General features: G+C 41.3%; 19 protein-coding genes and 18 non-coding genes across 48 annotated transcripts in view; 22 read left to right on the top strand and 15 right to left on the bottom strand.

Annotated features, from left to right (window-relative positions):
- LOC115589412 (uncharacterized) overlaps positions 1-6,842 on the bottom strand; it is an 8,147-nt gene extending 1,305 nt beyond the window's left edge. The window contains exons 1-7 of the mRNA XM_030430254.1: positions 6,671-6,842; positions 6,455-6,579; positions 3,554-3,706; positions 2,432-3,376; positions 2,112-2,348; positions 987-1,211; positions 537-591 (exon numbers count right to left, since the gene is read on the bottom strand). Of these exons, the coding sequence (XP_030286114.1) occupies positions 537-591; positions 987-1,211; positions 2,112-2,348; positions 2,432-3,376; positions 3,554-3,706; positions 6,455-6,579; positions 6,671-6,842 (1,912 nt within the window). The remainder of the gene's footprint in view (positions 1-536; positions 592-986; positions 1,212-2,111; positions 2,349-2,431; positions 3,377-3,553; positions 3,707-6,454; positions 6,580-6,670) is intronic.
- A 3,450-nt stretch (positions 6,843-10,292) lies between these two features.
- Positions 10,293-15,362, bottom strand: LOC115589502 (protein mono-ADP-ribosyltransferase PARP14-like). The gene is made up of 12 exons (XM_030430420.1): positions 14,972-15,362; positions 14,646-14,882; positions 14,086-14,310; positions 13,945-13,999; positions 13,533-13,679; positions 12,820-12,882; positions 12,563-12,739; positions 12,299-12,481; positions 11,553-12,179; positions 11,188-11,324; positions 10,749-10,929; positions 10,293-10,607 (listed from the first exon to the last, which is right to left on the bottom strand). The coding sequence occupies exons 1-12, from the start codon at positions 15,356-15,358 to the stop codon at positions 10,321-10,323; spliced, it is 2,706 nt and encodes a 901-aa protein (XP_030286280.1). The 5' UTR covers positions 15,359-15,362; the 3' UTR covers positions 10,293-10,320.
- A 3,534-nt stretch (positions 15,363-18,896) lies between these two features.
- On the bottom strand, positions 18,897-28,277 carry LOC115590463 (protein mono-ADP-ribosyltransferase PARP14-like). Its single transcript, XM_030431826.1, has 15 exons — positions 28,193-28,277; positions 27,889-28,022; positions 27,640-27,764; positions 25,875-27,383; positions 25,550-25,786; positions 24,495-24,719; positions 24,348-24,402; positions 24,093-24,239; positions 23,298-23,360; positions 23,043-23,219; positions 22,764-22,946; positions 21,994-22,629; positions 21,223-21,359; positions 20,837-21,017; positions 18,897-20,695 (listed from the first exon to the last, which is right to left on the bottom strand). Exons 1-15 carry the CDS (start codon positions 28,264-28,266, stop codon positions 20,409-20,411), a joined length of 4,170 nt encoding a protein of 1,389 aa, XP_030287686.1. The 5' UTR covers positions 28,267-28,277; the 3' UTR covers positions 18,897-20,408.
- A 6,017-nt stretch (positions 28,278-34,294) lies between these two features.
- Positions 34,295-43,361, bottom strand: LOC115589411 (protein mono-ADP-ribosyltransferase PARP14-like). Its single transcript, XM_030430253.1, has 15 exons — positions 43,277-43,361; positions 42,973-43,106; positions 42,724-42,848; positions 40,949-42,457; positions 40,624-40,860; positions 39,589-39,813; positions 39,442-39,496; positions 39,187-39,333; positions 38,161-38,223; positions 37,906-38,082; positions 37,643-37,825; positions 36,895-37,536; positions 36,067-36,203; positions 35,728-35,908; positions 34,295-35,588 (listed from the first exon to the last, which is right to left on the bottom strand). Exons 1-15 carry the CDS (start codon positions 43,348-43,350, stop codon positions 35,302-35,304), a joined length of 4,176 nt encoding a protein of 1,391 aa, XP_030286113.1. The 5' UTR covers positions 43,351-43,361; the 3' UTR covers positions 34,295-35,301.
- A 5,263-nt stretch (positions 43,362-48,624) lies between these two features.
- Positions 48,625-51,726, top strand: LOC115590464 (interleukin-8-like). The gene is made up of 4 exons (XM_030431827.1): positions 48,625-48,966; positions 49,057-49,165; positions 49,300-49,377; positions 50,573-51,726. The coding sequence occupies exons 1-4, from the start codon at positions 48,906-48,908 to the stop codon at positions 50,691-50,693; spliced, it is 369 nt and encodes a 122-aa protein (XP_030287687.1). The 5' UTR covers positions 48,625-48,905; the 3' UTR covers positions 50,694-51,726.
- A 4,456-nt stretch (positions 51,727-56,182) lies between these two features.
- On the top strand, positions 56,183-63,393 carry cxcl19 (chemokine (C-X-C motif) ligand 19). Its single transcript, XM_030429921.1, has 3 exons — positions 56,183-56,294; positions 58,056-58,191; positions 62,664-63,393. The coding sequence occupies exons 1-3, from the start codon at positions 56,243-56,245 to the stop codon at positions 62,791-62,793; spliced, it is 318 nt and encodes a 105-aa protein (XP_030285781.1). The 5' UTR covers positions 56,183-56,242; the 3' UTR covers positions 62,794-63,393.
- A 6,710-nt stretch (positions 63,394-70,103) lies between these two features.
- Positions 70,104-78,902, bottom strand: trmt10b (tRNA methyltransferase 10B). 3 transcript variants are annotated; one of them, XM_030430729.1, is made up of 9 exons: positions 78,851-78,902; positions 76,295-76,473; positions 74,151-74,259; positions 73,912-74,045; positions 73,604-73,756; positions 73,226-73,304; positions 71,707-71,774; positions 71,378-71,501; positions 70,104-70,994 (listed from the first exon to the last, which is right to left on the bottom strand). In XM_030430729.1, the coding sequence occupies exons 2-9, from the start codon at positions 76,424-76,426 to the stop codon at positions 70,858-70,860; spliced, it is 936 nt and encodes a 311-aa protein (XP_030286589.1). In that variant the 5' UTR covers positions 76,427-76,473; positions 78,851-78,902; the 3' UTR covers positions 70,104-70,857. The 3 variants fall into 3 exon arrangements, with proteins under 3 accessions (XP_030286589.1, XP_030286587.1, XP_030286588.1); XM_030430727.1 differs by lacking the exon at positions 78,851-78,902 and adding an exon at positions 76,649-76,723; XM_030430728.1 differs by lacking the exon at positions 78,851-78,902 and adding an exon at positions 76,563-76,678.
- intu (inturned planar cell polarity protein) lies at positions 76,734-117,404 on the top strand. 3 transcript variants are annotated; one of them, XM_030430724.1, is made up of 18 exons: positions 76,734-76,758; positions 85,918-85,981; positions 87,872-88,470; positions 90,294-90,379; positions 95,509-95,724; positions 104,358-104,476; positions 105,306-105,395; positions 105,922-105,999; positions 106,232-106,415; positions 107,046-107,099; positions 107,389-107,451; positions 108,398-108,616; positions 108,811-108,903; positions 109,064-109,495; positions 109,824-109,918; positions 109,996-110,185; positions 113,668-113,810; positions 116,714-117,404. In XM_030430724.1, the coding sequence occupies exons 1-18, from the start codon at positions 76,749-76,751 to the stop codon at positions 116,823-116,825; spliced, it is 2,847 nt and encodes a 948-aa protein (XP_030286584.1). In that variant the 5' UTR covers positions 76,734-76,748; the 3' UTR covers positions 116,826-117,404. The 3 variants fall into 3 exon arrangements, with proteins under 3 accessions (XP_030286584.1, XP_030286583.1, XP_030286582.1); XM_030430723.1 differs by lacking the exon at positions 76,734-76,758 and having other exon boundaries at positions 85,506-85,981; XM_030430722.1 differs by lacking the exons at positions 76,734-76,758; positions 85,918-85,981 and adding an exon at positions 86,632-86,888.
- LOC115590645 (small nucleolar RNA U3) lies at positions 79,563-79,779 on the top strand. Its single transcript, XR_003985797.1, has one exon. It is a non-coding gene; the product is annotated as a small nucleolar RNA U3 (small nucleolar RNA).
- Positions 81,207-81,423, top strand: LOC115590644 (small nucleolar RNA U3). Its single transcript, XR_003985796.1, has one exon. It is a non-coding gene; the product is annotated as a small nucleolar RNA U3 (small nucleolar RNA).
- Positions 82,846-83,062, top strand: LOC115590647 (small nucleolar RNA U3). Its single transcript, XR_003985799.1, has one exon. It is a non-coding gene; the product is annotated as a small nucleolar RNA U3 (small nucleolar RNA).
- Positions 84,208-84,424, top strand: LOC115590646 (small nucleolar RNA U3). Its single transcript, XR_003985798.1, has one exon. It is a non-coding gene; the product is annotated as a small nucleolar RNA U3 (small nucleolar RNA).
- Positions 95,932-96,005, top strand: trnan-guu (transfer RNA asparagine (anticodon GUU)). The gene has a single exon. It is a non-coding gene; the product is annotated as a tRNA-Asn (tRNA).
- Positions 96,768-96,841, top strand: trnan-guu (transfer RNA asparagine (anticodon GUU)). The gene has a single exon. It is a non-coding gene; the product is annotated as a tRNA-Asn (tRNA).
- On the top strand, positions 98,933-99,006 carry trnan-guu (transfer RNA asparagine (anticodon GUU)). The gene has a single exon. It is a non-coding gene; the product is annotated as a tRNA-Asn (tRNA).
- On the top strand, positions 99,433-99,506 carry trnan-guu (transfer RNA asparagine (anticodon GUU)). Its single transcript has one exon. It is a non-coding gene; the product is annotated as a tRNA-Asn (tRNA).
- trnan-guu (transfer RNA asparagine (anticodon GUU)) lies at positions 99,940-100,013 on the top strand. Its single transcript has one exon. It is a non-coding gene; the product is annotated as a tRNA-Asn (tRNA).
- On the top strand, positions 100,447-100,520 carry trnan-guu (transfer RNA asparagine (anticodon GUU)). Its single transcript has one exon. It is a non-coding gene; the product is annotated as a tRNA-Asn (tRNA).
- On the top strand, positions 100,954-101,027 carry trnan-guu (transfer RNA asparagine (anticodon GUU)). The gene has a single exon. It is a non-coding gene; the product is annotated as a tRNA-Asn (tRNA).
- trnan-guu (transfer RNA asparagine (anticodon GUU)) lies at positions 101,456-101,529 on the top strand. Its single transcript has one exon. It is a non-coding gene; the product is annotated as a tRNA-Asn (tRNA).
- On the top strand, positions 102,119-102,192 carry trnan-guu (transfer RNA asparagine (anticodon GUU)). The gene has a single exon. It is a non-coding gene; the product is annotated as a tRNA-Asn (tRNA).
- On the bottom strand, positions 110,243-110,314 carry trnad-guc (transfer RNA aspartic acid (anticodon GUC)). The gene has a single exon. It is a non-coding gene; the product is annotated as a tRNA-Asp (tRNA).
- trnad-guc (transfer RNA aspartic acid (anticodon GUC)) lies at positions 113,263-113,334 on the bottom strand. Its single transcript has one exon. It is a non-coding gene; the product is annotated as a tRNA-Asp (tRNA).
- On the bottom strand, positions 114,976-115,047 carry trnad-guc (transfer RNA aspartic acid (anticodon GUC)). The gene has a single exon. It is a non-coding gene; the product is annotated as a tRNA-Asp (tRNA).
- Positions 116,252-116,323, bottom strand: trnad-guc (transfer RNA aspartic acid (anticodon GUC)). Its single transcript has one exon. It is a non-coding gene; the product is annotated as a tRNA-Asp (tRNA).
- ino80b (INO80 complex subunit B) lies at positions 117,397-120,608 on the bottom strand. Its single transcript, XM_030430726.1, has 6 exons — positions 120,351-120,608; positions 120,060-120,201; positions 119,579-119,759; positions 119,334-119,491; positions 118,753-118,925; positions 117,397-118,665 (listed from the first exon to the last, which is right to left on the bottom strand). The coding sequence occupies exons 2-6, from the start codon at positions 120,097-120,099 to the stop codon at positions 118,201-118,203; spliced, it is 1,017 nt and encodes a 338-aa protein (XP_030286586.1). The 5' UTR covers positions 120,100-120,201; positions 120,351-120,608; the 3' UTR covers positions 117,397-118,200.
- A 195-nt stretch (positions 120,609-120,803) lies between these two features.
- aadat (aminoadipate aminotransferase) lies at positions 120,804-128,883 on the top strand. The gene is made up of 14 exons (XM_030430725.1): positions 120,804-120,905; positions 121,325-121,401; positions 122,247-122,415; positions 122,983-123,115; positions 123,226-123,300; positions 123,387-123,596; positions 123,718-123,783; positions 123,910-123,992; positions 124,580-124,676; positions 125,124-125,185; positions 125,303-125,367; positions 126,470-126,576; positions 127,481-127,582; positions 127,658-128,883. Exons 2-14 carry the CDS (start codon positions 121,335-121,337, stop codon positions 127,697-127,699), a joined length of 1,278 nt encoding a protein of 425 aa, XP_030286585.1. The 5' UTR covers positions 120,804-120,905; positions 121,325-121,334; the 3' UTR covers positions 127,700-128,883.
- A 2,843-nt stretch (positions 128,884-131,726) lies between these two features.
- mfap3l (microfibril associated protein 3 like) lies at positions 131,727-144,618 on the top strand. 2 transcript variants are annotated; one of them, XM_030430110.1, is made up of 3 exons: positions 131,727-132,029; positions 133,699-134,107; positions 142,435-144,618. In XM_030430110.1, exons 2-3 carry the CDS (start codon positions 133,786-133,788, stop codon positions 143,421-143,423), a joined length of 1,311 nt encoding a protein of 436 aa, XP_030285970.1. In that variant the 5' UTR covers positions 131,727-132,029; positions 133,699-133,785; the 3' UTR covers positions 143,424-144,618. The 2 variants fall into 2 exon arrangements, with proteins under 2 accessions (XP_030285970.1, XP_030285968.1); XM_030430108.1 differs by having other exon boundaries at positions 131,736-131,912.
- A 1,741-nt stretch (positions 144,619-146,359) lies between these two features.
- On the bottom strand, positions 146,360-185,115 carry clcn3 (chloride channel 3). 7 transcript variants are annotated; one of them, XM_030430103.1, is made up of 16 exons: positions 184,951-185,115; positions 176,848-177,029; positions 163,972-164,132; positions 162,574-162,673; positions 161,254-161,441; positions 160,309-160,431; positions 158,908-159,114; positions 158,741-158,821; positions 158,398-158,650; positions 157,386-157,678; positions 157,113-157,299; positions 156,353-156,751; positions 155,967-156,183; positions 154,827-154,902; positions 152,906-152,924; positions 149,915-150,049 (listed from the first exon to the last, which is right to left on the bottom strand). In XM_030430103.1, the coding sequence occupies exons 2-15, from the start codon at positions 177,008-177,010 to the stop codon at positions 152,910-152,912; spliced, it is 2,463 nt and encodes an 820-aa protein (XP_030285963.1). In that variant the 5' UTR covers positions 177,011-177,029; positions 184,951-185,115; the 3' UTR covers positions 149,915-150,049; positions 152,906-152,909. The 7 variants fall into 7 exon arrangements, with proteins under 7 accessions (XP_030285961.1, XP_030285964.1, XP_030285965.1 ...); XM_030430101.1 differs by lacking the exon at positions 152,906-152,924 and having other exon boundaries at positions 146,360-150,049; XM_030430104.1 differs by lacking the exons at positions 152,906-152,924; positions 154,827-154,902 and having other exon boundaries at positions 146,360-150,049.
- On the bottom strand, positions 185,116-222,786 carry LOC115589279 (deaminated glutathione amidase-like). Its single transcript, XM_030430114.1, has 5 exons — positions 222,749-222,786; positions 188,032-188,265; positions 187,648-187,751; positions 187,411-187,547; positions 185,116-185,198 (listed from the first exon to the last, which is right to left on the bottom strand). Exons 2-5 carry the CDS (start codon positions 188,262-188,264, stop codon positions 185,133-185,135), a joined length of 540 nt encoding a protein of 179 aa, XP_030285974.1. The 5' UTR covers position 188,265; positions 222,749-222,786; the 3' UTR covers positions 185,116-185,132.
- Positions 189,798-195,527, bottom strand: nit1 (nitrilase 1). The gene is made up of 6 exons (XM_030430112.1): positions 195,299-195,527; positions 194,235-194,468; positions 193,867-193,970; positions 193,630-193,766; positions 193,099-193,224; positions 189,798-191,696 (listed from the first exon to the last, which is right to left on the bottom strand). The coding sequence occupies exons 1-6, from the start codon at positions 195,385-195,387 to the stop codon at positions 191,430-191,432; spliced, it is 957 nt and encodes a 318-aa protein (XP_030285972.1). The 5' UTR covers positions 195,388-195,527; the 3' UTR covers positions 189,798-191,429.
- pfdn2 (prefoldin subunit 2) lies at positions 196,918-201,889 on the top strand. The gene is made up of 4 exons (XM_030430115.1): positions 196,918-197,073; positions 199,996-200,084; positions 200,222-200,345; positions 200,654-201,889. The coding sequence occupies exons 1-4, from the start codon at positions 196,993-196,995 to the stop codon at positions 200,840-200,842; spliced, it is 483 nt and encodes a 160-aa protein (XP_030285975.1). The 5' UTR covers positions 196,918-196,992; the 3' UTR covers positions 200,843-201,889.
- On the bottom strand, positions 202,980-203,061 carry trnas-gcu (transfer RNA serine (anticodon GCU)). The gene has a single exon. It is a non-coding gene; the product is annotated as a tRNA-Ser (tRNA).
- On the top strand, positions 203,156-208,808 carry b4gat1 (beta-1,4-glucuronyltransferase 1). The gene is made up of 2 exons (XM_030430111.1): positions 203,156-204,732; positions 206,001-208,808. Exons 1-2 carry the CDS (start codon positions 203,629-203,631, stop codon positions 206,190-206,192), a joined length of 1,296 nt encoding a protein of 431 aa, XP_030285971.1. The 5' UTR covers positions 203,156-203,628; the 3' UTR covers positions 206,193-208,808.
- Positions 222,787-226,081: 3,295 nt separating the features above from the next.
- six7 (SIX homeobox 7) lies at positions 226,082-230,216 on the top strand. Its single transcript, XM_030430113.1, has 3 exons — positions 226,082-226,833; positions 228,398-228,561; positions 228,767-230,216. Exons 1-3 carry the CDS (start codon positions 226,426-226,428, stop codon positions 228,975-228,977), a joined length of 783 nt encoding a protein of 260 aa, XP_030285973.1. The 5' UTR covers positions 226,082-226,425; the 3' UTR covers positions 228,978-230,216.
- Positions 230,217-232,852: 2,636 nt separating this feature from the next.
- On the top strand, positions 232,853-239,413 carry LOC115589913 (actin-related protein 2). Its single transcript, XM_030431066.1, has 9 exons — positions 232,853-233,016; positions 233,986-234,096; positions 234,882-235,040; positions 235,663-235,792; positions 235,882-236,018; positions 236,129-236,278; positions 237,443-237,588; positions 237,739-237,871; positions 238,791-239,413. The coding sequence occupies exons 1-9, from the start codon at positions 232,969-232,971 to the stop codon at positions 238,959-238,961; spliced, it is 1,185 nt and encodes a 394-aa protein (XP_030286926.1). The 5' UTR covers positions 232,853-232,968; the 3' UTR covers positions 238,962-239,413.
- A 1,141-nt stretch (positions 239,414-240,554) lies between these two features.
- On the bottom strand, positions 240,555-279,894 carry rin1b (Ras and Rab interactor 1b). The gene is made up of 12 exons (XM_030431065.1): positions 279,580-279,894; positions 259,972-260,109; positions 258,574-258,688; positions 258,275-258,347; positions 257,156-257,247; positions 255,963-256,138; positions 255,391-255,672; positions 254,653-255,205; positions 248,453-248,761; positions 247,767-247,898; positions 246,224-246,393; positions 240,555-242,608 (listed from the first exon to the last, which is right to left on the bottom strand). The coding sequence occupies exons 2-12, from the start codon at positions 260,107-260,109 to the stop codon at positions 242,285-242,287; spliced, it is 2,364 nt and encodes a 787-aa protein (XP_030286925.1). The 5' UTR covers positions 279,580-279,894; the 3' UTR covers positions 240,555-242,284.
- Positions 279,895-280,988: the final 1,094 nt, after the last annotated feature.

Genomic DNA, 280,988 nt, shown 5'->3' with positions numbered 1-280,988 from the left:
AACAAGATCCCTACTACTATCAATGCTGTGCTTGGTGTTACTGTTAAAAATGCACTTCCAAGAAAGTGAGTATTGGCAAAACGGTTGTCATTTTTATGTTGAGGCGGTGGGGGTGTTGTCGGCAGCTGCTGAATGTAATTAATAAAGTAACTTGTAATCTAACTTAGTTACTTTTAAGAAACAAGTAATCAGTAAAGTAACTTAGTTACCGTTTAAAGGAGTAGTCAGTAATCAGTAATCAGATTACTTTTTCAAGGTAACTTTGGCAACACTGGTAATCAGTACCTAAAGTCCCTACTTGTTAACTAATCATTATCATGTTTAACTTTACTTGAAGGTCACGAAACAAGTAACTAATGACGAAACAAGTAACCAAACTCTAAAATATGCCTGACTGAGATAAAATGAGAACTTAAATTAATCAAAACTTAAGGGAACCTGGGTTGAAAATAATCACTTGAGCTCAAACCAATATTAAAATATAGGAAATAAAATAAGAAAAAAACATACACGCCCAATACACAAGTTCTGCTTACCTTTGCCTCCCTGGTTCATATTCAAACTGAGGTGCCTATAGACGTCACGGTAGCACTGTAATCAGAAACACCATCATTAACCCTCTAAGCCCCAAGCCAATTTTCTAGGCCTCTGCTCGAAAGTTGCATATCCATAATAAAATTAGTATATCTCTGCAACCATAAGGTTGATGTTTAGTTGTTTATTTGAGTAGTGTTTGGGCTGTGTTTGGGTCATATAAACATGTTTTTTACACATTGTAGCCCAGCTTCTGCTGTTTAATGTGATATAAAATATAACTATATTCTTTCATAATTAGTGCAGTAGTGGCTCTGTGGTTGTTCTGCATATTTTAAAGTCCCCCAATTGGGGGACCTTGGGGTTTGAACAGTTAAACACATTCTCAAAATCCTGCATGCATGCGTCTTACAAACCATTTACAGCAGCTGAGCAAATGAGTTATTAGTCACCTCCTTGGAGTCAGGATATCCTGGTTCAATGACGATGTGGATGGCTGAGAGAGACTGAGAGGATGCAGATAATCCAAACTGGCAAATGTTCTCAGTGAGCACTTGAATGGCTTCTCTCAGTGGGTATTCTAAGACAGTTCCAGGTCCAATAACTGGAAAGGCCACTGAGCACAAGTTCTGCTGTGCACATAGGTCCAAACACCTCTTCAAGCCTTTCCCAAGCGCCTACAAAACATTAAAAAGAAGTCATCTAACATAGGGCAGGGCTTTTATATGAGCACATTCAATGAATACATTCTTGTTCTTGGCAAACAAGGAACTGAGTGTAACCAATTGCAACAAATGCAATCACGAGACTTGTTAACTCCCACGAAAGGTAACATCTCTCACAAGTACAACCAGCATTATAAGACATAACGAGAAATCAAACCAGTGAGGCTCAAGTCTTTTGCAATGCATCAAAAGTCCAGTGGTAGGTGAAACTGAAGGCTCTCAGTCAGAAGCACAGCTACTGATTGGTCTACACATGCGGGGCTGCCAGTGGACGGCTACAAATCATGCTAACAACTGTTTTCAACACAGAAAATGGTTAAATAATCACAGAAGTAATTCAATGCTTAGTTCATAACTATCGATTCATTTTGCAAAGTCTCCAAAAAGACCTACAGTCCAAGGCTGCGTTACAAAGCTGCCGAAGGGGTTACAGTGCCCTCACTGGCACGATGGTATGGGCAGAACAGTAAATCTATGACATGCATGATATTCTTAGCACATGACATATTTTTATGTTGTGTATGACAATGTAAACGACAGTAACACATTTCTTGACATAGTAAATGTACTAATTTCCCCACAATACTTTCAGTAATTCATTAATATTACTTATGTTACAGCTCAAAGTGATTACTCAAAATTTCTGCCTTTCTGATTTTGTTTGTCATTAGAATGCCATAGTATTTTTGTGTTCACAAATTCTGGCACTTAAATGCAAAACCAGTATTCTAACAGTCCTCTACGTTTGGTTTTATGTGAGTCAGTGGACCTTGAATTTGATCTTGTCCATTTGCAATCACCCATAGTGCGTTCTCTCTAACACTTTTGAATCCACCAAGTATTTCACTGTACCTGCACGCTCTGTCCTCCGACCCCATCCCATGGCAAGCATTCAATGAAGAAGAGCTTGGAGCAGCCCAGAGATGGAGGTGCATCAACCTGCACAATGTCACCAGGGGCGAGGGTGCAATTCGCTGCCGCCAAGTAAAACTTTGACTTGAGTGTGACTCCTGCTCTTTGCAACAGACATTCACCAATATGTGTAGAATTTAGCTGCCTGTTGATCATGGGGGCCACCAACACTTTCATCTGTAAAAAATAATGTGTTATAACATCAATGTGAGTATTATAATTGTACTATTTTATGTAAAATAAAACAGAAATTGTCGAACCTTCTCATCCACCAAACTGCCAAGTTTGATCTCCAGGCTCCTCTTGCCAAACACAATGCTGGAAGGAGTGTTGCGGCGCTGTCTGGGGGCAGGCCTGGGTCTGACCCTGCTGGTGCTGGAGCTTTTCACCTTTGGGGAGAACACACCATGTTGTTCCCTGATAATTACCTGACAGGAGCTCTCCACCAGCTCCTTGCTGACTTTACCCTCTGCTTGGAAGTACCGCTGAGCACCTGGTCCATCTAGAACCAGTGTGTCTATCGTCAGACTGGCAAGAGTTGCTTTCAAGTTTGCCTGAACCTCGGGGACCAGACAGCGGGGGCCAGCAACAAGCACAGAAGGGGACGGAAAATGCAAGGCTTTGAAGGTCATCTTGTTCTGCTTCATGCCAATCAGGTCTAAGAATTGATCAAAGCAGTCGACCAGTTCAGGATGTGGTAGTTTGAGCAGTTCTTTTGTCCGGATTTGGTTCATCTGGTAGTTGTGCAGAGCTTCTTTGAGCTTGTTCACATTCTCACTGTAGCCCACCAGTCTAACATTGGTGACTGCAGCTCGGCTGGGTCCTGGGATGAAGCTGACGTCCACTCTGAGCTCTCGAAGGTTTGCCTCGTTCTTGGCTTTCATCAGGATTTCTTTCACTCTGTCGAGATCTGGAGGTATAGCTGCAGCTCCCTGCAGCCTCACATTGTCCAGACTCAGGTCTCTCTTTATTGTTGCCTCAGCTTCATCCAGGGCATCTATGGACACACTGGACAGAACCAGGTCTGACCCCACCTCTATGGAAACAGGAAAACTCTGTTGGAAGTGAGCTTGGTACTTGGAGATGGCATCGCTGGATGTTATGAAGGTAAGTAACGCTGTAGGAAGTTTAACTCTCTTTTCTTTAACAGTTTTGAACAGTTCATCAAGTTGTGTAGCTCCTGACTTCACCTCCTGGTCTGGGCCCTTCAAGATGACATATGGTTTGATTATAGAGAAAATATAAAATAATATCATGACAATTGTCAATGTTTTCCATTAGCAGACGCTGACCCTGCTCAGAGATCCTCACAAGTGTTCTGTCCAGATCATTTGACTCTGATGTCTCTATCTAGTAACTTCTAAAGGGCAACATTTTCTCACCTGTGATTGACTCATGGAGGGCTGATTGGGGTTCTGTGGCAAACTGGTTCGACTTGAGGTCAGATCTGGTTCTCCAGATGGAAGAGAGATGGTGTGGAACTTCAGTTCAGTATCAAGTTGTGTAGCTCCTGACTTCACCTCCTTGTCTGGGACCTTGAAAAGATCAATGGTTGGATGACAAATACAAAGAAATGATATAACAATTGTCAACTTCTATGTTGTCACAACAGCTAGCACAATGATGCACACAACGTTTTGACTAACATATAGTGGCTCTGCCTACCATGAGACTGGCCTCTGGCATAAACATACTATGTGGTTTGAGGAAAGGTGAGGACCCACTGCAGATGCAGATACAACAGACAGGGAGCTCACAGAGACAAAAAGTGAGCTTTAATAACCAAGCATAAGTCCACAAACAAAGGCAGGCCATATTAGCAGGAAATAGGGTGAAAAAAACTAAAAGTACAAAACAGGATAACACGAGGTACACAGATGTGAAACATATGTATGACAGGGGGAGCGAGACAGGACTGGGGGACGTGTGAAGAACGTCAAAGTTACATGAGGTTGAAAACAGATGAACTGACAAAAAGTGAGGGAAAAACCAAGACGTAAATACATTAAGGAGGAAGGACTATTGAGGGACAGGTGTACCAAATAAAGGCAATCAGAAAAGGCAGAAAACACACAAAGACAGGAAGCATAAAATATGACACAAGAGGATGAAACCTACAAAATTAAACAGGAAATAACTGAACTAAAAACCCAAAACACACAAGACACAAGCTTCATTTCTAACTATTTGCTTACTAACCAAGGAAAGGATTGCAAACATAATTTATAATTTATAAAGGCTAACTTGGCTTGTTAATTAACTGGCATGTTTTCTTATATTTCTTTTGATTTATTATATAAATACATAACCTCATAGTTTCAGGGTGACCATTTACTCTCTAGCACTGTTAAAATGTGTTTTTGTAGATCAAATCTGGACATATTTACACAACTGGATCATTTGCAAAATTGCATATGTTGTGGGGCTAATAGATACACGCATTCAATAAAATGTATCAAACGTGTAATTAGGGCCCGAGGAGGTTTTTACCTGCGTGGTCCCTATTATTTTTCGAATGAAGACTTTTTTGTCCCAAATGATCGCATTTTTCACACCTCAACATTCTGGCGTATAGCTCACTTTGTCGCACATTCAAAAACCTTATATCCACGCATTCACTGAATTGTGCCAAATCTTGTCATATAGGCCACGCCCATTTCCGTCTAGCATTTTCTTCCGCAAATTCGCAAAATGTCGCAAACCTACTTTTTCAAACTCCTCCCAGGTGATTTCACCAATTTGCATGAAACTTTGCACACAGCATCTGTGGACCCTCCTGACAAAAAATTATTAAAATAATTTTGTTATTCCAAACAATACTCAAGATATAAAATAACAACATTTTGCTCAAATCACAAAGTGTTGCATATCTCCACATTGGTCCGTGCGAATGACATGAAACTCAAATGACTACTTCCCCATGAGCCCCTGAGGCTCTGTGCAAAATTTTGGCAGATGACCACCAGTTGGCGCTGTTTAAATTGAAGTATTTTATATCTCCACATCGGTGGGTCGGATTAAGACGAAACTTGGTAGAATCATTGACAATGCCCCCCTGACGATAGCTGATGAAAGGCATTACCAGGGGACTCTATAGCGCCCCCTGGAATATTAACAAGCCAAGCCCCGCCTCCTCAATGCACATACATGAACAAAATTCGATACGCATATGTATCATCACCAGATACAAAAAAAACATCCACCATACCAAACTGTAACTCCAACAGGAAGTCAGGCATTTTCATTATTAGGGCCCGAGCAGGTCTCGACCTGCGAGGTCCCTGTTGTATTTCGAATGACGACCTTTTTCATCTCAAATTATGGCATTTTTTACTGCCTCAACATACCTCAAAACTCACCAAACTTGGAATATACGTCACACCTGCCTATTCTAATCTATTGTCGTCCTCAATTTCCACCACTAGGTGGCGCTATAATCAAGGAAAGTGTGTTGTAGCTTACAACTCACATATACTTTGTTGCACATTCAAAAGCCTTATATCCACGTGTTGTGCTGAATCTCTTCATATAGGCCACGCCCATTTCCGCCTACCAATTTTTTTTCCTAAAATTCGTGAAATGTTGCAAACCTATTTGCACAAAACTTTGCACACAGCATCTGTGGACCCTCCTGACAAAAAGTTGCTGAAAGAATTTTGATATTCCCCCCTTTTTTTTTTTTTTTCTTGTCCTGTCCTTTTTGTTTCACCTGCTTTGTTGCTTTGTTGGTGCAGGGCTCTGCTTGTTTACTTGCTATTCATTTTTGCCATTAGTCCTTTTTGTCAGGGATTACTTTTTCTCACCTTCTGTAAAAAACAAAGGAAAATAACTGTCGACTGTTAATTTCTCTGTTAAGTGATTGGTTTCCCAATAAACATGTTTGAAACAAAAGAATTTTGATATTCCAAATAATACTCAAGTTATTAAATAACAAATTCCTGTACATTTTGTTCAAAACATGAACTGTTGCATATCTCCACATTGATCTGTCTGAATGACATGAAAATCAGGTGACTTTTTCCCCATGAGCCCCTAAGGATCTGTGAAGAAATGATAAACTTACTTTTTCGAAATCCTCCTCGGCCATTTGATTGATTTGCAACAAAATTTGTAAGTAGCATCTGCGGACAAAACTTATCAAAAGCTTTCACCTACGTCACACCTGGTGGCGCGGTCCATTTTGTTGCAACATCTGTTGCACCAGGATCATCTAGTCAGAGGACCAGCCCTGGCTTGTTTGTGTTTAGTGTCAGCTGAGGTTACTAAAAGGCAATATTTCTCACCTGTGATTGGTTAGAAGAGGGCTGATCCGAGTTCTGTGGCTGACTAATTCTACTCACAGTCAGGCATAGTTTTTTGGCAGGAAGGGAGATGGTGTGAAACTTCCTGTGAATAACCCTTTCCTGGTCTGGAAGAAACAACAATGTCCAAGTTTCCAACAAAATCCTCCTTAAGCATATTCTGCCTTAAACTCATTTCAACCCATAGGGATTCCTTACCTTCTTTTTCCTTGAAACAGATTTTATATGTGTTGGCTCCATCCTTTTGAATCATTCCACAGTCACCTCCCCCAGAAACTCGTCTTTTCTGAAAGTGTCCCCGCACCTTTTGTTCCTCTTTGTCTGTCAAATCTTTGGCTTCAAAGTACAAAGGATGTTGGTATTCATCCATTTTACCTACAAGTCTTAACTGACAGTAAAACTTTCAGCAAGTGTGACGCTTCTCAGTGTACCTCCATCCCTCTTGAGTGAAGAGCGTGCACTTAAGTGTTTTATTTAGTTTCACTTTCATTTACTGGAAGTTACTTTTGGCCCTACTTGCTTCCTCATTTCAAATGATGCATATTTTTCCAATTGACACCCAAACATAAAGTTTCTTGTATTTTCAGCTTTCAGTGGAGCATTTCTCTAGTTAGTCTTGTGCAGATACATTGATCAGTGTGATGTAATGATGATGAAAAAACAATTAATCATCATATTTTTTATGAATGATGTTTACATAATAAGAATCCTTACAGCAGTTGAGATGATGACTCCATTTGCCACAGTTTCAAATGAATTAAACATTTCCATAGGGCTGCAGATTTTGATATTCATCTTTTTTTATGTTTTTCTTAGTGAGATCAGTGTTTATTTTAATCACACTAAAATGCGCATTCATACAGTTGGCCTCTACATAACATACAAAATCTAACCTATTTGAGGAAAATACAAATTTTAACCAAACATAAAGTTGAAAACTGCATAGTCATTTGACAACACTGAATATGTAGTGATAATTGGTTATCATTTTACATCCTTGACTTTAATAACTTTAATTACTGCTTTGTTGGTTTAGAGGCCATTCAAACAAATTCATTAGATGTGATTAATCAGGAAGGAAGATTTATCACGATACTGTCATTTCCTGTAATTTAATTTTAACATTTATTTTCAAATGAATGATCCTGTAATGTAAAATATAAGGCTGAGTCTTAAAATGGCCTCAATTCCTTCAACTACCCGAACAGCTCAAACATCACCAGTGAAGAGGCTCACCATGTCAAAGTTGCTCTACATTCCCTTTCCTTCATTGAGCAGTTTAGTCGAGGTGGCAGAGGCTTGACCTCCAGGGGTGTGTTGTTGACTTGGCCAATCGTCATATTTGATGTGCTGTTGGTAGTGTTTCATGGCCATCTAGTGGTGGACATGTTGGATGTGCAGAAGCTGGGGATGCTGCTGTTTTGTATAATTTTCTTTAGATTTGAGACTCTATATGTTGGAGGGTTAGGACCTCCTCATAGTAACTCCTTACCAACATCTTGTAGTCTTCTCTGCCTCCTGGTCCGTCTACATAGAACCGAACTGTCTGATTCCAAGCTGGCAAAATTTGAGTGTTAGCACTATTGCCTATCAGTAAGAAGGGTTTGACTCTGGGCTGAGTAAGTGCTTTTCTGTGTGGAGTGTGCAAGTTCTCCCTGTGATTGTGTGGGTTTCCTCCAGGTGCTCCGGTTTTCTCCATGTTCAAACATGCGTATAAGGTTAATTCTCTGGTCCCTGGGTGACGTCCATTCGTTGGCTGCCCACTGCCCCTCCACCATGGTATAAATGAAGAGTCTCAGTATGTTTTACATTGTATGATTGTATGTGAGAAATTAAGATTTTTCTTCTAGACTTCAAGACTTTTAAAGCAACATTATATTGATTGCAAATATCGTGAATTTATACTCTTTTTTTTTGCATCTTGGCATCAGTATTGGAGAAAATATAGTCTGGTTTTCCCTGTGACGTCCTCCGGCTGCTCTGCCTCCTGTGATTCATGAAGCTTTACTTGTTGCTAAATTAACCACTAACTATGGGTAACTATAGCTGCCATTGAGCTAGTTAGTTTAGTTAACCATGCAGCTAGTGGTACAGTTAGCTGACTCTTCTTACGGCCCCACTCAAGTAGTCTAATATTCAGTTCCCTTGACTCGTATTTCAGTCTTCACCAAGTTCGAAGAAACATAATGATAATGTTCATGATTTGACAAATGTTCAATTATATTCACCAGCTAGTTGCTAACTTTGTCTGTCTGCTGCTTTGTATGTAGTTTAGAGAATTTATCAGAGCTGGATTTAGAAACACGGCTGATTAGGGCAGTAAATCTAATCAAAACAGTACCCAAAACACTATGCTAAAAAGGGCTACAAAGCATAGTAATAATAACATACGTCAACTAAATAAAATACTGTCTGCGCTGTTGGTGTATGTCAGTGGTGAAAGTCCAAAACTTCATTGTGACACCATGAGTGATTTGGCAATTTTTTTATTAATAATCAGATTGGTAATTAAACCATGAATTCCCAAGCAAACACACAATCAGACATAATTCTTGAAAAAAATGAAAAAATAGCATTTTTAGTTCAACAAATTACTATCAACAAAACTATGTTTACTCCCACTACTTGTACTTTTTGGAGTCTTTTTTGTTTTTTTTTATCTCAATTATTGCAATTCATGTTACATTTCAAGTCACATTCCTCACAGATTGAAACAAATTCACATAAAAAAAAAGTTATGACAAACTGTGTGAGAATCAAACAACAGAAAAGGTCAAAATAAGCAGCTGCAGCATAAAAAAGAAGTTGCTGACCTGAACACACATGTTTAAATGTGTACGTTCACTAACCAAGTGTCACGGTGTGCTGGTTCTTTTTAAACGGCTCTGTGGTATGAACTAAAGTGCCTGCCTAAATCCAGTTTCCTTCACATGAACAGCTACAATGGCAAGTGTTGCACTCAAGGCAGGGCCTTGATTTACATATAATTGTCATGTGGTGGGTGAATTCAAAGTGGTAAGTTCAAACAAAGCATAGAGATGTGGCGTTACCTTGTGTAATGTCTACAATGTAGATCAGTATTTTAGTGGTGCTAAACCTGGCCTACATTTGAAAAAATGAAATTATCCTCGTGATTATTTCCCTCAAACTTGAAGATGAGCCGTTCTTTTGAACAGCTCTTGGAAGCAACGTAGCATTTACAACTTCCCTTCAAAGAGCCGTAATAACTGTGACTCTGTTATGTTAGCAGCGCTTGGCCTTGCTTCCAATTCTGCTCATATTATTGCAACAAAAGAGACATCTATAAAACGGCAGAACACATCAAATAACAAACAAGGTAGATTATGACTCTTAGCATTCTGAAATTTTTAAGGTTTCACATTCATAAAACTTAGCTTGAGCCCTGAGAAGCGATTTTGTAATCTGTGACGTCATCACAATGTAAAGTCTATGGGCCGAGCAGTAAGTAAGTCAGTGCAATATCGAAATGCAATACAATATAGTACTGTGACGTTATGGGTTGAGGTTAACATGATTGTACCTCGGCGTTGATATGAGAAAAGAAAGGTTGCATCTACTTTAAATAGGCAGTGATTTAATGCACCGAAAGTGACCCCAAATCAGACACATCATGCATGCTAAATGCTAAGATAATCAGGGTCGATCATTCATTCATTCAATGAGAAACTTCGTCCCTCAGTAAGGTTTTTGTGCCAAACAGCTCCTGGTTCATTTAATTTCTCTCATTGGTTTGGACGTAAGACCTCTGTGGTGTGGTGTGTATATGTGCAATTTATTTTGTTGCAAAAATAGTCCATCATCATAAACAATCTTTACTGCAGCCTCCCTCACTTGAAGGTGATGAGGTAGTCTGGGTACGCTTGGTTGTCGTGGAACACAACATACATCCTGGGGTTGTCTATTCTGTCCACCACACTGTCATAGCGGTCGTGGGGCTGACTGTTACTGCGAGGAGGAGGAACCTTCATGTCGCTGCTTCCCAGAGTGGAGACGCCAGTCAGGACTCGGGCCACAAACAGTAACTGAGAACCATCAGCCGCTGGCTTCGAGTAGGTGGGGTGGGCTGAGTAGCTGGCGCTTACAGCAAAGTAGGTTCCACGACCGTATGAGGTTCCTGAGAGTGAGTGGAAATGGGGAATTTAAAAATAAGTCCTCAAATCTACACGTCTTTCAGAATCATCCATGTGATTGTTACACTTCAATAGTTCACGGAAATTAAATTGAAATGGGAGACGAGAAAAGGGAAGATTTGTACCGTTCTGTCCTGCAAAGCGTCTGTTGAACCCAGTTTTCATGATGGAGTCGCAGTTGTCCAGGGTCGTCCCGTGGTACAGAAGCTTTTCACGTGCTCCACCCTCCTGTCTTCTGTTATCACAAATGTGCTTCTTTTGTACCTCATAGGACTTGCGCAGATGAACGTTCTGCAGGCATTCGATCTGTCAGGAAAATAACAAAACACAATAAGTAACGAGCTACCAATATTACTTCCAATGGACGGAAATATCTTCACTCCTTTCAACTGTACTGTGTTGTTTACACGCTAAGAACACAGATATTGTACAGTAACTCAATATGGAAACATATGTAAGAGATACCCTGATATAAAGTGGTTTCATTAATGTGAATAAAAGCCATTAATCTAACCTATTAACTACTTTTGTTCCATGACTAGAGGCAATGAAATGTCTCCCCACCTTCATTACAGTCTTGCTGACAGTCCGTTTGAAGCCCTCCTTCACTGACTTGTACTCAGCAGAAGACGGCTGCAGTGCAACCACCTTGAAAGCTTCACCATGAGTCATGCTGTCCCAGTAGAGAGGGAGGGTGAAGTCTGAAAAAAGGTTGTAGGACAAAAGAGAAAAATGCCAGAAATTCAGACTAAATGTGTGTTATATCCAAAACAAATGTTTTCTATTTAAAGGGTAAAGCAGAATTATACTTAGTTGTTTCTATTGTCATTAAATACAAAATCAAGTATCAATATTGCTGTTGGTCTCAAACTACGGTATCATTCAGGTTCCTTTAAAACATAAATGTTCAGCAACAACAATCTCTTCACCTGGAAGATTCACAAGTCGTTTGAGCTTTGTCGTCTGTCCAGATACTCGTGTTGAAGCCTCCAACCTCTGTGCATCCACACTCCACAGGACGCCCTGTGCGTCCACTATCCCTCCTGCTATATCGTTATTTTCAAGGTTGTAATTGGCTGTTTTGGGGAGTCTCTCCCAGTTGCCGTTGTGTGCCAGGATGCACCAAACCACATGGCTGAACAGCTCCTCCTCCTCTCTGACTCTCACCTCTCTTCTGAGACACTTTTGCAGAGAGTTATTGATCTTTTTTGTCACCTGGTTGACTCCATCTTTTAACCCACTCACTGTTAAGCTTTCCGGCTTGGACTGATCCCTCTCTATGTTCAGACCATGCGACTCCACCAGCTGCCTCAGATCCTCCACGTCGTCCTGGGTGAGACAAACCAGTTCCTCATTTCTGAGGGTTTGAGTGGAACACTGAGACTGATAAGAAAACTTTAGCTTTGTCATGGCATCGTCAACATCCTGTCTGGAGAGACCCAGGAAGAGGAATTCGGACTTCTGACTTGTGGAGGTGGAAGGGAGGATGCTTAGGTCTGTGCTCACTGTCAAAGAGGGGTCTTGTTGTTGTACATGAGGCATCTGAGGCACTGACACTGGATCAAAAGATAACAATCAGTGAAAATTTACAATGGTACAAGAGAATTCTGATTTGCAAAAAACCCAAGAAAACAAGACAAGCAAACATGAGAATGTTTGTGAAACTTCCTGTTACCTCTGTTGATTACAGCAGTGGAAAAGATTTGCATTGCTTCCTCTTTAAACGCCAAGAAGACATTGATCTTAATCAGGACAAGGCGGATGTTGGTGATATAGTGAAAAGAAGTATATGACGTTGCAATCTTCACCCCTCGGAGGATTGCACTTGCCACAACACCAGGGTCCAACCCTCCAGCTCCTGCATGAACAGTTTGAATGTTTACTGGTAGAATTAAAATTGCACATCTAGAAAGTTTTATACCTCATACAGAATACCTACCAGCACAGATGGCAGGAATGGCTACAGACTTATATCCATAGTTTTCACAATATCTAACGATGTCGCACACCAGTTGTTCGATGGTACCTGCATCCCCTCTTCCAGACACATGCCAAATGGCTTTACAGGGCAGCCATCCAGACCGGGATACAAAACTGCTCCTTCGCTTGATGTTTGCTATACACAAGAGACAAGACCAACATGAATGAAGAAGCTAAAATGTATGTTGCTTGAAAATGTCGAACATCTTTTCTCACCTGCTCTAAGTTTAGCCTCCACTTCTGGTCCAGCTAAGGCTAAGATGTCTTTGCACACACCATCTGCAGAGAAAAGTTTATGTTAGAACAAAACTACAAGGGTCTTCAGTCATGAGCTTAATGCTAATGTCAGCGTGCTAACATACTCATAATGTCATCAATGTCAGGTTTAGATTTTAAAGGTCATATTCATAACATTTCTATGTGAAAATCACCAAGTTGACATCACTAATAAGACATCTGTTGTCTTATTAGTGATGTCCTCAAACACTACTTGTAGTTTCGCAATCAGGCAGGACAGTTAGTCTGCTGTGGGTGTGTGCTTTGTGCTAACTGGATCAGTAGCTGAACAAATCTGTTGCTGCGGCAACACTGTTCTTTGGCTCAGGGCCTGTGCGCTTTGTTTTATTGTTAGCCACTGAATGTGTCTGCAGTTCTAATCTAACGTTAGCTAAATTTAACACAACACATCGACAACAAAGATCTTGAGCTTTCTTTAGAGAAGCAAAATAGCGTCTTTGATTCCTATCCAAGCATGTGCGCACCAGAGTGCTCTGACTATTTACATACAAAACATGGAAAAGATTAGATATGTATTTGTGTCTATATTCACGGCAATACATATTTTGTGCACACTGAAAAAATAAGTTTGTAAGAGACTATCCTCCTTTGCACATTCAAAAATACTGAGACCAAACTGATTCCGAACTCACCACTGTGAAAATCAACAAAGTTGGTTGTGTTCACAACAATATCTGTAGTCTCATTAGTGATGTCACCGAACACCAGCTGTAGTTTAGCCCCGCCTCCCACTGTCATTGTGATGTCATCGAGGTCACTGGTGAGTGATCTGAAGATTGCTGAGATGAAGAACCACGTGTTTGATTTAATGTTCTACCTCATCAGCAACTTTGGTTTTTGTGAATATATAAGGATGGGATGCGGGTCACCATTTTTCTGACACACATGGTTGAATAAAACAATATTCTTACAGGTTTGATTAACAGAGATCATTTGCAGATGATTTCATTTTATTCATGTTTTACCCAGCGTTTTTTGGAATAGGGTAGGTTGTATATATGTAGGTATATTTCTACATTTATTCTGAGCATATGTACAGCTTACCTTGGCCTCCTTGGTTCATATTTAAACTGAGGTGCCTGGAGACGTCATGATAGCACTGCAAGTAAAAACAACAGTTTTTAAAAATCTCATTGATAAATCCTACAAGCATTCATCTTACATACCAGTTGTGTTGATAGTCACCTCCTCAGATTCTGGATAGCCTGGTTGAATGACGATGTGGATGGTGGAGAGACAACCAGAGAGTGCAGATAATCCAAACTGGCGAAGGGTCTCGGTCAGCACCTGAATGGCTTCACTCAGCGGGTATTTTAAAACCTTTCCCGGTCCGATAACTGGAAAGGCCACTGAGCACAAATGCTGCTGTGCACAAAGGTTCAAACACCTCTTCAGGCCTTTTCTAAGAGCCTACAAAACAAAAATCAAACATTTCCTCAGTGTTTTCACCTCCCCATTGACAATGTGAGCTAATCTAACATGGTGTGGGGCTATAGATTAAAAATACCACAGTTATTCTGATCGAGAACTGAAGCCCTGGGAAAGGCATAAGACCATATAACTGATAATCTGAAGCTTATAACTATAAATACTATTTCGCCAGGATAGGCAGGATCACAACTTTTCTCTTAAACTTATTTTGATAGTCTTCTGGAAAGTACTACCTTAGTCTGTGTATTTGCATTCAAACAGATGTCGTGCCCATCAAAGCCTTTAAGAGGAAACTTCAAGTGCACACTCAATACCTGCACACTCCATCCGCTGACCCCATCCCATGGCGAGCATTCAATGAAGAAGAGCTTGGAGCAGCCCAGAGACGGAGGCGCATCAACCTGAAGAACATCACCAGGAGCGAAGGTGCGATTTGCTGTTTTCAAGTAAAATTTTGAGTTGATTGCATTCCCTGTTTTCTTCAACAGACATTTACCAATTTGTGTAGAATTTAGCTGTCTGTTGATCATGGGGGCCACCAAAACATTCACCTGTGGAAATAATTTCAATAAACATCAATGTGAGTGTAACTTGGGTACCGTGCTCCTTTTTTTGTCAAATAGATCAGCTAGTGTCCAACCTGCTCATCCACCAAGCTCCCAAGTTTGATCTCCAGGCTCGTCTTGTGGAACAAATTGCTGAAAGGAGTGTTGCAGTGCTGTCTGGTGGCAGCCTTGGTTCTGACACTGCTGTTGCTGGAGCTTTTCACCTTTGGGGAGAACACACCTTGTTGTTCCCTGATAATTATCCTACAGGAGCTCTCCACCAGTTCCTTGCTGACTTTACCCTCTGCTTGGAAGTACCGCTGAGCACCTGGACCATCTAGAACCAGTGTGTCTATCGTCAGACTGGCAAGAGTTGCTCTCAAGTTTGCCTGAACCTCGGGGACCAGACAGCGGGGGCCAGCAACAAGCACAGAAGGGGACGGAAAACGCAAGGCTTTAAAGGTCACCTTGTTCTGCTTCATGCCAATCAGATCTAAAATTTGATCAAAGCAGTCGACCAGTTCAGGATGTGGTAGTTTGAGCAGTTCTTTTGTCCGGAATTGGTTCATCTGGTAGTTGAGCAGAATTTCTTTGAGCTTGTTCACATTCTCACTGTAGCCCACCAGTCTTACTTTGGTGACTGCAGCTCCGCTGTGTCCTGGGATGAAGCTGACATCCACTCTGAGCTCTCGAAGGTTTGCCTCGTTTTTGGCTTTCAGCAGGATCGCTTTCACTCTGTCGAGATCTGGAGGTATAGCTGCAGCTCCCTGCAGCCTCACATTGTCCAGACTCAGGTCTCTCTTTATTGTTGCCTCAGCTTCATCCAGGGCATCTATGGACACACTGGACATAACCAGGTCTGACCCCACCTCTATGGAAACAGGAAAACGGAGGCTCTGCTGGAAGTGAACTTGGTACTTGGAGATGGCATCGCTGGATGTTATGAAGGTAAGTAACGCTGTAGGAAGTTTAACTCTCTTTTCAGTTTTGAACAGTTCATCAAGTTGTGTTGCTCCTGACTTCACCTCCTGGTCTGGGCCCTTCAAGATGACATATGGTTTGATTATAGAGAAAATATAAAATAATATCATGACAATTGTCAATGTTTTCCATAAGCAGACGTTGACCCTGCTCAGAGATCCTCACAAGTGTTCTGTCCAGATCATTTGACTCTGATGTCTCTATCTAGTAACTTCTAAAGGGAAATATTTTCTCACCTGTGATTGACTCATGGAGGGCTGATTGGGTTTCTGTGGCAAACTGGTTCGACTTGAGGTCAGACCTGATTTTCCAGATGGAAGAGAGATTGTGTGGAACTTCAGTTTAGTATGAAGTTGTGTAGCTCCTGACTTTACCTCCTTGTCTGGGACCTTGAAAAGATCAATGGTTGGATGACAAATAAAAAGAAATAATAGTTTGTGTTAGTTAGTGTTTGTTAGTTAGTTCGTTGTGTTACACAAATGGCTCCAAACAGAAACTCTAGGACTGACACTCAAGGGTAGGATAAAATAGGTTGAAAGGTACTGAATGTAAATGTTTGTCAAATTGAGTGAATTCATTTTGCAGTCATTTTTTCCTGCAAAAAAGTTGCTTTTGATTGATTAAACAGAACAGTTTTATCCTGAAAAGCTGACTAGAAAGGAAAAAAATACATTATCAATTTTAGCTGTTTTTCATCAGAAGACGCTCTTAAGGTTTGAAGAAAGGTCAGGACCCAAATGCAGACACAAAAGACAGGTAGCTCACAGACACCATAAGCAAGCTTTAATAACCAAGCTTATGTCCAAAAATAAGGGCAGGCCATGAAAGCAATCATATCATATTTTGGAGCAACCTCTGTTGCACCAGGATCATCATTTGTTATTCATTAATTGATCTCTATTGTGTGCGTGTGCTGATTCAGTTATGAGCACTGTGTCTGATTTGATCAGGCTTGGAGCGTCTCTGGCAACCAAAGTCCAAGGACCAGCCCTGGCTTGTTTGTGTTTACTGTCAGCTGAGGGTACCAAAGGGCAAAATTTCTCACCTGTGATTGGTTAGAAGAGGGCTGAACTGAGTTCTGTGGCTGACTTATTCTCGTTACAGTCAGGCGAAGTTTTCTTGCAGGAAGAGAGATGGTGTGAAACTTCCTTTGACTAACCCTTTCCTGGTCTGGAAGAAACAACAATGTCCAAGTTTCCAACAAAATCCTCCTTAAGTATATTTTGCCTTAAACTCATTTCAACCCATTGGGATTCCTTACCTTCTTTTTCCTTGAAACAGATTTTATATGTGTTGGCTCCATCCTTTTCAATCATTCCACAGTCACCTCCCCCAGAAACTTGTCTTTTATGGAAGTGTCTCCGCACCTTTTGTTCCTCTTTGTCTGTCAAATCTCTGGCTTCAAAGTACAAAGGATGTTGGTATTCATCCATTTTACCTACAAGTCTTAACTGACAGTAAAACTTTCAGCAAGTGTGACGCTTCTCAGTGTACCTCCATCCCTCTTGAGTGAAGAGTGTGCACTTAAGTGTTTCTATTTAGTTTCCCTTTCATTTACTGTAAGTTGCCTTTTGTCCCTAATTACTTCTTCATTTGAAATGATACATATTCTCGAAACTGACACACCCAAACACATAGTTTGGGCGTGTCACAGTTTCTTGTATTTTTAGCTTTCGGTTTAGCATTTCTACCACAGTTTCAAATGAATTAAAAATGTCCATAGAGCTGCAGATTTTGATATTCCTCTTGTCTTGTGTTTTTCTTAGTGAGATCAGTATTAACTATTTGAGGAAAATACAAATTTTAACCAAACAAAAAGTTGAAAACTGTATAATTATTTGACAACACTGATTATGTATTTGACGTGATAATTGGTTATCATTTTACATCCTTGACTTTAAGAACTTTAATTACTGCTTTATTGGTTTAGAGGCCATTCAAACAAATTCATCAGATTTGATTAATGAGGAAAATGTATCACAATACTGTCATTTACTGTAATTTAATTTTAACATTTATTTTCAAATGAATGATCCTGTAATGTAAAATATGAGGCTGAGTCTTAAAACAGCCTCAATTCCTTCATCTACCCAAACACCTCAAACATCGCCAGTGAAGAGGCTCACCATGTCAAAGTTGCTCTACATTCCCTTTCCTTTATTGAGCAGTTTAGTAAAGGTGGCAGAGGCTTGACCTCCGGGGGTGTGTTGTTGACTTGGCCAATCGTCATATTTGATGTGCTGTTGGTAGTGTTTCATGGCCATCTAGTGGTGGACATGTTGGATGTGCAGAAGCTGGGGATGCAGTGTGCATGTTCTCCCTGTGATTGTGTGGGTTTCCTCCAGGTTTTCTCCATGTTCAAACATGCGTATAAGGTTAATTCTCTGGTCTCTGGGTGACGTCCGTTCGTTGGCTGACCACTGCCCCTCCACCATGGTTTAAATGAAGAACGTTTTACATTGTATGACTGTATGTGAGAAATTAAGATTTTTCGTCTAGACTTCAAGCAACATTATATTGATTGCAAATATCGTGAATTTATACTCTTTTTTTTTTGCATCTTGGCATCAGTATTGGAGAAAATATAGTCTGGTTTTCCCTGTGACGTCCTCCGGCTGCTCTGCCTCCTGTGATTCATGAAGCTTTACTTGTTGCTAAATTAACCACCAACTATGGGTAACTATAGCTGCCATTGAGCTAGTTAGTTTAGTTAACCATGCAGCTAGTGGTCCAGTTAGCTGACTCTTCTTACGGCCCCACTCAAGTAGTCCAATCAATCCCCTTGACTCGTATTTCAGTCTTCACCAAGTTTGGAGAAACATAATGATAATGGTCATGATTTGACAAATGTTCAATTGTATTCACCAGCTCGTTGCAAACTTTGTCTGTCTGCTGCTTTGTATGTAGTTTAGAGAATTTATCAGAGCTGGATTTAGAAACAGGGCTGGATCCATACGTCAACCAAATAAAATACTGTCTGTACTGTTGGTGTGTGTTTATGTATGTTGTGAAAGTCCAAAACTTCAATGTAACACCATCAATGATTTGGCAGTTTTTTTATTAATAATCAGATTGGTAATTAAGCCATGAATTCCCAAGCAAACACACAATCAGACATAATTCTTGAAAAAACAGAAAAAAAATAGCATTTTTAGTTCAAGAAATTACTAAACAAAACTGTTTACTCTCGCTACTTGTACTTTTGAGTCTTTTTTGTTTGTTTATCTCAATTATTGCAATTCATGCTACATTTCAAGTCACATTCCTCACAGATTGAAAACAAATTCACATAAAAAAAGTTATGACAAACTGTGTGAGAATCAAACAACAGAAAAGGTCCAAATAAGCAGCTGCAGCATAAAAAAAAGAAGCTGCTGACCTGAACACACATGTTTAAATGTGTACGTTCACTAACCAAGTGTCACGGTGTGCTGGTTCTTTTAAACGGCTCTGTGGTATGAACTAAAGTGCCTGCCTAAATCCAGTTTCCTTCACATGAACAGCAACAATATTAAGTGTTGCACTCAAAACAGGGCCGCTTGATTTGCATATAATTGTCATGTGGTGGGTGAATTCAAAGTAGTAAGTTCAAACAAAGCATAGGGATGTGGCGTTACCTTGTGTAATGTTTACAAAGCAGATCAGTATTTTAGTGGTGCTAAACCTGGCCTACATTTGAAAAAAATGAAATTATATTGGAGAAATGTCTAAGTCTGAATCTGATATAATTCTTATATCATTATCCTCGTGATTATTTCCCTCAAACTTGAAGATGAGCCGTTCTTTTGAACAGCTCTTGGAAGCGACGTAGCATTTACAACTTCCCTTCAAGGAGCCGTAATAACCGTGAATCTGTCATGTCGGCAGTGCTTGGCCTCGCTTCCAATTCTGCCCAGGGGCGTCTCACATTATTGCAACAAAAATTCCCCTGCGGAATCTGAATTTTTTTAACCACTGAGGTTTCATGTTCGTAAAAGCCCTGAGAAGCGATTTTGTAATCTATGGGCCGAGCAGGGGGTAGGTCAGTGCGTCCCATAGCCGGGATGTAAACTCAAAAGCTGGACAACTTTTTGTGCTCTGTATCTAGTTTCAATATTACAGCAATCATCACAGGAGTGTGAGGAGGTGTGAAAGTGGCAGTGGCAGCTGGCAGTCTGTTAGCAGTACATTAATGCAATATGATACAGAACGGCGTCGTTATGGGTTGAGGTTAACATGATTGTACCTCAGCGGTGATAAAGGAAAAGAAAGGTTGCATCTACCCCGAAAGTGACCCCGAATCAGTAACATCATACATGCTAAATGCTAAGATAATCGAGGTCATTCATTCATTCATTCATTTAATGAGAGACTTCTACCTTCAGAGATGTTTTTGTGCCAAAAATGTGCCGCTCTCATTTTTGCTTAAGCAGCTCCTGGTTCATTTAATTTCTCCCATTGGTTTGGATGTAAGGCCTCTGTGCGGTGTGTGTATATGTGCAATTAATTTTGTTGCAAAAATAGTCCATCATAAACAATCCTTTCTGCACCCGTCCTCCATCCTTAACATCCTCACTTGAAGGTGATGAGGTAGTCTGGGTACGCTTGGTTGTCGTGGAACACAACATACATCGATGGGTTGTCTATTTTGTCCACCACACTGTCACAGCGGTCGTGGGGCTGACTGTTACTGCGAGGAGGAGGAACCTTCATGTCGCCGCTTCCCAGAGTGTAGACGCCAGTCAGGACTCGGGCCACAAACATTAACTGAGAACCATCAGCCGCTGGCTTCGAGTAGGTGGGGTGGGCTGAGTAGCTGGCGTTCACAGCAAAGTAGGTTCCGTGACCGTACACAGTAGCTGAGAATAAGAGGAAATGGGGAATTTAAAAAGAAGGCTCAAATCTAAGCAACACCTTCAAAAGTCATTCATGTGATCGTTACACTTCACTAGTTAAAGGATATAAATGGGCAGGTAAAAACAGAGGAGGACGATCTTTACCGTTCTGTCCTGCAAAGCGCCTGTTGAACCCAGTTTTCATGATGGAGTCACAGTTTTCCTGGGTCGTCCCGTGGTACAGAAGCTTTTCAAATGCTCCACCCTCCTGTCTTCTGTTATCAGAAATCTGCTTCTTCTGCGCTTCATAGGCGCGCCGCAGATGAACGTTCTGCAGGCGCTCGATCTGTCAGGAAATGCACCAAAACAACAAAATATATTGAGCTTCCAAATGCAGCTCGGAAGGATGTAAATACAGTATGTTGACTCTTTTCAAATGTGTGTTAACAACACAGATATTGTTCAATTAACTAAATAGAGACTTAAATTGTAAGGGAAACCCTTACAATTTAACACGAGAAATGTCTACAGGCAATGAAATGTCTCCCCACCTTCATCACAGTCTTGGCGACAGTCCGTTTGAAGCCCTCCTTCACCGACTTGTACTCGGCAGAAGAAGGCTGCAGTGCAACCACCTTGAAAGATTCACCAGCAGCCATGTTGTCCCATTCGAGAGGGAGGGTGAAGTCTGAAAAAGTGAGGCGCGGACAACATAGAAAAATGTCAGATAATCAATGTAAATGTGTTTTGTTTCCAAAACCAACAAAATACAAAATTTGCTTCTGCACTGTGACTTTTTTATAAATTACACAAACCTGAAATGGAACCCCTAAGTTTATGTTGGACAGAACCCCTGCATCCTGAAAAAATATGATTAGTCCCCTCCCAATGTCACTGTAAACACAACTATGTAATTTAAGGAAAATGAATACATTTGTACTACACTGAATTACAGTTTACCATTCATGTTAACTAATTAATAGTTGACGTGTTCTGTAGGTGTCCACTCCAAAGTCATCGTAAGAGTTTTTGCAGATGGACAAATGTGCAAATATAAATTGCCAAGCAGCATACTGCAGAAATCAATGTTTTACTAGCAAATGATTTCTATCAACTGTAGTAAACATTTTTATTTTGAAACTCAATTTGATGCCAAAAAAAGTCTTAAAAAGTGAACATGTTATATTATCAAATACTCCAGAACAGCTACCAAATAATCTGTAGGCAAGGAATGAGAAGCTCTAAGTTTTAAGTTTTGCATTTGTTCCAAGTACCACCATTGAGATTTTAACGTAAATGCTGATCAACAACAATCTTCTCACCTGGAAGATTCCCAAGTCGCTTCAGCTTCGTCGTTTGCCCACTTATTGGTCTTGAAGCACCCGACCTCTGTGCATCCACACTCCACTCGGTGCCCTGTGCATCAACAACCCCTCCAGCTATATCATTATTTTCCAGTTTGTAATTGGCTGTTTTGGGGAGTCTCTCCCAGTTGCCGTTATTTCCCAGGATGCACCAAACCACACGGCTGAACAGCTCCTCCTCCTCCCTGGCTCTCACCTCTCTTCTGAGATTCTCTTGCATGGAGTCATTGATCTTTTTTGTCACCTGGTTGACTCCATCTTTTAACCCACTCACTGTTAAGCTTCCCTGCCCGGACTGATCCCTCTGTATGTATAGACCATGCGACTCCACCAGCTGCCTCAGATCCTCCAAATCGTCCTGAGTGAGGCCTACCAGATCCTCCTTTCTGAAGGTTTGAGTGGAGCACTGAGCCTGATACGTATCCTTCAGCTTTGTCATGGCATTGTCAACATCCTGTCTGGAGAGACCCAGGAAGACGAAGACAGACTTCTGACTTGTGGAGGTGGAATGGAGGATGCTTAGGTCTGTGCTCACTGACAAAGAGGGCGGTTGTTGCTGTTGTTGTTGTACATGAGGCCTCTGAGGCACTGACACTGCAAGAACGATCCAAAGGTAACAATAAGTGAAAAATTACAATGGAACAAAAAAATAATCTCTCTTTTTTGAAAAAGATATTTACAAGCAAACACAAAAGTAGAAAAAGCCTGCTTGTGAAACTTCCTGTTACCTCGGTTGATTACAGCGGTAGGAAACATTTGAGTTGCTTCCTCTTTAAACGCCAAGAAGACATTGATCTTAATCAGGACAAGGCGGATGTTGGTGAGAGAGTAAAGAGAAGTAGATGACGTGGCAGCCTTCACCCCTCGGAGGATTGCACCTGCCACAACACCAGGGTCCAACCCTCCAGCTCCTGCATGAACAGTTTGAAAGTTTACTGCCAGAATCAAAACCGATGTTTGTTTTTTTTTATCAATTGCACGTCTAGAAAGTCTCACAAAATACGTACCAGCACAGATGGCAGGAATGGCTACAGACATGAATCCATAGTTTTCACAATGTCTGATGATGTCACACACCAGTTGTTCGACGATACCTGCGTCCTTTTCTCCACACACATGTAAGAGGGCGTCACAAGGGAACGATCCAGACTCGGACACAAAAATCTCTCCTTTTTTCACGTTTGCTACACACAAGACAACATAAGTAAGAAGCTGTTCAACCTGTGTGGCTTCAAAATGTCTCGCTTGTTCTTCTTTCTCACCTGCTCTAAGTTCAGCCTCCACCTCTGGTCCAGCTACAGTCAAGATGTCTTTGCACACACCATCTGCAGAGAAGAGATTAGATTGACAGAACACAACAACAGTTTACAGCCATTCTAGCAGATCTGTGAGGCTGTAATTAGACTGCTTCGAGCTAAATACGAGTGACAGCATGCTAACATGTTGACAGTAGCAATGCTAATATGCTGTTGTTAGGCAGAGGCCATGTTTACCATCTTAGTCTATGGCCTCAGCTTGCTAACATAAACTAATTAGAACAAAACAGTATGTACTTAGTATCCTACAGCTGAGGCTCATAAGAATGTCGTTAAAGTATTGGACCAAAACAATATCTTCAGTAATATCCTTAAAGAATTTCTGCGATAATTCACAGCCCAAAAAAAAAAAAAACAGCTGAATGCTAACATCAGTATGCTAACATGCTCACAGAGACAATGCTGGCGGATGTGTAGCTGATGTTTACCTTGTTTACCTTGTTTACCATGTTCTTAGATTGGGATGTACACATATTCTAATAAGCAAACCTGAGGCTGGGGGGGGGGGGGGGGGGGGGGGGGTGCATTCAGTTTTTAGATTAGGTCGTTACCAAAGTATTGTACACATTGAAATTCTGACCAAAGAAAAACTCTGGGCACCATGAATATATGCGCCTAATTTGATGACAATCCATCTGATTGTCATTTTAGTCTAGAACAAAGTCATGAGTCTAAAGCCGCTAAAGTGGCCAAAAATGTCATAACGCGGCCTTTCGGTCGTGTACAGCAGCTCTCACACACCGTTCTGGAAATTTGCGAAGTCGGTCGTGTTCACCACGACGTCTGTAATCTCATTGGTGATGTCACCAAACACCAGCTGTAGTTTAACCCCGCCTCCCACTGTCATTGTGATGTCATCAAGGTCACTAGTGAGGGACTTGAAGATTGCTGAGAAGGAGAACACCAACATGTTTTATACAGATATTGAACTGTTAATCCGTGATTCCTTGAAGGTTTTTCTTTAAATGGTGCATATTCATATTGTGTTTGGTTTACCTTGGCCTCCCTGGTTTATATTTGAGCTGAGGTGTTTGTACACATCATGGTAGCACTGCAAATAAAAACGCCAGCATTAAACCCTCTCATCAATGAATCCTACACACACTCATCTTAAAAACCAGTTGTTTGAGTGCTAATATTCACCTCCTCAGAGTCAGGATATCCTGGTTTGATGACAATGTGAATGCTCGAGAGAGAACCAGTGGAGGCAGATAATCCAAAAAGTCGAATATTCTCAGTTAGCACTTCAATGGCTACTCTCAGCGGGTATTTTAACAGAATTCCAGGTCCGATAATTGGAAAGGCCACTGAGCACACCCTCTGCTGCACACATAGGTCCAAACACGTCTTCAGGCCTTTGCCGAGGGCCTGAAAAAATAAAAAGAAGACATATCGATAGTGCTTTTGTAAGCATACAGCATGAAGCAGATTTAAATTTTAGATGGATTAACCAGAGTTTTTCTAATTAAGACATATTTTGACTGAAGCCTCTTGAAACAAGACTGTATAACTGCTGTCTTAGGGCTCAAAACTACACTGAATGCAGCATTAGTATTTCTTATTTTCATAAATGCAAATAACCATTGCACCACAAATATCTTTGAGGAGAAACTTAAGAGAGAAACCTAACCAAGCATAAGAGCAAGGAGGGCTCTTGCCATTGGATATCATTTTGATTCTGCTTGCTATTACCAGGTAGAATCTTAAACTGGACAATAAGACAATAGACAATAAACTGTTATATATATTTATACAGTCACATCCTCAAAGACAGCCATCAAGATTTGTGCATTGATAAGTGGGCAACTGGCCTAATAAAAACTCCATGATCCATTTAATTGCAATCCAGATCAGGGATCTGGATTGCAATTGAGTTTTATGCTGTCAACTATAGCTAGACTTGAAAAAGCCTATGAATTTTTTTATTCGCACCATTAAAACACAATATTTCAGTAATATTCTCTTCTTTTCTAGCACGAGCTCCTCATACATCATTTTAAACTTTAACTTGTGTTGCATTATTTGCAATAAGTCACCCAAGAAAGAGCTAGATGAAGGGATTTCACCAATCAGCATCACTATCTAGTTGGCTACATCACTCTATTGCATCTACTGTTTGTTCACACAGAGCGGATCTGCCAGTCAGTTAACTTACGTGAAGGTTTGATGAGATGGAGATTCAAGACTGACTACTTTACCTGCATGCTCTGTCCTCTGACTCCGTCCCATGGAAAGCATTCAATGAAGAACAGCTTGGAGCAGCCCAAGGATGGAGGCGCATCAACCTGCAGAACGTCACCAGGGGCGAAGGTGCGATTCGCTGCTGCCGAGTCAAACTTTGAGTTGATTGCATTCCCTGCTTTCTTTATGAGACATGAGCCAATATTTGTAGAAGCAAGCTGCCCGTTGATCATAGGGGCCACCAACACATTCACCTGTGAAAATAACATGGAATAATATAAATGGGAGTGTTTCATTGCTGCTGTACTACTTCTTGGAAAAACAGAACGGAAATTGTTGAACCTGCTCATCCACCAAATTGCCAAGCTTGATCTCGAGGCTCGTCTTGTTAACCGCAGTGCTCCCAGCAGTGTTGTAGCTTAGTCTGGTGAAGGACAGTCTGGGCGTCACGGTGGTGGTGCCAGGGCTGCTGGTGGTTCCTGACACACCTTGCTGTTCCCTGATAATAACCTGACAGTAGCTCTCCACTAGCTCCTTGTTGATTTTGCCCTCTTCTTGGAAGTACCGCTGTGCTGCTGGTCCATCTAGAACCAATGTGTCTTTTGTCAGACTGGCTAGACTTGCATTTAATTGTGTCTGGACATCCTTGGCCAGACAGCGGGGGCCAGACACAAGAACAGAAGGGTACGGAAAATGTGAGGCTTCTAAGGTCACCTTGTTCTGCTTCATGCCAATCATTTTTAAGACGTCTGGAAAGCAGTCAACCAGTTCAGGATGCGGTAGACTCAGCAGTTCTTGTGTCCCAACTTGGTTCATCTGGTAGTTGTGCAGAACTTCTTTGAGTTTGTTCACATTGTCACTGTAGCCCACCAGTCGTACTTGGACTGCAGCTCCACTGGGTCCTGGGATGAAGCTGACATCCACTCTGAGCTCTCGAAGGTTTGCCTCATTCTTGGCTTTTATCAGGATTTCTTTCACTCTGTCAATATCTGGAGGCACAGCTGCAGCTCCCTGCAGCTGAACATTGTCCAGACTCAGGTCTCTCTGTAGTGCAGCCTCAGCTTCATCCAGGGCATCTGCGGACAAACTGGACAGAGCCAGGTCTGACCCAACCTCTATCAAAACAGGATTTCTGAGGCTCTGCTGGAAGCGGGCGTGGTACTTGGAGATGGCACCGCTGGATGTCAAGAAGGTAAGTATCGCTGAAGGAAGTTTGACTCTCTTTTCTTTTACCTTTCTGATCAGTTCATCAAGTTTTGTAGCTCCTAACTTCACCACCTTGTCAGGGCCCTCCAGGGTGATCGTGGCATTGCCTCTGTGGATTTTAACCTCTGGGCAATGTGTACAAATTTCTCGACTAAACTCTTCTTCCACCACTTTGAACTGCCTCTCCGCAATTGGTAATTCCTTCCGAGTGGGCAGGCTCTTTTCCAGTATCGCTATCCTGTCCTTCACGGCGTCATTGTCTCCCACAACCACAGGATAACCACCCTCTGTGTACACTTTGATATCATCAGTCACAAAGGTGAGGTCCTGCATGAGGATTTTGGCTTGTTTTGGCTCAACCACATGATAGCAGAGGTAGCTCTCAGTTAGACTGATGAAGACCCTATCCACCTGTATCTCCCAGTTCTCAGCAGCACTGACAAAGGCACCTCCAGACCCTTTATCCACATCCCCCCTAACCACTGCCCACTCTTCATCTAGATCAAACTCCACTGTGCAGCTGATAGCAGAGAGTTGTTTCTGTAAAAGCTTATTTGCTTTTAGGTTGTCTCTCAGGTAGAACAGGAGGAAAATATCTAGCTTGAAAATCTTCTCAAGGGTTTTTGTGTTTGGTTTTGTGAATGTCTAAAGGAGAAAAGCAATATCAAACAAATGTATGAGTTTATTTGTAAGAAACTACATCTGTTCATCTAAAAATTCTAAACAGACAGCATAAAAATGTGTTACCACTACAGCCAGCACAATGGCATTCACAACATTTGAATCATCAGATGTTGACTCTGCCCAGAAATCCCCCTCAAACTGGTCGAGCCAGATTTAGTTCTGACACTTTTGTTTACCACAATCATAAAGTGTCAATCGACGTTTCCCGGCAGCTCACCTGGGATTGACTGGTTGAGGGCTGATCAAAGGTCTGTGGCGAATCGGTTCGACTCACAGTCAGACGCAGTTCTCCGTCAGGAAGGGGGATGGTGTGAAACTTCCTCTGCAAAACCCTTTCCTGGTCTGTAACAAACAAGGCCAACGTCCAAACAAGACACTGGATTTAAGCCAGAACTACATATAATATTGTGTTTTTCAGTAAGTATAGACTGCCTTTAACTCATATTGAACAAATGTGATTCCTTACCTTCTTTTTCCTTGAAACATACTTTGTATGTTTTTGCTCCAGCCTTTGCAATGGTCAAACATTCACCTCCCCCAGAATCCTTTCTTTTCTGAAAGTGTCTCGTGACCTTCCCCTTCTCTCTTTCTGTCAAATCTCTGGCTTCAAAGAACAACGGATATTGGTATTCATCCATTTTACCTACAATTCTACACCTAAAAAAGCAGAGCACTACTAACTGTGCCTGGATGCCTCCTGAGCGCGTTGTCTGCTGTGAACTGACTTATTTCGTTTCACTTTCACTTACTGGAAATGCTGTCATACCTACCTGTAAATGGACACACCCAAGCAAATGCGTGTGCAAAGAGTGTTTATCATTAGACTAAAGAAGTCATTCCCCATGTTCAGCCATGTCCAAACTATTCCACAAAGGGCCGATGTGGCTGCAGGTTTTCTTTTCAACCAAGCAGCAGCACACCAGACCTGACTCATTTTTTTTACTGATCTCAGTCTTCAGAAAGTTCATTGGGCAAACTGTGTCACACAGCCCTTTTTGGAATAGTTTGGACATGTCTGCCCTAGTTGGTCTTGTGAGGCTGCAATGATCAGATTATTGATTACTGCAGGGATTATGTTTTATTGATTTTAAAGCAACATTATGTCCCTTTTTACCTCAAAATAACAGCTTCGAAATCATGTCGATGGCACAGTGTCTTGTGATGAGGGTGAATGGTGTCTCTGTCTCAGCAACTCTCGGCCCCTGTCACTTGTTTCTGCTCTGTGTGTGGTGGGGTATACACTCCCCTAGTACAGAGCAAGCTGCAGTGTTGGTGAATGCAGCCTGGAATCTACTCCTCCCCCAACAATTCCCTAATCAGGGTCACCTGTGTGCCTTTGTTTGCTCTGCCTCTGCTTCCTGCTCTCTGTCCCTGCTGTGCCTGGCAGTGTTTGGTGTCCCAGCAGCTGTCCATGTCAGTATCACTATCACGTTGCCCCTTACCACAGTGCATTCTGTGTTTATGTCCTGTGCCTAAGTGGTGAGTATGCTTAGTCTTTAAGATGTATTATAACATGCAAGTGAGCCTAACTCATTTCTAGTTTCCCCTTTTTTGAGGTTCACCTTCACAATGACCACTGCTGTTTAGCCCACATTTTTCCCTTTAGTTTAGTTTTGTGTTTTGCCCGCATTGTCGCCTTTAGTTTGACTTATCATTTAGTTTGCATTCTGCAATATTTTTGCCTGTGTCGGGGGTGGTTGTGCCAGGCGTCAGTTGTTTCTGACAGTTTCTCAAGTTTATGTGTTTTGTACGGAGGACTAAACCTGACTTGAGTATGAATAAATAAATAAATAGATGTATTAATAAATGCTGAAATAAATAAATAAATAAATACATAAATAAATAAATAAATAAATGCTGAAATAAATGAATGAATAAATAAATAAATGCATGAATAAATATATAAATAAATACATAAATGCATAAATAAATGAATGTATAAATAGATACTGAAATAAATGTATATGTAAATAAATAAATGAATGAATAACAGAATAAATAAATTAGTGCTTTATATTTATTTCTACATTTCTGTTCACCTACATTTAATTATTCCTGTAATTCTGTGTCCATATGTTAATGAGGTAGGAGGTCCTGACCTCAGTCAACAGCATGATTAGTCAAATCGGAGAGCCAGACAAAAGCAAATGATTCCTGATCCCAAGCCTTGCTCCCTGTAACATTGCAAACCAGCTCCAGTTAGCTTAATGGCCTCGACTGGTTTGACAGTTTAACTAGCGTTCATTTTAACTGGCGAGGGACCCAGATGTGCTGGAGGTGTGGTTTGAGAATCCCGTCTGGAGAGGGGTCCTCGGCCATGTCCGCTAACCGGCCGTTATACCTCGAGAAGACTCAGATACATGTCGGGGCTTTCCTATGAACCACAGTCGCCGGTCGATACAGGTGTTTGTATCACAGGTTGATTTGGGCGCCTCACGCTTTGCCACAGCTGACTGATGTCACGCGGAGTTCGGGCTGGATGTCAACAAACTCTGCAAACTGTTTGACGAGCAGTCTGTATGACAGTGTACACAGTCAGTTTTCACACCAACTTGGCTTCAGCTTAATAACAATGTATGCGGCTCGGAGCAATGGCTTTAAGTAACTATTTGAACGCAGTGCAGAATGAAAGAAATACTTGATGGTAACAGGTGTCACAAGTTAACCTGGACATTGTGCACTCAACGCCACAGCGGTCTCCACGCTGCTCTCGAGCCGCTCTGCATGAACAAATGCCTCAGACTGATCCACCAATGAGTTGTTTGAGAGTACAGACATTCACGACAAAGATATGAGACCGACAGCATGCACTTATGGACGATTTGTGCTCTGTAGCGCTCATCTAACAGGGGTTTGCAGGTCGCAGCCCACATACACATGACTTGAATTGATGAGCAGGATGTTTTTCCTGGTAAGTGGACATGGCCGAGGACCCCTCTCCAGACGGGATTCTCAAACCACACCTCCAGCACACCTGGGACCCTCGCCAGTTAAAATGAACGCCAGTCAATTTCATTACTAAACCAGAGCAACATAAATAACAAATGTCAACAACTGCAGCAAACGGTTAGCTGAGCGGGCTTGCTGGTAGCCAGCTACATTCCTGTACAGGAATCAGCGCACCTAGTAAGGCAGAAGTAGTAGACCCTAATCGAGCACACCCCTGTAACCAATCATGCTCTTGACTGAGGTTAGGACCTCCTACCTCATTAACATATGGACACAGAAATACAGAAATAAATAAATGTAGGTGAACAGAAATGTAGAAATAAATGTAATGCATTCATTGATTTTTTTTTTATTTTTTTATTTATGCATTTATTTATGTATTTATGCATTCATATATACTTGTATTTATTTAAGCATTTCTTTATGTATTCATTTATTTATTCTTTTATTTATACATTTATTCATTTATTTATACATTTATTTATGCATTTGTTTAAGCTATTATTTATACATTTATTTAAGCATTTATTTATTTATTTATTCCTGTATTAATTTATACATTTATTTATTCATTTATTTATTTATCTATAAGTTAGATTTAGTCCTCCACAGACAGCAGCATGCCCCGACACACGTGGACTGGGAGGGCCCGTTCATCGCTGCTTGCAGCTTTAATCTTTTCTTGGACCTTAATGAAATATTTTGGAGCAACATCTGTTGCACCAGGATCATCTTGTCGAAGGACCAGCCCTGGCTTGTTTGTGTTTAGTGTCAGCTGAGGTTAATAAAGGGCAATATTTTCACATGTGATTGGTTAGAAGAGGGCTGATCTGAGTTCTGTGGCAGACTTATTCTCGTCACAGTCAGGCATAGTTTTCTGGCAGGAAGGGAGATGGTGTGGACTTCCTTTGAATGCCTCTTTCCTGGTCTGGAAGAAACAACAATGTCCAAGTTTGCCAACAAAATCCTCCTTAAGTATATTCTGCCATTTTATATATGTTATATTATACAGTCATTTTGTAATGGGGGGGGGGCTCAAAATAAAATTCTGCTTAGTGCCCCAATTTGGCCACAGGCGGCCCTGGTTGGCTCCAGCCTTTTCAATCATTCCACAGTCACCTCCCCCAGAAACTCGTCTTTTTTTAAAGTGTCTCTACACCTTTTGTTCCTCTTTGTCTGTCAAATCTCTGGCTTCAAAGTGCAAAGGATGTTGTTATTCATCCATTTTACCTTCAAGTCTTAACTGACAGTAAAACTTCCAGCAAGTGTGGCACTTCTCAGTGTACCTCCATCCCGCTTCAATGAAGAGCGTGCACTTAAGTGTTTTAGTTTCACTTTAATTTACTGTAAATTCTCTTTGGTCCCTCTTACTTCCTCATTTAAAATGATACATATTTTCCAAATTGACACACCCAAACACATTTTTTTGCTTTAAGTGTAGCATTTCTCTGGTTAGTCTTGCGCCGATACCTTGATCAGTGTGATGTAATGATGATGAAGAAACTATGAATGCTCCTGATAGGAGCTCCTCACCAACACCGTGCTTCCTTCTCTGTCCCCTGGTCTGTCTACATAGAACCAAACTGTCTGATCCCAAGCTGGCAAAACTTGAGTGTTTGCACTATTGCCTACCAGTAATAAGGGTTCGACTCTGGGCTGAGGAAGAGCTTTTCTGTGTGGAGTGTGCATGTTTTCCCTGTGATTGTGTGGGTTTCCTCCAGGTGCTTCGGTTTTCTCCATGTTCAAACATGCGTATAAGGTTAATTTCTCTGGTCCCTGGGTGATGTCCATTCGTTGGCTGCCCACTGCCCCTCCAGCATGGTTTAATGAAGAGTCTCAGTACGTTTTACATTGTATGATTGTATGTGAGAAGTGAAGATTCTTCTTTTAGACTTCAAGACTTTTAAAGCAACATTATATTGAGTGCAAATATTATGAACTGATACTTTTTTTTGGATCTTGGCTTCAGTATTGGAGAAAATATAGTCTGGTTTTCCCTGTGACGTCCTCCGGCTGCTCTGTCTCCTGTGATTCATGAAGGTTCCTGATGGACAGAAAGCTTTACTTGTTGCTAAATAAACCACTAACTACTGGTAACTGTAGCTGCCACTGAGCTATTTAGCTTAGTTAGTGGTCCTGTTAGCTGACTCTCCTCCCTGCTCCACTCAAGTAGTCCAATATAAAAACAGGACTGATTAGAGCACTAAATCAAATCAAAACAGTACCCAAAACAAAGAGGCTAAAAGGGGCTACAAAGCCTAGTAATATAGCAGAGTTAGGCCCTATGTCTCATTTGAATGGATCCATATGTCAACCAAATAAAATACTGTCTGTACTGTTGGTGTGTGTTTATGTATGTCAGTTGTGAAAGTCCAAAACGTCAATGTGACACCATCAATGATATAGCAATTCTTTATTAATAATCAGATTGATAATGAAACCATGAATTCCCAAAAGTGATGGGATACTCGACTCCTTTTACTGGCTCGAGATTGTATGAGTCTCTCACTAAAGTGAATCGGGTTTTCGAGTCACTTGAGTCAGTCAACCAGAGTGTGCGCCACGGAATGTACAAACAAGTTACAAACCACTCCAGTCCCCAAGTCACTGTGAAAAAGACTAAAAAACAATAAGTTTCCAAGGCAAAACATTTATTTTTCTTTCTTTCTCTCTAGAAAGAGACAAATGCTCCCATGTCAGATTGCCTCCGCCGTTTTCCTCTTGCTGTGACTGTCACTCTCTGCCCTGATTGTGTGTTCATAGGTGGTGGGCGGTTGTAGTTTATTTTCATACATACATTTGCAAGACAAACATGATTTTGTATTGAGAATCATTTCCCCGCCGTCACTCAGAGACTTCCTGTGAATGGAGCGGGGCAGCACACTGCTCAGGTGAGGGAGCGGCTCTCTGAGAGCACGGGAGCAGGGAGGGAGGGAGAGCGAGTGAGCTGTGAGCTACTGGGTCAGTCAGTCTTTTTCTGTACCAGCCTGTGATACAGCTCAGCTCGGGGCAGAAAGGAAAGGAGACAGGGGAGCTGAGTTGAAATAAAGACCAGAGCTGTTGCTTCAGCCACGGAGCTAATACAGCAATTAGCTTGATACATTTACTCAATTGCAGTTAGATTAACAGTTTTTGTGTCTCCTCTTTGCAGTTAGCTGGCGGTAGCAGCAGTAAGTCAGTGAACGAGTTAATGGAGACAATGACTCGTAACTCCTGAGTCAATAAAAAGAATCTCGAGTTTTGAATGATTCGCTCATGAATCGCACATCACTACCGTAATTTCCGGACTATAAGCCGCTACTTTTTTCCCACGCTTTGAACCCTGCGGCCTACACAATGATGCGGCTAATCTATAGATTTTTACGGGCTAACAGCCTCCAGGGGGCGCTCCACAACAGGTGGAAGAGATAATGCGCTGAGGAAGACGCTAGTTTGATTGTGTTTTGAACAGTCATTTTGCGCATCATGCACACACCCTCATCATGGAAAACACATGAGGAAATGCATATGATGCAGCTTTTAAGTTAAAGGCAAAAAACGAAAAGTGACATTGACAGCGACAACGAAAGAGAGATTGAGAAAGTGTGTGACGAAGTCATTCTGAGGCTGTTCAAATCCGACACTGAAGAATATGACTTCAGGGGTTTTAGTGCGCAGGAGGAAGATGAAGATAGCGATCAATGACTTTTCTGGTAGGGATTTTTTTAACCAGCCGTGTTACTGCTGTGTTACTGCCGTGTATTATCTCATGTTTCAACGCCTGCGGCTTATAGACAAGTGCGGCCTATATATTTACAATTTTTTTTTTCTTTTTAATATTGGTGCGGCTTATATTCAGGTGCGCTCAATAGTCCAGAAATTACGGTAATTCCCAAGCAAACACACAATCAGACATAATTCTTGAAGAAACTGAGAACTGTCTGTTTAGATTTACCTTATATATTATAGTTTATTTATGGTAATATGACACTGTGTTTTGCTAACCCTCACACAAACTATTGCATATTGTATAAAGAAGTAAACATAGCTTAGAACATTTGCCTGGTATCAGACAGAATTGTCCACATGTCCATATATTTCCAGTATTGATGGAGTGGGTAAACATCTGGACCAGGCGACAAAAACACAACTATCTTTACTCTCGCTACTTGTACTTTTTGGAGTCTTTTTTTTTTTTTTTTATCTCAGTTATTGCAATTCATGCTACATTTCAAGTCACATTCCTCACAGATTTAAAAACAGGTTCACATAAAAAAAAAGTTATGACAAACTGTGAGAGAATCAAACAACAGAAAAGCAGCACCAAATAAGCAGCTGCAGCAGAAAGAAGCTGCTGACCTAAACACACATGTTTAAATGTGTACGTTCACTAACCAAGTGTCACAGTGTGCTGGTTCTTTTTAAACGGCTCTGTGGTATGAACTAAAGTGCCTGCCTAAATCCAGTTTCCTTCACATGAACAGTGACAATATTAAGTGTTGCACTCAAGGCAGGGCCTTGATTTCCATATAATTGTCATGTGGTAGGTGAATTCAAATGGGTAAATTCAAACAAAGCATAGGGATGTGGCGTTACCTTGTGTAATTTACAGTGCAGATCAGTATTTTAGTGGTGCTAAACCTGGCCTACATTTGAAAACTTAAATTATGTTGGTGAGTTGTCGGAATCTGATATAATTCTTATATCATTATCCGCATGATTTTTCCCTCAAACTTGAAGATGAGCCGTTCTTTTGAACAGCTCTTGGAAGCAACATAGCATTTACAACTTCCCTTCAAAAAAAATGTAATAACCATGAATCTATTATGTCTGTATTTAATTTTAATCGTTGGTTTGGACGTAAGGCCTCTGTGGTGTGGTGTATATATGTGCGATTCATTTTGTTGCAAAAATAGTCCATCGTCATAAACAATCTTTACTGCAGCCTCCCTCACTTGAAGGTGATGAGGTAGTCTGGATACGCTTGGTTGTCGTGGAACACAACATACATCCTGGGGTTGTCTATTCTGTCCACCACACTGTCACAGCGGTCGTGGGGCTGACTGTTACTGCGAGGAGGAGGAACCTTCATGTCGCTGCTTCCCAGAGTGTAGACGCCAGTCAGGACTCGGGCCACAAACACTAACTGAGAACCATCAGCAGCTGGCTTCGAGTAGGTGGGGTGGGCTGAGTAGTTGGCGTTTACAGCAAAGTAGGTTCCACGACCGTATGAGGTTGCTGAGAATAAGAGGAAATGGGGAATTTAAAAAGAAGTCCTCAAATCTAAACGTCTTCCAAAGTCATCCATGTGATTGTTACACTTCACTAGTTAAAGGATATAAATGGGCAGGTAAAGACAGAGGAGGACGATCTTTACCGTTCTGTCCTGCAAAGCGCCTGTTGAACCCAGTTTTCATGATGGAGTCACAGTTTTCCTGGGTCGTCCCGTGGTACAGAAGCTTTTCACGTGCTCCACCCTCCTGTCCTCTGTTATCAGAAATGTGCTTCTTCTGCGCTTCATAGGCGCGCCGCAGATGAACGTTCTGCAGGCGCTCGATCTGTCAGGAAATGCACCAAAACAACAAAATACTGAGCTTAACAATTCGGCTTGGACGTTAACAACACAGATATTAGGCAATTAAACTATGTAGAGATTTAAAATATAAGGGATACCCTGACACAAGAAATGTCTACAGGCAATGAAATGTCTCCCCACCTTCATCACAGTCTTGCTGACAGTCCGTTTGAAGCCCTCCTTCACCGACTTGTACTCGGCAGAAGAAGGCTGCAGTGCAACCGCCTTGAAAGCTTCACCAGCAGCCATGTTGTCCCATTCGAGAGGGAGGCTGAAGTCTGAAAATGTGAGGAGAGGTGTTGTAAATGTGTTTTGTTTCCAAAACCAAATGTTTAGACAAATTGCCTCTACAGTGTGACTTTTTTTTTCATAATTGCAGTTTAATTTTTTAATTTACATAAAACCTCAAATGGAACAGCTAGGTTTATGTTGGACACAAAAATATGATTTGTCACTTCCCAATATGTCACTGTAAACACGAAGAATTTGAATATATTTTCGCTGCACTGACTCGCTGTTCACTATCTATGTTAGCTTATTGATAGTTGACGTTTGCGACTGAGCCACAGTTTAACCAGTGATCTACTTTTGGTGTCCTGCTCAGGAACTGCTCTGTAGGAGTCCACTCCAAAGTCATCGTAAGAGTTTTTGCAGATGGGCAAATGTGCAAATATAAATTGCTAAGCAACATACTGCAAAAATCAGTGTTTACTTGCAAATGTCTTTTTTTATACCAAGTATAATATATAGTTTTACTTTAAAACTCAATTTGATGCCAAAAAAGGTGAACATATATGATCTAATTCTTTAAAAGAACAAATTCTTCAGAATAGCTACAAAATAATCTGTAGGCAAGGTATGAGATTTTGGTATCAGAAGCTTTCAGTTTTGCGTTTGTTCCGAGAACAATTCTGAGTACCACCATTCTGAGATTTTAATGTAAATGCTCATCTGCAACAATCTTCTCACCTGGAAGATTCACAAGTCGTTTGAGCTTGGTCGTCTGTCCAGATACTCGTCTTGAAGCCTCCAACCTCTGTGCATCCACACTCCACTCGGCGCCCTGTGCGTCAACAACCCCTCCTGCTATATCATTTTTTTCCAGTTTGTAATTGGCTGTTTTGGGGAGTCTCTCCCAGTTGCCGTTGTGTGCCAGGATGCACCAAGCCACACGGTTGAACAGCTCCTCCTCCTCTCTGACTCTCACCTCTCTTCTGAGACACTCTTGCAGAGAGTCATTGATCTTCTTTGTCACCTGGTTGACTCCATCTTTTAACCCACTCACTGTTAAGCTTCCTGGCCTGGACTGATCCCTTTGTATGTTCAGACCATGCGACTCCACCAGCTGCCTCAGTTCCTCTATGTCGCCTTGGGTGAGGCCTACCAGATCCTCCTTTCTGAGGGTTTGAGTGGAGCACTGAGCCTGATACGCACCCTTCAGCTTTGTCATGGCACCATCAACATCCTGTCTGGAGAGACCCAGGAACACGAAGACGGACTTCTGACTTGTGGAGGTGGAATGGAGGATGCTTAGGTCTGCTCTCAGTGACATAGAGGGTGGTTGTTGCTGTTGTTGTTGTTGTTGTACATGAGGCCTCTGAGGCACTGACGCTGCAAGAACGGTCCAAAGATAATCAGTGAAAGTTTACGATGGAACAAGAGAATTCTGATTTTGAAAAAAGATATTTCTAAGCCTGATTGTGAAACTTCCTGTTACCTTGGTTGTTTACAGCGGTGGGAAACATTCGAGTTGCTTCCTCTTTAAACGCTAAGAAGACTTTAATCTTAATCAGGACAAGGCGGATGTTGGTGATATAGCGAAAAGAAGCAGATGACGTGGCAGCCTTCACCCCTCGGAGGATTGCACCTGCCACAACACCAGGGTCCAACCCTCCAGCTCCTGCGTGAACAGTTTGAATGTTTACTGGCAGAATTAAAACCGATGTTTATGTTGTCTAGAAAGTCTTACAAAATACGTACCAGCACAGATGGCAGGAATGGCTACAGACATGAATCCATAGCTTTCACAATATCTGATGATGTCGCCCACCAGTTGTTCGACGATACCTGCGTCCCTTTGTCCATACACATGTAAGAGGGCATCACAAGGGAACGATCCAGACTCGGACACAAAAATCTCTCCTTTTTTCACGTTTGCTAAACACAAGACAAAATAAGTAAGAAGCTGTTCAACCTGTGTGGCTCCAAAATGTCTCGCTTGTTCTTCTTTCTCACCTGCTCTTAGTTCAGCCTCCACCTCTGGTCCAGCTACAGTCAAAATGTCTTTGCACACACCATCTGCAGAGAAGAGATTAGATTGACAACAGAACACAACAACAGTTTACAGCCATTCTAGCAGCTCAGTGAGGTCATAATTAGACTGCTTTGAGCTAAATGCTAATGACAGCATGCTAACATGTTGACAGTAGCAATGCTAGTATGCTGTTGTTAGGCAGAGGCCATGTTTACCATCTTAGTCCATGGCCTCAGCTTGCTAACATAAGCTAATTAGAACAAAACACTATGTACTTAGTAGCCTACAGCTGAGGCTCATAAGAATGTTGTTAAAGTATTGGACCAAATAAAACACTGATCTGATCAAAGTTGCTATCGAAAATGGAAAGAATCATCAAACCTATACCTACCATAGTTACTCAATTACTCAGTACACTTTTTGTTGTTCATTAAATTCTTATAATTTAATTTGCACATTTCTAGAGGCAGAAATAAAGTGAAGAGATCAACAATTGTTTTGTTTGTAAATAAAGAATCTTGCATAGTATGATGAGACTGATCACACATTCAAGAGTGCCATCATCTGGATTTTCACAGTCACAAACAATATCTTCAGTAATATCTTTAAAGAATTTCTGAGATATTTCACGGTTGTAAAACAGGCGAGAGATTGTTTTGATATTGTTTGGAAAAAGTGCGAGACATATCAACAGCTGAATGCTAACATCAGTATGCTAACATGCTCTCAGAGACAACGCAGGCTGATGTGTGGCCGATGTTTACCATGTTTACTATGTTCTTAGTTTAGGATGCACACATGTTCTAGTATTGTACACATTGAAATTTTGATCAAAGTACAACTAATTCATGCTGTGGGCACCATGAATATCTGCGCTTAATTCCATGACGATCCATCTGATTGTCATTGAGATATTTCAGTCTGGAACAAAGTCATGAGCTTAAAGCAACTAAAGCTTAAACAGTTACAACACGGTCATTCGGTCATGTACAGCAGCTTTCACCCACCGTTCTGGAAATTTACAAAGTTGGTCGTGTTCACCACAACCTCTGTAATCTCATTGGTGATGTCACCAAACACCAGCTGTAGTTTCACCCCGCCTCCCACTGTCATTGTGATGTCATCAAGGTCACTAGTGAGGGACTTGAAGATTGCTGAGAAGGAGAACACCAACATGTTTTACACAGATACTGAATTGTTAATCCGTGATTCCTTGAAGGTTTTTCTTTAAATGGTGCATATTCATATTGTGTTTGGTTTACCTTGGCCTCCCTGGTTTATATTTGAGCTGAGGTGTTTGTACACATCATGGTAGCACTGCAAATAAAAACGCCTGCATTAAACCCTCTAATCAATAAATCCTACACACATTCATCTTACAAACCAGTTGCTTGAGTGTTGATATTCACCTCCTCAGAGTCAGGATATCCTGGTTTGATGACGATGTGAATGCTCGAGAGAGATCCAGTGGAGGCAGATAATCCAAAAAGTCGAATATTCTCAGTTAGCACTTCAATGGCTACTCTCAGCGGGTATTTTAACAGAATTCCAGGTCCGATAATTGGAAAGGCCACTGAGCACACCCTCTGCTGCACACATAGGTCCAAACACGTCTTCAGGCCTTTGCTGAGGGCCTGGAAAAAAAATAAAAATATAAAAAAATACAGCATGAAGCAGATTTAAATTTTAGATGGATTAACCAGAGTTTTTCTAATTAAGACATATTTTGACTGAAGCCTCTTGAAACAAGACTGTAGAAGACTGTATAACTGCTGTCTTAGGGCTCAATACTACACTGAATGCAGCATTAGTATTTCTTATTTTCATAAATGCAAATAACCATTGCACCACAAATATCTTTGAGGAGAAACTTATGAGAGAAATGTAACCAAGCATAAGAGCAAGGAGGGCTCTTGCCTTTCGATGCCATTGGATGTCACTTTGATTCTGCTTGCTATTGTCAGGTAGAATCTTAAACCGGACAATAAGACAATAGACAATAAACTGTTATATATATTTATACAGTCACGTCCTCAAACACAACCATCAAGATTTGTGCATTGATGAGTGGGCAACTGGCTTAAAAAAAAAAATCAAAATCAATCAAAATCCCTGATCTGAATTGCAATTGGTTATTGTCCTGTCGACTATACCTAGACTTGAAAAATCCTATTAATTTTTTATTTGCACCATTAAAACACAATATTTCAGTAAGATTCTCTTCTTTTTTGGCACCAGATCCTCATCCATCATTTTTAAATTATAACTAGTGTCACATTATTAGCAATAAGTCACCCAAGAAAGAGCTAGATGAAGGGATTTTCGCCGATCAGCATCACTATCTAGTCACTCCATTGCATCTACTGTTTGTTCACACAGAGCGGATCTGTCAGTCAGTTAACTGAAGGTTTGATGAGATGGAGATTCAAGACTGACTACTTTACCTGCATGCTCTGTCCTCTGACTCCGTCCCATGGAAAGCATTCAATGAAGAACAGCTTGGAGCAGCCCAAGGATGGAGGCGCATCAACCTGCAGAACGTCACCAGGGGCGAAGGTGCGATTCGCTGCCGCCGAGTCAAACTTTGAGTTGATTGCATTCCCTGCTTTCTTTAAGATACCTGAACCGATTTTCATCGAAGCAAGCTGCCCGTTGATCATAGGGGCCACCAACACATTCACCTGTGAAAATAACATGGAATAATATAAATGGGAGTGTTTCATTGCTGCTGTACTACTTCTTAAAAAAATAGTACGGAAATTGTAGAACCTGTTCATCCACCAAATTGCCAAGCTTGATCTCGAGGCTCGTCTTGTTAACCGCCGTGCTCCCAGCAGTGTTGTAGCTTAGTCTAGTGAAGGACAGTCTGGGCGTCACGGTGGTGGTGCCAGGGCTGCTGGTGGTTCCTGACACGCCTTGCTGCTCCCTGATAATAACCTGACAGCAGCTCTCCACTAGCTCTTTGTTCATTTTGCCCTCTTCTTGGAAGTACCGCCGTGCTGCTGGTCCACCTAGAACCAATGTGTCTTTCGTCAGACTGGCTAGAGTTGCGTTTAATTGTGTCTGGACATCCTTGACCAGACAGCGGGGGCCAGACACAAGAACAGAAGGGTACGGAAAATGTGATGCTTTAAAGGTCACCTTGTTCTGCTTCATGCCAATCATTTTTAAGACATCATGAAAGCAGTCGACCAGTTCAGGATGCGGTAGACTCAAAAGTTCTTGTGTCCCAGTTTGGTTCATCTGGTAGTTGTGCAGAAGTTCCTTTAGCTTGATCACATTCTCACTGTAGCCCACCAGTCGTACTTGGACTGCAGCTCCACTGGGTCCTGGGATGAAGCTGACATCCACTCTGAGCTCTCGAAGGTTTGCCTCGTTCTTGGCTTTCATCAGGATTTCTTTCACTCTGTCAAGATCTGGAGGCACAGCTGCAGCTCCCTGCAGCTGAACATTGTCCAGACTCAGGTCTCTCTGTAGTGCAGCCTCAGCTTCATCCAGGGCATCTGCGGACAAACTGGACAGAACCAAGTCTGACCCAACCTCTATGGAAACAAGATTTCTGAGGCTCTGCTGGAAGTGGGCTTGGTACTTGGAGATGGCACCGCTGGATGTCAAGAAGGTAAGTATCGCTGTAGGAAGTTTGACTCTCTTTTCTTTTACCTTTCTGATCAGTTCATCAAGTTTTGTAGCTCCTAACTTCACCTCCTTGTCAGGGCCCTCCAGGATGATTGTGGCATTGCCTCTGTGGATTTTAACCTCTGGGCAATGTGTGCAAATTTCTCGACTAAACTCTTCTTCCACCACTTTGAACTGCCTCTCCGCAATTGGTAATTCCTTCCAAGTGGGCAGGCTCTTTTCCAGTATCGCTATCCTGTCCTTCACGGCGTCATTGTCTCCCACAACCACAGGATAACCACTCTCTGTGTACACTTTGATATCATCAGTCACAAAGGTGAGGTCCTGCATGAGGATTTTGGCTTGTTTTGGCTCAACCACATGATAGCAGAGGTAGCTCTCAGTTAGACTGATGAAGACCCTATCCACCTGTATCTCCCAGTTCTCAGCAGCACTGACAAAGGCACTTCCAGACCCTTTATCCATATCCCCCCTAACCACTGCCCACTCTTCATCTAGATCAAACTCCGCTGTGCAGCCGATAGCAGAGAGTTGTTTCTGTAAAAGCTTATTTGCTTTTAGGTTGTCTCTCAGGTAGAACAGGAGGAAAATATCTGGCTTGAAAATCTTCTCAAGGGTTTTTGTGTTTGGTTTTGTGAATGTCTAAAGGAGAAAAGCAATATCAAACAAATGTATAAGTTTATATGTAAGAAACTACATCTCTTTATCTGTAATTCTAAACAGATAGCAAAAAATGTGGTGTCACTACAGCCAGCACTATGGCATTCGCAACATTTGAATCATCAGATGTTGACTCTGCTCAGAAATAACCCTAAACTGGGGTGGGCCAACTGGTGAGGGCCAGATCATTCGGCTGCTTCTGTTTACTACAATCACAAAGTGTCAGTCAATGTTTCCGGGCAGCTCACCTGGGATTGACTGGCTGAGGGCTGATCAAAGCTCTGTGGCGAATCAGTTCGACTCACAGTCAGACGCAGGTCTCCGTCAGGAAGGGAGATGGTGTGAAACTTCCTCTGCAAAACCCTTTCCTGGTCTGTAACAAACAAGGTAAAGGTCCAAACAAGACACTGGATTTAAGCCAAAACTACATAGAATATTGTGCTTTTCAGTAAGTATAGTCTGCCTCTAACTCATACTGAACAAATGTGATTCCTTACCTTCTTTTTCCTTGAAACATACTTTGTATGTTTTTGCTCCAGCCTTTGCAATGGTCAAACATTCACCTCCCCCAGAATCCTTTCTTTTCTGAAAGTGTCTCGTGACCTTCCCCTTCTCTCTTTCTGTCAAATCTCTGGCTTCAAAGAACAACGGATATTGGTATTCATCCATTTTACCTACAATTCTACACCTAAAAAAGCAGAGCACTACTAACTGTGCCTGGGTGCCTCCTGAGCGCGTCGTCTGCTGTGAACTGACTTATTTCGTTTCACTTTCACTTACTGGAAATGCTGTCATACCTACCTGTAAATGGACACACCCAAGCAAATGCGTGTGCAAAGAGTGTTTATCATTAGACTAAAGAAGTCATTCCCCATGTTCAGCCATGTCCAAACTATTCCACAAAGGGCCGATGTGGCTGCAGGTTTTCTTTTCAACCAAGCAGCAGCACACCAGACCTGACTCATTTAATCAACTGATCTCAGTCTTCAGAAAGTTCATTGGTCAAACTGTGTGCTCTTGACTGGTTGGAACAAAAACCTGCAGCCACACAGCCCTTTGTGGAATAGTTTGGACATGTCTGCCCTAGTTGGTCTTGTGAGGGTACAATGATCAGATTATTGATTACTGCAGGGATTATGTTTTATTGATTTTAAAACAACATTATGTCCCTTTTTTGACAAAATAACAGCTTCGAAATCATGTTGATGGCACAGTGTCTTGTGATGAGGGTGAATGGTGTCTCTGTCTCAGCAACTCCAGGCCCCTGTCAATTGTTTCTGTTCTATGTGTGGTGGGGTATATGCTCAGCAGGCTGTAGTGTTGGTGAATGCAGCCTGGAATCTACTCCTCCCCCAACAATTCCCTAATCAGGGTCACTTATGTGCCTTTGTTTGCTCTGCCTCTGCTTCCTGCTCTCTGTCCCTGCTGTGCCTGGCTGTGTTTGGTGTCCCGGCAGCTGTCCATGTCAGTATCACGTTGCCCCTTACCACAGTCCATTCTGTGTTTATGCCCTGTGCGTAAGTGGTGAGTAGGCTTAGTCTTTAAGATGTATTATAATATGCAAGTGAGCCTAACTCATTTCTAGTTTCCCCTTTTTTGAGGTTCACCTTCACAATGACCACTGCTGTTTTGCCCACATTTTTCCCTTTAGTTTAGTTTTGTGTTTTGCCCGCATTGTTGCCTTTAGTTTGACTTATCATTTAGTTTGCATCCTGCAATATTTTTGCCGGTGTTAGTGGTGGTGATGGTTGTGCCAGGCGTCAGTTGTTTCTGACAGTTTCTCAAGTTTATGTGTTTTGTTTTCAAGCCATGAAATAAAAAAATAAATAAAAAAAAGAGACACAAAAGCAGGACAACACAAGTTACAGCTGAAGTCATGTGACTTTACCACATTCAACCACTAGATGTCCTACTCAGACTAACTGTTCTGATGTGCTGGCAACGTTCAAGCAGCCTGTCAGTACAATGATTGTCCGGAGTGTGTGCGTACTTCTACTGAAGCCATACAAGTTTAGCCCTTTACAGTTTACACAGATCAGTCAAGCTTAAGTGCCAAGACATCTACCCTGAGAGGTCGGTCAGGCAAGCAGTGATGCGCAACTCCACTTGAGTGATGGCCTTGATTGACTTACCAATGCTGTAATCTGTCACTGAAACTGAGCTGAGTTAAAAATATAGATGCCATATAGTTTTCGCATTAAAATGTCTAAAAATGACTTGACATTTGCTGTATATTTGGTTTAGTTGTGCAATTTACCCCCAAAAATGTCCAATGTTAAAAACCCAGAGTCTGTAATTTTATTAAAGATAACAGTGCGTTTTATTTGGTTGCCTGAAGCTAAAACTATCAGGGAATCATCATATGATTCCTCAGAGTGTGAGAAAGGAAGTAAGGGAATAAAAACTTTATGGGGCCTGACACTGGGGCGGTGAGCACCTGTGGCCCTAGTTTCTGCGTTGTGGCCTTGTTGGGGTCAACATTAAGTTACAATTTGGGGACACTCAGGTCGACTAGAGGGAACCAGACAAAGCGATCATTTGGTTGATCAGATGGACAATTGAGAGAGGAGCTCGGGGGATACTTGCGCTGTCCCATGAGGCACTTGGTTTGCAGCGGGAACTTGAACTGATTTAACTTTATTTTAACTGGAACTGAGCCGGGTGACACTTTGATGATAAGCGAGGAGCACTTGGAGATTTATGGGCTTTCACTTGACTCAATGTTGTCCTCTTGAGTTAAAGTATTTCCTTAGAAACTTGTTGCACACGTTATTTGGTATGTGGACTTAACTTGTGTATTTTTCTGCTGGGAATATGGGTTAAAGATTAAGTGTGTACCGACTGTGCAGTAAGATTTTCTTTTTATCCTGACTCATGCAACACAAACACTGTCTGAGAACTGAAGCCAAGCAATAAGCAAGATGCTATGTGTTCACAGTTGGTTTGGATGCTTTTGTCCCACCATACATCACAGAGGGCTTGACATGTTGACAGTTAGGACCCTAATAAAGACAGAGAGCTTGGTGTTTAATCTGTGGACCACAAGATGCAGGGCACAGTGAGGATGACTTTAGAGTTTTTAAATAAAGATTTTTCTGTTTTTAGCATCATAAATGAAAAAACACAAACAATCTGTACAAGGAGTGGATACTTACATTTTCCCTATGCATAAAACTATATTTTAGGATTAAAAATGTAAGTGTGGTTGAAATAATTTACCAATTTTAACTCAATAGGTCGATACTGTACTGTCTCCCAAAAAGGTACTGTCTCCCAAAAAGGAAATATATGACCAAAAGTAAGGAAATGGTAAGTCCATGTGGTGCATTTTGAATAAAACTGCAGTGGGTGCTCTTGGAAAACAGGAAAATCTTTCACTTCAAATTTTAAGAAAATTCTGAATATCCAACAATCATTGACTGGCCCATCTAAAGCTTTGAGTGGCTGAAGTTATCTGCCACATGTTTCATCTTTTATGCTTCGTTCAAACAAAAAGGACGAAGGATAAAAATTACAATTTGTCAGCTGTTTCTTGGCTGGCACCAATTGCCAGGCAACCAGCAGAGACAACAGAAAATATCTGTTTTTTCTACCTGTTTCCTATCTTTATGCTAAGCTAAGCCGCTAACCCACTGCTCACAGATGCTCTGAATGAAAAAGAAAGACATGAGCGTGGTATCAATCATCTCATCTTAAAAAATCTTAAAAGCAAAAAAAAGGGTGTGGTTGTAATTCCTTAAATGCTGACCTGTTTATAAATCTCACAGTGTGTGTGTTTTCATGACTGCAGACCATTCTGAATATGGGTCATGCTTACTTTGCACTCGCCACCTCCAAAGTGCAGTATACTGATGGCAGTGTCGGCCTCTCAGGGCTTACAAATGAACTTTCATATGACCTTTTCAAATGCTGATGTCAGAGGTGAACATGGACATTGACCGGGTCGTTGCTGCTCTCTTGTTCTGTTCCTCATGGTCATTGTTGACGCAAGTAAATGTCTTACTATCATACTCACTCACATTTCCTTGCTCTCAGTGGAGGCATGCAGTTTTCAGCTGAACAAAGATGAAGCAACTGATACAAGCGAATGATGACCAGTCACCTTGCTCAGTTCTATGCTGAATTGCAAGATGATTAATGTGCACTGACGCCAGCTGTTCGACTGCTCTTCCTCCGCTCTCTTCTCTGTTTTTTAGCTGCAAGCCATTTCAATCTCGAGTGCTCGGTGTTGCCCCCGCGACGTCACTCCCACAGGTCGAAGGAATTTGGTGGGTGTGTGACTGTTGTAAGCTGCCAGTTCACACGAGGGAGGGCACATGCAGAATTTAGTTTTCATTTCATTCCCAGGCATACAAGGGGAAGAATCAAAAACATCACCAAGGGCTTACTTTGTAAATGTCATACAAAGTGGCGGATAAATAGTGTAATGTAAGACAGTCCTATCTTGTATTGAGGTGAGTGTGTCACTGATGTTAACTTCTGATATTCTGATTTACACTTGGTGACAAAACACACTCGAGGCATGAGATAAAACAAATACTTGTTTTCAAAGGGGCTCTGTGGAACTTGCGTGACGTGCCAGAAGCCAGTCATAGTTTGTCAGCAGACTATTTCCAGGTGGTGGCACTTGAGCACTTGCATAAAGTTGCATCCTTTGAAATGCCACGGAAAAATGTGACCCAGGTCCTTTACAGAGAAATCCACAGTCCAGCATATAAACAATAAACTGAACAAATCGGCCCCAGGCCTGTACGGAGAAGGTCTCTCTTCTCACATCACGGCACATGTCGCACACATACATTGTAACTAAAGGCGGACTAGTAGACGACTCTCCAAGTTCAGTGTGGTGACGTTCAATGTACCTGGCAACCTCTGTAGTCTCATTTGGCCACTTTACCATTACATTGTGGGACATTCAATGACGCTTTTTGTGTGGTAGAACAGAATGTGTAAATACCTTAAAGGAGAACTTCGGTCGAAACCAAACTAGCATATCCATCGAGTGTGCACTTAACAGGCTTAACAGGCTATTGTAAGGCTCATGGCTCATGACAGGCTGTAACATGGACATGTACATTATGAACAGAAACACGAAAATGCTGGATTACGTTTCCATCTCCGCCAGTGAGGGAGTGCACGCTCAACGGATTGACTAGTTTGGTCTAGCTACCGGAAGACACGGATGTCAACAAACAGGTAAGTAGCTGCTTGCACAAACACACTGTTTTAACTACTTTTTTATTCAGTTTGAGTCATACACGCTACAGTGCTGCGTGCTAAGGTGTCTGCTGATGTTGCATAACTTTTGGTGTGAGATGTGGAGCATGTTAAGACGCTTAAAACACAGTGCAAAGTTCTGACCCCATGCTGTTAGCGTTCAATGCTAAGTCTCCGTTCACGGAGCTCTGTAATGGTGGGACCAAAATCTGTTTGCGTCTTCGGTACTGGCAAGTCAAGGGTAGCTTGAGCAATGAAGCTGCATGTTTAAATCGACCGAAGTTCTCCTTTAAGCCTGAGCTAACTGCAGACCCTATTTCCGGCATTGAAACCAAAAGAACCCATTCAAAAATCCCATTGACTTCGACCGGGGAACTGGAAGTGCAATAATGCCAACTGATTTTTGTGACTCATTATTACACCACTCTATCAGTGCATCTGGTCAATTTCGACATAAAACACCCTGCGCAGACTCGGGAGAATTAACGGAAAGAAGGTATGAAATGTACATTGCAACATTCATTGGTGATTAGGTTGAGATTTAAAATAATCCCAGTTTTGGTCATTTTGAGTTGCAAAGTCGAAACAAGTTTCCCGTGCTTTCCCAGATGTGAATTGTCATCCGCGTCATCACGATCCAGCAGGTGGTCCAGGTGGCTACTGTCGCGGTCTAGACATAAGACAATGCAGTTTAAGTAGATGAGATTATGGGGTATTAGAGCAGCGAAATGAATACACAAGCAACCGATGGGTGATTTCACATGCCTGCAAGTAGAAAAACAGAGCTCCAGTGCAAAGGACTTATAAGCAAAAGTTACTCATGAGCGATAGTCAGTACTTGTGCAATATGAGCCATGTCAGCATCACTCTCAAAGAGAGGCAGGCTTGTTTTAACAGGAGGATCTCATTCCTCACCACACAGGAAGTCTTTAAAAGGCCATGACAGCTCAAGTGGATTCTAAGGAAAAATGGAAGATTTTTTTTTTCAACCACTTCTCTGGAATCATCAACTGAGTGTATAAAAAGCTTTGCAAGGGAACATGGAGCTCACAGCCCTGCACACTGCACACAGCAACAGAGATTCTCTAGATCTGAGGAAAAGAAACTGTGCAAGAAGACAAGTCCTTGCCTCAGTTCGAGACTGAAAACACACAGCAGATTCAGCAGATCCTCTGTGAAGGTTACCCACTAATTGCTAGAATTTAATTTAAGCATGAATACTGCAATCCAGTGCATCATTCTCCTGGCCTGCACCATCATTTGCATCTCAGCGGGTAAGTGTTTCCCTCTCTGTTTAACATTGAAGGTGAAACTGTAGGAGGTCCATGGTTTTATTCACACTGTTGTCTTATTTTTTTTTTTAGGTCCTGCGCGATGCATGTGCGTCAACACAATCAGTGCTATGGATCCCAAGCGCATTGTTGGTGTGACGCAGTACGGTCTTCGTCCATGGTGCAACAAGGAAGAAGTCATGTAAGTATCTGCAGGAATGTGCCAAACCACCAATGGACAACATGGTAGTTTTTTTTGGTTTGTCAGGGATGATTCATTTCTCCACATTGTAGAGAGAGTTGTTTTAACACTAAAGCTTTCTCTCTCCCCTGCAGTGTCACACTCACAAACGGCGCTCAAAGATGTCTTGACCCGGCCCAGCAATTCACCATAGTACTCGTGCGAGCATTCAAGTAAGTCCAAAAACGAGCCTTTTTCACATGACATGCTTTTGTTTGACACAGCATCAGCTATTGTTTGTGTATTAAGATGGGATAAAAGCTTGCCAAGAAATCCAAGTGGGAGGGTTGAACAATTTCAGCACTGTCAGCGTGCGTGAAAGAAAGCTATTTATGTCATCCTGCAACTAGTTTCCAGCAGAAAACATTTAACATTTAATGCATCTTCTCTCGCACACTGGGGTTATAGCAAGTCCTATTTGACATACAGAGTTGGTTCCTGACTACAGCTGCAACAGAAGGTCGATTTAATCAATTATCAGTTGCTGTCTTAAGAAAAAATGTAAAACATTTGATGGTTCCAGCTTCCAAAATGTGAGGATTTGCTGCTTTTCTTTGTCGTTTATGATAGTAAATGAGAATTATTTAGGTTTTGGACTGTTGTTGGGCAAAAAAAGCTTTAAGAGGAAGTCAACTTGGGGAAGTTTGTATAGATATCAAAAACGGGTTAAGGAGTCTGGAGATAAATCTTAGGGGTCATAAAGATAAGATCATGAACTTTTTTGTTATACTTAGTTTTTTTTCTTTTCTTAGTTTTTCATACTTTGCCATTTTTCTGGTGTACCACCAAACTTTTCTTCTTCAGGAGGAAATGTAATAAAGACAAGGATCACACCTTTTTGTTTGAACTGGACTCCATTGATCAAGAGGGGTCGCTTCTGTTTTTAAGGGATGACCAGCCGTAAAAGTTGGGAATCGCGGCTTAAAGGTGCACTATTTAGTTTTGGGGAAGAAATATTAATCAGGAGGAAAACATCTTCGTTGACCGGTATTTCTATGCCTAAATAAACAAACTGACCTTAAAGGACAACACAATTTCATACTGTTTTACTTAAAAATATATCTATATTTCTGATTTTGTTTCAATACCTCATTACACTACTGAAGTAGTGCCCCTTTAAGTACGGTACTCGCATTGTATTAAGTGTCTAACAATGAATAAACAAAATCAAGTGGATTTTCTGAGTTTTTTTCAACCTCTTCGCCTTCTGCCGCTCAATGACTGAATAGGTTTGCATCTTAGAACAATTTGAGACGAAAATTAACTTTTGTGACCTGTGATGAGGGGTCCTCACAAGATTTTGAAACCACTGCTCTAGAGGATTCAAATTTCAAATTAAAGGTTGAACATGCGTTGTTTTCTTAACAGGAACTTGGCCAAGCGTGCAGCTAAGACGAACACCACTGGCCAGGGAACCACCACATCACCAGGGACATCAACAGCAACATCAACAGCAACAACAACCACCCTGGTGCCAACGTCATCATAATGCAATCTGTGCTCGTGTTTATCCTTGTTACACTACTAAAACGAGGTATCAATGCGGAGAAATGGATCAGCACACCTTCCCAAAGATTGGGTATGGTCGTTGTGGTTTCTGCTTTGTTTAGACAAATTTAAAAAGCACGCGTTACATAATTGAAACAAGTTAACTTGCTTTTTTGAGCCAAATATGACAGCAAGTGATGTGGTTAACAACACATATATCACAAAGTGTTTGCAGGTTTACGAGAGTTTGTACCCAGGAGGGTTTTTACCCAGGAGATTCTTCTGGATTTTGGTGGAGTTCCTTATTTCCTTGTTTCCTCAGCTTATATACGCTGAGGAAACTGGTGTATTCATGCTGAAACACTGCCTAAAGACTGAATACATTGTTATTTGGGAGAGATTGCCTTTCGTTTTTTCTTGTGACTGTATTGTTTGTGTTCACGATAAAATCCATTTCACCAAATCATGTAGCACATTATAACTGTCAACTTTACACTGTTCTGTGAAGGCATTGTTTGTGAGGTCAGAAAAATAATGGTCAATGGAAACTGTGATTTTTTATGGTTCATATGTTGGTGACTACGAGGAACTTTTCAGTTGTTGATTCTAGTGGCCCTTTTTTAAATTTTTTTTATAACAAAGCGGCACGACACCAGTGCCTGCTGTTGTAAAGATCTTTGCTAGAGTGTGCCGGCAGCGCGTGCATTTGTATTAAAGGCGAGTGAAAGAGGGACTGGAGGATGCATTGTTTGCTGGAACGGGTCATTTAAAATCATCAGAGGAATCACTTCACAGTTCCTCGTAGTCACTTTGAAGTACATTTGTTTTTGTAATCCAAAGGGTTGCTATATGTATTTTTTTTATTAGAAACTATTTATGTACACATTTATAAATATATATATATATAAAATATTCAGTATGTGTGCCATGTTTTCTTTTTCAAGCCTGAAATTATATCAGATAGTATTTACTGCCGTGTGCCGCTGCTGCTGATGTTCTGCAAAACTGAAATAAATCTGAGAGACTGAGGAAAATGAAAGTCTTTGCCTCTGATTACAAACAAATAACCAGTTGAAGATGGCCGCAACATTACCCTCTAGATTGTTGCATTGCTGTCAATATTTGGTGTACTTGACCATTTAAAATATGGATGGAGATTCTGTGTCTGAAAAGAAGTGTTGGGCACGTTACTTTAAAAAAGTAATTAGTTATAGTTACTAGTTACTTCTCCCAAAAAGTAACTGAGTTAGTAATGGAATTACTCCACTATCAAAGTAATAAGCTACCAGGAAAAGTAACTATTGCGTTACTTTTATTTCTTCCCCCTTTTGAGCTCGGCAGTCATTTTAGCGTACTCGGCATCTACATATGTATTTATAAAATGTCTTCCTGCATGGCGGACCGGCACCTGTTCTCCCCGATATTTTGCAAGTGAGTGCTCTGAAGGAGTCTCAGTCAACTGTTGATAACAGGAGCATGTTCTCAACAACATACCTGCCTATCATTGCATTCAGTTCAGTCAGTGTCACAAGTTTTTGTGAAGCTGTTAGCGGAGCTCACGTTAGCCACACCTGGCCTGCTATCATCATCAACAGCGTCAGAAGCGTGTGCCACTGAGAGATGCTTCATTAGATCAAAGTTGCTTACAACGGACGTAGACAAAAGAGATTAAAGTAGTGTCTGTACTTCCACTTTGAAAACGTTAACTTTCCCTCCGGACTCTTCATTGCTGCAGTTCACCTCTGCTAGTTAGTGTGTGTGAGGCTGCTGTGTGCATGTGTGGCTTGTGTGTTAACCGAACATTGCCACTGATTGGCTTAAGAACTCTCACTCAACGTTAGAGAGCCAATCATCATCACTTATGCGGTTGTCTCGCCCCTCCCTCCTCCCTCACCGGAGGAAAAAAAACAGCTCTGCAGCTCCGGTAGCTGAGAGCCGAGTCGGATGACAACAGCTTCAATGATCAGCTTCAGTTTGTAACGCGACACATTTAATAGTCAGTAACGGTAACGGTGTTGTAACGATGAAAATAGTAATTAGTTAGATTACCCGTTACTGAAAAAAAGTAACGCCGTCAGTAACGCCGTTTATTCTAACGCCGTTATTCCCAACACTGCTAATAAAGTGACGAAGAAGACAAGTGAGAGAATGACCCTCCTCACTTGATTACCTCGATGAACAGCTTCCTTATGAGTTTACGTCTAAACTGCTAGTTTAAAGTCTTCTTCAATGCAGCATGACGTTCGTTTTGTACATCATGGTCCCATTTAGACTTAAACCAACGATAACAATGTGTAGCTCCCCCAGCTCCACCCGCTGGTATAAATACAGCAACGTCTAGCTCCAAAAAGCAAGACTGTCTGCTGCATACATTACCACGGTTTATTTGTGTGCATTTTTAAATGTGCAATATTCCACCCTTAACACAAGACTAATAAGAAGATGCAGATGGACCAATGATCAGAGGGCTTAAGACTCTACTGTCAGCGATATTGTTGAATAATTAAAGCAGAAACTATGGAAGAATATGAGTGTTTAGCCATGCTGGTCGCTCTGTGGGGCTGCACTGTCAGCGATAAAGTTCAATAATTAAAGCAGAAACTACGCAAGACAAAGTGTTTAGCCATGCTGGTATCGCTGTGGGGCTGCTGAGCTACATGCTAATAACATTATGTTTGAGGTTCTGTGAAACAGGTATGATGTTTATCATGTTTACTATTTTAGTTTCATGTATTAACATGCCAACAGAGTCCTTGGAGACCTTTCCTCTTTCTTACTTACTTTCTCTCTCTCTTTTGTCTTTCTTTCTTAAAAAAGAAGAAGTGAAGTGACAAATCACCATCACTGACGTCCGCTGTTGCAATAGTAATGGATGCAGCAATGTTGATGAAGCAGCTGCTCGGAAAAGGTTTTCACACAGCCCCTTCCCAAATCCATCCTCTTACCTCATTTTGGCATTATTTCAACATTAATAACAAAAACAGTTTATCCATAATAGACACGAACTATAAAGGATTTTGCAAGACACGAGTGTTTTTTTGCTATTACCGAAGAGTTCATAACCAAATGAGGGACTTTTGAAAACCAGACCATCACATAGTCACAGATATTATGATATTTAGAATTTTAATTGATATACAGCTTTTGCGCACTATCAAGGCCATTCTGTGGCTTTTGGTCGTAAAAATCCCATTAAAAGTCCCCTCAAGTGCTGTCATGCACGAGATGACAATTTAGCCAAGTCATACTGTACTACAGCATTTTCAGATACAGTCACATGGGCTTGAGGCTTTGCATGATGACCCACTTTTATCCCACATGTATGACCCCAAAACATCTGATCAAGACACATGCCGTCGATCATAAGGGACTGGTCTAGTCTTGAAGTGCCTTGTCATCAAAAAAGCATATTTAAGTTATACTTGTGAACAGATGAGTGTAGGTCTGTGATAGAGGATTGGAGGAGACCAGCAGATTGTCCGGTGGTAAAAGATTCTGCAGAAATTAGACGAATAGTCCTGGTAAGAATTTGAGTTTGTGAGCATTAAAACAACTGGCAGATGATGGTTTTGACACGCATGGGAAGAAAGAGTGAACAGAACTGTTTTTCATTTTCAGTATTTTGGATGTTTTTACACACTGCTATTTTGAAATGATGTCCAAAAAACCCACAACTAATCCCTCAAATTCCGAAAAAACAAAAAACAAAACCTTCCCTTCACCCTTCCCTATGATGGCTGCCTTAGAAAACGAAAAGAAAAAAAAACAAAACCCACAAAACATCCTGTGGAGACACTGTTTGGTTTGGATTAGAATCAGTGCAACAAGGAAGACTGCTATTATATTCTAATGAAAACATAATTATAGAGATTACGTTGCACTTCTGCCAATAGATTCCACTTAAATCCTACACACTGTACCTCTGGAGCCGCACAACTTCGCAGCAAGCAAAAACATCAAGCACACACTCTTCAAATTGATGTGTTATAAAGTTGATACGGCTAATCTGTTAGCAAACAGCTGTCCGTCTACGCTTCCAGCAGACTCAGGGCAACTTTATCACAAGTTTTGAGTCATGTGTCCTTTAAATGAGTCACGTATTAGTCACTATTTCTGTTTCTGTTCCATTCCATGCGTCAATCAGAGCTTCTTTACTGAAAACAGATAAAACAAAAGGAGAGCGGCGACGGGCCTAAATACCAAAACGAGATGCTGAAAGGAGCTCAATTGCCCGATAATCGTTGAAGGATCTGCTGAGTTTGGCGATAAGTCTCTTTTCCCCTCACATAATCATTTCAGCCATAAATAAAAATATCCATTCATGCTGCTTTCCTTAGCAGTGGTGGAAAGTAACTCAGTATATTTACTCCATAAACTGTACTTAAGCACACTTCTCAGGCATTCAACTTTAGTATTTACATTTTGGACTACTTTAAACTTTAACGGCAATTGTTGCACTCTTCACTCAACTTATTTTACAACTTTTTTTCTTTTTTTTACAGATTTTGATTAACAATACAAACTTTTTACTCCACTACATTTATGTGACAGCTACTCCAGCACATTTAGGTGAAAACTTAGTTACGAGTTACTGCAGATTTGACTGAACATTACAAAATGTAATCACCAAATAAATCATAATGCAACATTTTAGATTATGACAACAGTTAATTGACAATTACCCAGCAGATAAACTACACGCAGTGCTAAGAAAGCTTTTACCAACTTTGACCTTAAAGTGATGAACGATTAATACATCAATATTTACACTTCTATATTATAACGTGTATTATTCTGTTTACTAAATACTTTTACATTTGGTACTTAAGTACGATTTGTTGCTAACACTTTTGAACTTTTAAAAAACTGTATTCGTACACTGTGATATTGCTATTTTTACAAGATCTGAGTATTCTTCTGCCTTACTAACCCCGTTCCTCCCTGAGTCAATAAATTGTCACGTTCAATAACATCCAAGCTAAAATAAATCCAAACCCACACACATACAGCAAACAAAAATGAGAAAAAAATAGTAAAGACTGATGAGCTTCTCCACATAGTGCGAATATTGTGCTGTAATTACAGGCTCAGAACAAGCCCACAGGAGAAAGAACATCGTATCTCGCTGTATCATATGCACAGTAGTCACAGGTTAAACTGTGTTTGTTGACAGTGTGGTATTAGAGCCATAATGATCAAGCTGTTAGCTGACCGACCAGACAGACGTGCTCCTGTACTGAGTCACTCCTCGGGCTGACGACCACAAGCAAGCATCGTCTTAACCTCAACGGGGCCTCTGGTCTGTCCCTGAACCCACCGTCCCATGACTACCTTCTGCAGCACACGTGGAAGCACCGAAGTGAAACCAAAATACACACACATCCACACACAAATATACAAATGTTGTTTTTTTCAGAAATTTCCCACAGCTGACATCATAAACAGCACATGATCACTAAATACCAGGTTGCAGAATGTATATAAACAGTCACAGTGACTGTCGAATATCCATCTGAGTGGAAGACATAACAAGCCGCCGCGTAAAACAAGATGAAGCTCTGCATCCTGCTCGTGTTTGGATCCTTGTTTGTCCTCATTGACGGTAAGAGCACAGCTACACGTGGAGATGGTGACTAAACGTTCGTAATGTGGGTTCCTGATGGTAGATTCTGGTAAATTGAAGTCGCTTGTAAATAACTTTGAATACTGTGAGGTTTCCTGAAGAGCTTCAGTCTAAAAACAAAAGCTAGAATAAGGAAGTTCTTCTAGGTAATTTAGTAATATATGGCTGTTTTGCAACAGGGAGGGAAAGTCCATAGGATCATAAAACAGGAACATCATGAATTTTGATATGACATAATGCAGAGCTATCTACAGAAGTTAGCATGCTAACCAGCTAGCCTTGGCCCAGCTCAGTCCATAGCTCATGTGCTAACGGTGTAAACACCATCACTCCCCTGGCGCTCTGAGCTCCCATCCGGACTGCTGCACGGCTAAATGGGCTGACTAGCTAATAGCAATTACACTTAGCAGCATACTCTTGAAATATGTTACCTTCTATTTGATTTTATGGATGAATTCAACGGGTGGCCAATTCTTACATATTGCACCTTTAATAAGAGTAAAGATGTCGTGCTAAAACTTTTCTTTGGTACAAGTGAAAGTCTACCATATGAATAGTACTTGAGTAAAAGTCTTTAATATTAAATGTACTTGCCTATCTAATCTAAGCAAAATTATGTGTATTTCTAAATGCATGTATTTAGCTGAATGATCATCTGCCTATCAATTATAGGTTCGATACTTTTTCTGAATAGCATTTTATAAATCTGGTTGCAAACATATTTGGATTCTTAAAGGTGCAATATGTCAGAATTCCAGTACAAAACATTCAGAAATTGATTTAAAAAAAATCAATTTCAAAGCAACTCCGTATCATGGTGAGGAGATGTCGGCTGAAGTTAGCATGCTAACCAGCCAGCCGTGGGCCTGAAAACCTGCATCTCCCACTGATGTGACATAAACAAAAGACCTCTCTGACCCACTTTATTCAGAGTTACAATGACTGTGTATAACTGAACTCAGCAGTTATTGTACCATGATGTTACATTTCACTTGCAGGGAACAGGAAGATGACTGGAAGAGAAATAAGGGGAAGTGCCCACTGGAAGAATGTCACAATAACAGGGCTTTTGGTTGTGATGAAAGCATGCAGTTAAAAAGGGGCCTTGTCAGCATCTAATTCATAGATCAAAAAACACTCCAACATCAGGTCTTACACCACAACCTCAAAGTGATCCCAAGTTCCCATCAAATAAAATAAGTATACAGAGAAATCTTTACGGTGCAAAGCAAAATTATGTTATCAGAGTTTCTTCTTTCACTGTGATGTGTTACATGTGGTGTGTATCTGGACTATTTACGACAGCATTGTACAAACACCAGCCTTATTTATAATGGCCAAGATCCAAAAGTTAAATCAGAATAAAAAATTACCAAATTGGCAACAGCCGTTTGTTCTATTCTTTTGAAAACTTTCAAATAAAACAGTCGTTAAGTCATTGTTTTAAGGAGTCCAATTTATTTGTCAGACGTGGTTAAGAAAAGCTCTGCCAAGAAAAGAGAAGCCAAAGTGATCCCAAAAGACTGGAGATATGTTGACTTGTCAAAGCAGGAAAAGTACTGGTATGTCGGATGACGTTGGGGATGGCTCCAAGTTTAAAAAGCTCTGAGATAACTATAGATCCATTAGAGGGGTAGATAACTCTTAGCAATGTTAGAGAGCCAAATGCTAAGTTGCACTCCAACCTTATTGCTGGAAAAGGGATTTTGAATCTGACCATGGGATGTCTGTTGATGACAGGAATGCCGCCAATCAGCAGGGAATACAACACCCACTGTCGGTGCCTGCAGGTGGAGTCGAGGATCATACCTCCTGACAACCTGAGGAGCATCAAGCTTGTCCCGGAAGGGCCCCACTGTCCAGAAACGGAAGTCATGTAAGTTTGATTAAAGCCATCACACAAAGGCAGACCACCAAATCGTCACAAGTAATGGATATCTACATTGTCAATAAATATGCTGAGTGCATCTTTGATTATCCTTTTAATAGTTTAAAATAAAATAGAGTCAATTTACAATTATCAAAACTGCGTAAGAATTGGCCACCTCTCACATTCATACTCAAAAGAAATGGGAGGCAGCACATCACCAGTATTACCCCTAACTGTAACTGCTCTTCGCTAGTTAGCTCAATTATCTGTGCAGTTAACGGTTCAGACTGAAAGCTCGGATTTGTGCTTATGTCGCTAGCATAGGAGCTTTAGACAAGGACTAGATGGGGCAAGCTGGTTAGCATGCTAACTTCAGTAGATATCTCTACAACACAATACATAGACATCATAATGTTAAAATTGCCATTTATTCACACTCTGTTGACAATTTTAATGAACTAGTGCAGTGCCCGTAGAAAGCCTGTATTCCTATAGAAAAGTGGGAGGTTAAGTAGCTTTTTCATGGATGGCCAAATGAGGTTGTGTTTGAAGGTGGGACGTCAGGGATATAATTGGCTGTTTTTGACTACTTTTGATTATACCATTATATTTCACTTTAAAAACTATTTACCTTGCCTTGTTTGGTGTCATTATTTTCAGCACAACCTCACATGTGTGACTGTACAGTTATTTTTTCATTTTAACATACTATATTAACACTATGGACCTAAAATCACAATATAACATAAAATCAGAGTAGGAAAAAGTTGAATTTTTTACTGTGAAAACCACAAATGTGTTTAATGAACCAATTGCATTAGTTATAATGCAAATATAAATAGTTGTTTGCTAAATTGGTGCATACGTTTTTGAAATTTATAAAGTTATGTGAAACTATTTACATTTAAATGCAGGCAATGCCTCAGGCTCAGAGCTCGGCTTATTCCTGCCTGTTCCACATTCAGCAGTCTCCTCATTGTTTTGACCCACAACACAAAAAAACGACTCCACTACACACTAAACACACTACACCAAACACTATATAACATACTAACTATACACTCCAAACACGCTATATGTCACAAATCTCTCAACTCTTGCTATCTCTGTCGCCGTCTCCAACACGTCACTGCCGCTGTCACTCATCCGCCGACGTCCCTCACACAACTTCCTGTTCCTCAACAACCAAACTTGCTGAGTGGACACTTTCGTGACAAAAGCCCGTTGTTACCGTTTCTTCCTGCACCAGACACAAAGCAAACGTGAAGGCAATGTTCGCGAAAAAGCGTGTTGGACATTTTTTACCCTAAGTCCTGTTTTGGACATGCCAGTGCGTCTGGTCCGTCGACTCGGGAGGTGGGCTGTGTGGGTTGGCTAGCGGCTAGCGGCTAGCAGCTAGCTACACACGAACATCCACAGATTCCGATTCCACTTTGTTGTCCGTGCGTCTCCGGATCTCCTCAGGTCTGAACAGTCTCGGTCCGGACTCGTTTAATCTCATTAATCCACAGCAGTCAGTTTAGATGAACAGAACAGAACGGGGTCAAAACGCCGGCAAAATCCTGGTCCAGCTCGTACCGCTGCAGGTATAAATCCGCTTGTTTCTTAAGGTGTGTTGTGGGCTTGAGCTCTGCAGTGATTGGCTCTGGTGCGCACATGGACACGGTGTGCAGTGATTGGCTCTGGTGCGCACATGGCCAGGGTGGCTCCGGTGGACAATGCTTGCGGAATTTGTAAAGCATTTATGAAATAATTTATTCACGGTATCATTGCAGTCCAAACAAATGCGAAGTTGCACACCACTGAACGAAGCAGCAGCCATGTTGAAACTCTCAGGTCAGTCTGATCCTGATCCGCAGAGATATTTGAGGCACAGACACATACACACACACACACACACACACACACACACACACACACACACACACACACACACACACACACAGACAGACAGAGATTCCTTGCTTTTATAGAGAGATTTTGAACATTTTCTATGTTTAAAAGTGAGTACAAATTCAACAGGTGGCTAATGCTTACATATTGCACATGTAAAGTCTCTACACTACCTCTGCAATGTAAACAGCCAGATCAAGGCAATCATGCCCAAAACATGATTACTTTAACGTCTCTAGTGTGAAAGATGAGGAGACAATCTATCAATAATATCTGCGGAGGAGCTTGTGTTGCAACTTTGTATGATGGCGCCAAAAGAAACACACCTGCACACCGACACTGCAGTGAACTGGAAAATGTCTGTGTACAGTGAAAGATTAGTGTTATCTCTGTTACCATCTGATCTCATTGGTTCATTCAAATGGAGGTGAAGATATCATGGGTGGAAGGGATTGCAAGTCAAAGTTGACAGAAATGGGGATGACTATGCTCTCCCACCTTACTCAAATTAGTGTTATTAGGTTTATTTTGGGTACTTATGAGTATTTTTTCAAGTCTGTAATTTCACTTGTATGCAGCACAGCATGTAAACTTCCTGGAAGTTACTTTAAAAATCATGATTGAATACTGAGTAGAGTTTAAATTAATATAAAGACCTTTATACCGTATCAAAATATTACTTTGGTAAATGTGAAGTAAAAAATTCTCAAAAATATATAAAAGTCTCAAAATATCTAGGCCTAGTCAAATAACACATCCGATATTAAGGATTTTTCAAAATATTGGAATCAGTGTTAAAAAAAAAAAAAGTTTGCCTTGATGCAGCATGTAATCTGAAAAGCAACTAGTAACTAGAGTAGTCAAATACATGTAGTGAGTTGTTAGTACAATATTTGCCATAGGAAAGGTGGTGGAGTGAAAGTTTAAAGCAGCGGGAAATGGAAATACTGGAGTAATGTACCTCAAAACTGTACTTGAGTAAATGTACTTACATTCCATCATCGGTTGGGAAACCTCTTTGACTGAATGCCTATTACTGATAATTCATCGGTTAAAAAGTAACTAATACTCTGAGTAGTGTTTAAGAACAATACTTTGTACTTTTATTATATCATATATATATATATTTTAATACCAGTACTTTTACCTGCAATTGAGTAATATTTCAACAATCTGACTGAACTTGAACTTGAGAACATATTGTTATTACTCTTCCATCACTGTTTATTAGTCATCATGAGATAACAGATTTCAAGTGGGAAGAGCTGAACTGAACATTTTTTCATTATTTTTTAATTTATCCTTATCCTCATATCTCGGGCACTGCTCCAGTCAGCTGCTTGGCCTCTTCCTGCATTGCTTCAGAGTCAGGGTGATGAATATGTTTTATACATTAAACAGTTCTTGAATTCCCTCTTTTGTGATTAATGGTGTTTGCGTTTCCAGAAATATCAGAGCTCCATCACACAGACAGTTGTGTTAAGCAGCAGCATATTTAAATTGCACTGGTCTTATAAATGTCATTAACACCAGAAGAAATCTCTCTTGCTCTTGATGTTATCAGGGTGCCTTACATATATGACATATATAACATTAGACATGGTTGGAGTGTCTCTGAGGTCATTTTTATCAAGTTGAAATAAACATAGGGATGTTCTCTTTATCCATGTGGATTGTTTTCTGGCATGTGGAGAGGGAATTTATACTTGATATGACCTCAACATAAACACAGAGAGGGTGTAAATGTCCTGAAATAATAGCATCGCTGCGTTCAGCACAGACTGTTACATGAAATGGGATTTTATGACTCCGTGAATGGGGACTATTCTTTGTCCATCGTTATTGAGTTAAAGGAAACGACTACATATTTTAGTATCACCCAAACCCACGAATACAGTCCATGAGTCTGTGCGCCGATGAGCCAAATTTCACACCACTTTCAGAAAGATGACGCTGATTTTCTTTTCTTTCTTTTTCTTCTTTCGGAGCCAAAGGAGAACGATGAATAGTCGGTGCTCATCGTTAATTCTGAAATATCAAGGACCACGCGTGAGTCCGAAATCTTGGCGTCACCGTTGAATCAGACTCTACTACCGCCTTAAAAGTAGACCAGTTGTTTCTCATACAGATTTGTCCGTAGCCTTGCCTACTGTCATGGTGTCTATACAAGTCTCTCTAAATGGTAAACAAGGCAAATGTTTCTGTGCACAACATGTCAGAAACTCCAGGCCTGCTTAGAAATTTGTAATTCTTTTAAATTGAGTTTTTAGTTTACCAGTGCCCTTTATCGTTTCAATCAGGAGTCATACATTTTAGCTCGTTGTCGTCTTCTATTGCACTTCACTCGAACTTTAAACCCATTACATTTTTTTTATTAGCATGTGCTTCTTTTTATATCTCTTAACGCACTCTCAATCGCCTTTTCTGTTGGCAAGCAAAATGGCCACATCTGTGAAACAGAACAGGACGCTGTGTTGCTCAAATCGCGTTTGGTCACTTTGGTCAAAGATTTCTGGAGGGAGTGTGGTCGATGCAAAATCTCATTGTTTAATAAAAACCTCTTGCTTTGTGTTTTTCATGACAAGAGCTGGACTGGCAAGCGGGGAGAAGGTCTGTCTGAACCCTCGGTCATCCTGGGTGAAGAAATTGATCCACTTTGTTCTTGAGAAACAGTTGCATCAGCGGGGAGGAGCAGTTCCTAAGAACCAGGGCTGAAACCTTGATGAAAACAATTCAAGCAATAAAAAAAGAAAAAAAATCTCTCATCTGCAGCCATGAGCCACAAGGTTTTACTTTAACAAATGACAAAATATTTAAGCCGTTTTTCTTTGTGGTTGGTGTTTTTTTTTTAAGTTAAATCAAAAATGCTTTGGTTTCTGTTGTTATTTGAACTTTTTTTAAGTTTTCATTTCAGGACTGCTTCTCTCCTGGATGTTTTACCTAACATTTGATGCAAATCTTTGATATAATGACTGTGTTATGGATTTACATTGTTTAAGAGCAGAAAAAAAGGTGTGTGATTAGTATTGAAAGAGCTTGTGTGCAATAAGTATTTCATAGTGATAAAAAAGACGAGACTGGAAATGTAGGTTATTTGTCTGTGTAGACCATTTGGTTGTGACAGATCCTGTGTGAAAGCATGAAATATGCAATGTTGAAATATGTAACTTTTCATTTCTATTTAATACTCTCTTTGGTGAAGCTTTCTTGAACAATACTGAGAAATTATTGATTCCTTTGCTAAGTTAATCAAAAAGACTACTGCACAATCTGATATGAGGCTTTAAAGAAAATAAATAAGTTGAAAGAGTCAAATGTGTTGTTTCTTGCATATAAGAATGCAGTGTTGAAAAATCAGAGGTTGCAAAGTTAAAGGTGTTAATTGAGAACATTCCGCCAGTAAATGTTAACTTGCACCGCTGCTGTTCGAATCGCCTGCCTATTATCCAGCGAACCTTAACGTTGCTAATGCTGGCTAGCTAATGCTGTGCAACACAGCACGCTGGGTGCATCACTCAACAGCAAATTTTACGTTTTCACAAACCGGCAGCTACCAAGACTGTTGATGCTGACGAAACACAGAAACCACGAGATTCCAACGGCGTTGTACTTTCGGCTGACAAACCTTGTTAGAAGCTGGAACCATAAACAGACAATTTGGACCCGACAAAAAGTTTAAAATTATGAAATCACAGTCATAAGGATGTTTTCAAGGATAGAGATGCGTTTATTCTGCACCTTCTGCAAGATCTGTTAATGTATTATTTAATACATATATACATATACATATACATATAGATATATATATTTATATATATATATATATATAAATACATTAAAAAATATATATACATATATATATATATATATATATATATATATATATATATATATATATATATATATATATATATATAAATACATAAAACGTATTGGTAACAGGCTACAAAAGCATTAATCAAAAATGTTGTGAAAAGCAGTCCACTGGTCTATCTTCATAACACTGTTGGACTAACGAATGATTCGAACCGATTCAGCAGAACCAGAGGTAGGACTTTTTACTATGCGCGTTCATCTTCCTTTTCAAAACCAGCTGCCTATGTTGCCCACAATGCAACTTTCCCACTGAGTGACATCACTGGAGGCAGTTTATCCGATTACATGCAGCTGCCAAAAACATGCATCACTTTGCTCTTATTTTTTAAAATTGGTTGAGTTACCCTTTTTTTGTGTGCACATTTTCACGGTGTGCTGTTTCTCTTGTGAGTGGATGTGACTTTGCTGCAAGCTGGGAGGCCCCTACATCCCCACATCTGTATTTAATTTCATCTCATGATTCCTTTGTATTTGTTTTGTCGTGATTCCAAAAATACTTGGCTCGAATATGTTGCAGAGCCCTTTCGCACAAACCTTGTTTTCAGGGCTCAGTATATACACTTGAACCGGTAGAACTGCCACTGTTATTTACCTGTGCTGTGATTTCAATAATAATTGGTCACCAAAATCACCCGACGTGCAAAAAAAGCTGAGATGAGTGCTGACGTCTCACAATCAAGGAACATCCACACTGTTGCTGGCGCAGTACGTAGATGAGTTTGCAATGTTTGGCCTGATAGCGACGTGGTTCACTGAAATCAGGAGGTGAGATTGGTGTGAATGCACTTTATCTAAAGCTGCTCTATGTAATCATTTGTTGCAGTTCACATATATTCATCAGTTTTTTAGCGCCGGTATGTGAGCGGGTTGCAACATGATGGGAAAACTGCTCTGTGGACGATTTGGGGATGATTACTTTAAGTTGTTTAATGATGCTGAAAGGAGGATTTGTTTGTGTTCTCGCCTCGGTGCCTCTGGTAAATGAGAGCAACAGCAGCTAAGATTAGAAATGGAGTCCGCTAACATAAACTTGCAACGTAACACAGAAAGACCAAATGTTGTGTTTACGAGACCTAAATACTTTATCTTAAAAAACGGTTTCACTGCACTCAGCGTTTATGATTCTAACAAAGGCGGGTTTCTATGTCAAAATGACCAAAATGTTTCTCATCCATGGACGTTTGCCAGAGTGACTGAGATTAACAACTGGAGTCTGATCTTTCTACACAGTAGCACTGATCCTCTGGGGCAGCTTGGGGTTAATGGCCTTGCTCTTGGTAGTGTGGAGGTGAGAGGGAGAAGCAGAGCAATAAAAAGGTTTCTCTTCTGCCTGATCTGAGATCTTCCCACAGCCGTGTGTTGAAGATTGAAGACGTCAATTCCTTGAAACTTTGGTGTACCTGTTCAGACAGGTGCAGCTTCATCAGACGTAGACTGCCAAAGTCTCACATGAAGCAATACTACCAATCTGTGAACAAACATGTGGGCTTTGGAGCCGTAACGTTGATAAAGAGTCGAAGACGTTTACAGAGGAAAATTTCAGAGATCTTTTTTTTTCCTTTTTTACCTCTGCCATTATTTATTTTGAGCAAAAAGTTGACGTTTCATTCACCAAGACCTTTCTCCAGACAAAAGCGTGATGAAGATAAAGGTGATAAAGGCAATAGCTTAGCGTAAGAGAAATAGTTTTAAAAAAAAATCATCACCATAAACAATTGAAATAATTTATTTTGTTCTTGTGTAGCTCTCTTCTTTCATTGCGGCTGCATGTTGGTTATTTGGTGACTCAGCTCGAGAAAGGCTTTGTGCTGCAGGGAAAAAGGTTTCCAGATCCAGATAAAACATCCATTCAGTAACTGCCAACAAAACAGCACTGAAGAGGAGAAGGTTACCATATCGGTTAAACAAAACCGCTGTCAGAGTGTCAAATCTTCTCACTCAACCGTGGGAAAACATTTCGCAACGAGTGTTTGCATAATGAGACATAGGAAAAAAACAAAGCTAAGAATTGGTGACTGACTCTAAGAGAGTGCAGGGGCTCTTTTTCTCACAAAGTTACTCAGTGACTGACGTCTGCTTCACGAACCAGAGTGAAGAGACAGGAGGCATATTGGAATATAATCAAACTCTAAGCATGAATGAAAAGTTCAGTTGAAACTCTCTGACATGTTTGGTTAGGGGTTGTGCACATTTTCACACATAAACATCATGAACTGTTTTTTAACATCAGAACTGCATTTTAGGGAAAACTACAGCGTTTAAAGGTACAATGTACAAATTGGCCAGCTGTTGAAATCTTTCTCCCAATAAACTGGGGGCTGCATATCACCACAGTAACTTCTAACTGCTGCTAACTGTATAATCATTATCCACGACTGTGGCGATTGTTAGCTTGTTAGCTCAGTTAGCCATGCAGCTGGGAGTGTTGGTGTTTACACTCCTAGCACAAGAGCTTTAGCTGCTGGGAGAAAAAGGTTAGCTATCTAGCAAGTTAGCATGCTAACTTCAACAGGTACCTCTGCAGCGCTAAACCTATAAGTTTTAGACAGATAGTTTAAAAATTTTGTTTCTTTACATTATGTTGATACTTAAAGTTTTTTTGTGTGTATGTTTTAAACTAAGGTTCTTACATATCACACCTTTAAAACAAACTCTCGCCAAAATGCAACCTGGGCTGTTTTTGTGAATGGAGCCTATATGAGTCAAACCTTCGCGTAAAAGCATAATTATGACGAAAGAGGCACTTTCAAGATTTACCGTATTTTTGTTTCCACGTCAAGCTCATTTTCATTGGGAGTGCTAGGCATCAAAATCGCTATTCTTAAAACACTAAGAAGGCTTGACATAACATGAAACGTTGCTCGTAGTATCACCAGGGTCTCCACACATGAACACGAGCATTGAGAACATTGTGTACACAGAGTTTACTAAAACTAAAGTTTTTGAACAACTCACCTTAGCAGTAGCTTGTTCCGCTCCCAGTCGTCATGGCAGCCGAGAAGTGTCGATCTCAGAATGCGACATAACATGGAGGTGAGGTGGTTCCCTGCTTGGGCCCTAATTAAAGCTGCAAGCAGCGATGAATGGGCACCCGCTCCATGCACATCAGGTGGCAGCAGTGCGCTCCCAATTTAGTTGCATGTCATCTTGTAGTGTATGATATGGAGAAAAAAACCTATAAATGTCATGTAAATAGGATGGCGTTTGTCTGAATTTCTGTGTCCAGTAGGTATGACACAGTATTGATGCATGGACGTACTCAGGGTGACATCCTCTCCATGAGTGGTATATTTGGTGTAGAGGGGAAAATGTATCTTGAAGTTATAAGGACTTGATGCTTTATTGCGAAGCATCAAAATAGACCGCACCACAACACCCGCCATGTTTGACGTGAGTGAAAAATTTGATAACTTTTCATCTTCAAGGTTTGAGGATGATACTGAGTGAATTGGAAGTCTGTGGTGTTCAATCTGTAGGAGGTAAAGTAAGAGGCATAGAAATGGATGAAAATGGGGGTGAAATGGTAACTTTGAATGAAAATGGCCAACTTCCTGTTGGAGTGACAGTTTGGTACCGTGGATGTTTTTTGTGCGTCTGGTCTAGATACATATGCATACTGAATGCCGTTCATGTATGTGCATGTAGGAGGCAGGGCTTGGATTTTTAATATTCCAGGGGGCCCTATAGAGTCCCCTGGTAACACTTTTCATCAGCTATCATCAGGAGGGCATTGGCAATAATTGTTTAATTTTTAGTTTTGTGTTAATCCAACTAACCGATATTGAGATATAAAATACTTCAATTTAAAGAGTGCCACCTAGTGGTCATCGCCCAAAATTTTTAACAGAGCCTCAGGGGCTCATGAGGAAGTAGTAACCTGAGTTTCATGTAATTCGGACACACCAATGTGGAGATATGCAGCACTTCCTGTTTTGAACAAAATCTTCAGGAAGTTGTTTTTAATTAACTTGAGTATTGTTTGAAATATCAAAATTCTTAAAAAAAAAAAGTTTTTGTCAGAAGTGTCCACAGAAGCTGTGTGCAAAGTTTCGTGCAAATCGGTGAAATTGCCTGGGAGGAGTTGGGAAAAGTACGTTTGCGACATTTGGTGAATTTGGAGAAGAAAGCTGTAGGCGGAAATGGGCGTGGCCTATATCACAAGATTCAACAGTTTTTAGGCAATGGGTTTTTGAATGTGCGATAAAGGATATGGCAGTTATAAGCCAAAATGCAATTTCCTCGATCATAGCGGCACCTAGTGGTGGAAATTCACAACGACAATAGATTTGAAAAAATTTGCCAGGTGTGAGCTATATTCCATGTTTGGTGAGTTTTGGGGGTATGTTCAGGCAGTGAAAAGTGTGATGATTTGGGACAAAAAAAAGTCATCATTTGAAAAACAATAGAGACCCAAATAAAAATCTGTGCACACATTTCTTTTCTCCCTACAATATAAGGTAAGTGGTCTGTGCCGTTGCCTTCAGCAGATCTTTTTTTTTTTATCCCACAGTAAATCAGAAAAAGCTGCCAGCAGCCAGTTTCTGGAGAAACATCAATCAGGCACATTTGGTGAGATTTCTGGCCCAATGATTTCGATACAGCACCATTTAATGATACGAATCTATTGGAAAATTCCCAGCAACAGAAGGTAACAAAGACCATTTACTCAAGTACTGTGCTTGAGTTCATTTTTGTCGTGTTTGTCGTGTGTATTTCCCTTTTCTGCAACTTTATACCTCCACTCATCTACATTTGGAAGGCAAATGTAATTTGCTTAAAGTTCAAGTTACTTGATAACCTGTCAAAGGTTATGAATTACCACAACAGCAATAAACTAGAATAATCACGTAAATGTGAATTACAGATGTTTCCCATTCACTTGTCTGAAAGAAGACGTGTTATAGATGCTCAGGAGGAGTGAGGAGACTGTATCGTGTTAGTAATTGACATAAGTGAACATCTATGTGTGTGGTGCATGGACTTGAAACATTTTAAACACAAATAAAACTAGTTATAACAAGCATGAAGCAAACAAGTTAAAGTCTATTCAGGGGCTGCCAGTAAAGCAGCGTCGAGCAGGATTAGTGGACAAGTCTGTAAAAAAGAAATTGTGAAGATGTGTTTTCCCACCACGGGAAAATAGTTTTGCAATGCCTTTTACGTTTTTATGCAGTGAGACTCACAAAACGATAAATAATGAGAATTTGGGACAGAAACTAAGAGGCTGCAAAATTACGAGTGAGTTCTTCGTCTAATACATAATTTGACTGGTCATTTGTCCGTCTACTCAGTTCTTAATCTTATCAGCCGCTTAACTCATCCGCCGTCCTGTCTGCGATGTGGAAATCTCCCCTTTAACTAGCAGGAAGTTAGGTCACTTTCACTTCCAGAGAATCAGTACCACACATAGTCACCCCAGTTGTGAAAACAAGACTGCTGTGATAATATTCTGTTCCGATGTCAAGTTACTCTCAGCCCTTCACAGCAAAAAGAAAACATTTGGATATCAGGCAGAGGTGTAGTTCTGGCCCATAAAGCAGCAGTCACTTGGTTCTTAAAAAGCCAACAAGATGTGGCCTCCCTTAAATATGTTTAAATGTTTATCTCAATTCTGAATCGTGTTTTTGGAATGAACCAAAGTTAAACACGTGTGTACATTCCTTCAAGGTTCTTCATATGGAAGATTTTCTTTTTCTCAAAACCAGTCAGAATGTTGGCAGATGTGTGTGAGGGGAACAAGGCGAGGACATCCGACAGATTGATATCTGCGCCACCAACATCTGCTTGTTCAAGTTAGAAGAAAAGAAACCCCACCTCAACAGTCAGACCTCCTACTTCAGGCTAGTAAAATAAGAGGCCTGGGACATCCATCAGAAAACTTAATGAGCATTAATGGAGTATTCCGATTCTAATCTATTGTGCAATATTTTTGGAACAGAAAGTTAGGGTCTCTTGTACCTCAACTCGGGCAGCAGATTTGAAAATGTACATAACAGATTGGGATCAAATAAACATCAAAATTAGACTGACCCAATATGGAAACCGCAATCCTTCTCCCTGGCCTCCCTCCAGACAACGCCGATTGTTGCCAGTGTTTCAGCTCTGACGCAACTATTCACCTACTCTGAGAACAGTCTGTGATTCAGGACTAATAGTTGGCAGGAAGGACTTTATTTAAAACCAGTAGACCGATGGGAAAACATTCTGATAACGAGCAGCCGAGGAGCCATCTTTCCAGGAATGGTTCGCAGAGCTGGCAGGAGTGGTGTCTTGAAGACCACTCCTGCCAGAACACATCTCAAAGGACGGAACGGGTATATCTGGAATGCATTGGGAATGGGAATGTAAAACGCATGTCTCATACGTATTACTTACATTCGTGATTTTCATGGATAGCAGAAACACTGGTGTACCGTAAATGCAACTAGACCAGGGTGTGTAATTTAGTTGTTTACAGCCCTCTTATTTCTCTGAACTGCAACTATTCTATTGGTTTTATTCCAATTGTTTTATGTTTACATATATTTGAATCACTTGATCTGCTGACAAGAATATGCAGATGTTCAACTAAAAATGAAATCAGAAAACAAATGGATTAAAAACCTACACAGAAAAAAACATATACAACATACAACCGTTCAAGTACAGCGACACAAACAAAGTCCGCCCTCCGACACACACTGCGTCTTGTATAAACAAACAGCTTTGAGAAAAGATATCGGAGGATACATTTTGTAGACAAAACAAAACTTCTTCCGACTCTCCATCAGCGTGAGGGCGACTAGACAATGTCTGCGTTTTAATTTTTTTGGGTGAACATTTCCTTTCTCGTGGACGGCGACCACCCGCACAGGGCTCTGCGTAAAGCATGGATTAAAATAGAATCCATGAAAATCCATCCAGCTATGTTTGTGTTGGAGAGACGGGCAGACTCTGGGAATCATCTGGTGCAACAACGAAACCCTTCCCCGGGGGGAACCACACCTGCAGGGCCTCTCTCCAGCTGCTGCTGTTGCAGAATGTCAACAAGATGTCGAACACTGCAGGAAGAGAGAGATTTTGTTTATCGTCGTACAAATCTGCTTCAGCTCGACAACATTACAAGCACAAAGCCACGTTAACGACAACATGTAGCGCAGGACGCAAACAAAGCAAACACCGAACCCCGATTCATAAACAATCTCATAAAAGGCTGCTCAGTGCTGGATCGTGTTAACTGCAAATATGAAAATGCTTCACAATTCATTCCAGATGTCCACCTTTTATCAACTAACCCCGTTCTTATTGAGAAACGTTTTTGACTAATGAGTACTAAGGGTGAACTAAAACAATCGTTTAGCCGCCAAAAAAGTCCAGGCGTCTCACATTACCATCCTTGGCTCTGCAGCCCCGATAGACCTGCAGATTAAAAGCACTGACTCGCCTTGATTTATCGCCAGGATCTTTGAGTGGAAGTTCTTGGGGTTGTGCTTCTTCACCATGTACTCGTCTATGGGCAGCCTCGCCGTGAGGATGCCCAGGTCACGTGCCCTGGAATAGCTCAACTTCTGCAGGGGAGGTGGGAGAAAAAAAAAAACAATTTGTAGAAATCCAACTCATTACAGAGCACATGTGCATTTTACTGCTGTGATGTCAATTACAGGAAATGCTGGCTTTTGTTTGACCTGAACAGAGAACAGAGACCAAATCCAGTCAGTCAGACTGAACAAGCCTGTTTGTTGCCGAGTGGCCCTCGGTTTTATTGTGTAGTACCTTCTGGATGCTCTCATCCACGAGGCCACCAAGGACATACACCTTGTCAGCATCCACCGTTTCTAAAGCTGAAATGAAAGAGGAGTTAAAAAAAAAAAAAAATAGCATCAGGCAAAGACAGTATAATGAATATGGACATAGGAATGTATCTATCCCAGGAATGGTGGCTTGAGCCTGCGACTTGGACTCGGATCGCACTAAAGTGGCCACACACACACACACACACAGACTCAACACTCTTTTTTTTTTTTTTTTTTCCATGTCTGGCGAGATGATCATCATCCCCCTCCGCGTGGGGAGGCACGCGCCCGGAGATGATGACGTGTGCTCCAGCAACAACGCAGCCCGATTAATGCGCCGCTGTGTCGTTACCCAACACCTCTGTATGGAAAGATTTCACAAAAGGCACCAAACTAAAGACTCGCGGAATGCTGGGATCGTGCATCATAATTACACGGTGCATGCTTTGAAATTCCTTAGATGTCGTTCGGCAGGGCTGGGGTGTTCTCAGCAAATCGCGTGGCACACAGACGATGATAGAAAAACTCTCATCAGGGGCGCCGTTTAGCTCAGTTGACCCGGGTTCGACTCCCGGCCTGGGTCCCTTTGCTGCGTGTCACTCCCCCTCTCTCACCCTGTTTCCTGTCACCCTCTTCAGCTGTACTATCAATAAAAAAGCCATAAAAAGGCCCAAAAAAACCACAACAACGCTCATTAAAGCCACGAGAGACTTGAGACTTGGACTTGCAAAAACAGACTCGTTAGCAACTCTGATAAAGACCTTGGCTTGCCTCACTGTACATTCACTAAGCATCTAGGCTCCTATTTCTCCAGCATCAGACAGCTCATTACATCATTCAAAATGTCTTTATTGTGCGTTTGTTATTGTATTTAAGCTGCTTTGTAAATAAAGTGAATTTTCTTTCTCTCACTAACCTTACGTTATCTTTATATTTCATCATGTGTATTTTTTGAAAACATCATTCAACAAAGTCAACGCTGCAGTAACAGGACTGCGTCATCAGTTATGGATGCATGAACGTGGTCAGAGCGCGCCCTCTGCTGGCCAAAATATGTATTTTGTTCAACTTAAAACTGCTTATGGCAGACACACTATTTACAACCCCTGGCAAAAATTATGGAATCACCAGTCTTGGAGGATGTTCATTCGGTTGTTTAATTTTGTAGAAAAAAAAGCAGATCACAGACATAACACAAAACTAAAGTCATTTCAAATGGCAACTTTCTGGCTTTCAGAAACACTAAAAGAAATCAAGAAAAAAAAATTGTGGTAGTCAGTAACAGTTACTTTTTTAGACCAAGCAGAGGAAAAAAATTAAAGAATCACTCAATTCCGAGGAAAAAATTCTCTGCTTTTTTTCCTACAAAATTAAACAACTGAATGAACATCCTCCAAGACTGGTGATTCCATAATTTTTGCCAGGGGTTGTATGACATTCAACTCTTCATTGAAATTTCATCTCCTCTGCGCAAAGATAATTATGCAACTGGGACTGACCTTCTTCGGCATCTGGCGTGAGGTAGACGACAGTTTCTGGAGGAAAAAGGTCCAGGCAGCTTTCTTCTGTTATGTCCATCTGAACATAAAAGTTTTTTGAGAGTCTGTTGCTGAGTATTCAAACTATTCACACGATAATCAAGTGGTCACAAGATAATCAAGTGGTCACAAGATAATCAAGTGGTCACAAGATAATTACCCAAAGGCTAAGAGGTTTCCGTTTTAGGCTGAAATAAAACTTTTAAAAAAACTTGTCTGCAGCTTAACTTCAAAGCTTTTAAGAAAAGAAAAGAAAAGCGTTGCCCTGCTTCATCTTTCTTTTAAGAAGTATTCACCGGTGAACTCAGGATGTAAACACCAATAATAACAATAAATCACCATGTAGTTGAGGAAGCCTTCGTTCATTCGAAGGCACTCTCTGTAGAGCCGACTGTCCTCCTGCAGGTCTGTCAGGAAAACGTGAAACGGTCGCGGCGCCTTCTTGTTCGACCCGTAGAGCCGTCTTAACTGACCCGCCAGTCGACTTATCTCCTGAGGCAGACAAACATACACAGTTGAAAGTCAGTATATTAATGCAGACAGGTAAAAAAAACAAATCTTTTTAATAAAAAAAACAGCTGTTTTTAAAAAAAGAGGCTGTTTGAAAGATACTGATACTGATTTGAGGCTTGCTCATTGTCACCTACTTTGTCGGACATGCTGTCTGTCATACTCAGGTCAACGCAGAGCTTGAGCCCTGTGGACTGAGCCTCGGCTAAACGCTCTTTGGTGATCGCTTTCATCACCCGTTTGGACAACTGAGGGGCATCTCCAGTAGCACCTGTAGGACAAAAAACACAAGACAGACATGTGTTACGGCTACTTCCACCCTCAGTCTCCCAACGAAAACAACGCTAGTGTTTGCTTCTCCTCACTTGATATTTACCTGACTCCTTCTCGCGGTTGAGCTTCCTCCTCTGCTTCTCTTCTTTCCTCTTGTTCTTCTTCGCTGCCAGCTGCCTCTCCCAGTTGCGCTGCTTCCTCAACACGTTCTTCTGTTGATCAAACAGGCAAAACAGCATTTAGAGTGCAGGATAACGCCACAGTTTTTAAGGAATACTACCTGTAACAGACTGTTTTTCCTTCAGCAATAAAAGATCGTCAGTTTTGGGTCATAAACAGGCATTTGTGTAAGATACAGGAAAACAGGTGTGCTCTTTAGTTTGTTGACAAGAGATTTTTAATCTTGTCTGAGGGGCTTTCAAAATATTTTAGAAGACCAATGGGTTTCTGAGATCATGAGGAATCGTCTTCCACGTGAGAGCACTAAAAGTCTTCAGATGGTTCAGAATGCTGCGGCCAGAGTCTTAACACGTACAAGTAAATTTGTTCATATAACACCAAGCTTAGCATCTCTACGCTGGCTCCCAGTGCATCTAAGATCAGACTTTAAGGTGCTGCTGATGACATACAAAACTGTACACGGCCTTGCCCCGTCGTACATGTCAGATCTCATTAAACCATATATTCCAACTCGGGCATTACGCTCTCAAAATTCAGGGCTCCTGATGGTTCCCAGGATAAAGAAGAAGTCAGCTGGCTGCAGGGCTTTTTCCCATCGGGGTCGTTTCATCTGGAATAACCTCCCAGCTGACATCAGACAATCTGGCTCTGTTGACACCTTGAAATCTAAACTCAAAACTCACTTCTTCGATTTAGCCTTTAATTAGCCCTCGATATCAATTGTAAGCTTCTTCAGTGGCTAGGTGTCAGTCTCAATGAGTTCCTATAGTACTAGATCTACAGTGTGCTGCCGACGAGAAACAATCTGTTTATTCTGATCTATAGCTTCCTCCTCCTCCTCCTCCTCTTCTTCTCTCTCCTCGTTCTCTTTCTCCTTCTCCGCTCTTTCTTTCAGGCTCCCTTCTGATGGACCATGCCCCCCTGGGACCATCTACCGTTTCCGGGCTCCCGCTCCCTTGAAACACTGACGGATCTGGATCGTCACACCCCGGGCTCTGCTGGATGATTGCTCTCCTCTGCTTCACTATCTCCTCATATCTATATTTCTGTTAATCTTGATGCCTCTCTCTGTCTATTACTAATTATCTTGTGTGGCCTGCCCTCTTCCAGGTCAGCATGGTGGACAGGAGGTCGTTGACTCGGGCACCACTTGGTGATGCCTCGTCCTGCTCAGTCGTCTCCTGGATCCACTCACTTAACATATAACTTGTATCAAACTTTCTGTTAATGTAACTTGTAAACTGTGAATTGTTGCTCTTTTCTGTACACGCGACATCTATTGCATGTCTGTCCGTCCTGGAAGAGGGATCGCTTCTCTGTGGCTCTTCCTGAGGTTTCTTCCATTGTTTTTTTTTTTTTTTACCCTGTTAAAAGTTTTTTTTTCCATCAACATGTGAAGCTTTTCCTCACTCGAATCGAGGGTCTAAGGACAGGGGATGTTGTTCACTGTACAGATTGTAAAGCCCACTGAGGCAATGTGATTGTGATTTTGGGCTATATAAATAAAATTGATTTGATTTGATCATGTATCTTATCAGTCAAAAGAAATCTAAAAACCAGAAAGTCACCTAAAGTAAAGAAATTAGGTTTTCACGTAAGATTAAAACGAAAACGCAACAAATGCTGAAATAAACCTCACTTAATCTGATTGAGCGTGTTTTTCTGACAGCACATCAGATCACTTCAGCAATCAAATGATATCATTAGACGATCTCCGACACACAGTCATTTACTGCATTCAGGTTTGTGATGCACATTTATATTTCATAGTTGTTTTCCCGATTTACATTTTTTTAAATTATGCTTTAAAGTCAGCTTTCTTTTCATGGTAGAAAAGACTAAGTGTGGTCAGCATTTGGGGGTTTTTGTTTTTTTTAAATGTTTCAGAATATACCTCTATATAGACCAATACCTGAAAACTATATCATGTTATGAATAAAAGACAGAATCAATAACTAAATTGTCAAAATAATAAGTAGTTATGCTGCTTGCCTGGAAGTCAGTGCCAGCTTAAATAGGTTGTAAAGTAGTCCTTATTTCAAATGAAGGCTAAATAAACACACTTACTGAACATGCTGGATCTTCTCCCCCTGGCCTGTCTTCCACCACATCAGTCTCCACGTCTATCTGTAGCAGACCCATCACCTCTGACACTCCGTCCAGCTGCATTTCACACACAGCTGAAGCAGTATGTGCCATTTCAGTCTGCAGCTCTCCTCTGTATCCACTGACTTCAGATGCATCACCTAAAGAAAAAAAAACAAACATCACAAATGGTCGTTGAGGGCTCAAAAAGCTTTTAATGGTCATGTGTGCGTTGCCACCGTAGCACTACCTGTTTTATAAACACGGTGTTGTTCTGAAATTCACTAATTTACGCATTTACAAGAACATAAACAGGTATGAGGAGAGAAAACTTGCCTCAGACGAAGTTGTCGCTCCCAAGTTGAGAGCATGTGAGCGGCGCATGTGGATGACGTCAGAGTAAACAAAAGGAAGAGGCGGGGGCCAGAAGATCGATATGGAGGAAAGTAAATTATTCGACAAACCAAGCGCCTTTCAGCATGGCGTAAATGAACGATTTGATATTCTGTGTTGTTGGCAGGATGTTTAAAATGATGACTAAAACATTATAAGGTTACCAGCAGTGGGATAGTTCCCATTCCCGCCGACACACCAGAAGAGGGCAGTGTAATAAAGATATAAATCTGTTACAGGTACCAGTGAGAAATCTGGGTAAAATGTTGAATACATGTTATGAATCTGTTTTAATCACATAGTTAATCCGAGAAATCCCAAACTATTCTTAATCTAATCTTATTTTATTAAAACTTTGTATATTTGATCAACAAACAACAGGGGCGGTTCTGGGGGGGGGGGCGGGCAACAGGGGCCAGTGCCCCCGTAACTCCGAGTCTGGACCCCCCTGTGGCCCCCCTGACAGGGAGTCTGCATCAATAATACAATGACAGATTTCTTGCAATGATTTTGTTTTGAAGGGAAAGGCAGAAATAAAGTGTCTCAGCAGTTTACTACCCAATCAAAATTGCTGAAATTGTAAACACTGTTTTGTCTGAATGAGGGATTTATCTTATTTTCCGGGTTGTGTGTGCCCCCTAACAAAAAAACCGGCCCCGAACTGGCCACCCTATTAAAACTGGTCAAGAACCGCCACTGACGAACAACAAGATGGATAAGTTTCTTAGTGATCAAAAATCAACGGTATTCCTAGATTTTTGTTCATCTTTTCTTATCTCGTAATTGTTTTTACCTATTGGCTTTTTTCCTATTAAGTGAATGCATGTCTGCTGCTCTTTTTTCAAGGTGTAGGCTATTCTTAAGACTTTGGCATTACCTATTTATTATTTTAGTTTGTGTCTTCTAATTACAACGTTTGTTAAGATGTCTGCACATTTGCAACATGTTGACATAAAATGGCGACCGGACGGATGTTTGGTTTTATTACACCTCCGCCAAAGAAATTAGTACCATAGATTAATTAGAAGCTCAAAAGACACAGTCATAGTTATAAGTATGAGTATGAGTATGTCATCTCCGGCATGAATCTGGAACTGCACACAATAAAATAAAATTTGACTTTAAAATGTTTTTAAACCGCTTCCTGTCTAAATTAACGGTGCGCAGAGGTGCGCCAGTTATGTAACAGTTGTTTCACCGTCATTACGATGCCGCAGGTAAGTTCATCCCTTTATTTATCAATTTACATGCGTCATATCAGTCTAGATAAACATCCATGTTAATTGATTAGAGTTTGGGATGCTCTCTCGAGCTGTCAAAAGACGTTTAATTACAAAATACTTGCGTAAAGTTCATGGTTGAGCGTCAGCGAGTTAACGTCAGAAGTAGCTCAAGTAGCAGTTTATTAGCACTGCTTTAGCGGCTAGCTAAAAGTTCTCCTGTCGCTAGCTCAAAGGTTGTCACAGCAAGACAATTAGTCATACACTCTTTCGAAAAAGTGTTGTAGTTTAAATTTGGTAAGTAGCTTAAACGTGTCGTGGATGAGGATGAATGTCATTATCAGCCTGGCTCCAAAAATCTGTCAAGGTCAGGGCTGACTAGCTAGCTAGTGCTAATACCAAGCAGCATACGCTAAATTGCAGGATCTGTTATTGACACGGAAACCGCGGGTTTACTTCATTACATCGAAATTATAATGAACTAACAGGCCAATGTGATGCTGGATGGAACAAAAAAGCTAACTCTGAAGAGAGTGCAAGTTGAGTTACTTTTTTTTTTAAGGGAAATAACGTTACTGGTACTGTAAGGGTGTGAGAGCTGGCTCAGATTGTTTGTGCAGATGGAGTCGCATATGACTGTAGTTTATCTAGCTAAGTTATCCTGACATCAGAGTATGTTGCTTATTATCAATCATCATTGTTCAGATTAAACCCATATTTGTAGATGGAAATGTATCATACTAGTAGTTGTTGACAGTAATAACACAATGCTCCAGTCTAAATGCAAATTGCAATATAAACGGTTTTGTTTCTCTACATGACTGTTGAATATTACGAGTCTCTCAGGTTATTTACATATCTCTTTTATTCTTGTTATAACAAAACGTAAAAGCGCATTTATGTAGACCTATGTGAGTTGTCTTACCGCGATACTTGGGGACGCACCAGGACTGTCGTGGAACCTTGTTTGTAGTCGGACGCCAAATGTTGGTGCACAATCTGAGCACCTTAGCATCTAGCTCATATAAACATGAAAGTTGAATATTGTCGTCTTTTCCTCAGTGGCATTGTTTTTTGTCTGGAGTTGTTTTAAAATTCGTGACACGAGCATTTACCAAATATGTGTTTATTTAGTGTTGCTTAACGTGTCGGCTCAAAAAACACGAGTTATACCTCTGTTGTTGTTAGCATTTGAAGCTAACACGCTGCCATGCAGCATTACAGCAACCAATGAGAGACTAAGAGGAGGGATATGCCACCAGAAAGCATTGTGGGTATAGTGAATGAAGCTAGTTTAAAGATTATTTTAACGTTTATAGAAGCTTTAGTCGTGTGAACTTGTTTCATGTATAGATTGTGCCTTTGATTGTCTGAAAAAAACGTTTAAATGTATTTCTTGAAGCACATATTGTCATTATGTTGCGTTTTAATGTTGTTATATCTTACTAACAAACACATGTACATGTTGTGGCTTTTATTCATTGTAGTTCATTTGTTACCTATCAATACCTTCTTTATAATCATTATATTCGAATTTTCGAACACGAACATGAGCTGTACAGTGTTCGGATGTTAGTACCATGACAGAGAAGACCTTGTTCCTCATACAAGTAGTTGGGCGAGAGCAATCATCTGGCAAGACTATACTTTCAGGGATCATTTCTATAGTTTCTAACTTGAGAAATGTGTTTCTAAAGTGATTGGTCTCGCTATCCACGATGAAGAGTTGGTGATACTCGTCCTTGAGCGCGAAGCGGGTAGAGAGACTTGATTCAGTTCATGTGCTCTCTGCTTTTGATGACCGTTCACTGTCTCCTCTGGGGACAATGAGGGGAGGAGTATGATCAGAGTGGTAGTGCTATAATGTTGAAAATGAAAGTAATTGCTTCTAACTATATGTAGTAAGAGTGTTTGCTGCCTGTGTATTGTATTAGATGTGTGATCTATGTTTAATACTGGTATAGGCACAGATGTTGAAACAGTAACTTTTTGAAGTATATTTTATAGTTTATTACAGTACATTCATGTTATTTTAAATTTTTAATCTGCATGCTGTATTTTTACTCAGCATTGTCATTTATTCATTATTAGCCAGTTACTAAACACTTTGAAGAATTTTCATCTTCTTTTAGTACTGTCTGTGAAATATACTGACAACCCATAATTAGCGATGTAATGGCAATATACAAAAGTGAAAAGTAACCAATTTTACTCTTTATTTCTAACTTCAATATAACAAAACTCCAAAAAGCAAGAACATTATTTTCTCCACTGTTACCAGAGCATATCTTCAAAGTGAAGAAGTTTAAATGTTTATTCGTAGTGAGACAGAGTCTTTAAATGTGCTGTATGTTTTCTCACATTTAAAAAAGCTTATTCATGTAGAACTATGTGAGTTGTCTTACCACAATATATGCGGCTGCCCAGGAACTATTGTGTAACCTCGTTTGTAGTCGGACGCCAAATGTTGGTGCACACTCGGTTTTTAGCATCTAGCTGTTCTTGACATAAAAGTTGAAAATTGCCATCTTGTCTTCAGTGGCATCGTTTCCATCGGAAGTTATTTTAAACTACGTGACAGGAGCATTCAGCAAATATATATTGATCCAGTGTTGTTTAAAGTGTAGGCTCAAAAAACATTAGTTATACCGCTGTTGTTGTTAGCATGTGAAGCTAACATGCTGCCATGCAGCATTACAGCAACCAATGAGAGACTAGGAGGAGGGATATATACCACCAGAAAGCATTGTGGGTATTGTGAATGAAGATAGTTTAAAGATTATTTTAATGTTTATAGAAGCTTTTTTCGTGTGAACATGTTTCATGTATAGATTGTGCTTTTTAATGTCAGAAAAAATGTTTAAATGTATTTCTTGGAGCACATATTGTCATTATGTTGTGTTTTAATGTTGTTATATCTTACTAACAAATGCAGACATATGTACATTTTGTGGCTTTTATTCATTGTAGTCCACTTGTAAGCTGTTTAAATGTATTTAAAATAATTTTCTGTGTATAAACATCAGCTGTACACATCAGTTCAAAATCAATCTTATTTAGATATTTAAAAAAAAAATCACAATCACATTGCCCCAGTTGGCTTTACAGTCTGTACATTGAACAATATCGTCTGTCTTTAGACCCTCGATTCGAGTGCGGAAAAACTTGCTATATATTGAGAAAAGAAAAAGAAAAGTGTCCAAAAATGTTTGGATGTGAGCACCATGACAGTGAAGCCCATCTTCATCATACAAGTAGTTGGGCAAGAGCAGTTATCGGGCAAGACTATACTTTCAGGGATCATTTCTATAGTTTCTAACTTGAGAAATGTGTTTCAAAAGTGTTTGGTCTCGCTATCCACGATGAAGAGTTGGTGATACTCGTCCTTGAGCGCGAAGCGGGTAGAGAGACTTGATTCAGTTCATGTGCTCTCTGCTTTTGATGACCGTTCACTGTCTCCTCTGGGGACAGTGAGGGGAGGAGTATAATCAGAGTGGTAGTGCCATAATGTTGAAAATAAAAATAATTTCTTATGTTCTGTAAAGTAAGAGTGTGTGCTGCTAGTGTATGGCAATGTGACCCATGTTTAATAATGGTATAGGTACAGACAGTCATGCAGTTATGTTTCTATGCCTTTTTTGTAGTTTATTACAGTACATTCATGTTATTTTAAATGTTTAATCTGCATGCTGTATTTTTACTCAGCATTATCATTTATTCATTATTAGCCATAGTTACTAAATACTTTGAAGAATTTTCGTCTTCTTTTAGTACTGTCTGTGAAATATACTGACAATCCATAATTAGCGATATAAGGGCAATATACAGAAGTGAAAAGTAACCAATTTTACTCTTTATTCCTAACTTCAATATAACAAAACTCCAAAAAGAAAGGACATAATTTTCTTCACTGTTACCAGAGCATATCTTCAAAGTGAAGAAGTTTAAATGTTTATTCGTAGTGAGACAGAGTCTTTAAATGTTCTGTATGTTTTCTCACATTTAAAAAAGCTTATTCATGTAAAACTATGTGACTTGTCTTACCACAATATATGCGGACGCCCAGGAACTATTGTGTGACCTTGTTTGTAGTCGGACGCCAAATGTTGGTGCACACTCGGTTTTTAGCATCTAGCTGTTCTTGACATAAAAGTTGAAAATTGCCATCTTGTCTTCAGTGGCATCGTTTCCAGCGGAAGTTATTTTAAACAACGTGACAGGAGCATTCAGCAAATATATATTGATCCAGTGTTGTTTAAAGTGTAGGCTCAAAAAACATTAGTTATACCTCTGTTGTTGTTAGCATGTGAAGCTAACATGCTGCCATGCAGCATTACAGCAACCAATGAGGGACTAGGAGGAGGGATATATACCACCAGAAAGCATTGTGGGTATTGTGAATGAAGATAGTTTATAGATTAATTTAAAGTTTATAGAAGCTTTTTTCGTGTGAACATGTTTCATGTATAGATTGTGCTTTTTAATGTCAGAAAAAATGTTTAAATGTATTTCTTGGAGCACATATTGTCATTATGTTGTGTTTTAATGTTGTTATATCTTACTAACAAATGCAGACACATGTACATTTTGTGGCTTTTATTCATTGTAGTCCACTTGTAAGCTGTTTAAATGTATTTAAAATAATTTTCTGTGTATAAACATCAGCTGTACACATCAGTTCAAAATCAATCTTATTGAGATATTTAAAAAAAAAATCACAATCACATTGCCCCAGTTGGCTTTACAGTCTGTACATTGAACAATATCGTCTGTCTTTAGACCCTCGATTCGAGTGCGGAAAAACTTGCTATATATTGAGAAAAGAAAAAGAAAAGTGTCCAAAAATGTCTGGATGTGAGCACCATGACAGTGAAGCCCATCTTCATCATACAAGTAGTTGGGCAAGAGCAAGTATCTGGCAAGACTATACTTTCAGGGATCATTTCTATAGTTTCTAACTTGAGAAATGTGTTTCAAAAGTGTTTGGTCTCGCTATCCACGATGAAGAGTTGGTGATACTCGTCCTTGAGCGCGAAGCGGGTAGAGAGACTTGATTCAGTTCATATGCTCTCTGCTTTTGATGACCGTTCACTGTCTCCTCTGGGGACAATGAGGGGAGGAGTATGATCAGAGTGGTAGTGCCATAATGTTGAAAATAAAAATAATTTCTTATGTTCTGTAAAGTAAGAGTGTGTGCTGCTAGTGTATGGCAATGTGACCCATGTTTAATAATGGTATAGGTACAGACAGTCATGCAGTTATGTTTCTATGCCTTTTTTGTAGTTTATTACAGTACATTCATGTTATTTTAAATGTTTAATCTGCATGCTGTATTTTTACTCAGCATTATCATTTATTCATTATTAGCCATAGTTACTAAATACTTTGAAGAATTTTCGTCTTCTTTTAGTACTGTCTGTGAAATATACTGACAATCCATAATTAGCGATATAAGGGCAATATACAGAAGTGAAAAGTAACCAATTTTACTCTTTATTCCTAACTTCAATATAACAAAACTCCAAAAAGAAAGAACATATTTTTCTCCACTGTTACCAGAGCATATCTTCAAAGTGAAGAAGTTTAAATGTTTATTCGTAGTGAGACAGAGTCTTTAAATGTTCTGTATGTTTTCTTAGATTTAAAAAAGCTTATTTATATAGAACTATGTGACTTGTCGTAGCACAATATATGCGGACGCCCAGGAACTATTGTGTAACCTTGTTTGTAGTCAGACGCCAAATGTTGGTGCACACTCGGTTTTTAGCATCTAGCTGTTCTTGACATAAAAGTTGAATATTGCCATCTTGTCTTCAGTGGCATCGTTTCCATCGGAAGTTATTTTAAACTACGTGACAGGAGCATTCAGCAAATATATATTGATCCAGTGTTGTTTAAAGTGTAGGCTCAAAAAACATTAGTTATACCTCTGTTGTTAGCATGTGAAGCTAACATGCTGCCATGCAGCATTACAGCAACCAATGAGAGACTAGGAGGAGGGATATATACCACCAGAAAGCATTGTGGGTATTGTGAATGAAGATAGTTTAAAGATTATTTTAATGTTTATAGAAGCTTTTTTCGTGTGAACATGTTTCATGTATAGATTGTGCTTTTTAATGTTAGATCCTCTGTCTTCAGACCCTTGATTCGAGTGAGGAAAAACTTGCTATATATTGAGAAAAGAAAAAGAAAAGTGTCCAAAAATGTTTGGATGTGAGCACCATGACAGTGAAGCCCATCTTCATCATGCAAGTAGTTGGGCGAGAGCAATTTTCTGGCAAGACTATACTTTCAGGGATCATTTCTATAGTTTCTAACTTGAGAAATGTGTTTCATAAGTGTTTGGTCTCGCTATCCACGATGAAGAGTTAGTGATACTCGTCCTTGAGCGCGAAGCGGGTAGAGAGACTTGATTCAGTTCATATGCTCTCTGCTTTTGATGACCGTTCATTGTCTCCTCTGGGGACAATGAGGGGAGGAGTATGATCAGAGTGGTAGTGCCATAATGTTGAAAATGATTATTAATATACAGTTACTTTATGAAGTATTAGTAAGGCTATGTGTTGTCATTATGTCTGCTACTCTCAGAACTTCATATGTAGTTAAAGAAACATTACAGCTTGCCGTAACATCTCTAAGCCTGTTTTGTATATATTTGCTGAATGCTCCTGTCACGTAGTTTAAAATAACTTATGATGGAAACGATGCCACTGAAGACAAGATGGCAATATTCAACTTTTATGTCAAGAGGAGGTAGATGCTAAACATTTTAGAGACTAATGTTTTACTTTTAACTCCACTACATTGATTTGGTAACTTGAATTACTAGTTACTTGTGCATCAGAGCCAGTGAAGCGCATTTTTAAGCCATACTGTTTATTTGGCAATTGGATAAACAAAACAAAAAAAAACTCAAAAAAACATTAATAGACATTTATAATTTACTTTAACTCATACTTTTGTTACTTTAAATTCAGTCATTACCAGAGAAGTACTTTTGTTACTTAAGTACTTTCAATTTCAGTTACTTTATGACTTTAAATCAAGTTCTATTTTGACTTTAAGTTATATTGCAACGTGAAATCTTTACTTTTAGTCCCGTATGACTTTTGAGTACTTTATACAACACTGATTTTAGCACACTGATGCCTAGAATTTTTTTTTTTTACAATCTAGTGCTTTTACTTAACCACATTTCAAATAAATCTTTTATGTGACAGCTGGAGTGACGTTTTAGCTTCCACAATAACATTTTATGTTGGAATATTGAATTTATAACCCATGTTGCAGCGGCCTGGCGTGAAAACAACCCGCAGACTAAATCAAAGTTTTATTGCTGCATTTTCTAAACTAAATCACTCGAGGGTTTCTCCCATTACAGGCTATACAAGTGTGTGATTTGTTGTTGGGATTATTGCCAAGGATACACGTGGAAAGCAGTATTATTTCCCCAGGCTCTTTTCTTTTCTTTTTTTTTAAATTAAAGTACAAATGTGGGCCTGTCTGCTGGGCTTTTTTTTTGTTGGGAGTCTTAAGTAGGCGGGTTTTTACTCCACCTGCCAAGAAAACGGCTGGGACAAATTCCGCTGTGCTGGCCTGGAGAAACACTCAGAACTAAATAAAAAAGAAAGAAAGAAAAAGGAGCTCCAGCGGGTTTCCTCTTCTCTCTGTGAATAGCGCTGGTGTTGGACCGTGTCAGTGATTGACGTGAGAAACTGGAGGAGGACTCGTTCTGGTCTTGGGAGACGCAGCTCAGCCTGCACGGTTGTATTCATGCGGTTTGAAACTTCATACCGGGCAGAGGAAAAGGATTAATTTAGATTTTTATCGGTGGCTGACAGACTAAAACAGTTTTTTAAAGCTTTTCTTAGAGTTTAAAGGGCTTTTAAATTGCATCTTCGGGAACTGGAAATTTGAGGTGAACGCAGCGTTGTTGACCGCACTCCCGGCGAAAACATGACATACAAATGATGTTTAACATTTCTATAGATGGAGGTTCATTCTCTAAAAACTTGGAGGACTTCGACTCTATTCGCAGTGTTCTCCTTTACAGGTCAGTAAAGCATCTAAACTGTTATCTACATAAAGCTTGTGTATGTCTTATACAACCTGAAGTTGTAGGTGTTGTTGGACGGAGGCACTTTGTCAGAGGGTCTCTGAATACCGGAGGGGATTTAAAAACCTCGTGCAAGTCTGCAAGGAGGTGGAAATGAGACGGCGACAAAATAAAAGCACTAATTTGCACGCGTAAAGTACAAATTCACCAAACCAACCTATTGTCGCCAGTGCTTCCTCAATTCTCGCATTTCTCTGCGGTAATTTAATTGTCATGGCAGTCAGAAGTTGTTTTAGAGCGATATATCGCGGTTCTCCTCCTCGTGATATGTTATTTTGATGTATACATGGTTGCATTTACGGCGTTGCATTCAATATAAGTGACGTTTATAAGCTATGTCTTTATTATACACCTATTAAAATCAGACACTTCCCTGTAAATATAATATGAGCGGGGATGCGGTGTTGTCTGTGTCGTTCCTGCATTATTTAATGGGATGAGAGCCTCGTGCTGCCAGGTAGACTGGCACACGGTCGCACATTCCTACCTGGCTCCTGCCACAAAGCAAAGAACACTCCGCTCGGAAAAGCTTGTGCGTTGTCAGGGGCAACTGCGCCTTCCACCAATCAGGGCGAGCACACCCGCGTCACGTGACCGCACCGACGCGCTCGTCAACGCTTACAACATGGCGATAGAACTTCACCGCTCGTTTAAGTAAAAGTTTTGCCTTTTATCGTGATAGCGGCGGAGGTTAACAACGTCGTCTGAGAAAAATGGCATTTTTAGCAAATCCCCGTCAGTTTAGCGAGAAAACTCTTTGCGGCGGTCACACGGAAGAAGATGGTGCGGAGCACGATAGTGACTGTGAATCTGCATCGAGTTACTACAGCTCCGACTACTCTGAGTAAGAAACAAACACTTAAGTTAACAATGCAGATAACAATATGAGACTAGGAGCAGTTTAACAGTGAATGAGATGAGAGCAGTTTGACGAGCTAGTTCACAAAAAGTTGTCTCTGTTTGTGAGGAGGAGATACAGTAACCTGACACTTTACAGTCATTTTTACGGCTTGCATCGCAGATGTAAACAGGGGCTGTAATGTGTGGCTTCTCTCGTCAATTTATTTACATGTGTAAACTAGAATTAGTTGTTTTGTGAGCATCAGTCTTAGCACAAGCTTTTGCCAAAGAGGGAGCGTCTCTCCTTCCGCAGTTTCCGTCTCTCCTCCCTTGTGCTTTTCATAGCTTGAGGGAGTGTGTTCAGTTTGGGAGGTAAACCTTCATAAATAATTGTATGCCTCTAGCCGTCCTCTGTAAATTTATGGATATCGTGTTAAAGCTGCTGGCCACAGTTTGCTTCAAAGCAGGTTTAAAAGGAGAGAAACCAAAAGAAAAAATATCCAGCTTCACTCCCACCCATTCGGTCAGGCACGTGGCTACGCTTTGTAAATGTAGTAGTTTGTGTGATTGTTCATTGCAATATGCACATGGGCAATGGCTGATAAAAGTACTTATAGAAATAGTATTTTTGAATCAGTAATGGGGAGACAAGTTGACTGCAACAATTGCCCAAATACTGAAAAGTAGACAGTAATAATTGATAATGTTGATATTATAGCATGCAAGTTAGGGCATTTACTATACATTTAACCTACATTAAACTGCCACATTAATAAAAAAAATGTGCCACATAACCAGAGAAGACAAAATCTAAATTCTATCAAAGTATCATGATCAACAAAATCTCAAATAATAAGTAGTCCGATTTCATCATATCGATTGAATTCAATGCATCCACGGTCTCTACTACTATCCCCTCTCTTCCCAGTTTCATGCTACTCTGCCTTTGATATTATATCTTTCAATGCTCTGTTTGTTTCCTCTCAGTGACTTGGAACCAGAATGGCTGGATGAAATCCAGAAGAATGGCGAGCTTTTCTACCTGGAGCTGAGTGAGGGCGAAGAGGAGGCTGCGTTGGCCCAAGCCGCCGCCAATCAAGGTGTATCCACTAATCATGTCCGCTTTAGTGAAAAGGAGGCGGAGATTATCACGGAGCAAAACAAGAAGCAGAGATGCGGATCACGGGCAAAAGGTGAGCCCACGCTGAAAAGGCTAGCCAGGATCCTGAGGAGAAAGCGTCGGCCGTCTCAGCGCAGAGGAGGAGGGAAGGATGGGGGTAAAGACAACTTATCGTCACCTCCGGCATCCATTCTGAAGAACCAGCCGGGTCAAAGGCAGGGTGTGACGGTTCAGCCACAGCAGCTGAAGGAAGTGTGTGTCTACCTCAACCCTAAACGTCTTGCAGGTCCGTCATCACCTCTCTCTGACAGCGGAGGCCTGCTGGAGGCACTGCTGGGGGTGGTGCATCGCTCCTCTCAGAACAGAGTACAGGGAGACCCTGCAGTGGTCAGACAGGAGGAAAGACTGACTGTTCACGGATTAATGCCCAACAGCCCCGCAGTCAAATGTGGTCAAATCCTAATTGGTAAGACCATATTTCATCCAGTTAGCTGCTTTTAACAATTACACACAACTACAGAATATATTATTTTGTTTTTATTGTAAGTGCCATCTTAAGTATGGTTGCAGTATGTTCTTTACAGTTTCTAAAAGGCGTATGAAGTTTTTTTTACTGATACCACACTACACAAGTTAAACTCAACGTACGTGGCTGTGTCTTACAAGGCCATGTACAAATTTATTTAAAAGCCTAGTCCCTCATTAAGGTCTAAAAGGAAAAACATGTCTTCAGCCTTCTTAACAGGGTATAATCAGGATCATGTTCAAGAGAGGTCAAGAGCTATCCTAACCTTTTAAAGAATTCCTGGCTATGCGATGGCATGCACACACACCTCAGAGGAGGAGGGATGTATTTGAGAAGCGTGAGCTTTAAAGCAACATTTGATTTGGTTAAAATAAAGTCGGTTTTATGACTGACCTTTTGCAGAAGGAACTCTTCATCCTCAAAAAGAGCCAGTTGCGCTCACAACCGGGGAAAATGCAGCTATGCAGCAGCTATGATTTCAATAACAGTCATCTGTAGAGTCATGAACTAGCACTGACTCATTCATTTCCACACCACACAAAAGCACTGCCAAAGCACAGGCTATGATTAATTACATAATCTTAGTCACAGATTTCTTCAGTAAAAGAGCCCAAAACCTTAATAATGAGTGCAATTTACAAGTCAGAAAGTGGTCAACATGCAACTCAAGTGCATGAACTATGATTTGAGAAATATACTGCAAGAACTAGCCGAGGTTTAGGAGTGAGGCTGTTTAATTCTTTTGATTAATTCTGCCTTATGTTGCTTGATATAGCCCGGCTCTTTTACTTTGTTGAATCCATAGTAACAACTACAAAGTAATACAAATCATTATCATAGTTTAACTTTTCAGCTCTGTGTTGTAAAACCACAAAGTTCTTGTTAAAAAATGTTTGTAGGATGTTTGATAGCTACTTCTCTTTGCCAACCCCGAGCAGCAAGTATTTTCAGTCCTAGTGAAACGTTCAGCACAGTTCTGTAGAGTGACTGAACTCCTAATGCAGGTCTGGCCCTTTTTGTAATCTGTCTGTTTGAACACTCAGCCTTTCTGAAGCGATTTTCTTCTATCAGGGCTAATGATCGGACAGTTTTTACCAGCAGACAGAGGAACGCCAGTTGTGCTCTACCACAAACGACTACCCACATGAGTTACTGTTTAGAGAGGCTTTTATGCAGCACAGCTACATGCTTAAACAATTAGAGCAGTTAAATACCTGAAATAGCTCTGTTACCAAGATGCTGTTGAGTCCGCCTGCACACACAGCAGGTGAAGCTCTTTATTGGCCCTCCACATCACAATTGATGCAATCCATCAAATTCTTTTAGGTAGTGATCTTACAGATGATATAAGCCAAGGCTCTGAAGTTCTCAATAAATACTGCTTGATGGTGGATCTGTAAGTATCGGTTGGATATGTTGTCTCTCTAAATAATATGCAGGCCAAGTTTGAGATGCTCCCTGCTGTTTTCACTGGGAACGGGACCAGATTGCACCAAAAAATGAATGCACGCTGCCATTTTAAGACTGTTATTGTGTCAGTTGCCTTGACTTTTAGTATAATATCATTCCCTTTCTTGTGAACAGTTTACTTAAAGAGGTATCTGCTTTGTGCTTTATAAGTAGCACTTCCTCCCTTGGTTTTTGACTCTAATATATTTCTTAGTCTAGATGTGGGGGTGTAAGCTGGTTAAACATACACTGGTATCATTATTAATTACCATTACCTAGCTATTTCATGTTCCTTTTCTTCATGCTTTTTTCAGGAGATGTGCTTGTAGCAGTGGACGATGTGGATGTGACGTCTGAAAACATTGAGAGGGTTCTGTCATGCATCCCAGGACCGACACAGGTCAGTGTGCGCAATCGCAATCACAGCTTGTGTGCACAGTCGGCTGTCATGATCTTTGCTGCCACACATGAAAACACCATTTTTTCCACATTAGATTAGACTTGCAAATTACTGCAGTAGCATATAGGTCTTGTCACAAACGGCAACCTCGAACAGTAAACACAGACGTTAAATTACTTTGAAATGCATTGGTTCTTCTAAGCTGCTAAAATGTGAATAGAAAGCAGAAGTCGGCGACGTTTACCATTAGAAAACCCTCAATTACTGCGAAATTATCCTTTGATCGGTAGCTAAAAAATCCGTAGTCTGTGCCTCGGTCGTGCATTTTCACCAAAAAGCAGACCATCAAAAAGTAGGAATTTGCAAATGACAGAGTGTGTACGGATTGATGGCGAACATGACGGATAGACGGGACTGCGGTGCAACTCTTTTTTCGGTGCCACAGGAAGCTGTTGTGGGATTGAAAGCTCAGCTGATTAGAAGATGTAGTCGGAAACTAAATTACACTGTAGGGAAAAAGCGAGGGAGATTTTTTGGAAAAATACAAGGTTCCCCAGGCACCACGATGACTCTAAAAAAAAAACTTGAAATAGAGTTGTATTGCTGACAGAATGATTGTTTTGTGTGAGTGTGTGTAAGTGTGTTTCTGAGGATGGTTTTTCTGTGTGCCAGCACTCCCAGATGGAACGTAGACAGTACTTATTATATTCGGAGGGACAAATATTGGTATTAAAGTCAGTCCACCATGCCCTTTGCTAACCCCTTCAGTTACTACTTTGTGTGTGTGTGTGTGTGTGTGTGTGTGTGTGTGTGTGTGTGTGTGTGTGTGTCCATCTATGAGCTTGTGCTAAATGACTGACATCAACAGACTGGAATTCCACTGAGAGCACACTCCAGTCTGACCACATCCTTATTATTTATGATGAGAGAAAGTGCTGCAGTTAGCCCACTCAGCTTCTTTACTCTATGATTTTGTCAATTTTAGGTCCTATTTGAAAGTTTTCTACCATTTTTCATTTCTGAAAGCCTTCTTCTCAATGTAATCGAAGCGTCCTTAGTGAATTTAGAAGCATTGAAGATACTTTTAAATCCAGGACGGAGTGAGCCGGTCAGATTCACCAGTTGAAAGGGACATCACTTGGTGCTCCACCGCTACTTGGCTCTTTTTTAATAATACCCCTAAAATTGGCTAAAATGGCTGGCAGCCCAGATGCAGGCGCCTGCTGGAAAGGCGGGTGGCCTGTGGTTTGTGCTGACAGACCATGGAGACTTCTGGGAGTGATCGTTGGATTAGAAAAATACAGTTTCAACATTTTTGACCCTGGAATATGATCTTTTTTTTTTGGAAAAAGTATTCGGTAGGCACCATATGATCTAGGATTGAGAAACTACAGACCTCCCATCTTTTTTTTTAAATGACCACAATACCTCATTTATTTTTTTGAGCATAGTAAATGGCTTTCTTAGGTTTGTTTCAGTCACAAACAATGCCTGGGTTTGGAACGTGGACTCCCCATTCTTAAGCTATGTGTCTAAAACAATGTAAGTGGTCATGGAGTTTTCATTAAATTACATATTCATCATTGTGTGTTACAGTCAAACACCAAAATGTAGTTGGGGTGTGTCCAGTCAAGATGTAGTGGTTCAAGCTTATAAGTGGATCTGCATGCTCCTGGTGGTTTGAGGTCAAATCCCAGCAAGAACCTCACAGTTCTGCTTGCCTTCCCTCATTTTCACTGAATCCCTCAGTAATAGAAAACTCCTCAAACATACTCTGCTTTATTAGGGCTGTAAAAAAATTTTTTTAAATTGCTGATTAATTTGTTTACTACTTTCTAGATTAATCAATTAGCTGTTTTGTCAGAAAATTGTGAAAGATATTGGATCAGTGTTTCCCAAATCCCAAAAATGACATCTTTAGATGAGTTGTTTGTCTGCAACACATTCAGTTTATATTCAGTTTTACTCTCAAAGAGTATTAAAAAAAAAAACAGAAATTACAAACTTTTCAGAACCTGGACTGAGAGAGTTTTTACTTTTCTTTATTAAAAAATGACTCCAAATGATTAATTATTTAGATAGTTGGCAATAAATTTAATAGTTGACAATTCATTGATTAATTGTTCCAGTTGAAGTCTTAATAAGAAACCTGTTTTTACTCATTCAGAACTCCTGATCAGCAATTTCAACCAGAAATCTTCAGTGCATTCTTATGACTTTTCTGAATCCAGCTGCTCTTTCTCACATGTGGACTCTGGTTCTGATTTTCTTGAATTAACATCAGTTTAGCTCCGTAGATGGCCTTTCTTGCGCTGACAGGTTTCAGCCCAGAGTCAACACAATGTGTGGACAGGTATGCCACACATAGCGAGTCTAAATGTGCACCGTATGTACTTCGTTAGTCTGAATATTTTAATGTTTTGTTGTCAGCGAACTTTCCTACTTTGATTGTGTTTCCATTGATTATGTAGTTTAACCCCCTCCTACCGACATCAGCGTATACATATCATTTAGGTAGGATTTCATAACTTTTTAACTGTATATCGTTGCTTCTTACTGTTTGTCTGCCCTAAGGCTGGCAGCTGTGTGGCTCCAACGAGGTCTGTAGTGGGTCTTTTTACATAAAATCTGTAATGATATATCCATGACACTCAAGAAAACCGAATTACTGAGGTAGTCCGACTATGATCGGACTTTTAAGATGCATGTATACACCTTAGTCTGACTAAAATCGGACCAGATCGAATTTCTCATAGTCGAATTAAAACACCTAGATTATTCGATTGATAGTCGCATTACTCCTGCATGTATACGTTCCATCAGTTCGGATCAGATTTTGCGTTCTGCGCAGGTGCGAGATTTCTTTCCTGGAGCCGTGAGCTGGAAGTAGAAGGACGGCGACGTCTTTCCTCCGAAATCACCTCAAGCAAGAGCGCCATTGTGCATCTAGTTTGTGTAATTATCATGTACACCATATACGAAATGTACAAAGATGTAGCTTCGTCTCGCTCTTCGTACGCCATCTTCCTCGAATGCCGATGCAGTTTGTTGTTGCTGATGACATTAAGAGGTCAGCTGGAGGTGGCTCTGTTACCACTAGTTGAAATGGGTACAGCGCCACCTATCGTACTGGGGTATGACATGCCTCGGCCAATAATCAGATTTTCTCACCGGCATGTATACTCAATAGCAGTTGTCTGATTGAGTAGCATAGTTGAACTATGGCTGTAATCCGACTTAGCTGTGCATGTAAACGCACTGAGTGTCTTTAGTGAATATTTTGTTGAGGATCTAACCGTGATTGCAGGGACGCTGGCAGTTATGCCGTCTCAACGAGGTCTTTGTGGTGATTGTAGCTCTAACGTAAACTAAATTATCAAGCCTAGAACTCTGTCAGCCTTTCGGGGGTCTTTGTACAGTAAATCTGCAATGATATATCCAATACACAGTGTCTTTAGTGAATATTTCGTCCACTTTTTAATGATGAAAATACCACAATCTGGACGCTTACAGGACATATTGACTGTCCACCACCAGTGAGAGGCTGATACAAATATACATGCATCTTTGCTTAAGGCAGCACATCATCAGAGGGCGACTAAAACTGAGAAATGTTTGCTGGGTTCTGAAGACAGTAGAATATCGTAGAGGAGAAAATGAGCTGGTCCCAGTACACAGGGCACGGAGCCTGTAGTGATGTTTCAATTTAGTAAGAGTGAAGCCAGTTGTCATGTTTCAAAGTTTGTAGGAGTCAAACCATCAATGTGTGTTCCAACTTTGCTTTGGTATTTTTTTCGGTTCCCCCTGATTGCCAAGACTTGGGAGAACAATTTTCAAATGCCAAAAGCCTTGTTCATCATAGTTCTTGTGCTGATTTGAACAGTTTTCAGTGAAATTCAATTTCTGCTTTGTTTTTTCCTTGTCTTTATGGTCAATTAATTATTTACACATTCATTTGACACCTCTGATGAGCATGCATATTTTGATAGCCCAGGTTGTCCTGAAAACAGTTATGTATGTAGCTTGACTGTGCATAACAGGGTTCATGTACACAGAACACTAACAGGGTTCTCCCCAGAAATTTTTAGTATAGCGGCGCACCGTCAGTTGGGGGGGTCGCTCGTCACTGTCATTCCGGGGGGGGACGCTCAATTGATCCTCGCCGTCAGCCGGGGGCTCGTCGCCGTCAACCGGGGGACGGACGGACGCTCGTCACCGTCAACCGCGGCAGCCCACAAACACCCGCTATAAAGCAGCTAACATTGTTGAGTATAGCGGCGCTGACCTAGCCGTATAGCGGCGCAGCGCCGTTGTTCCACCGTCTGGGGAGAACCCTGACTAATATACATATATCAGCAAATCTTAGAGGTATCTATGCAAGGCCTACACACATCCTCTTGTGTATATATAATCTGATGTGGATGTTGTGTACAAGAAGAATTTGATGTAGCTTTGACAGATTATTTTAACTGGGAGACTGGGACACCACAAAGTTGTAGTTTTGCATTCCTTTTGCGCATCTTGACTGCGTGTTTCCATGTGCGTGCTTGTTGAGTTTCCATGCAGCTCTGTTTCTGTGTTCACTGTGACTTTCTATGAATGGCAGTGTAAAATACTGTGGTATGGAAAGTAAAAATCACATGAAATAGAGAAGATAGGCTGTCTGTTGTCTCGCCACTGTTTCTTCGGGTTGCAGAGGTCTGGTTTTCATTTAGTCAAACACACACAAAAACACAAGCACACACACATAGTTCCCCGCTATTTGCTATGTTGCGGTTGGGTATGGATGTCAACGTCACTTTCTCTCAGTCTGTTCACTTTTTAGCCACTCATCTGAATGTGTAGCGACTTAAGTTTTTTTCTCCCCTTTGGAAGCCCAGCACATGTGCACACCTCTATTTTCCTAAAACAGACATATGACCACCGTTAAGATTTCTTGCCAAGTATAATCATGTGGAGCCATAGTGACTTATTTTTAGAAATGAATGAAAACTTAGTGGGACTGGCTGATGCAATGATATTGTAACAGAACAATTTTTTGAAACTTCTTTCCCTTTCACCATTTTCTGCCAAATTTTTTAACATTCTCTTTCTCAGAGCTTGTACAATTCTGAATTTCTCTCCTCCAGGTGAGACTCACCTTGGAGACGGTGGCTCTGGTGGACGACAGCACTGCAAACGACACTTTGTCGGTACGCAAGATGAAGACTTCTCCACCAGTCAGCCAGCTAGTGCGTTTGCTGTGGGGGGAGGACACAGCCGAACTTCAGATGTCCATAGGACACATCCCGCATATTGTCATGTACCTCTCACTTAAACTGGACTCGGCATCACCACAGGAGGAGGTCAGTTTGTACAATGTGCTATTTTAAAATGCAGTAGATACAGGCTGTCCTCTCACAGTAAATGGGATATGTGATTGGGTAGGATGGTGGTCGCTCCAGACCCATTTCTGTGGCACAATCTGTTGTTGAAGTTACTGCCTCACTGCCCAATGTGATGGCTTGCATCTGAGGATCGATTCCACACCCCCTGAATGGCTGGTCGGGCTAGTCTCTGTGGCGCAATTGGTTAGCGCGTTCGGCTGTTAACCGAAAGGTTGGTGGTTCAAGCCCACCCAGGGACGAGTGTTTTTGTGCTCAAGTCACCTTATAATATTATGTAAATGAATAACTTGGGTTTTGTGATAAAGAATTAGATATACTTACAACATGAAGAAAAGGATTACTGTTACAGCAGTGTTGCATGTTGCAGAGGGAAGAGCACATACAGTAGCGACATGTCCTTGAAAATATACATTTTTTAATTAAAATTCAGTGGAAGAAAACTTTGGAAAACACACAAAAAGAGCTTCATAAGCCAGTTTCTATTTTTCTGAAATGACAGGAAAATAGACTGATAACTTATTTTAGAGAGCTGTGAGCATTATTATTAATCCAATTTCAGGACAAAAAAACAGAACAAAAAGGTACAAATGTTAAGACAAAACGTCACGTAATACATGTATCCAAAAAGAGATTCATAATTTGAATTTATTGAATAGACTAAACATACAAAACTCCACAGCCAAAAACTTTTCTTCCATAGTCCACTAATTGGAGAGAGATGATAGATAATAAGGGCCTAAAGCTGTGTTATATTATTAATCAGTCATTATCTCTGTCTAACCAGTTGAAAATCTGCAAAAGGTGGAGTATGGACTTCGAAAGAAATGCATAAATAACCACTTTAAATCTCTGCATACAACTACACAGCAGTTTGTTTGAATGTATCTCCTACAAAGGACTACCCAATTAAATTGCAATTGTTAAGTTTCTGCCTTACCACCCAATGTGGTAGCTTGTGCCTGAAGATCGATGGCACACCCCCTGAGAGGTTGATCAGGCCCGTCTCTGTGGCGCAATCGGTTAGCGCGTTCGGCTGTTAACCGAAAGGTTGGTGGTTCAAGCCCACCCAGGGACGATGTTTTTGCCTGTAAGTGACCAGATACCATCACGTACATGAGCGACCTTACAGTGGGAAGTGATGCTGAAGTGGCAGGTCCCATTATAAGTACAACGGTACAGTGTTTCCTGTCAAAAAGTCACATAAATCTGACCACACAGTCACAGAGCCAGAGGCACCACACCAATAGGTCCTGGGCAGAGCAGAAAACACAAGTTTAATGTGCCACCATCAAAGTTTTATTACCCAGGCCAACTTTTAAATACATAGCAAATCCAGGTTGGTGTAATATTCCTCCTTTTCAAAAAGCCGCCACTTGGCCGCCACTGGGGTAGGTGTAAACATGTGACGTGCCGTGAAGCACGAAGTTGGGCAGTGAACAGTGACAACGAATTTGTCCTCAAAATAAGAGCTTTACTTTGCGCCCCATTGGAGTTTAGAACTGGGTTCTTAGCGGGTGGCTTTTAATTTGAAAGTAGCGACCGTTTGTAGCTGGCCACTACAACAACAAGCGGACAACGAAGACAGCTACAGAGACCGAGGAGACGCTAGCATCTCCTCGATCTCAGCAGCTGTCCAGTTGCGCATCTTGATGTCTGCTGATGACGTGATGAACTGACTGATGTGATCAGCTGTTTCCTGGTTTTAAAACTCTCTGGCTATAACAGATAGCAGTCAAGGCGGAAATAAGTGTACCCTCTGCGGCGGCAAATTGGCGGACCAAAACAGACCCCCAATGTACCGCCCTCTGTCTGAATCCGCAGACCTAGCCGCAAAAAGAACAGCCAAATTGGCGGCTTGCTGCCCAGTATAGGAATGGTTTCTGGCTCAATCTGTTGGTCAAGTTTCTGCCTTACTGCCCAATGTGGTGACTTGCGCCTCAATATCGATTCAACACCCCCTGAGTAACATGTTGGGCCAGTCTCTGTGGCGCAGTCGGTTAACGCGTTCGGCTGTTAACCGAAAGTTTGGGGCTCAAGCCCACCCAGGGACGCCTGTTTTGCCTGCAAGTGACTAGATAGCATCATGTACATAAACAAGTTTACCATGGAAAGTGTTGCTGACTTGACAGGTCACTTTATTAGTACGACGGTGCATTGTATCCTGTCCAAAAATCTGATAAATCTGACCTCACATACAGAACTGGACACACCACACCAATAGGTCCTGGGCAAAGCAGGCCCGTCTCTGCGAATCTGATATGCTGCCATCAAAGTTTTTGTTTTATTACTCAGGCCAACTTTTAAGTATGCGCACGCCCCCTTGGTAGTGGTTTCAGGCCCATCTATGTGGTGCAATCTGTTGTTCAATTTTCTGCCTAAAGGCCCCCACACACCACCCAGACTCAAACCAACGGCCAACTGCCTTTAGCCGACCACTCCGTTGCCTCCGTCTGCCTCCGTTTTCGGCAGAAAAGTTGCATTGAAACAGACCGCTCAGCAACTGCAAACTACACAGCAGTGTGTACGTTCTGTGCTTGTGCGAGATGCAATAAGCCTCCTCAACATCGGGTGGCACTAGTCTCGTGCCAGTACTCCAAAACATGAAAACAGGAAATGATGGAACAGAGTGCAGAATATAGATTATCAGAGAAAAACAAAGCACACACAGTATTGGCTCATTTGACTTCGTATTCGTTTGACCTGAGAAGACGTTTGTGGAATATAATACTTGGCATTACTTGAAAGATCATTATGGCTGACCTGATGGTCACATTGTCTGCTCTCGGGCTCATTATTATATGAAGATGTCGCATATAGGGAAAAAGTAGTTTGTTCCGCCCCTCCCACACCGCGCCGATTAGCTAGCACACCGCCAATCAGAATGGTCATTGAACAGACAACTAATTACAGTATCCAATGGCATCCAATCCTCCGACAGCCAACCTTCTCAGACTTCGCATGTTGAATCGTAGCAGGTGTCGTCCGCGTGGCTCCAAAAGCTTCCAACGCAGCTGAACACACCGAACAGATTTGTTCCCGAACTCGTCCGAATCTCCCAAAACACCTCAGACAGCCAAGGGTTGGGCAAGTTCCTGCCTTTACTGCCCAATGTTGGGGCTTGTGCCTGAAGGTCGATTGGCAACCCCCAAAGTGACTCAGCAGGGCAGTCTCTGTGGCGCAATCGGTTAGCGCGTTCGGCTGTTAACCGAAAGGTTGGTGGTTCAAGCCCACCCAGGGACGATAGTTTTGCCTCGAAGTGACCACATAGCATCTGGTACATAAGCAACTTTACTGTGGAAAGTGTTGCTGTATTGACAGCTCACATTATTAGTTTGACGGTACAGTGTTTCCTGTCCAGAAATCAGATAAATCTGACCACACAGCGACATACAGAGCTGGAGGCACCACACCAATAGTTCCTTGGCAAAGCACAAAACAAATTTAATTTGCCACCATCAAAGTTTTTGTTTTATTACCTAGGGCAACTTTTAAGTACATAGCAAATCCAGCTTGGTGGATCTTGGATATGACGCGCACGCCCCCTGGTGGTGGTTCCAGGCCCGTCTCTGTGGCGCACTCTGTTGTTCAAGTTTCTGCCTCACTGCCCAGTGTGTTGGCCTGCTCGTAAATATCGATTCGGCACCCCCTGAATGACACATCAGGCCTGTCTCTGTGGTGCAATCGGTTAGCGCGTTTGGCTGTTAACTGAAAGGTTGGTGGTTCAAGCCCACCCAGGGACGATAGTTTTGCCTGTAAGTGACCAGATAGCATCATGTACATAAGCAACTTTACCGTGGAAAGTGGTGCTGAATTGACAGCTCACATTATTAGTATGACACTACAGTGTTTCCTGTCCATAAATCTGATAAATCTGACCACACATTTACATACAGACCCGGAAATACCACACCAATAGGTCCTGGGCAAAGCAGGCCCGTTTCTGCAAATTTAATATGCCGCCATCAAAGTTTCTGTTTTATTAGCCAGGCCAACTTTTAAGTACATAGCAAATCCAGGTTGGTGGGCCTTGGATATGATGCGCACGCCCCCTGGTGGTGGTTCCAGGCCCGTCTCTGTGGCTCAATCTGTTGTTCAGGTTTCTGCCTTACTGGTCATTGTTGGGGCTTGCGCTTGAAGATCGATTCGGCACCCCCTGAGTGACACGTCAGGCTTGTCTCTGTGGCGCAATCGGTTAGCGCGTTCGGCTGTTAACCGAAAGGTTGGTGGTTCAAGCCCACCCAGGGACGATAGTTTTGCCTCGAAGTGACCAGATAGCATCATGTACATAAGCAACTTTACCGTGGAAAGTGGTGCTGAATTGACAGCTCACATTATTAGTATGACACTACAGTGTTTCCTGTCCATAAATCTGATAAATCTGACCACACAGTTACATACAGACCCGGAAATACCACACCAATAGGTCCTGGGCAAAGCAGGCCCGTTTCTGCAAATTTAATATGCCGCCATCAAAGTTTCTGTTTTATTACCCAGGCCAACTTTTAAGTACATAGCAAATCCAGGTTGGTGGGCCTTGGATATGATGCGCACGCCCCCTGGTGGTGGTTCCAGGCCCGTCTCTGTGGCTCAATCTGTTGTTCAAGTTTCTGCCTTACTGGCCAATGTCGGGGCTTGCGCTTGAAGATCGACTCACCACCCCCTGAGTGCTATGTCAGGCCAGTCTCTGTGGCGCAATCGGTTAGCGCGTTCGGCTGTTAACCGAAAGGTTGGTGGTTCAAGCCCACCCAGGGACGATAGTTTTGCCTGTAAGTGACCAGATAGCATCATGTACATAAGCAACTTTACCGTGGAAAGTGGTGCTGAATTGACAGCTCTCATTATTAGTACGACACTACAGTGTTTCCTGTCCAAAAATCTGATAAATCTGACCACACAGTTACATACAGACCCGGAAATACCACACCAATAGGTTCTGTGCAAAGCAGGCCCGTCTCTGCAAATTTAATATGCCGCCATCAAAGTTTCTGTTTTATTAGCCAGGCCAACTTTTAAGTACATAGCAAATCCAGGTTGGTGGGCCTTGGATATGATGCGCACGCCCCCTGGTGGTGGTTCCAGGCCCGTCTCTGTGGCTCAATCTGTTGTTCAGGTTTCTGCCTTACTGGCCAATGTCGGGGCTTGCGCTTGAAGATCGACTCACCACCCCCTGAGTGCTATGTCAGGCCAGTCTCTGTGGCGCAATCGGTTAGCGCGTTCGGCTGTTAACCGAAAGGTTGGTGGTTCAAGCCCACCCAGGGACGATAGTTTTGCTTGTAAATGACCAGATAGCATCATGTACATAAGCAACTTTACCATGGGAAGTGTTGCTGAATTGACATCTCACATTATTAGTTTGACGGTACAGTGTTTCCTGTCCAGAAAGCAAATAAATATGACCACACAGTGACATACAGAGCCAGAGGCACCACACCAATAGTTCCTGAGCAAAGCACAAAACACAAATTTAATTTGCCACCATCAAAGTTTTTGTTTTATTAGCCAAGCCAAATTTTAAGTATGCAGCAAATCCAGGTTGGTTGGCCTTGGATATGATGCGCAAGCCCCCTGGTGGTGGAACTAGGCCCGTCTCTGTGGCGCAATCTGTTGTTCAAGTTTCTGCTTTACTGCCCAATGTTCGGGCTTGCGGTTGAAGATCGATTCAGCACCCCCTGAGGTGCACATTAGGCCAGTCTCTGTGGCGCAATTGGTTAGCGCGTTCGGCTGTTAACCGAAAGGTTGGTGGTTCAAGCCCACCCAGGGACGAATTTTGTGAATTTTGTGTGTCAGCAGCCAGGTAACATCATGTATATGTGTCACCTGGTTTCTGAGTTGCAAAATCAATTGGACATTCCATCGTTGACGTTGTCCTGGGCAAAGGTTGGTGCTTCCTGCCCACCCAGGGACGACAGTTTTGTGCATGATTTACCAGATAGAATCATGTACATAAGCAACCTAACTGTGGAAAGTGTTGCTGATTTGACACTGCACATTATTAGTACCAAACAGAGTCTTGGCTAAACCTTATCAGGACTTTCTGTTCGAGGTAAGGTAACCCAAGGCAAATACAGAAAACCCACATAGGGATCGGGTTTTTCTTATCAAATATTCAGAATCAGAATCAGTATTCCTTTATTTGTTGGTATTCTGCTGGTGCAAGGCAGGCTCCTCTGTGGGGAGGGGCTTTGAAGGCAGGGTAGAAGGGATCTGGGAGCCGTGCTCATTCAAATTTTCTGGCTAGGTCCACTTCTTTCTCAAGCCTCCAGACTGCAGTTTTAATGGCCTGCCCAATGTCATAGCAACTACACGTGGGTGGGGCTTGAACATAAAACCCTCTGGAATGTGCTGCAGGCAAGTCTCTGTGGCGCAATCGGTTAGCGCGTTCGGCTGTTAACCGAAAGGTTGGTGGTTCAAGCCCACCCAGGGACGATACTTTTGCCACTAAGTGACCAGATAACAATCTGTACATGCATAACCTTACTGTGCAAAGTGTTGCTGAATTGACAGGACACATTGTTGGTACCAAACAGAACATAAAGCCTGTTAGGTGCATGTTTCCATCTTCCGTCCTTTGACTCTTGACAAAACCTGATCATGACTTTCCGTTAAAGGCAATTTTACTTGTATAGAATATTTCATAAATCAGTGCTATTCAATGTGCTTTACAGGGTAATGAAAATTCAGTAAAGGTAGAAGTGGAATCAAGTGAAAAGACAAAGACTGAAATAATTAAAGAATTACTCAAATATTTCATGCACAAATAGAATGATTAAGGGTGCCGTTTCACTCAATGGGTAGAGGGTGCGTCCCATGTACAGAGGCTTTGTCCTCGCTGCAGCGGCCCTGGGTTCGAGTCCTAGCCTAGGGCCTTTTGCTGCTTGTCACTCCCCCTCTCTCTCAACCTGTTTCCTGTCATATAGTCAGCAGTTCTGTCAATAAAAGTCAAAAGGCCAAAAAAATAAACAAGTGAGAATGATTACCCTGTCTCAGCAGAATTATAAAGCTGGATGCAAATTATTGAATGCTTCTTAACAGATTACATATTTAATTATCAATATAGAGAAGACCAATTCATGGTGTCCGCATCTTTGTTGCAAAGATTTCAGTGGAAATCCTTATAACCACATGGACTGTTCACAATACAAGTTTAAAGTCTTGATCATACCCCAGTATGGAGATGTATCATGATAATTAAGTGTTAGGATTGACCTGAGCGGTGCAGGAATTCCCAAGCTCCAGATTGGAAAGGTTTCTCAGGATTTCTCTGATGTGAGTCAGACTCCTACAGAAAACTACTGCTCTGGACATCTTCCAACACCTGCGGGTGCTACTAACAGAAAACAGAAGGAAAGGGGAGAGAAAGGGGAGAAGTTAAGGCACAGCTCCTGTCAATAAATGAGCTGTCATTTTAAAGCTGTGAACTTTATTTCCTCTTGGGTGAATCCACAGATGCCTATTTTGGGGAAGTGCAACAGTGTATGATTGTAATCATTTTAATTGGGTAAATGCACAGAGCACTGTTTTCTACCCCATAAGGTAGGACACCATCAACTTGTAGTGAAGTGTTAATCCCAAAGTGTGTGTTTTGTTGCTCTGAGAAGCAAACTACTCATTTGCTGACCGTCATCTCCTACACTGTAATCCTATTTTCCCTGTGGGCGACTGTTGGCAGGTTGATGTTTTCTTTATGGTTGTACTTCATGGAAGCCAGAGTTTTACTTTTTTTTCTTGACCCGAACAGCACTGGAGATGGAGTGCACGGGTTGTCTACAGCCGCATCAGCCAGCAGCTGACACTCTAAGTGGCAGTGCCGCACAAGAGCCCCACTAAACTCCGACTTTGATTGTTTAGTCTTTTGATTGCAGGGTAGCAGGAGTTGGAGAGGTTCAGTAGTGGTATTTTTTGAGTTTTAGCAGTGTGATGTTTTTGTGATCTTAGCTCTTTTAGTTGCCTCCATGTACAAAGTGTTTTACTGTGTTGGTTGTTCTTTTTGTTTCTTTGTTCTTGTTGCCAAGGCTGAAAGGGCCCCTGTTCATTCAAGCTTTTTTCCCCCTCACCCACCACTCCATCCTCTGTTCCTCTCAGCAGCTCAGCTCTTATCCGTCCTGTGTCCTTTTAAAGTTGCCAGCTTGCTGGGAGGAATACTAATATCACAAACAATACCCCAAATATTTCCAGAGCACTCTCTCATCTCTGATTTATAGTTTGTAGGAAGGTTTTTTTTGTTCCGTGACATTTGGTGTTGTGAAGTATTTGAGAGTTTCTCCGAGCTTCACTCAAATTCCAGTATTTCTTGAATCTAGTTTTCTTTTCTCTGGAAAGTAAACCATGTAAATTATTTTAGTAACATTCATCTTAAAAGTGACATATCCTTGTTTGTTCCACATAGAGAATGGGTTGGACTGAAACATTGTTGAGGTGGCAGAATAAGCATCCAGCGGTTTATCTATTCATTCTTCTTGGCTGTCCATAATTCAGAGGACACAGTTGGGTCCAAAGACAGATATTTCACATTTTTAGGTGTCATTCTTCTGTCAGCTAACCAAAGATTTCCCTTTCTGCCCATATAACACTATGCTGCTTTGTGTGTGCAGGAGGAGATCTTGTACCAGTACCCAGTGTCTGAAGCATCCAGCAAGCTGAAAGGAGTGAGGGGGATTTTCCTTACCCTGTGTGACATGCTGGAGAATGTCACAGGAGGGCGGATCATCAGGTAAGGAGATGCAGAAGGGAGATAAAATAATGTAGCATTTTAAAACAATTTTGAACACAACTGATTCAGTAGAGAGTTTTTTCACCAATCTGTGACTGAAACATACATTTAAGTCGACTTTTGTCCGACTAGCAGTTCAAACCCAAAGACTCTTCTATCATCTACTATTATTAATGACAAAGAAAAGAAGCAAATCCTCACATTGAAGAAGCTCCAATCAGCAAATGTGTCACAGTTTTGCTTGAAAAATGACTTCAACAATTAATGGATTATTAATTCTATACTTAAGTATAATGGACGTAGATAGTTCATAATGGATGTATACTTTACCAATGATATTGTAAGGTAATAATGTTTCTCACAATCAAGACCACACTTTTCTCTAAACCCTCAGACTTCTTCAGATATGGTCCTGGTTGTTTCATGAAATGGATGAGGGCATATTGATGGGTTTTTTATTTTTATTTTTTTCAGAGAATTCCTTCCACCCTTTTTTCCACTTTTTCTTTCAAATCAAACCCTATGGCACTCAAGAAAACGATGACCCTTTATATAAAGATTATAATAAGGCATCAACATTAATGTGGTGATGATGAATGTGTTTCAAGTTCCCAAATTATTTTTTTTGTAGCTCCTCAAAATTCTGAACTGTTCTGCCAGTACGCTGATGGATGTTTTGAGTATCAACACAGTTCACAGCTGAGCTAAAACAACAGTGAGCAGGGAGAAATGTTGGCAGTGGGGGGAGATTTTTTACCTTGTATTAATGTTAACCCCACCCTACTTTTTTCTGTCACTTTTCTTTAAATTGCTTTCCTTTCCTTCATAGTTCCTCTCTTCTGCTGGGGAAACATCTGGTCCATGTGGGCTACTGGAAGGAAAGCAACAACCTGTTGGTCATCGGTCTGCCTGCTGAGAGGTAGCGAGAGGCAGTGAGCACAGACACAGATTATTACACCACATTTAGTTTTAATCACAACGTTTGCCAGCTGAAAAATCAACACATATTTCAGGGCGAGAGTTGATTCCATGTGGCAGGTGTAACAGATTCGCTTCTTGTGCTAGAGAAATGAAATGTTTTTGGAGAAGAGGAAACATTTCAGAGCACAATCTGTGAAAACAATTGAAAAGGACCATCAATTATTCTCGGTTTCATGTGCTTCTTTTTGTCCTTTGCTGGCAGGATGAATATCTCTGTCAGGAGGTTGTAAAATTGTCCATGAAATATGTCAGATAAGCCAACTTCGTTTTTAGCTGCCAAGTCAACCCGATCAATCACCCTCTCGGTAAAGAAGTAAAAGCTCAAAGTTTGATTCTTAAGGGAACACCCACGTATAGACAAAACAATAAAGTATAGATTGCTTTTCCATCATGGTTCCTGGCAGTTTGATAAGAAGCTGAAGCTGATCCAGGTCTGCGTTTGACATTTTTCCATTTCCCTCCAGGGTTCCTCTGCTCTATCTGCAGACGGTGGTGGGAGATGTAGTCCGGACTCTAAAAGTGATGTACGGCTCCTTAGACAGGTTGGTCACTCTCATCTTTCCTGTCGTCCTGCTGAGAGAGCTGGCTAATACTTCCCTACTCTGGCTATCTTTTTTATGCGTAAAGCTAAACTGAAATAGATTCACTAATTCAAAACCCCTGTTGGATTTTACATAAAGTCTTCATTGTTTCAAACCTTTTTCCCCTCTTCTATGTCTTATCTCACATCTATGTGCCATCAAGACACTTATTTCTTTGTTGTGTCCTCCGCAGTGCCTTCTGCAAGGTGGACCATGGTCCCCGGTTGGACCATTTCTTCTGCCTCTTCTTCCAGCAGCTCATCCAGCCATCTCGCTTGAGGGACGGCTCCTCAGCCCCGCCCCCCGACGTCTCAGGGACACTTTTCCTCGACGGACTGCCAGCGGTCCGATGGCTCACGCTGCCTCCAGAAATCAAGGTGCATTTCTGTGTTTCAGGCCTCTAGGACAAGTAAATTGTTTAAAGATCTAATTCCATCTCAGAGCAGTAGTTCATACAGAACCAGCTGTTTGTGCATCAATGTTCTTGTGAATGGGAAAATATCACAAATGCAGCTATGGTGCCCTCTGGTGTCTACTGGTGAAAATGACAAATATCATGCAGACTGAGTAAAATTAGACCTAGATTACATTTTAATTAGTCCATGAACATAATTGATCAATGCAAATATTGCGGATAACACAACAGGAAACTGGACGGTACGTAAGATTAAACATATTGTGTCTTTGCCATTACGTAGCCCTCACATCTAACTTGTTGCGTTACATTAATGCAAACTGGGGGATTATTTTCTCTGCACATGGCAAAAAAATGTATACTGTTCCACATAACCTTGTAAATATTGTGCACAACATTTTAGCAGTTCTGTACATTAAAAAACACATATTTTTCTTTTTTCTTTTACATTTATATATATATTTTTTTAATTATTGTACATTTCTTGATATTGATTGATTGATATATTGATTATATTTCTTGGCAATACACCTGATTGTGATGCTAATAATTAAATGTTATTAAGCTAATATTTAATTTCCTTTTTCCATAGATGGAGGTGGACACTGTTCTCTCTGATTTCGAGTCTTCTGATTTTGGAGAAATGGTGAGAACCTGTGTTACTCAGTTACACTATAACTGAAATGGTTGCTATTAAATCAAAAAACAGCAACTACTCTGCTTATTGTTATGTTCCTAAAATAAGACAGGCAGCCACCATTTGAATAATGTCTCATTTGCTCTTTAGATGTAGATTAAGTTTATTTTTCTACCCTCGCTCGCAAATTATCGGCCTAACTTTAAACAATGCCCCCTCCCGTTTCACCAGCTGCCTCCAATATTGCTGTCTTTGTTTTCTTTCTTGCATTTTTATTTTGTCATTATTGTTTCAACAGTCTGAGGACTTTTTTGGCCTGAGGCGTCTGTATGTAATTCTTGGCTCCTGTTTGTTCTACAAGGTAGGTGTCTTTTTCACCTTTTCGTACAGTTGAGGTATTCTGAAAGGCCTCACTAAAAACAGCATGTCCCAACCCATTCTCCCATCATTCTTCTTATTTATCAGCATAGTCTATATAGATCTATATTTTATTTGACCTCAGGAGGAGAAGAGGCTTCTTTCACAGACTTACTTTATTAATGTTCATACAAGGAATATTTTTAAAAAGTTAAGTAAAAGTGTAAATAGAAAATTGTCGGCGTCACACACACATGCTCCACTGTGGCTTTATCCCATTAATATCTCCCACCTCGAGGTCTAGACAGTTAACCTTAAATGGCACCAATATGAATCCAAGCTAACAGTCACTGTGTGCTGAAGATGACCTTTCACACGGGATAACACGACAAGCCTGTTCTGTGGCTCAGTGACAAATCATCAACCCAATTACTCAGTTTAAACATTAACTAAGGTAGAAAAGGTAGGAGGACAGTGAGCAGTAGACTATGTTGTATCTTTCGTTACAGTGAAGGTGTGAGAATCATCTAGTCCAAAATATTTGATCACGTTACTGGATGTGTTTTTTTAACAGTGTAGCCCTAAGTGCACCATGTGTCGTTGCAAGATTTGTTTTATAGAAAAAAATAATGTTTCTTTCCCTTAAAGTCAAACTGGAAGCTGGAAGAAAATAAAGTTTAGATCATTAACAATGAGATCAGAAAAGGAAATTTTGATGATAAAGCATCCTTCAGATACAAACCACTACAAGGTTTATTTGAGAACTACGTCAAAAACAAGATATTAAGAAAAACATGAAAATTGCTTTTAAAACACAACAAAAAAAGCAAGCACAGGAATTATTGGAGATTAAAAACAAGTTATGTCCCTTCTTAATTGTACTCCCTACAGTTATTCAGAGGGTTGATTTACCTCTACGAGATAACTTTTTCACTTAATCATTCTTCCAGTCCTACCTGATCGCCAACCATCTGCCCAAAGAAGACCTGCTGGATGTGTGCCTGTACTGCCAGCACTACTGCCTGCTGCCGCTGGCGTCCGAGCAGCGGGTGGGTCAGTTGGTCATCTGGAGGGAGGTGTTTCCCCAGCAGAGAGCCAACGGCGGCGGCAGCACAGCACCAGGCTACAGCCAGCCTCAAGGAAGACACTTTCTCCTCATAGTGGGGCTGGTAAGGCGATTGGTCCTTTTCTTGAAGTGTGTTCATGAAACATACACTTGGAGCCGTACATCAAGCTCAAGACAGTAAATCAGCTACTAGGTGTAACAAAGGAAATGACTAGCTGCCTCGTCTTTGGTGTCCCTTTCAATTTAATGTTTTTTTGGTCAAACGATTTTTCCTCTTGCTGTCTTGATTTATCTCAGAGGCACTTCATGCAGTGTGTGCTGTTGGAAGCAGGAGGTTGTGCCTCACCAGCTTTGGGCTCTCCAGGACCTGACTGTGTTTACATAGATCAGGTAAACCTTGTTGAACTTTAATATAAATTCCTGACGTATAGTACAAATGTTTGACACCTCTACATGAACGGAAACTTGTACTTCCTACTTCATTGTGTAGTTTGGTTACTTTTGCAGCCAAGAGAGCCAAAACTAATCAAAGGTTATGCTCTGGCTCCAGGTGAAGGCCACCTTGCTACAGCTGGAGGTGTTGGAGGCAGGTATAGAGGAGCGTCTGAATGCTCCGCCCGCTCCCTGCCTGTCCTGTGCAGACTGGTTCCTTCCTGCCGCCACGGCCCGCGACCGCCTTGATAGCCTGGCCTCTTCTTCCCCCGTCCTCAGCAAGCTAGCCGGGGCAGTTAAAGGCTCCTCCACGGGATCCAGAGGCCGCAGCCTGTTTGGGGAGAAGTCCCGGAGGTCCAGTCCCCAGAGGAGCCTGTCGGACAGCGGGAGTGAGGGGCAGATGGATGCCGGGTCAGGGTCTGGATCATCAATGGCTCCGGGCCTCAGTCCACATTCCACGCCGGACTCAGCAAGAAAGCTGGGGGTGCGACGGGACTCGATGGGGTCTGGAGGGTCTGATGGGAGTGGAGGCAGCGGAGGCCTCTTCAAGGTACAGTTGTATTCTTGAATTGTGGAGCTTGTGTTTGTTCCTGTTTGGTTGTTACTTTCTTGATTAGCAGTCTATTGAATTGTTTTAAAGGACTTCTCATCACAGGTTAGGTAATGTTTCAATGTGTCATGGTCGGCATAACCTCGAGGCTGCCCGATTACAAAACAATGCCTGGGATCTTTCACATATGTACATTTTTAGTCTTTAAGGCAACATTTCTTGACAAGATTTGATGTTTTAAAGCCTAATCTCTGCGATATTGCAGATATGATTGGACATTGTTCTCGTCGTATTGTTTTAATTTTGAAATGTAATGTTCTTTCATCAGATTCCCAGGATGAAGCACCCAAACCCATTCTACCTGGGCACCCTGAAGAAGACTCTGACTGAGAGGGAGACAGAGGAGATGTATAACACCATGAAGTAGGTGATGTGGAATAATGCTTTTTCTTTCATAGAAACAATTTGTATCTCACCTCCTTGTCTTGCGTTTGCGACAGACTGACCTCGGGTGCAGAGAACACCTTGTTCCATTATGTCATGATGGAGACAGTTCAGGGAATCTTCATCGCTCCTACTCACAGAGAAGTGGCTCAACTCAGCGGCTCCATTCACCCTCAGCTCATACGCAACTTCCACCACTGCTGCCTCTCCATACGTGCCGCGTTTCAGCAGAGCCTTCCAGCCAGGGTGAGTTACACTTTTGGGTTCAAAGGTCATGAAAGTCTGTTGTTGGTGCAAAAAGAACTCCCCGTCGGGGAATCGAACCCCGGTCTTCCGCGTGACAGGCGGAGATACTGTCCACTATACTAACGAGGAGGAGCTGCAAGTTGAAAGAACTGGCAAAGTCACATGAATCCAAGTTAGGCATTAACAATTCACCTAAACTCACATTTAGGGCATTTAGCAGATGCTTTTGTCCAAAGCGACTTATTTAGTCGTACCGACTACACAGGTCACACAAATCCCAGGATGGTGAGCAAAGGTGTTAAAGTTGCAACACCTGAGACAGTTGAGTGTATGTGAAAAGAAGTGAAGACAAAAAACCCAACACTGCAGTAGCATGACTAGGGGTGCTGTCCCTCTTGACCTGTTTGATTTGGTCAAAATGGACCCCATGTTTTCAGCAGGTTTGTTTAAGTTGTCTGTTGAATCCTGGTGTGGACTAAACTAACTGACCGACATTGCTTGGTTGGTACCTCAGTCCGCCTCCAAGTGGCCTCCGGTGCGGTACGTTTGTGGTGTGAACGTAACAAACAAAACACAGGATTTATTTTTTTTAATCAATGGGTTGATCCTGAACTGTTCAGGAAGCAATCACTATGTATAACTGTATATTTATGTAAATTAACAATGGTAACACTGATGGACGTCAATGCAGGTATTTTCCCTGATTAACAGCCCAAATGCTGTACTTTCACTTTCAGCAAAAAATGCTGGGATACGTCCTTTTCTTCCTTTCTCTACCTGTCTTTCATTCAAAAGACGCAGTCGATTTGCAGTCGAATGATAGAAATAATGCGTGTAACATATAGAAATAACATTTTCACTCCCAAACATACAAACTTTGCCAAGAAATTGAATTTGTGGACTTGAATACCCTCGGATGACTGCTGGAAGGCTACAGAATGATATCACAACCTCAAAAACAGAATTAGACATGTCCCTTAACATTAGGACTGCGTGTTTCAAGATTTGTATTACTTACTCCAGGAATAATGCATCGATGAGGCGTATTATGGTGATGGTATCTTAAGTACAATTTCATGCCTCTTCAAATACAAATCTGGATATGGCCGAATTAGCCATGAATATTTGATACTGGATTAGGCTTGATTAAAGGAATTGGACCTTGATGGAGGTATACATTCTAGTAATTGCCAGTCTAGTTTTACCCTGGTGCAAACCTAATGGACCCAAACGCGACTGATGTTCTGGAACAGGTCTGATCAATGGGACCTCCATGGATCAAAACTGTTCTGGCACAGTCCATGGAAACTCCATCGCTTTGGGATATTAGTCTACTGGAAACCCCTAAATCAGAATCAGAAATACTACCCAGGGGGAAATTATTTATATGACCCATACTAAACCCCAAAATGTGGTTTCCTATGAACTTTTATTATTAAAATGTCATCTATAGGTTTAGCAGATGAGATCAAGCTTGGTTGCTAAAAGTTGCATGTTGGGCAATTTGAGTAATTAGCATAATGAGCTAATTAAGGGGAGACACTACAGGTGAAGAATAGGGACATTTTTTATACTAACATATATATCACCATGAAACAAACCCCTCTGTTAAAACCTTCAGAATATAGATAGGAATAAAACTGGAAAGTTTGGTGTACAAAAGTGCTACTGAAGTGGAGATTTTTGGCTCAAAGTTTGAAAAAAAAACTCATTTTGAGAAAACGGCCTTTAAAGATATGTATTGTATAAGAAATCTATAGAAGGGTGGAGGAGGGGGTTATGAAATATTTCTGGATATCACAAACATGGACTTAGACTCTTAGATCACCTTTCGAAGTTAACTAGAAGCAAAATTATAGCTTTTGTTTAGTTTCTTGTGATTAAGGGGAAACATGGCAGGCAAAAATATTGTTTTTTATGCACTGGTCAATTTTGAGATTTTGGGTTATTTTGCTTCCATAACATGTCTTCTTTCAGACCAGTGGAAAGAAAACATCCAAAATACACATTTAGGTGTTCATTTTACTTCACTTTGTCTATTTCCTTCTATAGATTTCTTATACGATACATATCTTTAAAGGCTGTTTTCTCAAAATGAGTTTTTTCTCATACTCTGAGCCAAAAAGCTCCACTTCAGTAGCACATATAAACACCAAACTTTCAAGTTTTATTCCTGTCTATATTCTGAAGGTTTTAACAGAGGGGTTTGTTCATATATCATTCATAGCCTGATTTATATAACCTTTTATTGCTAAAAACAGGGCAAAATGTCTTTTTTTATGACCGTTGAAAGTATTTTCTGATTTATGGAGTGATAAAAAGAGATATCTAAAATTCCCTCTGTAAAAACCTTTGGCTATAATATGTCAACAAAATGAAACAAGAATTTTGAACCTGGCTTTATCCAGTGTTTAGATTTATGTTCTGGAAATGTATGCAAATTAGCACATATTTAATTTCATTTGCATATTTAAACATACAATTTCAGAAAACTCATAATACAAAAAATAATTGTCTTAATGTAAGTTATCAACTGGGGAAGTTTCATGGTGATATATATTAGTTAAAAAAATGACCCATTCTTCACGCGTAGTGTCTCCCCTTAATTAGCTAATTATGCCAAATACGCAAATTGCCCAACATGAAACTCTTAGCAACCAAGTTGAATTTCATTCGCTAGGCCTGTAGATTACATTTCAATCATAAAAGTTCAATGGAAACACCATTTCTGGCTCGAAGAAATTTCCACTAGACTATACGGGGTCTTAAGAGGCCGGGTGGAGGCCTTGAGCTCTTTGTCACATTCCTCGGGACATTCCTGAGCAGTTGCTGGCGAGTGCAGCTGCCATGAGGGGGTGTACTTGGTCTTCAACAGTTTCTCGGTTGATGGTACGTGTTAAGTAGTATTCACATGAATTCCATGAAGGCAAGGTTTTCCAACAGAGCCTTCCATTCTAAGGTGGTGATCGTTGTTCACTTCACCTCGCCTTTTAGCCTTTTTTTATGTGGAAGCTTGTCGGAGTACGTAGAAAACAGAAACAATACAACTGTGATCATTGTTCTGTGAAAAAAAGGAACTCCCCGTCGGGGAATCGAACCCCGGTCTTCCGCGTGACAGGCGGAGATACTGTCCACTATACTAACGAGGAAGGCTGAGGAGGACAGGATAACTGTAGCATTTAAATGTGATCTCACTGGAAAGATGACAGAATATAAGAACAATTTAATTGACATTTAATTTAATCTCCCTGAGATCCTCAGGTACTTGGGTGTTTCCGGTCTCACTATATGACAGAGGCACAAACATGAGTGAGGGCCTTCCCTGCAACTGGACTTTGGAATGACTGATCTGATTAGAGCAGCAAACCATGTATTGTCGTTTTGGAGATGAAAACAGCAGAAAACAATGAAAAATCTCAATGTACTCCAAAAAAAGGGGGGGGTTTAATCATGCGGTTGATTATTGTTTTTCTTCCCCACAGGGTCGCCGGGCTGCAGACAGGCCTCAGGGCGGTGGTTGGGGTCTGGGTCCAGTCAAGGAACACGGGGTTCTGTTCCAGTGTAAACCTGAGAACTGGACCGACCAGAGGAAACCTGCTCCCACCATGACCTACTGGGTCATAGGGTAAGCCAGCTTCCCCTTCGGTTAAAAACACGTGTGTAAAATTGTTACCCACAAGTCGTATCTAGAATTATCAAGAGACAGATGGTGGCTCAGGAGATAAACGTCTGGTGAGATTTAGTTCTTGGGGAATGCGACCAGTCAGCTTACTGTTTCAACCTGGTTGATGATGTATCGTCCTCTGTGAACTGATCCTTGTATTGCAGCAGCAAGAAACAGGATATAACTGTAGTCAAGACTATTACTAGAAGACTGTAAGAAAAGGAAGGGATAAAAAAGACTTAACATCTACATACTGGCGCTGTGTTTCTGCTTAAACCTCCAAATCTATGACAGTACCATGGATTCAGACTGCTTTCACCTCAGTCTGCTGTGTTATGACTGGAATAATTAGGCAGCTTTGCTGAAAGGGAACAAAGGAAGGAAAACTCTCCCACGTTGAATTGACTGACAGTACTTTGAATTTGTCTTGGAGAGGCCACTTGTCCTGGTTCTTCGAAGAGAAACAAAAGAGAGAGCACAGAGGTCAGAGGTCGAGTTCAAATTTGAGTTTGAAGTACGAAAATGATCGTGGGAGAGCAAGGGTCAAGAAGTTTCTGTAGCTTGTCCCCACAGGGATTCATGATTGTGAATAAACAGTCCAACAAGTGGGAAAGAGCACATTTCTGACAGATTTGTTTTTACATTATCAGCTTAATTTTTCTTCTAAAAGCAAAGGTCTTCCAGCTTCACCCAACTGTGGTGTAGATAGTCTAAAGAAAAGGCACCAGATTTGAGGGAGCCACATAAAATGCTTTGGTGCTTTGTTTGCTTTGGGTTCTTACAGTGAATAAACATCCTGTGTGCTTTGGTCTGACGGATTGTGAGCTTCCAAAACAGCAGAATGTGAATACAATCCCACCAAGTTTCTGTTCTTTTAACCAAGACGGAAACATTTGAGTGTCATTGAAGACCAAAAAAAAACCAACATTGCAAAACCTTCAGTAAATTGTGTTTCCCATTGTAGGGAGAGCTTCAAGGTAAGATCAAATGAAAGTTATCCTGAGGGAAATTGTTGTGCAGTCAAATCTAAAAAAAATTTTTTTAAATGGTTATCCAAATTCACATAGTCAAAACAGAACAAATGATTTGTTTCTTGGAGCAATTAAAAGAAAAAAAAAAAAAGGAACTCCCCGTCGGGGAATCGAACCCCGGTCTTCCGCGTGACAGGCGGAGATACTGTCCACTATACTAACGAGGAAGGCTGAAGATGATGAAGATAACATTCAATATTATAGCTGATGTACTCTACAGTAAGACAATAACATTGTAGAAAAAGTAAAATTGATTTTGTATTGTATTGATAAGTATTAATTAACACAGATTAGTCCTCCTGATACTCTTGGTAATATGTTGTTCTGTCTTCTAGACTCAAACACAAAGGAGCGAGAGCCTTTTCTGTCAGGGACTGGACTAAATGATTTATCTAAGGCGATCTGAGCAGCACAACCTGCGTTTTCTTTAAAACACTTTTAAAAACAAACTCACCTGTTCATAATAGCGTTTTATTAATTTGTTCTAGTTTTTTTTTAGTTGTGGTTTTTCAACAAAGTGCTTCGTGTCCTTGTAGCTGTACTGCTTTATAAATGGAGTATCTTTTCTCAAATATTTTTCTACTGCTCGTAGTAAATAAAGTTTGACACAGCAGCGAATGCTGATAAATAGATAAATAAGTAAGGCTGTTTTCTCAAAATGAGTTTTTTCTCATACTCTGAGCCAAAAATCTCCACTTCAGTAGCACTTTTGTACACCAAACTTTCCAGTTTAATTCCTATCTATATTCTGAAGGTATTAACAGAGGAGTTTGTTCATATATCATTCATTGCCTGATTTATATAACATTTTATTGCTAAAAACAGGGCGAAAATTGTTTTTTTATGACTGTTGAAAGTATTTTCTGATTTATGGAGTGATAAAAAGAGATATCTAAAATTCCCTCTGTTAAAACCTTTGGCTATAATATGTCAACAAAATGAAACAAGAATTTTGAACATGGCTTTATCCAGTGTTTAGATTTATCTTCTGGAAATGTACGCAAATTAGCGCATATTTAACTTCATTTGCATATTTAAACATACAATTTCAGAAAACTCATAATACAAAAAATAATTGTCTTAATGTAAGTTATCAACTGGGGAAGTTTCATGGTGATATATATTAGTTAAAAAAATGTCCCTATTCTTCACCAATAGTGTCTCCCCTTAGTTAGCTAATTATGCCAATCACGCAAATTGCCCAACATGAAACTCTTAGCAACCAAGTTTTCCAACAGAGCATTCCATTCTAAAGTGGTGATCATTGTTCACTTCACCTCACCTTTAAGCCTTTTTTCATGTTGAAGCTTGTTGGAGTACGTAGAAAACAGAAACAATACAACTGTAAACACTGTTCTGTGAAAAAAGGAACTCCCCGTCGGGGAATCGAACCCCGGTCTTCCGCGTGACAGGCGGAGATACTGTCCACTATACTAACGAGGAAGGCTGATGTCAGATCAGGCAATTGGAACAAAAAAAAAATCACAAAAACACGGAACAGAAAGTTTGACCACAACAATTATTTCATTTGTTGATTTATTTATCCTCAGTCATTTCCCTTGTCATTGTCACAAAATCTGGACTTGTTTTTATGTAGGTTCCACTTAGAACTTTATTAATGTTTTTGAAAAGTGTTGTAGAAATAAAGTTAATAATTCATACATTTTATGAATAAAAAAAAAAAAATCACAGATGTCATCTAATTAGTTTTTTTTGTCAGACCAAATATCAACTTACCGCTGGAAGTGGCCATTGTGATGTATCCGTCATCATAGTATTTTACTTTGCAGAGTTTTGCTCACGTCCCAGTCTTCTCTTTACTTGTTGTTTCAGACGGATGCTGCTCGAGCCCGTCCCTCAGGAATTCTACGTGTGTTTCCATGACTCTGTGGCAGAGGTTCCTGTGGAGATGGCCTTCAGACTCTCCTTCGGCCTGGACTTGTGATCTTCTCCTATTTGATCAGTAAAGATGATGGGACACACAAACTACCATTCTCAGGAAGACTGTTGAGGCTTGTGGAAAGCACCTGAGAGAAAGAAATTTGGGGATTTTATGCTTGTTGTCCCAGTTCCTCTGGGGTCATGTAAAAGAGAGCTAAGCAGAGTCTGAATCTTATAGTGTGCCTCAGGTTTTCTGCAGATTATGACGCAGCCTTGAGGCGGTGATAAGCAAATAGAAGGCTGAGTTCAAACCGGGTCCTTTTTGTGCCTTGTTGCTCATCAGAGTGTGTGTAGGGGTCTTAATGTGTGTGTTTGTGCTGATGGAAAGCCACTCAGTCAGTAAATACCTCAGACACTTTGGTGGAAACCTGTAAGAGCAGACAAAACCTTCCACTGAGAGCAGTCGCCCCGACAATTTGCTGCCATAAACTGGACTAAAACAAATCGTGCTCCATGTTGACAGAGCTAATAAGGTTGTATTCATATTTTCACATTTGTATGCAGTGTTTCTTAATTTAAGATGTACAGTTTTATATGAAATATGAAGTCATTTGTTACAAAAATAAACATTGTGATTAATCAAACAAAACAGTTCCTCTTTTATTCCTTCAAAAACAAATTTGCTTCTCACTGACGACCTTTATCAATCTCTTAAGTACAATTTTTACATTATTGACAGAACAAAAAACAGTCCAGGCCAGTGGAAACAACTCTGTCTCCAAACTTACACAAAAATATACAATTTTTAGTATGTCAACTTATAAATATTTGATAAAAATTGACTGGTACACAGATTTTTATACCACTAACATTTTACAATGTACATGAGTGAATTGTGATGACTGCAGAAAAAACCCAAACATTATCATTAATATGACACAGCTATGGAGGCTCATTTCTGCCAGTAAAAGAAAAAAGAAAAGAAAAAGTAAGCTTGAAGAAAATTATTCTTCCCATTTCGAAATAAGAAGAAAAAAGCCAACAAAATTTTAATTATGAGATAAAAAAGACAACATTTATCTCAACCTGACCTTTTTTCCTCATAATTTTCTTTTTTTTTCTTCCTCATAATCATGACACACAATGGGGATATCTTTTTCTTTTGATCAAGGCTAAATTTGCATCATTTGTTTTCTTACTGGCAGAAATAGGCTTCCACACACAGCCAATGGAAAAATAGATAAAAAGTAAATCCATTTTGTATTTGGATTCTGAGATTTTTGTTAAAGTTCGAATCATATTTCCCACATCTGTGAAGTTACAGGCATCCGTGTATTGTAAATTTCTCCGACCACGTTGATTGGTCGGTCCCTCGTCACATCCTAATGTAGTTTAAACAAAACTACAACTGTGTCCATTTACAACTGCGTAGTTATAGTTCAAGCTGCGCTCTGAACAAGCAGCAGGTTCCTCTTGTAACAGTCGAGGCTGCACAGAGGAACCCCGGTCTTGGAGCAGGAGTACTTCTTCAGGTTGGTGCATCCGCTGACCCCGCAGTTCACCGGTGCTGCCGGTGGAGGACAGGGAGGCACCGAGGCTGGAGGGGGGACCCCTGTGGGGAAGGAGATGGCCATGCCCTGAGCGGAGTCGCTGTAGCGGATCATGGGACACTGACTCAGCTTGGCCTTCCTCTCTTTCATGCTCTTGATTTTGGCCTTGCTGGTTTTTGTCAGTCTCTCTATCGTCTGGTTCTTGTTCTCTTCTGCCTTCTTGGCGGCCTGCAGGCGTCTCTTTCGGGCTCGCTCCTCCCGCTTCTGCATCATCTCAGCGGTCATCTCTTTCTCCTTGTAACCCATGGGGAGCTCCAGGAGAGGCTGACTCTGCTGCTTGTGTAGCAGGGCTTTCTGGACACAAAAACAACAGAAAACATTCAGAGAAAAGCATTTTTAATCTACAGGGGAACTGAAGTAATACATTTTGTGCTTTCTCACCTGTCTGGCTGTGAGCAAGGACTCGTCAACCTCCTTCTTCAGCTCTCCGTTGTCATCGAGCTCTCCCTTCTCCAGAGCATCTAGCCATCTCTCTTCCTCGTCCACAGGCACGCCCGGCATGGAGTCCGAGTCCATGTCTGGCAGAGGGGATGTGGCCAGGTTGCTGTCCTCATCTGATACAGGACAATCAAGATACACATGATGAATTTATTGTCTTTACGGTGGCACAATAGAATCACAAAATCTATTTTCCCCTTAGGATTTAAGCTTTCAAGTGGCAATCTCTTATTCCAGTCATTGTGATGCGAACCGCCTACTCTCTCTGTCCAACCAACCACTGCAGGGTGGAGGCGTCACTAACTGTGCACTGATTGTGATATTCTCCGGGAAAGTCGCAGCCGACACCCAGTGTAAATCTTTGGTATTACAGCAAGTGCAAGGGCTTTCATCAGTGGGCCATAGGCTCAATCATCATTGTGTCACCTCATTCACTGATAAATAGCGACTTAAGAGATATTTATTCACATGACAATCTATTTATTATTATTACTTTAAGTCAGCAGGCGGTGTCTGTAATTTACCCAGCCAGGCCCGATACTGCTCAAGAGGAACAGAGGGCTCATCATCATCCTCATCATCATCTTCATCGTCGTCATCGTCATCATCAATATTATTATGAATGATCATCAAGGGAGATGGAGGACGAGCCACACCGGGATGCACAGTGAAGGTGGGAACACTGACACAAGAGAGAGACAAAACCTCATTCAGTGGTCCTGTTCTGATGACACTGAGCACAAACACAGACAGGTGGCACCCGTCTCACCTCTTGGTCCCCAGCGTCTGTCCCCCCAGCTTTATCTTGAGTCGGAGCTGTGGAGGAGGCCGAGGGACCATGATGGGCTGGGGCTCCGGGGCCTCAGCGAAGCTGTGGTGCTTCCTCTTGTGCTTCTTGTGTTTTTTGTGTTTCCGCTTGTGAACGCTGTGCAGGCTAGAGCTGCCTTCACCTGCAGAGGAGAGGAAAGCAGGAATCGTTACATTACATCCGTTTCCATTACACACAGCTGCACCTCCGTTTGTCAAAGAGTTCAGTCAGTTCAACCGCACCACAAATATTAAAAAGCCTTTAAAATGACCAGCATTTGAAACAATAAACGTAAAACAGGTTCAACACCAATATCTGGACGGAAACATAACACATTTTTTGCACTGATACCAATTAATATGTAGTAACTGTTAGGCCAATATCGGCCAGTCGATAAATCGTTTTTGCTCTATTAAATGCCAATAATCTAGTGTGCACTTACCGAGAAATCTGGGGTGAATCATGTCTTTTCTTTTCCCCATTGAAACGACGGCAGGGATGTAAACAGTGAGGACAGGACAGCCAGTCTGCAGCTCTACATAGCAGCACAAATCTCTAAACTAAAAAGAAAAACAGAGTTGCCTCTGCAGGAGAAACACACGTCCAATTTAAACAACGGCACTTAGATGAGCCACAAGAACACACCTCCCCTTTCTGTTTATATCATGTATTACTTTCGTCAATTATATCAGGCTAACGTGAACGAGGTCGTTAGCTTTAGCTTAAAGTGTACCTTATTTAGCCAGGAGGTCTCTCGCGTTTGCTAGCAGCATTCAACTGAATGAAATTCCATTGCAGAAAACACTTAAGTTAACATTGTGGAAGAAAAATGTGTGTCGGAACTTGCAAACCTGGAACAATTTTGACTGTAATAAGTGTTAAAACACGCTAAAGTTACAGTAATGGTTAGCACAAGTACGCTAGGCTAACAACACGGAAGTCCCGCTGCTACGTCATTTCCGGTAATGTTGAGCGTTCGATACGTTTGACTGCCGACTAGTGGCGACGAAGAACAATTAAACCGGCGAGTTGCGGTCAAGCCTTCACAGGGATGAAAGTCAACTGACGTTTTTTTTACAACAATTCAAACGAGAAAATAACAAAACCCAAAGCAAAGCCACTTCGCAAATCAGCACTGGGAACCGTTAGCTTTGCCTGTGTTTTTGTTTTACAGCCTGGGTAATGTAGTTCTCATTCCGGAAACGACAGATGACCGCTGTACGATTTCTGTCTGTCAAGGCATACATTAACCAGAATCCACCGGGGCAGTGAAGCCGAGATACGCAAGGTCAGTTACGCAGCGGAACGTGGCCGAGTTAACCATTAAAACTGTTAAATGTCTTTAATTTATCCTGTATAATTTATATTCACCTGTTTGGTTTAGCGTCTGAAATAGTGTTCGTTCCTGCTTGTGTCTCTATAAGCTCACTTTAACGCAGCTGAGTTTATTACTTACAGTACAGCTGGTCTGATAAACTCACACTTGTACGCCTCTGTCAGTGTAAACATGTCGGAACTGCTAATGTATTCACACACAGTCACACCGGAGTCATTTTACGAGTGTAACATCAAACTGGAAGTACAAACACACACCCACAGACGCCTCCCTCGCTGTTAGCGGCGATTCGGCAACAGGTGGAAGCTGCACACACACAGTTGATATCTCACATTCATCTGTGTGTGAGAGGAAAGTGGTTTTGTGTTCAGGACAGGAGCCATGAATTACGCTCGGTTTCTGACAGCGGTCAGTGCAGCCAGGAAGCCGTCCCCCATCAGGATGCTGAGTGAGTATTTCATCTGAATATCATAATTTGTAATACAACTAATGTGACAGATGTTGCAGGACAGAACAGTGACAGACTTATGGTAGGTAGTAGAACCAGATCTACCTGCCAGGTGAAACAACACCCTGTGAGAGTTGTTGCTGTTTTGTCATTGTCTTCTGAGATGGTAATCTAAAGATCTGGGGGGGGGTGGTTGGATTGTTGATTGGAGAAAACACCGAATTTGAAGACATCACCTTGTAAATGTACATAATATATCCATATATCCACAAGACGGGAACTCGGGATCTCAACAAATTTTGAATAATCTAGCATAAACTTTTATGACTTGGAGGTTTTTAATCATTTACATGCAGACAACTTGGTACTGTTAATCATTGTGTCACTGTTTTGCCATCTCACGTCTATCATCCGGGCCATGCACAGAGAAACGGTCACTAAAATGCTGCCAAAGCAAAATTAAAACGTATGTTAACTGACGGAAAATGCCTAAAACGCAAACAAGTGTCTAGTTGGTTTATCCCGCCAATCTATTCAAATGTTTTCCACCGTTCTAATTTTATTTTCACTGTAAAATATCCTGTTTTGACAAAATCTGAGTGTTCTTTTTTTTATTATAAGAGTATGTTAAAAACAACAAATGTAACTTCAAGCTATATCAGTATCTGTCAGCTGTGTCTTTTCACTCTTTTTAAATATGCTCAGAAGTTACTTGAGATTAACATTTAACGTAACAACGTTTTTACCGTAGCTTAGAGTACAGAGTCTGTGAGCGTCTCCTCTCACATTAGGATCTAGACTGCAGTTTGAGACCCCTCATCTTCTCCATCTCCTCCTGTCTGAAGCTGAGCTGCAGCAGCGGTCGCCTCCCTCCCTGATCTCTTTGGCTGGGGGAGCGCCCAACCCCAACACCTTCCCCTTCCAGTCGGCGAGCATCCAGGTGAAGAACGGCCAGACGATCACCTTCGACGAGGTGGCGATGAACAGGGCTCTGCAGTACTCTGCCTCCAGTGGGTGAGAGGCCGACACGGGAATGCTGAGATTAAAATGTGATGATTTTGACATGCAGTGTAGGCAAGGATATTTATAAAAGTTATCCGCCTAAAATCTTCTGTTTACTTTAAATTGTGTAGATAAAGTGTGCAGGAGTGCGGGGAGGTTATCGCTCGGTTGCAACCCTTATCTTTTTATGACCACCTCTGTAAACAATGCTGCAAGCGACTCCACCTGCAGATTCCAGTGGGTTCTGTTGAGTTAATTGTGGTAATGGGTGGTTTTATTTAATCTGTCAAGAGACACTTTACACAAGCAAAAAGTAACTTATACTGAAGTACTTTTGTAAAATATTGAGGTACATTTACTCTACTTAGTAGCATTTCCATTTTCTGCAACTTAACACTTTCACTGACAATATTGCAGCTTTTACTCCATTACATTTATTTCAGAACTTAAGTCACTAGTTACTTTGCAGTTTCAGAATTTGACCCCAAAATATATTTGACTTAATCAAAAAAATGCTGTTTATTGGATCCAATAATTGGTCGGACCGACTAAAGAAGTCTAATTTCCATTCCTACGTAGAATACCAGAGCTGCTGACGTGGATGAAGAACCTGCAGAAGAACCTCCACAACCCTCCGACTGCCAGCTACGCCCCAGAGAAAGGCCAGATGGAAATGTGTGTGACCACCGGGAGCCAGGAGGGACTCTGTAAGGTAACCTGGACACCACCGATGCTCTGAAATCCCTCGACTTGTACGACTGATTCTTGCACAAGCTCATTGATTTCCAACATGTTTCTGGTGCTGTTCGCTCGTTTCTTCAGGTGTTTGAGATGCTGGTGAACCCTGGAGACAACGTTCTGCTGGACGCTCCCACGTATTCAGGCACACTCGCCACGGTGAGAGAAGTTCTTTTTTAAACAACGCACACATTCACATACCTCCTCAACCGTCTGTAACTTTGTGGCTTCCCCGTTTCCTGTAGCTTGAGCCACTCGGCTGCAACCTCATCAACGTTTCCAGCGACCATCACGGCATGATACCCGCAGCCCTGAAGGAGGTTCTGTCTCGGTGGGACCCCTCAGAGGTCCACAAGCCCGGCAGCACCGCCCCAAAGATCCTCTACACCATCCCCAACGGAGGAAACCCTACCGGTGCCTCCATGACGACGCAGAGGAAACAGGAAGTGTATGAGGTTTGTCCTCCCTGCTGATGAAGCTGTCAGTGGAGCGCTGACTCGATTAATTAGAGGTCCTTGAGAGGCTGATTTCCCTGCTGATTCACTCTGTCGTTTTCTATTAACGTCTGTTTAATAGCTGGCCAGGCAGTATGACATGCTCATCATCGAGGACGACCCCTACTACTACCTGCAGTTTGACAAGGTGCTAAAAGAGTTCACTCACCTCCTAATTTTTGTATTTTACAGAGGTGAAACAGGTCAGTTGTAAGTTGTCACATTACGGTCTGACTCTGATATAAACTGATTTCTGTCGTCATGTGTTTGGCAGCCGTGGGCTCCCACGTTTCTCTCCATGGATGTCGACGGGAGGATCATCAGGACAGACTCCTTCTCAAAGATCCTGTCTTCAGGGTGAGCGTGTGGATCTGTGTGTGTGTATGTGTGTGTGTGTGTGTGTGTGTGTGTGTTTGTCATTAAAGCCAGTGCACGTGAAGCTCTGCTGTGAACATTTATCACTATTGCTACAGCTCAGTGTTTTTCCCTTAAAAGAATCGGGACCTGATATGCACACAGGGTGGATTCCAGTCTGTTATTTCAAAGTTATTTCAATAACTGTAATGTTGCATTGAAGAGAGACTGGAAGCGTTCTGTAACTAGTGTACAGTATAATCAGTAATTATATAATGTGTGCATTTTTAGGCCGTTTTGTGTATTGTTTTCCGTTTTACTGTTAATATTCAAACTGACTGTAAAACGCGCTGCATCATGTATAAAATCAGGAGTCGGTCTCATAACAGCTTAGTTTATAGGACGATATATATATTTTTAGAGCAACATACAAGGAAATAAAGTGAAGTGAAGAAGTATTCTGTCGCTTCAGGGATGAACATTTCAAGTGAAATCGGCTTAAATATCCCACATGTGCTCCTGTGTGGGAGAAGTTGTATGCATAACTGCACCAGCGTGACTTGTCGTCTCTCTGTGTGTTTTGGTTTCAGGCTGAGGATCGGTTTCGTAACTGGTCCCAAACCGCTTGTAGACCGCGTGGTGCTTCACATCCAGGCCTCGACGATGCACACCAGTACCTTCACACAGGTACACGCAACCTTGATACAAATAACCCCACCACACCTTACTCAATCAGTATGCTGCTTTACTGGTTAAGACACAAACCGTTTTCTCTCAGCTGTGAGTTAGAACTTAGCTGTTCGTTTATGTACATTTTTTCCTGGATGGAAATACGATGTGGCACGTCAGGATCAGCAGCAGCTGCAGAGGAGGTTTTAAAAAGGCAGCAGATTAATTAAGATCTGCCGTCATCCTCCTCTGATTCAATCCTCTCCTCGGCACTTCCATCTAATCCGCCCTAAAATGTTGGCAGAGATTTAAAAAGCATTCACACGTGTACCGAACTGTCTTTCACGTGATGCCAAAGTTAAAACACGAACAGACAAAAGCCACCGTTTAAAGTTCTTGTGGTGAGAGAAAGAAGGTGTGCCCTGAGTCGTCACGTTACATCACCTCTGTCCTGTCTCCTTTCAGCTCATGGTGTCTCAGTTGTTGCACGGCTGGGGCCAAGAGGGTTTCCTCCAACATATAGACCGGTACGTAACTTCCCACAATGAGCTGGTCTTACTTTTTAAGACAACAGTTGCATACATTTTAAAACACGCAGAGGGAAGTATAAGAATGTAAGGAACTGGTTTTCTTTCTTCTCGCAGGGTGATCGAGTTTTACAGCAAACAACGCGACGCCATGATCAGCTCTGCCGACAAGTGGCTCAAAGGTTTGTGTGTGGAGGAGGAGTTCTGTCAGAGTTTACTGGCAAAACAGTTTACACATGAGCAAGAAAATGCACTGAACTTAATGTTTTTAGACACTGAAGTGAACGTCCTTTACATCCAAGCCCTTGCAAAATGAGGTTCACAGGATGACTATTAGGCCAGTCACCAGTAGATGAACCTCTCTGTATCTATGCAGTGCATCAGAGTTTTAAAAATGGAGTCTGTGACATCATTCAACCAGGAAAGACTGATTTGTCAGAGCTGAAGGGGTAGTAACGGAGCACAGCGAATGGTGTCATAAGGACGTCAACAGTGTTTGTGTAATTACTCTCACTGCCACAAGGGGGAGACAGAAGTAAACACTGAATGCATTTTGGTCAGAAACTCCACGTAAACACAATTTATGTTTGTTTACAAGGAAAACAACAGAAGGTAACTTTAATACGTCTTTCCAATCAGTGGTATAATGCTGTTCTCCTTAAGTTGATTTCTGACTTTCAATGTAATATAAATACTCCCTTTTTATACATTTCCAACAACGAAGACACAGATATGATATACAGATAGGAAAATATAGGAGGAAACAAGTTCTGAGTCTGAATCTGTGACATTGACTTTGAACATTCATAATCTGGTATACATGATCTTAAAATCAGTGATCGCCTTCCAGCAGGCGTGTCTTGATCTCTCACCATCTCAACCACTGACTGTTTACATTATCCAGGCTTTTGAAACCAGTTTGTGATGTTTACATATGCAAAACTTCAATAGAATATTTCCAAAACCCAATCATAACCTGGAGACAAGTACAGGAAACTCCACACAAGAGAAATCTGCACGTATGAAAGTAGCTATCAAGACGCAGTGGGCCTTCAGTGACCTACATGTCCTGATGTATTGATTCATGTCACTGTGAACAACAACCTGATGTTAACATCTCAAACAGACTGTGTGTTGTCCAGTTTGGTTGCATGTCTGAGGCTTTTTACTGAGGCAGCACTGAGGAAGACCACAGAAGAGACATCCGGCCCACGATGAGTCAGAAAACACACCCACGCGTTGCTTTCCTTTCTCTAAACTGTGTGTGTTTGTTTGTGTGTCTAGATGTAGCAGAGTGGCACGCCCCATCTGCCGGCATGTTCCTGTGGATCAAACTAAAGGGCATCGCCGATACGCAGCAGCTCATTATGAAAAAAGCCTTGGAGAAAGAGGTCAGCGCACATCCTAATCCTTTTTTTATTTCACTTTAAACCCTCGCATGTGAACTTCTTGTGATGTATTATGGAACAGGACCCCAATTAACTCTGTCCACTGAAGGTCAGCACACACTGACTGTACTCCAGCATGCTAATCATAGTTACCCAGGGTGCATTTCTGTCCTTTTTTTCCTCTCTGTTCCTCTAAATGTTTTTGCACCAGGGGCAAGGCAGGGTTTTTTTTTGTCTGAACAGAGTGTAGGATGGTGCATGTAAAGCGGCCATTATGTGCACTGTGAGTGGGTTCAGCAGCTGAGTGTTTTCCCTCCCACACACACACACACACACACACACACACACACACACACACAAAGCATTTGTAAACCCCTGCTAGCCAATAGCTTATTGGCTGTTGCTAAACAAGAGTGGGCACAATCAGGCTTTTCCAAGGTCTGCACAGTAGGCGTCAGGATATTAAAAACTTCCACACAGCAGATAGTAAAGAGTCTCTGTTTCCTGAGCTACCAGAGCAGGAAAAACACAGACCCTCTGTCTGAGCTTTTATCTTCCCCATCATTCAAAGCTGTTATAATTGTCTTTGGGCCTTTCTCCGTGTGATGCAGTGGATCGTAACAGGCGGTCAGAGATTTTTAAGCAGGGATATTTCTGAAATGTGTTAAAGTCACATTAGCATGTTGGTAGACATGTCCAGAATAAACAGCTGAAATTGAGGCCGAGCCCACATTTAAAATGTAGAGAGTATCCTTCAAGTCCTCCTCTTCACAGAGAGGAGTCACTGATGTTTCGTCCTCTCGATCTGACCTTCGTAGCATGAAAAATAGCTGTTTAAAAACTAAAAAACAAGAAAGGTAATGCCATTAAGAAGTAACATGAGTCATGTGTGCGGTGTGTGCTAAAGGTGCTGCTGGTTCCCGGAGGAGTATTCATGATCAACAGCAGTGAGCCCTGTCCCTACGTCAGAGCAGCCTTTTCTCTGGCCACACCAGAGCAGATTGATGAGGTACACACACACACACACACACAAGAACACACACACTTCTATACCGACTTTAATCTCTCACAAATCTTTCCACAGGCTTTCAGAAGACTCGCTTCTCTCATCAAAGAGGCTTTGTGATCAAAGATTTAGTTGTCCTGGAAGATGCTGGAATTTATTGAACTAACTTGAAGATTTTTATGTTAAAATGTGTTATCGCGTAGCTGCAAACTCGCTGCCTTTTAGCAACAATCAGGGTAGTAAGTGTCAACCACGTCATTCACAAGAATTGTGGAGATCCAAAGAGTGTTTTACCTTCGCAAATGTGTCAAACTTGATTTAAGTTCTTAATTATGAATGTTTGGAGGCAACAGTGCGACACTTTATTTAAATGTGAGGTACTTGTACTTGAGTATTTCCATTTTCTGCTGCTGCAGACTTCTACTCCACTACATTAACAACATTAGTTACTAGTAACTTTACAGATTCAGATCAAAAATATGTGATGTTGTTATCTCAACACTAAGGCGTTCTTTACACCCAGGGGTAGATATCACAAGAAGTCTATGCCTTTGAACGTGCCATCAGGACGTCTGTAAGGCTGTGAAGTCATAACCAAACAGTCGGTGTCCTCAGCCTAAAACACCGGTAGAGCTGATGTAGAAACATGGTGGGCAGTTCCTGCTCAGGCCTGTGAGGGCCCGCCCAATCAGAGCAGACTGGGCTTTTAATGAAGGGGATCTTAATGAGACAGACACTAAAACAGAGCATTCAGACAGAGGGTGAACCGAGGTGCTGCAGCGATGAACAGTATGAAAATAATGTGTTTTTGAACAGTAAGACTTGCAAAAATGTTCTAGTAGACGAGCAGAATACAGGACCTCTAAGGCATCAATAAACAGAATCCAGTCTGAAATGGACTTTTCCTCTTGGTACCAAAGTATTTTTTGACACGAATACTGTTCGATGAAGGACTTTTACTTTCAACAGACTGTTTCTACATTGTGTTGTTATGACTTGCAAACGTGCATGTGAAACATTTGTTCAAGAAGAGAGACTTGATGATGCATGGTGTGTGTTCTCACTCTTGTACAATGTTGCTGACTTGTTGTGGCCCAACTTCCAGATTTTAGTTTTGTTAATATTTTAAAATGTGTGTTACATCTGACTATATTTGTACAACAGTCTAGAAGAGACAATTAGATTTTGATTAAATGTTCATCATTGAAAGCTAGTTAACGAAATAAAGAAAAAATGATTGTTGCACTAAACTTGCACCACACAGTGAAGATGTCTTTATAGAATAAAGTTTTTATCATTCTGTATTTTGTCTTTTGTGTCACTGCTGCTTCACTAAAACATCAAACACACATAGACCTGATCAGTTACGTCAGCCTTAGACACAGATTGCATGGTGCATGGAGTTCAGCCATCAAATCTTAGTATAAACAGGCCTGCTTCAGAAAGGTGTTGTTGCTAAGATGATGATTGGCAGAGCTAATCATCGTGAACTTGAACGGACAAATTCATCTTTTAGCTAGGATGTTTTCTTTCTTCTAAAGGGTAAACACACTTTTCGCAACATCTGTGGTTTGTCACTGGTTGAGATGCAAGTTTCACGATAAACTTTGTTCTTCATATAGAAACCGTTCCCCCTTCTCCATTTGCAGTAGGCAAACATTTTCCAGACACCGAAACAAAAACCAGCGAACATGTTCAGAAAAAACATGCTTGTTTCAAAGTACATTTGAGGAAGGAAACGTGTTTTTGCAGGAGCTTTGAGAATTTAAAAGTGAACCAACCCATGTTGTCTGGGGCCTGGATGTTTATGATTAACACTTCTGTTTTGCTGCTATCATTGGTCACAGAGGAGTTAAAGGCAACATATTGTTGTTATTATGTCGTGACTTTTATTTGCAGTTTGCAGTTTACAGCCTACAGTGTCAAATCAATCATAGAACGTTAAACTGAACAATCTGACTGTTGGTGGTTAGCACTTTTTTGTTGCCAGAAACACGGCTGGAGACTTCCTGACTTCCTGTAAAAAAATAAATAATTTCTTTTGTAGCCGCAGACACAGCTGGAAAGGTTTTCTAAAAAAAAAAAAAAATCATATCTAAAACCTTCCTGTGCTCAAACTCATCATTGTTCAGCAGACTTTTTTTTTTTTCACATTACGGCACCTGCTGACACCAACAGTGCCCATCTATTGGTTGAAAGTGTTTTCTTCCCCTTTGTACACACTTTCTCCCCGCTGTGTTAATATGTAGCACTCTGTGACCTCTTAGAGGTGGTTGTGGAAAGCTGAAACATTCATCTGTGAAGGAGAAATGGGGTCAGAGGGGCGGCTTGAAAATCATGGTTCTGCAACACTTATTTACTGTGAAGAAAAGGTTTTTAAATCTTCTCATGAAGACTGCAAAGTAGGCCCTTTCAGTGTTTAACTGGAGTTATTAATAAGTAAATAGTATAAGGCAGGTCTATATTGTACAGTAAATAGTACGGTACCAAACTTCCCTCTAAATTTCATCAGATTTAGTGCAGAAAAAGTATGTATTCTTAAAAAATAGAAACATGAAGTTACAAGAAAAAAATATGTCTAATTTTGAGACAAAGATTGAAAGTGACGACTTTCAACGAACACTTTTGACAAGCTAAAACACAACCACACACATTCGTCCCTGCAAATATCCATGGTTTCTATACATAGATGGAGCATTATTGACTTAGGTAGTGAGTGTTTGCTGTGGCCGTGGTACGGTGTCGATTTCTGAGGTTCAAGGTCAGCCAGTTATTAGCTCTTGCGCACAAACAAACAGCATGTTCAGCCTGGACGACCTGCTCTGGTCTTTATTTAGAAATGCTTTTGTTCTGCCTTGATTTCTTCCAGGAATGTTTTTGTTTCAAATGGAAGTTTGCCGTTACCTCTGGCTATTTATGTCCCTGATCATGTTTTGTATTGTCTGCAATCCACAACATTGTATTAATTGAACCAAGTGGCTGAAAAGTCTATTATACTGCTTTAACCCTGGGTGTGGAAACAACAATGATAGGAGAGCCTGTGAAACAACAGCTATAATAAGCTTGTTAGCTGTCTGTTCAGTTGTCAAATCATATTTATTTCCTCTTAAATAGGTGTGGGACAAATATTGATACATAATCATATCACATTACTTTCTTTTGTGATGTGTTATCGAAACAAATTTGCCAAACATTGAAAGGCCTATTTATTAAGGGGGCAATATGTAAGAGATGCAGTTGAAAACATTCAAAGATTAACCTAATTACCAACAGAATGTAAAGAAATAACAGTATGTAGAATGGTGTAGACAGGTTTATGATACTTTCATGTTTTGTTCAGCAAGATAATCTTCACAGATAAACATGACTGTTGTGATTTACATATAAACGTATATTAAATCCCTATTAGTAAAAAAGTTTACGTTAAGCTATAAACAGAATAAATTGTGGTTGCATGATTTAAACGTCGCCACCACTAAACGTCTCATTACCCAGTTACTATACACATTTTCTATAAATTGATCAATCTTTAAGTTGTTAAGTAAGTTTGTAACTAAAGTCGACCTGTAAAGACGGACTAGTCAGTAGATGCACCTCTGAGATCAGGGTTTAATGTCCCTGACATCTTCTGTAGTCTCATTTAGCCACTTGATAGCAACTGCCGTTTTGAAGACAAGTAATCATCTTATTATTAAATGTAATGATGTATTTTATGTCGTTGAACAAAACGTGTTAATATCTTAAGCCTTGGGTAACCACAGACCTTATAACGGGCATGGAACGGAGAACCCATTTAAAAACCCCATTGAATTTTAGACGAGGGAACCGGAAGTGCGGATATGCTAACTGATTTCTGGGTTACACACCACTCAGTCTGGATTCTAGGCTCTTTTTTTTGTACATTGCATTGAATAATTACATTCATATTTCCTGTTTATTGCCACTGTTGAGGTATTTTGAAAAAAATGTTTACAAAATTCTGTTACATATTGACATTACCTTGAGTTATTGTGAATTCTCCTGCAATAACGTTATATCGCCAAATCTGCTGTATTGTGACACCCTCATTATCCTCGTCCACTATCAAAGCTACATAATTAGTTGTAATTATCTAAATAGTTCGGTAATTGACCACCTGTTCTGTGTTGAGCCCGACAACGGAGCCGTGTTTCCTCCCAGTCCGTCCGCAGCTCCCACACAGACACCAGCTGTGGGTTAGCGTCACACAGTGGCGACCAGCAGGAGGAGGATGGAGATGCCGGAGGAGTAATTAACGACAAAACATCGACTTGTGGCGTTTCCCCCTGAACATTAACAGCGACAGACACACGATGTGAGTACGAACAGATGATTTATTAACCGGAAAATGTAAAATTAGCTCGGTTTTAGTCAACGTTTAGCAGCTAACGTCGACGCTGAGCTGGCCGTTTGCTGCTGGATCCTAACGGAGGTAACGTTAACGCTAACGTTACTGCATTTCTGGACATTAATCTGGTGTTTCACACGGTTTTTACGGTTTGTCTCGACTGTTGTCTGCGGTTATGTTCGTAACTCGCTTCAGCCACACGTTAAATGAGCTGTCGTTGTGTGAATATCAACCAGCTGCTCGTAAACGTTTTGCAGTGGCTCAATTCGAGAAGGGTCCCGTGATGTGAAAACCGCCGTCCAGCATATAGCCGCGTCCCACGCCCTTGTTTTGTGACAGCTAGCGTTCAAACGTCACAGTTTAAGGCGACGAAATCGTGAAAACACTCGGTAGATGTGACGTATATATGCAGTAAAGCGTCTACATCGTTATGAGTTAATGTTCGTATCACGTTTGCTGGCTAACGATTTCGCCCTCGCTGGATGTAGCTATGAGTGGAAAATAAGCGAATTGGGAAGTAGACGGAGCCCAAACCGTGCTCCGTTATGTGGTAATGTGGCTTTGTTTTCAAATGAATCGAGTTACGAGGTGCTTTTATAACCGGTGAATATACCTGTCAAAACGTCACGTAACTAAAAATCCACTGCAAGTTGTATATACCTGTTTTGTTTTTGTTTTTTTTTTGCTTTACTTTAACAAAATGTCACCGATTTTTAGCTGTGAACACAGCTAGATTAGACTTGACTCAATGCTGATGATTTGTAATGTTAGCTAACAGCGCATGCATATGATCAGTATGTTTGTAAAATAGTATGCAGGTTATTTTGCCAGCAATGTTTATTAGTTAGAGCCGAGAAGGTTGCTGGTTTAGCTTCTAATATATGCTGTTTTTTATTTAATGAGTCGTCGTCTTAATGCAACCCTGCAAGACTTAAAGGAGCACTATGCAGTTGTGTAGTGTTTTAATATTAACAATATTAATGAGTTAATAATACAAACTCTTAAATATTTATGTTTTCCGTAAGTGAATAAACAAGTTGTTTGTCAGAGGAAAATGAGGTCGTCAGAACACGGAAAGGTGGCAGGGTCTGCCACATATAAACAAAGTATGAGGCCGTGTTGTCCTTTAAGGTCGGTTTGTTTATTCAGTCATGAAAACAAATAGCATTGTTTAGTTTTGTTTAAGCACAAAAAGAATCGGCCTATGAAGATCTTTTTCTTCTGATTAATATGTCTTCCCCAGAACAAGGTAGGTAGTGCACCTTTTAAAGGAAATGCGAAGTTGTGAAGTTGCAACCATCTAATTTTTGTGCTCGAAAATGAATGAAATTGCCACTGAAATACATTTGGAAGAAATTAGCTTAACATGAAAAAAGATTACCCATTTACAGACAAAATTATTAACTATAAAAATGCAACCATTCCAGTCATTTATCTTAATCCTATTTATTCATTTTTTAAATCTGGTTCAGGCTTCTCAAATGGGAGCACCTGCTGCTTCTCTTTGTTTTAATTCAGTGCAAACTTATTATCTGTTTACAAAAACTTTACAAGGGTCATTATTAACTGTCTGCTGATTTCTCACAGGCCAGATAATTAATTAGTACTGAAAGTAATTATAAATTTTAATTTGAGGACTAGTTTTAAAAACGGCCTCCTTATCAGTTTGTTCCAGCTGCTGAGCATCACCTCCTGCCCATGGACAGCGTGTTTTCTCTGATTAATAAATGCCAATCACTTTCTTCTCTTCCAGTGAGATGTTTCAAGCCACAGAGCTGAATACCAGACTGCCTTCTACAATCAAGAGATAGCCAGTCTACCAGATGGAGACCCTGGAGGAATGACAAAGTATCTTCCCCCTTGGGTGACGCACCGACAGTCTGAGAAAATGCACTGGGCCGGTGGGTACGTTTTTGTGGTCCTGGCGTCCCTTATCGCCTCTCACACCGCCGGGGCCTTATCGTTTGACACGGATGGAAACCGCACGGATAACGGCAATGTGACAGACGGCGGATTTGTCCCAGTTGTGTTCACTAAAGTAAACCAGATAATTGCCCGGGAGGGTAGCTGCGCGCTGATTGATTGCAATGTCACCGGAGAACCGGCCCCCAGTGTTCAGTGGTTCAACTCCCACGGAGACCGCCTGGACACGGAGACGAACGGTAAGACTGAGTGTACTGTTACTTTAAACCTGGTTTCCTGTTATCTTTGTCACCAGCACTGCACGTCGATCAGTTATTATTTAATGAGCAGCAAATGCAGATCAGTGGCGGGTTTGTTATTTACTATAAATAAGGCTTATGAAACTTTAGAATTTAAATGAATTTCAGTTTTATTAAACATTTAAACAATAGCCTCACATATTAGATATATAACATTTTGTGTATTAAACAGCCACTATGCTGTTTTTCGCCGAATGTCTTATTTCAGAAAAGTGCTCTGCTTTATTTGATCATTTTGTTGAAATTGGTCTTTATTTAAGGTGAGGTTGCGGACCTCTGCTGGACCTGTTCCCCTCAGCCAGCTCAGTGTGCGATCACATCGTTCATGCACAGCATTTCAAAACTTCCAGAGTTAGCTGGGTGGCAATTTTAAAGATATGGGTTGGTACACACATAAAAATAGCCTCACATCCATCAGAGTAGTAGTGGCTCAGTGAACCATTAGTTTGAGTTGCAGAAACGAACCTGGACACTGCTGGTTTTGGAAAAGGCTTGAGGAATCTGCACTCTACTGAACTGAGTGTATAATATGGATACAAAAATCCTCTGTCATTGTTAGTTTACTTTGCGATGGCAGTATATGTTGTGATACAGTAAAATTAGTGAGAGAAAGGACAGAGAAACTGATTATGGGTCAAAACCTCAGAATCTATGAATCAAAAGTGCGTTTGTCCTTAATGAACCGTTTTTATCTGAGCTTTATAACATGAGCTCTCCTGTGGGCGACGCTCCCTAGTATTCACTAAAGAGGTGATAGGCAGATGATACTTGCACCGAACATGCCTGAAAAAACAGAAGTAGTAACCAGTTGACATTTTCCAGGATGTTTTGATTTGAGGAGCAAATGTGGAAAGAATGAGCGCCTCTCTGAGGTGTTTACATGCTGTGACACAGGGAAATTGGACAATGTTGTGTCCTCTTGATGCTTTGATGCTCATAAAGACAAAACAACAGTCACAGGTGTTTTAATGGACATCATACACTACAGAGAGCGTGTCATCGGCCTCTTTTAGGACAGAAAAAGTACTCGAGGGCACACAGATGTTGCATGATAATGGCAGTTAACCCTCCAGACGAGAGAAAAAAAGGGAAGACCAAAAAGACAAAACAGGAAGTGAATACCTGGTAGACTAGTGTTGATCCTTCAAGTCTGAAATGCAGCAGACGTTTCTCTTTGAATCTTTCATCAGTTTGAAACCTGACTTCTGAACACTAAGTCTGAGCGGCCTTTTAGTTCCTGAAGGAAATTCGACTATAGTCTCACACATCATGTCTGGCCGCAACTATTTTCTTGCTCTGATGGACATCATTTGCCAATTAGATTCAGGGAATCGTTTAAACAGTCGTTTTTCATTCAAGCAATCTGTGTGTGAACACTGTGCAGGAATGCAGAGTGAAGGGTTGTTTTGATGCTTCTCCTGAGCCGACCTGTTGAAACCTGCCGTCAGATAGCAGCGGCAGAGTTGTTATTATGGCCCACAAGCCCAGAGCGCCGTCTGTAGCCTCACAGAGCTTCTGCCCTGCGTCACACACGCAAGTACAATTAGGACAGACTTCCACCACAGCTCGCTGATAAACAGTAACCTGCCCTGGCTGGTTTCCTCTTCATATATCTATTACTGCTTCTGACTCAGTGTAGTATTGGGCAGCACATCAATCACGTCACATGATCTGGTGGTGGAGGTAAAATTAGAAAATCTCGCTCTCGCACGTAAAGGCGGAAGGGCGGGACGCTGCTACATTTCCTGACCAGCCATTAATCTGCTCCAGGGGATACCAGTGTGGGAAAGTGATCGTAAAAAGGCGGCAGAAATGTTTTCACGGCCTCTTACAGACTTCAGAGATGCCCTCTGTGCTATCTCCGTCTTCTCTCCCACACAGTAGAGACGGCCAGTAGTTGAGGAGGAGTTGCGGATGATCTCACTGAGAGTTTGCTGCAGAAATTGCCAACACATTTACATCACATTTAAATATGGTTGTTATCAGCCCTGGGTAAATATAATAAGTATATGGCCTTTCCGAGAGTGTATGTTTACATTAGCTACTGAGTGGTTGGGATTTTCTTGTTCGTTTTTTCCTATTGCACCGTACTGTGACTTCTGTGTACCGTTATATCCCAACTAGTGGGTTTTATTTTTTGCCACAGAGCGGCATTATATATTTTAAATATGAGGTAAGATCATTATAGTAAACACGGACACTGTAGTTTAATTGACCTGCTATTGTACATATTCACTAGAAAAAAATCAAAAGAAAATAGTTGCAGGAAGGCTACCAAAGAAAAAATAATCTATATTAGTGATCTGTTTTTAAAATGTATTTTCTTGATTTGAAAGAAATTCAAACGTTGTAGAGTACTGAGAGACAAACTAATCTTTTTTTTTCGTTTTGGTCTTTGTCGACAATAAGAAAAATATATAAAAAATGACAGCTTTGTCCTTGAAAATGTAAATAAAAATCAATCAGGAAACAATTTAAATTCTATCTACCTACAGTACATTGTTCTCAGGTACAAACCATTGGCAGCTTTAACAAAAACCTTAGACACTGAATCTATTTAAGGAAATGGTTTGACATTTTGGGAATTTAACTTTGACACCACTCACGTCTGTCTGTTTAAATATGAAGCAAAAGCAGGCAACCATGTTAGCTTAGGTTAGCATAAATGCTGAAAATAGACGGCAAGCTCAAAATCAACAAAATAGTAATAAACACATTTATGTTTAATTACTTAAATCCTTACTTAAACTGAAGGGTAACAAGGACTATTCTCAGTTGTGCTGAGGGTTTTGTGCTGGACTGTTTCTCAGCAGAGGCTTGGCTACAAAATACTCCTGGCTGTAACATTTTTTAAACAGGATATTTATTATTTTATTTAAATGTATTTCCAGTCTGAATGCTAAGCTAAGCAGCTGCTGCAGACAGACATGAGATGGTTATTGATCGTCTTATCTAACTCTCCATCTACTCCTCAAAATGTGGAACTGTGTCTTTGAACTGCAGAAAGGCTTCATACAGGCCAATCAATTAAACTACCTCATCCCCTGATAAGAACTGATAACCAGAGCAAATAATGAGAGCAAAATGCTCTGATTGGTGCATTTAAAGCTATTTGAATTATACTTACCTTGATGTCCACGAGTTACTGGTTAACTCACCTTGTTACAGCCTTTGTTCGAAAGTTATTGTCTGCTTGTTTAAGCCAATAAGGTCATATAATTGGTTGATATAATGATAACCACACTGTGAAAACACAGAGGCGCTGTTGGAAGATGGCAAATAAAGGAACATTTAGGAGCTCCTCTGGGTGCCTGAGCTCCCGAGCACCCACATAATCAGCGCCTTTATGACTTGACAGAGAAAACACAGTTGTTTATGTAGACCTGCACTTGAAGCATCTTACACTACCGGAAAATGTTTTTTTTTCCAGATTTGACAACAGTCCTTAAAATCAAGAGTTTAATTAAATCGGGCCGCTTACATTTTTTATTTAGTATCTTTTGTATTTTGGGCAAACTGACCCTTTAATCATGTTTTAATGCTTGTTTTTTTGGAGCCATCCCAACATGCAAATCCATAGTTCTTGTTTTTGTTAGTCAAATCTGAGCACACCGCAGTCAGGATGCCTGCTTATACGCTCTCCTTCCTGAACTCAACTCTTAACACGGATAAAAGCTGTGTTCAAAACCATCAGCTGACTAATCTGATATCAAACATACATCAGACACTAACACGGCACATATAAGGGGAAGATGAGCACAGATGGAGGCTCAGTGTGCGCTGCCGCTTTAAGGACTCTCATAAACAAATTGCTGCTTTGCTTGCAGTCACTTGTTTTATACTGTTTTATAAATACGCGTGCCAAAACAATGTGTTCTTTTGAGCCGTCAGACTCCATAAATAAGAGTTACGACAGTGCAGAAGTACAAATCTGAGTAAGCAAGTTCCTGTTGGAAAGCAGCTGCAGAGGAGAGTTTACTGTGGATCCACTCGGCAGAGGAACAGATGCATTAAGAGGATTTTCAGGGTTTTAAACTTTGACCGCAGAGTGAGTTAGTGGGCAAACCGCATATTTAGTGTCAGGGAATAATCGTGTTTTTTAAAACAGGTCAGCAATAGAGCTCAACAGTGACCGCCCACTTTTTCAACGGCTCCGGTTCTGGAAGTGAATTTGCCATTCATTTACCCCATTGATGTTTCATAAAATCCTTATATAAAGAGTTTTAGGCCTGGAACCAAGCCAATTAGCTAGGAGATTAATCGTGACCATAAAACATTTAATTTGGTGCAAAAAAAATGTTGGAAAACGGAGAGAAAAGCAAAGGTACAAGACTGTGTACATAATTATCTTAAGAGTAAAGGAACTACTCATCCCATAAACCATTGCGAATGTAACAGCGACGTCTCTGATTGGTGGAGCTCGCTGTTACCATGTAAATGTTTACCGAACCCGCAAATTTCATGTTCGGGTGAACCCTTAATAAATTCTTCTCCTCATCACTAAATAAACGCAGTAGGTCAGAAAGTGAAATCATGGTCGCTCTGTGGTAAACGATAGTAGAGTTCAGTGTTAGCAGTAACTAGCTAACATGAAATTCGCCGGTTTGGTAAACAGTTCCATGGCTGCTCCACCAATCAGAGACATCGCTGTTGCACTATAGGATTGTGGGTAGTGTAGTACTTCTCCATGACATCGCGAATAAAACATGTTTTTCTCAAAACAAGATTGATATCATATGGACTTGTGACAATAATCAAAATCTATATGCAGAATATGAATGGCATTTTCACTTCCGGAACCTCACTGTTGAGCTCTCCATCCTTTTATCATCTTTTTTTTTTTGGTCTTTTTTACCAAATTGTGTTTAGCGTTTACAGAAAGCTTGCATAATCAAGCATGTTAAAACACAAGATGCCAGACATAAGCATGTGTGGAAAATACAGAAATCTAGTCCGCACACTTGATATTCCATCCCTGCCCACATACTTCCATGCATCCAACCCTAACCCGTAATAGCATTACAGAGACATGAAATGAATATGGGTATATATCAAACACAGTATGCACCAATGAGATGTGCAAGAATGAAAAAAATAAATACATAAATTGAACAGTGTACAAAACAATCCCTCCCCTGTCATTGCCAGAGTACTAGTCATAGCATAAGATCACTGTTATACCAAAAGCCTGCGCTAGGAGTGAGTAAGAAGTGTGCAACATAGTTCAGCTGTACTCAAGGGCCAAGCCTTTACAGGGTCTGGAATGCTTTTAGGAAGGGACCCTCATTTTCTGGAACTTCTTATTTGATTGCTAAAGTGAGTATCTAATTTTCTCCAGTTTTAAGAAGGACATGATGTCTTCCAGCCATTGTGTATGAGTGGGAGGGAAAGTATCCTTCCACCTGAGCAGAATTGCTCGTCGAGCCAGAAGGGAGGCAAAAGATGAAATGCGTTGCTTTGCTATACACAGACCTGCCAACCTGTACGCATTTTGCGTAGCAATTACGCAATTTGACATCTAAATACGCTGGTACGACTCGCCCCTCTAAACTACGCAAAAAGCTGCGGACATGTGAGTTCTGTGGCAAATGTGCACCTGTGGTACTCATGTCTGACAACACGATGCAGCAGCGTGGTGAAGCAGTTTCTGCCAATCATTGTAGAAAAGCGGAGAATAACGAGTCTACCGAAGCTATAGCATAACATCCCCGCCCCCCTCCTCCCTGCCTCCTCCTGCCCTCTGCCTCCCTCTCCGTCCTCCGTTCCCCACTCCCTGCAGTTACCGCTTAAAAAGGTAAACTGTCTGTGTGTATGTGTGTGTCAGCGGACCTGCCAGCTTTTGTTAAATGTGAACCGTTAACGCGTAACGTTACTCTCAATGTGGAAACATTTGAGCCGAAGTCTAAGCGAAAAAAAGTAAAAAGATTTGCGAGGTGTCTTTACTTGGCAAATCTATTGATCATGTTCCCCTAATGACCCCATTGCATTATCAGAGAAAAAGAGAAAGAAGAGGCAGTGGTTCATCTGTGTGTGTGTGTGTGTGTGTGTGTGTGTGTGTGTGTGTGTGTGTGTGTATTTTAGCCTTTATATATATCCATTGTATATAAGGAGGAATGTGGGCCTGTATATAAGGAGGAATATGATTATTTATACAGTTTAAACATGTAGCCAACAAATCTTTTGCAGCAAGTTTTGCAACCACTGCCATGGCAGATGAGGGAGACGAAGACAGGGAGGGACAGGGCAGCAGACCTGCCAAAAAGAAGAGGGTCCATGTCCCCCAGAGGTTTTGGAATAAATATCAAGAACAGTGGTCATGCTCGGACCTGCATCTATATTTTCTTTATTAAAAAAGTATTGTTATCAAAAATATAGGTTTTATTGTTTTATTATAACCGATTTCCAGCCAGTGAATGGGGAAATTACTGCGTGCAAAGCAATGGAGTTGCAAAAGTCTGCGAAAAAAAGCCGCACAACACAAGTGGTACTCAAAATATTTTGAAAAGGTTGCCAGGTCTGTATACATAACTTTTTCTCCCCTTTCCATGACCCCAAACAGAGCAGTCAATGGGTTTGGTTCCAATTCAATGTTTAACACCCAAGAAAGTGTATGAAAAACTTCCCTCCAATATTTGTTAAGGCTGGAGCAGGACCAGTACATATGAATGAGAGAAGCTTCCGCATGTTTGCATTTGACACAGTATGGACTAATATCCGGGTATATGGAGGACAGCTTTGCTTTTGAAATATGAGCCCTGTGCACCACTTTGAACTGAATTAAACAGTGACTTGCACAGAGGGAGGTTGAATTAACCAATTTGAGTATGGAAACACAAGTATCCTCTGATAAAGAGAGACCCAAGTCTTCCTCCCATGCTGTTTTAGGCTTATCTGCTGGGGGCACTCCTAAGATCCAAAGAGCCGAATTTGGCCTGTTTTTAAGTGGAGAAAGGACAGTGTCAACAATGGTCAAGTCTGGCGATGTTATAGATCTGGAAGTCTGAGAGGGAACAAAATGCCTTGACTGAAGATACCTGAAAAAAATCTACTTAGGGAGGCTGAATTTTCTACTAAACTGCTCAAATTATGCCAAACTGTTGTTTATGAACAGACCTTTAAAATGCACAATACCTTTCCTGTGCCATTCTTGAAAGGCAGAATCCTGTCAGGATGCTTTGAAAAGACAGTTTGATGCAATGGGGCTTAGGAGAGAAAAGCTATGAAAACCAAAATACTTCCTAAATTGGGCCCAGATTTTTGGAGAATGTTTCACCACTGGGTTTCTGATTGGTTCAAGTGAGGGAAGTGGGAGTGAGGATCCAAAAATCATTTGACTGTAACTCCATCACCACCCAGTCAAGACAGTCAGGCTGGCCATAACAAGAGGACTAAAATGCAAGGCAGTGCAAGTTAGCAGCCCAATAATAAAAGTGAATGTTTGGAAGGGCCAGACCCCCTGTCACCTTGGTCTTTTGAAGATGAATCTTGTTCAAATGTGGTCGTTTACCCTGTCAAAAGTATGAAGAAATAACGGAGTCGAAAAGTTGAAAAAAGGATCCAGGGATAAAGAGTGGTAAGGCCTGGAAAAGGTACAGAAATTTAGGTAGAATGGTCATTTTGACTGAATTGATGCGACCCACAAGAGACATGGACAGGGGCGACCACTGTGTTAGGGTTTGTTTAGTTGGATTCAACAATGTGATAAGATTCTCTTGGAAAAGCTCTTTGTGCTTCCTTGTCACAGATATGCCCAAATAGGCACATTTGTTTTTCTTGATTGTAAAAAGGCAAACTGGTAATGTCTAAGGCATGTGTTTCATTGTTAATGAGGAAGAGCTCACTTTAATTGATTTTTATTTCATAGCCTGAAAGTTTACCGAACTAACGAAGCAGCGACAGAACAGGGGGTAATGAGGGTAATGGGGCGTAATAAAGTGAGACTTTATGCTCAATGTGAGCTCTCCAGATACCAGATATATCCTTGCAAGTGAGGGATGCTGTGGCAAGCGGTTCAGTAGCCACGTCAAAAAGCACGGGACTGAGGTAAATGGTAAATTAAAGGGTCTTGACCGTTGGGAGTTAGTAGGAATTGAGGCACCTGCCCTTGTTAAACTGGGATGTGCTTCTTCACTCCTATTTTATTCATCCAGGGGAAAAGTCAGACCATCAAACCCAAGTTGTAATAGACCGTAGATTTCTTTAGTGAGCAGTTGTTCTTGCTCACTGTGTTCGGTGTATTCATGAACTTTCTCTACGTCTTTCTCTAGGAGGGAAGTGGTGGCTGTTGGACGATGGCGTCCTCAACATCACCAGCATCGAGTTTGCAGACCGTGGGAAGTACACCTGCATGGCGTCCAACGTGCACGGCACCTCCAACTGCACGGTGACGCTGCGTGTTGTCTTCACCAACGGCGACATGGGCGTGTACTACATGGTGGTGTGTCTGGTCACCTTCACCATCATCATGGCCCTGAACATCACACGCCTGTGCATGATGAGCAGCCACCTGAAGAAGACGGAGAAAGCCATCAACGAATTCTTCCGCACCGAGGGCGCCGAGAAGCTGCAGAAGGCCTTTGAGATCGCCAAGCGTATCCCCATCATCACCTCGGCCAAGACGCTGGAGCTCGCCAAGGTGACGCAGTTCAAGACCATGGAGTTCGCTCGGTACATCGAGGAGCTGGCGCGCAGCATCCCGCTGCCGCCGCTCATCATGAACTGCCGTACCTTCATGGAGGAGATCCTTGAGGTGGTGGGAGTGGAGGAGATGAGGCACACCTTCGTCAGACAAGCGCCCGAGGGATGCCGCGAGGGTCCGAGCAGAGCCATCAGGGCGAGAGACGTCTTCACCATCCTGCAGGAGAGAGAGAGAGAGCGAGGGCGCGAGAGGGAACGCAGCGAATCCCCCGCCGGCGACTCGGACAACTCTTCTGTTCACGAACAGCCGCAACACATCGCCATCCAGGTGTCGGTCCACCCGCAGCTCGCTATCGGCGGTTACTGCGCAATCGAAGCTCCACCTCCACCAGAGAACGCTCCCCCCTCACCCTCACCCTCACCGCTGACTCCTCTTCACCACACGGAGCATCCCGAGGAGGAAGCTAACCCTGACCCTAACCCTGACCCTGACCCTGAACCTAACCCTGAGCCTGACCCTGAGCCTGAACCTGAGCCTCACCCTGACCAGGCCGCATCCGAACCAACTGAAGCTACTAAACCCCCTCCCTGCCAGGTGTCCTACGAGAGCAACGTGTGACGAAACAAACCAGAGGAGCGGCGAGTTATCCTGCTATGCATTTCCACTTGAAGAGAGGAAAAAGAAAAAAAAAAGGTCAACTAAACATTTTTAGTTTCACATTTTTGAAAGAAACAATCACATTTTTTTAATCTTTTCTGAACGGAACAATCTCTTGGAACCTTTGTAGGCTGAAGAAAAAAAAAAATCAGGAGGTTTTCAGACACTTGAGCGTTTCTCTCACTCTGGACTCTCATGCTTGAATGTAGACGGAAGGGGTCAGTCAGTATAATCGATAATGTAACAGGCAGCGAATTGTAAATGGACATTTCTTGTGTTGAGATTTTCATAGCTCTGATTATTATTTAATGATTTAGGGTACTTCACTCTGCAGGGGGTGGGGGAGAATTAACGATTCTTCAGTTTTTAGTTTCTTACAGTTCTCGGGTTTTTACGACTAACTCCAGAAATCTGCCTCAAGCTGCTCTTCATGTTGTTTTTAACAAACCATGAACGATCAGCTTCCTTTTATCTGCTCAAGAATTCACATCCAGCTACTGTTACAGCCGATCCGCTGTTATTGTACAATGTCCTGCTCACATAGAAATGCATGCTGGACTAGAAAAAAAAAAAAGATTTGAGAGTTTGGTGGCCATTTCATGATTGTATGGCCTTCATGTGTTTCTACAAAAAACAAAACAAAAAAACAAACAAACTAGTAGGCCAGGTAAATGTGTGTACAGTGTATTTCCTGATTGGGTCACACCTCTGGGTAGAGTTTTTGTCTTCTTTTCCTTTGAAATATTTTTAAGAGTATTATTATGATTATTATTATTACCCATCGTGGTGTGATTTTTGTTTCTCGGCTAGTTTAAGAATTTATTTTTGTCTTCTTCCTCGTCAATAGAGAGGAGGAGCTCGTTTCCTTCCACTGTTTCTAGATGTTTTTATTTAATCCCTGACCTGATCTCAGTATGATCTTGCTTCTGCAGAGGCTTTACAGTACAGTTGCGATTCTGCTGCATGTTGAAAGTGCGACAGTGGAGATGTTTGACATCTCTCTCTGGGACTTAAAGGACTCCTTCCTTCCTTCCTTCCTTTCGCTTGGCTAACGGTCCAGTCTGTGGCGGAGATGAACTGGATGCTGTCCTGCTTTTACCGGTGCTCTTGAGATGCCTCTTTTTTGTAGTGGAATAAAATGGAAGTGCTGTGTAAACTGGTTCCAAACCGTTTATTCTATGCTTATCTATGCTTAATCTCCTTTCTTACACAGCTGCGTTTTCTTTTTTGTTTGTTTTTTTTTGGCAACTTTTTTTGTCAAAACTTAATTGAAACATGAAAATATTCAGTGAAATTAGGACATTCTGGGTTTGCCATGAAAAGATAAGTACAAGTGTCTCAAATGTATATTTAAGCACAGTAGGCTACTTGAGTAAATGTACTTTGTTATTTTCTACACTCTGCTGTTCTCCAAAAATATTCTATAAAATTTGGAATTTGGTGAGACAGTGTCGCCGACTGAAGGCAGCAGGTGAACACAAAGAAAAAGGTCTGAGGCTGTTGACCGACAGAGCGGTGAATAATAGATGGTCTGTAACGGGACACGAGGAGGAGATGTGGAGCAGTACACCTCTTTCAGCCTTTGTCATCGTCTTTGAGCTACTTTTAAACTCTGAAGGCTTTTCGTTTCTTGATAAGGGCTGCCTGTGTTCAGGAAGTGGCGAGCAGAGAATCTCCGCCATCATACTCAGTCTTTAAAGTTTCTCCTAATCCACCCCAAACACTGATGATGGTGCAGATGAAGCAGGAGAACTGGTTTCCCTGGCTTTTAGTCTCAAAAGCAAATATCTTTAAAATATGGTTAAAAACTTGCGACATACTGAATCCTTCAAGCCGGTGTCTTTCAAAGTCTATGAGCAATAAGACACAAACTGTTTTTACAGGCGGAGTATGACAAACCAACAGGGGTAAACTGATCCTCATATGTAACAATGGTGAAATGATCCTTTAAAGATACACTGAAAAATGTAAGTGTCCCTATTTTTGGGAATGGAAAGGCATCAGATTTTCTGCAAATGTTTCCTAATTTAAGTCGTAAGCAAGTTAGCTCATTTCTGACATCCCTGCTTTTCTAAGTTTTATTTTGAAAAGTTTGGAAATATTTGGTAACAGCAGTGAGCAGATCGCCGAGAAAACAAACAAACAAAGAAAAAAACTCCACTCCAGATCAACTCATTGCACTTATGCTGGAGCTTTTAACTGCATCACACGGTCAGTTATCAAAGCAAGATTTCTCCTCAGTGTTGGCTTAAATATTGAGTTTTATTTTTCATTCTTGACCCTCGGAACGGCATCAAAATAAGCAACTTCATCCAGTGATGAAGACTACAAAATGTGGTCAAAAGCTAGCAAGAAAATGAATCTTGAGTTGATTTTATTTAACTTTTTTACGAAAGAAACACTTTTTTATCTGCCTGTCATGAGAATTACTTTTGTTGGATAACATATTGTTCCGGAGATGTTTTCGATAAAAGATATTATTTTAAAAACTAATTTTTGCCACAGATATAATGGTTATATGATAGCATATCAATGACAATTTTCTAGGAATATTATTACAAATTAAATAAAACCACACAGCCTAGAGAAAAAATAAAACAGGCACTGGCTCTTAACGATAGGTGCATGTAAACACAACGGGCAATACTGAGGTCAGCAGAAATGTTTGAGTTTGATAAATAAGATAAATGTGATGCGTCTGTAAAGTTCATTACTGTGACGCCTATTTTTATAATCCTTAAAGTAATAAATAATGTCTGATGTACCTTGTTGCTACCAGTGCCAAAAAATCACAGGACCCAACACGCTAAAAATGTGTGAAGAAGTTAGAATTTGTAAAAGAATCTGTGTGAAAAACCCCAAATAAAGACCCAAACAGCCACCATGTGCAACCTGAATATTTTCATCATTTTTAATTTAAAACAAAATTTAATCTTTTACATATTTTTGTTTTAAATGTACAATCAAACAATCAAATGTAATCATACATAAAATTCTCCATAATAATGCACAACTCTATCGAACACTATCCATAAATTAAAAACATAAAAAGGGAGAAAACATCGAGATCAGTATGAAATATAATGTTAGGCAACACCACTGGTTAACAGAGACGACGCCCTGCCGCCTGTCCGCCTGCAGCAGGACCGCCGCCGCAATGGACACAAGTACACAGGAACAAACCGACCTTCCCCTCTCTCTCTCTCTCTCTCTCTGTCGGTCTCTCTCTCTCTCTCTCACACACACTCTCTCACACACACACACACCAGCCTCTCAACATGTAAGGTGCTTCTGTTTGTCCCCCGCTTCACCCTCGCTTCATTCCCCTTCAAGGATCACGACACGTTACATGTTCTGAGGACAGAGGGAGGTGTTAGAGAATCAAACAGCGGTGTGAAAAGCCTAAAAACCTTCGTCAGGCACTTGGCAGACGTAGCAAGACTGGATCTCAGTTGTCCTTTGAGGTCATGAGATGATTGACTAAAGAGTTTAAAAAAAAGTTCCTTCAGACAAAAAAGCGCGACAGTTCATTCTTGAACGTGGAAACAGAAAATTAAGGTCCAGTTACAATCAGCACGTTGGCCCAAAAGTCTATGTCTTTGTCTTTAAGATTTTTATCTTTGTACAACTAGGCAGTTTTATTGGGAACATAGAGGACATAACATCACTGTTTGTTTTAAACGTTGAGGAGGGGTCACAAATTAAGAAAAAGTCATCTTGGCGTAATTAATCTACATTTTTTCACCTTATTTCTGCCTAAGAAAGTTTGGAAGAAGTTCTTCAGAGCAGAAGTATTTTGTGATTTGTTAAACATTAAAAAAAAACAAAAACAAACATCTACTGGTTAAAGCTTTTAGCTTTACGTTGGTTTGATCATTACGGTTCGAATGTGTGTTTTGGAGCGTAAAACAAGCAGTTAAGAGATGTCGGCATGGGAGATTTTCCCCAAATTATATATTTATAAAAAAAAGAGAATCAACCTTTCATATTCAAATTACTTATTACGGTTTAAACTTTGAAAGTCTCAGTCTGTCTTTGTTTGAACATTTAACCATATTTTGCATTTGTTTTTGTTGGTTTTGTCACAAGAAAGTTCCTGAAATGATTAATCATTGATGTGTTTATACAGCAACAGAAAAAAGGTCAAACATTTGCTGTCCAATTCAATTCAGTGTCGTTAACTCGGGCTGTTCTATAACACCGATTCCAAATAAAGTTGGGATGCTGTTGAAAATGTAAATAAAAACAGAAAACTATGATTTGAATATCCTTTTTGACCCCTACATAATTGAAAACAGTACAAAGACAAGATATTTAATGTTCAAAACTGATCAACTTTATTGTTTCTGTAAATATACACTTGTCGAATTTCAGCCTGCAACACAAGAAGTGAGACAGCGTCCCGAGTTTTTAGTGGGGTTGCACCAACAGTGGGCTCAAGTAAATCTAACTGAGTTAGTTTTAAAACTAGTTTTGTTTGTTTCTTTGAACGTCTAACAATCTTTTACTTTGGCTTTGGTTAGTTTTTCGAAAATCTTAATTACCTAAACTGTCCCGGTGCTTTAAAGGCGCACTCCGTAGTTTGGGAAAATAAATCAAAATTCGGAGAGATAACATTTACAAAATGTTCAAGTTAATAATACAAACTCAGAAATATCCATTTCTATATATTCAATAACAGAATAAACAGGAGGTCCTCACATGGTTTCGAGGTCCCCAGAACGCTGTCTGAAGTGAGAACGGCGGCTACTGAAAATATAAACGACGTAAAACAGGCTGAAATTGTATCGAGGACAGTTTGTTCATTAAGTCGTGAAAATCAACGAGTGACGATCGTTCTCTTCTGATAATAATTTCTTCTTCAAAACTACGTCGTGCACCTTTAACCTTCACCCATCTGCACACGATGCAGATTAAACCAAACACTACCGACTGTTTGGACACATGATTTGCTAGAAGTGTGACGTGGACGAGGTGTCAGATAAAATATCTCCTTATATTTTGAAAGACTTTGTTCGTGAGAGTCTTTGCTCAGGTGGTAAGTTTGTTGTGTGAGTTGGCTTCACATTTCTTACTGTTCTGAAAGACGTGGGCAGATTTCAGAAAAATAAAGTATAAAAACAAGACGCCTGGCATCAACGCCAGCTTTTAACCGATCACTTAAAACAGCGCAGATTTTCCAGTTTTGTTTCGCTTCAAGTCGTAAAAATGTGCTGATTATAGCGCGATCAAAGAGAACAACGACAAGAGCAGAAGAAGAAAAAAAGGAAATCTGATATATTTGTTTTCCTGTAACAGAGAACACTGAAGAACTCAGTCTGGACACTTCTTCCTTTTTTGTCTTGTTTCTTTTTTACTCGCACACTCGACCTGCCTTCACACTGAATGAATCAACGGGTGTGACACACACACACACACACACACACACATTCTCTCCCTCTCCCTCACACACACACATTCTCTCTCTCTCTCTCTCTCTCTCACACATACACACAAACACAAACACACACGCACACACATAGACGCACAAAGCTCAAGCTGGCTCAGAAGTGAAAACACACACTAACAAAAGATCTTCACTTTTTTTCCTTCTTGAAAGCAAACATTGTTTTGTTCTTGAAATACAGTACCCATCTATGTCCCTCTACCGCCCTCTCTCACTCTCCAACACACACGCATGCTTGTCATAGCCATGTCCTTCAGACCGACGTGCGCCGATGTGAACAGCCGTGTGCCGCGTGATCATGAGCTGCTGCCGTCGCCACGTGTTTCTCGGGGTGATGCGAGGTGCGAGCGCGTGTCCTCTCGGCTCCCGTGGTGACCTGGCTGGAATGTAGTGACACACACATGTTCTCACGCGCACACACATGTAATTCACAGGTAAACAATGTATTTTCTCTGGAGGACGGACAGGTTCTGGTGTGTGTGCGGGGGGAAAGGGGGGGGGGCCTGGAGGTTAAAGGTCCCTCATCGCGTCCCTTAATTCGGCGGTTCATTCTGACCTTTGACCTCAGCGGACACAACAGGTGAGGCACACGAAGAGTGCAAACGCGTGTTTTCTGTACAGCTTAGGGAGTCTTACTGTGTGTGTGTGTGCGTGCGTGAAGAGAGAGAGCATGCATGTTTGAGGTGAGTGCAGAAGTGTGTTTTTGTGATTTAGTGTGTGTGTGTGTGTGTGTGTGTGTGTGTGTGTGTGTAAAAAGTGCATTCCTCGTGTGTGTGTGCCTTTGACCCCGCGACCTCGCCGTGTCCTCAGCAGCCAGAACGTTAATAATAAAGTCTTTTTTTTTTTTACAAGTCCGTTCTCTCTCGCCGCCGGTTAAAGTCTCTGGGAGCCACAGGCGGTCGGCGAGGTTTCACCGTCTACAAAGCTCAAAACTAAAAAGAACACAAAAAAAAGGGTCCGAATGTCAGAGATTGGAGCCGTCCAGGAGGTGCACCTCCTCCTCCTCGCTGTCGTCTCCCCCTCCCCCCCGGCCGTCCTGGAAGGAGCGGATCAGTTGAACATGATGGACTCGGGATCTTGGTTTGCCATTTGAGCCATGTGACGCAGGATATCTTTTTTTGTGATAATACCAAGAAGCCGCCTGCAGAGGGAGACAAAGGAGAGGAGGAGAAGAGTGAGGAGGTGCTGGTGGTTCGCGGCAGGAGTGCAGGGGAGAAAAACATCGCCATGTTTTTGTTGGCCGGGCGGGAGTTTGATTCAAATTTTACTGGACGCGAATCGATAAAATCAATTTCTGGATTTTGGGCGAGCCAACAAAAACACGACTCCCTGAGGAGGCAAAAGTCAGCAGGAGGAGAGGAGGAGGAAGCGAGGGCAGGCGTGAAAAAGAGCGCCTCCTCTAACCGGAGAGCAGGGTGTCATTTCAGACGCTGCCTCTGCAGTTTTATGTTATCGCCCCGAGAAGCTGGTGAGAGGGAAGAAACTGGATCCTACGAGGAGACAGGAAGTGGTGAACAGGAAGTGGAGAAAAGTTTGAGTGTCTGAGGAGAAGAGGAGGAGACGACCTCGTCACAGGAGAAGATGGATTCACTTATTTTTGTCCGTCATAATATGAAACTAGGTACATTTATACTGAGTGCAACTCAGAGGTGCTTGTACTTTGCTACTTTATACTTTAACTCAGCCACAGTTTAGAGGCAAATATTGTTCTTTTTGCTCCACTACATTTAATTTATAACTTTTGCTACTAGTAATTTAGTAGTTTCTCATTAATGGAGAAGGGTTCCAACTTTCAGAATGTGTAAAAATAAATAAATATCAGAGCTGTAGAAATAAGCCCGCCCTCATCGGGTACACTAACATGGTGTTTCCACAGAGCTGTGTATAGATCGCTGTGATTGGACAGTCAACGTCTCCATTTCTGACCGGTGTGACGGAGCTGCTGCCGCCTCGTCCTCCTCGTCCTCCTCTACTGTTCAACAAGTTTACCTGATCGACCCCGATAACAACAAGAGTCTGACTTAGTGACAAGTGTCTAAATATTCAGTTAGTCAAGATTATTCCTGCTGATTCAAGAGCACGTCTCAGGCTGGGGTGATTGTAAGAATGGCTTTGATTCGCCCGCTGTTCTGAATGGTAGAAATGACCACAACGTGCCGACACTTGTGCTCTTGAATCCAGCTGTGAATGCAGTCTGAGGTCAAGTGAAGAGAAGCATCTGAAGCCAAACTAACGGAGCGCTACAGAGGTAGAGGAGAGCAGAAGTAGGGTCCAAAACGCTTTGCAGGTTTTTTTTTTGTTTTTTTTTGTCATTAGACGTTCAGCTTCATTTGAACCCTGGAGGAGGTGAATAGAGTACAACAGACATTCGAACCCAGGTCTGAGTGAGATGACCTGTCGGGGGGGGGGGGTTAGAGCTACAGCTACAGGCAGCAGGGGGCATGAAACACTGGTGAGACATCACGCTGTCTGACCCGGGCTTCCCAACAGCTGCTGAGGTCTCCGACTGCTCTTGTTCAGCTTGAAACCACAGAAGAAGACAGTCGTAGAGGGTTGGGACAGCAGGTACAGATCAGTGTGGACATGAGGGGTCAGCCGGTGGAGGCAATGTCTCCTGTCAGCCAGCAGTGTTAGTTCTGTTTCACGGTTGTAGACGAATTTAAGAACTATTTCATGTATTTTAAATGTGAGCTAGAGCTACATTTACACAAAACACATATTTTGCTGAAGGTTAACATTTCCTACATTTCCCAGAATGAATCAGCAACCATCAGAAAACAGATATAAATGTCCAAATTCAGTATGTTACTTGAGAGAGCAACACATTTTGCGTCATCATTTTGAGTGCTGCAACCGAGTGAGAAATGTGACAGAGACGCAAAAATGACTCACTCACTCAGAAGTTTATGGTAACACCTGTAGTAAACTGTAAATATACAGGTAATTGTACTGTTAACAAACAATGTAATGCTTTATAAACCATTTATTAAGCTGCTGTAAAGTCAGCTTTAACTTTACAACGGCTTTCCAATGGAAAACAGTTAAATAACTATTAATTAAAGTTTAAGGAACAATAAACGTACCACCTATTAATGATGGTTACGATAAAGTGTTACCAAAAAGGAAGGTGGACCCACTTACCATGTTGTTGTTTTTTTTGTTTTTGTTTCTAATGATTATGTTTTAATTGAAATACCTTATTAATACAATATTTTTGAATGTATTTTCTTTTGTTTAACCTTTTTTTGTCCACTGTTTCACATCCTTATTGGTTTTTTATCTTGTTTCTCCTCTCAAATTCTGGATCTTGTTTGTTTTTCTTATAGCTTTTTATTGTAAACACATTTTAACTTTATTTTTGTATTCTAAAGAGATTTAAAGAGACAGATTTATCATATTGCTATTCACTTTTTGAAGTTCATCTTGAGTTTTCTATTTGCTACTTTGTCTTAAATCTGTTTTATACACATAGGAACATTGCGTTTGTATTAATGTGCTCTCTTGTGTAAAGTTGTTGAATGTGTTCAGTAGACTAACAATTCATTTAACAATTTTAGAATAATCGTACTGTAAACAGTTTGCCCTGTCTAGTGGACCATAACTGTATTTTTGTAAACATTTTTATCTATAAATCAAAGGTGTAATTAAGTTTTTCCTTCTTTTTTGAGAACATAATAGTATTTGAGGATGACAGGACGCTGCTGGCTCAGAGGAAACATTGACAGGTCAAAGCACGTGATTAGTAAAATCTTCATCAGGGTCAGTTTTATCAGCACACGCTAACCAGCTAGCTGGGGTCGCTACAGCACCAATCAACACAACAACGTCACTCCATCACAGCATTCACTACCACTGCAGGATGAGGGAAGTGTGGGGGGGGGGGGAATGAGTCTTATCGCTAGAGATCATCTCCCTCCCTTCTACTAACAGACACCACCCCTTCTACACAGTATCAAAACAACGGTAGTCCGCTTTCCCAAGGCGGCTAGCTACTCGCCAAGTCAGATGTCGTCAATCTGCGGAGACCCGGGCCGTAACGGTGGGGTCGAGAGGGGTTTAAAAACAAAAACATAAGAAGAGGAGAAAGCAGTCGTTAATGACGGTGTAGATACTTGAGGGAGGGTGAAGTCTTATAATGAAATGATGGGACTACTGTTGTGAGAAGAAGATGGGAGACACACAACAGACATCATGGTCAAATATCATATGCTAACACATCTGAGCTATTCAATAAAAATCAGAAAACATGACGTGGTTTGATGAACCTGTTATGGAGGTGCTAGCATGATGCAGCTGACACAGCACTAAGCAGAGCTACAGTAGCTACAGATGCAGTGAAATGGAGATGAATTGCAAAGCTGCACTCTGGGAATCTACTGAGCCCTTTTCAGACACGGAAGCTGGAACACTGCTGGCTTCAAGTATTTAAATTTATGGATTTTTGACAGAGACTAGGGCATTAAAGAAGGGTCAAAAGAGATAGAAATAATTTAAAATTGGATTCTCTGGTACCATCCTTTGTAAACTGTAAATTTAGACAGAACTTGTGGACAAATTTGGGTTTGAATTTGGACAACAATGATATGAAGGAGGGAAAGTTTTCTCAGCTACACCGGTGATGGATTTTAAGACTTTTTTTGAGAGACTGTTAATCTCCGTGGCTTAATGAATGACCGTCGTTAGCGCGAGGGACGACCCAGATTCCAGAGGACGTTTCATCATCAGTGTTTCATCAGATAAAGTGGATTCCGGAAGGAATGAGCAGCCTATTTTTTAGCCAACAACATGACCATGCTGAAGCATACGTAGCTCATGACTCATTTCATTTGCTCACTTGCTGTTTGTAAACCTTTCTGCTGGATATTCACACTGTACGCAGTCAGATTAAATTAGATTTAGGGATTCTTGTAACAATTTTCTACAGGTGTTCATTTTTTTAAATTTTTTTTACTATTTATCATTTTGGAAGAAAATTCAAACATTCAAGTCCTCTAGAAGCAAATAAAATTGGTTTCACTGTTGAGTAACTGATTTAATTTTAAGCATCAAAGGTCACTGTTGCGCTCCGAAATGGTAGCTTGACAATCACAACTCAAAGTCCCCTTAAAAGCTTTTTAGTTTGTTTTTGTTCAGCTGTCATGCAGCAGAACAAAAAGACTCTTTTAAAATCTTTACAGGTTTAAGTTTTGTGCGGCTGTAGCCTTTGTACGGAGGCCACAAGCGGCCATGATGGCAAGTCTTTAAAATGCCATCATTAATAACGCCATTATCTCGACAAAACAGGCTTTGTTAGGTTGAGATGGCAAAAATTATTAACTCATGATTTCAAGAAAGCAACATAAAAAATTAACAAAATTGAAAAAAGTTGCAAGTGCGGCCATCCTCTGCTTCCGTACCTTCACATTAATGTGGCGCCATTCAATTCAGACCCGAGCCATGTTGGAAATTTAATGTAACAATTGCATATTAAACTGCCAGCCTATCTAAATAATGAAGCACATGCCTGAAAAGGGCTCTAGACTGATGTGAGTGACAGTTCCCATTGAGGTCCAACATTACAGGACCCAGAAAACACATAACAAAGCTTTTCTGTACTACGACTCATTAAATCTGCGACTGCTACCAGCGATGGAGATGAGGTCAGAAGACGTCTATTTACGGATGTCTGTCTAAGATGAACGATGTCATTAAAAGGTGAATCCACACCAAACCAACCCACGAACAACAGAGTGCCGACAGGAAGTGAAAGAAGTAAAAGGAAAAGGGAGGCTTCGTGTTTAGCCGGGAACTGTCAACAAGTTTTGTTTTTTTTTCCACACCAAGTATTCATGCAGCCCTCTTAAAGAGGCGGAGCCTAAGAGACAAAAGTGCAAAAGTAAGGGGAGGGGTCACATGTGTGAAGGGGCGGGGCTAGTCACCAGGGGCTCCGTGTGCTGCTTGAGCTCCTCCAGATGCTCTAATATATTCTTCTTTGTGATGATGCCCAACACAATCCTGAAACACACACCCGTTACTCGGTAAACTGCCCAAAAAAAAAAACAACAACAAACAAACAAAAACAACAAACAGAAGAGAGACAGAGAGAGAACAGACAGCAGCAGCACAAAAACATACATAACAACTGGAACTTAAAATGTTAACAGAAAATACAACTCAAAATTACACAACTCAATGAACACAAAACAACAAAACTTCAGAAATCTAAAAATCCACCTCACATACAATGTTGGAGAATTAATCTAATAAACTACTTTGTCATTATTCCAGATGTTTAAAGACTCATTGCAGCCTCTCCTTCTGCAACAGTTTAAAAGTTGTAATATTTTAGAGATGACTATTGATACTGTGAATAAAGTTTTAGAACAAGCAGGAAAGTCTTACTCTGTAGTTATGCCTTTAAAACCAGGAAAAGACAACACTTATTTCATATCACAATACAACAATAACAAAAAAATGTACTTCTTGATTTGTTAGAAATGGGCTGTACTTTGTAAATTTGTTTTTTTCTTTCATGAAATTTGTGATAAGAAAGAGAAACATAGAATAAGAATAGTTTAATCCCTTAAAATAAAATGAAAAAACACAGCTCCTCTCTGATCATCATCAATCCTGGAGTGTAACAGCTATTGAACACCATCTGTCTTGTAGTTCCTCGATCACACCAGCAGGTGGCTCACTACAAAACCCAAATCCTTTACTCAACCTGAGTTGACATTTCTTTTTCACTTACTGTAAAGTTTCAGACCACAACATGATACCTGTTATGTAGCTGTTGTTAGTTTCTGCAGCTCAGTCTCTTCTACAGAGGAGACGTCTGTTATTGTTCAGTAGGGGGGGTAAAGGAAGTGCAGCACAGCGGTTAGGCCAGGCCATGCAGATTACAGGGTAAACCCAGGGATCTCCATGCAACACCAGACGGTGTGTACATGTGCTTGCGAAATGTCTGTCGACCTCGGGCGGGTGAGTCGATCATAACACCGCCAGAATCGAAGGATGTGAGAAGGATTCTTCTCTTACATCACATCCTTCTTCTTAACACACTTTCATTTCCTACTTACCCGTTGTGAGTGACCAGGCACTGGCGCAGCCCCAGCTTCCTGAAGATGTCCACCACGATCTCCATGGGGGTGTGGTCGGTGACGGTGAAGGGGCTCATGTCGAGGATGGAGCGCAGTTTGAGGGGCCGAGGGCTGTCGGCAGGTAGGGTGGGTGCATGCTGGGTGAAGTACACCCTGGAGTTCAACATGATGCCCTCCTGCTTGCGGCGAGCATTTTCTGTACAGAAAGGAAAGAGAAATACACATTTCATTAATGATATAACTTCACTAAACTAGCTGCAGCTAAGGATTATTGTCTTGGGCCAGATTCTTGTTTTTTGTTTTTTTTATCATGTCAAGAATGTAAGAAATATCTTCCTGGAAACGGTCCTTCTCTGCCCACTCACCTATAGCGATTGTGATGTCCCTGCGCAGAGCAAAGCCCACCAGCCTCTGGGACTCTTTGGACACTATCACAGGGAAACCATTATAACTGGTTTCATTGATGGTTGCCTGAAGCTCCTCCACCGTCAGGTCGTCTTGCGTCAACACCGCTAATGGCGGGTCGCTGCGTCGAGGCCTCATCACCTCCCTGGCAAGCGTGGTGTGCGTGAACTCCTCCTTGGCGTCCAGGAAGGGATATCCGTTCAGACGGATGTGGGACTCGTAGATTCCCTCGCGGCCAAACGCGTCGCCCACCCATTTGCTGGTCATGACGGCAGCCATGAGGGGGACGATGTACTCCAACCCACCGGTCAGCTCGAAGACGATGACGACCAGGGAGACGGTCATACGGGTCACACCACCTGAGGACAAATTCTACTTTTATATTCAGCAGAATGTTTGCTGTTCAAAATTATACATTTGTTGGTTTTCTTTTCATCAAGTCACAATCCAATGGTATATTAAGAGAAGATCACTTGAGAGATGCCTTATTGATTAAACAACCTGATAGGACAAGTCATGCAAATCCAATATTGCAAAGTAGCAGAATTGCCCAAAATCTTTTGATACAACCAGATATTAAAACGCAGGAGTTTAAAAACATATCAAAATATATGAGGTTAATACATTTTTATTGTCTCGCAGCACACATAATCAGATCGCCCACCCTTTGGCACTAAATAAACAAGCATTGACATAACATTTCTGTATCTGCTGACTTACCTAGACACGCCGCGGCTCCCACCATAGCGTACAGCCCTGGAGTGATGCAGTCAGCTCCCACCTCGCACCACTCTTTGAACAAGAACCAGTCATGGTGATAGTAGGCGAGCTGCTCCATGGCGATACCAACGATTCGCCCTGCGATCGCCCCGATGGCCATGCTGGGGATGAACAAACCCGACGGTACCTGAGGATGACAAGCAAGGACTTGTTTTGTTTTGATAGAGACATGTAGGTTGGAATAAAGCGGTCTAGTTAGGATAAAACACCCACCTTGAGTCCAAAGGTGAATATTGTCATGATGATTTTGAAGACAAGTGCCAGGCAGAGTTGCCACATGGCGGCATAGACGCCGGGCCCTGCCGGCCTGTTGGGGTTGTCGCTGAAGGCCTTGCTGCCGTTCATCTGGCTGCGGTACTGGCAGAGCTGTGAGGACTCCAGCGGGCCGCAGTCAGTGAACAACTCCTTTATTAGCTCGCTGGTGTTCTGACGCGTGTATGGGTTTGGGAAAGCAAACACAGCTGTGATGGCTGCCACCAAGATCACCTCCAACACAGGGTACTTGCCTAAAAAGAGGGAAACAATTGAGTCCAATACTTATGCATTTAAATGATCCAGCCACGACAATTAAGGCTTTTTTTAAAGGTGCATTATGGAGTTCTTGGAAATACATTTTAATCAGAAGAGAAAGATCTTCATTCACTGAGGCCTAAACTATCGAAATAAACACTCTTTGTTTCATGATTGAATAAACTGAATTAGGCACACTTTGAAACAGTCGATCGCAACAGGACTCATCTTGTTTAAACTGATAATGGAAACTCAAGTCAACATGGCATGGTTCAACTGGTTTTGTAATAATAGCTAATATGAGGCTTCAGCAGTCTAAATTAGACAAATAAACAGAATATCTTGAAAAGTTTGTGTTTTTGTACAAACTTCACTCTCTGTGTTATTATACCTTCAATGACATTCAACAGGCAAACAAAAGAAGCAATTTCATGCTAAAAAAAGACAGGAAGTTTGGAAGATATTCACTTGATTTGATTTACTGCTGCTAGACTGCTGAAACTTCATACAAGCCATGGGAGGATCAGCAAGACAGCAAGAAAAACGTGATTATATGTTCAGACTGTTGTTTTAAATCCAACATTGTCACATATAGCTGTCTGCCAAAGACGTGCCAACGTGCTGAAACACAGGCTAACTTCAAGAGAGCCCTTCACCTTCGCCTTCAAACACCTGCACTGGCTGACATATCCAAAGTTCAAGTCAAAGTGCTTACCGAAGCGTGTCGACTTGCGCCGCCGGCACCAAGCGATGTTGGCTCGGATGAAGAACGCTCCCCAGAGGCCTCCGAAGACTCCCAGCAGGATGAAAGGGATGAGCTCAAACAGGTACCACGGCGTGTGGTACTCCACGTAGAACAGCACCAGGCGGCTGTTACCAAATGGGTTGATGGAGCGCAGGACGAAGGCGGCCACCAGGGCAGCGAAGAAGGAGCGCCAGAGTGTCTTTAGAGGGAAGTAATAGCTCACCTGGAGAAGGGAGATGAGAGTTTACAAGTTTAGCCGTGGTCAAAAGTCGTTCCTGGTTAGTATATGTGTCTATAACAACGTGTGCTGCACCTCCTCCAAGCTGAAGAGAACTCCTCCGATCGGGGCTCCAAAAGCAACAGACACTCCGGCCGCAGACGCAGCAGAAAGAACCTGAGAGGACAAAACAAACGCACCTCAGCTGACTTTAAACACAGTTATGCATCACAACAATATCATTTTCTGTTTGACTCCCTCACCTCTCGTTTCTTGGCCTCGTTCTTGCTGTACTTGGGGAAGAGGTAGGAGAAGATGTTCCCACAGCAGCAGGCCACGTGGACCAGGGGGCCCTCCTTCCCCAGGCTGAGGCCGGACGCCACAGCCAGCACCAGAGTGATGGTCTTGATCATCAGGGTCCACTTGCCTAGGTAGCCCCGGATGATGAACCCGCTCAGGATGGTCTTGATCTACAGAGGGAAGAAGAAGATTAAACAGAAAACCAAGTTAAAGTAGTCTAGTCCAGGTGAAGTGTTATAGTGCGTCAAGAGGAGCCTAAAACCCAAAATCAAGACCGTGGCCTCCGTAAGGTAGTCATTTGCGTTAAGCTTGAAGGTTCATTCTTGACCTTGATTATTATGGTTTGGGATAACAAGTCCAGCTCAAATGTCTTTAAAGCTACTCTTTACAAGGTCAACTGTACCTTTGTTACGTCTAAATAAGCCTATTAGAGCTATGGCGCTCTAGTGTCAATAGCTCCATGTTCATTTGCCGTCTAAAAGGATCTCTCTTTTTTTATTTATTTGTTAATTGTTAAGTCTATGAAATGTGCAGAAAATAGTGAAAAATACTCTTCAGAATGTCTGATTAAATATTTTCAAGCTTCCTATTTTGATTTCCTTAAGTGTATTCATTCAGGTTTTGCTTAAGCTGCATATCTACCTCCTGCTCAAAGTCACCATCGACCACACACTTGGCTCAGCATTGCGGCTCCAGCACTCTTGTTCCCATGGCAACGAAAGGGACTTTTTTCTTTTTTTTAAAGCTCACCTCAAAATGGCTTTTTCCACAGCACGGTCAAACCTGTCACGTCTCCCTGCTGCCCACTGAATTAACAATTTTAAGCCACTTCAAGACATTAAAGGGAATCCCAGAAGCGTGACCACACACAAAGTGCACGTAACTCATCCGACCACTTTCATGGAGCGTTTAGAGGCAGCAGCAGGAGATTTATAGGCCTTCTGTTTCATGTGCTGCTGCTTCGAGCTTCTGACGCCCAGGGCAAATTGATCAGACATGAGAAAATAAGAGAGACTTTTGATGATCTGTTCTATCTCTCGGCTGTTTCAGAGTGAAGGAGCTTGTACAGAGACAGAAAAGACCTTCAGACACATGAAGAGATAACCTGCTGACCTCATTCGTTTGATTATAACTGATATAAAATAATAATACAAAATAATTTGGGGATGTGTGACTGAACAAAAACATGCCTGCCAGGAATCTTCAACCAAATGATTACCTATCAAAAAGCTCTTCAACGAAAAAATGGAGCTGCATGAAAGCCACTCTTGGATGTTTGGAGTTTTCCCAAAAAAGCTTCAATGCAGCAACCAAGGAGAGATAACTAAGCCACATACTGTATGCAAAAGCGACATTTTCCTCACCTCAGGGATCCCCGAGCCACAGGCGTAAGGAGCAAACACCTTGACCAGACAGACGGCCAGGAAGGCGAAGGACAGAGCCCAGTAGATGTACATGAAGTAGTTCATGATGTATGAGCCCGGCCCCTGCAGAGAGGTGAGGTAGAGGAGAGCAGCAGGAGTGAGAATAAACTCGCCGGTACCAAAAATCAAACCTATAATGGATGTACATATGGATGTTACATTATCGCTCAGTTTCGTTCTCTACTTTAATGAGTTTCAAACCTTCTCCCTTAAAACTAAGTTAATCAACTGATTTGAACCAAGCTTCCTTTGTTCCATTTTTGTCCCCAACGAAAAATTAAAGTTCCTTGTAGCAACTTTCGGAGTGAGTCTAATCTATTGATGCATATGGAAAATGTTCATATTCATGTAACTTCTCATAGCACTAGCAGTCTGTTGAAGTTCTACAGACTGCATGCGTCCCACAAGCTAAACTCTGAAGATGTCAAGACATTACATCTAGTTCTGACTAGTATTTCTACGTCGACACCGTCACTTCCACCAAGGCCAAATTAGGACACATTATAAAAGCTTTATCATTATATTTTCTCATTTCTAAGATAATTAGTCCATAATTTGGTTGGAATTATTTTTTGAAAAAGGCCAGTATTTAAATAAAGGCCTGATAAAACACAGATGGGTGGTAGACTTCCCCGTCGTTTACATGGTAATCTTCATCATAATGTACATCGGTACAACACACCAATCACACCAGAGTCGCCACTTCTATTGTTACTTGTTTGAGTTTTCAATCAGAAAAAAATGAGGTTAAAATATAAAAGAAATATATACTGAATTCAAATAAAGGCCTGGCTGTCTCTTGTATATATACACGGTAATTCATGCCATCAGGCCACAGATCAATGTTGCTGCGGTTGCTAACGTCCCCAGCATGTGCTAGTCTACCTCGGCCTGCCCCAGTATTAGCTCAGCCCAGCTTTTCCACTGAGGACACTTGTCCCGCTCAGCGAACGTGGTCTCATTGGACGTCCAGCAGCACTGCTCGTGGTTGAACCACATGGCGCTCAGACACACGCCCTCCTTCAGGTCGTTCATCCAGTCAGCAGCAATGTCAATCAGGCCAGCCAAAGCACCTGGCAGGAGGAGGGAACGAGGAAGGAGACGAGGGGCGAAGAGAGGTGAAGGCAGGAAAACAGAAAAAGAGGCAGAGGCAGTTAGCATGCTAGTTATGTTTCACTGGTTTTTAATTTAGAACAGCAAGGTAGGCACAAGTCCGTAAAAGCCGGTGTTACAAAATGTAACCTTTGAACCGGCCCTTCCATCTGCAGCTCCCTCAAATGTATTTAATCACGACAGGAGCGTTATTCTCTAGTAGAAATATCAAAGTAAGAAGGCAGACACACCTCAAATTAATAGATATTAAAATCAGTGATGGTCTTAAATAATTTAAATTGTTAATTTCAAATTTAGGACTAAAATGTTTCAGATCGGATGAGCCTTTATCACCTGTGTCATGAACTGCATTTCCATCCAAATGTATTGCAAAATTCAAGAAAATTGGCAAAAGAAAATAATGGAATAATGATAGAAAACATGATGGAAATATTGTTTCTGTATTAATTTGTGCAGGGTTACTTCAGAACTGAATGGAGCGATGGGGAGACTTCATCTGCTGCTACTTCTTGTGTTTTTAAAGGAAACCTTGGAACGTAAACAGCTGATGAGTCATGTCTCATTGAGGGCATTAACCCTTTTTAGAAAAAGGCACCATAAAAAACATCTACCTTTTCTAATGCAATATCTCATGATGTGCAGACAATTACGTTGATGGCAACACAGTTACGGTCTGATTAAGGAAAACAATGTTAATCAGTACCAGAGACCCTTTAGAGGGTGGCACTATTCCCCCGTCCTGTGACCTGGATCTAAAGAGAAGCTTTCCTATTAGGGAAAAAAGAAAAAGCCTTGACTAACTGGTGCTCACAGGGGATTACAAAGGCCTGTATGTTATCTCTCTTTTCATGGTCATAGAGATATCATCGTTTGTGCATATGATGCTGCTCTGAGGATTGCCGAGGCTCTTGCAGGAGAGACAAAGTGCTTCTGTTTGTGTTTGTGAGCGAGTGGTTAAATGTGAGCGAGAGAGACCAAGAGAAAAGACAGAGCGTGAGCTGCTCGAGGCGAAGCATGTGAGAGTCACCAGCGGAAGAGATAACGGCCGTGTGAGTGTGTTTGTATTGTGCGCATGTGTGACATGTGTGTTACCTGAGGCCAAGCCGGTGAGCGTCACCACCAGCCACCCGGACCAGGCGTCGTACAGGCTCTTTGTGAACTCCCATGCCGACTCCTTTTTCTTACTGTTTATCTATAAACACACAGTGAACAAAAGCTACATTACATACATATAAAAGACAGGAAACTAAGTATAAATGACTAATACTGGCAGCAGTGCAAGTAAGGTTTATAACTACTTCACAGGGATAAGCAGTCATTCAGTTATCTACTCCACTATGAAAGGATTCCTGCTGCTGCTTCAACAAACTAGTTTGTTGCAATATTTCAAGACCGGGTCGTAAAAACAATGTTTGCCAAAGAATTCAAGCAACACGCAACTCAAACAAATGAAGCAATTCTCAGAGGTGCCTTTTATAGTAGTCCGGCAGTAAACCACTTCTGGAAAGAGGGCGGCAGAGTTGTGTCAATATTTGGATAAAAGTGTTGACCGAGTGAGGTCGTATCAAGATGTAGGACAGAAGGCTGACGGTTCATTCAGGGGTTAGGGAGATTTCTATATTGAGCATGAAAATTCATACTTGACCTTCGTCTTAGTCTTCAACTGTTAAAAAAGAGACTTTATCTAGTAGTAACTTGTTCGAATAACCATCATTTTGTGGCAGAAAACATCCACTTCATTTTTTGCCCAGTGGTTTCGATATTATTATTTTTTTTCCTTGTCTTTACTGCAGATAAAATATCTTCTTCTGTAGGTTCATTAGGTTTTTGTTATTCTCCTGTTCTGTTAAGCCATTCAGGCTAAAACTGCTGATGCAAACAACCAAGTTCTTCTTTTGTGCGACCCACAGGAAGTGCGGGATACATCACTTCCTGTGCAGCAGAAGATTTCTCGCTGACACCAGCTAATGTCAAAAGCTGTATGAACTGGAAATGGGCTGAAACTGTGAGAGATGAGAATCAGTTTGAACCTTGTATCACAAATACATCTGTGCTACAGAAGCAATGTGCACTTGGAATTTGATGTGAAAGAAAATGCGTTTCTTTTACGTTTCGGCCAATAATAACTGTATGAGACAGGTATTAAACCCTGGTCTTTACTCTTTCTAAAGACCGGATACTGCTGGTAGGAAGTTGGAGACTTGACATGCCACTTTGATATTCAGCCCATGTTTAAAGCCGAAGGGCTCAGTATGCTTCAGAGGTGCTTGTTGAGTTGTCTCAGGTTGTGTTATGCTACAAAAGCAGCGGTTTATTCAATCTGTTGTTTCGACCTCGACGGCAGCTGAAGGTGACCACCCGACAAGAAGTTCTGATTCAGCAAACTGGCAGCTCAACAGTATGTCTGAGGCTATTAGTACAAACTAGCTTGTTTGAAGTATACCAAGACCTTGAGGGTTCAAGGTTGCATTGGTGCTTTAGTTCCCTCACCTTCCGGTGCCTCTCCCGGTCCTTGCACTTCTCGCGGACCCAGTCGATGGTGTGGAAGTCATCGTAGGTCCCCACACCAGGGATGGGCTCCTCTAGGAAGTCCAACAGGTGGGTGGTGCTGCTGGGTGCCCCGCCCCCGTTAGACATGGCGTAATTAGACCCTGGAGATAGAAAGAGAAAGTCATGAGTGTTCAGATCTATATATTACAGAACTACTGCGATTCCACGCATCTCATAAACAGAAATTGTAACCAGTACAGGAGTGGTTAAAGCGTTCAGAACAATCTACTTTAAGTAAACTGTTTGATTCAATAAATACTGATTTAAAGAAAAGAGATCCATCTGAGTGATGCTGCCTGTTGCCGCAGCATATTAGAGCTCCTCCATTATCCGTCTCATCAGAAACACTGCAGAGCTAGAACAGTCACCACTGAGATATAACAGCACAGTCAGAAACGCAGCCAACACTGAGAGAAAAAAAAAACCCCTGTGAGGCCTGCAGTCCGTCATTTGGAACAAAAACGATGCAGGAGTGGAGGTTTTTTCTGCCCCGCTGAAACCTCTGGATGAGTAAACTCCTGCAGGTCTGCAGATCGCTGTGTGTGTGTGTGTGTGTGTGTGTGTGTGTGTAGGTGGATGCGTCTATCTGCAGGCAGTCTTATATTTCACATTTCGAACAACAAAAGTCAATCAGCAACTTTTACTAAAAGCTCTATTTCTGCACAAGATGAAGTCAATTAAATTTTTACGATATCTATAAAACCTTCAGCAGATGCTTTGTGGGCCTTTTCTTAGAGTCATTAAAACCCTCCGTCTTTTAAAGCATAAAAAAAAACTTTAACTAATTGGACGTCTGGCGGTCTCACTGGCGCTGCTCTGATTGTATCAGCATACAGCCTGCGAGACAATGCGGTTGTCTATAGGCCCAATTACCATGTCCGGTCAGTTCAGTAATGACTTCAACATGACTATGACTTTGAGCGATTAAAAAAACAAAAAAATACAGCGCAAACATTGTCTGCTGACTTTTAGAAGATTGTGCTGATACTATAAGAAGAAGATTACAGTTGAGCTCGAGACACTAAATGCTACTGATTAGGTCTGATCGGTTCTGTCTGGATGAGGAGACTCAATATAAAACGGAGGGACAGGAAGACTCACAGCGAGGAGAAGCAGCCGACGGGCTAATTCTCTCTACATCTTATCTGGAAATATCACAGGATTTGCATGGGTGCCACCACTTGGCTTCCCCCAGCTGAAATGGCTGCATGATGCAACATTTCTTACATAAAAGAAAGTAAAAAACTAATATTTCCTATTATATATGAGTCAAGGATGGGATAAAAAAAAATGTTGTCATGATTCAGCGAGTCGACTTCCTGTATTAAAAGGGCCATCGTGTGAGGTTTAAAGCTGTGTCACATCTTTAATCTGGCATGAAGTGTGTATGATAACTTAGGGAGAGCCCGTCCTCCCACATTTGAGATCGCCACAAAAGCGGAGCCTAATCCTCCTACTTGTGACGACACAAATATGTGAGACTTCTTCTTCATCTGCAAAAGGCACAAAGGCAGCACATTGTGAAACACGGACAAAGGGGAGGCAGACATAATCAGCTACATTTTCTCTTTAAGCGGTCAGAAGAACAGAGACAAATATGTGCCATTACAGGTCGGAATAATGACTGGGCACACGTACAAGTGCAACTTGTTTCTCCTGTCTGTGCGCATTCAGCAATGTCACATTCATTCATGGAAGAAAGCAGTGAACACAGGAAGCACCCAGTCTGACGTGGTTAAAAGCACATAATTAAAAGAGACTGTGGCCGTCTAGTCCAGTGAAAGGGCAGTTAGCATCTTTAGCTTCTGTGACAGAAATTCATGGGCAGGTGATCCTTTCGTGAGTTTAAAGGACATTTCCATATTAGAAAAAGATAACGGCAAGAAAAACTCTAACTTAACTGCGGGCCAAGAAGCACTGGGGTGCTGCTGGCTGGGTGTGGTATCACTGCTGCAGGGTGATAGCTTCAACAACCAGAGCAGTAAATAAAAAAAAAACCCAACTACAAATTAGATTCCTCAAAGCAAAATAGGGGTGCAATGCAAAGTACAGCTGCAATGATTAGTCGAATAATAAATTGGTCTGTTATAAGAAAATGATCGCCAACTATTTTGATAATCGATTAACCATTACAGTCATTTTCCGAGCCAAAATATCAAAGTTTGCTGGTTCTAGCTTCTCAAATGTGAGGATTTGCTGCTTTTCTTTGACATTTATGATTGTAAATGAATTTCAAAACGTCACTTTGGGCATTTTTTGACAATTTTGTAAACTATTAATATACATTGAATCATGAAACTAGTGACGAATACCTCTAGCATCCCTAATGCTAGGCCATTTCTTGCTTAGACAAATGTTTCATCAGTCAGACTTTCAGATAGGAAGCTGAAGCTACACCAATTTTGCTATACGCCAAGTGTCATGTGGATGTTGCTGCTAATGATTAATTGATTACCGTAATTTCCGGACTATAGAGCGCACCTGAATATAAGCCGCACCAACTAATTTAAAAAAAAAAAACAAATTTGTACATATATAGGCCGCACTTGTCTATAAGCCGCAGGTGTCCACGTCTGCTCTCTGTGTGTTCACCCAGTCTTCAAGAACGTTTTCAAGTTCATCTGCTTTAATTACCTCTGAAAGCTTTTGTCTTTTTTTTGCATTGAGTCGGTTCTTCACGCTGCCGTCTCCAACGTCTCTCACCATCGATTCATTGATGCCAAGCTTACGTGCAGCAGCTCTATTTCCTTCTTTGACAGCCAGATCGATTGCCTTTAACTTAAAAGCTTCATCATATGCATTTCTTCGTGTGTTTTCCATGATGAGGGTGTGTGCATGATGCGCAAAATGACTGTTCAAAACACAAACTAGCGTCTTCCTCGGTGCATTATCTCTTCCACCTGTCTGTCTCGCTCTTGCGCTTCCTGCTAGAGCGTCCCCTGGAGGCCGTTAGCCCGTAAAAATCTATAGATTAGCCGCATCATATTATAGGCCGCAGGGTTCAAAGCGTGGGAAAAAAGTAGCGGCTTATAGTCTGGAAATTACGGTAGTTGTTTGGTCTACAATGAGAAAATATTGAAAAATGTCTGTGATCCCCAAAGCCCAAGATGACGTCAACAAATGTCTTTTCAAATTCAGTGTGCTGTCACAGAAGAGTTTTACTTTAAATTATTCCAACAGGTTCGTCAACTTTATTACCAGATAAATGTTTTGATCTCTAACAATAAGAAACAAAGGTAACCTCAACATGGCTCATTGATTGGCTCTTACACTGCTAAAGACAAGGGTGTGACTGCAGGGTGAGAGTAATGCCAATCGACCAACATACCACCGTTGATATCGAGGCATTTGAACAGCAAACATACACATTCCAGTCCACATCACATATTTCCCCGAACATTTTTAATCTCCGACTGGTGCAGGGTCATGACCATCAAACAAGGACTCTTTCATGGCCGTTAAACCTCAGTAATCTGCATTAAACATTAAAACGAATCCCCTTGATGGCTCTAACCAGGGCCATAAAACAGATCAGAAAGTGGCATTGGTGCATCTGCATCCTTTCCGTGCATGTATTACCACATAACAAATGAAGTGCACAAGCAGTTTAAAAGAGATGATGCCTTGCATCAAATGATATACATCTCAGTCTGGAGACATAAGCAGGAGATGAAGCTTGCTTCCCAAAGAGTTCCCACACTGCCGATGTGGGCCATGACGGAGCTTTTGAAAGAGCAGCTTATTAACTCATATCACTGCCTTTGATGTTTGACAGGACGTGGGAGAAAAGAAATAACTCCCTTTTGCTGAGAATTTCTGTAAGTAGCAGGAACAAGATGGTCAAGTGTAGCTTTCATCTGACCAGCTGATACATGTCGGGTCCAGAGACGGGGAAAAAGGGAAGTGAGTGTGTGAGCTGTTGCAGAGTCAGCAGCAGTGAGAGTGTCGGGCTTGGCAAGGAGACTGATATCATCATTCTCCATTTTGATTTCAGAATGACGACAACAGTCTGGATTGACAAGGATAAGGTGTGTTTAAGTAAAGGGGAGTTTGGATGACAATGACTCAACTGTTGACTCAACAAAAGTGGTCGATACAGAGGTCTGACATATGACCTTTCACACAAAGAAGAGGAGGTTTGCTTTGGGTGGGGTGACTTTCTAATTGACGGTTTTAAAAGAGATTTCCACATGTTTATTCAATGCACATCTGCATCGTAAGAACAAGTGTACCCCTTTTCAACCAAGGTGGTGCAGGTTCTTGTTCGGAGCTACAGCCTTCTCTGGAACTAGTTCTTTGTGTTTTGACAGACAAAGAACCATCTCTCAGCCAGGAATACTTGTTCCAGAGTGGCACCAACACTTTGCTGATCTAATACAAAGAACAGCTTACTGAAGTTAGGGAGGATTGTTCTTCAGAGCATTATGACCTTGTGCATCAAGCTGCTAGCAGAGTCTTTAAAGACAACCTGTTCCAGTCGGCATGAGTTCTGTGTCAGGACAAAGAGAGCCAAAACAAATTCCCTTGTTTCCTGAATAAACTTGGAGATTAATTTGGACTAAAGATAGTTCTTTTCTATGGATTTGCAGTTCATGTTGTCGCACATTTAGGTTTCGTCGAGCAAGCGACACAGTTACTCGATGATGCCCCCCGACAATGGCGAAGTTTTTGCTGAACTACGTATAACAAATCGCAATCTGACATTAAGTTATCCGATGTTGATGTATCAGAAGAAAATAAACCAACAATCAAGAAACAAGGCCTAGAGGTACACATTTCATAACAAGAGAGAGAGAGATTTTGAGCAAACATGCTCTAGAAATGCAGGACAGACCCATTAATAGAAGACAAAAATACTAAGTATATAAAAAGATTCACATCGAGATAAAACTCTAAATGTCAACAACCCAGCAGTATCAGTCTCTGAAGTCGACGCAGCACAGATATAAGACTGCAGCTCTTCACTGCAGTGACTACTGCAAAACGTCCATCTCACCAGTAAGAACAGAGAGGATGTGGCTTAATTAGAAGGGAATGTTTTCAACTCCCAGTAAGAACCGAGGGACTTGGCTGATGAGATGAATCGGTGGAGCGCCTCCTGATGCTGCTGCACTACTGGCAGCCGTCAGGATTGTTGAGCCAAGCGAGGAAGACGCCACTGCAACAGAACCCGACGGGGATTGCATACAAGCACATCGGCAGCGTCGTGCTCCAGCAGACAACAAGACTTCAGTTTCCTTCCCCCTGTGTATAAGTACGGTGACACAGCGATTCTCATCTGCCTGCGTCAGGGCTCAGAGCCACATCAGTGCACACAGAGACTTGCTGACTGTCAATGCCACCATCATCAATGGTGAGGTGGGAAACTACCATCAGAAAAACTGCTTGTTCAATCCTTTGACCACCACTGCATTCCCCTTATATTAGCCCTACTACTACTGTTGAGTAAATCTGATCAGGGAGGTTTAGAGGCGGCTGGCTACGAAACCCAGGGTCAGCCATGTTGGAGCAGGGGTTAGTGTGCTCAGCCGTCATGTGATCGGCGTCGTAAACTGGCCTCCTTAAAGCCTGAAGAGCCAGCCTGATGACCAGACTGGTGGAATCCCCGCAGTCCCACGAGAAAGGCCGTCAAATAACCACAAAGCTCGAGGACTCAAATGCCCCCTTTACCTAACTTTACTCTGTGTGTTTACATATGACATGGCGGTCACAGATAGTCGAGACAAGGCCACGGTGCTTTAAGGTGAATGTCCTTATAGCCTACATTCCTGTTCTACTGTTTTGTTTTGCAGGGGTAGTTTCAAAAGGTTATTAAAGCAGGAAATTATGTGGATTCAATTTCGGAAGCCACGAGGAGATAACACAACCAAAGCTGGTTCAATGTGGTCAAAATCATTAAGGGAGGGGATCGCAAACTGGTCCGAAGACCGCGAATGTGTGTGCGTCTGCAAGGAGCGGAAATAAAAGCTTGGATGTAAGTGAAGTCCCTTTGCAAAAATGTGGACGCAGGCAGCAGCAGCGGATCTGTCCCAAACTCACCAGGGGCCTTCTGTCTCTGCTCGCTCACCGTAATAATCTAACGAGGCCTGGAGGAACTAGCGCACACGAGCACTCGCACAACTGAAAGGAAAAACTCCCTTCAGGCGACACAGGAAAGACAACAACGATACAGCACAAGAAGTCACATTTGTTGCAGAGAAACAAGTGATAATTTGGCACCATTTGACTGCGTGCCTTCCCCCCCACCCCCAAGAGAGCCCTGTTATGTGTGACGCGATGTGCTGTGACGTCCTGAATGTGGCCAACAGGTGTCCTCGCACTGCAGGGACATTGTGAAACGCTTCACACAGACCTGTGACCGTCCAGCTCACATGTGTCATAGCTTAAGCCCCGACTGTACCTCTGTGTGGTGAATTTAAAATGGATGCCCGTGATGTTAGTCGCCGCCGCTTACAGGCCCTGGCACAAGCCTTCACACTGAATCAACCCCTTTCTTTATCTCATTATCTCTGGCTGATGTACACACACACACACACACACACACACACACACTGATAGTTAATCATCAACGGAGCTGAGAGGTGAAATGAGCTGTTTTGCTCTCAACAGAACATGCAGCACAGCAGAGTAATGGCAGCTTCTAATCCACACTGGCACTCCATTATTTTCACACCAACAGCACATGAGGCAGCGTTTGTTTAACCTGTGTCTGCCTGCCATATGGCTACATGAACTCACTGCACGGGAAGGAGGAGGAGGAGGAGGTGGAGGTGGAGGTGGATGGCCTCTGTCATCTCAGCAGCGCTTGGAATGGAGGGAATCGGGAGGGAAGGGGTGGAAGGAAGAACAGAAGAGGGGACGTGGCGTACCTCTTTTAGGGATCTCCTGCAGGGGGATGGTGTCCCCTCCCCCGTCGTAGGGCAAATAGGGGTCGGCCGCTGCGTCCTCCTCCTCCATGTTGACAGCTGAGACGAGGCTAGGCTAAAAGCTAAGCTAGGCTTCTCTACGCACCACTCGCTGTGTGTGTTTCAGCCGCTGCCATGTTTACCAGAGGAAGACGAGCAAGGCTGTGTGAGTGTGACAGAGAGTGTGTGTGTGTGTGTCTCTCTCTCTCTGTTTGTGTGTGTGTGTCCCTCCCCCCTCCCTTTTCTTTCTCTCTCTCTCTCTCTCCACTGCAGCAGCTGACTGTTGGAGCTGATGATGTCATCACACACACACACACTCAAAGGGAAAGACGATCACACCAGGCCGGTCAGCCTTGCCTGCTTGGTTGCTAGGGGAGATCAGCGAGCCCTGCCTGTATGGGAGAGACCATGGCGCCGGGTCACAGGGGTGTGTGTCTGTGTGTGTGTGTGTGTGTGTTAGAGGGTGCACTCTGAAAGGAATAGTCCATTCTGAACAAGTGTAGGGGGGTTGCAGTAAAGATATATTGAAATTTGAATAGCTCAACAATGGTGGAGGTAAAAGGGCATTGATAAGTCTATTTAAGTTAAAGTATGTATAAGTAATAGTAAGTATAATCAGGAAAATGTACTTAAGTATTAAAAGTAACAGCACTTGTCCACTGTGGCCAAATAGAATTACACATTATATAATGAGATCATCATTAATAAGTATATTTTTGCTGTTGCAGTTTATTGAGATGGAGCTGATTTTTAAGTTTTTTCAACAGCAACTAATTCTTATTATCACTGAGGATTAATGTGCTGATTATTTCCTCCATTAATCAACTGCTTGTTTAGTTCCCGGAAATAATGTGTAATGCCATCAGAGTTGATGAAAATTAACCCAGAGCGACCCCTTCACGGTGCTTGTGTTGTCCAACCATCAAACCACACCTCAGAATTAATTCAGTAACTCAGAATCTATTCCAACGAGAAGGAAGTCCTCAACTTTGTGTAGCTGGAATCAATAAATATATTCTAGAAAGTTCTCAAAATATCTGCCAATTCATTTTCAATCAATCTTTTCAGTAGTTGTATTCACTGAAGGGTAGTTTATCTATTACAGAACATCTTTATTTAATGAATTCTTCATATGGTCTGTGTGCTGACATTCTACCCTGTGATGCAACTAGAAACTAAAGCTGTCAGATAAATGTAGTGTCAGGTAAAAAGTTAATGTTTTCTTCTGAAGTGTCAGGGAAGTGTCATAAAAAGAAAAAAAAAAACCATAGTAAGTAAAGTGCAAGTAGATCAAACTTGTACTTGTACAAGAATTTGAGAAAACTTAGTTACATTCCACCAAAGTCAGGTTTGTCTGTCTGCAGTTACATCATTGATGAAGGAGACAAACAACAAGCAGAATTTCGCCAATTCAAATCAAAATTGCTCGGCCTTTTCAGAGATTAAATGAAAGGGAGCTTTGTAACCACACAAACAAGACATAACTATATGCTCATGGGAGTTATTTCCCAATTTGCCTTGTTACTTTGGTTATTTCAGAACACAATCCACGGCTGTGACTTCAGTATGCAAAGAGAAAAAGAAAACTGGGGAGCGGAGGAGAGAACGAGCAAAAAGTGGGTCCAGTGTCACACACAGCGTTGCTCAATTACTAGTCCTCACTCTACAGAGAGGATATGAAACCTGAGATAACATCTGGACGACTCGTAACATCTGTGCCCTAATGCAAGACAGACCTAACCTCTACGCCGTTCTGAACTGAGGTGGATTTCGTGAGTAAGCAGAATCACAGTCTCTGTATTTCAGGGCGGAAGGTGTTTTGTAAACCCGGTGTAATCATGTGTTATTATATGAAACAATGCAGGTAATGTCATGTCCTTCAGACGTCAACAAAGGGAGCCTGACATTTCACACGCTGTAATTTTGTCATCCCTCTGAAATAAAAAGCAGTCTTTCATCCCGGAGATCTGTCTTACCTCTCAGCAGGGCTCCTGACACCTGATTTCAGCCATACTTTGTCACCTCCCTGCTCAACAAGTCCCAGTCAGGACGTCAAAGCAGCCAAACAACAACATGCAGTTTGAAAAAAATCTCCCCAGTCGACGTAATCCAGTAAGTTAAGAGAGAACAGAGTAAATCCTTTTCAGTTCAAGGAGCCGCGCTTTCCGAACCACCGCTCCATTTATCTCCTTAGCGTCTGCTGAACAAACAAAAAGTTTCAGCAAGAATCTCCACAGGGCTTCAGAGTGAGCCGGCCCCCTTTCTTACACTGCAGTCTCAGCCCAGAGGAGGGATTTACAGGCTTCCTATGAACCCACCCACTCATAACTATACGTAAAAATAGCACAGGGAGGCAAAGAGAGGCAAAGAGAGGCACCACGGCGACTTCAAGGAAGGGCACTCGCACTGAGATTTCCTGAAATGCTTGCTCACGCCGCAGCATTACCAGCCACTGGCAGCCAAACTGGTTGATGGGAATGTTGCTCTAAGTCTGGGTGTCACACACACAGATCAAGACTTACGAGAATGACAGGTGAAGTCCAGGTATGTACGGCAGCGGATAGTTAAGGTCCAAAATACAGAAAAGAGGAAGACAAATTAAATAGTAGCTACAAATGATTGCTAGCTTTTATCACAACCTGTTAATACGTAACTGGTTATCAGATGTCCTAATAACAGTGTTAGTTATGTGTTGTTTTGTATCAGACAACATTTAACTGAAGCTCGCTCTCTGTAATTAGCAGCAGTGACAGCACAGGCAGCAGGTTAGGGTAACCCCATCCTTTCACCTTTCCCAGTCAACTGCCCAGAGGTCCAGTTTCAGAGTCAAAGAACAAGGGAGAGACTGGAGACACTGAAGTAAGCCAATCCCTCTTACATAATAAACACACATACGGAACATAAACACAACCTCGACGACCTCAGACACAGCACGTACCCAGAATCGGTGCCTTCATATGAGCCGCCGGGACTTCTGTAAGGCTGTGATGTCACAACTATACAGTCCCCGCCCTCAGCGTAGCAGTGGTTGCAAAAATACCAGCAGCGCTTGTGAGGATACATGGTGGGAGGTGCCTGTTCAGGCCTGTGAGAGCTGACCAATCAGAGCAGAATACGCTTTACGGGAAAGGGGCCTTAAAGAGACAGGAGCTAAGACGGAACGATCAGAAAGAGGGTGAAAAGAGGTGCAGCAGAAGGTGATAGTTTCGAGGAAAACAAATAAATAAATAGCTAAAAATGAGCATATTATGGGCACTTTAAAAACACAACTATCCAATGACAATACTTCCAGGCTGAGCATTGCACCTCTGCTATCGAGACTCCCTCTTCTGTCTGCATATGGCTGCACTGTACACGGTCTCCCATACAGTTAAGTCATCTAAGTGTGTCCTACTGAATATCATGGTCACCCACAGTCTCTTTTTCAATAATGAATGAGCTGAGTCTAGACTCTTGTTGTACCGCTACGCTACGCTACGCTCTACTCCACTACTCACTCCGAGACATCTATAGATGCAAAGAAATAATAATAATTGTTTTAGACGTATAATGTTTGTATTCTCAATCGATCACTGTTGTCGTAAGTAGTGTTACTACAAAGCAAGCGGGAATGCTAACAATTGTCAAAGTCAAGTTTACATGTTTAGATGACTTGTCATTCCAAGTGTGAAAGATTCAGTGTGCTCTAGTAGATGGTTAGTGCACACTGTAACCTTAGAAACAGTCTTGTTGCTTTTTATGCCTCTCCTTTGAGGATCATAACAACCTCCCACAGAATTGGGAGCTTTCACATGTACACAGCGACGCTGCACACCAGAGCAAACTGATGTTCGCTTTAACAGAAATGAACCAGTCTTGTGTCGACCATCCAGGTACCACATGACTGTAACCAGTGGAAACGGACAAAGGCAACAAAGCAATTCTTACTGCAGCCTCTTCACTGCAAAACAAGAACAGCGGTTATGAGCCGGAAGAAAGCTGTACCACAGAAAAGGGAGATGACAGATAAAAGTAAATAACGTGGCAGCAGAGGAAGGTCTTTGGTCTTTACGGGCAATGAGTTAGCTTTCAACTCGTCTACACCCCAAAAAATGTACTTTAAATTAAAGGCAGCTAATCCTACTTATACAATTAAATGGACAAACAGCCTTTAAACAGAACTTAGTGTCTCGATCCCATAAACACACTAATTTGCTCTTCTTTCACACACAATCAAATGTTCTTATTAAATACAAGCAATCCATATTTGAAGAACCAAGCTCAACAGACGTCTCTGACACAGCCCCTCAGCATGTGTGTTTACTGTTTGATCAGCTGCAAGTCAGGACTGAAGAAAAAGGGGGAAGCAAGAGAGGAATCAGCATATTTACACAGATTAGGAAGAACAAACCAGATGCCGCAGATTAGATTCTGATGGGGCACCAGATACATCGGTCGGAATGCCACCGAGCTCCTGAATGAATGAGGAACAGGTGACTGCACTGGAATGACAGGTATGACTATAATTGTAGCGTAGCAGCTGGATAAACAGGAAGCATGGCAGGGATCAGTGTGACTGTGGATGAGGTAATGATCAGAACTCGTCAAGCGATTCAGCAGAAAACACAACAGTACAACACACTCTTTGAAAATTGCACATGAAAAACGTCACCATTTTTTTTTTTAATACGCTAAAATCACTGCCTCACAGGTACAGCACGCTCCGCCTAAGCTCTTCTATATTTAGCCAGCCGATGACGCATGTATGAACACAAAAAAACAGCGGCACTGCCACGTGTCTGTATTATTACTACCACCCATCTTTTCATTGCTACCTAACAGGAAAGACGAATCCACGTAAGCCAAGAGACAAAGACAGAGGAGGAACAACGAGTAAGGCCAAAGCACACGGAAAAAGTGGCAGCCAGACCAAATCACAAACGGCGGGAAACAGGAAGCGAGGACGTTAAAAAAAAAGGTGATCAGGTCAAGGAAACAGGGGAGCACGATAAACGGGATACAGAGGCAGGCAAAAAACACAAAACCATGCAAAGTAAAGATGAGTTTGAAGTAAGACAGGAAAACATGATTTACAAAACGTTCGACAGCAAGCGTGAGTCCTGAGAGAGACTCACGAATGGTTATAGAGCAATGAATTGATTGATTTCTAACTGGACGATACAAAGAAGGATTGGAAGGACATCTGGAATGGTCAACTGATTAGTAAATAGATCAATTTGCGAACTGATGTGTAAATAACAGAATTAAAGCAAGAGGCTTATACATAGAGATTAAAAATAGGAAAAGAACTTATAAAGCCACTTTTGCAAAAAAAACTAAATACAAAGAAAATGTATCAATAATCTCATTGTGTTAATATGTTGTCATAAAATCAATATTGAGGTATTTGGTCAATTGCCCAATCCTGGCATTAAGGAAGTGCTCTCTTAGGAGAAAATAGATAAGTTATCTTCTGAGCTTGGATCATTTTGTTACCAGCAGTCTTCAAAGAAGTGACTTTGGATATCTTATACCATATTTCTCTATCATTTAAATATAAGTCAATAGTTTTTTAACCATTTGTAAGGCTGCTTCAGTCTGAAAGAGGAGCAGGTGTCTGTAGGGTGTGACAGGACGTTATGCAGAGCAGCTGATGGGTGTGGATGGAGATGATGAGGGGGCAGATGGCACGCAGTGGACACACTCGATGCGTCTTGACATCAGCAGCGGGGTGACTCATAAGCAGAGCAGCGACAAATCTGGCCTGTGTGGCCAGTGAGCCAGAAGACAAACTCGTTTTTTTTGCAGCGCCATGGGAGGCTCACTGAGAATTCAAGGATTGGAGAGTGAGGGTCGAGGTGTTTCGTCAGAGCCTGGGTCATGGAGGGGGAGCTCAAAAGGAAGGATTTGGAGGTGTCCCGTTACTCCCTACCTGGGGAGGCAGCGTCCCCATCCAGCAGGTTGTCATCCTCGGTGGTGTGGAAGTCCATGATGACGCCGGCTCCATCCAGCAGCTCCTCGTCGCTGCTGGCGCTGGCGATGCTGTTGTAGCTGTTCCTGCAGTAGCCTCTGTGGTACAGCTGCTCCGACTCCATTTAGCGACGCGCCGGTGCCCTGGATGATAAGGAGGGAGGGAAGGAGGGGGGTGGTGGAGATATACACACACTGTGTTTGTGAGGATGCTAGATAATAGAGTCTACAAGGTGAAGCGAGCCTCCTAGGTACACAGATGAGAAGGGTAGGTTGTTAACGTGCATACTGACTGATGGGTAAACAAGAGACGGATGGATACACACATTCATAGTCTGGAGGAAAATCAACTTAATATCGAACAACGCACCACAAGAAAACGCAACCTGTTTCCAGCACCGACATCTAAAAACTGAGCTGAAACAAAACCCTCTGTTCCGCTCATTGATTCAATCCATCTATGACACTTCTGTCCCGTTAGGCTCAGACAATGAGAAAGTATCAATTACAATCTCATAGTGTAGGAAACCTTGAAAGATCGGGGAGACAGCCCGACAGAAATCCAGTAACCGCTGGAGCGCAAGGCCAGCGGAAGATAAAGTCAAACGAAGAGGGAGTGAGGTGTGGGAGGAATGAGACAAGGGATATGTTAGAGTTTCAGGTGAATGCGGGCTGTCAGTGGAGTGGAGATGGAGAGGAAGATGTTTAATGATGATGACGATGATGATGAAGTGGGCTCACGCTAGCCGTGAGGTGGAAGGATTTAGGAAAAATACTCGGACCACTTGACCAGAGATGCACGAAGAATGAGAACACACTTGATCACTAGTAATCTCTAGTTGCAGCTCTGACAGAGAGTAATGGAATAAATTCATTTTTTTCAAGTTACTGTGGTGGAAAAATGGGAAATCTGTCTCAATTCAACAAGCAATTCAACATATACGGAGATTTATTTGAGTTTAAATTGAGATTTCGTCACTTGCAAATCCTTACTTTCCCTGTAAATTGTTCCAAAATACATAATTCTGTTGAAAAAGCTCATAGGGGTTTTTCTTTTTAGATCGACAATGTCTTTCAATCTTCAATTCGATGTTTTAAAGTCATAACAGTGAAATCAGAGAATTCTCAGTGAACCTGAAATCCAAATCATGTAAAAGCACATGTTTGAATGCTGAAAACTGGTCTGACCGGATGATTTAGACTACTATTTGTTGAAAGTGACATAAAGTTACATTTAGACATTAAAAGACAGACGGACTCCAATCTGACAATACAAAACAATTGCTTTAAATACATACAAACATACTGCTCTCCTCAAGATATTACATAAAATGTCAGTGATGTTATAACGTCCTGTTTACCTCAAAGTCAAGGTGTATTTTTAGCCCGTGGGATTAAAAACGACACACGGACAATCTCTGATAACCGCGTCGACACACAAGCGCCTCAACTGTGCTCAAACCCCGCCCCCCTGTGGAGGAGGTGGGAACTACAGCAGACTCTGTGACCACAGAGGCAGGCCACAAACACAGTCACTCCTAAAATTACAGATAACCTGGAGATCTTTATAGGATCATCAGCTCCGAGGCCTGATGAGTCACAGGAGAATGACAGAGATGTAATGTGTCCCGTTGCTGATCTTTACTAATCCTTTACAGTCTGAGAGGCGACTTTATATTCCTCCTTATCTCTGTGATAAAGACCCGGGCCTAATAGAATTCTGAGCTCCCTCCATATCAGCCTGGATGGATTTGATTTCCTACTGAAATTTTTTTGTCTTGACGTTTTGTGCTGTGCACTTTGTAAAGTGACATTCACAAAAAGGACGTTATATTAAGGAAGTGAGGAAAAAGAAAAGTTTGAGTCAGCTCCGTCCATTCAGGAAGCGGGTTCCTCTAAAAACGTGAAAAGTGCTTTTCCAGCAAAAAAGATTAGAGAAGAAAGCGTCATGGCAGTTTGTTTGACAGGAGGATCTTCATAAGTTGAAATACATTTTTTAAAATGTAGAGTTTCAGGATGAGCCAGACTTTTCTTTAGATGTGGACAATTCATAAATCATCTCTACATTAACTTCAAACTGATTTGTCGAACATGTTTACATGTCCATCCATAGTTTTCCTGTTTTATGCACTTCACACTTTTGTGACTAGTGTTGTTTAAAATATCAATTAGATTCTAAGTCTTTGGTTTCACTACGCATTTTTCAGTATCAATACACAGATACCAGTGGGAAGTTGACACAAAGGATTGATCCAAAGAGAAAAAGACAAGTGATTAAAGAAAAGTGTCATATTTAATGTTTTTTGGTCATTTTGCTGTCTATTTTGCCACAAGTTATCAAAATGGTATTGAAAAATGATCACTTTGAAGGTATTTTATCGAGATTCATGACAACACTTACAACCATATCGCTTCTCTGTTTCCAGAAGGACGTGTCTTCACGCAATATTCTCTTACTGAAGCGATAAGATAATTGTGAAGACAATTGAGTTGTCGTAGAAAACTCTATACTTCAAATTCACGAGGAAACCGAAGCAGCCTCTACCGTTCACCTTGCTCCCACACGTCTGGGGGTGTTCACATTAAACTGAACCTTCTTAACCTCATAAAGTTGTACGATTTTAGAGATTATGAGTCACGCTTGGCGATGCTAGAATATTTTTTGTGGATAGGTAAACAGCAAACAGGCATCCCGTCTTGTCTCCGAGAGTGAAGTCACAGTTTTACAATCAAAAATCAATAATAATATCATGATCATCGCCCAAAAAATTGGACAAATACAGTAAACAAACCACTTTTAGTGTTTCTTCATATTTCTGCCAAGATCTTGAAATGCAGCTCTCTTAACTATTGATGAAAGATTTATAAATAAAACATCAGTCCGTAAACTTCCCAAGTCGCTTTCTCTGGAATCGCCTCACCACCAACATTCAAGACGTTAGCTCAGTCGACATTTTAAAAAATACACAAAACACATCTTTTGTCATCAGACTCAAAACTAAACTTTAACTATCCAACATATTCCTAGTCTATGTGGGCATGGTTACATATATGTTGTGTATGTTGAACTATCTGTGCATACAGTAGACGTGACTTTTTATGAGTTTTAGTGTGTTTTGCTGATTTTAAGTGCAGCCCTTGGAGGCGTGCTTTGTGACACTGGGCTACAATAAACTTTGACCTGACACATTTGGCAGCTCTGTACAGCACTTGGCTTACCAATAAAGCTAGCCGTCCAAATGTTTTGGTCAGACAACAGCGCCGTCCCCTCCCCCTTTTGGACGTGCCGGCTGTTGCGTTGGAACTCACTCACCTCTGACAAATAAATCCAGACACTTTGGTATGACAGTAATACCACCTCTCAGCCCAACCGCTCATGAACAAAAGCCTCCTGCAAACACCAACAGTGAAACTGAAGACCACCTAATCCTCGCCCGCACAAACTCTACAATGTGAGGCAAAGAGGAAAGAGAAACTTTCTCCCTGCGCCAACAGGCACACTGATTCACCATGAGACAGGACTTCCCTTTGAGCTATATCAAATCAGCGAGGCCAGGAAATTCAATTCAGCTCGTTTGCGGAGCCGGTGTCGAGGCAGAGATCTTCTAGGCAGTCATGTGACGTCTCTGCCCTTTGACCTTTAGTCACACCGCAGAACTGACCCTAAGCCTGAGCATCGGACAGGCATTTAATCTATTCTGCTTATTAACATCAAACTTTAAGCTCCTTCGACTTCTTTCTATTATTTTTTTTGGACTCAAACTAAGCTTTCGTGGTAGTTCTTAGACTTGAAGGCAACACACACATTTCAGCACAGCAGGGGTGCTCATTCATGCAGCAAATTAAAGCAAGCGTATAAAACGCATGTTAAGGTGTTTAATTATCCCGTCAGATTGACCGTTTCTGAATTGAACTGCGCTGCAGAGCCTCTCCGCGTTGTTTCGGCTTTAATAAGGCTTGTCATCTTTTCCTCCTTCTTCTCTCTGCTGGTGACATTTGATAGCTGTAATTATGACGGTCTGCAGCACACTCGCTCGTTCCCCCCCCCCCCCCCACCTCGCTCTTTGCGACAGTAATCAAAACAGTAATTACGCCGGGGGAGAAAAGACTGTGGATTTATTGAGGAGCTACTACCCTACGAGTCAGATTTCATTTCGGTGCGTGAAGATGTGTGTGAGCTTAAGGACAGAGAGGAGTGAGTTTGAGTGTGTGTGACCGTTGATAACAGCGGCCGAATAGACATAATCAACTGCGAGGAAACAAAACGTTACAGGGTCTGCTGATGTTGCACAGCCAGTCGAGCCGCGAGGGGCTTTATCTTCCTCCGTCTGGTCACTATGGAGGTGTTGCCCAGGCGTCTACTGCCGGGGTGTGACTCAGCGTTTTTTGCCTCTAACCGACGGGCTCACACCTCCTCCACAGACGGGCCCAATATGTCGACACACGTCTTTCAGAAAGACAGAGAGCGGTCGATATATAGATTGTTTTGTAGCAAAACATCCACCGTACAAAACACAACAGAGTTTTCATCCTGTGCAATTTACAGCATTCAACTAGGGTTGGGCCGACGTAAACAATCGGATCTGGACATTGTTGCTTGAAGAATATCTGAAATGATTTATTAAGTGTAGCATAAGGGTGCAACAGACCGAAAAACTCATGGTTTGGATCAAATCTTTGTTTTAAGTCACTGATCAGATCATTGTTTTAACCCTGCTCTGAAGGATTATGCGATTTCTCATTTTCTATAAAAAGGTACAGTTAAAATCTGTTCCCTGCCATTCTGGACTGCGACATATTCAACTTCCAAGTTCATTTTAACATCTGTCGTCCCACTAAGTATCAACAACGCAACTAGTATTATACACATTGACCACAATGACTGTAGCTGACGTCCACGGATGAGTTGTTAAGTAACGTTAGTGTTAAGTACATGTCGGCTGTAAGGTAAGAAGGAGGATAAGTTCAAGAATCCTCGTCAAACTAGTGATGTATTTGACTGCAACTCTGCAGGGAATAGACAAGAATTAGGGAAATGTTATTTTAACAAGTGACCGCTGCTTCTTGTGAAAGGTTTTATGTTTTGTATTTATGGAAAAATACCAAGCTCCACTGATAAAATAGCTTTTATAAAATTAACAACTTTATCAAATCTAATTGGGGCGGGTTGGGCTCTACTTTTGAATGACAACTTACCATTTTGGGTCACTGTCAAATACAAATATAGAGCGTGTTTTAATTACAGTTTTACAAATAATAAAGTTAGTTTGATTGTCACTGTATCTTAAAGGGAAATTTTAAATTTCTGGGATGCTAGTTACAGTGTCGTTCGATAGCACGCTGCTAAAGACAGAGGAAGTTCCTACTTTTCACAAAATAAATGCTGACAGATGAATAATACATGTCCGCTCTGGCCTACAGGGAGAGTCAAAGAAATGAAGCCACTGAAAAAATCCAACAGTGTGTGTGTGTGTGTGTGTGCTGTCAGTGGGGCTTTGTCAGCTATCAATTTCATCAAGCCTACGCCAGACTGAGAATATAATTTTCCTTGAGAGACGGCAGTGGATACATCCTAGAATTAAACATGAGTCGAGTGAGTCGAGTATATGTTTTGGATTCAAGTTCATTCAGGTACCTCGATAATCCAGGCTGATGCTCTCACCTGAGACATATCAGGAAGTGACAGACAAAACAGTGATTAAGAAACCAAAAACATTCATCTTTGCCGTCTCGTGCAATCTGACAGCCTACTTTCAAATGAACAATACAAACAATGCAAGAAAAGCATGGTTGGTCTTGTGCGACATTAGAGGATGGAGGTAAACACTGACTGTCTGACTGTGAATCAAACTCTCAGGTCATGCTTGACAGAATGGAGGCAAACACTCCGAACAGACATAACACAATCAGGAGGGCTGATTAAACCAACAGCGGTAGAAAATCAAATAAGAAGCTTTGCAGCGTCTGTGCTCTGACCTGTCTGTGTCCGCCAGAGTAAAAACTGTCATGGACTCTTGATTCTGCTGTGAGGGGAGAGTCTACTAATCATATATCATGAATATATAATCTAATCCTTGAAAAGATGGCAGCAGGGAAACATAAAGTTGAGTAAATTTGAGGACACAATTTCTCCATCTGCTGGAATGATTTGCCAGTCGAGGAAAGATTAACTTTTGATAACAAGCAATAATGACAGACCTTTGCTGGTTCAAGCCTCTGAAATGGGAGAATCTGCTCTAATAACATGTGCTGAATTAGTGAAAACCCAAAGATATTCAGTTTACTATTGTAGAGGATTAAAACAACAAGCTGTCACTGGTGAAAATTGGGCATTTTTGTCCCAAAACTGACTTAAATGATGAACGAATTTCAGCCAATATTAATATACGATTGAAATTACTTATTTTATTCAAGAAAAAGGTCCAAACATGCAAAGATATTCAACTGACAATCAAGGAAGATTAAGAAAACAAGATTGTTAGCAGGGAATTTTGGGTGTTCTTGGTTCAAAATGACCTAAACAATGAGTGAATTTAAACCAATATCTCGGCATTGATCGATACTGTAAAAAAAGTCCAGTATCGATCAGGCTGTAATAAAATGTTCAAAATCCCTCACAATTAATAGAATTTATGCAAGGCCAAGTTTACAGATTTAAGTTAATTTATCATGGAAAAGGTCCAAAAACCCAACGACATTCAATTCGCAACCATAGAAGACAAAGAAAACAAGATGTAACCAGGCAATTTTAGGCAATTTTGCCCAAATAAAGTGAATAAAATGATGAATCAACTAAAATTAACCAAAAATTAATATATTTTATACTAGCCCAAGTTGACAGATAACTTAATTTATACAGGAAAGTAAAACGCAAAGATACCCAATTTAATTTTAATATAGAAGTCTAAGAAAAAACTATTTGTAGCCAATGACTTTAGGGGATTTTCTTATTAAGTTATTGATTCATAAACTAAAAGTTAACGGTCAACAGTAAATTTGGGGCTTTCTATGCCCAAAAATGAATTTCAGCAAATATATCAACGTGAGCCCCAAAAACCCAAGCTCTAATGAGATGTTGAGAGCCATTACAATTTTTATATTTCATATTAGCCTAAGTTGACAGCTTGAAAAACTTCTAACAATAAAGATATTCAGTTTATTATCATACAAGAGTAAGAAAAAATGTTCCACCACTGAAATTTTTACATTTTTACCCAAATTATTACAAAAAAAAAGTGCCAAATAATTTTCTTTGAATCAACTTATTGATTAATCGACTTTGTATAGTATTTTAGAGTCAAACGACGATGGAGGAGCCATTTTGTGTCGTTTTCAGCTGGAACTCAAAAGTCAATTTAACAATAAAACACTATGGAAAACCTCACAATAATTAATGTAAATATAAATGTATTATCTACCCAGACTTTTTAAACTGCTTTGGCTAAAAGTGACACCCCATAAATTCAGTAACACGGTGTGCTGTGAGGAGAAAAGCTTGTTTTAAGCCCTCACATGACTGAAGAGGGCAGAAAGTACAAGCTCAAGACTCTCCTTCAGTTTCTGTGCTAATGATGGTCAAAGCTAGCATGGCGACGCATTCACAGACAGCAAGCTAGCGTGCATATGAATTAAACGCCACATCTGCATTACATGAGAGGAAAGTGTGCAAGTAAAACACCAAAAAAAAAAAAAGGGGGGGGGGGGGATGTTTGCATGCAGCCATTAGATATTTCAGTTTTCCTTGGCTGCAGTCGAGGGCCTGAGTCCACAAAAAGCGCTCAAATAAACCCCAAAATGTGTACAGACGTTGGGAATTTTCAGTTGAAACTGTCCCGAGTTAGCCTCCAAGCTAGCTGGGACGCAAGCTAGCACCTGTTCGGTGGATGTGAAATCAACCTGTGAGCGCACCAAATGTGACATCGACAGGAGGATGGATGGATGGGTGGATGGATGGATGGATAGATGGATGGCCTCGGGTGGTGAAACACACACATCTCTGTTTCTCTCTCTCTCTAAAAAAAAGCGAACCGTCGTCACCCGCCGTGCAGAAACAAATTACACTTACCTTCCTGATGCCTCAAATCCAGCTCGGACACGACGGTTCATCCTTCTCCTGAGCTCAAACTGAGTGGTTGTTGGGGTTTTTTGTGTGGTTTTCCTTACTCGAGTGGATTTGACATTCTCCTCATCATGATGGTGTTTTCTTTTTTTCAGTCCCATTCCTGTGTCAGTGACGTTCACTTCCTGTTACCCATCTCCCCTCTCCATCCCAGCAGCAGCAGCAGCAGCAACGGCTCCCACCGCCCACCGGCTCTGTGATAGTAAAAACAGGCGGGGAGGATAAAAGCTGATCAATTATTCATCTCCTCACTGCAATCAAAAGGCTGGAGGCACATAATGGAGGCAGGAACCAGATATGGCAATCTGGTTAACTGTAGAGTCCTCTGCAACAATTAGTTGATAATTGATTAATCGGTTAATTGATGGACATAATATCTATGACGAGAGTTTTTCTTTAAATAATCGATTAATCGTCGAGGTCGAGCGTGCGAGAAATTATTCATTTTAATGTAATTTTTCGACTGATTATTTATGTTTGTTTTTTTTTACTCTTGTTACCTAGTGGTGGAAAGTAACTAAGTACTTTTACTCAAGTACTGTGCAGTGTTAAAAAAATACTCAAACGTCTAACTTAAGTACAAGTTAAGATATTGTGTTTAAATATAACTTTCGAAAAATAAAAGTCAACCATATCAATAGTACTCTAGTATTAGTCTTAAAGTATCTGATATGAATGTACTAGTGTCAAGAGTACGTATGTATTTGTGTTTATCGGGTCGAGTGATTGTCAGTTATGATAGTCAGTATTTTTCAGAATACGTTTTGCTGCCGATATAAGAAATACACTTTAAAATGTGTTAATTGTCTGCAAAGTCACTAGTAACTCAAGTTGCCAAGTCAAAGTAGAAAATGTAGTGGGGTGGAAGTATAAAGTAGCAGAAAATGGAAATACATACTTTCACTAAGTACAAGTGAATCAAAACTGTACTTATATGAAATTACATTATAGGAGATTCACAAGCTTCCCAGCAGCTATTAAGTAGATATAATATAATTATGTTGTGATATAATGCCTTTCTGTATAACTGAGGCTAATCCCTTGTACATTCACATTAGCAAGAGTTTGATTATAGGACTTATTTTATAGTGTTTATTTATACTGTAGTATTGTTACTTATATACAAGTAAATGATTTGAGTAGTTTTTATCCACCACTATTGGTTGGATTAAAGATAAATAAAGAGAGATATATATTTGTACTAGGAAATAATTCCACACGTGAGAGCATGAAATGTAAGTAAGATGATAAAAAGACTTTTAATTTGAGGCTTTTTATAATATTTGGACACTAATTCACGCATGTGTATGTAATAGAACGGATTTGATGTTTCTTGACTGTAAAGAATGTGTGATGTGTGATGTGATTCCATCAAGCAAATGGAAGAAATGTATTGGAATTGCATTGGGTTAACAGCTTTTAATGCAAACACAGAAAAATACATATTTTTTTGTACACGTCCACTCGTGGCCACAGATTGAAACATATCAGTGACTTGGCTAGAAAAATGTTTTCCTGTCAGTTTTTGCCGTTTCCTCTAGTTTCTCATATTCTTACAACCCGACAGCACCATCTACTGACCAGTGTGTGTGTGTAATACCACCTACAGATTCATTTGCTCTGAGCTGATTGTTTTGACGGGATTAGACAAATAAAGCTGAATGTAACTGTTAATGAGATGATCTGATGCAGTGATGACAAGATGACCCAAAAATTCTGAGGGAGGAGCAAAAGCGTAAATGTCTGGTTTCTGCCTTAACCACAAGCGAGCGGCGCCAATATCTGCATTTCACCCTATTTTCATCTTGTCAAGAGCGGAATAAATACTCAATGTTTACACTTCCTTAATATTTAATAATTGGAAAAAAGCTTCATTTGACAAGAAAGTATGCTGGAAAAATAATGTTCCCACTGATTCATCCTGTGAGAGATTATCTGTTTAGTCAGACTGTCCTGTCAAGTCTTCTCCAGACTCTGATAGAAACCAGCGTCTCTGCGGTGCTGTTGGACCAGCATGTTCCTCCTGATGCTGCTGATCTTCTCCAGGTCGATCTCCACCAGCACCATGCCTAGCTTCTCCCCTCCACAGTCACATTCTTCTCCAAATTTAGAAAATCTCTGACTCCACTCAGAATTCTGTTTTAAAAATGTGTTTCTTCTCTGTTAACTCAGTCCAAGTGCAGCCTTAGCCTTATTTGCGTTAAAGTTTCAGAGCTGAAAATATTTTTAGATTCCTGAACTGTCGTGGTTTTCTGTGACAGCAGGTTTCTCCAACAAATCCCCTAATATGAAGAATGCAATGCGTGTTTATACAAGGGCTGAGTCAGCTCCTTTGGCCTTAGGTCATAAAGCTGTGAATCAACCCCTGTTGTTCTACTTCATGATGATTGTCCCAGAAAATGACACCTTTCCGATGGGAGTCTGGACTGGGGACACAAGGGTTGGTCCAGGGATGACGAAGGATCTTTCTTTAAGGGAAACACCTTTCTCTGGCAGTTCCACATCAAACAAATGGGCCTTCCTGTAAACTGAAACGATCTCACCTGTGGGTGAAAAGACAGTGTGTCAGTGTGAGTGTGTATTTGTGTACACAAGTTGGGAACATGGACTAGGGGTTGAATATGTTTGTTCAACGGAAACCACCTTTATCGTTGATTATGATGTGACTGTTGTAGAGCCGTCTGTCCGTCTCCCAGTCATGTCCTCGCTCATGAAATCCTCCAAGAGACATCCAAACCTCCAACTTCCTGGAAGAAGGACACGTATATACCAGAAGGAATACCTGATGTTAGTGGAAATTACACACATGTTCTTCACATGACACACGAGACAGTAAAGACTAGATTTTACCTGCCATTCATATTGAATTTGTACTTTTTGATCTTTGAGCTTCGTAACAGTCGTTGGTCTTGTATCTTCTGAAAAGTATCTTCCAGCAGAGCAAAGCCAAGTAAATCACCTAAAACAGTGCCTAAAAGAAGTACAAATGTCAAGGTCTGTTAACAGCAGACATAAAAAACCTTCTACCTGGCCAGCTGGGTGTATTGTGAGATTGTGTCTCCTGTCAGGCTCTCAGCCAGCGACAGGCTCTCCTCCCGACTTGATCCGATGTAGTCGAAGCCCTCAGGCAGGAAGACCATGCCAGCCCCTCGCTCCTTGGCCTCCTCCACCAGCTGTTTACAGGCAGAGAAGTTGGCCTGTTTGTCCGGGGTGGCTAGCACCTGACACACTGCAGCCACCGGCAGACGTGAAGACGACATCCTGCGCAGAGAAGAGGTTGTTGCTGCTGCATGCCAGGCAAAGACTTAAGTTCAGTCATGGCTGATCATTAACAGAACTAGTTCTCCTGTGATATAATTATATCTAACTGTGAATGAAACTCTCAGGTCATGCTTGACAGAAGGACAGACATAACACAATCAGGAGCGCTGATTAAACCAGCAGCGGCAGCAAATCAAATAAGAAGCTTTGCAGCGTCTGTGCTCTGACCTGTCTGTGTCCGCCAGTCAGAACGAGTAAAAACTGCCACAGATTCTTGATTCTGCTGTGAGGGGCGGGTCTTCTAATCATATATCATGAATATATAATCGAATACTGGGATGGCAGCAGGGAAAAATTATCTCTAGTAAACTTGCGGACACGGCGTCTACTACTACTGGAATGATTTCCCCAGTCAAGGAAAGATTTAACCTAAGTTTTGACAACAAGCAGAGTCAGCAATGCCAAGTTCAGCCAGAGTCGAGAGGAGGATTTGGTGGCTGACTGTGGCGAACCAAGAGGATAAGTCGAGGAGAATGAGGACTGAAGAGCGGGACGAGGCTCTGGCTGCATCCTGTGACTCAGTCACCGTGAGGAGGTCAAGGAGGTCATTTTGTGAAACACAGAAGGACAGTTGGTTGTAGACTGCATGTTCCAGGGTTTTAGAGAGAAGTGAAAAAGAGATACAGGTCTGTAGTTTCAGATGTCAGCTGAGTCTAGGGTGGGTTTCTTTATTGGCTTTACTGTGGCTGTCTTGAAAGGAGATGGAATAAGTCCTGAAGTGAGGGAGGAGTTGATCAGAGTGGTGAGGAATGGCAGGATGTCGTGAGAGATGTTTTGGAGAAGGGGGGAGGGAATCGGGTCAAGGGAACAGGTGGTGGTCTGGTTAGATCTCACTAGTTTGAGAACATCTTAAGAGGAAAGAGAACTGAAACAGGTGAGGCCATCGAGGTGAGGGTTGGCGGGGGGAGGTGCTTGCCGGATGGGCATAGGAGTAAATGAGGAGTTGATGTATTTTACTTTCTTGGTAAAGTAAGTTGCAATGTCATCAGCAGTGAGGGAGAAAGGAGGGTAGGGGTAGGAGGGGTGAGGAAAAGAAGAGAATAAGGAGAATAGTTTCCTGGGGTTGGAGGCAGAGGAGTTGATGTTTGACAGGTAGAAGGCAGATTTGGCTGCTTATACAGTTGACGTGAAGTCAGAGAGGGGGTGGTGGTAGTGAGCAAGGTTTTGCACATTTACATTAGCAAGTGTTTGAATGTAGGACTTATTTATTGGATTTTTATACTTTAGTATTGTTACTTTTATTTAAGTTGATTATTTAAGTAGTTTTTCTCTACCACTGTTGGTTAGATAAAAGACAAACAAAGATAGATAGATATTTTTACGAGGAAATAATTCCACATATGAAAGCATTTAATGTAAGTAAGATGATAAAAGGACTTTTAATTTGAGGCTTTTTATAATTTTTGGACAATAGTTCACATATGTATGTAGAAGAACTGGTTTGCTGTTTATTAACGTCAATGGAGAGATTAAACATTTCCAATCATTTCATTTATTACCTGATGTCATCACTTTGCATCTAAGAAACAGTGATGTGCTTCCATGTTTCAGTTTACAACAGCTTTTTATTCAAGCACAGAAAAATACATATTTATTTGTGCACATCCACTCATGCCCACAGATCAATACATACACTATATTGCCAAAAGTTTTTACTCACCTGTCCAAATAATTGAAATCAGGTTTTCCAATCACTTCCATGGCTACAGGGGTATAAAAGCAAGCACCTAGGCATGCAGACTGTTTCTACAAACATTTGTGAGAGAATGGGTCGCTCTCAGGAGCCCAGTGAATTCCAGTGTGGTACTGTGGTAGGATGCCACCTTTGCAACAAGTCCAGTCGTGAAATTTCCTCGCTCCTAAATATTCCACAGACAACTGTCAGTGGTATTATAACAAAGTGGAAGCGATTGGGAATAAAAGCAACTCAGCCATGAAGTGGTAGGCCACGTAAAATGACAGAGCGGTGTCAGTGGATGCTGAGGCGCATAGTGCTCAGAGGTCGCCAACTTTCTGCAGAGTCAATCACTACAGACCTCCAAACTTCATGTGGCCTTCAGATTAGCTCAAGAACAGTGCCAGAGAGCTTCATGGAATGGGTTTCCATGGCCGAGCAGCTGCATCCAAGCTATACATCAGCAAGTGCAATGCAAAGCGCCGGATGCAGTGGTGGAAAGCAAGCTGCCACTGGACTATAGAGCAGTGGAGACGTGTTCTCTGGAGGGATGAATCGATCTTCTCCATCTGGCAATCTGATGGACGAGTCTGGGTTTAGCAGTTGCCAGGAGAACGGTACTCGTCTGACTACATTGTGCCAAGTGTAAAGTTTAGTGGAGGGGGGATTATGGTGTGGGGTTGTTTTTCAGGAGCTGGGCTTGACCCATTAGTTCCAGTGAAAGGAACTCTGAATGCTTCAGCATACCAAGAGATGTTAGACAATTCCATGCTCCCAACTTTGTGGGATCAGTTTGGGGATGGCCCCTTCCTGTTCCAACATGACTGTGCACCAGTGCACTAAGCAAGGTTCATAAAGACATGGACAAGAGAGTTTGATGTTGATGAACTTGACTGGCCTGCACAGAGTCCTGACCTCAACCCGATAGAACACCTTTGGGATGAATTAGAGCAGAGACTGAGAGCCAGGCCTTCCTGTCCAACATCAGTGTGAGACCTCACAAATGCGTTTCTGGAAGAATGGTCAAAAATTCCCATAAACACACTCCTAAACCTTGTGGAAAGCCTTCCCAGAAGAGTTGAAGCTGTTATAGCTGCAAGGCGTGGACTGACGTCATATTAAACCCTATGGATTGAAATTGGGATGTCACTTAAGTTCATATGTGAGTCAAGGCAGGTGAGCCAATACTTTTGGCAATATAGTGTATCAGTAACTTAGCTAGAAATGGGAATGTCTTCCTGTCAGCTTTTGCCATTTTTTCATCTTGTCAAGAGCAGAACAAATACTCCATGTTTACACTTCCCAAATATTTATTCATTGAAAAAAAGCCTAATTTGACAAGAAAGTATCCTGGAAAAATAATGTTTCCGCTGATTCATCCTGTGAGAAATTCTCTGTTTAGTCGGTTGCCTGTAGTCAGACTGTCCTGTCAAGTCTTCTCCAGACTCTGATAGAAACCAGCGTCTCTGCGGTGCTGTTGGACCGGCATGTTCCTCCTGATGCTGCTGAACTTCTCCAGGTCAATCTCCACCAGCACCATGCCTGGTTTCTCCCCTCCACAGTCGCCCAGCACTTCACCCCAGGGGTCCACCGCCAGGGCGTGACCGTACGACTGGCGCTTCTCATGATGCTGGCCGACCTGCGCTGCTGCCAGGACGAAACACTGATTCTCGATTGCCCGTGCACGGAGCAACACCTGGGAATACATACAGGAACTTTTGGTTTGCTTGGGTATGTACTGTATCTCACAAAAGTGAGTACACCCCTCACATTTCTGCAAATATTTTATTATATCTTTTAATAGGACAACACTGAAGAAATGACACTTTGATACAATGTAAAGTAGTGAGTGTACAGCTTGTGTAACAGTGTAAATTTGCTGTCCCCTCAAAATAACTCAACACGCAGCCATTAATGTCCAAATTGTGCCCAAAGTGTCAATATTTTGTGTAGCCACCATTATTTTCGAGCACTGCCTTAACCCTCTTGGGCATGGAGTTAACCAGAGCTTCACAGGTTGCCACTGGAATCCTCTTCCACTCCTCCATGACGACACCATGGAGCTGGTGGATGTTGGAGACCTTGCGCTCCTCCACCTTCCGTTTCAGGATGCCCAACAGATGCTCAATAGGGTTTAAGTCTGGTGACATGCTTGGCCAGTCTATCACCTTTAACCTCAGCTTCTTTAGCAAGGCAGTGGTCGTCTTGGAGGTGTGTTTGGGGTCGTTACCATGTTGGAATACTGCCCTGCGGCCCAGTTTCCGAAGGGAGGCGATCATGCTCTGCTTCGGTATGTCACAGTACATGTTGGCATTCATGGTTACCTCAATGAACTCTAGCAACCCAGTGCCGCAGCACTCATGCAGCCCCAGACCATGACACTCCCACCAGCATGCTGGACTGTAGGCAAGACACACTTGTCTTTGTACTCCTCAACTGGTTGCCTCCCCACATGCTTGACACCATCTGAACCAAATGAGTTTATCTTAAGTCTCATCAGACCACAGGACATGGTTCCAGTGATCCATCTATCCTTAGTCTACTTGTCTTCAGCAAACTGTTTACGGACTTTCTTGTGCATCATCTTTAGAAGAGGCTTCCTTCTGGGATGACAGCCATGCAGATCAATTTGATGCAGTGTGGTGTATGGTCTGAGCACTGACAGGCTGACCCCCACCCCTTCAACCTCTGCAGCAATGCTGGCAGCACTCATACGTCTATTTTCCAAAGACAACCCCCTGATATGATGCTGAGCACGTGCACTCAACTTCTTGTAACACTAATGAGTCATATGACACCGGGGAGGGAAAATGGCTAATTGGCCCAATTTGGACATTTTCACTTAGGGGTGTACTCACTTTTGTTGCCAGTGGTACAGACATTAATGGCTGGGTGTTGAGTTATTTTGAGAGGACAGTAAATCTACACTGTTATACAAGCTTTACACTCACTACTTTACACTGTAGCAAAGTGTCATTTCTTCAGTGTCGTCCCATGAAAAGATATAATAATACATTTACAATAATGTGAGGGTTGTACTCACTTTGTGAGATACTGTATCTCAGCTCAGCCTGCAGTTGAATCATGACTCAACCCACCTCCCAGTGAGCAGCTCCTGTTGCTACAGTGAAGGCTGACGGGTACGTCAGAATCTCGGCCCCGTGCCGTTGCATAGCCAGCGACAACTCGGGGAATCTCAGATCATAGCAGATACCCAGGCCAACCTGTGGCAAGAATAAAAACAAACCACAGAACACAAAAAGATTTTAATATTAAACTACCGTAGGGTTGCTCAGACTGGATCATGCCAGAATATTGTTAAAAAGACTTTAAGAAACATTTGGCTTTCTGACTCCAAACAGAATTCTGTTTTAAATATGTGTTTCTTCCCTGTAAACTCACTCCAAGTGCAGCCGTACCCTTTTTTGAGTTAAAGTTTCAGAGCTGAAAATGTTTTTAGATTCCTGAACTGTCATGGTTGTCTGTGACAGCAGGTTTTGTCAAACAAATCCCCTAATATGAAGAATGCATGTGTGTTTATACGAGGGCTGAGTCAGCTCCTTTGGTCATGAAGCTGTGAATCAACCCCTGTGGGTCTACTTTATGATGATTATCCCAGAAAATGACACCTTTCCGATGGGAGTCTGGACTGGGGACACGAGGGTTGGTCCAGGGATGACGAAGGCACTTTCTTTAAGGGAAACACCTTTCTCTGGCAGTTCCACATCAAACAAATGGGCCTTCCTGTAAACTGAAACGATCTCACCTGTGGGTGAAAAGACAGTGTGTCAGTGTGAGTGTGAATTTGTGTACACAAGTTGGGAACATGGACTGGGGGTTAAATATGTTTGTTCAACGGAGACCACCTTTATCGTTGATTATGATGTGACTGTTGTAGAGCCGTCTGTCCGTCTCCCAGTCATGTCCTCGCTCATGAAATCCTCCAAGAGACAGCCAAACCTCCAACTTCCTGGAAGAAGGACACATAATATACCAGAAGGACTCCTTGATGTTAGTGGAAATTACACACATGTTCTTCACATGACACACGAGACAGTAGAGACTAGATTTTACCCGTTCATATTGAATTTGTATGTTTTAATCTTTGAGCTTCGTAACAGTCACTGGTCTTGTATCTTCCAGCAAAGCAAAGCCAAGTAAATCACCTAAAACAGCGCCTAAAAGAAGTCCATATGTCAAGGTCTGTTAACAGCAGACATAAAAAACCTTCTACCTGGCCAGCTGGGTGTATTGTGAGATTGTGTCTCCTGTCAGGCTCTCAGCCAGCGACAGGCTCTCCTCCCGACTTGATCCGATGTAGTCGAAGCCCTCAGGCAGGAAGACCATGCCGGCCCCTCGCTCCTTGGCCTCCTCCACCAGCTGTTTACAAGCAGAGAAGTTGGCCTGTTTGTCCGGGGTGGCCGTCACCTGACACACTGCAGCCACCGGCAGACGTGAAGACGACATCCTGCGCAGAGAAGAGGTTGTTGCTGCTGCATGCCAGGCAAAGACTTAAGTTCAGTCATCACTGTCTCATGCAATCTGACAGCGTAGTTTCAGATGAACAATATAAACAATGCAAGAAAAGTGTGGGTGGGTCTCATGCAACATTAGAGGATGGAGGTAAACACTGACTGTCTGATTGTGAATGAAACTCTCAGATCATGCTTGACAGAATGGAGGCAAACACTCCAGACAGACATAACACAATCAGGAGCGCTGATTAAACCAGCAGCGGTAGAAAATAAAAAAAGAAGCTTTACAGCGTCTGTGCTCTGACCTGTCTGTGTGCGCCGGTCAGAATGAGTAAAAAATGTCATGGGCTCTCGATTCTGCTGTGAGGGGCGAGTCTTCTAATCACATATCATGTATATAAAATTGAATACTTTATTAAGAAAAAGGGCCAAACACCCAAAGTTATCCAACTGCCAATCAAAGAAGACTAAGAAAACAAGATTGTTAGCAGGAAATTTGGGGCGTTTTTTTCCTGCGCAGAGAAGAGGTTGTTGCTGCTGCATGCCAGAAAACACTTCAGTTCAGTCTTGGCTGATCATTAACAGAACTAGTTATTCTGTGATAAATTTATTACATAATGTTTTACAGCTCTGTGCCCATGATAGTCTTACTAGGATATGGGGACATCTGTAACAAATTCACTTTAATGTAATATCTGTAATAAAAACTCTGGGCTGTGCTCTGATGACCATCTCGGTCATGTATGTTGACAGACATCAACTCTAATCTTGTAAAGCTAGATATCAAAACAACATATTCACCTATGTAGGATAATAAACATACCTGTTTTGCAGCTTGATCTGTTGTCTCCAAACTGGATGAGAGGCCAAATATTTTGCTGATCTTCCCAAAATGCACCCGAATGTGATCATTGGTCCAGGCGAAGTAAACACTGTCACCTTCAGTGTTCAGTCCATGTTACTGGACATGTTTGGCTCAGTAGTGTGTTCACTGTACAGCAGGAAGGATCAGCGAGCTACTTTCTTCTTCTCAGCTCTAAAAACAAGCACTAAGTCACACTGTCTCCACCTGGTGGAGAGTTTTTGTATTCGTTTGAAGTGCAAGGGGAGATTTTCTAACTGATAAAAATATATACTGTACATACAGCATATGGTAAGATAGAAGAATAGAAGAAAAGGATCAGCAGTTGAGATGATTATCTTCTCTGTTGAATGGTTTGGATGTATTTAATGTATTTATTTTCTAATAAAAAAAACCCTTTCACTAAATAAAATGTTTCAAAAATTACAACAAAATAAATTATAAACAACAAACAACATTTTTAAACAATATTTAAAAATATATTCTGGCACCTGTTTCTTTCTTTTTTCTTTTTCTTTTTTTAACATATTCAGTTTTTTACTTTTACACCAAAGACAGAAACTGATAATGAACTAATTTTGTACAACGCCTGCATATATACATAACCTCTGTGGCTGCAAATGTTTTGATTTGTTTGATTTGTCCAAATGATCTAAATGAACATTCATTTGTGAGTAAAATATGCTTGACCAATTCTAAGAGATTTTATTCCAACTTTTAGCATTCAGATCATGAGATTTACTTTTTACGGATACCAGGACACCAGGAGTTGCTGACATATGTCTATGATGAAGTCTCTTTTTTGGCTCTATTTAGTTTGTGCTACATGAAAAACAACATTCATTGGCTTTGGCAGGCCAGCATGCATGTTTTTTTTCCCTATTGTAAATATAGTAGAAAAAGACATCAGCGGTTTAGATTATTAAGTACAATAATGGGGCTATCTTACTATGGCCTATGGAAGACCATTTCCGCTAATATGACCAAAAAATAAATAAATATAAAATCCAGTGAGTCATTATACTGAGAAACTCAAATGTCAAAATACAGAGGTATTATCTCAAAATAATTACAAATATTCTCAAAATAATTACTATTAGACTATATGTTTATTAGCAACAATGAAAATTATTTTGTAATGTTTTTTTATATGAACTTATTTCAAAATAATGATAACATCATAAAATAATGACTTAGTATCTCAAACGTGGGACTTAGCATCTCCAAATACTTATTATTTCAAAATACTGACAAACCTTTTACAAAATAATAAGTTAGTATCTCAAAAGAATGAATAAAGTTGGGCAGTCTGAACCCAGCTTTTCCTATCAATATGAGAAAGTGTCATTAGTTTATCTTAAAAGTTATAATTTTGAGATAATTACGTCATTATTTCAGTTTCATATTATTTTGAGATAAGTTTCTCAAGGTTTCTCAGAATTAATTAGATAAGCTCTTTTTTTTTAATCAAATTGGAGAAAATACTTATTTATTATTATCATTATTATTATTGTTGTTGTTGTTATTATTATTATGTGGGGTCCCATCATTTCGGCGTTACTGTCTCTGAAGAAGGCTGCATTTCCACACAGGCATTTCCGTGAACCAGCTCTACACTTCCTGGCCGGGGTCTTTCGCAGCAACACCCTTCCAAGATGGCAGCCAACAGTAGCAGCACGGGTAGCAAATCCAGCAACAGTGCCGGTGGAAAACAGTCCGGCCCGTCAGCCGAACAGGTACCCTCACCTCCACCTTGGCCTTCTTTAGTCGGTACACTTTTTGTGGTTGTCGCTCAGCCGTGTCAGGTGAAGCTACAGGCGCTAATCTGACTCCCAGCTAGCCGAGGCTAACGTTAGCTTCCCCATCGCCATCAGCATTCTGCTTTCTCACCACAAAACGCTACAGCGGGGAGAGCCAGGGTGAAGCCATACATACTACTTGCATTTCTAAACAGTTTGACACCGGTTTGTGCCCCTATCAATTACTATAATAGAGTTTGCTTTTAATTAGCATACGCCTCACAAGGGAAAGTGTGTTGTACTGAATGGCAGGTCTTACCCAGTTCAAGATCGTGGGAGAGCTATTTTTAACATCGGGGACCACACAGACTTATTTTACTGTCGTACACCAAGTATTCAGATCCTTTTGAACTTACTGCAGAAGTACTTCTATGTAATACTACGCTGCAAAAGTATTTTGTAGAAATACAGAACTGTTCTAAGCAAAATATATTCTGAAAGTCGTGCTCCAACTAGCAAATGTTTTCACTTTTAATCATTCTGACAATTATATTATGAATTAATGTGTTAATTGAATCTCTAAATGTCAGAAAGTACTGTCTATCACAATTTCTTATCAGCCACATTGACACATTCAGATGACATATTATGTCTGGCCAACAATGAGTAGTTCAACAATACTGGTGAATATTTACATTTTCTCTTGTAATATTTAGTAATAGTAATACAATTACTTAAATGAGTAATCAAAACCAATAATTACACCTGATCTATCTTCTGTCAACAAAATAACTCATTCATTCACCTACAATGTTGGCTCTAAAAGGAAGTACCAAAATTAAAGAATTTATGTGGAATGGGGCCGTTCTAAGTCTAATAATATATAACTAAATCCTTATTACTGGTGAATTAACTCCGCATTTCTAAACAATATCGTGTGAGCGTATATTTTGAGTGTAAAATTGTAATCTGTGGAGAAATCGTTAACTACAGCTGTCAGATAAATGTCATGGAGGTAAAGGTATAACATCAGTGCTGTCAAGATATCAGATTTTCACCGGACGGTTATCTTGGCCAAACAAATTCAATGAGTAAATGAAAAAATTCATGATAATATTGCTATTGTGATACACTAGTCAAATTCATCTTTTACTCTGTTTGCTGGGTTGTTGTTTTTTTTTGCCTGTGTCGAGCAATACATTACTTTCAAAATTTGAATAGAGAGAGTCTGTAAGCACAACTGTAAAAAAAAACACAAACAACTACCATTATGGATTAGTGAAAAAACAATGAGATGAACTCGTAAACAAAGGATCTACAAGGCAAAACATCTGCATTAGATTGTTCACAGGATATTATCATATTAACACAATATCACATACAACTATCGTCGATACATGTATTGTGACACACCTGTATAATATCCCGAAATAGTACTTTGTGCAAAATCTACTTTCCACTGCAGTCTCAAACTGTGTTTATCATTCCAAAATGACCCTTTTTAAGTCAGTCAGCTCATAAATCAACTAGTTAGTCTCAACAACATGTTAGATTTCGTTTACTAGATTACTTTAATATATTAAATCTTATCTAAATGAGAGAGGTTACTTTGTGTCTATTGGTGACTACACATCTGAACGGATGAAAATGACAAGCGGAGTACCCCAGGGCTCCATTCTGGGGCCTCTACTATTCAACATTTACATGCTCCCTCTAGCTCAAATAATGGAAAACAATGAAATTTGCTACCATAGTTATGCAGATGACACACAAATTTACATAACTATATCACCAGGGGACTATAATCCCATACATACCCTGAGTAGATGCATTGAACAAATCAATGATTGGATGTGTCAGAGTTTCCTTCAGTTAAACAAAGATAAGACTGAAATAATTGTTTTTGGATCCAAGGAAGAACGACTTAAAGTCTCTGCTCAGCTTCAGTCTGTCATGTTGAAAACTACAGACCAAGTCAGAAACCTTGGTGTGACTGTGGACTCAGACATGAATTTCAGCAGCCATATTAAGACAGTTACAAAGTCAGCCTACTATCACCTTAAGAATATATCCAGGATAAGAGGGCTTATGTCTCGGCAGGATTTGGAGAAACTTGTTCACGCATTTATCTTCAGCAGACTCGACTACTGTAATGGTGTCCTTACAGGACTCCCTAAAAACTCCATCAGACAGCTGCAGCTGATTCAGAACGCTGCTGCTCGAGTCCTAACAAGAACCAAAAAAGTAGATCACATCACTCCAGTTCTTAGATCTTTACACTGGCTTCCTGTCTATCAAAGAATAGATTTCAAAGTCCTGTTGTTGGTTTATAAAGCATTGAATGGTTTCGGGCCAAAATACATTTCTGATCTGCTGCCGCGTTATGAACCATCCAGACCTCTGAGATCATCAGGTACCGGTCTGCTTTCAGTCCCCAGAGTCAGAAGTAAACATGGAGAAGCAGCTTTCAGTTACTATGCGCCACATATTTGGAACAAACTCCCTGAAAATTGCAGGTCTGCTCCAACTCTCACCTCTTTTAAATCAAGACTTAAAACATTTCTTTTTGCCACTGCTTTTAACTGAAGCAATTCAAGTCTTTGAACTGCATTAGTACTCTGAGTTTTTTTGTTTTTTTTTTTTTATAATGCAATTTTTAATGTCTTTTAAATGAAATGTTTGTCTTTTAATGTAATTTGTGTGTGCCTGTAAAGCACTTTGAGTTGCCTTGTGTCTGAATTGTGCTATACAAATAAACTTGCCTTGCCTTGCCTTGCCTATTAATAATTAACTTGATTAATTAGTGATCACAACTTGATTACTGTATCACTACAGAACTGATTAAATCTATGATTAACATTAACAACACAACTCTTTGTGTCTGTATTGTTGCTGACGGTGTATATTTCTGTTTGACAGGTGGTTGCAACATTTCAGAGGATGCGCCAGGAGCAGCGCAGTATGGCCTCTAAAGCTGCAGAGTTTGAGATGGACATCAACGAACACAGGTTGGCAGCCTTTTTGATTCACTCTCAACTCATTTCATCTTTGATCAACAAAGATATTTCCTGACCAGCTAATTGGCTCTTTTAGGTGCCTTGATTGTGTCGTTTTTGGTTTGTAACATGTTTTATTCCTCATGCAGCTTAGTTATTGAAACCCTCAAGGATGTGGACCCTTCAAGGAAATGCTTTCGTCTAGTAGGAGGAGTGCTGGTGGAGAGGACGGTTAAAGAAGTTCTACCAGCCTTGGAATCCCACAAAGAACAGGTGATGGTTGAGAAAAGGAAGACAAATGTACTGCTAAGTTCTATCTTTAAATCATTTTAAAGTACCGTGGTGTTTAATTGTTAAAACTGTATTGTAAAGGCAATTTAGGCCATTATCAGCGTAAAGTAAATACTTGCAACATCAACACTTTGTTGTTATAGATGCATACATTTAGCCTTATACAACTAACAGTTACCTTATTTTTAATATATTAAGTCAACATAATTTAAAACAAGGAAAAAAACTTCAGGCACAAATCTAAAATTCAGTAGAAAACGTCTCACTTTTTTCTATTTTCCCCTTCGCAGATCTCCAAAATAATCGAGACCATCAACACACAGATGCAGTCCAAAGGACGGGAGCTCACAGAGTACAGGGAACGCTACAACATCCGGTTGGTAGGAGAGGGAGAATCAGACGCACAAGGCCAGTCGGCGTCTTCGAGGGACAGCGAAGGGGGCGGGTCTAAAAGCGGAGCTGGCGTTCTAGTGTCGTAATTTGTGATAATAGATCAACAGTAGGGCCTTATGATTTCTGCAGTACTGAAAACACAGTTGGAGTCACAAAATCTAGTTTGAAAAATTGCGCTTTTCACAGGATGACCTTGGTTGAGAAGATTTGTGAGATTTATGCTAAACATTATACACTTGGTATCAAAGTACAGTACACATAGTTCTGCTTACGTATGTGAATGCTAGTGTGTAAAAAAAATAAGGGTGTTTGTCTTGCATCTGCCTTGTCAGTGAAGCTGACTTTTTTTTATTTCTGAAATATTGTGGCATAAATTAAACAACTGAATTCATGTACTTGTTTTAGTCTTACTTTCATTACACACGAGTTAGTAAATAGTTTACTGTCGTAGATCACAGAAATTTGTTTTTTTCTCATGCAGAAAATAATTGGTTCTGTTATTACAAAGTTTAAAAACAAGCATAGAAGACACATGAATGCTCACAGTTATTAAATAAAACAAGATAAAAGTGCATTTTTAAGTAAACAAGCTTTTGAATTTTGTAAACTTCACATTTTGGACTAAGAACTTAAAAATTTGGAAAAGTAAGTGCTGATGTCACAGGGCCCTAAAGTATGTTGAGCTGTGCAAATGAGTCACCCTTGCCAAGGCAGCATAGGTCCTGGAAGGCATTTTGACACCAGGTGTTATGAGCATGAACCAGAGTTTATACTGAAAACATGTCACTATAGATAAAAAAAAAATAAACATCTGTTGGCTTTGTTGAACAACCCTCTGTGAAACATGAATCATAAAATGTTGTTAACACATTAGCCATGCACAGCTAGAAGTCAGTGCTACTGCCACACCTTAACAGTAAAGCCCTGTCATTGAAAACACAATAAAACCTGTATTCTCTCTGATCTATAGCACGTGCTTGAGCTATGAGTTGTTCAATTACTTTTTTTGGCACAATCTAAATTAAAGAAATGCCCCCTAGGACCTGTCGTGTGCTGTCCACACTGTTTATGTAGTTGTGAGGAGAAAAAATGTTTTTGTTGATAGTCAAGAATTAAAGAATGTCACAGTTGTGCTTCATGTGTGGTGTCTTACATTCTTCTGACTGTATGGTGTGGTGATATTCCATGTTATATATGTGGTAGAAGTCATATTTAGAATGAATAATGCAGTAAAATCAAATTGGGGCTGACAGAATTTGTCTATCTGCTCTGGTGGATGAAATTATGGGCTATTTTCATACAAGTGCAGCCTTTGCTTAGTCTACCTGCAACCTCACCTTACATCATTAATATTAGGCATATTTAACATTGGTGGTTTTCTAGGGAATTTAGTAATTTTTAACAATATTTAGCAGAACCTGTTATGTCCATTTTTGGCCTGTGTGTTGGATAACGGGATGTAAGATAAACTATTAATTATCTTATTCTGCAAGACTTGACAGCCTAATGTATGTGCGTAAATACGCATAATACACATATTTATATAGAGAAGAGTTTGATGGTCCAATATTTAAGGATCTTTACTTTCACTGCTTGAAACTAGTTGGGGATCTTGGGATAAAACCTATGCATGAATGTGCAATAAAAGTCAAATAGAATGCGTGGCATTAGTTTTGAGGGCCAAAAATATTTAAAAAACATGGAATAAACGAGTGAAACACCAAAATATCTCACCAAAATAACACATCTTAAAATACAAAATGTAGTGAAATGCACTTTTGACCCCCTTATTTTTGTTTTTTAGCTAGTGAGAAAAACAAAAAAGAGAAATAAAATAGTAATAAGATAAAGAGGTGAAATAAAAAGATAAAGCATTATAAGCATATCATGTATATGTGTATTAGTATACTATTGACATAACATATACACCGCAAATAAATACATAGAAACATGCTGTAATCAAAGATCAATACAAAACATAAAAAGTGGCAGCATATATTATATGATTACAATGATTACAACACTTTTATGATACAGGATGAAAAAAGTATACAGGGTTGTGTTTTGATTTTATAGTGCTTGCATGCAATTGCAATGTCAAAAGGCAATTTATCCAGTAAAATGAGCAAATAAGAATGTCGACTGGATTAGATTTACAAAGGACCACTAAACGTAACAAACTAGATAATCTAGAGTTGACACAGAAAACGAAAAAGGGATTTCCGACGAGGATGGGATTCGAACCCACGCGTGCAGAGCACAATGGATTAGCAGTCCATCGCCTTAACCACTCGGCCACCTCGTCCTATGGACTCCTTATTTATAGCAAATAAAATCTTGTATGATACAGTTACTATACTGCTGTCGTTTCCTTGGTTTATCTTTAATGCTCTCGCTCTCACGCAAACTGAACAAGTGGTGACAATAGCCCTTTATTCATGCCCGTGAGCCTCTTGAGCTAACAGCTAGCAGTGCGCCAAGACATAATTCGCCGGCGCATTTCCTCGCGATATTACGGTTATTACGTATGTACATGCGCCGCTGTCGCAGCAGCAGCAGAGCAGAATGGTTACAGCTGCGTTGTGTTTTGATGGAGATCAAGAATCTGGACTAGTTCCATCATTTAATTCGTCCCGTCGAGGGCCGTGTCAAAGTCTGGCGCAACCTTGCGACGAGCCAGAGCGATGTGCAGTCAGACATTGGTCGTATTTGAAGCCGAATAGGCTGCAGTGTTAGCATTGTGATAGCAATGGAGGTAACGCTAGCTGGGACGCTTGGACAGAAATAGCCAGCCCCCGAAGAAACGGCAGCCTGCTCCGGTGTTTGGACCTGCTTTGTTAACAGTAGTTGGCCGCTGGGTAGCTTCTCTGGAATGCATCTCTCCAAGAAATGTTCCGCCTTCAAAGTGGTGCTGAGTGCTCTGCTGATCGTGGCGCTGCTGCAGCTCATATACCTGTCCTTCTTATCCAAGTTTCACGGTAAGCAGCAGCGGTACCGATACTCCGAGCTCTTTGGAGGCTCCGGGGGCAAGAAAAATGGACACCCCGAGAAAAACACGCGGAAGGAGCGTCTCAGGTACTCGCTGTCCACTGGTGGGATCTTTGACAACAGTGGTCAGTACCGGGTCTACAAGAACTTGATCAAAAGTGAGTACACCACTAATCAGAAACCAGGATCTGACCCCAGCTCTAATGTCCTGGCTTTAGCTACACACACAACCATCAACAACCTGCATCACCTGGAATCTCTTCTGGAAAGGTGGCACAACCCTCTCTCTGTGGCCATATTCGCACATGGACAAGATGTCAAGTTTGCCACAGCGCTGGTCTATGCCCTCAGCTTCTTCTGCCCTCAGATTCAAGCCCTCGTGGACTTCCACTTGGTCTGCCTCTCAGGAGAGATGGCCAGTTTCCCTGAGAAGGACCGTGAGCATTTTGCAGGTCTTGAGGACTGTGCCTCTGTCTTCTCCAGACTGGAGACCCACAGGGATAAGTACAAGAACTATGCCATCAGTGGAAACATCTCCTACCCCAACAATCTCCTTCGTAATGTCGCCCGGGGTGGCACAGAGTCCTCGTACATCCTGGTCATCGACATTGACATGATGCCGAGCGCTGATCTGCACCAGCAGTTCCTGGCCATGATCATGAGGCGTGAGCCAGCCAGCGATGAGGTCTTTGTCTTACCTGCCTTCGAGATCCGCCACGCCAGGAAGATGCCTGCCACCAAGCCAGAGTTGGTTCAGCTCTACCAGGTAGGTGAGGTGCGGCCCTTTTATGAAGAGCTGTGTGCTCGCTGTCAAGCCCCCACCAACTACTCACAGTGGGTCAACAGCCACGTTAGGGACACGGACACCCTGGAAGTTGCCTACACTCTCACCTGGGTGGACCCCTGGGAGCCTTTCTACATCGGGCCCCACACGGTGCCCCTCTACGATGAAAACTTCAAGCAATATGGATTCAACCGCATCAGCCAGGTTTGTAAAATTTCAACATTTATGTCATTACATACTTGTTTAATTAAAAAAAACTCAACTTTACGTGCATGTACAAATTATTTAAGACCGTGAGATTCAGATGAAAGCTCTAGAAAAAGCTTGTTAGTGATCTAATAATCTTTTGGCCTATCACGCAAAAGAAATAACTGCTGACATTGTTAACAAAATTGCTTTAAGCAATGGTCCAAAATCCAAATATATTCAGTTTATTATAATCGAAGGCTAATAAACTGACATAAACTCACATTTGAGAAGCTACAACCATCAAATTCAGGGTATCCATTCTTGGGTTAAAGGAGGACTGCACTGATTTCACACATGATTGATGCAAGGAGTACTACTCAGTAAACCATGTTGTCTGTGACTGGAGCTTATTGAAGTCTTTCATTATAAACTGTAAATATATCAATTAATCATCAGGGCTATCTTGTATTGGGCTTGAGACTTCACATTTTGTGACAGAACAGACTGAGTTGCTGGGTTTTTAAAGAGACAAGTGTGTAGACTAATTTTCTCAAGTAATCAATTAGTTGTTTAGTCTATACAATGTCGAAAAATGTCGATCAGTGTTCACAAAGCCCATGATGACATCTTCAGATGTCCTCTTTTTGTTCACAACCCAAAGTTATTCAGTTTAATGTCAAAGAGGAGAAAAGAAACCGGGGGAAAAAAATTATGTTTAAGAATCAGGAAACTGAAAATTAAAAACACTCAAAACGATATGGATCGATGATCAAAATAGTTAGATAGTTGTTTGAATAATTTAATAAATCAATTATTGAGGCTCCAAAAGACCCAATTGAGTTGTATCCTGAGAGTGTAAGAATCAGTGCTTTTGGAGTTTAACTCATACGAAAAGCATAAAAGTCAGAGTATTTCTGCTTCAGTTTTGACCTCTTGACCTCTGAATCCTCTCTCCTTCTTTTGGTCCATCTCTTCTCCCTTCATTGCCTCTTTTCTGACACCTGTTACCTTGTCCCATGATAAATGCTATTCATACACTACCTTTACTTTACTCACTCTATCTCCTTGCCCCAGTATAACCTGTCTTCCTCATGCCATCTTTCTTCAACACATTTCATCTCTTCCCCCCTCATTTCCCATCTGCCCTTCTTGGTGTCATCTGTCTCCTCACCTCTGCACAATCTGTCACATCGACCGCTCTCCTCCACTGTCTCACCTTTACCCCCTCATCACTTCCCACTTCCATGTCTGCCTTCTCACCCTGTCCTTCTGTCTCCATTCAGGCCTGCGAGCTCCATGTGGCTGGATACAGGTTCTCAGTGCTGAGCTCGGCCTTTGTCGTGCACCGGGGCTTCAAGATCCAGGGAGAGTTCCACGCCAGGAAGGACGAGGAGAACAAACACAACCGGGTTCTGTTTCGCAGCTTCAAAGAGGGCCTGAAAACCAAATACCCATCTTCCAACCGACGATGCTAAAATCAGTCTCTCGTGAAATCTATCTTCTGCTGAAATGATGGGCATACATTTTTCTCATCTGAACCAGATTTTGCTCTCGCTGCTCAAAACGTCCTAGTTTTTCTGTGATTTCTTGTTATGATGGCACAGTAGGAGTTTAATCCAAATCGTGGGTTTATTTCAAGACCCTATGAAAATGAGCAGAAGGGAGATGTTCTCTGGGGAGTTCTTCAGTGCACATTGTGCTTGTTGAGACTGAAAAGAAGAAATGATCATTCAAGATCGTAAAACTGGCTGACAACTCCTGAGATTTATTTTTTCTTTTCTTTTTTTGAATCAAATGCAAATCCAAAACCTAGACAGCATTTGATCGACATTAATGTTAAAGCATATGAGGCACTGTAAAGTTTTCTATTTTAAAATATGTTCGAGCTCAGCCTGATACAAAAATAGACGCATCAACATGACTATAAGACGGAGAGTCTCCACATATTCACTCAGAGACATATCCTGTGAGACAAAAGCCCTTAGTTCATTGTAACATGAAGTTTAAGGTTCTCCATTTCATTACAGCTGATCAAAAGTTGCCTTGTTCTTTAAAGTACAGCTCATTTCAAGCCATCCCTCTGTGCAGTCAAAAGTACGGTCCCATTTACAGGCCTTGTTGATAGTTATTTATTATCAAAGACAGAACCATGTCTAGGCTTCTCACAATAACTTCTTTGTGTTGCACCACATATTGTTGTTTTTTTTTAATGCTAGATGCTGCGCCCAAGTCTTATAATATTAAAGAAAACCCTGCCAGTTATTCTGGCGTCATATTGGTTAAATGTTGGGACATTAATTAAACAACAACACATAAAAACACATCAGGCAATATTGAGGTAAGCAAAAATGATTAAGATCATGTACATACACAGGAGGTGGCTAAGATACATACGATAAGTTAACAAAGTAATAATTGTTAAAGACCTAACTTGGATGTTGTAGCTTTATGCAAATATGTACTGAAAATGAAACTAGAATGGCACTGAGTAGAGCGCATACCTCTGCCAAGGCCCAACAGTCCCCTTTAACTCAGTCAAGCCTAATCCAATGTCAGAATTTTTTTTCATCAAGTTCCAAGTTTCTTAAAAATCTGTCCAACCAACCAACCAACCAACAAACAAATGCACATAGGTAAAGACATTATCTCCTTGGCAGTGGTAACAATATGATCGGCTGTATGAAAACAAGGTGTCTGTCCACATAGATAAAGAACTAATTCCCGTCTTCTTGGCTATTGCAAAGACGGGGGGCACAATCATCAGTCTGTAACAGAAAACAAACATGCAATTCATTTTTCACTTGCCAAATGCTGGCAGAGTCCCCAAAACTCTTGCCTTGTTCCAGACATTTCTGTCAGATATATTCCATAACAATAATGAAGTGAAACAAAAAGGTAATTTCGTCTGATTATCAGGGTTACTGCTACACTTCAGTACAATGGGAACCAACCCTGACAATCAGTGATGTGCTCTGTCCACCAGATGGCAACAGGCACTTGAGTGTTACAGCATATATTTTAGCCTGAAGTGAGTGTTGGACACACTACAGCAGAACGCAGGGATTACACAACACCAGTGCTGTCTGGCGCTCAGGGGGATGTGAATCTACTCTGCGCCACAACTGTCGGCACATTTCAGACGTTTTCATAACCCTGGGAGTGCTTCTTCTTGTTCTCGCCGCAAAACTGTCTCAAGAGATTACTCACAAGGCATTAGCACAACAAAGCACGGGGGGAACTTTCTACTGTACTGTAATTTTGCCAAGACTGTGGAAAACTACTGTATTATAAAACTGAGGATGTGACAGTGGTAGTTGGTTACATTATCTAAAGCTGTAGGGTTTTTTTCCAACTCTGTCTATGATGGGGCCAGTGGGCTACAGGTACAATTGTAGCGTGGTTAATGGTAGATAAAAATAACGCACAAACAAAATGTAAGCCACAAAAAAAAGAAGTTGGTGTTGTCAAAGGACTTCTGTGGAAAGTTTTATCTCAACACCACTAGAAAATAGCAAATTATTGATCGTACACATTTTTCTGTAACCTAATGGTACATACACTACATACAGTATTAAACCATGACTACCACTCTTATCATGTCTGTTTGGTGAAACTGCAAACTAGTGAAGTATGCATATACAAAATATGTTTTAAGTGTTAAGTTGTTATGTAATTATTGATTTTGGAGAGATTTACATATTTTTTTCTTCTTCACTTGTAAGTGTTCATGATATATTTATTGTGAAATTGTTTTTATTTAACTAGACTTGGTTGAACTATTTTTATTTTTACCCCAAGCAGGAAGACTGTAGCAAGGAATTGTGTTTGGTTTGAAAAAAAATTATATTTAGTATTGAACGTTTGTGGTTCAGATTTGAAAATCACTTTTATTCAGTATTTATCAATTTCAACATATCTTCAAACAAACTTGTGTAACGAAGTGGTGTGGAGCTCTATTTCTCATGTGTCTTTTTCCTTTTTTGAAAATGCTTTTTTTTGTATTTATTATTTCTTTTGTGTTCACAAAACATAATGCCTGATTTGTATTGTTCGAATTTATATTAAACCTACTGGATGACTTTTATTTGACAGATAACTGTCTTACTTGTACACAATCAGGGTTGGAAAGCTACTTAATACATGCTCTAATTTAAGTACAATTTTGCGTTACTTGTACTTAATTTGATTATTTCCATTTTCTGCTACTTTATACCCCCAATCCACTAACATTCAGAGGCAAATATTGTACTTTTTGCTTCATTTAATTTATTTAATAATTTTAGTTACTTCTGCAATTACTTTTAAGAATAGAAAAAAATATACTATTTAATATTGTAGATTAAAAACTGTTTTGATTCCTGATGAGATTTAACAAGCTACCCTTTAAGTAGCATTAACTATTTAATATCAGTCTTTTCTAGTTCAACATTAATGTGAGGAACACATAAAAGGGGAATTCCAGTGTTTTAACCTATATCTACATGTTTGGTGTGTAAATGGTTCATACTGTAATGGTACAGTAGATCACACCAGCTGGCAGCCAAGACACAGCTGCGCTGCCTGCCATGTGATCTTTTGGGGCAACTCTGACCGTCAAAATAACATCCACCAAGTGTTTGTTTTTGTCGCTGACAGGCTGAGGTTGTCATTCTTCAGGTGCCTGATGACATTATGGTAACAATTCCTCCAGAGATTGACTTTTTTTTTGTTGTTTGTTACTTAACCAAAACTTCACTCTTGAATAATAATGAGTGATGAAAATTCAGCCGTGACGTTGTGAATAAATTCTTGTTGGCAATTTCTTCTAGGTAACCTCCAAACTCCTCTACTTTACACTGTTATCTTACTGCAACAATTCACTTCAAGCAAGATTTCAAAGAAAGACTTTTCCTTGAACAGGACTTGTGTATTTCAAAACAAAATGGATTGTATTATTTTTCTGTAATCAGCCTGTCAAGCCTTGTTAGTAGACGTATCTTTGATTGTCGGAGTTGACTTATACATTGCAGCTGTGTCAAACATTTAAAATGATATTATGATCTAATAATATAATACACATTATTCTTAAATATGCCATTTTGAATATGGAATATTTAATAATAAGAAGGATATTTGAGTGCTAATGCTTTTGTACTTGAAGGAATTTTTTTTAAATGTAACGCATGACGAAGTGAGTATTTCCAAACTGTGGTGTTGCTAGTTTTAATCTCCTAAGTAATCAGAAAGATCTTTGAGCACTTGGAAATGTACAAATCCAATCAATTAACTTCACCAGAGGGACTCGTAATGACACTTATGTCAACAGTGCTTCTCAAATTATCACTTTAAAAAGGAGGCGGAGACAAGCAAAACAAACACAGTTTGGCTGACTTCACTCATATGTGCATAAATACAGTGGAAAGACAAAAAGGCGGGATATCAGTTGGAGTATCATTCACCAAGCACTTGACACAGTTGATGTTAACCTGTGCTGTAACCTGGCTTAAGATAGAGGTTTAAAGGCATCCCTGCACAAATAGCATGTGATGGGTGATTACAGGATGAGGCAGGCCAGCATCCAATTAAAAGCTCCTATTTAGTAATTAAGACAGGTATTAAACTAGACTTTAAGGAGTACTCAGTTAGACTGGTTTGATAAGTATTGAATTACTTATGCAACTCAGCTACACCACCACAGTCACCATATTTTGTGAAGTTTTTCATCATATCCTCCTAAATGTCTCGGGCCAGATTTAGAAAGTTGAAAATGAAAAACAATAACAGTTTGCGTAGCTTTAAAGTTGCTCAAGTGTTGATCGGTGATGGCCATCTGTTGGTATAAAGTAGAGCACGTGTGACATTCGGCACTTGACTGTTCGATGCACCGTGGCATTCTGTGGCTAAGCCTTCATTACTGGGCTCAATGTTGAACCAGGCACGCGAGAGCTAGTCGCACGCAACATTGCTCTGGCTTTAGTTCAGTTTTTAGGGCATAACAAATAATCATCCATCTAACCAAATATCAGGCACTTTTACTTTCAGCTCAATAGCTTGCAGCTTCTTTTTCCATAGATGTCTCTGACTCCAAACTTATAAATAAGTCTTAAATAATACTTGATGAGGATTAAACAATGGATCCAAAAAGACTTGTTTTGTTTTAACCAAAAAATATCCCATTCTCTTTTGTGCTAGATTTAAAATTTTTCCTCTCAAGTAAAAACACATAAATTAGGAATCTCTCTATAAAAGCAAGGAATCTCTGTCTGTCTGTGTGTGTGTGTGTGTGTGTGTGTGTGTGTGTGTGTGTGTGTGTGTGTGTATGCCTCAAATATCTCTGCGGATCAGGATCAGACTGACCTGAGAGTTTCAACATGGCTGCTGCGTGGTTCAAAGGTGTGCTATGTGGCATTTTTTTGGACTGCAATGATACTGTTAATAAATTATTTCATAAATGCTTTACAAATTCGCGAGCATTGTCCACCAGAGCCACCACAGTCACGTGCGCACCAGAGCCAATCACTGCAGAGCCCACCGCGACCCCCCACCTTAAGAAACAAGCAGATTTATACCTGCAGCGGCGTGAGCTGGACCGGGATTTTGCCGGCGGTTCGGTCCCGTTCTGTTCTGTGCATCTAAACTGACTGTTGTGTATTAATGAGACTAAAAGAGTCCGGACCGAGTCTGTCCAGGTCTGAGGAGATCCGGAGACGCGCGGAATCGGAATCTGTGGATGTTCATGTGTAGCTAGCTGCTAGCCCACACACGCACCGGCATGTCCAAAACTGGACTTAGGGTAAATAATGTCCGCCATGCTTTTTCGCGAACATTGCCGTCACGTTTGCTTTGTGTCTGGTGCAGGAAGAAACGGTAAAAACGGGCTTTTGTCACAAAAGTGTCCAAGCAGCAAGTTTGGTTGTTGAGGAACAGGAAGTTGTGGGAGGGACGTAGTCAGATGAATGACAGGCAACGACGGTCGGTGCTTAGACAGCGATATTGAGGGTTGAGAGATTTCTGACATTTAGCGTGTCTGGAGTGTAAGTGTGTTATGTAGTGTTTGGTGTAGTGTATTTAGTGTGTAGTGGAGTCGTTTTTTTGTGGAGACAGCTGAATGAGCATTGCCTGCATTTAAATGTAAATAGTTACATATAACTTTGTAATTTTTTAAAATGTATGCACATATTTAGCAAACAACAATTTATATTTGCATTATAAGTAATAAAAAAATGGTTTGTTAAACATATTTGTGGTTTAAAGTAAAAAAATCTAACTTTTTCTACTCGGATTTTATGTTGTTTTTGTGTGATTTTAGGTCCATTGTGTTAATACAGTGTGTCAAAATAAAAAATAACTGCACAGTCACACATGTGAGGTTGTGCTGAAAATAATGACACCAAGTAAATAATTTTTAAGGTGAAATATAATGGCAAAATCAAAAATAGTCAAAAACAGCCAATTATACCCTGGAATATCGGATTTCACAACAAACCTAAATATCCCTGAAGTCCCAACTTCAAACACAGCCTCATTTGGCCATCCATGAAAAAGGTACTTAACCTCCCACTTTTCTATAGGAATACATTTTTCTTACGGGCACTGCACTAGTACAGCTTAAAGAAGTTCCTGCAACAAACAACTCCTTGACTAAGCTGTTGGCATTCACCCAACAAGAAAATTAGTTCCCTCCAAAGATGTCATGTTCCATCTCCCCTACGGTGTTCAATTCTTCTCCTCCTGACATGGGTGTTAATAATGTGGCAGAAGGTGCAGAAATTTTAGGTGGGGTGGGGGGGTGGCTTGTGTGGATCAGGAGTGGCAGGTTTGGTGAGGTAAAGTGGGGTTTATATCGACAGCTTTGGGGTATGGAGGCTTATCTGGGTCAGAGAGCTTTACGACATAAGCAATTAGGGCTGCCCTCTCTTGTGTATGCTAGCAGGAGGGAGGCCTCCCGCCATCTAGATTAGCTGCCCTGCTAAGGCCAGTAGAGCTCCGCGGCTTCTGGACAGTGGAAGGAACCAGCTGGAGGGCGAGATGAGCAGGCGGTGGGGGGTTCCTCGAGAGAAGGGCGGGGGAGGAGAGGGTGAGGGCAACGAGAGCAAGGGGTCAGAATACAGGCATTGTAGACATAGACAGGCCCTTCTGGGTCAGTGAATGGGTGAGGAATGAAGGGGTCAATGACCCATAATGATGGAAGGAATTCGCAAAATGGAAAATGGGTACAAATTAATAGCTTGTTTGTTCTTTGTAGCATGTTTAACAGCAGTTTGAAGAGAAAAGGACTATAGAGGGTGTTTATGCCACTCAGTTTAACAGCACTGATTTCTTTTAATGAGCCACTTGACTGGAAGGATTTGCAAGTGATTAGGCCAAATGGTTTATAGGGATGGTTGAAGAGTCCTTTACAATTACTGAATAAATGATTTGTTAGCTAAAGTGTGATCAAAGAGGATTTAGAATATAATACATCACTATAATGTCTAAGAATTAGACTATAATTACATAATGGTGTGTTTGCCCCACTTGAGCTGTATGTAAGAGAGTGCAGACAATAATGCATAGTAATAAGTCAACATTTTACCATTACTTCCTAAACTTTTCGGCCATGACTGAGGTTGCATGGTAAGTTGGCAAGCATACATGGAACCTGTGGTGGACACAACTTTTTAGTTGATTTTGATGACGTTGAAACAAAGTAAACCTATTTTAGTGCCGTACTGTACCACCAGACTACAGAGCAGCTTGTTTCCTCAGGCTGTGAGACCTTCAATTCTTCCTCAGCACTCAAAATGTTCTAATTTGGTGATTTATAAACCCTGTAAAACTGCAGTCCGACCCAGTTACATGCATTAAGGAAAAATTATATACTATACTAAATAGATATAGAAATAGCAAATCTTATTACTGATAGTCTTGCTTGATTATATAGGTCATATAAAGGTATCAGCGTTAAACTGAGACTGTTTAATAATCAGTTAAGGACTCCTTGTAGAACATTAACTAATGTATTGATTCAATAATAAATGAAATCTAAAAAAATTGTGGAAAATGCCAAACATATTCCTGGATTCATTAAAATGATATAAAATAGAGATACGTTTAACATATAAGCAAATAAAACAAAGAAAAAGAATAAAACATAATGTTTAATATTAAATTATTCATCAAATTTTTTTCAGTTCATTTCTGTCATCAACTAAAGAAGTTGCAAGATAAAGGCTTCGTCTTCCTTTTTTTCTTTTTCATATCAATAAAGTCACCATTAAAGTGTGAGGACAAGCAGCTTCTTCTTTTACTGAAACTGTGCAACCCCCAATTATTCATCAATGTTCATTACCTATTAATTTGTTTGCTTTCAAAATGTCACAAATTAGTAATAAAAGGCCTTTCAAAGTTTCCAACAGCAAATCCTCGTTTCTTCAGCAGCTGGAATCACAGAAAATGTGGCATTTTAACGTGAAAACTGACTCAAATCTCTCGCTATATATTCTACACTGCCCCTTTCTTGGAACTCCACCTTGCTTGACGCCTTTATCACCTCCCCTGTCCTCTTCTTCATTACATGCGATGTGTGTCATGTTAGGACTTAATTACACACAGGTCCATCAGCTGAGGTCTCTATTGATGCGACGATCACAAGAACAGATTGTAGCCACACGCTGAGAACGTCTCTCTCAAAGATGCAGCCATCCGTTTCACTTAAACAAGTGGAGGCTTAACTGCCATCAATGCCAGCTTTGGTAGAAGTTAACCTGTCTGCTTACTAAAATAAAAGCCTCTCAAGGGAAGGGCACGCATATCACTGGGCCTCTAAACCTGGTGTTCTTGGACGCCCAGGCTGCCCGCGTTTTAAATGTATCCAGCTCGAGCCAGACTATCCGGGCTGGAGGACAGAAGTAATGAGACGTGACACTGCCCTGGGGAAAGAAAAGGAGGCCTAACAGATATAGGTAATCCTTCTCACCAAGCTAACGCCTCTTAGTCTCCCACCCCTGCTGTCACATGAACCCAGCAGGAAAACATACATAAGACGTCAAGACACAAATATACACACATAGGCGAGTCATCTTCAAAGGTCACCTGTTCTAAAATTTTTTTTTAATTGTCCCTCAACGGACAGTTCAAGGCAAGCAAGTGTGCAAACAAATGTATGTAAACGCAATTGATTTACACCAAGGACTTCAAGTTTGACACACAAGGATTAGGAGAAGGTCAAAAGTGCAGGTGTATTTATCATTAACACTAAAACGTCTAGCACAAGTGTTTTTACTGAGGAAGATCATTGCAGAAAATGTGTGTAAATCAGTCCAAAAGATTGAGAATCGTTTTGGCTCTATTCTAAAATCTGCAACTAACAATTATTTTCATTATTGTTTAATATGACAATCACTTTCCTGATTAATCAGTTAGTAGTTTGGTCCAGAAAATGTCAGAAAAATTGATCGGTGTTTTCCAGAGCCTCATGTCCTCCAACTTCTCGTTTGTCCACAGCCCAAATATATTCAGTTAACTTTCACATTTGAGTAGCTGAAATGAAAGAATTTGAAAATGTTTTCACCTAAGAGATGATGTACAAAAAAATAATCAATTATCAAAATAGTTTGTGAATAATTCAACAGTTGACAGCTATTCGATCAGTTGACTAATCATTGCAGCTACAACAAAAGCCAAACTTGTTTTACATGTGGACATAATCAGTCTGAAGTTGTACTTCCTGACAACTGGATGGTATCACGTGTACATTAACTGTCTCATGCTGTGCTGCTGGAATTTCACACAAGCGCTAAAACATATGTTCATCCGCACACATGTTTACAGTCGTGCAATGAGCTAATTCTGCTTCGATCGATTGCACTAATACAAGGCTTATTTATCACAGTGATTCAGTAGCAGATGATAGGAGCTATGATACAATTGCTCCACTGTTTACACAATACCACAGGGTGTATGCCAACAATGTCTCAAGGGACTGAAGTGATCTCCTGCCATAGTCAACATATTTTACTATCAAAAAACTATAAAGAAGCTCATTTGATATCAACAAACCTGGCTGACCACTTACTCTAGCTAATATACTTAACAGCAGTACGACATGAGATTAAGTGGGATTTATATGACAGATTAAATTTGAGTTGACCTTGATTTAACAAAACGACCAGACAAAATCAATATCAGTCAATATAAGCCATCAGTGAGTGTGACTGTGTTTGTTTTCACTGCCTTTGGTGTACTTTCTTGCTGCCACTATATAAGATTTTGCATGAGGTGCAGATAAAACTCCTGCTGAACCACAACAGAGGTCAATGGGAGGATTGCTGAATAACAATTTTAAGATTCATAGTGAATTTAGTTATCATTTAACGACCAGGACTGTACAATGAAATGATTGTTGTAGCCTTTTTTTGCAACTTAAAATACTAATTATTTTCGTTGGAGTTGGAGGATGTATTGAGGAGACTCCCAACCTGAAGAAAGAAGCTACTCTTTAGTTTGGTGTTATGGCCGTGGATACTTCTGTATTGCTTGTTAGATGGCATAACAGCGAAATAATAATAACAACAGCATAAAAGTTGACCTGACCACTTTAACTGATAGTGATTAACAACAATATACCTGTGTCCTAGTTCCATACACAACATAGTGTATTTTCAATAGAGTCGGTATGTGTGCTATATATATTTTGTGTGTTGTTGATGGTCACTACTGTCCTACAATATAAGGCACAAATTAAAATGGAGGACTTTTTTATTTTAATCCCTCAGTGTCACAGTTTGTTTTAGTATTTAATCACTTTCTATTAGTTCAAAAATACATAACGTTTATTGAAACCTTGCAGTATGTAAATTGGCATATGCTGCTATCTGGGGAAAAAAATGCTTTCATAACATTTGACAATCTAATTTCTATAAAATATTATAAGTATTTACTATTATTTTACCCAGTACCACCTAAATCCTGTTACCTGTATTTTAAGAATCTGATGTCTGACTGCCTGACCACAATGTGTTCATGTTTTGGTGTATGTGAAAGATTTTCCTCTCATTAGTTAGTTGGGCTCAGACACACATGTATAAACAGGAACCTCCACCCCAGTGTTTTCAGACACGAGCCTCTGAAACACATTATATAAGATGGGTCTCTCCTTTAGCCCACCCCTTCCAAACAGAAAGGTCACCAACTGCCTTCTATCCAGCCATAATGTTACTTCATGTGTTCAGAGTTTTTTGTTTACTAGTTGGACTGAATACATACCAAGTTGTGACCACAGAACCATGGCACATATTGAACCATTAATTTTGTTTGTGCCATTTTATTTCTGCTTAGAAAAAGCCCAACTGTTTTGCCCTTTTGTGGATGACTGTCTAATATTCATCTAAGGTTCTCATACAGATGTTTTTGCAATAGTAGAAAGGTACAAATTACATTTAACTGGCCAAACATGGTCTGGCCCACATTTACTGTCTTCTCAGTATCTACTCAGTTTAAATAAAGAGTGCACCTTAAGCCAATAAACATAAAAAACATAAATAAGTGTGTCATTAGTCAACAGGGCAAGTGCTTGCGATCATGAGCTTTCACCCTAGAACTTCCAGTTGAGGGACGTCATGCAACAAGTAAATGGATTCTGTCATTTCTTCCTCCACTCTAACCAAGGACATTGTGCCATTGCAGACACATACCCCTATCTCACAATCCCATTTTCCCGCCTTCACAGAAAAATACTAATGATCCGTCCGCTGCTTCTTCCCAGCTGACAGCTGAGTGGCCTTTCTGTCGTGGCCCTGACAGCATCAGCAGGGCGAGGCTGGACCGGGCCGACCAGAGAGGATTAGGGGGACGTAAGTCACCAAAGCAGGAATTAATGAGCATTATAGTATTAGGTAAGAATAAGTCCCACCTTAAATCCCTCAGGATTCCTAAACAACACCAGTAACACCTGTTACATATGATGATGAAGGGAAGCAGAGGAAAGGAGGGTTTTTCATGATTAGGCAAGACAGATATCAATATTGGGCAATATTCAAGTAAAATGTGCTACATTTGTCTAAAATTACAAATAAAATCTTTTGACCTTTTCTTCAGAGAAGGTCTTCATTAGCTGTTTTTACTTTTTAATGTGCTCGTTGCATAGCATGTGAGCAGGGCTGAGCGGCGAGAATTTCTGCTCCCCGCTTACGTGGGTGTTCGCTCCTTCGCTCCATCGCTCAAAGTTATACCAGACAGCTCAGCTCAAAGACCACTCTCCGCTCACCTAAAATTTCAATCAGCTCCGGTGAAATCGCTCCACGCTCGCTCAAATTTAAAAGAGGGAGCAATTCCTGGCGTTGCACCTATATGACCTGTCTGCTTGCTTTTCGAAATATTTTAGGCAGTAGCGTAACATCATGGTGATATTGCAAATATTTTTTTTGTGACCCTAAACACAAGCACGCGTGCACACACACCCACACACGCACACACGCTTGGACTCACACGCAGAGCCACTCAAGAGAACTGCTGTTGCAGGGGTGGACTGGCCATCGGGAGTAATAATGGGCCTATGGACGGCCGTTTTTTATTTTGTATTTATTTATTTATTTATTTATTCATTCATTCCGCTGCGCCTCAACGTTTCTCTGTTGACCCCAAGAGAGTGAGAGATTGGCGAAAAATCAAACTGAGCTTCAGCGTCTGTCCGAGGAGGACAGCAACAGGGCCAAGCTGCCTGGTAGAGGGAGGAAGAAGGCTAGCGAGGAGCCTGAGATAAACATACGGGAATGAATTATCAGCAAACAGGCATGCCACGAGAGAGTGTCCCACAAAATGATCAGGGCGATGGAGAAACAATGTCACCATAAGCAGAGATGAGGAGTTTGCAGCGAGTGCTGGTTGGATGAATCGTTTCCTCCACCGCAACAAGTTCACTTGCAGAAGGATGCCAGAGAATTCACAGAGAAGCTGGCGAAGTTTGTGACATTTTCATCCCGGATTTTTGAGAGGAAGGAATTAAACACCTGTCGCAAATTGCCGCCTGGTCCCAAATAAACGCTTGGTTTGTTAAGTGACCGAAACAAATAAACGCCCCAGTTATTATTTGGTATTTTACGGTATGATAACTCTCCCGGCCGGGGAGAGAGACATGCATCAGCTCTGCCCACAGTGCTCAGCTGCAGACACATCAGAGAGGTGATGAGACGCGACTCATCATGACTGACAGGCATCAAGGCCACTCAGCGTTACCTTAACGACCCGCCCCCAGCTATTTCATTCACAAAAACAGGGCTGTTAATTCTGGACAGCTGTTGTTTTATTTTTTATTTCTTTCTTTCTTCCTTCATGGGCCCCTGACGGCGTCTGGGCCCCGAGGCAGCAGCACCGGTTGCACTGCCGATACTTACGCCACTGCTTGAAGGCACACGTGAGTCTGTGTGGACTTGTGCATGCCCTAGACTCGTGGAGAGCGGTATCGGAACGGAACTGGAGCGAAACGGAACCATCGCTCTGGCTTTTGGATTAAAACCCGCTCTGCGCTCCGACTACATTTCGCACTCTCCGCTCCCCGCTCGCTCCGCTCACATGCCCTGCTCTGGTTGGGTCGTTTCATGAAAATTTAACTTAAAATAAAAATGAGAACAAAAATTTTAATCTTACTGAATAATTTAATTTATCTGTAGGGGCTTGGAATGAAAGTTCAGATAATAAGTTGCAAAGCAGATATGAAAGAAAACCTTTAAAATATTTTTCTCACTCCTTGTAGTACTTAAACAAAGACAACACTAGATCTTATCTGCAGTGCCATCAGTCCTAACATTGATAATGATTTTTAGACAAATTTAAGACTGAGATTTGGAAAATTCATCTGTTTCCTATAGTATTGCAGGTAACTACAAAGGTATGTTGTATAGTTGTGGTCTTAGGTAAGCAGGTAAGAATAAATATAAAGTAAAAAGACTATTAGGTTCAGTGCTAGGTTTAAAGATTTGTAAGAGAGAATATGTGGACTCATTTAGAATAAACACAATGAAAATCGCTTAGGCCAAATCATTTTTTAAAAACAGAGCAGGGTCAAGACTTTTCTGCAACATCCCTTATCTGGTTCTTTCAAACAAACAACAGCAGTCAAAGGTTACCACAGGCTTTGTTAGGGTTAACCATCCAGGCTCAAAATGGTTCTTTAACCTACGACGTCACCTGCAGTGTCACCCAGACAGTCAGCCCTCACTATTAAAAGCTCCATGACCACAGTTGCTGAACAAGTAAATAAATAATCCAGTGCGAGCAGTGATTTGCCAGGCTATTTTTCTAAAGGCTTAAACTGGAGTTTGCCAGCTAACCGTGAGCTTGATGGTAAGCTGATCCCTCGAACAGAGAATGTGATACTGTCTTGAGGTGGTTCATTTAACTGGAAAGAACAACAATCCACCTCTTAACGATACCTGGATAGAACATCTTATTACAGAAATAATCTCTGATTGCATTTAACTTCACATGTTGAAGTGTAAAGGAGCTTGTTGTCCTGACTCACCTGTTTATTCACGCAGAGGGGATTTTCCGGGCAAATGCTATAATGTCACAGTGACACAGCATCACATAAGAGAATTAAATCAAGTCACAGAATTTCCTTCTGGTTACCTGAAACTCTTTAACAGTCTTAAAGGGGAAAATGTTAAATCTGAGGATTTTGAATTAATTCTACTGCTGTATATGTTTAAGGTTTAAGGTGATTACTTTAATTACTGTAGGTTACTGTAGGTATTATTATCTACAGCGATTCAAGATCATCACTTGTTTGTAGCTTGGCTGTCCTGAGAGAACCACGTAGTATCTCCAAAACGTCAACTTTTCACAGAAAAATTATGTATTTCTGGCTTATTCCAGCGGGTTTTTAAAATCTATTATTTAAATTAAGAAGTAGTTAAGAAGGACTATTTCCTCAACATATAAAGGAACACCTCATCCTTCAGTTTATAAGACATTCAAAGTCATCTAATTAGGCTGTAGTAACTTAAGCTGTCAGACAAATATAATAAAGCAGAAGTATACGTTGCACAAAATGACTCTAAATTTGTACTTAAGTACAGTTCTTGATTCACGGTGTTGATCCATAGCTAAAAAATGTGTGTATTGTTAGGGGCAGTAATTTTGGGTTTAGTTAGTTAGTCAAGTTATTTTTGTCAAAGTTACCTAACAGAGTCTTAATGAGAGCAGAGATATAATGAACTGATTACACTTCATACTCATACAATAAATGTATTATCACTGTGTTTTGGACTGTTTGTTGAGGAAAATAAAGAATTTGTATATCTCAGCTAACTTGTGATGATCATTTCTCACTTTTTGTTAACATTTTGGAGACCAAACACTTAATCAAAGAAAAAGATCAATAGATTCATCCACAGCTGCGACCCTGAGTGTCACAGCTGGACAAAACTAACACGTATGTATTTACAAGTTATGAGCTGGAAAATGCTTATAAGCTTTGCATTGCCTTATTTTGGCTCCCATAAGAACAAAAACGCTCTGAAAGTGTTTACTAGGCCAAACTTTTGAAGATAGCACAGCTGATAATGCTTCAGATATTCACACTGGTACGATGTGTGTCTATTTTCTTAATTTTTATTCATATGTAATATATATGCAAAAATATCCATCAAATTCAGCTGTAGATCTAATTTAAATCTCTAAAGTTTTCGGGAAATCTCCCCAGAGTGTTTGCTGAAGATGCAGTCTGCATTTACCTCCTATCACCTGTGTCTATTGAATCAAAAGATCTACCTCTCTCTCACCCCACGGCGATGGATGGGGAAGCAGTTTTTGTCGTTTGTTTGGTGAGTGCCCCTGGCGTGGGCTGAGAGGTAAAGCTAACACACAGTATGTTGGGGACGAGGGGAGGGGAGGACGCAGGGAGGGGGTTAGACCTGTCTGAGAGGATACTGCTATTGAGTTGCAAATGAGATTGTAATTAGCCTTTACACATTTGCCTGGAGGGAATTAGTGTGTGTGTGTGTGTGTGTGTGTGTGTGTTAGTGTGTCCGTGCACAAGTGTATGTGTCATTGTGTGTTTTTTAACCCATTTTCCTGAGAATAGGGGTTGACGGTGATAAGCAGATAATACTAATTACTTCTCCTCCCAATTGCTTGTTAATTGTGCTTGGTGTGGATTTATACAGCATGGTAATACCCCCAATTCCACACACACACACACAGACACACACACACACACACAAAGATGCATCCCCCCCCCCCGCTTTGCCTGTTGGCAAAATCAACAGGTCATTTTTTTAAGCAGGAGGCTTCTGTTTAAGCCAATAATTAATTATGCCAAGTGGGGTTCCGCCATCTATGGATGCAGCCAATGAGGCAGTGTGTGTGTGTGTGTGTGTGTGTGTGTGTGCACAGTGCATGAAATTGTTGATGCTTGTTTAACATAGTCTCTAGTGTGTTCCTGGATTAAAAGACAATACAGTGACCAAATAAAGCAATAATAATTGGAGTTAATATTAATTTATAGTGAAACTGGTAATTTTATTTATTAACAATGTCACAGCAGAGGCTTAAAGAGTCTATCATAAGGTAAAAGCTCATAAATTGCATCAGGATTAAGACTGTATCCTATTGAAGCTGCATTTCAAGATCACGTACTGTGCACCCACAAGGCTTGTCTCAAATGCTCCTAAAAAGTTAGCTGAGAACTTCCACATTCCTTAGCTTGAATTTGAAAAACACAACCACAGTACAATACTAGTTTCCAGTGTCTTAAATCCATTGTGTGCATCAAATGAAGTTGTAAATATCAAATACACATGTAGTATTTACAGTGTTTTTCCATCAGGTATTCCTCATGAACTACAATAATGAAGAGCCCTTTACAGGGTATAAATAAGGTAAGATAGGCCAATAAAATCCTTGTAGTAATGTGGTGTTAAGGATTAATGCAAGTTATATGACCATTAAGTATCTGTCATGTTATCCAACATGTGTTGAGCTGAACTACGTCACAACTTGTGCTGCCAGTTTTGGCACCGTGGAAGATTGCCACAGATTCTTAGATTTCCTGGAAGTAAAAACTTGACTTTACCTGGATTAAGCGCACCTGGATGTACCGGGATAATTCATCAGCCCTGTCTGGCTTTCACCACCTGAAAAAGGATACGGCAAAAAACGCATAGTTCAAGCAATTTTGGCTTTCCAGATCATATAGCCTGCATGTACTTGGACTGTTTGAGGGTGAAGGTGAGGGTTAGGGAACACATTAGAGAACATGCAAATAAAATGGTCGAGCTGGCCTGGTCGAGTTCAGACTAGGGCTGAACTTTGAAAAAGGTGAAGGGAGAGTCTGCAACCATAATGGGAGAGTCTGCAACCATAATGTTTTGATTATTCAACAATTGACTGTGTAGTTTGTTGTAGTAGATGACAGTTGATGGACACCAAACGACATCCCAACCGAAAGATTAGCATACAGACACAAGCAAGCCAGTGTCATACACACTGCTTCAGACGCCATTGTTTGTTTACATTCTTGTTCTTGTAAGTCTCCTTCAGGGTGCTTGAGCGCGACTTTGTCAGTGGGCCAAAGTGTAGTCTGCCATGTCTCTCGTCGAGGTCACTGCAAGACTTACTCTACAATCTGAAACAGTGACCACACTGTGACTATCTATCATTGACATGCTAAATTCATTTTTAGTCTCATGCCAACCCCAGGTCCCCGCACGCGTCAAAAGCTGACACTTCAGGATGGTGACCGAACCGTCCTTCAATTCCAAAGCGTCATTATTTGACGAGTGCGGGGACCCAAAGTGTCATCATTTGACAAGTTAGTAATGAGACTAAATCAACTTCTCTTACAAATTGTAAGTTTTTATAGCATGTTTTTGAGGTTTCACATTTAATCACTGAAAATTGCCTTGAGGGTTAATTCCTTGATAAATCAGTGACAACAGCTTTTCAATGATGTCAAGAGCTCTTATTTTACAAAGATATACAGTATAATTAACCCCCCTTTTCCCCCAACCTTCTACAAACACATACATCATCTGTTCATCCCATCACCATCTTATCATTCATCCGGTTCTAACGGCTTGGGAGTGCTTAAGAAGATTTTGGTTCAGTCTGCCCTCAAAGTGTTAAACAGATTGGGTTGGGGGATTTCTTGTAATGAAGGTGAGTATGTGTGTGTGTGGTGGTGGTGTTGGTGGTGTTGGTCAGTGGCGCGAAGTGTCTGAAACTTGGAAGGGTTAGATTAACTCTAAGCGTGATCGTCATTGAGCTCATTCCCCCCACACCCCCCTCGCCTTTCCATTAACACACCAATCCCACCTGGTATTTTAATCTAGATTTAGGATCTAACACGTATCAAATGATTGCTCAATGCTAATAAAGTAATTCTATACGCTTTCTATACCCCATACTCCACTGACCAGCATCTCAGGAGCAGATTTGGAGAGATGACTGGTGCTGAAAGGATTAGTCGACAAAGTTGACTGAGTGAATATTAACAATTCTGATAATTGATTGATCGCTTGAAGCGACTACTCACTCATTTTGGATGCTCAAATGTGAGAATTATCTGCTTTTCTCTGTTTTATTTTATTGTAAATTGAATATATTTGGGATTTTCTTTAATGGGTTGACAGCGATTACTGTTTTATGTTGTGCTAATTTACTGTTTAGCATAAAAAATGTTATAGATATTATAGAAAACTATGAGTAGAAGAAAGTGATACAAAATTAATGTCTTTGTAATTTTTTTATTTAAAAAAAATGAATAAGTTATATCCTTGAAAAGACAAGTTTATTCAAAACTGTGACAATAAATACAGATTTCTAAGCAACTTTTATATAAATTATAATATTCTGATTTGCCATTTTTATCAGTCCTTACTGAAACTGTACCATCAACAAAATGTCAGAACTGCTGATTAGGTTAAAGGCATCAGTCATAATGAAAAATAAAACCTGATTTGCAACATTTTAATTGCTTGAATGAAAACAATTTGAAAGATTTGACTGGCCATTCTGTGTGTCCATTCAGGGGGGAAAAAAGGTGATATGTAACATATTTCTGTTTCTTTGTCAGCAAATATTTAAAAAAAATCTGAAACCCTACCAATTCATCCTGAATATATTAATGTGTAAGTAGAAGTCTTAGAAGTAGAACTCCGAAGGTCATACACAAACAATTTCAAATAATTTAACAAAATCCCCCTGTTCATTTGGAGTCATCTGATTTTCGGTAATTCCATGTGTGCATCACTTACAATAGATTAACAACACTTTAATGCATATTTCACTCTGTCAAAGTGAGTAGATGTTAAGATGACAAACTTGTTATCAAACTTAATTTTATGTTTAATGTTGTATTTTTTGTATCTGATGATTTCAATGAGTTTTAGGTATAGAAAGAAAATGGATATCCTGATAACGAACAAGTCTAACTATAAGACTCCTGAGCTTCTCAGATCAGCGCTCCTTGTCTGGCTTGCTCATATCTGTGTTCTAGACAGATTTGTGAGGAAGATTTTAACCCCCTTCACCTTATTTTAAACCAGATGATCCTTCACCTGACTGCAACCTTTACGCAAAGCCTCATATTCAATCCAAGGATTAATCCATGTCTGATATTTATTATAGGCTTTGAGTGAAATTGAACATTTAATATCCATAACTTTGCATTCTTGATTCCGGCTTTGGTCTACCGATGATTAGCGAAACACATATTTTTTTCTCTAGGCTATGATGTGCAAATTAAGTGTAATATGTTTGCATTATAGCTGACAGATGCTTCCAGGATCCTTAACCTGATTAATAAGAAAATTATCCTAAGACTGATTAATGAGTCGCTGAGATCAGAAGGATTGAACCAAGCAGCAGATCATTAATTCCTCGTCCTGGAGTAACTCCGCCATACATCGATGTCTACAGGCGTTTTCATTAAGGCCCACGTCTTGGCCTGGCAAGAGGTCGCAGGGGATAGCCCATAGGTGCAGCCATGTCTGTTTTAATTACATGGGTATTAGCTGGTCAGGGATCACTCCAGCTTTGTATCAAGATGTGTCCAGTTGGCCAAATGTTGAGGGGCATGTGATACCAATTTTTATCACCGTGATGATTGTGATTTAATTGTGCCATCCGAGTAAAGTCAAGTTAAGTTTTCATTAAGTCATAACAGGCAAAAAGTCTTGTTCTCATCATTTTGCCTGCATGTGGTTCTTGGTGCTGCCTTCTGTTTTCTGTAGTGCACAACCTCCCTCCTCATCGTCTCCCCCTGACACTCCATCTCCACTAGATCCGACCTATTAAATAACCTATCCTCGCTTGTTTGCTCACTGCAGTCATCCTGGCAGTCAGTGTATCCTCAGGCTAAGCCAAACAAGCTGATCAGCCAGTCACCTCTGTACACACTACCCCCCACTAAGAGGCTAATGGCTGGGACGTATAATCCTTCTCAAAACAACCACAGAGATGCTAATTGTATCTAGCTATAAATACAGTTTGACTCCTGGTCCTCTTTCTTTATTCGGCTCGACTCTGGCAACCTGGAGCCGCCGCTGTGCGCCCGCTTTAACATTTGCCGAAATACCGGGAAATAGTTGCATAAGAGAGGCAGCAGATAGATGCTGCGAGTGTCAATACACTTACACTAAGAAAGCAGCGAGCGCACGGAGCTTTACGCACGGTTGGATACAACATTCCATGCGGTCTTTGAACTTCTCCAAACTTCTTCGGTGAGCTACTGAGACGCAACCAGACGAGATGTTCCCACTGCCGATGTTCACGCCGGACCAGGTCGCTCGGGTGTGCGAGAACTTGGAGGAGACCGGAGACATCGAGCGCCTCGGCAGGTTCCTCTGGTCCCTGCCCGCCGCCGTGCCCGGCTCAGCCGGGGAGGCGCTGAACCGACACGAGTCGGTGATGCGAGCGCGAGCGCTGGTCGCCTTCCACGGAGGAAACTTTGACGCTCTGTATCAGATCCTCCAGAGCCACCGGTTTACGCGCGAGTCGCACGCCAAGCTCCAAGACCTGTGGCTGGACGCGCACTACCGAGAGGCGGAGAGGCTCCGAGGGCGGCCGCTGGGACCGGTGGAGAAGTACCGGATCCGCAAGAAGTTCCCCCTGCCCCGCACCATCTGGGACGGCGAGCAGAAGACGCACTGTTTCAAGGTAAACACTGTTGCACTGTTATAATTTAACCGACGAGGCTGCTGGTGACAGGGCGATGTAGCAGAACCCACGTGTTCCCGTGTTTAAATTATCCCAAAGCCTCCCCCCATTATTGCATCAGATTACAACATGCTTTAAGATGATATGAAATTGCATCTTGACATTTGAAGCTTGACCATCAGGGGCTCTCTCGTGCCTTTTAACCTGGCTGCGGTATCAAGCAGCCTGGTGTTTGAGCTCGTAAGATGATAAGCGCTGTGGTTATCCTTCCGCCTTCTGCACCGAAGTATGCTGAACTACTTTAATATGGTGGCCCGTTCAGAGATCAGAGATCGCATAAGGTTTTGTTAAATAAGGTCAGACAAACTGATCCCAACTGCTGTGTACCCAAAAGTGTGACGACACCACGTTGATATTCGTGATTTGTTTTGTCACTCTCACATCTGTCTCTTATAAAATATGGCTGACATTTATAATTCTGTAATAATCCTACATAAGGTCACACTCCTTTCATTTATCTGTATTTCTAAAATGTTCTTGTGTTAAAATGGTCACTTCTTTTATATTTTCTTTGCTGTAACATTTACTGTTCAGGCCAGATTTCCTCACAGAGTTCATTCAAGTTTAATCCTTAATTAGCAGCTGCTCCTGTCATATCCAGCATGAACAACCTTACTATGAGCACAGGCCTGCAGGAGTCTAAATGAGACAGTTATTTTCTATGTTGAAGATCGACATTTTGTGTGCATCCGCTTCAAATTTCTCCTGTTAGAAAAAAACGGGTTTCACAAACTAATCACCTGTCAGGTCCTGATGAGCAGAGCATCTTTCAGCAACATTTTTCAGGTTTGGAGATTATTAGTTGATCTTCTTGAAGCAAATCGGTTTTACTTTCTCATTTAAGTGTATGAAAACACCACTTATTTGTTTAATTTCAAGAGAGGCGTGAGCTGCAACCAAAAAAGGAAGAAATATATCAGGATTCAAAGATTCAGTAAAGTTTAAGTATTATTATTATTATTATTATTATTATTATTATTATTATTATTGTTCAGTAGTAAAATAGTCCTGAATAACCCTGAAGCATGACTCTTTGAGGTGTGTGTGAGTGTTTGTATGTGTGTGTTTTTGTGTGTGTGTGTGTGTGTGTGTGTGTGTGTGATCTCCCTCATGTGGCAGTATGAAGTATTGCTCATAAGTGCCGTTAATCTTTAATTCCAAAACCTGAGGAGGGATCGTCTCTCAACCAGCCTATTAAGCCCCTTAACATGATCCCATTTAGTGGGTATACATTGTCATGTATACGTCTAATGTAGATTTTAATCATCTATTTTTAAATCCAGTTTAATACGATTATACGGAGCATCATATGAGAGTGATAAGATTATTGAGGTCTAATAGGATGATATCAAAACACCATATGTTGTCTTTTCAGAGTGCTATGCCTCCATTAAGTTTTATTGCTCATAACTTGTAATTCCATGCCAGTAAAGTTCAGTTTGTAGTCCAGTATGATGTGAAAATGTAAATCTAAATATTCCATATATTTCTGTGTGTCCTCCAGGAAAGAACTCGCAGTTTATTGAGAGAGTGGTACCTCCAGGACCCCTATCCCAATCCGTCCAGGAAGCGCCACTTGGCCCAGGCGACGGGACTAACACCCACACAGGTCGGCAACTGGTTCAAGAACCGCCGCCAAAGAGACCGCGCTGCATCTGCAAAGAACAGGTACCTTAAAAGTGACCTTAGAATTAAGGTCTAAAGCGAGTTAGAATTTGCTGTTTGTGCAATTTTTAGATGCAGTTCGTGATGCTAAAACATTTTCTGAGACGAAGACAAATGTGAAAAGCTGATCTAATGACTCAAACTAATTTATATCACTGCCACATGCTCTAGTTTGGGACCTCATTCTTATATCTCTCCCTCCATCCAGAATACAGCAGGATTCCTCCCTCCTGCCCTCTGAGAGCTCACCTGACGGCTCCCATCAGGAGCGCCGCCATCACCCCCACTTGTTGCCTAGCTCCCCTCACCACCTGGGCAGCCCGGAGGCCAGCGATTGTAGCACGGAGACAGAGCGCAGAGGAACAGGAGCCTCCACTCCGGACATCTCAGTCAGCAGCGATAGCGAGTTTGAGTCTTGAGACGATGGACTCTTTTTCAAGGACAGACTCTCGTTCAGCGCGGAGGCGAGAGCGGCGTCAGGCTCAGACGTACTGCATGTTAGAGACACTTGAACTGTCTGTGGACACATTGGAGGTGTCCTCAGCGAGAGTAGGTCACTCGATGTGGCTGTGAGTGGACATTGTGTGAGAATGCGAGAACAACATGCACTTAAAAAAAAGCACCATGGCACATGACCTTGAGTGTTATATGCATTAGTTTGCTGACCATGACTCAGCACTGTTGATAGGCAAACATAGAGCGGGTACGTCTACGTGAACAACCGTGTTTTCAACACTCAAGCAAAGATTTATAGAAGAATGCCAATGGTCTTTAGATGATGTGGATATTAATGTGAATTTTTGATACTGGTTTCAGTAAATATTTTGGAATAGAAGATTTTCTAATAGTTCTTATCTAATCAGCAAAACTCATTTGTATGGAAAGTGTGATGACACTAAGAGCAATGCCTTGAGTAGGCTAATAATATATCAACATCAACATGCACATTGATAATTTGGTTATTATCAGATTACGGCAAGATATGTCATGCCAACAATATAATTGGCTCAAGGCCTATGAGCTTAATCAACTATCAGCATAAACTTAACTCATATTTTTTCTCAATTATCTAATTTATTTTATCATGTTAATGTTTTCAAACAGTCACATTTACCAAAGCTGCTCATGACCTTAATCTTGCTGTTCTGAGTAATCAGGTTGTAATGTGCATGTAGACACAGTGACTGACCAATAAAACATGTTTCACTGCCTTAAAAAGGAACTAAGGGCATCACTCTTTTACAATGCAACACAAATAATAATACGACTTTTCCTTATGTAACTAACAATGCTGCTAAAATACAAAGCATTTTGTCACCAGCTGTGTTTTACCTGTTCACTTCTCTGTCGGTTACTGTTTGTAATGTACGTCGGGCTTTTTGTAAAGCACTCCTGAGCTGCTCTCATGATCCCGCAGGAGCTGAAACAGAAATAGCGCGAATGTAAAAGCACTGATCGGTCTTAACTCAATGTGCCTATTACATTTGGGAACAGTGAGACCTTGTCAGTGTCCTCGTGTCAGAACTACACACGCAGAAGGCCTACTGTCTGCTGTCTTTCTTACAACCCTAATTTCTCAGAACACATTACCGCATGTGAATGAAAAGCTGTGTTTTGTAAATGTTTTATGTAAATAAATGAACCTATTTTTATCCAAAGTTTAACTGAGTCGCTGTATTTAGCTAATTTGGGTGCAGCAACTGTCGAACAACACTTATGTAGCTTATTAGTGGTGGAAAAATCCTTAAATTACTTTTTATTTAAATTAATTTAATTGTATAAGTGTATTTAAAAAAATAAAACAAATAGCATTTATTATACAGAATTAGGTGGATGCACGGGGTATTTACCTTTTTGTCAATCACATTTGTGCCCCCTGTTAAAGAGACGAAATCATAGCTACAACTGTATTATCCTCTAATTACAGACAGTGCCTCCCATTTCCGTAAACTGAGCAGTTAATGATGAGGTTCATATACCTTGTGGGTGAAAACAAAGATGGATTTTACTGTGATGTGACAAGTGAGATGTCCCCCTGCTGTGTGAATTGTCTCAGGAGTTGTGCTGTGAGACCGAGTGGCAGACGAAACTATGACTTACTCATTCACTACGTTCGGATCTGGATTTTAGACTGTTGGTTTGACAAAAAAAAAAGCTATTGGAAGATGTCCCTTCAGGCTCTCGGAAACTGTGATGTATATTTTCACAATTTTCTGACTTTTCATAGACAATCTGACTCACGGATTAATCTGGAAAATAATCTCATGAACTGAGAGTGAAAATAATCTTTGGTTGCATACTTTAATATTTGGTCAAAGCAGAAGAAAGTTCAGGTGTAACGGATTAAATGAACTACTAGTATTGTTAATTGTGCTGCTGGCTACACCTGTGTTACCATGTCAAAATGTCCCAAGTAAGTTTCACTACACATCTGTTGCAGTTGATCTGTTAGCAAACTGTTCACACACCCAACAGAACCAGAGCCTCATTAGCATTCAGTTGGCCACTTCATAGAGTCCAATAATTACCTGCCTTTAAATTAAATGCTCCTTTATATTTACCAGCTGTCTGTTGGAGTGCAGTTGTTTTATCAGAGCCTTTAACTGAACACACACATATATCTTCTGTCACCATCGTTTTGACATTTAAGAGATACTGCACTCCTGATGTTAGCATAAACTTCAAGCCACTAGCTAGCAATGTTTTCCTGAAGATACAAGCAAAACTCTCAAATTGAAAATAACCACAGGCTGTTTGACAACACTTACCACCGTGTTCAGGGCATGTTTAGGCTCACAAATTATTCCTCCACCCAAGTTGGGTGAAAGGTAAAGCTCCTGCAGCACAGGCGATTCTTTAACTCTGCTTACAAGTTGCGTCTGTTTACCAAACGCAACAAAGATGGCGACCGGAAGCGAACGTTAACGGCAGAAATTAAGGGGGCGGAGTCTTTTAAGGACTGTTAGCATTATTAAGCTAACTGAAATAATAATGTTAATCTTACCACAATGACCTTCAACTTGTCACAACGATATCTCTTTCAGCTATCACCCACACATTAGGAAGTCATTTGATTGAAGGACTAAATGTAGCCAGGTTGGATATCTTATATATTTATTTAATTCTATCTTAGCTAACATTACTGTTTTTTCCTTCTTAATAGGCATAGCTTTAAACAGCTCCCACAAAAACATAGCCTGCCAAATGCTGTTGTGTAAACAGTGTTAAGAAAATTATATCAAAGCAATAAAAAGTTGTTCACAAAAAAAAAGAAAATTTTATCAGTTATATATAATATTTTTTCATGCAATTTCAAATACAAAAAGTACAGTGAACCCAAAAGTGTAGTCGCGTAGCCTAAAGAATAGGCTGTTACAATAATGAATGAAAATAAGAAATTGACAAGCCTACCAAAGGCTATACATAAATATTTTTAGTGCATTTTTAGTTAATGCATTAATGCTACACTGAAGGAATTGAGATAACGTTATGGTACCAAATCAGTTTTCAGTATGGCTTGGAATTTATTCATCTTCAAAGGTGCAATCTGTTAGAATTCTTGTTTCCTGTCCGGACTGCTAGCTGCACTTCTAACAGAGCTAACTACCTAACCTGACGCTACAATTGATTAAATATGATAAAATCCTAGTTTTAAATTCAAATGCAAGATCATGATTGCTTAAAGGTGCAATATATAAGATTTGACCACCTCATAGATTCATACTCAGACAGGGGGCTGTGTATCACCAGAGTTACCGCTAAGTGCTGCTAACTGTTGCTGCCGTTAGCGAGTTAGCTCAGTTAGCTGAGGAGCTAACGGTCCGGACTGGGAGCTTGGGGACCAGGTGTTGGGGTTAACACCGTGAACACAGGAACTTGGATGAGTGGGGGCTAGCAGCTTTGCATGCTAACTTCAATAGACCTCTGCAACATAATACATAGACGTCATGATATCAAAACAGTTTCATCTCATTCTGTTGATAATTAAAAAAGTATTTTCAACTAAAACTGACACATTGCACCTTCAAATGTATTCCGCCTAGAGAAAGCAGATAACAGTGTATGTAGAGAAATGTCACCTTGAATGTTGGCAGATTAGAGACCTTTAAACAATAAATGGATCAAATGTTCTTCTTGTTGCAAAATGAGCAATCTTGGGAACTGTCAACTTGTAAACGCCCCATTGCAAAGAACACTACCTGTTTCACAAAAAAAAAGTCCTCCCTTACCACAGAAAGTGGGCGTCACCAAATTCAATAATCCCGCCCTCGCTTGAAAGAGTAGCAAGAGGACTTCTGCTTACCTGTCAGTTGTAGCGCTACCAAATTCATGTGAATTGGCTACTTGTTGGTGAGGCCCCTGCCCTGACAGGAGGGAGTATCTTGAGCTGTTTATAGTATTTGTAGAAGCATGGACAGCAAGGGGAGAAAAGTGGTGGTCTGTGACAATGGGACAGGGGTAAGTCAAACAGTCCAAAGTGTCTATATTTTACCCTAAAGCGGCATGACAGCAAATCAACAGCAGTGGTTACTGTCTTTCCTCTTTTTCAGTAGATATCAGATTGTATTCAAGGTGTTATCTGCCTGAGTTTCTGATGCAAATTTACACCAGCTGTGTTAGGAAAGTAAAGTTTGCTGGGTCGTGTGGTGGATAACATCTGAAGGGTGTGAGTCTGCAGCCTGATTCCACATCTGTCTGGACTTGTCACGCTGCCTCTGAAGTGCACACACTGCCATAAATGGTTGCAATGCTTTGAGCTGAGCAATAATTGGATGAAAAGAAGGAAGAGAGATTTAAGGGTACTTACATAATACTGTATTGTGACATGTAAATGTTGATAGCCACGCATTGCAGTCAAGATAAATGTGAATTAGGAAGTGTACCCTTAAGAACAAACTGGTTGTATCTTACCACTGCCTCTGCATCTGCATACCTCTGTAATGTGTTGCATCCCTCCAGGCTAAGGAATGTGTCTATGGTCACAAAGACAAGTTGAGACACTACAGTATGAGGTGTAGTCATGACAGGCGGAGGAGCAGATAGTCTGTAGTGACCTGCAGGCCATTTAAAAGCAGTGCAACAATATATTTAATTTCACAGTGGTGGCCAAATGAATTATGCTTTTAAAAATGTGACAACATTGCATTTGCTTTGTCTGACAAATAAGAGACAATCTGGTAAATGCATCGTGATAATACACTCTGTGGGCAGTTTTCCTGGATTAGTGTCGGATTAAACTCAATGCAACTGATTTACAAATGGAAATTATCCTTACAAAAGGCTTAGCGCTGGAGTGAAATCAGTGTGCATGCAGCATTGATTCAGGGCTATGCGAACAATCTCTCAGTTTCAGGTGACATATGAAAATGAGAACTGAATTCACAAACACACCCAGATCATATGTTCTCCTCTCACATCCCTCCACAGTTTGTCAAGTGTGGCTTCGCCGGGTCCAACTTCCCTGACCATATCTTCCCCGCCATGGTGGGTCGACCGATCATACGATCGACAACCAAAGTGGGCAACATAGAGATAAAGGTGAGGTTACATGGCGGATGGAATCAGCCTGGCAGCATTTGGGGGGTATAATCATGGACAATTCAACTGTATATAACACAAAAAATGTATAAACTTTCTCTTCTTTCATGTCCCCTCTGCATGTTTTTCCCATCCACTCTGCTGCAGAATGAGAATGAAATTAGCCATAAACATCTACCGCAGTAAACATACACATCAATGCAGCAGTAATATCAATCCAAAAACATTAAATATAATACTAAAACACTGACAGGCAAGTTCCAACACTGTCTATATGCTATCGTAATCTATTCAGTGCTGATGGGAATGACTGGTGAGTCTAGACTCACACTCTAAGTCCGGTTCAGCTCATTAAAAAGCTGACCTACCTCTTCTCCCCCGGCTCTTCTTGCCTCTCAGCTCACGTAAATCAAGGTGTCTTAGTGTCTTACACCGGTTAGCTTCCTAAGACACAGTTAAGTTTGCATACTCATGTAACCTAAGAATTATTCATACCGTGAACTGTGTAATCCTCACTAAGCTGCACACAGACATTTCAAGCTGCAGAGGGCAAAGGCGCAGCCCCAGAGGGTAAAAACGTAAAGGACATTTTATAATCACAAGCAGAGGCCAGTCAAGTAATTTAGAAGGCCGTCATGTATCCAAAATTGTCATCAAATGCTTAGTGAGATTTCTTAGTCTGGTTATTCTTTCATCATGTAGAATCGCTCAAAAGTATAAATGTCCCTTATCCCTTTAAAGTCGGCCTCTGCTCAGGCTGATTTCCTCCTGTTGTCTCCCATCAGGACCTGATGGTGGGTGAGGAGGCCAGCGAGTGTCGCTCCATGCTGGAGGTGGCCTACCCCATGGAGAATGGCATGGTGCGCTGTTGGGAAGACATGCTCCACCTGTGGGATCACACCTTCGGTCCCGATCGCCTGGACATCGACCCAAAAGAATGCAAGGTAGAGTGAGGCAGGGCAGCTGTCGCAGTGTATTTGTTGTTAAAGGCCATATTGAAAACATTAATATGTAGACAAATCATTTATTATTTAAAAGACGGTACAAACCCCCTTTTCCTTGAGAACATTATTATGATTGTAACAGCCAACAAGTATTGAATCATGACACGAGGTAGCTAGAATGGCACTAAGTAGAGTGCATACCTGCCAACAGTCTAATTTAATTCAGTGAAGCTTAGTCCAGTGTCAAATAAAACATATTTAAGTACCAGCCACCCAAAGAGACCTGAATTTTTAAAGATCATGATCTACAATATAATGAAATGTCTCTCGTGTTAGATTTTAAATTAGAAAGAATTCATCACCTTTTTTTGAAATCCATACCAGAAGTAAATTGGGTCTATTTTGGGACGAGACCCATCCCAAATCCAAGTTTTTTGAAAATCCGTTCAGTAGTTTTTGTGTAATCCTGCTGATGAATCAACCAACAGACATTGCAAAAACATACAAAGAATCATAAAACACTAAAGTGGACCTATTTGCAATGAATGATATATCAGTTTGTCCTGTATTCTAGCTTTATTCTCTCTTCGGCATTCAATCAGTTTGTTTTTCCTTCTCTAAGATCCTGCTGACTGAGCCGCCCATGAACCCCACCAAGAACCGGGAGAAGATCGCAGAGGTCATGTTTGAGAAGTACCAGTTCCACGGCATTTACGTTGCGATTCAGGCTGTGCTCACTCTGTATGCTCAGGGTAAGACGTCAAAACTCTTGGAAAAATGAACTGACCGCGAGGATGGATTCACTGATTAGAAATGTTTGGAAATTGTCCTTGTCTGACAGGTCTTCTGACTGGTGTGGTCGTCGACTCGGGGGATGGTGTCACCCACATATGTCCGGTGTACGAGGGCTTTTCTTTACCCCACCTCACACGCAGGTTGGATATCGCAGGACGTGACATCACACGCTACCTCATTAAGGTGAGCCATGGGAAAGGATGTCTATAAGACGAGCAGAGAAAACACAACTTGTCCGAGTCAAATTTGACCCAAAAAATGTAACGTGTCACCTTTTGCATTCCCACCATCAGCTCCTGCTTCTCCGCGGTTACGCCTTCAACCACACGGCCGACTTTGAGACTGTTCGTATGTTGAAGGAGAAGCTCTGCTACGTGGGATACAACATCGAGCAGGAGCAGCGCCTGGCCACGGAGACCACCTACCTGGTGGAGTCATTCACAGTATGTTACAGAACAATTTAAGTAGTTTAGTTTAGTTTAGTTTAAAGCAGCGTCAAGGGAATCACATTTTTGTTGATTCTGGCGGCCCCTGTGGACAAGAGTGGAACCAGCACCACTGCTTCCTGTATTAACGATCTTGATCTGGATAGGGTGGAAGAAAAGCAGTGCATAACCAATAGTAAATTTTCTTTTTAAACACAGCTATTAGCAGGATGCACAGCTACTGTATGAGGTAACGTATATATTTGTGGCTATATAGGTCCTGTTGAGGTAGAAGTACTGAATTTAAACAGTCGAAAGTTTCTTGTAATACATTTAAAGGAAAGGTTTGACATTGTGGGAAATATGTGCCTGTATGCTTTCATTTCCAAGAGTTAGCAGAGAAGATTGGTACGGCTCTTGTATGTGCGTGTGGAAAATATGAAGCTCCAGCCAGCAGCCTATTAGCTTAGCTTAGCATAAAGACTGGAAACAGGAGGAAACAGCTTACCTGGCGCTTAAGGTGAAATATCCACTCAAATAAGCGCTCAAAAAAAAGTTATACCATGTTCACTCAGTGTAAAATAACAATGTGTGGATTAACATGTTAAATGGTTTAAGCTAAGCTAACATAACTGGCCGCTAGCTCCAGCTTAATTTTTGATTAGTGTGCAAACATGAGAGGATTGTCAGTGGTGTTATTATGGATCTTTCTCGACAAGACCCGCCCTCCTCTGCCTCTGATTGGTTGCCTTCATTGGTTGGATAGGTTAGGTTAAGGCATGAGGAGTGAGAGTGGTCAGGGTTAGCGGTGATATACAGGCAGCGGAGGGTGGGTCTTAGCAAGGAAAGCAATGGGATTCATCTCTTGTTGCACTGTCAGCAAGAAAATGAATAGGCGTGTATCCTCAAACATCAAACTGTTCACTTATTGTCATTTGTAGAATTTGAAATATCAGACTCTGATGCCTCCCACTTTTTGTGTCAGTGAAGCCCATGCAGAAGACTTCAACCCAAATATTTGAGAGACGCAACATTCATATAAAACATTTTGTTGTTGTGTAGATACATCTAGAATACATAATGTCACTGCCTGAGTGCAGCACTGTATGAAATACCAAAGCAGGGACTGTGTAACACCATGAAGTTGAGATTTTTCTTATCTGGTTCCTTTCTGCGGTGTAGCTCCCCGACGGCCGGCAAGTGAGGGTGGGTGGAGAGAGGTTCGGGGCCCCTGAAGCTCTCTTCCAGCCTCATCTCATCAATGTGGAGGGAGCGGGAGTGGCTGAGCTGCTGTTTAACACCATCCAGGCTGCAGACATTGACCTCAGGTCTGAGTCTCCTCACTGCTGTCTGTACTTTTACCCCACAGCTACTGTATTAACATAAAACCTACAATGTTTTTTTATTTATCCAGCAAGATGTGAGACTAACAAAACATGCTAATTTCCAATCTTTCTTCTGATTTTTTTTCTGAGCAGGGCAGACTTCTATAAGCACATTGTTCTGTCAGGAGGGACCACCATGTACCCCGGCCTTCCATCCAGACTAGAGCGAGAGATCAAGCAGCTCTACCTGGAGAGGGTGCTGGACGGAGACACTCAGAAACTCTCAGTAAGGACTTCAAATGTCTAAATCAACACTTTTAAACAGTACTATGATATTAAATGCAGTGTTATACAACTGTTTACACTCTGTAATACCTTTCTATTAAAATCCAGAAGGTCACAACAACACAATATTGTTCACAACATGCATTTTCCATTAAATTATTATGTGTAATGTAGCCTTGATATAATAGCTAAAAATAACTAATAGTAATTAATTTGACAAAACAGTCTAAGCCCAAGGTCCAGTTACATAACTCACTTCACATTCTGGAGCTTTACACAACCTTCATCATTAGCTTGACGGTTAATACTATGTTAAAAACACATTTTAGCAGTGGTATAGTATGTCGAACAACATTTAAAGGTCTATTTTTTCCATTTACTTCGTATTTAACAAATGATCATGGGAAAAAACAACGAAAAACAAACAAGACGCACCCAAAAATCCAAAACCCTCCAACTGAACACTTATTTTTAGTGCCTGTTTCTTTAAGGCCCCCCTCCTGTAATGCTCAGTCTGCTCTGATTGGTCGGCTATCACAAGCCTGAGCAGACATGCCCACCATGTTCTCTCATCAAATCTTGCAGTGTTTTTTGCAACCATGGCTGTGCGGAGGGCGGGACAATATAGTTGTGACATCAGAAACCTTAAAAAAGCCCTGACGGCTCGTTTGTAGGGAAAGTTTCTAAGTACAGGCTGTTTTCACACATTAATTCCTGGTTAAGCGTTTTGATATGTTTATATAGCACCTAGACTTGTTTTGTCATAAAAAAAGAAATGCAAATCTAATGTTCTACGATATGTGACCTTTAACTGGATAATTATGATGATTATTACAAGAGATGTCAAGAGGGAGAGAAGTATGTACATCTGAACACTGTGTTTCAATGCCCACTCCTCTCTTTGTTCTTCGCTTGTGTAGAAGTTTAAGATCCGCATCGAGGACCCTCCCAGGCGCAAACACTTGGTGTTCCTCGGCGGAGCGGTGCTGGCCAACATCATGAAAGACAAGGACTCCTTCTGGCTGAGCAAGGCGGAGTATGATGAAAAAGGTCTGGGAGTGCTGCAGAAACTGGGAGGTGGAGTCAGATAAAAGGAAAAACAACGTCACCCAAACGTTTCAGTGTTTATGTCAACTCCTCACCTCTCGTAGCCTGGCATCAGAGTTTGTCATTCACGGAAAATGGCGTTCTTTCATTTCTGTATTGCTAGGACAATGAATCAAAAAACTATTTCTTGTTCCAGCTTCTCAAATGTGAAGATTTGCTGCTTTTCTTCTGTTAATATTAATGGGACATCTTTGGGTTTTGGATTCATTTGGACATAATATGCGATTTCAAAGTATATTTTTTGCTATTTTCTGACATTTTGTTGACTAAACATTTATGTGATTCATTCATTTTTGTCAAAAGTTATTGATAGTTGTAGCCTAAAGGTGAAAGTGAAAGTAAAAGGTGAGCGGATACAAAGAGAATGTGATGTCAAAATACACTGACGGATGTAAAAGTGAAATGTTTAAAGTGATCATAAATCTGTCAAACTAGACTTCAGAAGCAAAGCAGTTTTCTATCTCTATTTAACGGAAATTTCTCTCTCATATACATATACATATATATATATATATATATATAGCTCCAGTCATGATGTCAGGCCAAATCATTAACACAAAAATTGTTGAAAAAACGCTCTATGTAATAATGTGCATGGTTTACAGCCTTCTCACATTTTTTCACCAATTGTTTTCTAAATCTACAAATTTAGGCTTTAAATAGATCTTATCAAACATGCTAATTAAGTCTTGGTCAAAGTGAGCAGGGCTGTCTTAAAGGAAATGTTCACCCACAACTGAAAATGTAGTCATTGTGTACTCATCCTCATGTCAGTGGAAAGTCAGGTGAAGTTTCTCAGCCCACAAAACGTTTCTGGAGCTTCACAGCAAAACAGTGATGCAGTATTCTTCCTCAGCAGTAGGACTTGTTTTAAAGCGCAAAAAAAACAACTGGAAAAAATTTATAAAAACATCTAAATACAGCTGGTTCATTGTAATCATTGTCTCTGGAAGGCTCAGTATCCCAAACTGATTTGAAAAGATGTTTTTCACACATTTGAAAAGCAGAAAATCTTAACTGTACCTGCTAAGCTAAAGCGTTAGCACACACTTTGGCATATCTGAGGTTATTGCATGAGCATCAAGGGTGTAAATAACATATGTTCACATCAGTTTGGGATCTTGGGGCTTTTAGAGACTTGGATTAAGCCTAACAAGTTGTATAAAGACATTTTATGTTTTCATTCAGTTGTTTTTTTTACATCTTAAAAACAAGTCCCTATCTACTTCAGTTGTTCAGGAGAACGCTGCAACACAATTTTGCTGTGAAGGTCCAGAAATGTTTTGTGCACTACGAAACTTCCCTTGACTATCCACCAGCATGGCGGTGACCAGATAACGACTGAACATTCATTTTTGGGTGAACTGTTCCTTTAATATCACAAATACCAGAAATATAAAAACCTGTCAAGACGTCAATATTGGAAACCACAAACCTTGACTAATGAACACATTTGAGGACAGTTTGAAGGCAGGAATAAAATGGAGTTGTTATTTGCTGCCCTCTGGTGGTCAACTCTGTTCAAAGGCGTCCAATCACAACATGCACATGACACCGGCCTTACCGAAAACACTGTGGACAGATATTGCAATCTTTTTTATTGCGATACTGAATTACCTGACAGGATACAGTAATGTGTTTTTACACTGAAAAAAGAAAAATAGTGAGCTCTCACAATGAACACATGCTTCACGCACACGCACGCACACACAGCACATTCGCAGAACCTTCACGATAAAATGAAAAAAAAAAAAAAAGCATGCAATTATGTCCAGAGCACATCCTCGTCCCTCGAGAGTGAACCTCCTCGGCCGATTTTAAAAACTCCGGATGCGTCGGAAAAATCCATACTTAGGTTTGATATCTACCCAACAAATTGAACAATTAAAAGTTAGTTGTTTTTTTTGTTTTTTTTTTAAATACACAACATGATAACTGGTAATGACACTGAGTTTGAACAGTCAGTTGGTGGCGATGACTTGCAGCAGGAGTCACCCGAAAGCTGGTGACTTTTGTACATTTACATTCAACCAGTCACCGTGAGGTCCTGGTTCGTTGGTTTGCGACTGTCCTCTCGGTCCAGGTCGTAAAACGCAGTGTTGTCAGTACAGTACGGCCAAGAGAAGCAGCTGAACTGAAAAGCGGCGAGGGGTTGTGATGGGATTAAAGTCTGACACGGCAACAAAAAAAAAACAAAAAAAAAAAAAAAGAAAGAAAGAAAAAAAAAAGATTTTTAATACATTCGCAAGTCATTCAGTAAATCTGTTGCAGGTCGTCTCGGTGCGTCGATGTGATGTTGTTTTTGTCTCTTTCTTTCTTTTTTTTTTTTCTCACGCGGTTTTAAAAAACAGAGAGCTGATGCTTTTCTATCACTTCCCTCCTACTCGCTCATTACTCCACCTGCCAAAAAACACTTAATAGAATACGCGAGCAGGGAGGAGAGTCTGTGCTTTTTTTCTCACGAAAGCAAAAAATAAAATTGTCTCTGTGGGTGATTCTAAAAATAAATTGAAAGCCTCTCTCGAGCTTTTAAACCTGATTTTCTTTCAAAGTAAACACAAAATGGCCTCTCTTTATCTGTTTTTTTGTCACTTTGGTATTGAGGTTTGGTCTTGGCTATAACACATCTCACCTTTTTTTCAAACTGTATTCCAAAGGGGGGGGGGGCACAGAAAAGGTTCCCCTCCATCCGAAGATCTGCAGACTTTTACACATAAAAGTGAAGCAATAAAACATCCAAGTGTCTTTTTTAGATTGAGCCCAGAACTATACTGTGAAAGGGTTACATCACCGCGGCGGACAATTTGCCTTCTCGTGTGCGTACAGGAAGTGATTTTGTTTCCAGGCAACAGTAGTCTCACAGAATTTGTCTTTGGATTTGAGCCTCCTCACGTTTGAATGATGTAATCCCCTCATGGCATAACTCTGGGCTCGTGTTTCAAATAACAACCAAATCCATTAATTACACATTTTTCCATGTCACAAAATAGTACACTCCTTTACACCAGCGGCCACACTGAGTGGTACATAGTACAACTTTTGGCAACAGTCCCTATGTTGGTCCTGCTCTGCTCTGCATGTTGGTCCGTTCAGGGAAGAGTTTACCGCTTAAGGTCTGCTCCTAGTCTGGAGAAGGGCTGAAGTTTGTCACAACGAGTCCTGACCCACGACGAGACACAACACACCGCCGGAGAGAAAGAGACAGAACAAGAGAGAGAAAGAGAAAGCGAGAGCAGCCATCCATCTCCTCCTCCTCCTCCTCCTCCTCCCTCCTCCCTCCTCCCTCCTTTTCCTCCATGCCTCCCACTCACTCCTCACACACCGACTCGCTCAGGTCCACGGCGCCACCTCTGGTGAGCCGCCGCATCTTGCTGAAGTCGTGGTCGGTCCTCAGGTAGGAGAGCGAGGGGCCTCCCTCGCTGTGGCTGGCCAGGTCCTGGGGCTGGGCCTGGGGCGGCAGGGCCCTCATCTCGCCGCCGCTGCGCCAGTATAAGGTGTATTGCTGCGGGTCGGACACTCCGAAGGTGGAGGCGCACAGCTGCGCCAGGGCCTGGCTGGTCTCCCCGGCTCTCCACTGCAACGTCCGCACAGCGCTCCGCTCCCCGTCCTGGAACAGTATCCGAACGCACCTCTGGAGGGAGGGAGGGAGGGAGGGGGAGAAGAGATAGAGAGGGAAAAAAAAAAGAGTGAGTATGTACTGTATTCATGCAAAACAGAGGTCAAGAGGCTTATGGAGTGAGGGCAAAAGAGGGGGAGGACAGAGAGTGATGGAGCCAGAGGAGGAGTGAGAGCTGAGCAAACACACAGGGCTGACGGATAATCCACTACAACATACGAGCCAAACTGATGATCATGAAAAGAAATTCTCCCCTGAAAACAAAAGCCTCTGCTTCCCACACACACACACACAGACACAACCAGCGGGGTCCAAGAGCTTTATACGAAAACCATCCCCGTGAAAATTGCTCTTTTTTTTCCTTTCTTGGCTGCACGTTACAGCTTCATTGAAAAAACTCCCGGCGTTAATCCACCAGAGAACGTACACGTCCAGACCGATCGGAGAGGCTCCACGAAGCTCGCTCTACCTGTGGTGCCCTGCTGAAGTTCTCTCCCTCTGCACTTCAACCCAAAACACAAACTTTCTCTGACATTTTCCAACAGAACTAAAAAAAAAAAAAAAAAAAAGGCGATCAAACCACACAAACTAAGCGACTCGGCCGCAAACAATTGCCACTCTTCAAACACTTACCGGCAATTGTGCCGTACCTCAGCTATTACATAATGTCAGATCCAGCCACCTACAGACGCCCTCACAACTCTCTTTTAAAACACACACACAGTGAGAAAAAAAAACATACTGAACATAATCCTTTTAACCAAACATCCTAAATCTTGAGGAGAACCAGAGTCCCCTTCTGTGCCACACACACACACACACACACACACACACACACACACACACACAGACTACCTGTCAACACACTCACCAAATAAGTGGCCAAATTTGCTCTAATGGAAAAAAACAAAAAAGAAACCACACAGCAGCATTTCCAATCAACAGGTCTGCCATCAGCAAAACTTACAGAGTCACTGAGCTCCTCGCTGTCCGTGTGCATATTGTGTTTGCCTGCTTCGATGGGTAGATGCAGCTCAATAAATTTCATGTTATCTGACCGCCCACTTCTTCATAGCACTTGGCTCACTGATCCCCGCCTGTGTCAGTGGAAAATCTGGCTGCCGGGTGAGTTAGATCGGCTATTTGAAGCCAGGAGAGGCACCACGTGACGAGACAGAAACGTTGTGGATGACAATGCCTTTTTTTTTTTTTTTTTTCCTCCTTCTCCTCCGTGGCATCTGGTGGACCCGTCCATACCAATCTGGGGCCGGGAGGAGTGATAACAGGAGAGTGTAGGTAAAAAGTCGGCGCGTTGCATTAGTGAATGCCCCGTCGTAAGCCGGCGGCCCCAGATCAAGGGATTACCTCTAAAAATGTCTAAAAACTAATCCCCTCAAATGAATTTGAAAACGTGTTTGCACGCGAGCGAGGGAAATCCAGGTGTGATGTCCCGCTCCCTCCGACTGTTTGATGGAAACCTTCACCTTTCGCGCGACCTCTACAAAATCTGAATTCTGTCCTCAGCTTCCAAACCAGCAGCAGTAAAACCTGAGATTAGTCAAATACAGGTCGTTGGGCTCGTTCTACCTCACCTGCCCGTCACAGATTATCTGACGTTGCTCACCATGCCGCAATTAATATAAAACCCGACCTCTTTTGACGGATTATCGCATCTGTTTGTGTTCTGTTGTGTTTTTAAGAAAAAAAAAAAAACTTGAAACAGGTTCACGTGTGATTTCGTCTGAGCATGGAAACAGTTTGTCGATGACTCCGAGTGTCTGTTTGCGTCGAGTTTAGGCTTGGGATGTCAAAAATGAATGTTTCAGACGGGTTGTCAGCTTTTAGACAAAGTTCTCTCAGGTAGGAAACACATTGAAAGAGTTTTTAAAATCTGCATCATCACATGTTTATACACCAAATCTCACAGATCAAAGATCCAGCTAGTTAAACCAGTGGTGAAAGAAGCAATTAAAACCCTTCTTGATTAAAAGTACTCTTGTGTAAATCTGCAAATAGTAAAAGATAGTCACATGTCAAGGTAACACTTTCATAATTAACTGGTGGATTTATAGTTAATTTAACTTTGGCTAATAGATATTTCACTGTAAACAAACAATTATTCCATTTATTAAACAGTTGCAACATTATGATAAACAACTTTTGAACAAATGGCTTATAAAGCATACTATTTTTTTAAATAATTGTAAACTAAAATCCAATCAACAATAGATGTGCCATTATTTAATTATGTTCGTTCTACAGTGTTACCAGAGTCAAGTTCAGGTCAGAAAAACAGCCCTTTTTCGGCTTTGTGGGCATTTTCCAGCTAATCCAAGAGGTTTTATTTTAATTAAATAGTTTATTAAGCTTAAAGGATTACTCCACCAATCCTACACATTTGAGTGTGTAACCAGGTCTTGGGGTTGTACTACTGCATATGTCAAATAAGTAGTATAAGACCTTCTGTGGCTTCCAGTGATGTAACTCATTGGCTATGTTGCATTGTGGGTAATGTAGGCACCAGGTTTTGAAAGAAGGAAGAACGCGCCCAGTTAAAAAGTTGATATGCCCAATTTCGTCATTAGTTTACAAACTCTCCATGATGAGTAAAGTGTTACCACTAGACTGCTTTTTAAAACCATCCAGCTACATTACCCACAATGCACCTTAACTACTGAGTGACATCACTAGAGGTAATTTATCAGATTACATGCAGCTTTTTCTGGAACCACAAAAGGATTTATACTACTTTTTTCCCATATGCAGTTGTACTCCCTGAGACCTTTAAAAACACTTTAATGTGAAAAAATGGTGGAGTTACCCTTTAAGAAGAAGGATTTTTTTCCAACCTATGAAGGAACACTACAAAAGATATTGAAAGTTAAAAAAGTCTGCACCAACAAGAGCTCTACTCTCCTGCAGAAAACACTGCACCTGAAACGCCTCATCACTAGTCCCGCCTTTAATTCTGTGACTTTGTGACATCACACTATGTCACCATGTCACATATTTGCAAAATTGTATGGCGAGTGTCTAGTTTGGAAAGCAGGAATTGATTTAGCACAACTGCTCTGTTGTTGTCAGTGGCACTGGCTCAGGCGTGAGTGAGCTGACCAATCAGAGGAGGCCGGGTATTCAGTAGGTGGGGGCCCTTAAAGAGACAGGAGCTAAAACAGAGCGTTTCAGACAACGCTGCGGAAGTATGAGAAAACTGATTTGTTGACTGTTTTTGAGCATTTAAGCATGTAAACCTGAAAATTTGCCTCCACATTCAGCGACCTGAATCCCATTTTGGGACCAAGCCGATTTTTTTAAGCGACTTTCTATCACTCTTCCCTTCCAGCGTCGCTTAACAAGAGACTATTTTTTCCCTTACAGCAACATAAAAAAGTACCATCCCTTAAATTGAATCATGAAGTTCACATGGCGCACTAGAGAATATCCTCGTACAACTGTTTCACTGCGTAATAAGTAGGAGTTCCTATTGTCTGCACGTCAATCATCACTTTCACACTGAGCTGCTGTGTGTGACAGCTACAGAGTGGATCACTGTACAAACCCACACACACTGTAACACTACTAGCGTCTCTGTTGTTGTACTACTACGATCACAACACGCGGCCTGCCTACCTGGCTCTGCATGCTCTCCTTCTGTCTCTGGGCCTCTCGGCTCCGCCTGCAGCTCCACTCCTTCAGCGCCTCCTGGGCCTCCGGTATCAGGCAGCCTGACATGGACTTCTCCTTGTCCAGGCTCTGGATCAGACACAGGCTGGCGTACACACTCGTCAGGTAGTAGCCACCTGCAGCACACAAACAAAAGTGTAGATTCTTCAGAATGGGAAAGATATAGACATCATCCACTTCCTCTCAGGCGATGGTGAGAGGTCCTTCACTGACGCTAGCTACCTCTTGGCTGGTAGCTGTAGCCATAACATTGTTATTGTTGTTGTTGTTCGCCTCTGTAGCCTGGCTGGAAGCAGCTTTCTGGCCTCCTTTTCTTCTACTTCAGTTACCGGCATCCAGCTTTGTGTTCAGGTCCCGGCATAGCAGATAAAATAATTCCAATATAAACCAGGAGTTATTTTAGACCAGGGGTTTTATGGAGGCCAATTTCTACTGTTAAAAAAATGAACAAGATGAAATTTAATCTTGATGAAACAAATTTTGCCATGGTGGCTTGTTCTTAAGTCAACACTTTTCTCATAATTATACTTTTTTATCTCATTACTTAAACATTTCAGCCCTTAATTATGAATTTTTTAACTCGTATTTTTGACTTTTTTATCTCCAACTGCTGTGTTCCCAATAATATTGACACTTTTTCTGATATTTGACTTTTTCTTATTATATCAGCTTTTTATCTCATTTTATCTCATCATCAATATTTAGCATGAGATTTTTTTATATATGTATAAAGAAGTAAAATAATGTATTTATTCCTATCAAGAAAATGAGTTTTTGTTTTGTTTTTATCAATGGCAGAAATGGGCCTCCATGAGGTTATGAAACGAGCTACTTTTCTTTTCTTTTTTTTAAGCAACAATAAAAAGTGATCAAAAATTGGCTCCTGACACTTACATTATGATTAACATAATCATTGCTAGCCTCCATGCACCCCAGAGAGCTTTCTACTTTTTAACCCCCCTTATGGGCGGCCCTGCAACTATTTAAGATTAACAGCTGAAATAATTTGTTAATTAACTTGTAGATGGACAGAAAATTAAAGAACAACTGCTCTGATAGTCTGAAAAGTCCTTTTTTTAAGTAAATAAATGCCAAAACTTCACTTCTCAAATGTGAATATTTGCAGGTTTTCTTAGTATTGTATGAAAAGAAAATCTTAATTGAAGATGTTAAGATGTTTTTTAGTTTATCTGATAAAACAAAAGTACTTATTTTATTTGTAAACTTGGGTTTTATGAAATTGTGATGGGCATTGGTGAATCCTTACTAAAACCAAACGATTGAAAAGCAGCTGGCTGTATAGCAACCTCTAAGGAAATAATTAATGAATTAATGAATTGCCTGCTGGTTTGTGAAGTCTACTGAATGAATGCTGGCGCTAGTACCGAATAAATCAGTGCTGGACTGATATGATAATCCTTTCAGTCTGTTATTGGTTTACCAAACTAAGCACAGCACAGCTCCTGAACGGCTAACATCTAGGTCGTACCCTCTCCTCCGAGCCAGGACGGCTCCAGCAGCTCCATCATGTACTCCACCTCGATCAGGATGTGTGGCCTGTTACACTCCACAATGACGTACGACAACGAGGGCAGGAAGTCGTCCCAGCTCACTTCCTGTCCTGAAAAAGAAAATAAGAGCAGAACAGAACAAGGGGTCAGCTATCGTATCCAAGTTTTTGACACAGGTCCCTGACAATTAGAAGTAAATTACTTGTGTGTTGTTGCAACGTATGGAGTCAAATCCTAGCACCAAGAGCTTAAATTCAGCCTGGAGTGAGTACCTCCCTAACTGTAAAATGATAATTAATATTAATTTGTACTGATATGACAATGTTTTAGTTTCCTGCCAGCAGCAGCAGCGACAGGTCGTGATGAAAAGCAGGCAGGTCGTGCCGCAGCTCACACACTTAAAGCATCTCTGAAGTGTGGCGCTTTTGAATTTGACAAGACACTGGCCTTTTACAGAGATTGTTGACCTTCAGTCCTTTCACAGAGAAGCTTTCAGGCGGCAATTACGGTTTGTGTAAAAAACATTGCAGCAGAAACATTTCAAAATGTTCTGCTTTTTGTTTTACCAACTCCCTCTGTGGAGTCAAGATGCTGGAATCAAATAAGGAATCATAAACTCCTAAAATCCAATATTAAAATCCGATGACATCATATTCAGTCTCACCATATAAGGAGCCCATGGCCTTCTGGACACACTTGCACACTTGCAGCAGCAGCAGCACCTTGTCGATGGGCGAGTGCGTCCTCTGCATCAGGACCAGCTTCTGCTTCACCCTCTCCACCTCGCGGCTGTCGGGAACCCCTGTCCGCACGCCGAGGCGCTCCATGGCGGCGTCCCCCTTCAGGCGGAGCAGGTTCTGGGTGAGGCACTGGCTGCTGCCGTCCTGACTGTGCAGCTCGACCAGAGCTTTGTCAAGCTGGGACCTCAGAGGCCGGAGCACACAGGAGAACATGGCTCGCTCCAGCGCCAGGGCTGAGAACAGGAACAGAGCGAAGGGTTTTGCATTTGGGAGACTTAAACACAGAATTGTTGCCTTTTATTTATTTCAACATCTGCAAGTATGGAGCCGTGTCTACATATCTAGAGGCCCTGGCAACAGGCCCAGATCATCGCTTATCGTCACAGTGGAATTATTGAGGTGAAGGAAGTGTCAAAAAATAAAAAAGTGGAATTGATCTTCCAATTGTAGATAATGTTTGAATAAATAACAAAGATTTAGAATAGATTCATTTGATTAATTTGTTACCGCATACGACCCAGTTAAATTATTCATTCAGTAGGGGTGCAAAGCAAGTACTTGTTTTTAAAACCTCGACTTAAGCTCCCTGTAAAACAATACTGAACACAGATATGCTTATATAATACCTCCAGCAGATGAAGGTCCATGTTTACACTGTGGTGTTTTGTTAAACATTGTTCATTTAGGGAATAGGCCATGTACGCACCCAATTAGCAGAAATTATAAGTGTTAAAGCTAAAAATGAACACAAACACCCTCAAGACAGATTAGATAATGAAAGACCCACCAGGCTCTGATATTGAGGTCTAGCTAGTAGTGCAACTTTCCAATTAAATTAGCACAATGGTAAGGTGAAGTCCTGCTTACACCAGGAAGTGGGAGAAAAAGGGTTTCCTCGTGCCTTGTTTTGGGAAAGGAAAGCTCTGGGACGCAGTTTCATCTCACAGAGCTTTTTTTGAAAAACTAAGTAACAACACATTTGCTTGTACACGGTCTGGTACATGCTAGCATTAGCCACAACAGTTTTGTGTCTGGCTGTGTGTGAGTTAAAAGCTAGCTGGTGTCAGTCAAAAGGTGGCAAGATATCAGTGAACTGTCAGTTAAAAGTCAGCTAGCAGTCACCTAAATGTCATTTTAAAGTAAGCTAACAATCAGCTAAATGTTAGTTTGATGTCAACTGTCCGTTAAGTGTCAGCTAGATGTCAGCCAGCTGTCTGTTACAACAGATGTACACAAATTGTATATACATATGTATATATATATATATATATATATATATATATATATATATATATACATACCATTCACTTTCATCTGTGAACCATTCCTGTTTATAGCAGGAATGGTTCACAGCAGTTTATAGTTTTATAGCAGTTTATAGTTTGGAGGAGCAGGGTTATATAAAAGTGTTGTGTAGCTTAGCTCAGCTAAATTTAGCCTCCTCTGTTAAGGACTCTCTGCCTCTTTGTTCCTTTGAAGATCAGTACAGTAAAGATGACTAAAGATGAAATTCGCCAGTTAGTGTTTACCAAAGTTGAACACAAGATGAAGGATTCACTTGGATTTTTGCATTAGCATATTTATTTGTACTGGCTAAGAAATAGGCTAGGTAGGGTTTGAGTGTAGCCAACCTCCCTGTAAAGTTGCAGATTGATGTTTCCAAATTTCTGTTTGTAAACAAATTAAACGAGGCGATAAAATCTGTTAATTGGTGAGTCATTATGGATGCTGATCCAGGTTTACTATCCCCCCCCCCCCCCCCGTTTGCCATCTATGCTAGGCTAAGCTAACTGACTCTTTTTTTCTTCCGGAAAGCCGTACACACAGAAAAGACAACGTCATCGATCATATCACAGAAAGCAAATAACACAAATGACACACTACTCCTTTAAAATCCCTTTTCATACTGTGAGAAATGCACCGTCATCAACACAACACTAGGCTTTTTTCTTTTTTCCCCACAGTGCCTGCAAAGCAAAAAACCACTCTGGAGAGACACAGGTTTCTTGTTTTTAGCCTGACAACAGAGATATGTAATACACAAACTCGTGGACATGTTACACATGCGTGCCTGCTCTCACGCGTGAAAAACACACACACTCGCAGTGATTCTCCTGCAGTCAGTGGGCAGCGGGTAACAAATCTCCAGTGCATGCTGTTTTCCACTCATCATCAATATCCTCCTCTCCCTCCTCTCCATCCTTCATGCATCCCTCCTGTCCTGTTTAATCTCCCAGCATCTCCCCAATCTACCTTACTATATCATCCCCCCTTGTGATTAATCATTCACGCCCTCCGTCTCTGTTTCTCTGCCTCCCTCTCCTCACCCCTCCCAGCAATCCGTCTCTTTTTTACCAGCTCTGGAGAGTAACCGATTACATGTAATGCCATTACAGCCTCGGGAGTCACCAGCCACTCTCGCTATTCACTCACAGATCTGTAACTGATTACATTTTTCAAAGTATCCTGCCTATTTCCATCCCTCCCTCCCACCCTCCCCTGAATCGTGCTGCTCTTGGAGTGTGCGTGGGACTGTGATATCTTTTTATGATAAACGAGGGGGAGAAAAAAAAAAAAATGCAAATGCCTCCCACCGACGCAATTCGAGATAAATCAGAATCAGAGCCCAGGAAAGGAAAGGACGGGGAGAGGAAGGAAGGCAGCGGCCGAGCGCTCCCCCCCCCACCGAAGCCTCTGCACTGCCAGGCAACACATCCATCATCACACATTTACACACACCTGCAAAACACACACACACACACACACACACACTCGTACACAAAGGAGTCCAAAAAAGGGAAAAAAAAAAACCTACGCACAGGGCCATGTCAAAAGATCTAACTAGAATCCTTCCAAAGTAACACCCGGCGATGTCTTTACAATAATCACACTGACGGTGATGGATGTGGACGCAGGCGCGACGGGCAGGGCTTTTCCTAATGCTGTTTTCTAAATACAAGAGACAATATGAGCTCTAGTGAATGAGGCTCTACCCCCCCCACGCAAACTACTTTGTGTTGACAGTGCCTTTCACTAGAGCCTGGGCAGCCCACCATTTATCAGAAAAGGCTGTCTGTTTCCATAGACCTGCATCCTCTGGCACTGTGCTCTATTGAATCAGTGTTTTCCAATAGTACCATTTCTTTTCTTTTTTTTTCCAGATTTCTCTCCGCTCCAGTCCCCCTGCTGCCATCACAGTCTCCTCGCTGTGATCCGATGAACTAATCACGCCTGATACCAGAAATCCAAAAAAATGTAGTCCAGCACACTCCAGCTGAATTCAATTAAATAATTTACTTTTTCTTTGCCAATTAAATCAACAGGATTTATTACTTTTTATGCGTGTAATATCAGAGTGGAACTGTGTTTTCTTACTTCATACTTTATAAGAGGTTAATGAGCTGTAGCTAATGTAGCTATGATTTTGAAAAAGCTGAGAAGTGCTTGGAAAAATGTGTTTTTCTGTTATGTTTGTCCAGGTTTCGGGTAATCTGACTTAAAATCTGTCTATCTTAAAGTTCTGCCATATTGTTTTGAACCAAGCAACAACAAATGAAGCCAACGTGGAAGTACCCAAAAAAATGCAGTTCCTTGAATGGCCACTTGAGGCTGGCTCCAAAAACGCCAAAATGTTTACAGCATGGTATCAAAAACAGTTTCGGTCTCTTTCGCTAATTTCCCCGTTCATGACAAATGTACAGGGATGGATTTTTATATAACTCACTTGTTTTAAAGTTGTATTAAGGCTTACAGTTCGATGTGGATGCTTTGAGTGACAGCTAGCCGTTCGTGGTTCAAGTCACAGATCTTAACCTCCTATTCGGATAACTTTTAATGCCAATATTGGACATTGTTGCGCAATTAATTAGATTAACAGACTGGAGCAGAGGGATATATTGTTTTTGACTGCTGAGCAGCCATGTGGCAGAGCATGGAGCTACTGGAGGAATAAACACCTGGAGTCGTGGAGAGCGCACTGTTTGTTTGTTTTTTAACTTTGGGGATTAAAAAAATTGGTTTATTTAGCTGTAATACTCTGTTAATCACTTTAATTGCCTATATTTTTACTGCTGAATGGAAGGGGAATATACTCTACTTCATGAATGAACAAGGAGGAGATGAGAAAACCAAAAAATGCTGCAGAGTAACAGAAAGAAACTGAGAATATGGTGAGTGCTGATTTTAGTCAGAAGCCAAACTGAACACAAACACACACACTCTCTGTGCCTGCTGTTGCTTGCCATATTGCAGCTAATGTCGACTCGCTTCAGCTCCCCACCTCTCTGGGCATCTTTGATTTGCCGGGAGGTACATCGAGTCAGGTACTGTTGAGATGTCTGCAGCTGCATCCACCTATTTTGAGCTTCACACTAGCTCTTGAGAAACCTGACAGGGAGGCGGATAAACCAATCAGATTGTTCGAGGCCTGAGGCTTGATGGCAGGTGATCTCTCGACCCGTAGTTACTCATAGCTCCCTTCTCTGCATTGTTCCACAGGGATTTTTATGTAAATCTGCCCAAACGTATAAATCCTCCATCATACAGGACTCATTTATTATTTATACATGGGCGTACAAGGACCAGGCTGTAAAATCCCTTTGGCTGGTGCATATCATCAAAACTGTCTTTGACTTTTTTTTTTTATCCTGGTCTTCAGTGAAAGTAAAAGATTTTCCTTCGAGATCATAGCCGCTGCACTGAAGGTAAGTGTTAAAACTCTCCATCCTGATCAATTGAGATAAGATACGGTTTCAAAGATACAGTAAGTTATGCTGGAGGTGAATGTAAGTGGTTCAATTAAAAACCTCAGTGATAGCCAGTTTGTCAAGGTCAGTGAGACTGGTAGGCAGGGAACACAAAAAATGCATTAATCCACTTTTGCTACTAAATGAAAAAAGTTAAAAAAAAAAAACTGACTTATGTTCTCTTCCTGTGAAAGCACTCAGTGGTCAACAGTGTCAGACTAGGTGTGAATATTGTTGAAAAGAAACTCTTAAATCCGTTAAAATGGTAGCGAGATTATAAAAAAATAAAAGTGTTTGTGATGTGAAGTGTAAGTTTAAAGGTACTTTCTAACAGGAGATACTTTTTGTGGGGTTTATAAGGGCTAATTGATGGCTATATCAATGTTTTTAAAATAATTTGTTTACACTTTATAAACCAGTAATCTTTTTAATTTGTCAGAGTTCTCCATAAGTGGACAGTTCAGGTTTTTCTGAAGAACAGCTGCAGAGCATTTTGATCAATGGATACTGATAAAGCTAGTATAACATCTTAAAACCCTTTTCTACATATCATGATGTCCCTTTAAGCATAAAATGTACTTGTATATGGCCAATATTGGCAGATTGTTGTAATTATTGTTTCAGCAAATATGATTCAATCATTGTGCAATAAGACAACTTGGAATTTTCTTGAATATGTGTTGGAAAGTGTCAATTCAGCAGACAAATGTCATGTGGCGGCCATTTTCCTCTGACATCACGCTAAGGCTAAGCTTGAATTCTGAAGTAGCGTTAGAAAGTTAGAAGACCTATAAACAAAGGGCATCTGACAAATTGTGAGGATTTTACCACTTCCTGATTTATCAGCACCTGAATAGATGAAGGATGGTTAAAATCTGGAGGGACATTGGGCTGTATTTCAAGTAAAACAACATTTTTTCAACCTGTTCGCTAACGCTAGCATTCAACAACTTCCTAGCTAATATTGTGTTTATTTACATCGAATGGTTTCATACACACTTGTCCGCGATGAGCTTTGATATTTTAAACTTAAATTACGACTTTCAAACCATTATGATAGCAAGGAAGTGGTTGAATGCTAACGTAAGCCAACGTTTGATCAAATATGTTGTTTTATCTTGAAATGTGGCCTGATGTCCCTCAAGACTTTCACTATCATTCACCTTTTCGGTTGGTATTAAATCAGTAAACTTTGAAATACTCACAACTTGTCAGATTCCCTGTTTATACGACTTGAACAAAGCATTTGGCGCGATGTCAAAGGAAAATGGCCGCCATATGAATGTGGTCTGTGAGGCTCTACTTTGTTCTTGTCAGTCAGTATTTGATGATGAGGATTTGATGTTGTGTACTGATTGACATTTATCAGGTTTGTTTACCTTTCTCGTTCTCCGGCACCAGCGTTTCAATCGGAGGCTCCAGCTCTCCGCTGTCCAGCAGGCAGCACTTCGCCTGGGACAAAAACAGACGCAGACCCTGCAGGAGCTGCACAGAGGTCACCCGTGACGAGGAAGAGGACGAAGAGGAGGAAACCAGGGATTTGAGCGCCTCTCTCTGTTCCAGGAGGAAGTCCTGAACCATTCCCCCAAACGTGGAGCGCCGGTCTCTGGACAGCTCCTCCACCAGCCGCGTCAGCCTCTTGTCCGGAGCGAAGAAGCACACGAACGCCTCGCTCATGCGGTGCAGCCCGCCGCGGCCTCGAGAGCGCACAAGCGGTGGGCGTGGTATGTAGGTTTTGGACTGGGCCATGCTCTCTGGATCGGAATCTGAGTCATTGTCCTCGTCCATGCTGCTGAAGGAGCTGCTGCTGTCGAGCTCGGCCAGGGACGGAGCCGGCCGGCGCTCCAGGGCCAGGACTGCCACCTCGATGCCTGGATCCCCTGCCTGGGCGGACTGCTGGGGCTGTGGGGGCTCCTCCGCCTTAGCAGATGTCTTAACCAGGGCGGAAGGGACAATTATGAGGCACCATTAGTGTATTAATCACACATACAAAACAGACGAGGGCTTCGGCATTGTTTCCTCACTGATTTCTTACCAGATGAGTTGGGTTAACACAATAACAGCATATTTTGAGACGTATGCAAGTATGTATGTCTCTGTCAGATGATTCTCATTACCTGTGCCACATAGACAGACATCATGTCCTCTTCCTCTGCAGAGCCCGGCGACACAGCGGGGGTTCTCCTCAGGACCCCTGCCCCGGCGTGAACCCTTCTCTGCTGGTTGGCGCCAGCCTTCTGCAGCCTCTCTGACCCGGTCTGCTCCCCTGAAGAGGACGGTGAGTACGAGCCGATCCCCTCCAGGGACAGATTCATGGAGGACTCCGAGAGCCGGAGCCGCATGCTGCGCTTGAAGCGGTGCCGCTTATTGGAGGCACTGTGGTTTACGAGTTGTGGCTGCTGCAGAGACGAAGAAGTGGATTCAGTCCTTCATCCGACAAGAGGCTTTTTCAACTGTTTCTTTTGCAAATGGTAAAAGCGGAGTTCAAGGTGAATAGCAGCTATATTAGCAGGACAAGTTTGAGCACTTGTAATCGACAGAAGAAAAATGTTCGACTGTTTTTTTTAATGATTTTGATCCTCTTACATCCCATAAAGGGACCATGTAAGGTTCAAGTTAAGGTCACATCACCAAAAAACGGACAACTTAAATGATCTCAGACAGCTCCCACGCAACCCCCAGCACTAACCTTGCAAACCTCCAGCTGTAGGAAGAGCGGGTTGATGAAGCAGAGTTTGCCTTGTCCGCTGCGGGTCAGCAGGGCAAACTGGTCCGGGTTAAAGGACATCTGGACCTTGCTGTCGCTGGTTGATGCAACCATCGGCCCGTTTTGGATCTCTGAAGCACTTGGCGCACTCCAGAAGTCTAGGGAGAGATCCAGAAAGAAAAGGACAGATGGATACCAAAGTTAGCTTCATTCAATAACTGCAGAGCAAGATGGTACACATAACTTTAAACTCTCAACAGAATGTGAAAAGATAACAGTTTTTGACAGAGATGTGTACTAAAGTTAGCATGCTAGCCCTGATCTGGCTCCAGTCCTGGTGTTGTGAACCAAGCCCCCAGTCCAAACTACTAGATGCACACCTGACCAAGCTAACCAGCTAATTGCCAATATAGTTAGCAGCAGCTAGCGGTTACTCTGGTGACATGCTGCACGCTATTTGTTTTGAGTATGCCTCCAACAGCTGGCCGATTCTTACATATCGCAGCTTTAACTTGTTGAAGACCGAGAACAGACAGCATGTTTTTGTTTTACAACACGCGATAATTAAACCAAACACCAACAAGCATTAGAACACGTAATATATTATGTAAGTTTATCTCCTGCAGGCTGACGGGAGCATACTGATTTTGCAGAACCTTGGTGTGAAGGCTCTTATTTTTGAGCTGCCGTCAGTGACACATACTGGGTCTTGCTTGTGTCATTTTTAGCCATCTTGAAGTCACACCTCGCTCCCGGCTGCGGCGCTGCATCAGTACATGCTTTCATGTTAAAATAGACGCAAGCTGGCAGTCACTACTTCAGTCGGTTACTCGTTTACTTTCTCACATTTGTAATACAGTGCTGAAGAGCAGCTATTACAGTTCTGTATCCAACGCTGCACGGCAGGCATTTAAAAATGATGTCTAACTTTGTTTTAATGTCTGCACCGGAGATTTCTAAACACATCTGTGATAAAGATAGATGCACATTAGACCCCAGATCCCAACTTTGAGAGGACTTTGTCTTAAAGGTGCAATATGTACGATTTTAAGTTGAAAACATAAAAAAATTTACTTGAACTAGCAACTACTATTATTTAGGGAGACAAAGAGACCCTAACCTTCAGGTACTCAGTGAGTTTACTTTGAAAAGGACGGGCGGTTTTCGATCACTACCTTGTCCCATGTGTGAGATGGCCTCCAGCTGCCTGTGCGTTGTTGCTCTGGCGATGGCCTCTGGAAGCTGCAGCGGAAAGGGCAGCACATCTCTGCAGACGACAAGAAAGGAATCAATACTTAAACGAAGTGATAGTAAACCCTGAGCATGTGCGTAACCAAGACATTTCCAAAGAGGTCTTGGCTGAAAAACATCAGGTACGATGCAAAAGGTTTGTGGACGCCCACATCACCAAGGCTTTTAAAGGTCCCAAGTTGGAGAAAGTGAGATTTCCAATTTGCCCTTTTGTGGATTATAGAGCACGTCTACTAGTTGATAGTGTGAACGTATCGAATCGTCAACATTGTCAACAAAGACCGTATTCCGAAACTGTGCCTCGAAAAAGAGTCGTCAGGACCTCTGTAGAGTTGTGATGTCAAGACTATACAGCCACACCCCCCCCAGCTCAGCCATGGTTGCAAAAGCACAGGCAGAGCTGATGTGGGCAGGGCCGGCTCAGGCCTGAGAGAGCTGACAAATCAGATCGGACTGGGCGTTTTGGGAGGAGGGTCCTAAAGAGGCAGGCACTAAAACAGAGCGTTCAGACAGAGGGGGAATAGAGATGCTGCAGCACTGGACAGTATGCCATGCAAACATTTTCTAGAGGGAACCCAAAATAAAAAAATATGAAACCATTAAAGGTGCTATTTGTAAAAAAAAGGTGATTTTTGAGTCTCATTCCCAACGCGTGTCAAGTAGCTACGCTCTGGGATGGCGGCCAACAGTCCCAAAACTTTATCTTTTGATGACTTGGGGAGACTCAAAAATCTACTTCTCATACAAATAGCACCTTTAATGAGCATAATGTAAGATCTTTAATCCGCCACTACTGGGGCTCTACAAGATTATTCAACCTGGCTGAAGAGATTTGACCCCACTCAGCCACACCAACTGGGAAAACAGTTTTTTAATTCACCTCTTTGTGTATGGAGTCTCTAAATTACAGCCTCAAAGTCAAGAACTGGGTTGATTTTAAAGAAGGTTTCTCCTCATTGAAACTAAGGGTGAAAACACAAGCACAAGCCCCAACCAGAAAGGTCACACATGCTTTTGGCCGTGCAGTTAAAATGCTACGTCACCTGCTGATACAGTAGAAGGCCACCAGTCGACACAGGTCGGGGAAGCTGAGTGCTGAGCTCTCCAAGGCGAACGCTGGTTAGAGAACAGACAGAGTTTGACTGTCAGCTGTGGAGGCAGTGGGACACTTGTTCAAAATAGTGGCAGGAAGTGTGGCAGCTGCAAACCCTCTCCGTCCCACACGACTTTCACCCGAGTGTGTGAACTGCACTGTACTCAAACGGTGAGCGGAGGAACGCAGTGTGTGTGTGTAGTGGCGGGTGGAGGATATACGTGCTGATCCGGCTTGTTTCATACTCACTGGAGTCCTCCTCACAGATGAAGCACTCCTTAACAGAGGAGGCACTTTTGTCCGCCGTCACTCTGAAACACAGCACCTTCCTCTGGCTGGAGCTGCATTTCCGCACCAAGAAAGTCTGTAAACACCAACAAACAAGAAAAACAACATGAAGAAAACGTAGGGTTGTTTTTGTCTTCTTGACGTATATTTTTATTCTCTCACACTTTTTTTTTTTTTTTCGGTGAAGGGACAGATGGTGCAAACAGAAACGATAAGTACAAAAAACAGCCAGATAACAGTTTCCTGTTTAATGCACATCTTGATTTAACAGTTTTTAAAACACACTCATATGGATTTGAATTGTTAAAGCTGCTATTATGATATCCGTGATTTCAACGAGTAGTTTAACACTTTGGGAAAATTGATCACTACCTCTCTCATTTCTGTGCCTTCTTAGGAATGGAGCAGGACTAGAGTAGCCTAGGTTAAAGAGTGGAAGCTAGCTTGTCAGTCTCCCAATTAACAGATTGTCAGTATATGTGTTTTAGATTACTAATTAGCCAACAATACAGAATGCTCATCAGTGAGTTTTAGAGCTGCTAGTAGGAATATTTGTGGATTTTGGACGGACCTAAGCTAGCAGTCCCCCCCTGCTGCCACTTTCTAGGCTAAGCTAGGCTAATTGCACCCTGGCTCAAGCGCTACACTTAACAGTCAAACATCACAGTGATATAAATCTTCTCGATTGATGTCCTCAATCAAGACAAAACAGTCATCATTTGGTTAGCATTAAACAGCTTTATCCCATAACGGTGCGCTGTGAAGCTTCAGATGAGCTTAAACGCAAACAAGATAGCTATCCTTGTTAAAATGACAATATACGACAGTTTTAAAGCCAATATTTAAATGTTCCTTAATGTTGAACTATTTATTTTATGTCTTTACCCAAGATGAACAGAAGTTATGTACCAATAAATGATTAGTCAGCTAAGTCCCACAGTTTTATGTTGAAAACTGATCAAAATGTAGCTGGATATGATTAAAGGGGCTCTACGTAACAATAGCAATTTACATTTTACAGGCTGAATGTGAGCGGACTGTAACATGACGTGAACATGTAAACCTTCCCTGACTGCATCAATTGTCTACACAAGCCTGAGGGCAATTTATTTAATTTTAAAGCAATTCCTCGCGCGCCTCGTCTCAGAGACTCTCTCCGCTAACAGCTAACAGCTAACAGCTAACAGAGAGCAACAGTCTAACCCTAACCCTAACAGTACAAATGGAGTCCAGCTTCTAGCACTAACACATAAGTTCCACAAAGTGCCTGATGTTTTGTGTATCTGGATTTTATAAAAATAGTCCTGCAGTCTTTTAACCAATTAGTTCCTATAATTAAAATGATTGACATGTCTGTACCCCAACAGGCTCTCTGAGCAGGATGTAGAGGGCGGAGTCTTGGTTGAGTGACAGCTGCAGCCACACAGGGTGTGTGATCAGCAGACGATCCAGGACGCTGAAGGCCCGCTGAGAGCCTCGCTGGGTGGCCTCCTGCATCTGCAACACATGGTAGGGATTGTTAGACCATCAAATGAGTTGTTGTATTGACGCCAAATCACGTACTTTTAGTGTCTTTTATAAGAGTAGCTTTGCAATACCTGTATTTCATATTGTCTAAATAGTATTTGTAATTCCTGCAGATTCACCTTTTTATATCTTTTTGCTGGTGAGTTGGCTGCAATAAGTAAAGTACGAGCATGTATCTTGTTTGCTTGACTTTTCTTAAGAGTTGTGCCCAGACCGTGGCACTACTACTGTGTATCGCAAATGTGAACATTCACACTGTAAGCATTTATTGTTGAGGTCAATTTTAGATTGATAGAGATCCAATTTTGTAGTTAGGCCCCAGACATCTTTACTCTGGCGGGCTCCGGAGGTGAAGAATTCAAATGGATGCTACTTTGTCGGATGATATTACATGAAATCTAGCAGAAAAATAAATGCATATCTTCATGAGGAGAGGAGGCACTGACTGTCGAACAACACGCAAAGAGCTGAAAGTGTATCTGACTCATCTGCTCAGCTCAGCTTTGCTTCATCTTATTGGCACCAATGTAATTTAGATTCAACCGGCAGCCTGACATCACAGTGAATACCGTGTTGTAGTGACATAAACGCTCACGGAATCCCATCAGACTGTGACTGCATTACCACACATCAGATTTAATGTCATCGTCAGCTTAAAGAAGCAGATATTTTATATCACACTACTCACAAAAAACAGCTGGCAGCTTTTAAAGAAAAAACATACTGTACACATTATTTTACAGGAAGATTCATGGCAAGTGGTAATTACCAAGCAACACATGTATATATATATATATATATATATATATATATATATATATATATATATATATATATATATATACACACACACATATATACATATATATATTATATATATATATATATATATATATATATATAACACTAACCCTAACCCTCAGCAGGCCACTACACTGAAGTGAGATGTTGTTTCTGTCCAGCTTCAGCAGATCAATAAATTAAAGTACTTTTTTTTTTAACCCTTTAAAATGTTCACCAGTATCATTTCAGCCGGCCAGTCAGCAGGACAATGTTTGATCAATTTTCCTAAACTTTCCAAGCTTGATTCTTGATGTTGAAGGTCTTTGGCAATTTATGTTGGCAAACTATAAAACATTTAGTAAGATTTGCTCCAGTTCCAGCTGGACTGACCCGCTGAAATGACAGAAATTGTTAAAAATGTAAATGGTGACGGAAAGTTAAAGGTGCATTATGTAGTTTTGGGGAAAAAAATTTAATCGGAAGAGAATCACAGACTGATTTTTTGGGGACTAAAAACACTAAATAAACAAACTTTCCTTGTTTTTTTTAAATGACTGAATAAAGTGAATAAACAAACTGACCTTAAAGGACGACACAGTTTCAAACTGTTTTACTTTGTTTATATGTGGCGGACCCTGCCACATTTCTGGCTTCAGACAGTGTTCTGGGACCTTATCTTACTCTGAGAACAGTTTATGTTTATTCACTTATGGAAACAATTAATATTTCTGAGTTTTTATCTGAGCTTGAATTTATTTTTCTAAAAAAAAAAACAACAACATAGTGCCCCTTTAAAATGCCATTATCAGCAGAGAAAGAGAAACTGGGTGGAAGTTTCCTGGACAAGTATTAAAAAAATGACAGCTAATTATTAACTGCTTAATGGGAAAAAAGCAGAATATTATAATTAAATGCTGTTGGTGTCATTTTCAATACATTTTGAGGTAATTTTGTGGTTGTTTTTATTGTCATTTCAAAGAAATACCAGGTACAACCGCAACCTTTTTTTTTGTCATTCTGTGATGTTTATATGTTGCATGTAAAGCTCTTTGCAACCCTGTATTTAAAGTTGCTATATGAATAAAGTTATTATTGTTATCATTATGACATTTGCAGACCTGTAAAACAAAGTGTAACTCCTCTTATTGGAGATATTTCATGTCTGAGAAGATGTTGTGGTTCATGGTCCTCACCCTAATCCCTAATTGGACTCCTACCTGCCGTCTAAAAGTGGCTTTAAATAACGTTCTTGTCACCAATTTTCCCTTCAGAGTCTGAATCCTTTTTTAAAGCAGCTTTACATCCTTCTGTTCATTCTATATTCTGTCAGAGTGTTGCTGTGTGCTTCAGTGGGTTGCTCCGAATGCTGCACACCTCTCCTCCGTCTGTCTTCGCTACAACAGCCCAACACTCGAATATGTATTTTCTAATGATTTAATGTGTTTGACCTTTTTGCTTTCAGGGAGGACAAAGGCACCTTTTTTTTTTTTTTGCTTCTGCTTAAAAACACCACCGGTTCAGTTTGATCTCTGTGTTATCCATTTTTTTTTTCCTTTTATTGTTAACATTCAATCACAGATACACTTTCTCTCTCTCTCTCTCTCTCTCTCTCTCTCTCGGATCAGCTTGCTGCTGGATGTCACACTGTGTGGGCTGCTGGCGAACGCTTGTGAGCGTAGCAGCAGATGGTTGCCATGGCAACCCGGGCCTACACATCCTACCAGGCATTCCCACTCAGTGAAACACCCTTTTCTCTCTGACAAGTTGGAGATGCGCGTGCACACACACACACACACACACTCACACACACACACTTCTTTTTTTTTACAGTATGCAGACACAAACACGAACACACACTCGCACACTTAAAGGTTTTCCGGGGTGCAGAGGTGTTTTATTTCTAGGATGCATCTTCTTTTTTTGTTTGTTTGTTTTTTCATGCATTTGGAGATTTGTCTTTTGTCACTTCCTCCCTTACATCAGAAGACCAAAGTTAATTTTTCTGCGCCACTCCGACATCAGCTGCAGCAACCTGCCTCAGCGGTGTTACAGGAAGCTTTATGAATATTGTTTTCATTCACTAACACATTTGAATTTTTAACTGTTTTTTTTTTTTTTTTTATCACCTCCTGCCACTTATTATATAACTCTCCCCTCCCTCTCGTGGGGAGGAAACCAGTTATCTGCGCGCAAAACCTGCACTCCAGAGGACCATTAACGGTTAATGGTAGATGGCGCCGGAGGGGTCAGGAATCAAGTACGGCAGATATTAATCAAAGGAGGGGGTCGCCGTTATGTAATGATCACAGGTTTGTTCTGACAGCGGTAAGATGTTAGAAGATGCAGCTGCAGAACTTGTTGATTCTGTTTGGAAAGGAACGAAATGACAGTTTGCTAAGCCCAAAATACCAATTGTCTGATCACAGTTTAGTAATTAGCCAGGCAAGCTTTGGGATTTCTCCACATGCTTAAATAGTGTGCATATACATAGTTAAAGGGGCAGTTTGTGCCAAATAAAGATGCATATTTTTCTATATTTATATATTTTTCCTGTTTCCTGTCGTGTTATCGATCCATTAAGATTGTTTTGGTGTGCGGTGCCAAGTCTTGAAAACATCAGCCATAGAGATGTCTTCCTTCCATCAAATATTATGTAATGTAATAGTGTCTATGTCCACAAAATCATGACCGGGCTACTCAAAAATACTCCACAAGCTTTGTTATGATCAATTGCATTTTAAAACTGTTTTCTTCCCATGTATTTACTCATGCTCGAGTTGTTTGCTAACTGAGCTGGCGTGTGGTTCTTTGGAAAGAAAATAGTGGCTAAATGATACTACTCATGATGACGTCTGATGATTGATGATTCACTGCGTCATGACTTCTGGAAAGCGACATTGTTGTTGAGTTTTTCACTTTTGAGATTGCCAGTGTAATCGAGAGAGAAGGCTGACAATTCTATCACTGATATCTCCAAGACTTGGCGTCTCGCACCGAACAGTCGAGATGGATAAATAGTACTATTGGTGAGAGCAAAATTATGAATTGGTGTGGATTGTCCCTTTAATGTATAGTTCAAGCACTTTTGGACACCACTCCAGTGCAATGCATTATGGTTTATAATGCTTGGTTAGTGACCATTGGTTGTACAGTACACTACCTTACACAATGCATTGGGTCAACTATATTTGGTCTAACAGATCTCACTATACGTTTGGACAGCTCTACAAAATGGCAAACAGTCCACTTTATCGTGGGTCGGTCACAAACTTTGTCTACTTTAATGTTAGCTGCAGATGCTTGCATGCCGTGCTAACTAGCATACTGCATAGCTCCAGTTGTGGCCTTGCTAGCAGTAGCTTATGCTACAGGTTGAGTTCAGACCGACACATCCGATTTATATGAGCAAATCTGTGTTCAGTTGGAAGAAGGATAGCAGTTATTTTCCCGCTCTTTTGTTGGTTTGGGTATGTTTAAGCAGCTCTGCCTAAAAACATGCTAGCATTAGCCAAATTCTAAAATCTTGTCTTGCACATATGAAGCGTACTGTAAAGCATGTTCATGTTTTAAGAAACCATTCACAGATAATGTTAGGACAAACAAAAATTTATTATATTTTGATTCATATACCTGCAGCATAAGCTAATATAAGTGCTAGCTAGCTCTGCCACAAAACAAGCTATTATTATGTCTACAACTGCATTGGTGAGCAACATTTCACTTTAGCCCCAGTCTCTGAACATAGTCGTGGTAATGTATTCATTAGGGGGCATATTTGAGAGCCCTTTATATGTTTTGTTTTGAAATTATTCAGCTCAAAACACTTAAGTAAGCTAAAAGTAAGCTGAAGTGTGGTCTGGTTAGCCGTAGCTAGCTCCAGGTGATGAAATATGCTCGAAGAAGCTGTCATTTCAGCTGACAAAATCGACTATTGGTTGGTTAGAAACTAGAAACCCACTTTTGTTTACTGCTGTGTGAATTCAGAGACTCAAACGCAAGTTGTAAATCTGTCAGCGTTAATTTAATTAATAGCAACTTCGTCTTGCTGGAATTTAAAGTCTGACAGGCGTAGCAGCAGCAGCAGCTATAAAGGCGGCAGGACTCAGGCAACTGTCAGTCGCAAATGACTAAAGCCAGACTCTTTATTCCAGCAGAGACACACTTCAGACATTCTTCACTTCAAAACAGACACACTTCACACGAGCACTACGAGTCAACAAGCACCACCATCTTCAAATTAGGAGCGAAATATTTTTCTTTTTTTTTTTATCTCAAGGTGTGCTTTAAAAAACAGAGGCTGCGAGTGTGACTCTGTGTGGGCCGCCAGAGTCACCCCCTTCGCATAATTCGAGCCAACCACCACGCAGATCCGCGGTCCGATGACCCAACCACACAAGGCTATAAGACAAGTAGAGAGTGAAAGGCAGAAAAAGAAAAAAAAAAACACAGAGAGCAAGACCCCTAGTGTTTCGCTAGCCATTTCCAGGTCCGCCTTACATAAAATGCAACGCTGCCCACACACACACACACACAAACAAACACAGAGAAAGACTTATGTAATTCCCTCAGAGAAAGAGAGAGACACACAGAGAGAGAAAGAGGGAGAAAACAGAAGAGAAAGATAAAAGATAAAAATGATGAAAAGAGTGGAGATGAGAAAAAAGCCAGGACTGAAAATGAAAGCTGGTGTTGAGGAATCCTCGACTTCAGCAGGCCTGAAGCGCTGCGGTTCAGACTGGAAAGTGTAATAAGCGACGGAGACGCACACTGTATATCTAACAAGGTGTTTTTCTGCACCTGAGGGCAGCAGCAGCAGAAGTCTGATGCTGCGAACTCGCTCGAGAAAGTAGACGAAGAGAGAGAGAGAGTTAGGGCAGGGAGAAGTGCTGAGTGGGATTCCGTGGAGGGTTCGGAAAAAAAAAAAACCCTCCATCATTTGTAAAACCAGAACTGAGCACTTCACTGCCACAAATCGGCAGTCTGTTGATGGATATGTTTGAAATTAGATTTTACAGTGCAATTGTTTGCGAGAGAGAAAACACGAGTTTACGCCTTGAGTGAAGCGATGAGGCATTTGGGAACAAAATCTGAACAGAGATGCAAAAACCGGACAGAAGGACCGACCGACTCGCTGGCTTGAGTGAGCGATGACGGAGTGACAGAGTGACTCAAACACTTACAGAGGACGGTTTTTTGAGGCAGAGAAAGGAAAAACAACAGGTGCTGTAAGGTATCAGTGTTGTAATCCATTCTCCTGTTGGTGTTTCGGGGTGTTGCTGTTGAATAAAAGTAGATGATTGATGCAGAAAACATCACCGCAGTGTCATACAGCCGTTCATCATATGTACACATGTTCTCTCTTAAGTTGAAAAAGAAGAAGGCTGTCAGCTACAGTGAGCAGCTCAGCCTGGTGTCAGATGGACTTCATCATGATGTCCAGATGTCTCCCACCTCCAGACGAGTGCTCCCTGCAGGTTACAGAGAAGCACAGTGGCGCCCCCAAGAGATGAATGGTTTCAACCATGTTTGAACACGTTGTGCCACTTTCCAGGCTGGACTGAACCACCGTCGGCTCAGTGTCTTCAAAGTGCACAGGAACGGTTGGAAAAGCAGTCTCAAATGGTCTGAAAGGTGATGAATGTGATCGATTGTGTTTAAGTTAGTAACGTTTGGTTGCACTAGGTTAAACTTATTTAATTGCTCTTTGTAAATTGCTCAGAAAAGGCCTCAAAACGCATCAATAATGAAATTAAGTTAAACTTAGTGCTACATGTGCCACAGGTTCAAAAAAAGGAAACACTCCAAAAAGGTAAGTTCAGTCACTATCTTTTCACCGTCATGCCGATTGAAAGTTTCGTGGTCCACAAAACATTTCTGGAGCTTCACAGCTCAGAAGCCCGAAAGATCCCAGATTGGTTTGAAAAGACGCCATGTAAACACTACTTCAAGCCTAGATCTTCATTGTAGCTGCCAAGCTAAATGCGCTAGCAAGAAGATGACTGTGCATCAAAGGTGTAAATATTGTCTTTTCAAATCATTTTGGATCCCCGAGGGCTTCAGGAAGGCTTGGATTATGTGGTTCAAGCTGTATAGAACCATTTTTGTTAGTTTAGGTTGTTTCTTTTATTGATTTGGTGCATGAATTCAACAGGTGGACAATTCCCACTGGAAAAACCAGCACAGACCAGCACCAAAACACAACTAGGCACGGTCTAGGCTGTTTTTTCCAGCAGGGTCCTGACATAGTGCCCCTTTAAGGTGGTGAATGAGATGAAGTCAATTGTTATTCTTGAGAGTTTCAGCATTTTCCTAGTGGTGGTGAACGCACCACATGTTTTTGCTATGTTGTGCTGAAAAGGCAACCAACCACCAACATAAACAGCCCATTTTCAAAGTGCACCATGAGTTTTGTGGTTGATTGCCCGGCATAAGGAAACGTCGGTTCCCATTCATTTCAGGAGGGCAAAGGTCAGCTGGTAGAAATGTGAAACCTGCCTGAGATAGACAATCGAAGAAATCATTAATCCCGCTCCTTTTTTTCTTTTTCTTTTTTACTCAATATACGTCCTTGAATGGTGGCACAGTGACTTTCTCTGCTGTTACAGCTTTCTAGAAAAACTCCAACTTTAGAGGTGCAATTGTTTTAATGCAAGAAACAACCAATCCTCCGTCCATGTTTACACACTCGTTGGAAAGTATGATTTCTCACCATCACATTTGTAGCTTTTGGCAGCTGTCTATTCAATCTTGGATGCCAGAGTCATTAAAAAAGATGTTCAACATACCATCCGACATAGAAATAAGATTGTAATACATGAATATATCTGTTCCTCACTGATCAGTCTTTGAAAACGATGGCTGTTAGTGAACAGTTAGTCGACTAGTGATTTCCTGCACCTCCCAGAATTAATGTCAGCAGCCTCCACAAGCACATGAACTTGCATTCAGTTAAGTATCTTGTGTAGGCGGCTGAAGACATAATGACAGAGATAGTAAGAGCGAAAGAGCGCAGGTTCTCAACACATCTCGCAGCTCTCTGATAGAGATTTCTGGTCTCTTGAGGACACAGACGAAGAAGTAATTAGTATCTCTGCCTCGACTAAGTTATCCCGATCAACACTATGGCTTAACATGGCGCCGATGCTCATGATCGATGTTTTCGGATATTTAGGCGGTAAATCATCTTGTCACATTTTGTGCCAGTTATCCACAGAAGGAAGACATAACTAAATAAGTCCAGAGAGCTACGGAGGCTCCCGAGACAGCAGCGGAGGGAGGACGAGGAGGAAACTCAATCCCCCACATCGTCTCCCGCCCCCTCCACGCTTACAGACCTCCATCTCCAGCCTCTGCTTCATCATCGTCGTCATCCGAGGTGCAACGCACTTCTCCACTAATGTAACCTCCAGCCAGCAAAACATGTAGCGGCGGTGATACTGAAAACAGACAGCGGTGTCGTGCACTTTTGCTCACTGTCGCATCCTACATACGTTTTTTTTCCATCTTCCATCTGGAGATTTTTTTGATAAGCAGGCAGCACATAACCAGCCAGTGTGGGTTAGTTTTTTAGCAACTCGAGTGATTCCCTTACAGATTTTCATGTTTCTCACCATTCTGAGTCTGTTTTTTTATTTTTTATTTTCTTTTTCGGAGTAGTTTTGAAGCTCTCCCACACCCACGCTCCATCCGACCACCATGAAGCATCCGCGGGAACAATAAAGTTTATCATAGCGGGTGTTATTAATGAGACCTCGGGACATTTCCAGCCACAGTTCTAGCCGCAAAACCGGCTGTTTTTCCTCCAGACATTCCCAGTCATGCTTGTGGCAATAATACCAGGTGTATTCAATGAGACATTTTCAGCTGTGCTTTTGGCGACACAACCAGGTGTTTTTAACAACGTCTCGGGTCGTCTCTAGCCGTATTTATGGCAACATAATCGGTGTTTCAAACGAGACCTCTGGACATTTTCATCCATGTTTGTGCCGACATAAAAAGGTGGGTTTTTTTTGTGTTTTCCTAACCCTAACCAAGTGTTTTACGTGCCTAAACCTAACCAGAGCGTAAGCACAGCCTGCCAGAAAACGGAACCTAAAGTTACAACATAAAGAAACGTTAAGGTTTTAACACGACGGTGGTTCTGTCAACATTTAAATTGATTTGGTTCAAACATTCGCAGTGCAATTGTCCATGAATACACAGAGTCGGAGCTGGAGTTTTCAAAATGAGTAAATACAAAACTTGGGTATATGCTTATGCTTTTTCAGTTGGACAGGTGCATCCCAACAAGCTGAGCAGCATTTCACAGTCGTGGGTTTGGAGAGTCTCCAACTACGGGGAAAAATGTGCCAGTCTTTGTGTTTTACAATAACTCACCACAGACAGCCAAAGACTCGCCGCCTCTCCTGGGCAGCTCTGGCTGTTCAAACAGTGTTTTGTTAGCCTCTTTTATGCACGCAGTCTGTTAAAGTAGTGGCTGTCTGGCACTCTCAACGCACTTCTCTTGTTCTGTAACGGCTTTAGTCAAACATGACAGCGTCCCACATAGGATCGCTTTGGCTGATGTTGACGTTAATTGTACTTTGCGTTGAAAAGAAACTAAATCACTCGCTCAGTAACTTTCTTAACAACTTTTGGTCCAATTTCAGTTAACTTTTCAGACAGTCTTAGAATAATTGTAAGCTTTCTGTGAAAGATTTTACAAAATGTTTAAGATTTAAAGACCCGAGGACTGATTTTATTGTGACCAAAAAATTGACAATCTTTTGTCTTTTCCTCCATGATTTTACATATTTATAATGTCTCTAGAATTTCATAAAAACAAGAAGTACATGTGTGGTTAAACTCAATTTTTTTAAACGCATACAAACCAAATATTTTGTGTTTGTATGCTATTCTATTTCCTTATATAGAGGACTGATAGTACCATTTATTCATAATGTTTTACACAATGATTGTAATGAAATGGAAAAAAAGAAATTCTGAAGCAATAAAACAATTTGGTAACAGGTGGCGACACTGCCGGAGAGAAGAAGTTGTTATAAAAAATAATGATATGAAGTCATTTTAACATATTTCACAGTGAATGGTGTTTATCGTGGTTTCATGAATGTCTCCTAGTTGTAGCCTTACATTTAACAGATAGTCCACGTGTAGTCTCAGTGTGTAGAATCAGCGTTTGTCCTCGGCAAGAAAGAGAATAACAGTATACTTCAAAATCTAGACGTTACAAGCTGATTTCCTACGTGGTATTTAAGGACAAGCTACTCGGCTGTTTTTCAAATATGAGGCTTACAGGTAAAGATTCATTACATGAACATGTAAGTTGGGTTATATACCATATAACACATATCTGAAAATGTTCTACAGGTTTATTTGTCCATATTCAAAGATACATTTACAGAACAATAAAAGTCAAACAGAAGTTAAACAATAATGTCTACACTGGCATTAAAAAAAACTTTGGCAGTAAACCAGGTTTCATATGCAGTTGCTGAGTGCTAACAAAATACTATTTTATTTTGCTGTAGGGAATAGTTTTGGGTACTTTAAAAAATGTTCCTCATATCCTTTTATTTTCTGAGAGCCACATGAGAAGACTGGTCCCGCTCTGATACCTGTGCATCGAGTTTATAGCTTAGACCAGGAGGCCATTAGCTTAGCTGAGCTTAGCATAAAAACTGGAAGCAGACCCTGCTGGGAAAAACCAGCATAGACCAGCACTAAAACACAACATACGCTGACTGGTCACCAGCAAGACCAGCATATGTTGTGTTTTGGTGTTGGTCTATGCTGTTTTTTCCAGCAGGGGGGAGAAAAAAAAGCTAGCTTGCTGCTATCCACTCCACTTCCTCTAAAGTTTAACTATGCGCCTACCAACGCCTCGAAAGCTGATCTATTAATATGCCGTATCTTTGTGTCTCTGAAATGTAAAACATATTTAAGTTATAGCGACGGGGTCACCCCTATGGTCCCACAGCCCTATGTTCCCACATTTCTAGTACATTTTTAAAATTAGGTGTTGTGTTAGGGTTAGGGTATGCTAGGGTTAGGAAGCTACAGTCCATCTGTAGTCTATTGCTACTGGATAATAGGTTGGGTGTAATTGGCTACCAAATTGCCAGAAAGGGGGATAAAATCTCATACAAATTTATGAAAAAGGGCCTAATTTTGAAAATAATCTTATAAATGTGGGAACAGAGGCACGCTCCCATAGCAACAGCTAACTGCTAACTGCTAACTGCTACTGAACTCTTGGATGGCCAGAGAATTTATTCACTTCTGAAAAAGTATGAGCACTTCGAAAGTATGAGAAAAAGGGCAGAAAAAGCTTTTCAGCTGTCTCACATAACAAATAACAGTTGATCACACATCACCAGTGGTGGTTGTTTCCTTGCAAACAAACTGCCAACTTTGTCAAAACAACAAACGAGCACTTATTCTTCATCTCTTTTCATCGTGTTTGACGCAGACAACAAGCATCAGACTGTAAAAATCTCTCATTTGCACCAGAGTGACCATGACGGTGGCTAAGTATAGCCAGCAGCCCATCACCGCGTGCGTAGGATGACTAATGGAACAACATAATTGCAGTGGGCTATAAGTATCCACGGGGGGCATCAGTGGGCACAGGGGCCTGCTGACTGATGACAGGTGTCCGTTTTGATGCCTGCCGCAAAAAGCGTCGTAGCGATGGGCACTCAGGGCCGGCCAACCAGGAAGAGAAAGCTGCATCTCACTGAGTGTGTGTTTGTGTGACGAAGTCGCACAAAGGCATTAGTATGAGTCAGAAGTAACACTGGGACTGTAGGAGAGGAGAAGGACTGTTAGCATAACTGTGAATATTCATAATTTTAGAAGCATATCGGTTAACTGGCGAGGTGATTCAGAGGGGGCATTATCACAAATAGTTCTGTCAGACCGAAGGTGTGTGTGCTCCTGTGTGTAAAACACATAGAGGGTGTACAGTATCCGTCATGATGTCATCAAGTCTTTGTCATTAATTTCTCCATGAATGGTCCTTCCTCGTTTTTTTTTCTCTGCAGTGTGACACGAGCTGGTCTGATCTAACTCGACCTCTGATGATCTTTGAGTGCGAGTGTTTTAATTAGAGGAAGCTCTGGAGCAAATAAGGAGCCACGAGGGACCCAAACAAAACGAGTAAATTGAGTTTGAGGCCTGCAGTTAGTGGTGGGCGATACGGTTAGAATCATTATCACAACATTAGTCCTTACGCTTTCTGATTTTGATGCATGATGGACCCCAACATGGTAAATAAATACACAATCACATATAAGATGATCAGTCTGTTATAATTTATTTAAATAGATGACCATATTCATTTTAATCCCAAGAATCTGCGGAAATGGATCACCATGTGGTCAAAGACATTAACTTAACTGCAACTATAACGTCTAAATAGATAAGTAAGTATCTAATTTTACATATGAATGGAATCCTCCATCCTGGACATATTTATTCAAGCCTTAATGTGAAACACACTGGATGTAACCAAACAGAAATGTTAGCTTGGAAGCGGCTGAAGGCTAACATTCGCTAACTGTTATCACATAGCTGTATTACTTTGGAAAATGGACCGATGTTACACTGGATTTTCGATATCCATCATGCTTTGTGGTGGTCAGATGATAATGATTTGACAGATTCTCTATGTTAAAGACTAAAATGGCCGCCATGTGAATATGGTCCATCAGCTCAAACAAAGCCCAGGTCACCAATTTTCATTTTCGCTGCAATAATAATAGGTCAGTCTGACGCTTGAATAAAGCACTGAGGTCCACTGCAAGCTACCTGCTAAGCACTGAACAACAGACAAACAAAGCTAGTGATTAGTTAGCAAATGTTGTGGAGCATTTTGCCGGTAAAGAGCTAAATAGGTTTTTCAGGAGTTGGTGGAGACCAAAAACAGAGCTAAAAGGGAGTGAATTCTGGATTCTGTTTGGACATTTTCCAACCCGAAACACAACCTCAACTTTTTAACTGCTGGGTGAGTTACCAGAGACATGGCAGCTATTACGTTAGCCATATCGACTTCAAAAAATCTTCTCAAAAATCTACTTTATCGCACCTTTAACACTAAAAGTTGAGACACATCGATGCTTCGGACAACCCTGCTTTTTATTAGTGGGGTGATTTATAATTAGTTAAACTCTATTTATTGATTGATTTATTTGTTTACTTGATAGGGACGTTAATGAACATCAGTGTAAGATGTAAACATGATAATTGATGATTGGTTAAGGTTTTTAAGTCCTGCGTCCTCCTATTTGGGGGTCACTTTTGATGACTTCCTTTTTGATGTGACCTTTTATGATATATGATATATATGATCTATGATTTCAGGTTTCTAATAAGAGAATATTAACATAGACCTGAGCCAGCGCTGTATTGGGCCACATCGAGCCCCCATACACCTACATCCACACTACCTTAGAAACATGGCGGACTGTGTAGCAGAGGACCGTCAACGTCTGTAGATATAAAAAGCTCATCTACGGTTACATAAACAACTCTGTCAGGTGATTACACACTGATGAAAACATAATTCTGATCGTTATTTCTGCCAATAGGTCCCCTAAATCCTACACACTGGACCTTTAAGGCCCTGCAATATCTCCACATGTGCTTTCAATCACTCGTGGTTTCACTGTGGCATCACCAAACTCTGTGGAGTAAACAGGTGCGACAGGAGAGAGAGCGAAGAAGCTGTCAATCAATCTCTCTCTGCTCATTCACACAGTCGCAGCCGCCAAGTGAAACACACGACATTGTGCAATATGGTTGTGTAACAGTCGCGTCTTGATTGGTGATTGAATAAAGTTTCAATTGTTGATTATTTTAGCTGATCAATGACTGATGAATATTCATCACTCTTGTTTTTTTCTCACCATGCTTCTGAGGTTTTTTTCTTGCGAAGGCTGCGCTTGGCTCGCGTTCGCCACATTCATCCATCTGAGCGGGTCAGCCGATCTCGCGTCGAGTTCTGAAAAAGAAAATCTCCTCACAACAAGACGGGAGAACTCGCCAGAGTAGCGATCCCGTTCCAATCTATCCACTTGTCTCACTTGCGAAAAAAAACTAAAACAACAACTTTCTCCAAGATGCTGTCATTTCTTACTGTCACCTCTCGAAACACCAAACAGCTAGAGTGATATCAGCATGCTGTCAGAGCTTTCACACTTGGTTTTAATGAAAACAGAAGGCCGCGACTTCTTGGAAACATTTGATTTTTCAAGAAAAAACTCATCGAGTGACAGAGAATTTTTTATATTTTCTTAAGCCTTGAGTTAAAGCGTGATAATTTAACAATATTTGTAGGGGGATGATAGGATTTGTTGCACCTCAAAAGGCTCCTCTGACGTCACACATCCCGCCTTTTTCTGATTTGTTTTGACCTCCGGGTGCCTGCGTGATTCACAGTGTGACTAACGACGGATCGACACGAGGAGCACCTCATGCAAAATGTTATTTTTGTAAAAGGACTGTTAGATAATGTCAGAGGTTTTTGCGATAAGTGAGCGTGAATAATGGCTCTCAAACACAAGCTTTGTAAAGTGTAAAAATTCAAGGTCCAGTCCAAGGCTGATTGTGGAGACAGGGTTTATCATCTTTTTGGCGTCCAGCACTTCATTTCTCTGAAATCATGAGACCTCTGATGATATCACATAGCAGGACGGTGAGTTTGAAGACAGAATACTGGGCATGCTGCGACATTAAAAACCCTCATTTCTCCTCCGGGACTTTGGTCCATCCTTTCTAAACGCCCACCATTCGGACGTTATTTCATTTTCAGCGTCTCCGAAAGGCTTTTCTACTCCCTCGCGTGAATCTTCCGAGCGAGAGCCCTGACAATGACAATGAGGGATCACTTTCATCCTCCATTTTCACATTGTGTTAGAGTGACCACAAGAGGACAAAAGACTGAATTAATACTGTACTCACTGAAGCGGCCAGAAACTCAGACTTGCTCCCTTTCAAGCGCTGCTCTATCATCAGTGTCTGTGTGTGTTTGAACCTTTCTCAAGGCCTTTTTCTCACAAGGAAACTGATACCTGACAGCAGTCACGGTTGCATTTCTGACACATCCTTGAGGTTATTCTGTTGAGGAGGAATGTGTAAAAAGGTTTGATCCTGAATAAATGTTGCTCCACTCGAAAAAACCTCAGCTCGATGTCACATATGGAGACCTAACTAAGAAAAGTATGAAAATAAGCCCAAGTGCCTCAAGTGAATTTTTTTTTACAGTATAGACACACTTTGCTGCGTCGGTTATAGGACCCGAAAGTGGTGCTATGGAAACTGGAAAAGACAGTGAGCTGGAGCTTTAATAAAAAAAAAATCAGACTGTATCAACCGAAGCACATCTAAAATATGCTCTCAGCTAGAGGGTAACCTCCACATTGTATCACACCATTATCACCATATCACGGCTGTTGTGCCTCAAATACGCTATGCTGAAAAATTGGGCTATCTGTGGCTGGGAGCAAGTGCTTCTCATTTAACTATGGCGCTGATATCACATCTTATCTCTGCTGGTATTGTCACATTTGCTGTCTTGGAGGTGGTTGCGGGGTGGAAGTGTGAGTTAGCAGTGGAATATGAAGGAGGCACAAGGCTTTAGTTTTCTTTTTTAGGTCACTTAACATCCTGGACATTGTCTCCTCTGGTCTCTAACTTTGAATTATTTTTAAAAATTCTTACAGAGCAGTGCAGTGAGAGCAGTGGCTGTAAAAGCAAAGGCAACAATGTTGATCCAAGTTAATGTTGAAACGCACAAGGATGTAAAGGAAGGATTGACATTGAAAAAAAGGGTAAACAAAATGGGCATTAAATCAGAATTTAATAAAATCCAAACTCAACAATATGGGGTAAAAGCCAAGTCACCAGTGGCAGACTCAGGATGTTTGCTCCCCCTTAGTTTGAACAAGTGCTCAGTAATTGTTTGGCTTCATAATCAGCTGCTACAATTCTTAAAAAGTGAGATTCCTAATAAGGAAAATAACGAGCTCCACTTGGTACACAACTAAATATAAATTTGCAACACCGTTAACGTTAACTGCTACTAAGTGTTAGCTCAGTTAGCCGTGCAGTTAGCGGTTCAGACTGGGAGCGCTCGCGGAACAAAGGTAGTTTTGGGGGGACTTTGGGCCACAGCGGGCTGGGGCTAGCTGGTTAGCATGTGAGCTTCAGTAGATTTCTCTGTAGACATCATAATGTCAAAACTGTTGTTTATTCACATTCTGTTGATAATCTTATTAAAAAAAATTCAAATAAAATTTCGACAACATTTTACATTATGTACACACATAGTTGCCTCATTAGCCATTATTAGCATATTCTACAACTACAATTTAGAGTTCTCTGTCAATAACCTCCTAATAACTGCTCTGTAATAGAAAGTAAGGATGTGAATTATGATTTTAATGTGCTTTGGCTCATTAGGGGTCTCATAGGGTGGTAGCATCACAACAGGACAGTCGTTTTCCCTTAATAACGCTTCATAAAAAGATTTGATTTTATGTAACAAAACACAAAACTACAAGTGTTAATAGTGTCCAGATTACTCTAGATCAAGTCTCTCTAACTCAGAATAGGTTCTACACTCCAAAGTGAGGTCTTGCTCGTCAGTGATTCATTGGTGAAACCTGTGCAAGTGCCTTATCATGATTAATAAAGAGCCAATATGCTACAGTGCTACTAATATGGAGTGTTATCTTAAAGTTTATGGCTCAGAATTGCTTGTTTGTGATTCACAAACACACTGAAAACATCAAAGTGTTTTCTTTGTATGTTCTTTTGTTATAAATCTATAATAAGTGAGTATCTACCAACTTTAGCACCTCAACAACCGTTAAATTAATAATATCATACCAGATTACATAACTGTTTTCTAGCATATTTCCTTAAATCGAGGAAAATAACATCCCCATTTTAAATAAAGTGTTAGTTCACTGCTGCTCTTGATGCAGTTTAAAGGAACAGTTCACCCAAAAAATTAACATTCTGTCATTATCTAATCACTCCCATGCGGATGGAACGTAGTGGGAATTTTCTTAGTTGACAAAACCTTTCTGGAGCTTCGCAGCGAAACCGTGTTGCAGGGGACTTGTTGGGAATCCCAAGATCTCGAATTGATTTGAAAAGATGCTATGCTAACGGTTTAGCTTAGCAACGTTAGTGAAGATTTAGCTTTAAAAAGGATGTAAATAATGTTTTTTTTTTTCAAATCAATTTTAGATCTCGGGCCCTTAGGAGACTTGGATAGAGCTGAACGGGCTGTATGGAACCACTTTAAGCCTTCTTTCAGGTGTTTCTTTTACGTTTTGCAACAAGTCCCCATCTACTTCAGTTGTTTAGGAGAATACCACAACGTTGTTTTCCTCTAAAGCTCCAGAAATGTTTTGTGGGCTATTAAACTTAACCTGACTGTCCATCGAAACATTGTTCAGTGGATAACGACTGGATTTTCATTTTTGTGAGAACTTGTCCTTTAAAACTCCATAATCTGCGTGCACCACCTGCACAACTCCTCAGTTTTTCATATTATACCAGACTACAGGGGCGGACTCAGGATGTTTGAGGGGCAGGGGCGACGAAAACAAAAAGGGGCACCAGCACACAGAAAGTTGTGATATATTCATAGTGAACTAGAGGGGAACTTGGATTCATTTATCACAGGCGCATCCAAGAGAGCATTTCTCCAAATGAACATGGGGGCACCAGAGAGTTCGGCTTCCCACCTGTACCAGATTGCATAACCCTGACGGAGTTATTCATCAGATACTTTGTTTTAGAGAGAAACTGTCGAGAGAAAGTCCTGATAATGAGGAAGAAACTAAGTGTAACCCCCGCGTTAATGTGAGCTCAGCGCCACAAAGCCATTTTCGATAATGAGATTATGTAACGTTGCCCTTAGAAACTATTGAATCTCTGGTCAGGAGGCGCAGCGATCGTCTCCAGTGTGTTTTACTCTCACCAGCCGTGGCCAGCCGTCATTTCACACCAGCAGCTGCCATATTTTTCAAAATGGGGGACGTTTGCCTTGGGGGGATCGAACTCGTTTTTTTGTCCCCGCCGGGTTGCGTGACGATGACACAATTCGGCGATGGCGGTGATGATGGGGGAAGCCTGCCATCTACATGAGTCAGGTTTACTGTAACGTGTCTGTCTGCGCACCACTTCCAGCACAGAGGACAGACTGCTCAGCAAAAGGACTGAACTCTGTCCAACAGCTCCGAGCGTCATGCTCGGGCACACTGCGATCACACTCCTCCTACACAACACAGGGGCAGAATGCACTCCCCCCCCCCTACACACACACACACACACACACACTCACAGAAATACACACGTTTGGTCAAAATTAACATGTCATTCCACATTCAACAATCACAGACTTCATGTAGGTAGGCTACGTAATCACCAGCCAGGATTGTTTTTGTTGTTGTTGTTTTTTTTTTTAAAGCAATCAGTCCTGCAGCCATGTGAAGTCACAGAACGCCACTTACAGTAATGCGCTCCTCCTCAGAAAAATTAACGAGCAAAACAACAGCAAGGAAGTGGGAACATCACATCCACTCCCACGCGGGCAGGATGGCACTTCAGCGTTTTTTAAAAGTTATGTAACAGTCCAATGGTGTGAGATTACATTCACTTTGCCCTCAGAGGGGAGACGGGGAGATCAAGACACTCACATGCTGGAAAAAGTCTGAGTGGTTGATTGAGCACCGTTCTGGCTGCTGGTGGTGCTGATGCTGATGGTGGTGGTGGTGCAGTAAAACCACATTAGAATCTGCTTTTGAGATTTGAGTTGTGGTCTGCAGGGAGAGGGATGGGGGGAGGGGGGGGACTGAACTTCTGCTCCCGTGTGCAAAGCATAATGATAATTAAAAAAAAAACTTTTAAAAAAAGGCTTTTGTCTCTTCTGGACAAAAGCACTCAGATGTTGCCTAGACATCCGACACAAGAAGGAAATAAAAGCCCAGCTGTCAGTCCACACAGGAGCAGAACAACAGCAGCTCCCTCCTGTCAGAACCTGTGGCTGCCACTAATTAGATTTGGATGAAACACCTACACTTCTGCGTCTTCGGTGCCAAGCTGAAACAATAAAGACAGAAAAGAAGAAGAAGAAGAAAAAAAAAAAAAAGCCTTCCTGGAGGCTGAAAACTTCTCCCATTATGAAACCTGCCCACTGTTTTTTTTTGGCTCTGGCGGAGTGACATCACCAGCTCCAGGCGCGACACAGCCGTGCATGCCCTCCCTCCTCCCCGCGATTATCGCTAATTGATTAATTGGCAGCGCGTTGAAATGTCACATTATGGATGAATCACAGCATTGTTTACCGCAGACGTCTCCCCCCCCCACCCCTGCTGACCGGAAACTACGTTAAACAACAAAACGCCGACGCGCTTTTGAACTTGAGAACAGAAAAAGAAAGAAAGAAAGAAAAAAAAAACATATTAATACAGATTCTGTGATGTGCAGCCAGCCGTGCATGTGCCAAACTCTCCAAGAACTCCCGCTGCAATCTCCACCTCATGGAGTCGATTGATTTTTTTTTTTTTTTTTTGCTCTTCCTCTCTTCTCTTTCTGTCCAATTTTTGCCTTTTACGCACAATCCATCAAAAAATAACTTACCTTCTCTGTGATGAAGGGGTTGGGAACAGGTGCTGCGCGCCGCTGCGTGTGGTCTCGCTCGTCTTAATTAGGCGTCCGGGAGAGTTTTTCTTTTCTTTTTTTTTTTTCTTTTTTTTTTTCTCTTTCTACACGGTAATGCATGAAGACAGTGCCGAGCCTCTGAGTCCGAGCACCATGCTGTGGGAAGGCGCGCTCGTCAAGGAGAAATGCGCACAACGCGCTGGTGACAGGGCGGAGGAGCGCATTTTTAATTCTGTCTGAGCATCTGAAGTGATACACAGTCACAGCAGAGACACTGTCTTTGGTGTGTGTGTGTGTTCCCCCCCACCCACCCCCGTCCTCACAGACTCTGACACACACACACTCACTCACACACCAAATCATGTTATGTCACTGAAAAAAAAAGAAAAAAAAAAAGATCTTTAAGTCGGGAGGAGCACTTTTTTTTTTTCTTCTGTTGTTGTTGTTGTGTAGTTTTTTGGGAGAATAATAGAAGAAGAAGGCGTTTCTGGCACGTTTCCCCTGCAAAAGAATACTATGCAGAAGTCCCTTAGGAATATTTGCTCTTTACCAAAGAGCTTAAACACCTCCTTACGGACCAAATAACGATGATTTACACGAAAACACACCCCACAACAAACTGTAAACTCTGATATTGACATTTTAACATAGAGAAATTTGATATAAACATGATGAAGATCCCCTAAAAAGCACCCAATCATCATCCCTGTGTCCTTTACATAAAGCACTTGTATATATAACGCTGTGTTGAAGTGGAGAAGAGAGCAGCTGAGGGTCTGAACAATAAAAATATCACAGATCTCCAACACAAGCTGCCGGACGCGTCACATAGCCGGAACTGGACTTTGACGCACCGTGCGTGTGTGTGTATGTGTGTGCTATTTCTGGACTGCTCCATCCATCACTTTTATTTTATTTTATTTTTTTCCTGTTTTGTTTTACAGGTGAAGGATGTGCGGTTCTGGTTCCGGACGCTTGAGGGCGCCACAGGCCGCCTTTAGCTCCACCTGCAGGGGCTCCAAGCGTCCTGATCACCGCTGAGTGAAACATCATGGCTCGATTACAACAACAAAAAAAACCCCAACAAACACAGGTAAACAACGTCCACTAGTAGCATCTAGATTTTAAAGGGTAACTCCACCAATTTTACACATTAAAGTGCGTCCTCGGTGCTGCGTTGGAGGCCTGCGCTCTCTCTCCGGTCTCTTCCCACAGTCCAACAGACGACAAGAGAGGTGAATCTAAATGTCCAGAGGTGTGAATGTGTTCGTACACCAGCTCGTCCAAGTTCGCCCCAACGTCTGCCGGGTTTTGGAAACAAAAGGTCACAGATGATGGATGGAGGTCTTGGGAAGTACGACCGCACGACTGTGAGAAATGTTTTCAGA

Source organism: Sparus aurata, chromosome 10 (genome assembly GCF_900880675.1).
Source record: "Sparus aurata chromosome 10, fSpaAur1.1, whole genome shotgun sequence".
In the NCBI taxonomy this organism is placed as follows: domain Eukaryota; kingdom Metazoa; phylum Chordata; class Actinopteri; order Spariformes; family Sparidae; genus Sparus; species Sparus aurata.
Note: the sequence above shows the minus strand (reverse complement) of the source record. Positions and strands in the feature narration are given on the sequence as shown.

Excerpts from the sequence above, each read along its gene's own strand:
- LOC115589502 (XM_030430420.1), bottom strand. The coding sequence starts at position 15,358 with ATGAAGCAGAACAAGGTGACCTTTAAAGCCTTGCGTTTTCCGTCCCCT. Across the intron at positions 12,482-12,562 it reads CATTCCTGCCATCTGTGCTG|GAGCTGGAGGGTTGGACCCT; the intron begins GTAGGTATTCTG and ends CTGTTCATGCAG. Across the intron at positions 10,930-11,187 it reads TCAGCAAGACTGTAATGAAG|ATCGAATGCCTGCAGAACGT; the intron begins GTGGGGAGACAT and ends TTTTCCTGACAG.
- LOC115590463 (XM_030431826.1), bottom strand. The coding sequence starts at position 28,266 with ATGGGGAATGACTTCTTTAGTCTAATGATAAACACTCTTTGCACACGC. Across the intron at positions 28,023-28,192 it reads TTGGGTGTGTCCATTTACAG|AGATTTGACAGAAAGAGAGA; the intron begins GTAGGTATGACA and ends CTTTGAAGCCAG. Across the intron at positions 27,384-27,639 it reads CCTCAACCAGTCAATCCCAG|ACATTCACAAAACCAAACAC; the intron begins GTGAGCTGCCGG and ends TTTCTCCTTTAG.
- LOC115589411 (XM_030430253.1), bottom strand. The coding sequence starts at position 43,350 with ATGGGGAATGACTTCTTTAGTCTAATGATAAACACTCTTTGCACACGC. Across the intron at positions 38,224-39,186 it reads CTTTGTAAATTTCCAGAACG|ATGGTGTGTGCAAAGACATT; the intron begins GTGGGTGAAAGC and ends TCTTCTCTGCAG. Across the intron at positions 38,083-38,160 it reads GGAGGCTGAACTAAGAGCAG|CAAACGTGAAAAAAGGAGAG; the intron begins GTGAGAAAGAAG and ends TCTTGTGTTTAG.
- LOC115590464 (XM_030431827.1), top strand. The coding sequence starts at position 48,906 with ATGAATACTGCAATCCAGTGCATCATTCTCCTGGCCTGCACCATCATT. Across the intron at positions 49,166-49,299 it reads TGCAACAAGGAAGAAGTCAT|TGTCACACTCACAAACGGCG; the intron begins GTAAGTATCTGC and ends TCTCCCCTGCAG. Across the intron at positions 49,378-50,572 it reads GTACTCGTGCGAGCATTCAA|GAACTTGGCCAAGCGTGCAG; the intron begins GTAAGTCCAAAA and ends TTTTCTTAACAG.
- cxcl19 (XM_030429921.1), top strand. The coding sequence starts at position 56,243 with ATGAAGCTCTGCATCCTGCTCGTGTTTGGATCCTTGTTTGTCCTCATT. Across the intron at positions 56,295-58,055 it reads CTTGTTTGTCCTCATTGACG|GAATGCCGCCAATCAGCAGG; the intron begins GTAAGAGCACAG and ends TGTTGATGACAG. Across the intron at positions 58,192-62,663 it reads TGTCCAGAAACGGAAGTCAT|AGCTGGACTGGCAAGCGGGG; the intron begins GTAAGTTTGATT and ends TTTCATGACAAG.
- trmt10b (XM_030430729.1), bottom strand. The coding sequence starts at position 76,426 with ATGGCACATACTGCTTCAGCTGTGTGTGAAATGCAGCTGGACGGAGTG. Across the intron at positions 73,305-73,603 it reads AAGGCTTCCTCAACTACATG|ATGGACATAACAGAAGAAAG; the intron begins GTGATTTATTGT and ends TTTTATGTTCAG. Across the intron at positions 71,502-71,706 it reads TGGATGAGAGCATCCAGAAG|AAGTTGAGCTATTCCAGGGC; the intron begins GTACTACACAAT and ends CCTCCCCTGCAG.
- intu (XM_030430722.1), top strand. The coding sequence starts at position 86,758 with ATGGCATTTTTAGCAAATCCCCGTCAGTTTAGCGAGAAAACTCTTTGC. Across the intron at positions 107,452-108,397 it reads GCTCCTGTTTGTTCTACAAG|TCCTACCTGATCGCCAACCA; the intron begins GTAGGTGTCTTT and ends TCATTCTTCCAG. Across the intron at positions 113,811-116,713 it reads ATGACCTACTGGGTCATAGG|ACGGATGCTGCTCGAGCCCG; the intron begins GTAAGCCAGCTT and ends TTGTTGTTTCAG.
- ino80b (XM_030430726.1), bottom strand. The coding sequence starts at position 120,099 with ATGGGGAAAAGAAAAGACATGATTCACCCCAGATTTCTCG. Across the intron at positions 118,926-119,333 it reads GCAGTATCGGGCCTGGCTGG|ATGAGGACAGCAACCTGGCC; the intron begins GTAAATTACAGA and ends GTCCTGTATCAG. Across the intron at positions 118,666-118,752 it reads CCTTGCTCACAGCCAGACAG|AAAGCCCTGCTACACAAGCA; the intron begins GTGAGAAAGCAC and ends TTTTGTGTCCAG.
- aadat (XM_030430725.1), top strand. The coding sequence starts at position 121,335 with ATGAATTACGCTCGGTTTCTGACAGCGGTCAGTGCAGCCAGGAAGCCG. Across the intron at positions 121,402-122,246 it reads GTCCCCCATCAGGATGCTGA|CTGAGCTGCAGCAGCGGTCG; the intron begins GTGAGTATTTCA and ends TCCTGTCTGAAG. Across the intron at positions 123,993-124,579 it reads TCAAAGATCCTGTCTTCAGG|GCTGAGGATCGGTTTCGTAA; the intron begins GTGAGCGTGTGG and ends TTTTGGTTTCAG.
- mfap3l (XM_030430110.1), top strand. The coding sequence starts at position 133,786 with ATGACAAAGTATCTTCCCCCTTGGGTGACGCACCGACAGTCTGAGAAA. Across the intron at positions 134,108-142,434 it reads CCTGGACACGGAGACGAACG|GAGGGAAGTGGTGGCTGTTG; the intron begins GTAAGACTGAGT and ends GTCTTTCTCTAG.
- clcn3 (XM_030430101.1), bottom strand. The coding sequence starts at position 177,010 with ATGGAGTCGGAGCAGCTGTACCACAGAGGCTACTGCAGGAACAGCTAC. Across the intron at positions 157,300-157,385 it reads TATTCACCTTTGGACTCAAG|GTACCGTCGGGTTTGTTCAT; the intron begins GTGGGTGTTTTA and ends TGTCATCCTCAG. Across the intron at positions 156,752-157,112 it reads GGGAGCCGCGGCGTGTCTAG|GTGGTGTGACCCGTATGACC; the intron begins GTAAGTCAGCAG and ends ATTTGTCCTCAG.
- LOC115589279 (XM_030430114.1), bottom strand. The coding sequence starts at position 188,264 with ATGTCGTCTTCACGTCTGCCGGTGGCTGCAGTGTGTCAGGTGCTAGCC. Across the intron at positions 187,752-188,031 it reads CAATACACCCAGCTGGCCAG|GAAGTTGGAGGTTTGGATGT; the intron begins GTAGAAGGTTTT and ends TCCTTCTTCCAG. Across the intron at positions 185,199-187,410 it reads TCCAGACTCCCATCGGAAAG|AGCCGGTGGGCGGTGGGAGC; the intron begins GTGTCATTTTCT and ends TTACTATCACAG.
- nit1 (XM_030430112.1), bottom strand. The coding sequence starts at position 195,387 with ATGATCACATTCGGGTGCATTTTGGGAAGATCAGCAAAATATTTGGCC. Across the intron at positions 193,767-193,866 it reads CATCATAATCAACGATAAAG|GTGAGATCGTTTCAGTTTAC; the intron begins GTGGTCTCCGTT and ends TTTCACCCACAG. Across the intron at positions 191,697-193,098 it reads CAGGAGCTGCTCACTGGGAG|GTGTTGCTCCGTGCACGGGC; the intron begins GTGGGTTGAGTC and ends ATGTATTCCCAG.
- pfdn2 (XM_030430115.1), top strand. The coding sequence starts at position 196,993 with ATGGCAGCCAACAGTAGCAGCACGGGTAGCAAATCCAGCAACAGTGCC. Across the intron at positions 197,074-199,995 it reads CCGGCCCGTCAGCCGAACAG|GTGGTTGCAACATTTCAGAG; the intron begins GTACCCTCACCT and ends TCTGTTTGACAG. Across the intron at positions 200,085-200,221 it reads ATGGACATCAACGAACACAG|CTTAGTTATTGAAACCCTCA; the intron begins GTTGGCAGCCTT and ends TTCCTCATGCAG.
- b4gat1 (XM_030430111.1), top strand. The coding sequence starts at position 203,629 with ATGCATCTCTCCAAGAAATGTTCCGCCTTCAAAGTGGTGCTGAGTGCT. Across the intron at positions 204,733-206,000 it reads GATTCAACCGCATCAGCCAG|GCCTGCGAGCTCCATGTGGC; the intron begins GTTTGTAAAATT and ends GTCTCCATTCAG.
- six7 (XM_030430113.1), top strand. The coding sequence starts at position 226,426 with ATGTTCCCACTGCCGATGTTCACGCCGGACCAGGTCGCTCGGGTGTGC. Across the intron at positions 226,834-228,397 it reads AGAAGACGCACTGTTTCAAG|GAAAGAACTCGCAGTTTATT; the intron begins GTAAACACTGTT and ends TGTGTCCTCCAG. Across the intron at positions 228,562-228,766 it reads GCTGCATCTGCAAAGAACAG|AATACAGCAGGATTCCTCCC; the intron begins GTACCTTAAAAG and ends CCCTCCATCCAG.
- LOC115589913 (XM_030431066.1), top strand. The coding sequence starts at position 232,969 with ATGGACAGCAAGGGGAGAAAAGTGGTGGTCTGTGACAATGGGACAGGG. Across the intron at positions 233,017-233,985 it reads TCTGTGACAATGGGACAGGG|TTTGTCAAGTGTGGCTTCGC; the intron begins GTAAGTCAAACA and ends ATCCCTCCACAG. Across the intron at positions 236,019-236,128 it reads TCACACGCTACCTCATTAAG|CTCCTGCTTCTCCGCGGTTA; the intron begins GTGAGCCATGGG and ends TCCCACCATCAG.
- rin1b (XM_030431065.1), bottom strand. The coding sequence starts at position 260,109 with ATGCAGGAGGCCACCCAGCGAGGCTCTCAGCGGGCCTTCAGCGTCCTG. Across the intron at positions 247,899-248,452 it reads GGCCATGGGCTCCTTATATG|GACAGGAAGTGAGCTGGGAC; the intron begins GTGAGACTGAAT and ends TTTCTTTTTCAG. Across the intron at positions 242,609-246,223 it reads AGGAGAGCATGCAGAGCCAG|AGGTGCGTTCGGATACTGTT; the intron begins GTAGGCAGGCCG and ends CCCTCCCTCCAG.